General features: G+C 36.8%; 3 protein-coding genes across 3 annotated transcripts; 1 reads left to right on the forward strand and 2 right to left on the reverse strand.

Moving 5' to 3' along the window:
• Positions 1-22867: 22867 nt before the first annotated feature.
• Positions 22868-40582, reverse strand: NETO2 (neuropilin and tolloid like 2). Its single transcript, XM_054389522.1, has 10 exons — positions 40546-40582; positions 39866-39934; positions 38411-38467; positions 37052-37192; positions 34860-35108; positions 32387-32410; positions 32149-32276; positions 29340-29568; positions 25093-25206; positions 22868-23448 (listed from the first exon to the last, which is right to left on the reverse strand). Exons 1-10 carry the CDS (start codon positions 40580-40582, stop codon positions 22868-22870), a joined length of 1629 nt encoding a protein of 542 aa, XP_054245497.1.
• A 17094-nt stretch (positions 40583-57676) lies between these two features.
• Positions 57677-125952, reverse strand: ITFG1 (integrin alpha FG-GAP repeat containing 1). Its single transcript, XM_054389670.1, has 16 exons — positions 125830-125952; positions 125334-125391; positions 124652-124726; positions 121634-121728; positions 108936-109006; positions 107690-107774; positions 96711-96805; positions 87632-87804; positions 80768-80918; positions 80189-80297; positions 76120-76163; positions 74852-74930; positions 63811-63935; positions 62914-62996; positions 61325-61442; positions 57677-58011 (listed from the first exon to the last, which is right to left on the reverse strand). Exons 1-16 carry the CDS (start codon positions 125915-125917, stop codon positions 57952-57954), a joined length of 1509 nt encoding a protein of 502 aa, XP_054245645.1. The 5' UTR covers positions 125918-125952; the 3' UTR covers positions 57677-57951.
• Positions 125953-131508: 5556 nt separating this feature from the next.
• PHKB (phosphorylase kinase regulatory subunit beta) lies at positions 131509-198265 on the forward strand. Its single transcript, XM_054389533.1, has 33 exons — positions 131509-131533; positions 133859-133953; positions 137401-137418; positions 138948-139037; positions 142827-142965; positions 143409-143508; positions 144212-144319; positions 146650-146730; positions 149323-149438; positions 155126-155189; positions 159579-159674; positions 161226-161423; positions 162023-162080; positions 164295-164372; positions 165728-165886; positions 169542-169636; positions 176998-177053; positions 177237-177330; positions 177658-177741; positions 178185-178289; positions 179106-179188; positions 179269-179359; positions 180373-180434; positions 180523-180685; positions 181467-181548; positions 183852-183909; positions 185624-185714; positions 187014-187216; positions 190666-190800; positions 193942-194071; positions 194444-194551; positions 195846-195986; positions 197285-198265. Exons 2-33 carry the CDS (start codon positions 133899-133901, stop codon positions 197420-197422), a joined length of 3279 nt encoding a protein of 1092 aa, XP_054245508.1. The 5' UTR covers positions 131509-131533; positions 133859-133898; the 3' UTR covers positions 197423-198265.
• The last annotated feature ends 90093 nt before the right edge of the window (positions 198266-288358 follow it).

Below are 288358 nucleotides of genomic sequence, written 5' to 3' on the forward strand. Positions count from 1 at the left end.
ACCATATAGAAACCGTCTTGTTTATTTCTGGCTGCTCTTGGCAACAGATGCTTAAGGTAGCATCCTGAGTGAGTTGTGCTCGTATAGTCTGCTAGGAAATGTGAGCTTTTGATTCTGTTGTTGTATGTAACATATTTGTAGATGAGTAGATTAACATTACCTCACTTATAATTTCAAGGGAGTTCAGGTATTGTGGAGAGACTTCTAAAAATACATCCTTTAAAAAGAGCCAGCTTTACTCTCTTATCTTTCATAACCTATATAGAAAATCAGCTAGTATTTGTGGACAGATCTGCTTTTTATTTTGATATTCCACCGCAGAACTATTATAGTAGTGGCTACAGACTGGCTCCTGAACAGTGAAGAAGAGCTTTTCTGACCTGTGTGTGGGAAGACAGTGTTTATGTAGCTAAGTATTTGTTACCTTATTAAGCTTTAAATCACTTGGGCTTTTGTACAGGGAAAAAAATAAAATAAATCTGTAATCTTGGGGCCTTTAATTAATTCAGGTTTTTTAGCTAAAACCAGAAACAATCACAGTTAATCAAACAAGGTGATTTTGCTCAGTCCATAAAATTAGAGTATATGGATTTGGCATGCTGACAAGTGAGTAACTGACACTAAGTACCTTGATAATCTGAGAAATAAGATGCCCTGGTGGAGGTAAGGTCTCATAACAATAAATACGCTCTTCCCAGATGGAGAAGTGAGTAATGAGCCCAGATGCCCTCTAGCATTGCTTGAGCTCACATTCTACCTTCAGCATTGCCTTTTCCTGTCAATTGTAGGAACCTCTGGGCAATAACAGCTCAGTGCTCCTGACAGGAAGCATCTCAGCTAATGATATATGACAAAGGGGTGTATACTAGCACTGCTGTAACATGTGAGAAGGAGAGTTCATTGCCAGTTCTGAGCTGACAGAGTAAAGAGCCTAGCTATAGCACAGCATCAAGATGAACTAAATCAAATAAGAGTTTACTACTACTGGCAAAAGCTGTACAAGTAAAAAGGGTGATATGACTAGAAGAGATCAATAGAGGAGGGAGGCTTCCCTTACAAAATGATTTAGTAATTCTTCAGAATGTGCTGTGTTAGTCCTGAGAGGGAATGCATAAGGTATAAAATAGAAATAACTACATAAATGTTACATAAAGGATTGGGTTTTTTGATTGTTTTGAGGTGTTTTTAAGTGTCTTCATGAAGTCTTGCAAAGTTAAAGCATACTCGAAGCATGCCTAAGTATGCTGCCAGCAGACTGCTTTTTTTCCTAAATTAGGATTTTAAACCTAGTGTCTTGATATTCTAAACAGTTACAGTCAGCTCCTTAGACCTGTGCACTAAGACTCCCATCACTTCTACCCAAGCGGTAAATAAGTTATTTTTCAGGGCAATATTGAAGTGATTTAAAATAGTTATCGGGGTAGCTTAAGATCTCTTGCAAAGACAGCTTCACTTCATTCTTAACTCTGTCCAAATATCACCACAGATAGTAATAGCAAGATTTACATCATGTGTATTTGTTTTGCCTTGCTATAGTCCATCTTTCCTTACATCAAAAACAAATGTAATAATTTGAATGTTCTAACCTATGCACTGCTGATAAATTTGTATTAACACTGTTAAGATTAAAATTGTGCTGGATGTAATAATGGGAAAGGGAGGAATGAGTTTTTTTACATCTGGCTTTTTTTCATGCAGTATGAGAAGGATTCAGCAGCTAACTGATCCTGGCAGTCTGGTTTCTTTATCTATCTTAAACAAAACTGTAGATGAGATTAAGATGTGTTGTATATACCTACCTGAAAGCAAAAACTGGCACTTACATATTTTATTAATATTTGTCATTGAAGTCTCAAAATGTTGTAATGGAATAGGCAAAGAGTAATTTTTCCTGTGTTATGCATGAGTAGAGTCAGACAAAGAAGCCATCTTAGGAGTCTTTGTGAAGATCATACAGAAAGTCTTTGTAAGAAAAAGGAACTTAGTGAATATTTCCTGTTTCTAGTACTGCTACTCTGAGCACTTTCCTGTGCTATCTCTGTCCTACCTGGTCAGAATATATACATGTATTGAAGTCTGCCTTCTTGGCTCCTTCAAAGAAAATTAATACATTTGATATATGTACTCTTTAGAACAGACACACAGCCCAGAACTGACCTCTTCTAACACGTTCTGAATGAACCAAGCTTTTAATTAAAATACTGGCTAAAACTCTTTTTTTGCCAGTTATTCTCAGTCTTGGGGTTAGGATTTTAAACCCCAAAATAATTTATGCTAAGCTTTTGGGGGAAGTAAGCAATTTGCATAACTGCAAAATTGTGGGTAACATGGATCTAAAGCCAAAAAAGAAGGCTGCTCCCCTTTATGTGGTTATGTAGCTGCAGGAATCAAGGATGGGATGCAGTGATGGTTCTATATCCTCAGGAAATTAAGTTGAATGGCAGGACCAGGCATATGGCAGTGGGAAGGAGCCCTGGCCACCAGTTCCTCCTCCTGCTCTTTATCCCTTATCATTGTGTAGATTACCGTACGTGATCCTGCTTTGGCAGGGGGGTTGGACTCTGTGATCTCTGGAAGTCCCTTCCAACGTCTGATGTTCTGTGATTCTGTGTTTTCAGTACTGAACTTTGACTGCCGTGGTGAAAAGCCTTGAGTTGGTTTGGGGTATACCTATATCAGCATTCAAAAGTCAGTGTATGAATTTGTTAGACACCATGCACAAACTGTGGAACTAGACATACATTCGAAAAAATGAGGGCAAAAGAATCCAAAATGTGCCAGGTATTTTGCAGTATTGTGTTGGTGTGAGCTGAAATTCGCCCCCCCCCCCCCCCCCCAACAATAACCAGGCTAGCTCAGTCTGGAAGTAAATGAAGGCTGTATTTACAAGCAGAGTCTAAAATCTACAATGAAATGCAATGAATATGTACAAATACACAAAATTCACAACATTCACAAATATATACAATCAACAGAAAAAGCACAACCGATCTCCCTTTGCTTCCCCCCAAGGGGACTCTCCCAAAGGGGCCTCTCTCTCTCTCTCCCAGGAGCTTCCCCCCAGACCCCCCTAGACAGAGAAGCAGAGTTAGTTAGAGCAGAAAGTTGTTAACTTAGCTGCCAAGGTCAGTGTGTTATCTTCGGCCAGAAGAAAAGAAACCGCAGCCAGACAGCCCAGCAGCTGCCCCCACTGCAGAATGCAGAATGTGCAGAATGCCTACTTTGTTTTGGGTAATAGTTCTTAAACATTTCTATCTATCCAATGGAAGTGTTTAGAACAATCGTTATTTTGCTTTCTTACACCCAATAATGACTTATTTACATTCTTTCACTTTCTCTGTTCTGAACTTTGCAAGGAAAAATTAAAAAGACAGTTTCAAACCATCACAAGTATGCAACTTAAGTTTAAAAAAATCTACACACTGATGCACATCAGTGTTTAAAAAGGCACTGAAAGGCATTTAGAAACAAACTAACCCTCTGAATTGCAGGAAATATGAATAATAGCACATATAAGAATTAATACATGCTGAAAATTCGTAAGGAAAAAAAAATCTGTAGAGCTACTGGTGATGCATGTTAAAACCAGTAAGTAAACCATTTATGGTGTGTGTATGCCTTAGAAATTAGCTTTAGGTTACACTGTTATCCATAGATGATAATTTTGGCAAAAATGACCTGCATTTTTATGACAGACTTAAATAATAGTGTCTCTCCTTTTCCTGAAAATACTTCTGAATGTGTTGCTTAGTTTCTTAGTAGACTCTAAATTCTGTGCCCCACCTTGAGCTTTCATTTGAATGCTGAAATATAAATCAAGCTTGATAGTCTTTTAAACATCCTGTTTTTAAAACCTCAATCTGTTTAGTGAAGGAGAAGTGATGTTACACAGATCAGACACTGCATCAAGTGTGGTGCAGGAAACTCGCTTGGTTAATAATCACAATTACATTGCAAAACTGCACAAATATCTTCTTCACATCCAAACCGTAGCTTTATAGAACCTATTAGATATGTAATACAAAACCTTGCTCATGAAACTCAATAATCGGTTTCATGTAACTTAAAGTAGCTCAGTAACTGGTTAATTCTTTGCCTTCACTTCATGTTGTTAGTCTGAGCAATGGCAAAATGTCAGAAGTCTTATGATTGTTTCTGACATCCAAAGACTCTAGTGGTTTGGCATCTTTGGGATTACAATTGTTCTAAAATACTATTTTCTTCTGCTTACAACAAAGAAAGAAGTATATGATCTAGTATGGTCTGGTATTTAGAACTTATTTATGTGGAAAATTTGGATTTCATATAAAAATAAGTGTAACTGTGTACCTGCTTTGCATGTATTATACAGGCTTCTTTTGACTGAACTAATAACCATCCATTTAATGTTTAGTTTAGTGAAGAGGTGAAGACTATAGAGATTATGATGATATTTACTTTTATCCCAAATGTCATATTTTCTTTTAAATACTGTGTGATAACCTTTCTTTCAGTGCAGTTTGCTTTGGATGTTAGGGCAAAATTGATCCCTGAGCAGAAAGCTGATGCAAGAGTTACATGCCTCTTAAATTCAATGTAAACTTCACTTGGTGCATGGGATTTACACTGATATTTTGCAAAGAGTTGAACTTCACCTTTAAGACCAGGTTAAGGCATTCTTAACTTGTTATCAGCAGGCCACTTGTGAGGAGAGACACTTCTTAATAAGCATTGAATCAAGCTTCATTTTTTTTATGATGTATTTTTAAAAATTTGAATAGTGGTTATAAACAGTAATCCCTATTTTCTCATTACTGCAAGACTTGGTTGTCAACTTTATATCTACTTACTGAAAGGGGGTAAAAGTATCATCTTTATATCAAAGGTTATTAGCATACTAGAGCAGCCTCCCATTTTGTCTATGTCCTATCTGATGGCAATAAATGAAGAAACTCCTGAAGAATGTGTGTCCTTAAAGACTGAGTTCAAATTTGTGAAGTTTGGGGGTTTAATTAAAATTTGAAATGGAAGTTTTAATATACTTTGCAATCCACCTACATTGATGAGTATTTTAACTTGGACTGTTATCTGTGCTGTCAGTCAGACAGACTGATGTGCTTAACTGTTGGTGTTCAGAAATAAATTCCACAGCTGAACTAGCGTATGTTCTTAGGAATATAGGCCAATTCTCAAACTGTTTAAGGAACTTCTCAGTTTTCATGTGTGCTTCTGCAGTGATGAAACAGGACACATTTTTCTGCTTTTGAACTTGCTTTTATTTATTGATGTGGGGATTTTTTTAGTTTAATTTTTCACGTTCTTGTCGCTGAGGTCATAATGTAGTGTTCGTATTAATTCCAGATAAAAAATAGTCTGGAACAAAGTCATGTGTTAGTTAAGTTAAACACTCCAAGTTGCACAATAATCCCTGTTATTTTATTGTACTGTCATAATTCAGTGCAGGAAATTTTGTGTTATCCTTTGAAAATGCAGCACAATAAATAATATGACAGTGGAGGAGTTGTAGCTGGCATGGTCTCGCATTCTTGAAAAACATCCAAGAATTTCTTACCGATTTCTTTCTTCTGCAGTTGTGAACCAGTATAAGCACTGCTAGAAATGAGCAGGTTTCTTTCATCTTCCCTGTAAGCCCCAGGGAATACCAAAGAAAGTAAACTGATAGCTAAAATGAAGTGCAGAGCAATGAGAATTGGGAAGAGTGTTAGAGACAGAGTACACAGTAGTTTTGCAGGCAAGCAATTGAATTAGGACTGCTTTTCGGAAGTTTAGGCTTGTGCCTGTACGCAGGTATGCTTACATGTCTTGTGTCTCACTGTAAACCAAATTGGCTTTAGTATATTTCACAAGACTAAACTGGTGATGATTACCACTTCAGTAAATTTGGACAAATTAATGAGTAATTCTGAGTATTTACAAAAATAACTATTTGAAAAAATTAAAAAAAGGTGGTTCTGATGATGCTTTTAAACCAGTGTTTATGTAAGGCTGCACTATCTGATCTAATATTGTTTAAATTGCAAACAGTCTTGCAGTTGTCTTTGTTCAATGTTGTTTCAGGGCAACCTCATTACTACTTTTCTGACCTTTGCCTATACCTTGGTTTTGAGACACTGTCCTGGAAGGCTTGATGGCTAATATATCTTTCTGATTTAACAGAATTCCCTTGGGGTTCCATTTTTATTTCTTTCTTCTTTCCATGACCTATCCCAGTGGCACGTACGTAGCATTCATGTACCAAGATATCGTAAATATTCTGTTTATTTCTACCTATTTACTGTGGAGAAAAAAATATTTGCTCCATTCACATTCTTTAGTTACGGGGCTCAGTTTGTAAAATCAGCATCCTTGATCTCTTAGAGTTCCAGGTCAAGAATAAAATAGATAATGCAAAACTGAAGTGCATGGACAGAATTTGAAGATGAAACTTCTCGAGTGCCCATCAGCAATTTGCCGGCTTTGAAAATGTCATTACATTAATTACTGCTGAAAGTATCCTGCTGATAGTTGAATAACTGAAGTAAAAATTGTGGCAAAGGAACAATCATCCTCTCTTTCTTTCTGTAGAAAACTAGTACAGAAAGTGCATCAGTAGTTTGAATCTGTGTCCTTTTGAGACTGTATGGCAGCAAAGAACAAGAATTCTTTTTCTAAGAAGACTGATGTTGGTGACTATAGGAATACCTTACCACTGTAAATCAAATATATTCAGAAATTGATTAATGCTTTACAAATCTCTATTGTCTCAACAACTTTATATGCTAAAAGGAAGTTCTTATTTGTATAGATATTAATGGTTCAGAATTAAAACTTCTGTGAGTGACTGCTTCAGGGGGCCAGCAAGATCCAGTTGTATACTAGAGGCCTTTTATTTTAGCAGAGATTAAGGAAAACCAAAACAAATTGGACTGAAAACTACTCATAGGATTGCATCATTCAAGTCTGAGATATCTATAGATAAATGTTACAGTTAACTTCTAATATATTTATTTTTGTCTGTTGCAAATCTGAATGCACATCCTACAGAGGAAAACAGCTTGACCCAAAAAAACTGTCACACACTATTTTCTGTGGTGCTTTCAGTCACTGTAGTGGACTACTAGGTCATTTGTGAAAAATGAGACAGAAAGGTCTGTTTTGAGCTTACTCTGCAGTCCTGTGTCTTCTCACTGTGTACTTATGAGTAGCTTTCTCCAGCTAAGTAGCACAGATAATGACTGTTCATGTCTTTCATGAACAGTGAAAGTCCCTGTGCAGACTTTGGTAACTGTCGCATTCATCCAGAGTCTGCTTCAAATCTTTAAAGTGTGTTTTTTTCCATCTTTTTATAAGTTCTAGATCTCCTTTAACTTGAAGGAGGCGGCAGGGGCGGGAGGGGGGTGGGGTGTTGGGAGGGGGCAGGGAGAGGACAGGGGGACACAACTGTTGCTGATAAGCTGTTTATTGTTGTGTGCTTTGTTAGTTCAGCTTCCTTTTTCTTGTCTCAGTGTTGTTTGTAGCTTATCTGTGAATAGTGCTGAACCAAGACAAAGAAACCAGAGACAAATAGCAAAAGGACTGGTTTTATCCACTTTTGCTTTAAAATAGCATATAAATTTTGGGGCTTGCTAGTGCTTAGGATATTAGGATGTATTGTTTCACAATACACAACTTGGACAGATGTGATATATTGTGCTTTGCCAAAATAAAGACTGCAATATTCAACTGTCATCTCTGAAAACTTGTATTTGAAGGTTGGATAAAGTTGCATTGAGACAGTTCTGTTTTGTCAAAGGTTGTCTGGAATGTCAGCATTGATAAAATTTGCTAGAAATGGCTCATTGTAGTCCATTTTTTAGTTTGTTTGCTTTCATTTAATACAATATAATTTAGAGACATTTATTTAGCAGGGAAAAAAAAAAAAGGCAGAATCATGTCTCATACCTGGAGGGTATTCAGGGTGGTGAAGGGGAAGCAGATCAGATGGTGCCTGTTTTAAATTTCACTTTATGTAGTTTTAGTAAGCAGTACTGAATGAAAAGAGCAGGACAGCCTACAATGTTTACAAATGTGTGGTGGTTTGAAACTGTCTTTTTAATTTTTCCTTGCAAAGTTCAGAACAGAGAAAGTGAAAGAATGTAAATAAGTCACTATTGGGTGTAAGAAAGCAAAATAACGATTGTTCTAAACACTTCCATTGGATAGATAGAAATGTTTAAGAACTATTACCCAAAACAAAGTAGGCATTCGGCACATTCTGCGTTCGGCAGTGGGGGCAGTTGCTGGGCTGTCTGGCTGCTGTTTCTTCTTCTCTTCTGGCTGAAGATAACACACTGACCTTGGCAGCTAAGTTAACAACTTTCTGCTCTAACTAAACTCTGCTTCTCTGTCCAGGGGGGTCTGGGGGGGGAAGCTCCTGGGAGAGGGAGGCCCCCTTTGGGAGGGTCCCCTTGGGGGGAAGCAAAGGGAGCTTGGTTGTGCTTTTCTGTTGATTGTATATATTTGTAAGTGTTGTGAATTTTGTATATTTGTACATATTCATTGCATTTCATCTGCTTGTAAATACAGCTTTTCATTTGCTTCCAGACTGGGCTAGCCTGGTTATTGTCGGTGGGGGGAGGAATTTCAGCTCACACCGACACAAAATGTTTTTTAACTTTTTGTGCAGTTAGCAGTAACTATTTTGTTACAATGGTTCTGCATGCAATATTATAACAATTACAAACCCTATGAGGAAGCAGCAAACTCATATGACACAGTCATTTGAGCAAAGCGTCCTTCTGACACCACTCAAAAAGACAGCAGTCATGGGACCTTTTGTTTAGAGGGTTGGATGAGAGTAGAATGGGTAATGTGGGCTAAAAATGGCTACTGAGAAGAGAAGAAAGCCTTACCCTGTGCCATTCTTCCTCCTGTTCTCTGTAGAAATACCCTTCTGCTAGGTTTTCCAGAAGCTGACAGATATGGGTGAAAAGGTTATTTTGCTTTACTTTTGGATTATGTTTTTGCATAAAGGAGCCACATTATTCCTGTGGAATAGAAATTATGCTGTGAAAAGAAATTGAGTAGGTTCTTACAGGGGACATCTTTTCCTTATGGAGATGTTCTATAGAATTGCCATGTAGAATATCTCACTTTGAAGAATGGGAGAGTGAAGAACCTCTAAGCGATTAAAAAAAAAAACCAACCCAAATTCACCTGTCAGAGACTCTGTGTAGTTTTAACATAGATGTGGCAGATGACAGCAGTGTTGTGGATTTGCTGCCTCCAACAGCATCCATTTAGGCAGCCAATTGTTTTGCCTATGTCTAGAGCTATCTCTGCTCTTTGGTTAGAGCAGGGAGCTATCTTATGAGCATCTGAAAAGAAACGTTTCATTTATTGTAAAAACTATACTTGTTTTTCCACAGTTGTTACCTGTGTGACTAGATTAACCAAAGATAATAGACTGCTTACACAAGTAACTGCTCAGCTGAGTAAGTCATAATACCTCCTTCATCTCTTGTCAAGCAGTTGGTATCTTCAATGGAAAACTGCTATAGAGACATAACTACCATAATTAATTGAGACAATTATTATACTGTCTTGTATTTGAATATTCTGTCACTAACAAATATAGAAGAAAGGCTTGAGAATTATTAGATTATTTATACTGAATTTTATATGCTTCTGAGATGGCTCTTAAAGAAATAATAATCCTCAAATATTTCCAACACTGAAACAGTTTAAAATCTATTATATATTTACTTTGTTCTTCTGTCCTTGATATTTGCAGTAAGAATAATCTGTTGTGGAGCCGTGTTTTGAAAGGATACGGGTCATCTATAGAGTTTAGAATTTCTATTCTAGTCCTCTCTTTCCCTGTGAGTGCAAAAATATATGCGTAGCCTTTTGAGCCTATCGTGGCTCAGGTTATGCAACACTGAAACTTTCAGGCTTTCATCTTCTTTTTTTTTTTTTTTTTAATCTGCTTTCATAGCCAGAGGTTTAAATGAAGCCTTTGTTTCCATTTTCTCTAATTTTCTGCTTAGTTTCCATCAAAGCAGGCTCTTCTTGAAGGCTTTAAATAATCCATTACTGTGATTCTTTTTTTCTTGAAGTGTTACGGGCTTTGTTGCATCAGGGAATGGACTGTATGTTTTGTTTGGTATTGTAACCTATAAATTACCTTCTTGCTGGAACTGCTTCTTTTACTTTCTACCTAGAAGATGACTTGGGAAACAATGGTACCCATAAGCAACCTTGTGTTTCAGGCTGCCATACACCTGCTGAACATTGTGTGGTCCTGCACTGTGTGCTGCCTTAGGGGAACTCTCCTCTGTGGAGGTATTGATACGTGGCTGTCCTGTGAGAATTTGTATGGAGTAGTTATTATGAAATATCTCACTCCAAAGTAAATATCTTTGTAAACATTATCCTTATCTGTACTGAGTATTAGGTATGAGAGGAGATGAGTGGACAAGAAGGTTTACTTGGGAAAGATCCCAGTTAAAATTTTGTAGTAAGTTTCAAGTGTGGTAGGTGCTACATATATGTGATAACCACCCAAATTGGCCCCCTGTTCCCATGCATTAGTGACTTTGACCAGAGGCAAACTGAATCTGAGCATAAAGCTGGGGGGGAAAAAAACCCAATCTGAATAGATCTAAGCCAGCAAAGTGAGATATTTCAATTTAATATCAAGTGTAGTAAATGATCCTTGCTGCCATTCTCTTGTTTCCATTACAGTGTATAGTATTATGTTGATTTCGATTAAATCCTAATTCCAATTTACTACAAAGCCTGGATTTTTGCTGCTGCTGCTATGGAGGATGAGTTTGTTCTTTTCCCCAACATTCTATTCTGTTTTACTTACTTTTATTTTTTTTTCTTCTGACAAGGAAGAAACCAAGAAAAAGACAAAGGAAGCACAATTCACGTAGGTTTATTAGCTGATTCTGCTCCAGAACAGACTTTTGTCATTACTGTTTTTCTCCTTTCTGTGTAAAAACAGTGCAATGTATATTGTGACTACTTTTTTCTTTATTTCTAGTAACATACTAATTACAAATAGGAGGAACTGTGCTCAAGCCCGGATTACGTGAGTGTGCTCTTGACCACGAAATGCCTGTTTAAACAGTAATTTGTTGGCAAACGTTTACTCTGAAAGAACATGATCTGAATAATGAACATCACCTGCTCATGTGCAGCCAAAAAGCTACTTTATCTGTAAGAATGCCAGTATTCTGGCTGCAGACAACTTGAAGAGATCTGTCACTTATGTACTAAGTGTATCTGCTCTTTTGTGTCAAGAATTGCTTTTATTTTTTTAATCTAAATATCATGTACTTACTAAATACACCCCAATTTCTCATATTTCAGACCTTGGGTAAAAGAAAAAGGAGAGAGAACTTAGAAAAGGTGTGATACCTGTGTGGTCAGGATCCTGCTGATGACTTCAGATACCTTAATGTTTTTGCAAAAAGTTATGTTTACCTCTTTACTCCAGTGGCTGTTCACTTTGTACAGGTTTGTCTAATTTTGAAGAGATCTTGTGTTAATTACTTTCCCCACTGACCCATCTTTTTGTTTCTTTAAATTGTAAATTTCCTACCTGAGATTGAGACTTGTTAAAAGCATCATGACTTGTGTCATGAAAGAGACATTGTGGTTAGACTTTTTTCTGCTCTTTGTTGCTTATGTGTCACAAACCAATTATGTTTGTTTTGCAGCACAAATGAGACTACTGGCTGCAATTTGCCCAGACTGCAGGAAGTAGTCATCTGTATCCAGGGGAAGATGGTTAACTGCTCCCCTCCTCCCCCTTTTTTTTTTCCCCTTTCCTTTTTTCTGAAATGGAGTAATTTCTGTGTTTTAGTGGGGTTTTTTCTTCCCTTCCTAGTAGTCTAGAGAAACCTGTTATTTTTATATGTGTGTTTGATTGATTGATTGTTTTTAATACTCCTCTTTTCTTCTTGGGGTTTTTCTGCTTCAGAAAAGTAGCTCTGGCAAATTGCCTTTCCTGTTTTGGAGGGAAATATAACAAGGAAAAATGCAGTTTCTTTTAAATGATGTGCTAGCTGCCTTGTCTCAGGAGCAAAATACAGTGTAAAGTCATAAAGCCTAAGGAGAATCTTTCACATCTGCAGTGATATTTTGAAGTAAAACTAAATTTTATAGGAAACGAGTATTGTCACATCATTACTGATGTTCAGGTAACATTTTATTACCACATCCATGAAACTAACAGACTGATTTCAAATGACTAAATCAAGAAAACACAGTGAACAACAGCAGAATGGGAGAGAATATCCATGGCTCCTGATAGAAGTTAACACTCTGTCTTTTGAATCTTGACTACATCAGTATCCCTTTCCAATTGGTATTATGTTGTGATTTCATTGTAGTACAGTTCTTGTTTAAAATTACAGTCAGCAATGGCAGACAAAAATAATATTGAAATTGTTGAAATAGTTGATATACAAAGATACATACGTAAATGCCCTTTTAACCTTGACCTTTACTAATTAAATTCTGAATCTGTTAATGTAATGGGTACAGGAATTAGATACATGATTGATGAGACTCTTTTTCCATGTTAACGCTACAACCAGTTGTTACTGAAACATCACATCACTGCAGGTTGGGTTTTCAGTTTTCGTAGCTTTTCAGTGGTATGCTTACCAGGATGTAAAGAGAGAGTTCTGCTCTCACTCTGACCACTATAAATTGTGGCCAGTCTAAGGAAATAAGTAAGCCATACAACTTCTGTAAATAAAGAAGTATTTATATTGTCTCTCTACTCAGTCTTGTTAGCAGGATGAGAAATTTAGATACAGTAAATAACTTCTTCATAGTCAGAGAAGGGAAGAATCATTGATGTATTTGTAAAGGGGGCACAGCATGCTTTTTATGTTGATTAATTTTTGTCTTGGTTCCCTAACTTAAAAGCCTGAAATGTACATTCATGTAACAATTCAGTGAACTTCTGTCTAGAGAAAGAATTTCCTAAAAGCTTCTGTTTTGGTAGGAGTGTAATTGACGCATCATTCCTTCTTCCATAGTCCAATATACTTCTTTTCTATATACATACTTTGCTAGATTTAGGTTGTCCAAGATGAAGTTATCCATATTTTAAATTGTACCTGTAGATTCTTACAGGGTTTCTGGATAACTGTTTAGCAGATTGCCTCCCTTATTTGTGTGAGGTATCTCTGTCCATGGCAGGGGGATTGGAACTAGATGATCCTCGAGGTCCCTTCCAACCCTAACAATTCTATGTTTCTATAGATATTAATGGGTATTTTAAATAATTGCTACAGAAAGATGATATTGTATCTTCTGATGCTTATTTGAGTTTGAATATGAATTGTTATCTGCATGAAGACAGAAGAGAGCAGTATTCTCTGAGCTTTTGGTCAGATGGGGAATGAAGGGCAAGGACGGTAATTTCACAACCAACAGCTTTAATGGGTGTTAATACTGTAGCAAAAGCTGTCAGGCTGTGGTGGTATATTCAGTCTGGGGTTTGTTACTGACTTAATACTGACCTGAAATGAATATGCAACATTTGCTTAGGCATGCTGTATATAGTTATTACTGGACATAGGGCCCCATTCAATGAGGAAGTGGTTTGGATATTTTTTTTAAATATTTGCTCTTGTAGCTGGCCAAAGAGAACAATATTCTTGAGTAATCAGATTTGTTTCTGCTTAAGAGTGTTTTTTTCCACTAGAAACAAAGAAATTAGTCTTTGGTCTCCTTTATGCACCATCAGGATCATGAGTAACGTGAATATCCCTGCAGCCTACTGTTACAGTGGTGTCAGAATAGGAAAATTAGATCATTAGATGGGTGATAAACTTGACTGGTAATAAATAAGACAAATCTTGCAATAGAAGAGTGCAGTGTTTCAATAGTGCTGTAGCTCTAGAAAAGTAGAACTATTTCCAATGTTCAGATTTATATTGGTGTATAAGAGACATATGACTTATGCCTTGGGTTATATCTACAGCTGAATTTTTCACCCCTTTGTAGTATATTGTTGTGTCGTATCTGTTCTGATATTTTTGAAACTTAACCTTTCTTTTTTTATTTTCCTACCGAGATTTTCCCTTTCTGAGAGAGTTTCTGAAAAAGATTTTTCTTTCAAAATCGTTTTAAAAAATAGTAAAAGTAAGCATTAGATCTGATGTGGCATTTTCCTTTTAAAGCTTGGCTGCTGAGAACAGAGAGAACCTGCTTTAATTTAATTTGCTAAATTGTCTTTCAATTCTTTGATTCTAGACATTACCATTAATATTCATACAAAGTCTTCCTTAAACAGAAAAAAATCAGTAAGTGCTTCTGACCTTAAAAACAGGGGTTTGCTGTTAATCAATAGGTTCACTAACATAATGTATTACCCTTCAAAATAGCACTCTAGGTGCTTGTAACTGTCTTGGAATTTTTCAACAGCTGTAGTTTATGCTAGAAAGTATTTAATTGCGTTCAATGGAGCTAATGCCAGTTCTTTATAGGGGATCCAGATCTAGTTCCTTAAGAGATTGTATGGGGGTGGGGGTTGTTTTTTGGTTTGGTTTGGGTTTTTTGTTGCTTATCTATTGAATCTGGTGATCCTAAAATCAGACTCCTGTCTGAGAGGGAATCAAAGCCATATAATTTTTTCTCTCTGGATATGTAATATTTGGTATTTCTGTTAAGGTTGGCCTGGGACCCACAGGCAAGATCCCCATTAGTTTCAGATACTCTCCCTCCGTTATTTAATGGTGAAAGATGAGAAAGCAGCCTCATGGTTAGGCTAGCAGAAGACTAGCTAATGTATTTTAAAATATAAGGCAAACAAGTTACCATGCTTTGAGACAGGCTTGGTTTTCTGCCAGTTCCTTCAGTCATTGTGAACTGCTCTTTCTTTGGTTGCCTTATTGAGTTACAGTGTGCATTTTCTTGCAGTTTTACATACATTTCCAGTATACTGTAAATCTGAAATGACTGTTCCTTATCTTTTGGGGGTTTTATTAGCAATATTAATTTCTGTCTACTGCTGCTGTGTAGTCTGACAGTAAGGATACGCCGTGATCTCCAGTTCTGGTTCAAATAAAATGGATTTCAATTATGTATGTCTCCCTTAGTAGTCCTTGCTTGATCAACATAGGTATTTTTATTTGTTTTTAAACGATGTATGGTCTTTTTAGGAATATGAAAATTAATATTGAAATATCTTCTACACTCTAATTAATGCTTCTGCTTCTCATTAATATTCCCCTAAGCCTTGTGGGCTGCTTGTTAGCTTGAACTCTGTTTGGTACTCTTGCTAAAGAACAGTTAGTAACCTTCATTTGTGTTCCTGAAGAGAGAGTACTGGAAAAGAAGTGGAGTTGTCTTCTTTATTTCTTTTACTGGGCTTTAGCGTTTGCCAACGCTATTGCAGTAACATAAATAGTACTGAAATGTTGTTATATCCTGATATTACACCATCTAGCAATTTGTAATGTGAACTATTACCCATTGCATGTAATTGACATTAAAACTAGGTATTTACTGATTTTAAACACAGTAATGCAATATTTAAATCTACCTCTTTGTGGGCAGATCTCCATGCTTGCTTTAGAGAATATTTTATCTTCTGATGGTATTAATTGAAGGGAAGTTGAAACTACAATTAAAAAAACACTTAGTATGTGTGTTCTAATAATTAGTAATAAATAGCTCTTTTTTGGCTCCTGGTAGTTCAAGTAAAGGATGTGTTTCCCTTATGCAAACATCTGTCTTTGCTGCTACTCTGATGTGGAAAGTGCAATACAGTAAAGTTTTCCAAGTTTGCAGCTTTATTTGTTCTGGATCTTAAAGGTTAAATAATTTTGTTTTCTGTTATTACTACTTCTCTTGCACAACTGTAATATTTGATTGCTTATATTAAAATTTGTCAAAACAGACATAAATGCAGGAATGTCTGGGAGAATATGATAACCTTAGGTGTCATACTGATCTCTAAAAACTACTTCATGTATAAGATTATTTTAAGTATTTCTGATTTCTGTACTGTACACTTGAATTTTACATAGATATTTTGTACTGTTCTTGTGTATATTCCAGAATTCTCTTCACCATTACAGATGAAACTTAACAATGACAAAAGATAAAATAGAATATTTTGTAGAATATGTGTAGAATATTTTGCCTCTGTTAAGTGCAAAGCAAACATCTTCACTCCGCTAGATCTCTTTGTTTTTCATTGCTATAGAAAAATCAAAATTACTTGGCTTTGCCTCAGTCCTTCAATTGCTCCGTTGGGTTATTAAACATACAGTGGAGAGCCCGTAATGAGTGGTATTGCTTATCTACCTTGTGTGTTTGTTCTTACAAATAGAAGATTCATTACAATGTTTAAGAGGCTTGGGATTTATTGACTTGTCTTTCTAAGAATCTTTTGTTCTCCTAATTGCTTTCAAGAGTATTTTCCTGTTTTTTTTCACCCTCATTAATCACCGAATCACCTTTTTTTATAATAATAAGTGGTAATTATTATTAGGAGTAATGAGGGTGTTTACTGAAGTGAGGGAACCTAACATACTGGTTAAGTAGAATTTTGGGTAATAATTCTTAAACATTTCTATCTATCCAATGGAAGTGTTTAGACCAATCAGTATTTTGCTTTCTTACACCCAATAGTGACTTATTTACACTCTTTCACTTTCTCTGTTTTGAACTTTGCAAGGAAAAAATTAAAAAGACAGTTTCAAACCATCACATGTGTGTTATTACCTTGAGAGTAATTGGAGTCCATTGAAGGATGAGTTAAAAATTGTATTAGCAGCATCCAGTGGCTAGTATTTTATCTCCCATTTTGTAGCTAAACCAAAGAATCATTTAAATTTCAATTCCTCTCCCATCTCTGAAATAGTGTGATGGTTTTGTTTGGTTTGGTTTGTGTAGCGTGTTTTGTTTTGTTTTGTTTTGTTTGTTTTTTTTTTAACAATTTGGCCAGTGGAACTGAAAGGAAGCTTAAGCTTTGGATTCCTGTGTTATCCACAGGCAAATGCAGTAGTTATTAAAGACAAGTGTTATGATCTGAGCATTATAACCAGAGGCAAACTACACCCTCTCACATAAAAACCACATGCCCTTTTAACTCTGGTATTACTTCCCCATAAAATACTAAGCTATGAGTACTGGAACGTTGATGTACTCTGTTCTAGTTTAGTCATACTCATTTAAGGTTAGGGAGATAATCCTGTGAGCTTTGAGTTTTCCTTGTAGTCTTACTTTCAGGTGAAAAATAAACTGCAGTATAAACTCAGAATTTAGCCTAATGCTGTGGTTTAGTACATACTTCTACAGTATAAGTCTTGTTTCTCAATACATCTGTAAAGAAGACAGAGGCAACTTTTATGTAAGTGCTAATGTACTTTGACGCTAATTATATGATGTAAATAATATGCTTATATTTATTTATACAAACTAGTAAAATTGTGAAATAAGATTTAACACTTTAAAAATGTCTAGCAAATCTGTTTGGGAGGAGTAGTTGTTTAGAGAAGATGGTATGAGGTGTGTCCCTTAAGTACACTTGCGACGTTGACAGATCTTACTGTTCAAAAGGCATGTCAGATTCCAAAACAACAAATTATTTTAAAGGTTGAGGTGTCTAGGTGCTTATTATTTGGTTTATTGTAATATTTCATTTTTTATTGATCAGAATTTGTCATAATTAAAAAATATTTATAAAAACTATTACCATAAAATTGTGTAATGGTAATGGAAAGACTTACAAAGACATCAAATTCTTGCTTTGTTGGTTCCTGAGCCTGGCTCTGTTAAGAACAGACTTATAAAAAGTAAGCTGTTTTATCTGGTATATAGGAGATTATCTTCAATAGCTAGATAAAAGGGAACAAGTTGGCAATTCACAAATGACGGCTGTTGGTGTTCATCTATGAAGCAGATGAAAAGCAGATTTTTGTTAAGCTGATTCTGTAAAATGGAGTGTAGTAAAGGAATTTGAATGTGAAAATAAACTTGCTGTTACATGGTGACGAGAACAACATATTAGAGCATATTGACGTGTGATTTGTTTATTTGTAGGGGGTATTTGTGCTATACAGAGACAGTGATGAAATCACAGGAACAGAAGTCTTTAAAAGGCAGTAGCTTTTATGTTGTAGATTGAGGTGGGTGCTATAAATGCTCATTTCCAAAGCATGAATTAACTCAAAAGATTTTTTTAATTTTAAAATTCTTTCTTCCATTGTAATTAATATTCAGTTTTAAGAGTGTGATATTTGATAATGAAAAAATCAGGTTATCTTTCAGGCTGACATACATTAGGAATCTTTGTTTGGTAAACAGTTTACAGACCTGAGCAATCACAGGGCTCATACATAAACTTTTAAATAAGGACATATAAAAGTAGATGAATTTGACTGTGTTTTAATGTGAACAGGTATATAGAGAAGGACGATACAGGAAGATCAAACTGTATGTTTCAGTAAATCCATATGAATCAAAGTGTTTCATTTCAAGCAGTAATTTACACCTGGCTTCTTCAGGCTAAGATTTTACTACTTTTGTTGTTGGTAGCCTTTTAGATAAAAAAGTATACTTAAATAGTTTGGAAACTTAGATGATGTTAGATCATTGATATAAGAGTCAAATCAGTTTTAAAACTGATTTGAAAATAAAGACTTTTGTCCTAATTTAGCAGATTTGCTGCTAATGCATAGAATTACAGAGACCAAGTAAACAACCAAAGTCCATTTTAATGCCTTAAAGATTCTGTGCTCATATGACAAGCACCTTCTCTCATAAGTCAATGACAGCTATTTGTAACCTTTTTTTTTTTGGTATGGGTTTAGTTAATTACTGTCTATTTCCTATTATACCATATTTTCTATTATACCATTATAATTTGATGCTCTATGAGGGTCATCTTGTCTACAGCACACAAGAGACTCATGCATTTTAAGTGCAAGTATCTTCTGTATTCATTGACACATTTTGAGTCAGTAAGACTCTCAAGTCTGAATTTCCTATATACCACTGTCATCATATCTGTAAATGCAGACATCTCCTTGATAAAAAGTATGAATGAATTGTTCTGGTTTTGGCTGTGTTTTGGCTTTGTCCCCTTCCTAGTAGATAGAACAATGCCATGTTTTGGATTCAGTAAGGGAATTGATAAGAAGAACATTGATAAAATAATGATGATTTTAGTTGTTGCTAGGAAATCAAGGATTTCAACTTGCCATGTTTTGCTAGAGTGCAGGTGCTCAAGAAGCTTGAAGGGAGCATAGTCAGGACAGCTGACCCAAACTAGCCAAAGGGATATTCTATACCATACAATGTCATGCTCAGTACATAAATTGGAGGAATTGGCTGGTGGGGTGGATCAATGCTCAGGCATTGGTCAGCAAGTTTGAAGAATTGCATTATGCATCACTTGTCTTTTCTTGGGCTTTATTTATCTTGTTTTGTTATATTCCGTTTCATTACAATTATTCTAATGTTTTATTATTATATTTTATTTTATTATCTCAACCCATAAATTTTACTTCCCCTCTGCCTCCACATTTGGAGAAAGGAAGAGTGAACAAGTAGCTGTGTGGTGCTCAGGTGCTGACTGGGGTTAAACCATGACAGTAATAAATACCAGAGTAGTTAATGCTGTAGGCCTTTTCGTGTTCAGTGTGCGTCTAGGAAACATATCTTTGCCTATGAGCATTCTGTGTTAACAGAGGGTATCAGAGATGTGGGTACAATTGAGTGCAAAATCAGGATGCTCCCAGAAATGTACATTTGAGATGGAGACAATGGAAATAGGTTAACAGTACTTAGATACTGCAAGAATATGAAAGGTGGTGTTTTTCACTAGTCCCCCCTCCACCAAAAAAGTTTAAAGACCGTAACATCAGATACAACTGGACTGAGACTGCAAAACCAGTACTAGATTCTTTTGCTGCAAACATCAGCTTCCCACACAGAGTGATACCAAGCAGTCCATCTAAAGAGTTTTTCTCTGTAGTGAACTTAATTATACTGGAAGTGGAACTATGTGTCTATGCCATTTCTTAACACACAGCTATTACAATTAAATGTATAGACAAAGTATTTTTTAAACAACCACGCCTAAGTTTTCCATTTAGCTTTTTAGGGCTAATGTTAATTTCACATTGCTTCTAATAAAACAAGCACTGATATTTTATTTCCTGCCCTTATTACTTACAGAAGCCTCTAAAAATAATTATTCCTCTCTTAGATCTGTTCAAGTGCACGGGTCTTGCCACAGTAAGGGTTGGGTCTGCAATTACAAGAATACTGAAAAGCCTCGCCCCAGGAGAGTTTTCGTTCTGTATTGGGAATTGAGAACAGCTGTTAACTAGGTAGGAGTGTCTTGTATTTCTCTCTCCTAAAGGCAAAAAGCCCAGCAGAATAGACAGCAAAGCAGAAAACGTAAAGCAGCTCATAGGGCTGCTCTTACGTATATTGGAAAAAGTTATGCAAAGAAGCCGTGACTGTTTATGGGAGCTCACCTGTGTGCTCTGGGGCAGCTAAAAAGCAGCTGTGTTCTGACCATGTAATTGGAAAAGTTACAACAGAGACTGAAATATTATTCAAGCTTTTTGGGAACTTGCTCAGTAGAGTTTTTTTGCCACAGACATGGCTTTGCAGGCTTGCTATTTGTTTTATTATTGCAGGTTTACTGTTCAAAGACAACATAACTTAGAAAAGAATAAGGATCATGTTATTTTTATCACATGGACAAGTATACCTTAAAGAGATAACCTGATCATGCAAACATAGCAGTTACAAGTTCTATGGATAGAAATAACTTGTCTAAAACCATGTATTGCTTTTTTGAAAAAAATCTGAAACAAATAGACTGTCACAAGTAACATTTCATATCATACAGGTCATGATGAGATATTTTTTACTGAAATCAATGAAAAGTAAATGAAATACGTCAATAAATATTTTAATTGAATACTGAAAAGTTTTCAAGCCAAATTTAGTAGACTGTATTTTTTTTTACACACTTCTGCATGAAGTGCATCTGAAAATAATGCCTATTTTCATTCTGTCAAATTGAAATACATTCTGGGACCAGCACAAAAACTGACATCAGTCTACAGCCACAGGCATGTGACCTGTGAGCTTCTGATTAAGTTCTTTCAAGACATCAGAGAGGGTGAATTTTGAAGTTGGGAAGTGTTTTAGATACTCAATTATATATGTATATATATATATGTATATATATATATATTCCCCCCCCCCCCTTCTTACATTCTATGCATTTGTGAAAAAATACAGTATTTTCTCTGTGGGTAATTACAGCTGTTGTTCACCTTTTATTTTAAACAAAAGATTTTTCTGTTGCTTGAGTCATATATTAAGATGGATTTTTTTTGTTGTTGTTTTGTGTTGGGTTTTTTTTTGTGTACTACATTCAGCACAACAAACATTATGGTTTTACATACATTTGTAAATAAAGGCTATGCTACCAGTGCAAACTGGTAGGACACATTTAGTGAGAGGTTTCCTGTAAACAAAATACCAGAATAAACCCAGACAAACCAGGAAGTAAAGTGTAGGCTAATGTGGAAGTCATTATTAAGTATTCTTGGCAAATTGTGATGTATGCAGCAGCCACTGAATGTTATTCAGAGCTGCTGCTAATAGGGACACTGAAACAAGCCAGTTGTACAAGTGCTAGGTTTTGATTTAATAAATATTGTGTATAGTATCAAACTATGTAAAAAAGTTTAAAAACCACGAGAATTATTATTTAAAAAAAAAAAGTAAAAATTTTAAAATTAGGTCCAAACCACCATTAAAATGTATGAAATGTGCCATTTTGCAAGTGGAAACAAGGGGCACAAGAAGGGTTCCATAAGGGTTGCTTTGAGATTTCCCTGTTTCCACCATCATCATGTACCTGGTAATCACAAAGGCCTGAAAGCCCTTCTCTTCAGGCAAGTAGGACATGAACTAAAATTATCACTGATTTCAGTAGGGAAGGTTGGCTGCAATAAGAAGTAAAAGCCTATTTTAAGAGACAAATGTACACTACAGTATATTTATATAAATACTTGGAGAACACAGGAGAAAACTGTTTTCTAACTACAGAGCTGTGAAAGCAGTGAACCATATGGATCTATTATATATGGTTGAATATTTTAAAATTCTAAAGCATCTTGAAAGAAGACTGTTCTAAAGGTCTGCATCTATAATAACATGAGCATTTGTATTTATTTGTGTTTTAACCAAAAGCTGCAAAGATTATATATTTCCAGATGTACTAAAATTACTATAACTCAGTGTTTTTAAAAGGCAGTAATCCTTTTCACTTGTTTCTCACAAAGCATAGAGTGAGGAACTAATAATTAAAGGCAATATAAATGGTAGGCAAGATGAAACAAATGACTGGAACAAATCTTGAGTCTCAACTGGCACTTAACTCTAGCTCTACTTCCAATTTGATAAATACAGTAAGACATCTATGTTGACATACATGTGGTGCACTTAAGTACTTTTATTTATGTAAATGAGGTATTAAAATTGTCTTGAAAACCAGACATCTAAAGAAGAGAAAATCATGTGAGGAAGAGAACAGTAGTCATTGTTTTTTCAGTGTTCAGTGATTAATAGTTGGTGTTTTCTTCCAATATCCTTAACTTAAAATTTCCATGCAACGGCTTTACTCCTCCTCTAGATAGGTAGCTTGGGAAGGTGGAAGGAAATCCACCACGTTTCAGCAAGGATAAGTTATGAAGATTTTGTGGGTTTTTTGTAAATGGAGTATCATAATCTAAAAGTGTGTGCATCTCACACGCTGCATATAGTACACTTCTAATATATACACAGTTACTGTACACAACCATCTTGTATATACACTGATACCACCTTCACTAGGAAATTAAAAGTCAATAGATAATGAACCTTGTGCTGTATCTTCTCTTCCTCTGACATAGATCTCACATGGAATCTCTTCCATCACCCTGTCTTCTATCACCTGCTCAGGGCAGTCATGCCCTTGTTTGAAAGTGTAACTACTTTTCTTGAATGTGCTGTTAAATGTTTTCATTGGCTGAGGCTGTGCAAAGTCATTGTGAAAGGGAAGTTCCATGGAGCTGAGGTTTGTCCTGCTTTGTTTAAGATTAGAGGCCTGGGAGCCACAGTGGTGGTCATGAATGCATCTGGAAGCTGTTGAAGGGCGTCTCAGTTTTTGATAGTTTTCAAGTTCTTCTGATAAATCTGCCAAATCTGCTGAAATTTCTTTGTCCCTTAGTGAAAACAGTTCATAATGTGGAGGATCAAATACTTCCTGGAATCCAGTTTTATTGAAAGTAGTCTTGCAAGCCATAACCTTTTTGCGAGGTTGCTTTACTTGTACTAGAATTGAAATGATGAGAAGAACTAAAACTACGCCTGATGTGATGCCAATTATTGTTCCATGAGTTTTGGTGATTTGTTCAAACAATCCAGTTTTTTTCTTTTCTGCAAGGAAAAAAAAAGAGAGAAAATTATAGTAAGGCTTTTATTATTTTCCACACTTTTGATCGTGTATTAAACTAAAGCCAGTTGTATTGTAATTGTCGCATAAGTGCCATATTAATGAAATGACTTAATGGCAGTGGACACTAGAGCTGTATGTCAGTGGGATTTATCATACTGAATCTGTGCATTAGTTCAGCAAGTCTAATTCTCTGTTTGCACTAATAGTTACCATATAAAAATTCAGTGGCAGGTGGAACTCTGGCCAGTGCACGCTGACTCAGCTAGGATGTGGCTTCAATCCTCAACCTATATTGCTCAGTTTTTATTCCAAAATCCACAAATTAAATTGGCTTAAATTAACCTTAAATAGGTTAAATACAGCCTACAGATGACACTCTTCTTTTACCATGGTTTGCTCCTGCTGGTAACATTCCCATTGGTATCAGTAGAAGAAAATCTAGATTTAACATTACCTAGTTCTTCCAAAGAGAATTATTATCATGGTGATGATTTAAGAGTGACTATACTATTTGTTTTCACATCTCTTGGAAACTTAACAACTGTGTCTATTGTGTATGTCTGTTACACCTATTTCGACACAGAGAGCTTCAGCATAGATGTATTCCAGTTTTACTAGTCCAGTAGTAAGTCAGTTGGAAAAGAAAAGGGGGCAGAGCAGGAAGAACAAACCAACTCAAATCATATGGCACTTTTGGCTAGTACTTCATATGAAAACACACAAGATGGCAGCATCAGAACAAGATTACTTTCTATACTTGAATTTTTTTGTTTTTAAGATTAAAATTTTCCAGGTGGATTTGTGTTCTGTAATGTAACTTGTCCTAAGAATTCTACACTGAAACTGCAACCACCACTAGTGGGGCAGAAAAGCTGTTAAGATTATGTAGACAAAAATGCATTATCCTAAATGTTTTCATGCTATTTTCAGATATCTGTCTCCTGATAGTGAAACAACCAGATACTGAGATGTCTTCACTTTATCTGTGATGGTTTAAACACTACTGCTCTGCCCCATGTTCTAGAGCAGTGATTGACATGTGCCCATTTTCCATAAGCAGTGACTTCTTGCTTTCTAACAGTTCTTCCTTCCTCCCACCCTTTCTCACACCATATGCAGCAGTTGCATTAAATCCAAGATCTTCTGTGATTAACAACTCAAAACAAATGTTTTTAAAATACATTTGTCTTTGAAGAGCATTGCTCATGTTTCAGCCCTGAGAAAAGCTTTTTGTGCTTGAAGGCTTGTCAGTCTTTTTCCAGCTCTGCATTTTTTCTCTAAAAAGCTATTAATCTGTTCCTGTGGTCCTTGCTCCATTTAAAGTTTAGAAATGAACAGGACACAGCCTGGCAAATACTATATTTTATTTCCTATGAAGCTGACATCCTTTTGAAATAGAGAGTATATGCTGAAGAGGAAGAAATGTAATTATAAAGCTGTAAGATCAATGTTCAGGATGCTTACGTGTCTCCTGAGTTTAAATAAAAAAATTTGGAACACCTTCCTGAGATCAGTAGAATAGCTGTCTTCAGCATATTTACAGGAAAGAAAGACATTTCAGGACTTTCTTGAAAGGCAAACTGACCAGTCTAGCTCGCACAGGCTATACTTTGCACTATATTCACCTCTGCAGTGATTTTCATCCCAAGGGTATGCACAGTTTTGAATGCCATTGCAGACTAAAGAATTATTGATGCACATGTTGCTATGGCAGAAGTAAGTGTTGCCTGAGCAGGGAGCTGCAGGAGAGAAGACAAAGAAAACATTAGGAATTTTTAGTAAAACTAGTAAATTCCTGGTATTTTTTTAATGTGTACTCTATTTTTGTTTCAATCACAATCACCTTTCCTTGCACATCACTAATTACCAAATTATTTACGGGCCCTTAATGGGTTGTTTTCAAGTGTATTATCGATGCTCCAAAAAAAAAGAAAATTCTTACTCAGAATGGGTATCAGAGAGACAGTCACAGAACACAGATAATGGAAGAAGGCTTTAATACTTGTCTTATAGAACTTAATGCTTCAAAATTGCATGCTTGCCATCAATTATCTGTTTATTCAGTCTGTGCATCTGCTGTGTAGCTGTTGTGAAGCAGTCCCCGAACATCTGCATTTTAAAACCCATTAGTATCTTAAGGCAAATCAGATTGTAGCTTGTGCAGGACTGTTTCAGTAATTGCAAGAGACTTCAGTAACTGGAGGCATCTAAGTCATTCCTGTTTGTGAATCAAAGCTCTTAGATCCTCCTATTAGAGATGATGCAGGGATTGAGAGAATACAGTATAGCTTTTTATCTCTCTGTCTATATATAGTTAGAAATTTGAGGAAATAAATTTACTGTAAAGTTGCTCTAAAGATTTTATGTTTCTGTGCATGCTTGACATTAGAAAAATGAATTTTAATGTAGTAGTAATTATTTTCAGGATATTGCATAATATACGTAGGAAATTCCTATGAATTCAGGGCATTGGACAAGAAACTGATTCCTATCTCGGTTATGTGGTATTTTTATGATAGAAATGTCTATTATTAGTGGAGTCAGTTATATATTAAACAGCAAAGATGTATTTGCTTTCATAGAAAGAATTTATTCTTGATCAGTCTGGATTCTCTGAAACATAGTACGAAACCAAAAGGGTACAGCAGAGTAGGGTGACTAGTCCTGAATATTTCTCACTTAATCCTTCTGTTAGGCTTCAGAGTCTGAGTGACAAAAAGAGGAGTTATGCCTAGGAGAAAAAAAAATTCAAGCCTTCAATTCTGAATTTGCATTCCCTAAATCTGTCTTCTTATTTGTTACTGCACTGAATTTTGGTAACCTATGCTTACTGGTTTTAAGCTTTTCGTTTAGCTTCCTGATACTGCTTAATTAACCTGGAAAGAAGTTCCATATAGGAAACTTGTGCTTCAATTGCAGCAAAAATTCTCTAGTACTTTACTGTAAACCAGAATGTATTTAGAGTGTATTTTTAAAGAGTCTCCCTGGAGCTTTCTTTTCTCCAGGCTGAACAGTCCCAACTCTTGTAGCCTGTTCCCACAGGGAAGGTGCTCCAGCCCTCTGATCATCTTTGTGGCCTCCTTCTGGACCCACTTCAGCAGCTTCATGTCCCTCTTATGCTGGGGGCACCAGAACTGGACACAGTACTCCAGGTGGGGTCTCATGAGAGCAGAGTAGAGTGGCAGAATCACCTCCCTCATCCTGCTGGTCACACTTCTTTTGATACAGCCCAGGATACAACTGGTCTTCTGTGTTGCAAGTGCACACTGATGGTGCTAGTATCAGTCTAAATATGGAAGCAGGTATCCCAGACAACCTGAAGCAATTCATAGAAACAGGAAGCATTTCTAAGTGTTGTAGATACATAATGGGAGAAAGGTTAATAGTTAAACTGGAAATGTTCATGATGCAGAGACTACATGGTGGCTTTATTAGCACAGGTGGGGAAAAAAGACTTAGGTAGCTTTTCTTTCTGAATTTGAAAAGAAACAGTGTGCAAGCTTTACTTTATAAAGGATAAATAGGACCACTCTTTAAAGACAATAGCTTAAAAGGCTACATATGTAATAGGTTACAACATCTACTAAAATGTTTCTGACTGTAAGATAAAGGAGGATCTACAGAATTCATGTCCAGAGTTGCTTTCATGGATCCATGTGTACTTGCTGGTGTTTCAGTTATCGTTCTTTTGGAGGCGCAGAGGAAGAATTATATGATGTAAGACACATTCTCTTATTTCCTTGTACAGGGGAATTTTTTTCATGTTTCTGTATTTTTGGATGATGCATTCTGCTGCTGCTTCTCTGTCCACTAATACAGTCTCTATTTTATGTTCCTGTGGCATTTCTTGAACATTTTGGGGGATGGCTTTTCTTCACAATTTCATTAAGATGGGGCAATGGGCTTCATTTTCCTTTTGTCTGTTATTTGGGGAGTCTAGAAGTCACGATGATTGATTGGTTTCAGTCCAGGACTTCAAGGACAGAGCTGGACTCTTCTCGTAACAGCTGTGTAATGCTGTATCCAGCATTATTCAAGTATTGAATGAAGCCAGAAATCAAATACATTGATTTTTAACATTGCTGTTAGCTGAATTACTTAGTCAAATCTGCAAGCAGCACTAGGTGTGGCTAGGTGACTGTCATGCACAATTAGTTCATTTATGTAAATCTTGTCAGAAATATTGATTGTTTCCATGGTTGGCTTCATATAATTACAAATCATTAGTAAGGTAGAAGAGAAAAATAGCTTAACGAGCCAAAAATATGATAAACACCACTTCTCCTTTTTCAATTAGAAAAGCTGCTTATCAGTAGTGATTTTAAATAATCACTATTTAAAAACACATGAAACATTTTTCAGACACAAGTTAGAAGATGAATAAGAGCAACAATGTACCTTTGCAGATTGTCTTCTGCCAGTGACCTTTGAGCTGCTTTAAAATTGTAGGTTTGGAAAGTTATCTAGCTTTAGTAGTTACTATTTCAACCTCTCACACTCAACTTCCCCCCCTCCAATATTTATAATATAATTTCCTTGGCAGAATTCATAGCATTTTCTTAGTTTAAAAGCTGGAATAACTTGCACTAGTTGTTGAAATAAAAGTTACTGGAGAAGCAGTTACCAATTTTGCAATTGTGCTTAAAATGGATATTTACTGAAATTCACAATACCTGAAGTTTATTAAATGCCTGTTGTAGGTGAAAAAATAGACTGGTTGGAAACAAGCAATTATTTACTACCTTGTATGCAAAGAAAGCAATAAGCTATTTTTCTTGTAAGAGAAATTGTTGTTAATTTAGAAACAGTGTTTTACAGGAAGTAACTTCTTTTTGCCTTCACTGTTTTATTGAACAGAATATAACAATCTACTTATTACCTATAACTTGAACGTTTTTGCAGGGTGGTGACAAGGTTTCCTTTCAGGACTGGCTACAGACCTGTTAGTCCTGTTTAAAATAGTATTTATTCTTCAAGCACAATTATTTGAAAGCCATTAACGCTAGCACAGGTTGGATTCCTGAAGTGACAGGTCTGTTTTACTCAGCTCTCCCTGTGTGTCTTGGATGTGCTCTGCAGTTCGATACTAGGTCTACTTCAGTGCTGAAGATGCCACTGATTTACACTTTGTAAATATGTAAGGCAACAAAATTTCATTAAGTTCAGAGAAAAAGCACTCCCAAGTAAATCTCATAAAAAGCATGGTTTCAAGAAACATTGTAATTTACAATGAGAATAAAGACTATCTCTACCCCAGGCTATGGAATCCAAACAGAAATCCAGCACTTGCAGATGTGCTTTTAATACAGCCTCTCTTAAATGTAACAGTTTATCCACAGTGTGCAACACAACCAGGCTTTGCTAAGGGAGCCTGTGTGGGATTGGGATTGTTTAGAGCCACATGCATCTAAGAAGGAGGTAGCATAGGTGTAGCTGGAGTGGGTGTAGTACTGGATTTGAAATTGAAGGTAGAACTCACATACGTTTTCTAGTCTTCTGAATAGCCAGTATGGGCTTGAGAAGAGCCTGTTGTGGTGTCTGGCAGGGAACTGGAAGATGGGGGCTAGTGGAAGAACACACTTCCCTTTGCTATCTATTTTAAGTAAGTCTTTGCTCATTTGTAGAACTTTTTGCAAGAAGGTTATAGTCTAGGGCTGTATAAAAGTCAAATGAAAAAAGTAAACCTCTTATGAATGGAGGAAGGCCTTTCTTCAGGAACCACGCCTCTAACTGTAATAAAGAAAATATTTAATTTGCCTCTCAGTATGTGAAGGAAACAGAAGCAGCCTTTTTTGTGTTCCAGCTGAAGCTTTTCCGTTAACACTTGGAATACCCTGATAGCAGAAGAATAAGCACTTTAAAATCTACTTACGATCCACAAAGGAAGTGAACAGCATTCTGAATCTGCTTAGTCTACTGCCTTCATCTGCCCACATTCGTACCACACCTGTCCCAGTCTGCAGTGTGACATCGTTTGCTACGGTGCTGCAAAACTTGGCCTTCAGGTTCTCAATAGAGCTGCTTCCATCATATACAGCAACAAAGTTTCTTTTGCATTCATTTGAATGCTCCATTTGATAATCGAGAAATCGCAAGTAAATCTGTTAGAAAAGAGAAATTCATGTTTCTAGTAAAATTCCTTCCTAGCGAATCTTGGCAAAGATGTTTTGATCCCTTACACATGTAACTCAAAATTCACAACGTTTTTTGAACGTACTTTCTCATTAAATGTCTATTTTGCTGGAGCAGGAAACTTACGCAAGACTATAATTTAGTTATAACAACATGAAAAGATCATGGAGCCTTTTAATCTCAAATGGTTGTACTGCAATTCTCAAAATTCTACTGAAAGTTGATGAGATTACTAAGTCACCTAAACATGCTGAAAAGCCTGCCTTTAAACTGTAAAAAAATTTCAGACAGACATTATTTTGACAGGTAAGAAATCTGTCCATGTGAAGTCTGAAGTCTGCTGCTTTGGGGCAGAAGAGGTGCTCCTCCTCTGTCCATGAGGTCTTTCGAGAAGCTGGGGTCTAGACTGTTTATGTGTTGAGTACAGTTTACAGTTGCCTCTCTGGTTGATATGAATGCTAAAGACCTTTTGCACTGTGCAGTTTTTCATGCATCTGCCTAATGACATGAATCTCAAACCCTTGCCTAGCTGGTGAAGCAGGGAAGAAGCACACATATTTTTCTACCCTTTTGAAATACGTCACTTTTAACCTCAGCGAGTGTCAAAGCCTGTGCCATATTATCTTATGCTTCATCTCACAATTTTTTCCAGTATATAGTTTTGTAATTTTTTTACTTGCTGTCTTGATTAGATTTACTGGTGGAAATTCTCAGCTACACTGTAAGCCTGCCTTTCATTGATGTCACATGTCACAAACATGGGTGTGAGCTGTAAGTGTAGTATCTGTGCTGAGAGATGGTATTTTCATTTAATGACTGACTTCCTGAAATTACAGTGGAAGCTAAAAATAAATTAGCAAGACTTCAGTAGAGCTAGTATGTGTATTAAAGAGCTCAGCTCTGCAAAAGTGCCTTCTGGTTACTGTTAGGCAAGTAAATATAAAAGGTCCACAGTCTTAAATTATTTTGATTATTCTAGTAACTTTCTGAAATCCAGAGGTAATTTATAAAATATCTCTTATGCAGACTTTGAAAGTCCTTTCACTGCTGCAGTTGTGTCAGTTTTAAAAATTTATTGTAATTACAAAATGAAACTGAGGAAATTAAAAATGTATATGCTTATTTTTCTCCAGAGACTGCACCAGATTCAATCTAATAAGATTTTATCATCATATTTCTGTCAGGAATGAAGCTTGAGAAACCACTGACAGAATATTAAGAATTATTTTTCTGTAATGTTTTAATTCCATAATTTAGGGTGATGATCTAATCCCAGGACTGACCCAACTATAACTCTGCCTTCTGGCAACAATTTATTAAAATATTTAAGCATAAGGTGTGCTGCACTTGAGTGGCACTGTAGAGAGAAAATGGTTTTGTTTCTGGAAGAACTGCTACTTTTACTTAGGCTAGTATAGGGCTCTTGGGAGTTGAGTCACTTCCTCAGTGTCTCAAATATATTAATGGAGTTCTAGTTTCTTGTCCTCTTATTACCATCTTTTAGGTTGCTGCTTTAGAACTATTTTGGATGTTGATGAATAGGGCTGGTTAGTTACGTATTAGGAGGACTGTTGTAAGAAGGCATAGAGTAGGTTTATCATCTTGGCACCAACTTAAAAATATTTTAAAAGTTTTGTGTACAAGAATGCAGTAGTATGTGCTTTAATGCAGATACAGAAGCAAAATTACAGATGTGTAGGCTATATGGAGAAAAAAATATGTTCTTCAGTTCAACTCCTAAGTAATTAACAAGTATACGATTCTGAAACATAGGTGTTGAATTTTTTTAATCAGGCCACAGCAATGGTATTTTTTAATTATAAATATGATTTTATCCTTCTCTCTGTCCAACAATAAAGCTCAAGTTGTTTTTAATGATCGTAAGTTAGTTATGTTTTCATAAGTAGTCTCTAGCTCCACAGGTATAATCATAAAACCAGGTACATAGGTAACTTGTACTGCTTTTTGGCTTGAGCAGCTAATATGCCTCTTTATGGCTTGAGCAAAACAGCTCTAGTAAATGTTATTGTAGGTGTGGTCCTATAGCTAAGTCAGAAAGAGTGATAATTCCTCAGCTGCTTCTAGGTAAAGCCTAGACTGATGATGAAAGTGGGTTTTAAGGTTCTGGACTGTGAATTAGACTGGAAAGAAGCAGATACATGTTCTGCTAACTTTGAACCATATTCTCCAACAGGACCACTGGAGGCAAAACTTTAAATCATGGCAGCAAGATTAACTGGAATTTATCAAAGCTGTTAGCTGCATTTTTGTTGGCAGTGTTCCAATAAAACCAGTCTAATGTCCTTGAAATTTGTTGCTTAAACGCTTTTCACAGCTCTTTTGTATTTTAAGTTTTAAGTAATAATAGGAAGACAACCCTGTGGACTTATTGTATAATTTCGGAAATAATACTCTATCTGGATTTCTTAAGCCAGTGATACATAATTTCAGTGACAGTGAGACATTACACAAATCACAGCGAGTGATTATTACATGTTACTAATGACTTGGAAACTCATTGTATGCTGAATGATACGAATGAAACCCACCTTAGCATTTGGAGTAGCTTTAATTGTCCATATACAGTCAACTGCTTGTCCTGGTTTTGTTTTTCCTTCTTGTTCTACTTGACTGGAACGTACTATTCCATCAGCTCCTGAGAGCTCAAATTGGCAATCTAGGGAGAAGGTATACCTTGCTGTCAAATTTAATATGATATTTATTCAAAATTTCAGGTATAAAGAAATTGCTACTGTGATACTAGACCTGGGATGGGATTCAAAATACCTCCTAGGTAAGTGAAGTCAGGATCTGTAATAGAAAGAAGTCATGAATCACAGGCGCTATCAGTGCTTGCGAATTACTTCAAGGTTTAATACAATCTGAAGATTATGTCCATTTTTTATTATGTCACAATAAAAATTGCTAAAAAGTTTACTGAATCAATTGGAGGGTACAGAGAAATTTTTTTTTTACATTATAGCATTGTTTCACAAAGTTAGACCTTATCTGAACAAGGTACTGACAGCTCAGATTTTCAGTGCTAACACCAAAAATTACTATTTGGTATTTTATTTCTACATTACATTTCTGAACTATACCAGTTTTAACTGAGATCATTTGAGCACCACAAGAGTACAGGGGATCTTTCTGTCTTTATCAGATTGCTGTCTGTCTAGTTGTGAACAATTTGAACCGGGAAGAGTTTAATAGAATACATCAACACTTTGAAATTGCTAATTCCCATTAATAAGGAATATAAAGGATAGTTCAATACTTTTTCCTTGGCTACCCATGCCTCCTCTATTAGGCCAGGTAGCACAGTTCTAGACATTGTTTATGAGGAAGAATTTCACCTTGATTGCACTTTTGTCTCTTCTCTTCTAAATTTGATGTGTAAGTGGAGTATGTATGCATAGTGGCATAGTCTATGCATGCTGCTGGTGAAGTAAGAATATACTTTTTCTTAATAGTTAACTGATGGTACTTGACTACTGACAATAGGACTTGGCTAAAAATGGGCCAGGATGTCCAAGGCTTACATTTCAGTGATCAGCTTAGTGTTTCGTCGCAAATCAACATAGAAACTTGAAAAGATATGTCTGTTCACAGCTGCAGCACAGAAAATCACCACAGAAATGACACACTCAAGCATTGTGTGTGTATGCGTGTGGAATCTTGGTCTGTGCAAAGAAAGCACCAGTTCATGTAAAAGTGTGTGCTTGCTTTGTTCACAATTCTTTTCCAAGTTAAGATGCAGATTTTGGCTCTTTCTGTGATTCTCTAAAAGTTTTTTCTATACAAGTTTTACCACTTCCCCTGCAGTGCCTCAGTCCTGTTCTTAACACTCAGTATAGCTGAGAAAATGCCTACTTTGCCCTCCTCCTTTTTGGTTACCTATAGTGAAATCTATGATCACAGTATGCAAAATTCTGTGAGATTTTGAACGTTCTTAGTGAACTGGGTTTGTGGGTTTGGTTGTTTTTTGTTTTTGTTTTTAATGAAGTGGGTGTGTATGTTCATGTCCCCTTCTGTTTTCACAATCCAAACATATTTTATAATACTCTATGTAAATGTAGAAGAAAGAAAAGGAAAGAAAAATCTCAGTCCTTCAGTTGCTTCAACCTATTGTGAAAATAATATACAGTTTAAATGTATGTTTAAAGTTCCACCCTGGAAGCAGGCTAAGTTAGTTTTTAAAGTGATGGTAATGAAAAGACAGCAAATGGACTTGGCAAAAAGCCTAAGTATTGTCCCTGTGGAAACATTTTAGCACATATTCCCAGTGTCACCATGTCAATCTGAAGAGTTTCCAAGTCTAAATCCCTAGCAAGGTATACAGTACTATAAAGCAGTAATATATAATCATGTAGTGTTTTCATGTGCTGTAGGGTAAAGAACAGTTGGGTAAAGATGACATTAAAAAGTTATGCCTGCATATACATTTACAGTAGTAGTAGAGCTGATGTATTTAGATTGTCTTTTGTCCCAAAGGACAATAAAATGCTGATAACTACACATATAGTATCTATGAAGTACAGCAGTCAACCATTGCGTAAGGACATCAGGTCAAATTTTCTTGTAAAAAGAATGCCCTGCTAGTTTTAAGTGGCCTGACAGAGCAGATGTACTTTTTGTTTGTTTAAAGGCACTGTCAGCATATTATCCTTTCTTTCATACCCTGTAAGCTGCACAGTACTTTGAGCAAAGAACAATTTGGTTGTCTGAGCCTGTGGTTTAAGGGAGTCTAGTTATACTTAGAGCTGATGCTTGGTCTGTACAGATATCTCCTCTGGCTTTTCAGAATGGAGATTTAAAATGTTTTGCATCTGTCTGGAATTGCTATTGTAGATTTGCTTCAGGTGTTTCTGTCAGTGTCTTATATTCCTAGAAGACAGGCTATTGAATATGCCAGCTCTTTGTCTACATCAATACTCTTTTCATTACTACCACTGGTGAAACTGCTATGAGTTACGAGTTACAAAGTGGGAAGCTGCAAAAGGCTTCAACATGAACAAGAACAAATGACTTCTTCACTAGCAAACTACAGACCTGTAATTTCCTTCAGTCAGTTTCCCCAAATGGTTTTAGTCAAATATGCTGTGGGGTTAGCAGGACTAAGACTGTAACTGTTGCATTGTATCTTTGCCTTCCTAAGCACCTGTGATGAAATACAGCTCTAAACTGCTGGCATGAACACATCCAGAGTACAGTGGGAGCAGATGGTCATTAACTTGGTCTGAATTTTAGGCATCTTTACCTGGTATAAATGAGTACTTTGCTTGAAATCCCTTTCCTTCCAGCTCCTCATCAGAAGTAAACTTGATCCACATAAATCTCCCTGTTGATCTAATTAGTGCAGGACTTTTCAGACCACAGTAACGATTAATGAGAGGGGAGAAACCAAAAGGTCCATCTCGAACCTCCAGATGATCAAACCGACATTCAAATGAGGGTTCTATGTAATAAGGTTCATCAAAGGTCAACTCAATTCTTTGTCGTGGAGCAGCTAGACATCAAAAACCAAGCATAAGATTAAATGAGGAACTATATAAAAAAAACACACGAAGATGTGAAATAATGAAGAGACAAGCCTCCAAAACAGCAAGATAAAAAGAAACCAGAAACTTCTCAAAATACATCTGGCAGTCTGTTACAAAAACTCAGATACACTGTAATAAAAATTGTAAAAATGTTTGTGTAGAAGATACTTTTTAATGGAAATTTATGGAGTTTTGCATTGCTGAAAATTCAGAAATTACATAAATATAACACAGTACATATAACATATTAATGTATATGCAAAGGTATTCCAGCAAAGTTTGATATTAAGATATGAATTAAAAGTAGTGCTTCATGGAAGCAAAAGTGCATAAAAAAGGGAAAAACATTGAGTGATACAGAAAAGAATGAAAAGAAAAGCATACAAAGAACTATTCACTGGTATATTTCCTAAACATTAAGCCCAAGTTTGGAGATCCTTTGGCAGGAGACATCTTTTATTAGAGTATTCAGACAAGTGTAAACGCTATTGACATGTAGGTTATTACAATACTGAATACTGAAACTACTGAACCAGTGACAGCCTAACATCAAGATTTGGATCAGACCACTAAATCCTGATGAGATGCAGCTATGACTACTTTGTGACTGGACATTCACTTGTGTAGCTTGGAACTGACTAATCGGGATGAATAGCTTTACCATTTTTTGTTCTTGTTATCTGTTGAGATACTTCCAGATGCTAATTGGTAGCTGGAATGACAGCATTAAAGAACCACATGCTGCTTCTTCAGAATGCAAAGAGGTATTACTTTCATGTCTCTAACAGTGTTTAGACTTTAGACCTTACTCATACATGAGATAAAACATTTGTAGCTGTTGGCACATATTGCTATTGGTCTGCAAGAAGGACCCTATCTTAGCTAGAAATTGTGGACAAACCTGGTCTCACTCATGTACCTGTGTGCTTCTGTGTAAGGATTGTGAGGACAGAGGAATGGAAACTGATTGTGTCCTGTGGCAACTGCCTCGTGCAAGGGAGATCCAGCAGTGGACCTACTGTGGCTGAGTTCTGAAGCTGGACAGGCTATCTCCTCTCCAGGGCCTTCATTGGCAAGCAAGATGCAAACCTTCAGATGAGCATGCATACACACGAAAATGAGGTTGTCTGTGAACCAATGCCTTTACTGCCCAATAAAAACTCACTGAAACATATTAATTAAAATATTTCAATTAATTGATATGAATCTGATGATTAAGTTGACTAATGTTTTTCTCTAACTGGTGAATTTTGGGTGCATTCTAATAAGAGCAAAAAATAATTACTGTCCCAAGTTTTGCAGCCTTTATCCAAGATATTCTCATTGGAAAATGGTTTTATTCTAGTTAATGAATTTTTTTGTCCTCACCACGTCATTTTAATAGTGACTGCAGCAGTGCTAAAATCTCCATCCTTTTAGTACAGTGCTATGGCAGTCAGATGTGTCTTTTTTATTAATAAATGACAGCATAAAGCTTTTCTGCTTGTGAGACAGAATAACACAGTATGGTCTGGAAAATGCTGAAGATACTCTTCAACCATCTTTTGGAGTTTATTATCAGCAATACTGGAAGTGATATTAAGATAACAAGCTACAATTTTAATCTTACTAGTTTTGTGCCTTCATATATTATAGTAGATCTCATGCTGCTTTTTCTAGCTGTGAGGGTATGTCTCATTCCATATAGTTAATTCCCGAAGGTCTGCATTTTCTATTAATTTGATACCATTACTGCAGAGAGTTTATTTTGCTTCTTGTTCAACCAAAAGACTGTGGAATTGATTATATTACCAGTATGGCTACACAATACTTGACAGTACAGTAAAATAACACAGTTTTAACAGTTCAAGGTTATCTATCAATTTAGCAATAAGATTACCACACAACAAAGCAGAAATATGGCATGTACCTTCTAATATATAGATGCACTCTTGATTTGGTGGGTACATGTTAGGGTAGTTTGGTGAAGCAAAATGTCCTCCATTGCTTGTCCGTACCCAATTGTCACATTGGGTAGGAGGAATTCGGTTTACTCCAATACTTTGCCCACCTTAAGTAAAAAAAAACACCTGATGAAATAAATTTCTCCTGCAAGCATGCAAATTTGATTTTGCAAAAGTACAACACTGATATAACACATATCCTGTAAAAGAAGATGCTCTTCTAAGTCAAATAGTCACACTGACTGCTAATATAGCAGCATTATTTTATGGTGTATGTCTTCTCTTCCTATGCAAATATAGTCCAAAATTTGTTAACTAGTTTTGCTCCTGATGTCAGAATATCTATTGAATATCTATTTACAATAATTTGTTGGAATGCTTATAACAGAATGAATTAGAAATGTAAATACAGCAGTGATACTTTTAATAAAATTACTAGCAATAGGTAAATTGCAGTGGTAGCTAAGGGTCTCATTTAAGATGAAAGATCTTCTGGATATTCAGGGAAATGATGAGATTATGCAGTTTACTGAGCTGGTGCACCATGCTGAACTATTTGCAGGAGCCAAGGAGAAAGCAGTTGGGAATAGTGTGATCCCTCTAACATTCTATTGGTCCTTCTCCTAGATATCATCAGAACTAATTCTGAGACTAAGACACAGGATATGTGGTTTCTGCTAGACTTTTCCTAAATCTCACTGGGTGCTCTCATAATGTTATTTATGTGCTTTCTCTTTGTAGACCTTTGAGAGGGAGTCCATGCTGATACAGGTCTTGGCTGTCTCCAGTAAATTACATCATCTTCCAGTGATATTTTGTGCAGCTTTTTGATTTATGGGGGTGAAATCTGAGTCTCTACTGTAGAAATTGTTCAAGGAAATTCTGTAGGTATCAGTTCAAGGAATTCATCTTTCCTAAATGTGGGTTAATCTCACATATGAGAAAATACAGTTTGTAAAAGTGATGCCTTCCCCGCTCATCAGGCTTCAAAAATGTTTGTGGGTGGACTATTTGAAAACCTTGTTGTCAGATACAGAAAACATGAGTTTCCATGGTGTGTTTTTTTTTTTTTTTTCACATTTCTAAGGCGTAAACCCATAACATTTTAATTGGGCAAATGAACTTCCACATTCATTGTTACTGGATAGATCTGTTCAGTTGGAAAACAATGCAATAAATGGGGAAAATGGAAAACACTAGAATTCATGTGGGTTGTTCAAGGTTATTACTACATGAATACATTTTCTTTTACTTATATATTGCTTAATTAAAAATTATAAACCTGTTACATTTTCTGAAAGAAAATCATTAAACTAGAACTGTACCTTGTGTCTTCTGTGCAACAGCAATTCCTTCTACTACAAGGATTGTTACTAGCAACACTGGTAAGAGAAATTGGACAGAAAAACCATCAGTAATTAATCAAAATGACAGACCATTTTCTGCAGTCCCAATTCATGCAAATCCATGAATTACTAACCCAAACAACTCAGAACATGCAAAACCACATAATTCATTTTTGTGCTTTCTTACAATGCCAACTTTAGGAAACCAGTGCAGTCTAAGTGCACTGTCAGTTCTTCCAAGTTCCTTAAGAAAGCCTATATAAGATTTTTTTGTTTGAGGGGACTTGTAGGAATATCTTCTAGAGTACCTAATTTGAAGCATTTAATAACATTACATGATATCTATTTTCTATATGAGTAGTATGAAATAATTCTCTAGCTTCCAAGAAATGAATCAGGACTATGAAATGCTGCATGGTCTTATCCCTACATGGATTTCAGGTGTACTACAGAATTGTACTTCCAAGACTGGTTATTGTGATACTGCTGTAGTACCAGTGATTTTTGCACATGTGGCAGCAGAAAAAGAGCAGGTCCAAGTTCTATCTGTAGGGAGACTTTGAGCAGTTGGTAACAGCTAGGATGTAGACACTGTTAGGATATACACTGTTACAAGCATTACGGTTTGCTGGAATATTGTGCTAGTCTCAGGTGTTGGTATCTGCTGATGTTTTATAGATTTGAACTGACTAAATATTGGACTTGTTGAAATTTTGTTATACAATTTCCTCCAATGTCCTTTCCTCCCTTGATTCCTCTCTTTCTCCCTCCCGCTTCCCCTTCCCCTCTCTTCCCTCCCTAAAAAGAAGCTAACTGATTTTGCCTTTGGGCTTTCCCTTGTGTTTATGCTCTTTGCACCTGAGAAGCATCAGTCTGAATAGCACATATTAAAGATTCCATATTCCACTGTTCAACAACAGTTTTAAAGCGGGCTTAATGTTTGGATTCTCCTAAAATGTACTGTCCTCTCAAATTGTTAGGGATTACCAGGAGAAGAGTATGAAGTAAGAATTCTAATTATGCTACTCTTAAATCTGTCATTTGCTTCCATCTTGAGTACCTATGCAATTCTGGATACAAAGAGCACTAACTAAAAACGATGACTCTTTGCTCTGTACAGAAGCTTACTAAGAGGAGATAGGATGCAAGTCATAAAATCATGAGTGTCTGTCTCTTCCAATACAAGAACCAGGAGTACTAGACAAAGATGATGTGGCATGTTCAAAGTAAACTAAGATTTTTTTTTTTTAATGGACATTCTTCATAATGTATCCTTAAGATAGAAAAGTCTATCTCAGAAACCCCTTAAGCCGTAAGTTTTTGGAAGTCTTGGATAATATTTAGGGCAAATACAGTTTGTTCTACTTTTATACTCTTCCTGCTTTTATCTCTCTGTGAAAGAAGATACCAGGTTAGATGGACATTTCATCTGACCTGGTATGGCCTTGCCCATGTTCTTAATATACTTGTTTAATACTAAGTCAGACTGGCTTGCCTTCACCGCTGGAGGAAAAATCAAAACAAAACAAAACAGATTTCAACAGGAATTTTATTGTCATATTCAATAAGTTAATTTTATTTTTGCAGTTTTCCTCTCTTGTTGCTCAGACATTTTAGTGGCTCATGCTGAAATTGCATTTTCCCTATCTGTGATTTTTCCCATGTTAGACTTTCAGCCCTTTAGGGTTCTGGAGCAAGCCAGCACTGATTGTGGATGATGATGACCTTGACTGAATTGCTCTATATGCTACTGTAATGTTGGCATAGATATATTATCTTGGGGGAAGACAAAAAAGGAAGAGTGTTCATTTGGCAATTGTGTTTTATTATGTGTTTCTGATGCTACTGCTCTCTATCCGTATTAAACCAGACTGTTCATCATTATGAGACTCTCCTCACCAGCAACTGCTTTTTTTCCCCTTTAAGTTCACAACTGTGGGTGTTCTAAAATACCATATGGCCCTTGCAAACAAGTGTTATGTTCCTAGAAGCTTATCTGATTTTGAGGGATGGATTACAAGATAGGAGGCTAAGACTTAGACAGTTTTGCCTTTTCCATCTTTGCAGTAATTCTACATTTTCATTAATGTTAATATACTGAAAAATAGACTCACTCTCATTATCCCATACAAAGTATGAATTCTTAGTCATCGTTGACTCACCCTAGACTGAAAACTCATCCTTCAGAAGAAAGCGGTCTCATTAATGGTCTTCAAGTTATGGATGTTCAGTGGTCTTTAAAGCAAATACATATCCCATCTTTATTAACATATTATTGGTACTTTTCAGTTATTTTTAGGTTTTAGTATCTCTTGTATAGATGCTATTATTTTAAAATTATTTGCAATTTATTTTGGTGGCTTCTGTGTTTAAACTGTGCACTCAAAGAGCTGAGTTTAAATGCATGAACTTACAATGCATTTGTACTCAGATTGAGTGTCTCAGAGAATCTTGACAGTGGTTATAAAGTTGCCTATGTATTTTCTTTGTGGTGGTGTTGGGGTTTTTTAATTTTTTTTAAATTACACTGATTTTGGAGCAACTTCAAAGTTGGCTTTTATTGTTAAAGTAAATGCAGTTTCCAGAACCCTGTGCAAATCATGGGTCATTATGTTCTTCTTTTGAATTAACCTTTCCTAAAGATTTGCCATCCCCAACCCTCTCTTTTGCAAAGACATAGTAATCTATAACTTGTACTGCTTCTTAAAATGCAAAATTGCCTTTGTCTTTTTTTCTTAAAGGAAACACACACAGAAACGTGAGTAAAATACATGCTTTCATGACTAATAAAATTAATGCATAGTCACTTTCAAGTAACAGTGAAGTTTTGGGGTCATTTCTGTACAGCTATCTACCTTGGCAAACAGTCTTAAGAATCAAGAATCAAGAATCAAGAAGGTTGGAAGAGACCTCAAGGATCATCGAGTCCAACCTGTCACCCTACACCTCATGCCTATCTAAACCATGGCACCCTTAAAACATTAGTAAGCATCTATGTTTATTTCAATGATTGTGCTGTCTTGTAGGGATAGAGACAACATAAACAATAGATGTTCAGTTACACTAACTAGTGCTTTCCTGTCTTGAAGTGATGCAAATACAGGAACAAGCCTCCTAAAAAGACTTCAGAATATCTGATTGGCTTTCACTAAATCCTGTGCCATTTCTCTGAATTGTCCACAGCTGTGTAAGTGCAAAAGAACAGTCCATACTTCCTGCAGAACAGCATGGATATGATGGCAATTACAGAAGATAAATGGGCTGAATATTTGTCTGTCTTCCTTTTGTCATGTTATATGGGTGAATGGATATAGTAAGTATGGGCCACCTTCTCTTTGTTCCCTGCCCTCTTGATTTTTAATCTCTTCCATCTCTTGCCTTTCCCTGGTTATCCCTGTCCTTCTCATGCTCTCAGCAACTCCTAAGATGTATTTGAAACAGCCCAGGTAACCTATTTGTGAGGGCCTTCCTTTGCTATTACTTTTATACCAGGTGACAGTATGGTAAAGAAAAGAGGTGTCTCTGACTCATACTCTGTATGTGTGCTGTCCTTATCTCTGTGACATTGCTAGCAAAAAGGTGGAGAGAGGACTTACTTCTGTTCTTCCTGAGAACAGATAGGGCTGCCTGAAGTATTGCCTTAAACCATGTGCATTTACATGGCACAGTATGATGTGGGATAGCAGCCAGGAGTTTTCTGGCTACAAACAAGGCCTATCAATGTTCAGGATGAAAGGAAATTAAATAAGGAAAAAAAAAATCAGTCAGGATATTTTTAGACCTTTTAGACTGCTTGCATTAACCCATTTTTGTGTGCATTTTAAAAACAACTAAGCTACCACTTGGTGTCTTAAATCCGTATCAGTTTGTGCAAAAATATTTTTGAATGTCAAAGACTAATTTGGACTATACAGTCACTAAGAAGGAAGTTGTCTAGGGAAGAGGCAGATCCTGTAGCATAGTGCCCTAAAGAGCTAATGCTGAACCACTGTCCTGGTACTGCATGCAGGGACACAGACACAGCAATTAGAACAGATATGAGATACCAAACTACGTTGACTAAAGGTCTGGTAGCATGCTCAGAAGAATAATGAATGACCTTGTTACTTCCAATAAACTGAAATTCCTGTAGATATAATGGCACCTGATCTTGCAGGAGGACACAGTATTCCTCTGCTCCTTCCTTCTTCCTCTTGTCTACTGCATATCACTGTGACATGCCTGTTCTTCAGTGAGGATGACAGGGTACTCTAGACTTAGCTCCCTATTCTATTATGGTACAGGAAGCAGTAGTAAGTATCTAAAAGTGACACCTGAACATGGCATGCTAATGTAAGCAACAGCACAGGCAGTCCGGGATTGTGCAATGGCATTGAACATTAAAGGGATAGAATGGTGGGTTTGATTGTTTTGTTTTTAATGCAGGAGTATGGTGACAGTTCTACTAGAGGACACTGAAATATGGGAGACTGACCTCACTGGCATATTTAGTTGGTAAATATAATAGAGGTTAGTGCTTCTACACCCTATATTGAGCTGCTGTTTCATGATATGTACACTGTAGAAGAGGGTATCATTAAACCAGCAGCAGCACAACCACTGAGGCAGACAGATTAAGAGGGGCTTCTGTTATTCATGAATCTGGTATTTGCCACAGACAGTTATTGCACAAATTATGTTGCATACTTTTGTACTACTGTTTAAAGCTCTGATAGTTTTCACCTGTATGAATGTTAACGAGAAATAAAGAAAAAGCAGCAAGCTTCTGTCTCAGTTCTTAAAAGAATTGATTTTTCATTTCCCTCACTTCTTTGCATGAAATATTTTAAATCACATAGCCTGCAGACAGCTGTATGAATTTTTAAGAGGGATGACACTAACCATACATTGCAAATTCTTATTACTATTCTGTTGTTGAATTAGGCTTGTGGAATAATATAAAAGAATCCCCTGAACTGGTGCAATAAACTACACATTGTTTGCAGGAGTCAAGATTTTCTTCACTCACATTTCTTAAAATTCTCTAAAATGCAAAATAAATCTGTTAATTTGTCTATTGAAGTGTATATATATAGAGAGAGATTCATAAATTAGTGGTTACTATTTCTCTTCAAAAATGAGGATACAGTTAGTTTTATAGTAAATGGGTGTTTAACCCAATATTGAGAAATCAGTGTGTTGCTTAGAAAAACAAGTGCTCTGGGCTGCAAATCTGACATATGCTTGTACTTTCTGGCAAGATGCATTCTTCAGATGCATGGGATACAGTAGTGCTCTGAGCTCCCTATGGTATGCCTTTCCTCTGCTCATTCTGCATGCTCTAGGGATCTTAACATACAGAGAAAACAGACAATTTGCTCTGTGCCTTTGAGAGCAGTGTCTGTCTTCAGTGGTGACAGTGGGGGATCTATGCATGCAGGGCAAGCTGAATATCAAACTGGGGAGCAGTCATGCACAACTGAGAAACAAGAGTGAAAAATCCCACCATTTTGTTTTTAAGAAAGACTTAATCATTTACAGTATAACACATCCTTAGTATAATGGTAGTCAGAATCCTAGGGATAAAGATGACAGGCATTGCCTAAAGCAGGATTTGCTGTTTTATCTGTGTGCTGTACTCTCTGGATTAGGCAGCACCTTGTATACATATAGTCCAAGTAGACAGTAATTGGCAACACACAGGTCATGCATGTTAGAAAATCTTGCCAGGATGCCTGCTTCTTTCTGGCAGATACAGCCTAGAGTAATGAATGCTTGATCTTAATTATATACTATGTTTTGCCTTATGGGAATGAATCCTTTTCTGTGTACTATTCTTAAACCTAGCTCATAATTTGCCTTATGTGCTAAAATTAGTATTACTGATAATCACAGTATCCTAGCTTTTAACAAATTTTTTCCCCACATACATGTCTAAACATTAATGATATTAATGTGTGGGGGCATTTATTACGTCATACCCTATCTTATTCTCTGGCCAAGATTATTCACTTACATGTGTTTTGGTTGCTTTTAAGGACTCTGATCAAGCACAAGGTCCCATGATGTTAGATGCTGCATAAATTCAAAGTGATTGACCAGTTTTCTTGCAAAGAACTTTTGTGATGAAGACAGAATGATAGAATGTCCCAAAAACCCTGGATTTTATGTAATTCTGTGTGGTCACCTCCTCTTCGTTCAGAAAGCTAATTAAGTGTATTTCTGATTCAAGCCATTTTTAGCTCAGAAAGACAAACTGTAAATTCTGGGGAGTTAGATTTTTCTCTCTTCCTAGCATTTGGTGACATTTGCTAATTGACAAAAGGAATACTGGATTCATCTGTTGCTGCTTTTTTAGGCAAACAATTCTATTCCTGAGGATGAAAACACAGCAGTTTTTGATTCCTACATGCTCTTATAGTTCATAGTCTGTATATATTCCCTTATCTCTGTCCTACAACAGGACAGTTGTAGATTGGCAAAATGAGTATCAGAGAGCAGGTAAAGTGGCTGCTTATAACATAGCCTATTAACAGCTCTGGTGATTTTCTCATATTGGAAAATATACTGCAGGATTGCCACAGAATAAAGTAACAAATGAAAGTGTGCATCAGGCAAGACATGTTTTTGCTGTTGGTCTTACCCAGAGCATGCTAGTGGAGCTACCAGCCTATTTTTAATTCTCCTCACAAAACCTTGATAGCAGAAGTGGACTTCACTAGCTATTAACAGTGACTCTAGTGCCCCTGTAAGATCCAAATCTTGTTAGCCATTAGCATGCCAGCAGGATATCTGAATGCACTCAGATCTATTCTCAGATATAACAGTTTCATCTTACTCCAGCTGTTTCCAGTAGGGATTCCTCTTTAAAACTGCCAAAGAAATAAATTTGGAGTTTGTATCTCTGCAGAGAAACCAGGTTAACTGATTCAGGAAGAAAAATGCAGTTCTCCCACACCCCTTTTATCAAAATCATCTGCAGAACAATTCAGGCTTGGATAGATCTGTGACAGAGTCCCCTCCAGGTTTGCTCAGGAAATTCAACATTTCTGATCCCTTCCTCCGTTAGAAATGTATAAGCAGCTGTGGGCTGATTCATTTTACCAGTTGCTCCACATCCTGTTACTTATAATCCATTCCTAGATATGTCTGCCAGCAAAACTTCTGCCAGAAGAATGATATCTTTCATTTTTAAAATAGAAGCTTTCCTTTTTGTGCAGAAGATCTCTTTTTTTCATCTTCAAGCTCTGTACAGTGAGAGATTGATGAGAAGGCTGCATGTGCAAACCATGTTGATGAGAGGTTCCAAAAACCTTATTAAAATATATACACTGACTTGACGTTCAGATGGTTTCCCTGCAGCTGACAGAACTGATCCTCCTGTACATGACTATTCTGACTGCATCTTTCCCAGAGATTACTAATTCCTAGAAGATACCATTGACTTAAAATTAGATTGTACTAAACTTCATAATCTCTTGGTCTTTATTATGAATATGGTGTATTTTTCACTGGAAATCTTTTCAGGAATGTCAGTTATGGAATTAAGTCCTGTCTGATAACAAATTATGTACAGATTGTAAGGGAGTATTTTTTTCCTAGCTCTTCACTCTCCCTTAAAAAGAGACTCCTCTGTGTTAGTGTATTTCATTGTATGCTGAAGAAAGTCTTATGAAATATATTAACATATTGGCAGTCCTTTCCTGCTGCTTAGTGGGTCAGCTTGGTAATAACAGATCATGGAGTGAAGCACAAAGCTAAGCTAAAAGGAGTGAAGCACAAAGCTAAGCTAAAAGAAATGCTCAGTTTTTAAAAATTAGAAGTTACCTCCTGCTTTTGTGTTGAAAAATTTACATTCCCCTACCCCAAACACTTGCAGTATTTGAGGCAACAGTTGTCAGTTGTGTATCAATAGAGGCAGCAAGTAATTTTCAAGGCAGCAAGCTATTTAAGTTGTCCGAGACTGTAAGTGCTTCATTAATTAAAAACCAATTTGGAGTACGGAAGGCAGAAAAGCAGTGAGCTTGTTTGCAGTGCCAGAACCCCAACTGTACCCAAGACACTGTAATTAAGATTTTTCCCTCTGTCCAGATAAGCATGTCCATCACTATACCTGTAACCTGCTTTGTGTATAAACAGCATGTACAAGGGTATAGACAATTTCTGGCATAATTCCAAATGTTTATCAGCTCCCATTACCATTCCTGCAATGAATTATATTGTGAATTTCTGACAGGCTCATGAATGATGAATTGCTTATAAAGTTTCCTTTTGAGAGTAATTCTTCTGTCTAATATCTCTCTGTGAATGAAACCTTAGGGAAGGTGCTGAAAATCTTAAGCTTTTTCATTAGCTAGGGATACATAATTCAGTAACTCCTTTAGCTTCAAACCAGCTACAACTCTATACCAAATTTCTACACTGACCTTTTCTATTAATACCAGTGCAATTATAACTAACTTGACACGTACAAATTGTAGCACTCATTGTCAACTATTTCTTAGGAAAACTAGAGAGTTAATGTTTTTGAAGTTATGCTGCTCTGTGAGTCATGCATTTAGGATATTAAGTTTTTGTATGTATCAGTTGCAAGGCATAATACATATCACCAAATTGGTGGTTTCCTTCTTTCTAAGACAGCAGCTTTTAAAGTACTGTTCTATAGTTACTTGAGTTACTTCTGCTTAACTCCTTAGCAGTGAAAGCTGTTCAGTGCTGTTAACTTCTTTTCTGAATGTAACAGAAAAGACTGCAAGTAGATCCTGTTTTTAAGTAAAAAATTAATTTCTGACTTATACTTGATACTGCCTTTGTTAGGGCAGTTGTAGCCTCTAGTCAGTAAGAAATCACCAAAAGATTTTTAAAATGTCTTTTCTCTCTGCTTGTTTTTAGCTTTTTGTGCCATTGTTACACCTTTTGATTCTGGAAACAGGAGGCTGTGATTCCTAGCTTTTGTGTGGAAGGAAGCATTATTTCCTAACACTACTTGTTTGTGAGAAATTAGCTGTTAAAATCATGCCAAAATGCAAATGACGGGGCTGAGCAGAACGGCAGGAAGTTAATTATAGTACTCCACATTTTTCCAACATGCCAGAGTTGGAAATAATTCTATACCTCATTGGAAGGCTGGGATGTTGACTTTCTGCATGTAACTGTAATTTGTCCCAGCCCTGGTAGCTTGTTGAATTATCAGGACAGAAACTACACAATTATCTTTTTGGCTTTTAAAGGTAATCCAATATAATAACTGAAATTGTCCAAAACTAATGGACAGTAAGGGTTTAACTTAGGGTTTGTGGTGTGTTGGGTTTTTGTTTGTTTTTTAAAGCGAATAATAGTATATGGAAATGAAAGGGGGAGCATATTTGAAGGATGGGAACAAGATCTTAGCAAGCACATTTAGAAGGAATAGGAAGATAGGAGGAAATTACCAATAGATATATTTACTTCCAAAGCATAACAGGAACATGGCTTTATTAAGCAAGCAGCTGCTTTTCTCTCTTATGATGCAGAGGGGTATAATGCTTTACTGCTGTAGAGCAGTTGCATTTTGCAAGTTGTGCTAGGATTAAAGAATGATTCCAGTATGTTTAAAATCTCATTGAGAACTGAAGATGAGAGGAAAAGGCTTTGTCTCTAAACAACCAAAATGCAGCAAGCACCTCAGCCCCCAGGGTTACCAGGAGGGCACTAGCTGGACTCCACTTAGCAAAACCTGTGGCTGTTGCAAGCTCAGCACTGTCATGGTCCACCATCACTTCCACTCAGTGCTACTGGCTGCTAGGTTTGGATCAGAGTAAATCATCATTTTAAGGTGATGAGATTCAGGTTGAGACTGTGAGAAGTTTTGCTGAACACTATGGAGAGAGGCAATAGGAATTATATTTAGGTATTAATTTAAATTAGCCCTTATTACTGGTATCTGAGGAAAACCAGAATAATTCTGAAACAAGCATAATGGAAGGACAGGCTGAGGGAGTTGAATCTGTACATTCTGGAGAAGGCTTCACAGAGACCTTATAGCGGCCTTTCAGTACCTGAAAGTGGCCTACAGGAAAGCTGGAGAGAGACTGTTTGTAAGGGCAAGCAGTGACAAGACAAGGGGCAATGGTTTTAAACTAGAGCAGGGCAGATTCAGGTTGGACATGAGGGTGGCGAGATATCAGAATGGGCTGCCCAGCGAAATTGTGGACACCTCATCCCTGTAAGTGTGTAAGACCACGCTGGATGAGGATTTGAGCAACCTGGTCTAGTGGGAGGTGTCCCTGTCTATGGCATGGAGGTTGGAACTAGATGATTTTTAAGGTCCCTTCCAACTCAAGCCATTCTACCTTCTACAAAGAAATCTGAATTGCCACAAAGTGACTCTGATGGGCTTGCTTCTACCCTTAAGTACACAGTCCAAAAATTTAACCTCTGTGGATGACAGAAACATATACATGCATTCCATGTTAAGAACAGAAAATTAACCTGTTTGTAAGTATTATTAAAAGATATGTGACTTTTCACAGTATGTTGAAGTTCACTGTACTTCATATATGGTTTAGTGGAACTCTTCCAGTTCTACACACAAAGCTGTTTGCATGGAGAAAAAAAAAAATTACTACCACTGTAGGTAGTTTCCATGCAGAATTTAAGATGCAACTTGTAAAATATGGAGGCTTACTTTGAATGCTATTCCAAACAGTTTTTCTGAGATGAAATCTATGTCCCTATTTATAGGAATCTTTTTTTCCTTTTTTTCCTCATTAGATACAATAATTAGACTATATGAAGACTTTTAGTGAAGAACAAATAAAAGGGAGTGTATGATGCTAAGTAATGATAGGCTGTTTCTGTAGTCCTGGCAAGTGATGCATTTGGAATACCAACAGCTTATTGACTAACAGCTCTGTGCAATTTTGTAGGTTATGAATCATACAAAAAACCTCACATAGCAGGACTTTTTACCTGGGCACTAGTGTGATTGTAAAAGATGATCATGAGATCTGTTCAGGAGAAAACCTGTATAGTCAAATCTGTGACAAACACGTATTTCTGACATGTAATTACATCTGCATTTGTAGAAAGTAATTAAGGAACAGAAATGTCAATTGTATTTTGGGGCTGCTTTATAGTGGGTTTTAGCATGTAAGCAATATACTTAAAGAGGAAGTAAGTAGAAAAAAATCTACATGCCTATTGTTCCCCTTATTAGCCTTCTTTTCCTATGCTATCTAAACCCAGCGGATGGTTGACACCTATGCAGAGGCACAAACCTGTTAAGTATCTTCTGCCTCTTTATTAGCATAACAATTGAAAAAATGTTTATTTACACTCTCAAGACATCTCTCCTTCAGGCCAGGAACATGGGATTTTATGGGCCATGGAAACATTCTGCATCTAAAACATACTTTACAACTTTCAAGCCGTGGGAGGACATCAATGCATACCAGAAACAGTGCTCCACTCTGCAGTAATGCCTCGTTGGCTTCAATAACGCAAGCAGAGGCTCCGAAATTTCCTAACGAGGTAATTTAATAATAATAAAAATCCCTGATGGTTCAAGTCTGCTCTTGCTTAAAAAGATACAGAATGCTAGAAATAATCTCTTCAGCCACGAGGTTAACTGCCATATCTAGCTTTATTTTCTGAACTAAAACCTCTACCCGTTGTCGAGCTGTGTAATACCACAGACAAAGAAATGCTCGGGTGAGGAGTCTTCCTCAGTTGTTTACCTCTGAACCTCAAGAAGTTAGAAACAAGATTTAAAAGGCTCGAGAAGAACAGAAGCATAGGTTGAGTACCCGTAAGGCTGTAGCTTGAGACTCAGGTGACTGATTTTGTGAAAACCTTGCTGAAAACAGATCTTGCTCACGATAGCATGTATGACACCCTGATAGCTGTTACGAGTTCCGAAGGCAGAAAGAGTGTTTTTGGTTTCTTTTTTTCCCTGGGGAAAGACTGGAGCGCAAGAAGCTCTCAGGGTGTCTCAGGAATGTAAGGGACTGTGGCGCAGCGTCGCTGCCATCGTGACCCGTGCTTCTGCAGGCTGGGACCCCCCCCAACCGAAGTGCCGAGGTGCACTAGCGGGGACAGGAGCAGCCCGGGATGGCTGCGGACTCCTGACTGTACGGCCCCGCGCTGGGCACCCAAAAGCGTCCACCTTGCAGTCTCGAGCCGCTACCGGCACCGCAGAGCTGGCTTTCGCGTGGAGCAGAGAGGGAACAGGGACCAGCCAGCCTCCCGGCCGTGAAGCGAGGTGGCGGGGCAGCGGCGTGGTCGCCTCCTATGCGGCCCCCGTGCCCCTCGTACCAAAGTTTCCGCCGCCAGCAGACGGACGCCCGGAGTAGAGCCCGAGGGTCGCCCGGGGCTCCTCCAGGAGTACCACGGTATCCGTTCCGGCGGGGCGCGGGCAGCTCCTCCGGCGGAGGGCGCCGTTGCCGCCCGCGGTTCCTACCTTCCAGCACCGAGCAGAGTTTGTGCAGGGCCATTGTCTCCCGGCGGGCCGCAGCGGCAACGGCGATCACCGGCGCTCCACGGCCGGGCGCGGCGGCGGCCTCCCGCGAGGGCGCTATAGCCCGCGGCTACGGCTCGGCCGGCCCCCGCCCGCCCACGTCCATGCCCGCCGCCCCCGCGCGAGGGGCGCTCAGCCTCCGCCGCCTGAGCCCGGAGACGCCGCCGTGCTCAGTCAGTCCCATTTAGAGCGGGGCGCGGCGGGCTCCGTCGGGGCTGGCCTGCCTCGGGGAGGAGAGGGGTCTCCCAGTAAGGCGAGCTGAGCGTAGCTCGGTAGCTCCCAGCCCGACTAAAGAGACTGCTGGTAAATGAAGCTCATTTAAGATGTAAGGGGTGTTTGCCTAGATGAGCCGCTTGTACGCATGTGCCCGCCCCCCACGGAGCCCCGCAAGCAGCCGCAGCCAGCAGGGCCACTGTGCTCCTCCCGCCTGGCCGGGCACCGAGAGGAGGCGGCGACCGTTGCAATGGGGCAGCAGCCTTTCTCGTCCCTACGGCGAGCTGATAGTGGCACCGTTGAGGCACCCCGCCCCAGTTCCCCGCCGTGAATCATGCCCCAGGCCCCATCCTCCCCGCCCGTCTGCCGAGATTTGGTCGTCTGCGTAGAGGGGTCCGGCGGTGCTGGTTGCTGGGAGCGCGTCTGTCGCGACCGGGGCGGAGCGGGCAAGCCCTGAGGCCCCAGTCCAGGGCGCGGTGTCTCGAGTGAAGCCGCGCCTTTGTTTAGGATCTAACTAGAGTCCTGGTGGGGTAAAAGGGAGCGGTTCCTGCCCTTCGTCTTCTGTTCCTCCCCTTTTCCTCCTCACTCATGGCAGAGAGCCCGCGCGGCCCCAGCCGTGCGGCGTGCCCAGCTGCTTGCCTGGCTGCAGTGTGCTGCCTGCTGCTCAGGCGCCGGGAAGAGCCCATCACACGGTATTGTGCGGCTGTTGTCTGACAAGAGTGACAGCTAAAATGGAGCTATTACTTTACAAGAAGTTAATAAAAAGGCGCACTTAGCCTGCTGCCTGCCCTGGCTTCTATTCCTCTGGTTATCCATCACATCGGATTAGGCTGTGAGGGGTGATGTTACTTAGGGAAACGGCCCGAGGTCGGGCAGGTGGCGGTGTCGAGGGAACGGTTGACTGTACCTCCTGGGAGATGGGTTCTCCGCCGAACAGGGAGCGGAGGGAGCCCCTCTAGCCAGCACATCCTGCCGCGGGGTGTCTGCGTCCGCCCGCACACCTTCGAGCTGGCGACAGACTTGTAACGGCTGCAAGCCGGTGTTGTTCCGGACAGCCGGGAGCACGGCCGCGAAAGACTGCGGGACCGATGGGCTGTGTGTAAAACTATAGCAACGCATGTAAGCCCATTAGAGATTGTTTTCAAATCTCCCTTAGCACGGGTTGAAGAATCTCAGAGTATTTAATACAGGACGTCTTTTCCTTAGATTTGCTGATTAGGCTTAGCATCCCGAAGTACTGAAACAAGATGTTTGCCCTGTGCGCGGAGCGCGGTGCAAAGCTTTGGGCAGCTGCAGGAGCGGCCCCGGCCCTTCCGAGCCATTCACTGCAGGGGCTGAGGGTCGGGCGCAGTTTCCCATGCCCGAGAGCAGGGTGCAGGAGGTCCCGTTTTCCACCTAACTCTGGTCTTCTCGTCGCGGTCGTGCAGAATAGTGCAAATCTGAACCGCCAGGTACACCACACAGAACTCCGCTGTCCGAGCTCAAGCGCTTTCTCGAAGCAGTTTAGAACCCACTCGACGGGTTCCGTCTACTGAGGAAGTGGAGCCGCTCACTACAGTTTCGAAAGTATGGCAAGAGAGGAAACTCTGATTACCTTGTGGTTTGGTGTTACGGGTTTGAATGTTACATTCCTTCTACAGTGTTCAAAGGTCAGCATATCCTGTTAGAAAAGGTCGTTCTCTTGCTTCAGATGATCAATTAAGTATTTCAGGCTCTTCAAGTCAATACCACTGTCAGTTGCGGCGAACTGAGCGCGGAGGGACCGAGAAGCAGCTGGAGGAAGGCGGAGCGCAGCCCCGCGGGCGGTAGCATTTCTCCCGCCCGTCGCTCTTGCTCACTGCACCACCACGGGGCGTTGGAGGACCCGGCGAGACCTTGCAGAAAAGGTCCTGCATTTTTCTGGGTATTAAAGATCCATTTCAGTGTTCTAAGAAGATTGATTAAGTATTAAGCTTGATGTTCTGGCAAAATCCCAAGTTACATAATTATATTATTCCGCTTACTCGAATTGTCCTTTCAATTACAAATGGAGATGATACAGTCCTTCTCAAAGGGTAGTTTTCCCATGAATCGTCAAATAGCTGCTGCATTCCTGCAGTGGATAAAGCAATTTCTCTGTGTTCACCTCTTAACCATGTATTTATAGTGGTGTGATTAAATGTTAAATTCAATAGTGGAAACTCCTATACAAAACTCCTATACAAGTCCTCGTTAGGTGGATCTGTTTGCATGTTTTTCTTTACTAACAAAATTGTAGTAACTAAAAAAAAATCTTACAGACTAATAATTTCTACTGTATCGGGGCATCATCCACAATTTTTTGTCCTCTCTGCAAATACATATGCACAAAGTAAATATCTGACCGTGCTGTGTTGCAGAGTGTCATGGGTCACAAGATTGCCTGTTTTTTGTTGTTGGTGGTGGTTTTTTAAATGCACGCTGTAGCTGATGGCAAAAATTGGCTCACATATTTTTATTACTTGTGATGATGTAAGAAATGAGAGAACTAGCCACATTCTCAAATCTCAAGATGAATTTGCATTCAAGAAAACTATTTGTGGTCAATTGCCACACATTGAAGAAAGAGGAGAAATAGCATCTTGTGCTCAGTACAAGTTGTTAGTAATTGCAAGTCATCTGCCACAGTCCATTTAACTGAAAAGTTGAACTTCTGGTTTGTCCATTAGAAGGTTGAACAGAGCTATTAGACACTTGGGGAACTGTAGTAGCTTTTCCATCCTGTTCAGCTCATACATTTGGGGCATATTGTGCCATCATTTACTGCTGCTCAGATAAATTTCTCAGACATCCCTGTTGCTTTGTCTTGCTAGAGTTCTTGTTATAGGTCTTGCTTTGAAGAAACTTTAATTTCCCATTTCTGAGCTTGCCGACTGTTAGTTTCCAGGTAAGAAAATTCTGTCCCACCAGGTTAAGACAGCAGTAAGCCCAAATTAATTAAACTTGAGTTTGGGAGTTAAGAATTGAAGGCAGGTTTTGGATAGCCAGTTATGTGTTGTTCTGCTGCTCTATTGAGTCACCATGATTACTTTTGAATGGGAATAGTTTATGGAAGGAAATGGGACTACACAGTTTGTTGTAGATAAATACCTGCACAAGCAGTTACAGAGTAAGTCAGTTACAACAGGTGCTCTGCTGCAATAAAAGGCTTAAATTTCCATTATTAGAACTAGTTTTACCTCCTTCCAACAGTTCAACAAAACTTCATTTGGTTTGCTGTTCTGCTGGAAATTTTAATACTACCTAAAGTATTTGCTGTTCCTGAGTAGCAGAATATATGTCACAAATAGTCTTGGACCAGCACTATTTTTTACTACATTTGAGGCTATTTGGGTATTATATTTAAGAGGTTGCAAAAATATATATACCAAGAATTGATAATTCTAAAAGGAAGTTAGGAATTAAAATTTTAACTGTTCAAGTACCCAAATTTCTCAACAAGATTTAGGTACATTTCATAGAACTTAATTATATATAATCTTTAATTAGACAAATGACAAGGACTGTGAATCAGTGTTCTAACATAATATGTAGTCATACATAAACACATATTAAGTGGCTTTGTTATTTACTACTGAGTTAAAAACACTACAATCTTTTGAATAGTTATGAAGGATACTGATAGTCCTCCAAAAGCTTACTGTGCACTTCTTTATTTGCTAGACTATATAATTAAATCTGAGCATTGGAACATACATTCCTGGCTTAAGTTGGGAAATGCAGGAATTTCAAAACAAGGTTAGCATATGCTTCACAATTTTTATGGATTTTATCACAGAGAGGATCACATTTTTTTATAGAAGACAGGAATTAATTGTAAAAATAGTGCTGTGTGGCTGATTATTTTCAAAGTGACAGCTGAGGCAAATATTACCAGTGCCACAACAAAAAGATCCTGTTGCCAAAATGGAAAAAAACAATAGATAATAGAGCTACTGAAAGAGCACAGCAATATTTCAGATTTAACATCTCTGTTGCTTTTGATTTCTTGACATACTTCTCACTTTTTGATCAAAACGTTTGCCCATTCCTTAAGAATTTGTATTTATTTGCAAGTTTGAGCATAGTTTTATTTTCTGGATTAAAAAAATTGTTTTGGATATTAATACTTTAAAATGCTTTCCTGTTGTTCTAACAAGACAAAGCTCTGATGATTATAGTATGGTAGAAAATTATGGACTGACTTCTCCTGTTCTGTTTAGGTGTCATTTATTTGAAATTAGCTACAAAGGCCCTGAACTGACTTGGCACATTTACAGTGATTACTTCTCAATTATGTGTAGCAAATGTTCTTAATGCAGCTGTCTGTTAAGAAAAATGGCCTCATCATGGGAGGAATATCATACTATATAGAATATGCCTGTTAATCTGCAGCAGAAAAGCTGGTTCTTTTGGTGGTGGATTATAGTGCATTAGTGACAAATCTGGTAGGAAGATTCAGTCTTAAAGCTCATGAAAAATGAGAACAAAGAAAGATGGCATTTCAACAGCCATCTGTCAGTTGGCGTGTCAACAGTACTTTTATATAGGTGAGATTTCACACTGAAGAAGCCTTCCAATAGCTTTTCTCACCAGGGCTGTGTTATGGTGGATGCATTTTGAAAATGAATGTAGTTAGAACTATTTCTCACTTCACAATTTCTGTGGTGAGCACCTGGAACTGGTACTTTCCTGAACTTAGTGATAGAAGGGCAATAGCCTTACCCAAACATTGTTCATGCTTATAGAACACAAAACCAAAGTACACATGAAACCCTTTCACAAGACATTTAACAATATTTAATGCCTTAATTGAAAACAGTATGTATATACTGTTGTGAGCCAAGCTAGGAGTAGTTAGAATCTGTGGTAAAGTTTATTATAAGAAACCTATTAAAGCTCCAGTAATGTACTGTATATAAAACTGATGCAATGATGCACTACTAAGCATGCAAAATACCTTAGAGCAAAAGACACTGAGTTCATTGTTTTCACTAACTTGACAACAGCTTATATGTCAGCATGAGGTTATTTAATTCCTAATTGTTTTTCCAAAAACCACAAGAAGCCTAATCTATGTGCATTGTATTGTGATAGAGGGCTACAGCCAACTTTGGTGCCACAGTGGTATTATGCATTTAGCCTTGTTCTCCAACGAACTGAAAAGACAGGAAAAGGTACTGAATTGTGCTTCCACTTAATGATGAATCCCGTATTGCTTTTGCTGCCAGGAGTAAATTCTATCAAAAGGGCTTAGAAAAATTCACCAGCAGGAAGTTATTCTAAGAGAAATATTAAAGGTGTACATTAAAAGATGCTATTCTAAACAGTAACGGACAATGAAAGTCTCCTTTGTTGGCATCTGAGCAGTTCATATTAGAAATATCTAGTAAAACTTCAGGGCTTAGTAGACTGCTTATCAGTACTTCTCTGATTTTCAGCTTGGTGCTGGTGTATGCATGGGTCACTGTTCAGCACTGCCTTGGTAGCAAATTGTTTGACTGTGATTGAGGATGGACACAATCAGCTTAGCTTTGTACCTGCACTCTCATCCTCCTGTATTAACAAACAAAGGACAGTGCTACAGGACATTGCCAGACTGGAGGAGAAGCCTAACTGCAGGGTTGACTGCCTGTAACACCAGCACTGTAGTTTGCTGAGGAAGTGCTCTAGTGTTTCAAACAGTATTGATGAGGAATGCAAACAGAGAGATTTAAATGCACAATTAATCATGTAAACTCCTCTCACTAAGGAATAACAATCAAATAAAAGCATGATTATTTTTAGAGATTCTTCCAGGAACCAAAGGGCACTGTAACTTTATTGGCACTTTGAATATATGAAGTTGAGCTTCTTGTCTTCTGTGATTCTTACAGCCCTATGAAATTTGAGCATAGTAGCATACATAGATGCTATACATTGCTTATTCTGAGTGTCCTATTGTATCCTTAATTTAATCTTCATATATCTCCCCCCCCAATTTTACATTCTCCTTCCACTCCAAAATGTTTACCTGCTTTAAAAAAAAAAAAAACAAAAACACAACAACCAAACCCCCCCCAGATACATTTCTTATTTCAAAAGTTACTTTCATAATAACTGTATGCCTTTCTAAAATAAATACAGTTAAATTATAAAAGCAGTTTATGTAATGCTGATACATTTTTAAGATTTGAATTTTTTAATGTGTTGTCTTCTCACTAGAACTAGCACACATAAATACTGCATCTATCCCATCATGAGCTACTGAACTAGCATTGACACTGCAGACTTCTTTTCCATCTCCAGCTCCTGAATTCTTTAACTATTGCACATATGGATTTAGACAAAAGAAAATACAGAATACTTTAGGTTAAGCACCTTTAGTACAATCAAAATAATTAATCATCAAGCAATCCAATAAATTGTTCAAGCTTAATTTTCAGAAATGAAGGTTATTTTGCAGGAATGTGTAAATGAGAAGACAATTCAAGTGGTGCAAAGTATTCTGCTAGCTAAAATGCTGAATTTTATTTACACAGTTTTCTATCATAAATTACTGAAGAATTGGTAGCACATAAACAATGGTACACATCATTTGATCCCTTTACCATGAAAAAAAAATTTACACTTTTGTTAAATAAAGACCAAATGCAGTATTATATACACTCTGGTAACTGACAGGCTTTGTGAAACATTCAGGTCTAATTTTAATACTTTCCCAATAAATACTAAATAATGCAACATTTACAGACAGCATACCAACAGGACTTTCACGGTAATCATTTTACAAATCGGAATTTAGTATTTCAATTAAGCAAACGAGTAGCAGCTCCTTCATAAATATCAAGGCATGTCACATAGCATCAAAATGGAACCGATGAGCCTCCTGTCGCTTCTCTCTGTCATCTGCTTTCTGAAAAACAATAAAGAACCATTTTATGGTATCTAGAGCAATACTGTTACAGAAATGCATTGTCAAATGTCTGAGGATCGTTGATTATTTTCCAGTTACTCATTTGACAAAAGGAAAAAGCTTAGTAAATTGTGTCAGTTTGAAATAGGAATTATCTACTCAAAATTGGTTTCTGCTGTTAATGCTCAGCTGTTTTAATATTTATGACCTGATTTTTGAAGGACTATTAAAAAAAAAAAAAAATCAAAGAATGGTTCCTACTCTGCATTTATTAGTCTCTGTTATAAATACAAGATTAAACTGTTGTCTACATTACTTAAAATGAGATTCTTGTGAAAAAAATTTGTTAAATACAAATTTTGACAAAGGTGGAAGTTCAACCAACAATTAACAGCACCAAGTAGGCTAAAAATATTCTGCGTTTTTGTTCGTATGACAAAAGTGTGAGGTAGGATGCACTTCCCTGCTTATTTATGCAGAGTGGTTTGGGTGGCGCTGGATAAAAGTAGCATATTTAAATTGTACCTATAAGCCACGTAGTATCTAAAAACATGTCCTCTCCCACAAGCCTCCTCTTGTGCTCTAGAGCAGTAAGAGTATGAAAGCACTTATTAAAGGATTTTTGAGCATGGAGAACTTTTCTAGAAAACAGTGTTTTTGTTGTGACAACAGCATGCATAAATCTTAGCATAAGAGAATGCAGCAAACCAAACTGAAATGCTCTTTCGCTTGCTTAGATGTAACTTACTTCTTTTTTTTCATAAATAAAGAAAAGCCCTTACAGCCCATACAAAGTATGCTGTTGTGTGGACAGTCAGATTTGTATCGCAGTTGATAAATATACATGACAATTTTGGTAAAAAATGGTGCATGTGTTCTGCCATTAAAGTTTGTAATTTGCTTTGAATTCAGGCTAAAGATTTCATCATCACACAATGTTTATGTATGATAGCAGCTTCATTGGATTAAGTATGGATCTCACTGCATTTTGTGGCAGCAGCAGAGATGTTAAGTTTAAGATGTATCACCCTGGCTTTTTGGTGGGGGCTTTATCAATGTCAGTAGTATTTTGAATGTCAAAAACAGGGTGGGAAGAAGGGATTTGGCATACTCTTTCCTACATTGAAATGCTTATCACATTGTACAAAAATTTATACTCTCACTCCAAAAGCAATTTCCACTCCATTTCTTGTACGCTTCCTGAAAAAATTACTACTTTAAATTTGACAGTAACTGATACTCTGATGAATCCATCAAAACTTCTCTAGTAGCATTATCATCAATATGTAGTGTTCACATGATTAGCCTCAAGACCACAGAGCAAGTTAAATAAAGAATGAGAATAGAGGAATATCTAGGTCCTTAGCTAATGTAGCAGACTGTATTTGTTGTAAAATGAATAGTGGTGTAAATTTTTCCTGTATTTCTCTTTCATTTGTTGTATCAAAACTGAAAACTAGTACCTGAGATTGAAAAGTAAGTTTGTGGTGGTTGTTTTTTTTTTTTTTTTTTAATGTAATGGCAGACCAACATACTATCCCTAAATCTTACAGTTATTTAAACAATACTTGGCTGGCAGATGAGTATGTAAGAACTATTATAGACAAAGGGCTGCTCTTACTACGTATCTGCAGAGGTCAAAATACATGGTTTATTTTAACTGTTGAATAAAGCTCTGCAGCTTACTGGCAGATATATCCTCCAGGGAAAAAGAAGAGACTGTAACTGTCAGTACATTTGCCCTTCTTTTCTTTGCTATAGGTACTCTAGAGATCTGTAAGGGAAAACAGCATTTAGACAGAATAGTATTTTTATGAAAGGATTACTGAAAGAGGCAGTAAACCAAGAACAAGCTTAAGAACAAGGAACTTTGGAGTTCAACTCCCAGTCATGTCAGTGATGCTTAATACAGTCTTGGTCAAGATCCTTACTTATTCTGGACCTCAAACATTTCTTCTAAAAATGAAGAAGGCAAAAATCAATAGTATGGCATTGAAAAATTACAGGGATTAACAAATATTTATACAGTAGTCTGAAAATACAGTTTATTTAAATATTTGTGCCTATTTTGAGCAAGATGCAGTGGCTGGAAATGAGTCTAACATAACCAAGACACCACTTAATTCACATGTGGTACCAGGGTTTAAAATGGCTCAGAAGGCACTCAGCTCCGGGCTGAGTGCTTCTTTACATTACAATACATGAATTATTATATGATAAATTGTTTTAAATGCTGGCAAAACCCCCTCCATTTCTGCGGATTGAATTATACATAGTCAGCCCTTCCCCAACTCAAAGTCGAAGTTTTTTCTGCCTCTCTTGTTGCTTAAAGCTTGTTGGAAATGGAGTTAAACCCAGCCAATGCAAAGTCCTAGCCTGCAGTTGGCAATGGTTTCCTACTACAGTAGGACATGCTAAGGACAGTTATCAAAACACCTGTATTTCTTTGCTTTGTGCATTTTATTTCTAACTTTGCCATTATTTGAAGACTGTATTTAATATTTTGAAGAGTGAAGACTGACAGAGAACTAACGTTTAAATATGAAGCATGCGCAAAGCCTATCTGAATGCTTACCAGGGTCATTTTATTTCCACAAGCACAAAATAAACAGTTTTACCATGTCAAAATGTGCAGTAATTTTATTTGACAGCTAAGATTATGGTTTGGGTACGCAGTAGCATTTATTGGCAATCCTGCCTCTTGGGTATGATTGTGAACTGAGCATAGTTAAGAAAAATTGGAACACATTTCTTTTGTGACATGAAAGGCCCCTTTCAAAATGCTTCCTGAAATCAATAGATTTCTATACACTGCATCTATAATTGAGACAAAGCAGCCAGTATGCACACGATGGACTCCCTATACAGTCCTGAATGCTAATGTCAGTGCAATCAGCAAAGACAGATACAGAATAACAGAGACATTTTCCTTATTTTTAGATTACCACCAGAACTGAAGATAAGTAAACTGGGTTTATGTTTCATTTTCTGAAACAGTACTCCTTAAAATTCTTAGATAGGGAAAAAAACCTATCTCATTTAGTTGGGAATAATAGGTGTAATGGTAAAAGCTTATCTATGTTGCTCTTCATTTCATTTTTTAGGTATCTTAGAGCTTAAATAAAAACAATGCCAATTTCTTAACCTTGGAGTAAATACTGAATTATTAACAAAACACCTTTTGTGTCAGAAATTCTACTGTAGTTTGATTTTGAGTATGCTACTCAAAAAAGCCAGCGTACAAGACTATAAAATATCAGGAAGTATTAAATAGTATAGAGAACATAGAAAAATCTAGTTAAACTAAGTTTACCTTTTCTTGCCAGTGTAATATGCCAATTATCGCCAGGATGAAAACGCAGACACCAATTAAGGCTATAGCTGTTAATAGCACAATGTTACTTGGGGTCAGATACAGCTTGGCACTCCAACTATACAAAAGAAGAAAATTCAAGGAAACATTAGGAAGCAGAAAACAGCTTTAACTTATAAAGATGAAAAGAACCTCCTGGTGTAAGACAGGCAAACCTGGTCTACAGAAACTAGTGGCTATACTTAGAGACTGAAGCTTAATGGCATTTACTTGGAATGATATGACTTAATTCAATGATTTCCAGGCAATGCTATCTCTAAATTCAGTTTCTGTTTAACTTTCCAGCAATGCTATGGATATCCTCAGGGACTGACTTCTGTCTCATTACGAGATTTATCTCCTGCCTCTGCCCAGGACAAAGAAAACTGTGTAAGAAAACTTTCCATAAAACTGCCTGGGTCTTGGGGAGATGGAGAAGCAGTGTGAAATAAGACTCTGAGACCATTTCCTCCCACATCAGAAAATTCTCTTGGACTGGCTCATGGGGGGCAGTTGCTTAGGCATCTCTCAGACTGAAACTTCCCCAAGGACAACTGCAGCTGTAGGCAACATAGCCAGTTAATTATGACAGCAAAATGCTAGAGAGCAACAAAATGAAGCACTTTAAGGGCTTCTGGAAGAACTGCTTGAATGTTGTGGGGTCCTAAGTCTCAGTTAACACCATTTTTGTACTATAGGCTTCTTATCATGGGAAAGCTGTCAGCAGGAGACTGTGTTAAGGCAGCACTGAGGCTTCTCAGGAGACAACAAATCTATTTAAAATAATAAATTTAAGAAGTTTTTATTATGAAATCTGATTTCTTCTGGAAATTCTATCTTCTGCTGTTCTACAGTGCCTATAAACTTACTCTATAGGAAAAAAAATAGTTAAAGGATAAGACAACAGAAGAATTTTTGCATATAATGCATACCTTTAAATACCTCAAGACTATAACTAAGTTTTCTTCATCTGGCAAATATTATTCCTGTGGTTGTTAATTAGCAACTCAATCAGCACAACACTTCTCAACTGTTATTTGTCCTATAGTAAAATTAGCTGATGTCAGAATAATTTCTGGACAATAAATGCAACTGACCTCACTAGTAGATCAAGCAGCAAAAAGCAGCTGGAGTACATGACTAATGTTTTCTCTAATAGCAAAGAGAAACATGTTCACTTTCTGGGATAAACATTGTAATTGCAAGGTGAATTCCATGTTCAAGCTCTTGTGTAATTCACCTTTACTTAAAGGAAAACATTTGTACCTGTGGCAACAGATACCGTGTTCAGAAGGACAACAACTAGACAGGAATTGCAACTTTGATGAAACAAAAATGCTTGCTTTTGATTGTCTGTAGGCACTAATTTTCTGTGTAAGTATTCTGCCTAGTCACAGAGGCAACTATATTTACAGAACTAAGCCTACCACTATTGTTCTGTTTACTTTCCATACAAGTGATTATTTTTGAACCTGCATATATGATAATGTGTAATTTAAAGCGTGTAATAATGTAATTTTATGAAGTGCAAATCAAAATGCTGATGTTACCTTCGAGGAACATTATGAGGATAGGGAATGACTATAAGCTGAGAGTTTGGTATGATAGCTGTCCATTCTTGCTTTCTTATGGACTGAAAGAAAAAACAAAGACTGTCAGTTCCTCACAAATTAAAATACGTAACAGCAAAGAAAGTTTCTGCTCAAACATATAAAAAGAAAAAAAAATTTGCAGGCTTTAAATTTTAAATATTAGGGATTATTCCCCCACATTTGTATAATCCTTTTATTCTGAGTGCTCCAAATTGCTTTAAAAAAAAACCTCAAATGCAGTAAAAAGCAAAATAACTACTGCTGACATGAAACACAGCATGTGCTTAAGAAGTACAAAGCCACAACATAATAGAGGAAGAAGAAAAGCACCAATTCTACAAGGAAGGCAGGCAAAGTAATTATCCAAATCAGAATTTGGCCACTAGGCTAATTTCAATATCTCACTTGAAAAAGTAGTAACATTGGATCTTTAAAGACTCAGAATGGTCTGACTTTTTAAGTTTTAATTTGAAGATTAGATAATCATGTTAATCACCATCTCTGATACAGGTAACCCCCATGAATCCTAGGAAATTCTTGCAGCTGAAACTATAGTAATTGGACTACTATGTCTAATGTACATTTATCATATACATAAGCTCTATATTCCTGTGATAACATTTATAGACAACTTAGTCATCTTTTGGTCTTAGTGTTAGCTTCACAGCTTAGACACACCCCAAAATCCACAACATACAAGGTTCTTTTTGACAAACTTTTCTCTATTCAATCTTATTTCTTTGATATTCCTGCTTCACGGCAGGTGGAAGCATCCCTAGTGGTATTTGCATCCACACTCTACTAGGAAAAGTAATACTGTAAATATTAGTTTGACAATCTTAAATCTCAACTAACCTTTTCTCCTAAAGGACGAGGAATGCCAACATACAAGTGGTCAAGGAAATTAGCACTGCGTCCCAAGCCTAGCACATTGTATGGCAACTGGAGAGCAAAATGTGCTGACTGGCTAAGCTGTCCAGCTGAAATAAAATTAGAAAAGAAGCCCAAGTAGGTATTTTGGGAAAAAAAAACCCCAAACCAAACAAAAACAATAAACAAAACAACCCCAAACCCACCAATTTTCTACACAAATACACATTTCTAAGTCAGCAATACAAATGTTTACAAAATTTTAACCAATCGCATAATAATTTGATTCTTAAAGGCTCAGTCCTTCCATCTCCAAATTACTTGTGGGCACTTGAAGAATAGCTTAAACACTTTAGTATTCTAAGTAAGACTATGCTTTTGAGTAGCATCTCTGTGTTAAACTGAATCTCTACTGTTTGTTATAAATTGAGAAGAAATCAGCTATCCTACTTTATTTTGATATAAGTAGTGCCAAGTCTTCAATCCCATTCATTAACAAGCTCAGATTCAAAACATGAAGGTTCACTTTAATTCTTATTATTGCTAACCAGTTACTGGTTTTCCTTGTGCCACAAAATCAGTTCGGTAATTTCTCATGAACAAAATATCAAATAATAAATTGATTTAATGAAAACAGGTTTACAACTGTTGCAAGTTAGGCCCTAGTGAGAGCATGTAATTGTGAATAATTAAAAGGAGACTGCAAGGAAAAAAAATACATTGTTTCCTGAAAAGGCAGCAGGACCAGAGACAAGTGTTGCAGCTATCGACACTGGTTAAATTCACTAACATCCCATTTCTGGAGTATCTGATAATGCAATTTAAATTAAAAAAAAATTGTAATCTTTTAATTTCCATCAAATTGCTTCATATCCTATGTAGAGTCTCAATTTATTCTCTAGAAAATCTCTTAGTAAACGATCTGGTTGCATGGCAGGAATGATGTCAGCACCTCCTAGGCACCACAGTGAATCCAGCCCTTCACCAAATGATGAGTTCATGGGATACTTGACAACCTCAAGTACGCTAATGTGATCAGTAGAAACAGTTTTTCACAACAGTATGATGCAGTCATTTTTTAATTATCAGATGTTTTTCTGCTTTGACACTTGCCAGATTATGCCTGAAATTGGAAATTACAAGTTAAGTGGCAGAACCTAACAATGTGAATTAAAGAACATGAGTTCACATTTTGCAATGATTTTACAGCCAATTTCTACCTCTCCACACCTTTTTTCCAAGGCTGGATGTATCTTGCTTCAGACAAAAGCAAACTGTCCCACCAGTTGCACTGTGTCTTGTACAGTTGCAGTGAACAGAGAGGGGAGGGAATCCTGAACTACAACCACTAGAACTTCTTTGGCAAAGCCAAACATCCTTTCAAGTAAGAAAGAGAAACACAAACTCACATTCTTGGCTCCTGGAGATAGCCTAGAAGTGCATTTGCCACTACACAGCAGCATTTATGAAGACATGACACTACTTTCAGAAGCAGCTCTTGAACTTTTGTCCTCTTCTGGGGAACAGAGTACTTTGTATATTGAATAATGATAATTTTGAACCCCTAATCAAGACAATGTTTATTAAATGGTTCTGTTTTTCTGAACCTCCCCACCCTTCACCAGCTTTTTAGGAGGAAGCTTGCCATACGCTATCAAGCATTTTTGAAACAGACCTGTTTAATCATCAGGTAAATATCCTGTATTATTGCAGTTCTAGAGCTCTAATAACTTTTTCTTTTAAAAGGCAAGATACATGTCAACTAAATAAACTTAGGTAAGATCTGAAAAATCAGCTTGATGCAGTTATCCTTTTAAGATAAAAGGTTATTAGTAAAATAAACAGTAACAGCCTTTTAAATAATAGGCATATTTTGCACCTTTTCCCCATGAAGAAACATGTAACAAGCAAGCAGACGTATAATTGTTTAAACAGATTTGTACTTTCAGTCCTCTCTTGAGGGCAAGGTGTACTGTATACATTGTTAGGTGAATTCCTAGACTATGGAATCTGTAGAAGAAAGCAGTATCTGCGTAGCTTTTCTCTTTAAGAAAGGGGATTTTTTTCCAGTAAGCTAACAGTATAAGACATGAGTTTTGAGCCTGTCCCTGCTTTGTCACTGAATTCTTGAATTGCATGATTTTGAATAAATTGCTCACTCTCTTAGGTCTCAATTTCTAAACCTAAAAGTTAAGTAATTCTCAAATTAGCATGATATATCTGAAGGCATGGGTTACCTATATAAAAGTGGCAAGGAACAAAGACAGGTTTAGTAAATTTGACAGTTACAAAACCAAACATGCTCTAAGATAATAACCATCTTTAAAATTTTCACTAATTCTGAAAGACTTCTCCCAAAAGAACAAGGTAGTGCTGTAGCATTTAACACTGAAGTTTTTCAGAACAACTTCTCAATTAAATATTTAGGGCTGTAACAGAGATCTTCCTTTTTTCTTTCATCACACAGATGAAATGAATGTCAACTAAATTAAAGGAAATAAAAGACCATGTCATACACTGTGTGCAGTCATCCTTAAAGAGGTTAGAGAGTCAGATACTGCAGCTACAATTCTTAAAAGCACTGAAAATTTTCCTGGCTACTAATACTGGTTCTTATGCCTACTAAGATAAGGATAATGAAATCAGGATGTAAATAGATTCTTTGCAAAGGTCAAAGGAATGTTTTCTTCTACACAGCTGGCAGAAAATGTGCACATACCCTTTTCTATTTGCCTTTAAAACTGGGAGATATTAGCAAAGCAGGATGATAGCACATGGAAGGTTCTAGTTTACTTCAAGATGACTACAGATATGAGATCTTTGAGACTATATCTTGCTTTAGTCCCCCTCTATCACAAATTCTACAAAATTTTAATGGTTACTCAAATGTTTCATTTTGAACTGCAAACAAGTAATTAAGAATGACAAACGTTCATCTGAGAAACAAAAACCCTGATCAAAGATTAAAAGTAAAAAGAGAAATCACAGAGAGTACTGTCAACAGTTTACTGGCATATTTGAAGTTCTCAGTCACTGGTAATTAAATTGCTTATGAGAATCTCTCAAATATTTAATTTAAATAGCAACTCTAGCTATTTATCTGGTTGTATAACTACTGTAAACAGTCTTCTGCTTGTTCCAAGAAGATTTGAAAAAAAAAATTCCTCTTCAAGAAGGAAAGTGGGATTTATTTCTTGTACTAGGATTGTTCTTTAAACTTTTGGAAGTCTATGCAAGCAAGATAAAGAGAAAAAAAAGCTGGCTGTTGCTTCACAATTTTGTGTCATCAGTAGATCTACTATAAATGCTTTCTATTGTTTCCTTAAACAGAGCTGATAATAAGTGATACTGGATTTATGAACAGTCTAGTTAAACCTACATAAATAGATTCACAATACTGATATTGTTCAGTTAGTTTAAATAAGCTTATTTTGTGGAATAATAGAGCAGAACACAGACAATTACTCACAGAGTTGAAAGACTAATGGAAACTCAGATGTCATACTTGTGGTCTCTTTTTTTAAACTCTCTTCTTGACAAAATATCATTAGCATTACATTAAAGTCATTCGGATTAATTCAAAATACAGTAATAATATTTAGGCTTTCAAAACGCCCCCAAATTCAATAAGACAAGATTGAATAGCTAAATGTATTTTAATGAATAAAAATGTTATGTCATTATTTCTTCCAGTTGGTCTATTTGCAAAATGATGCATTTATCAGAACCTTTAAGAGATTCACCAAAAGTGTAACTGAAGATATTGGGTGAAGTATCAATCGACTTGTCAAAAATCCCCCAAATCTAACTGAGTTAGAAAATACAACAAGGAATTACTCTGGTTTAGACATACATTCTTTGTTGACAATGCAGGCAGCTTTTCTGGTAGAAACCCATTTTATTGTGTAGAACAGTCGCAGCCTATAACCTCTTAGACCTGCACCTAAATTCTTCTGTACCATCATCTACGCCAATGCTAAGGTCTGCACACAAATTACTGTGTTTATTTTTAATGGACGAGATACACATATGCATCCTAGAAAAATGGAAAATTACATAAAAAAACCAAAACCAACCACCAACCAACCGAAACAAAACCAACCACAAAACCCCAAAAAGACACAAACCAGGCAGAAGCTGGATGACTTGATGCATAGCTGTGAACAACACACATGCCACAGCTAGAATGAGACAAAAGCAGGTCAGGACTTAGGTAACATGTCAGGGGGAATGTCATGTCTGTCACTTAAGCTGCACAGTTGAAGCACTATGGTGATAGTCACTTTACAGTCATTATCAGTATTCTGTGTTCTACACCCAAGTGCTTCCCCATCTTTTGAAGCTGGCAGCTCCTTATTTTATTTGAAAATATGCCATATGGCATCCCTTACTGCAAAAGAAAGGGAAAATATAATTGATAGTAATGAAACGCCTGTGTAATAAGCATAAGAATATACAAAGCAAGCTTTCAGAAAGCAACAAAACCCCAAAAACTCCTAACTTGAAAGCTTTTCAGAAAGTTGGAGGCTTTGATTTTCTTGGCTTTAGTTGAAAGCTTTACTTCACTTTTTTTTAGTAGTCTTTGGAGTTGTGAGTCACTGGTTGGAAAAATGCTGTGGAGAAAAAACTTTTTGTACTTAAAATTATGTAGTGGTTACTTCAGTTTTTCTAAGGGCTGAGGATGTCTCCCTCTTCTGACTTAGCTGTTTGCCTCTTTTCATTAGTCCACACAATAGGAGACTCTGGATGAACACAGTACACAACTTTGCCTCACAACCTTTTCTGCAATAACTTTTTCAGAAGCTCCAGAAATAACCAGGGCAAGTGGGTTAGAAAGTACACACTTGCAACAATACCTATTACTTGCAGTGCTGCCAACACTTGTGATATTTCTGAAAGCCCCAACTCCAAATCTGATGCATTTATATACAAGATTTCATTAAGAGTGACCTTATACCATAAAATTATAGAAATAAAACTAGAAACTCTTAAAAAAAAAAAGAGTAACAAACAGAACATTTAAAAAAATCAAGCAACAAAATTATCACATTGCTGATATTCCAGCTCTTTGCATAGGGAAAGTTGTCTAATTGGTATTGCCTATGTATTTGAAGTTTGGTAATACTGCATGCAATGTCACAAGTTCAAATACATTTTGTACATATATAAAAAAAAGATAGAAAAACATACTGGCAGAGTATTCCAACCTACAGCCACCAGAAAAATCCCTCTTAACAGAATCCAGCTATTCAATTATTAAATTATTCCAGCTTGCTCCAAGAATACACTTTTCTCTCTGTGGAGTAGAACTCTGTGTAATGAATCTTGCAATGTCAAATGGCTACTGAAATTCAACTTAATCCAATTCAGTTAAACAGCATGGGAAAATGCAACAGCAGAGAAGAGTAAGCAGATTTCAAAAAAACAAAAGGGCATGACTCAACAGCATGTGAAAGGTCATTCTGCCACAGAAGGTTTACAACAAAACAAAGCAAAATCAGCAAAATGAAGAGGTCTGAAATGAGAATTGCGAAGGCTCTCAGTCCATACAGCTGCTTCAACAAATTGTGACTTGATCCATATGAGCAATTAATCCAGTAGTATATTATAAGGCTTATGTATGATATTGATCTTTGAGTAAACCTTAAACATTTGTTGTTTTTTTGTTCCTGTCCCACAGAAACAATACTTGTTAGACAAACTGCAACTATGACCCTATTTATTTCAAATTCTGCCAGTGTCTTTTTACTTTAAGAAAGAAAATTAACACTTTGTAGCTCAAGCTGAAATATGGAAGATACTGTTCCATTTTAAGTGGAAGTGAAAACATGAGACCATACATCAACCTGAAGCTCCAGCCAGCATGCATAATCACAAGGATTCTTCTGCTACATACAACATCTCGTACATCAAAATAATTTTGGGTATGCCAGAAGAACATGTCCTTGCTCCATAGGCCTCCTTATCACAAAAATGGCAAGAAGGGGCTGCGAGTGTTTTTGCCTCAGCTCTCTAGCTAGTGAGTGCACTAAGGAGTCAGCTGCTATGCTTACGGCAATGCATAGCTATTGGTATTATCCTTCTGGCAGCCTGCCTGCAGACAAGCCAGGCTTTAAGGCCAGGAATTTCTAAGGAGAAGGTACCTGAGGGTTCAGATGTTATACAGAAGATGGAGAACACAGGCTGGCAGACAGAAAAACTGCATTCCAGTGAAAGTGGAAGGAGCGTCAGAAGTAAAAACGGTAAAAAGATGCTGATGGTTTAAGGCAGCCCGATGCTCAATAGTGTGAAGTCGCTAGAGGACCACTGAGTCATTTGATTTGTTTAGCCCTTGACCAGGCAATACTGTAATAATAGATTTGAATGTCTGTCTTGTGCTGGTGCTACAGTATGAAGCCATCCTTGTGCAGCTCCTGAAAACATTTCTGTCAATTCACAGCTACTCCATATTAAAGTATCTGATCTTATTGATGTTTTGCGTCCACGACAACATTGCTTCTACGAAATATCAGTTTGTGCTACTGGTAATGAAGTGAAACCAGGCATATCAAGCAGGCAGCCTTCTCAAGAAAATGCAAAGGATCATTACCAGGACCCACCTCAGTTTGCAAAAATTACATGCCTGCATTGTAGCCATGGTCTGAACTGTTAACAGACAGAGCCCTAGAGATGCAATCTGCAATAATCTAACTGGCATCAGTCATTAAGCAAAATTCTATTCAAATCCAAAGAGATTTGGTAGGGCCACTATTTCATGATGAACAATGACTTTTTTTTTTTTAGGATGGATGCTGAAGATGAAAAACAAAATGAAACCTCAAAAAAAAAAAAAAAAACCAACAAAGCCCAACAGCTTGCATTTGGATAGCTTTACTAATTAATCTTAAGTATCCTCCTCTCACTCCAAGCACAGATTTGATTCACTCTGTGGTCAACTTTGGCTATTGTACCCTAGTTATTATACTCTAGTTTATGCTATACATTGCTGCTTACAGGATTCAGGTGAAAAACATTGCGTCAGAGTAATATTAGCAATTTCTTCAAAGTAAGTTAGAGCCTGGAAATGCAGATGCAAAACTGAAAATTCAGGCTGACACTTATACTTAACTGCGAGCTCTCCTTAAAAATGACAACTCCAGAAGAAATGAAGAGTGAAGATGATAGATTGCAGGAAACTGATCAGAAAGCATGACTTAAATCTGAGTTTGCATACTTCTCCCAAATTGACACCTGGACGTGATCTGATCTCAAGCATAAAATTCCTTAAATATTTGAAGATGTTGTTGCAATGGAATTTCCTCTCAGTGGTTAACATCTTCAGAGACCTTCTCTCTTTAACAACACAGTTGTAATACCCAGTACTTCTCAATTCTAATGCTCATTTTTGGAAATTGGTATTCCTTGCAGCTAATTTAACAGTATTTCTTGTTGTAAGATTACAAGTGAATTGAGCAGTGTGAAAGTATAAGCACAGAGTATGCACTAATTATTATTCTGCTATCTTTTAAGAACATACTGGAATGTTAATAGGAGAGAGAATAATTCTAACAATGTTTTTAAAAAACCCTCATAATTATGCAAATTTCCTGCACTTAAGGCTTGGCAGATCAAAGCACCTTAAAATGAATTAGATAAGGACAGCTGTACGTGCCTTTTTATTTTACTCTTTGCATGGAAATTGCATACATGAAAGATACCTAATTTAGAACTAAGGACCTGCAAAATTACTAAGATCAGAAGCAGAAGAGTGGACATTTCTTCAAGTACTGTAGGATTTACTTTTAGCCCAGGGCTGGAAGAATAACTTAAGTTGACTGGACAGTTGGGTTTCAGTGGTCCAGCCACCACCCTACTAAGACCAGTAAAGAGAACAGAAATTATCAGCTGACTTGGGGGATAAAACAAACACAAACAAAACCCCAAACAACAAACCACCACACAAAAAAGTAGTGGTGAGCATAGTTCCTTTTTTGTAATGAAAACAAGGTTGTTAATTCATATATTTTAAAAATAATTGATCTTTCCCAAGAAGTAATGATTCAAAACTAATCAGATTTCTCTAATTATTGCTTTCATATAATTAAAAGCTTCAGATATGGATTGTTCCATGATGTTCCATTCTTCCACAAAGCTGATGAAAATTAGTTTTAAAATAGTATATTGATGCCTATATTTTTAAAAGCTTAATGTGGAAAAGATGTTTTGTGGGTTTATATAAGGCCCAAAAATGCCATGTGGGTTTGGTGTTGCCCACCAGTACACATTTATATAAGTGTTGCTTGAGGTATTTCTTGGTAGTCAAATAGAATACAGCTCTGATGTAGCAGACTGTTTTTCAAGATAATAACCTGTAGGCAAATAATCCCAACTTAGAACATAGACTGAATTTTATGAGTAGAACTTGTAAAAGTTAAGCTACAAACTTAATAGCTTCAGAAAATGTGACTTTGAAAAGTTCTTGCAGGATTTATACAGACTCAAAAAGAAAAGAAAAAAATCTATTAACATATTACAGTTGAGAAACTGATCAAAGACAGTATTAGAAAATTCCCTGTAGCAATACTGCTAGGGTCATAAATGTGCTTGGAATTCATTACCTTTACTTCATAAAGCCAAAGCAGAAAAGGAAATTCATCATGACTGGATTGTGTTAGGTTTTTATTACTGTAAATACAGTAACAGTGAAGATAAATGATACAACAACAATATTAAATCATAGTTGATAGCTGTTTTTTAGAGTAAATGATGGGAAAAACAAAAATCACATTTCTAAAAGCACTGCCCCTTGTGAAAAAACAACAAACCCACAAACAACTAAACTTGCCAAATCTTAATGATAATGCTTAGGAAAAAAATATATTTGTTTTTAGAAGAGAAAACCAGAAAAAAAATTAAGAAACTGATACATGAGACAGCTTAAAATTTGGACCTAGCTTTGTTCCCCACAGATAGAAGGAATTTTTAAGTTGTGTGCATTCTTTTGTGACACAGAGCTCTGTAGTTGGAAGAACACCTTCATTTTGCCACTGGGTTAGTTTATATGCTTGCTTAAGCAGTAAGTGCCAAAGGGTCAAACATACACAAAACAAACCCATCAAAATTCTATTTCCTCAATGCAGAGTTCAGAATCAGTTCATACTGCTGTGAGTTAACCTTTTAATAGATATTCTGTACTTGAGAGCCCACAAATTCATTATTTTGTCATCTTCTGATCAAAAAAAAATGTCAATTTATAAGAAAAAAAAAATTGAAAAGCAGTATGTGCCTATCATTCAAATATGCAAAGCTTCAGTGCTTAGAAGTTGCTATTTATGATATCCCAAACAATTTTTAAAGAATCTAATAATATAGACTGTCAGCTGTTGGCTATGATTTAAGTGTATTGTATAAATTTACTTAAAACATCGGATTTCTGAGGTTGTGCTAATTAAAAAGCAAGAGTTGAAAACTTGTTTGCCTGAACAATGAGCAGTCTAACAGAGTGTAGTGTAACTAAAAATCTCTGAACACGTCATGGGGTTTAAGTATTTCTAACTAAATATATAAGCTCTTTTAAAATTTATCTCATGAAGAAAACCTTCAGGGTGATGCAACTGCATGTACAACTGGCAGGATGATTAGTTTGTTAAAATGAATTTGTGCAACAATTAGAAGAAATACTCCACATTTTCATGTTAGCCTTGATTATTAGTTTGATTAAAATGTAGGCTAATGCTTTCAAACTCATATCTAACCACATATGCTTAGCCATCTAAGCATGTATGAAGTGCTACAGAATGTCAGGATGTGTTTTTGTAGCTATCTTGTTCATATTTCAGGACATTTCCTTTGTCTTTATTTTTTCTAGGGTGGAATTACAAGTCCTGAGCTCAGTATTCAAGGTGTAAGTATTATCACTGATTTAGGACCTTATCATTTTAGCATCTTCTCCCCTCAGTTATTGCTATCATTTAAATCAGTGTTGCACAGATTAACAGTTTTCCCAGTGAACCATGGAAAATGTTTGTTTGCTTTTTTCTTTTTAAACACTTGAGTTGAATTTGAAATAAGACTTAAGTGACAGATACAGATGACTGCCACCACTGGGAAGGAGCTGGAATGGTGTGACTTGCAGATGTGCATACTCTGGTCATCTTTTGGCTTGTGAGTTTGGGATTTTTTTTGCCCAAGTAAGAATTGAGAACTTTATGTTCATAAGAACAGCAGCTGTAAATTAGACTAACAGAGCACCTAGTACAGCTACCTGTGTCTTCTAGGAGCTATTGGTACATACCTAGGAAGGAAGCATAACCCCCAGGATATTCTAACACTGGACACTGCTTGGACCATGACCTAATGTAGTGGTTTTTTTTGTCTGCTTTGGTTTTGGATTCATATAAACTGTGGCACTTGTAATATGTTACACAAGTAAACCTCTAGTTAAGCTAGAAGTTGCATGAAGCACTGCTTCTTTCGATTTGACCACATTACCTGATGATTCTTTGATACCTTGTAGTCCTTTTATTGCATGAAAGGATGCAGCCTTTCCCTCTATCTCCCTCATGCTACTCAGATTCTACACATGCCCATTACTCTGCCAGATGTAGTGAATAACTCCAGAGAAATACATCCTGTGTTTACTGCATATTCTGTTGATCCTTTTCACATGGCTACAAGATTCTATTCAGGTATTCAGAGCCTTGCTAAGGAACTGATAGAAAAAGTAAATCACTAGAGGCTTATGCTGTTTCACAAACTGATGACATTGTATCTAATAATTTTTCAGATTAGGCAAGATATAGCCAAGTGTTCAACCCTGATTTGCATAAGACAGAAGAAAAGAAAAAAGAATGCAGTTGTAAGATGTTTGTAATAAATGCACAATCTGTAAAGAAAGAATTTAGGGGGTTTTGGTGTTGTAAACTGAAGACACTATTCCAAACTTGTCCCATTTCACTCTGTAAACTTCTTTCCAACTCTTCAGGTTGCTGAGAAGTATACACAGAGAGACCACGCCATGGGTATTCTTATTATGAGGTTACCTTACCTGATCCATTTTTCAGGTATCCATTTGCATCTACAGTATTGTACATGATGTAAGGACCAGGCTGATTTACACCGAAAGGCTACAAGGGAGTGAAAAACAACACCAAACAAATAAAAAACAGACAAAATTTTAGAGACAGACAGAGCTGTAGTAATAAAACAGTAAACCAAAGATTAAAAATGTTTTGAGGTTAATGATTTGCTTCTCTTAGGGATAATTTCAAAGTCTTGTAACTGTTTTGGTCATAGTATTACGTGGAAATTATTTCAAACTGAGACTGATCAGTTGGTTGAGTAATAATTTGTTTCTCATAAATAAAGCAGTCCTCTGGCAAAAGGTTGAAGTTACAAGTAAAACAAAATTCAAAGAAACAACTACATGTTTTGAAAAAGCAGAAGTCATTTGATGTTGTCTGAGAAAATACACTATCTTGACGGTCTTTCTGAATTGAAAAATACTACACATTCAAACTTTCATCATTTAGCAGTGCTTTATTTAATTCATGAAAGTGGCTGAATACTTGTTGAGTATCAATATCTATTTTAAGCAAATTCTCTTGAAGAAGAAAATGTATTTTAAAATGAAAGTGCAGTTATGGGGAAAAATACAAGAACAAATAAATAAATAAATCAAAGGAAGTTGCAGATTACTGATTGATGAACTGTAACAAATGCAGCTAAGAAGGGGTGGGGAACAACTATCTGCTACAGTGGGGAAGGGAGAGGAGAGTGGACAACTGTAAGAATAGATTTTAAAGAAAGTTGTTTGTCTTTTTTTTTAATGCTAAATTCAAGCTGATACAGGGGCATCAAATCCAGTGAAGATCTTTCAAATGAGTTATGAAAAGAACATTAAAAGAAGAAATGACACATTTCACACCATGCCTCAAAAAATAGTAAGTTCTAAACCTTAAGAGATAATGGTAAAAGATGAGATCAAAGACCGAAAAATGATGATTTATTAGAATGAGTAAGGAGACCACAACAATGATGTTAATACAGATCTATGAAAAACAAGTGAATGAAGTGATTTTTTTAATTATTATAATGATGCTGGATAACAAAGCTCACTGCAGTCAGTTGATTTAATCTCTGAGCAGGCAGCTGGTGAAAGGCAAGGGTCTCAAATAGGCAGAACCTGGCCAGTCATGGTCTGGGTTATGCATTCTTCCAGTCAATAACTGTGTTAATATGTGGAGAGGTTTTGCCATAGTTAGACTTTATCTTATTTGAGGCTAAATAGTAATGCAAAGGTATAGTTGAACTTACTGTTATCTTCCGAGGACAGTCATTAGAACAGAGGCCACTGAGAACTGCAAAAACAAAAAGCGAGCTTGTAGAGCTTGTTTTCTATATGGCTTAGTGTATTAAAAATTCCTCATGTGTTTGAAGCACACTTCACAAAAATTCATCAGCTAGTCACTGTTTTATCATACCTCACTCTTTTGCCAGCTTCAAAAGGAGAGTTGCCAGTTAAAACAATACCAAATAAAAACATTTTAAAAATACCAGACTGTACATTTTATAAATTATTCTTCACTGCTAACCATTTAAAAACATTGGCAGAGATTCAGCTTTACTGGTAAAAAGGTAAGTAAAGACTTCTCCTTCTATACAAGGGATTGTTTTACAACTTAAAGCAATTCACAAAAGCTGTAACAAACAAAAATCCCATTACCTATTTATTCTATGAATTTAGTAGTAGTATAACCAGATGTGTATAATGCTATTATATATTTAAAGACTGTCACAATTCTTCAGTTACATGTTTAAACTTACTAGTTTTAAAATCAATTAAATTACAGAAGTTTCTGTTAAATACTTGTTTGTAATCAAGCAAATGATGGACAATGAGAGCTGTCTGTTCTGTGACCTAGAACATCCTGTGACATTGAGTATTAGAACATCAGTATTAAAATGCCTTTGATGAAAACAACAAAACACACACACACACAAATTGAAGCTTTCAAAAGCTTTTTGCAAAATCTGGACTTCAAATGACAACAGTTTGGTTGAGCAGCAGCCCAATAATGGCTGTGAGCAGGGAAGAGGGCACAGACCAGGCCATATTGAAGCCAAGTAAGAACATAACCATGAATTATGGTATCCAAGAAGTAAGTGTGTCAGACTGCAAAAATTAAGATTTGGATCAGATTTGAGGGCAGGTCATGCTAACCACCAGAAGGTTTTGAAAGCATTTTCTGTAGAGGCTCTGTAGAGTTTAAAGTACTACATGTTTGGCCATAGTGAAATACAAAAAGGTACGCTTTAGATGTTCATTGTGTAACAGTCTGACTAGAATTCATTCTGGGCTGGAGTCAGAAACAGGACTGTTCTATTAGAAACATTTCTGATATTTTGTGTGAAAATATTAACAGCTAACATGATTTTCAAGTTACCATTCTTTGCTTGTGATTTGATAGTGTTGACATTTCCAAATACAGAAAAAAAAAATTCGAGTATTTTTCTACAGGCCAAAAAAAATATCTGGACAGGTTAAGACAAAGGTGTGGCAAAGCAGAATTTGACGACTGTGTGTATCTCCAAATAAAACGCTTTAAGCTGGGAGGTTATTTTATATGCTATAAATAGGTGTGTGTATGCAAGCAGAAACAACTCTTCCCATTTTGATGCAAAATAGCTCACTGCAATTTGCTATTCAGTTTCACTGCTGGAACAAATAATCTGACCATGTACGTTTGGTATCAGCTGAAACAAGCAAAACCATTCTAACTGTCCACATGCCAAAAAAACGAACACAATGCATTTACTGACACGCTACATTGCACAAAGCATGTTTTGTTAGAAATACTTACCCCTGTATGACAGTTAAAATATTTTTAGACTACTCATTAATTCCCTTTTCCTGGAGTTCCTATGCAAAAATAGTTACACCCCAAAAGATGCTAAAAAAAGGATTGCTCCGATTTTAAAGACAGATTTAAAGAGTGAATCAACATGCTGCAAATTCCTCTTTTTCCCGTGAAAAGTATCACACAATTGTAATTCTAATATGGCTTTGTGAAGTGTAAGACTTTCTGCATGCTTGTGTGTGAATTACACTATCCATATATACTATTATTTAAAAGAAAGCTTCCATCAATATGAAAAATCATTATGGGATAGTATGATAAAACTAAAGCTCAGGCTAAGGAGGAATTAATAAATGCACCAGCCCCCAGTGCTAGGTACAGATCTCCATGGTGTGCAAAATAGAATCATAGAATCACAGAATTGTTAGTGCTGGAAGAGACCTCAAGGATCTAGTTCCAACCCCCCTGCCATGGGCAGGGACACCTCACACTTGATCAGGTTGCTCAGAGCCACATCCAGCCTGGCCTTAAAAACCTCCCTTAGCAACCTGTTCCAGTGTCTCACCACCCTCATGCTGAAAAACTTCTTCCTAACATCCAATCTAAATCTACCCATTTCTAGTTTTGTTCCATTCCCCCTAGTCCTATCATTACCTGACACCCTAAAAAGTCCCTCACCAGCTTTCTTGTATGCCCCCTTAAGACACTGGAAGGCCACAATAATGCATTTAAATAACATGAAGGCAAACAATTTTTGAAGGTGAACCTCTAGTTGTTCCTGTTTAGCTTAGTCCTCTCAAGCTCATGTAGAGTCTCATTTTTCACTCATTCCCTAAAACTGAAGGAAAAAGCAATAAGCTCAAAGGTCACCTTTGCAGCTACAGAACAAGTAGGGCATGCAGTCTGAAAAGCTAATAACTCTCAAGTACAAATATAACAATCTAACTCGAGCCTTTTAAACCGAGTCTCTTAATTCCCATGCTCTTGCCACGTTGATTGCTGTTCCACAGTAAGATGTGTTTTGAGCCACGTGGCACTTTTAGGCTGAGGACACCAAACTGACTCACACAGGGAAACGAACCGGCACCCAAGACAGATCACGCAGGGTAAACACCACATACACCATAGCAGTTGTCACTGAAACAAAACCAGCCCATTTTGCACCAGATTCTGCATCATTTCCAGATGACATAGAAAAGAACTCCAGTAAAACAGGCTGGATATGACAGAAGTACAGCAAGAAAGACAGAAGTCCCTGCTGGAAAGAAAATCCTGCAACCACTCAAGGCATAAATGAAAATAAGTACATTTGCATTGCTTTCTGAAAATAGGCAAGATAAAAAGGCAGTGATTGTGGTCAAACAAAGCATGTTCTTTCAAGTCAGTACTGCTGTAATTTCTCCTGGTTCCTTTCTGCCTCACAATGACATGCCTATTTCTGTGTGCAAGCATAATTAGATTTTTCCTCAAATTAGTTGTTTTAAGAGCTAATCTTCCTCCAAATATTTAATAGCCTCACAGATTTAAAAAAAAAAATATCTGAACTGAAGGATAGATATGTGTAGTTCTAATGTTATTTTTATACTGACATGATCCTATTTGAGGAGGTAAGTGAAGGTATGGTACAAAATATTGACACAAGGTATAAATTCGGGTAGTCCAACGCTTTCTCTCAAAGCCAATTAAATATACTACACAAGTTCTTAATCTAGTTGTCAGGACCTCTAATGTTGATAACTCTGTGACTTCTCTAGGAATTTGTTACCACTTCACTAGCCATAATTTGGGATATTATTCCTACAATTTACTCTTTGTAGTCTGTTACTTTCTGTGGTATTTTGCATGGACACATGGAAGACTTTTCCTGCTGTTACACATCATTACAGATGGAAGACACAGATCTTCCTTACACTCTCTTTTAGGCTGAATGACTTGGTTCTGTGTGCTTTTTTCCTGGAGATTGTATTTTTAGACATTTGATGATTCTCGTTTTATCCTTCAGAAGCTAGCTGAAAAATGAGTTTAAGACCTAGTATGTGTCTTTACAATTTTGCTTGGATGCAGAAGGAAAAGTCCAGACTAATAAGAAGGATTTACCCTGCCTCTAGTTCATGAGTTAAGTAAGATATGCATGCTTGTAAAAAACAAAAAGCCAAAACCAACCAAACCCAACAGCAACACAGAAGAACCACACTCAAGAGATGAACACTTATTTAAAGGTCACTGTGGCCAATACTGATATTAAAAACAGCTAGGTGTTGAGAGTAGCAGGCAGAATTACTTAGAATAAATACACCAAAATAAAACAAATAACCTCCCAACCTTTTAAATGAAAGAAACCCAACTTATCCAAGTTCAGATTCTGCAACAAGAGATTTCTGCAATGCTGAGTACTTTCCATGCTCTTTTGTCTTTTCCAGAATTATCACACAGAGTATGGCCATAATGTTATCATATACAGAGGCTCAAATATTCATATTCTTCTCAATGTCCCATTTTGACTTGATTAAACAGTGATAACTTACCAATAACTTTAACGAAATAAGCATCTGCTTCAAAGTTATTTTTTAATGTATGGATGGCAAAGTCCTTGTTGGTAGAGCCTTTGCTTAGCACAATGATATCCAAGATTCCCTATGAAACAAAACAAAATAAAAAAAGTTTACATTAGAATGCTGATTTACTCTACGTAATACCTAAATTCAGCAATTCAACTCCCTTAGAGATACGAATAAAATAAAAAGTGTGTGAACTGAAGTTTACACCTTTGCTACTAATTTCGGTATCTTTTATTAATTGATGGTAATTTAGAACAGAGTGCTCTATTCACAGCTAACAGAACACGTGATCAATAGCTTCTTTCTTGCCACTGAAGAGGGCAGGTCATACAGAGCATAGAGAGTCAGCAAACCTGCAGGCAGCAATGGGCTGCTGCTGACCGCTCACCTTCCACGGAGCATCTCAAGAGGGAATTTCCCAGGCTGAAGGCACTGCCTGCTGTAAAGCCAGCATCACTACAATGCATTCTGCTAACGGCACACAGGCAGAGAGCAACAGAAAGGGAGAGAGAAAAGCTCTTTCCTACAACAAAGAGTTGAACTTACATCTTCATAGATATCAAAGAAGGTTGCTACCACTGCATCCTTGATTTGATTTAGATCCGAGAGCTCCCAAAACACTTTAAACATGCGACGTACACTCTTGCAGCTTGCGTTATTGCACGGGACATTTTCTAGTAAAAACGCTTGCTGATTGCTGTAAAACATACACATGCGTATATAGATTAAAAACATATACATAAATATATATAATATAAACCAACTTATTTGCTATTGTCTAAATAATGGACGTTACAAAATTACTGCAGTTTAATAATTTAAGTCTGCTGCAGTTAAATATAATAAAAACAAAGCTAGCAGCCACTGGATGCTTTAACTCCATAAGCATTTATGTTAACTTTACAGACTGACTTATAACCATTATGTCATACCTGACTTAAACCAATGAATACACTAAATAAATAGGTCCAAATCACCAGGAATAATTTCATTAACTCAACATATTGAGTATATTCTTACTTAATTCTGAAACAAGTGCACTTATCTGCCATTTTTCTTAATCCCTCCACAGTCCTTCAGCTTAAGCACTACTTAAAAAGCGTCAGTGCTTTTTCATTATTTTACGACAATCTCTTCCCACCCTAGCTCCATTAATAAATTTTCTTACACATTGCATGATATTTTAAACAAATTTAAGATTAAACCGAATTTCTATTGGTGTATTGTTTCAAAGCAATATAAACCCCACAAACCCCCACCTACTAGCACAGTGAAAATAGGACAAGACAAACCAAATTGGGCATTTGCTAACACATAACAAATACCGGCAGGAAGATAGGCTGTGATAGTGAAACAGGAAACAAACCAGAGCAAAAGGTCTAGTAAAGCAAAATTTCCCTCCTAAAGAATTTATCTAATACATGTCCACTAGTCAGTGGGAGACATACGGTTCACACATGCACGTTGATGATTAATAGCGTTTTATACTGTCTCTGACACCGTAGCATTGCCACTGTTACTGGAACTGAGAGAGACACATTACCAACTAGGAGTCTGATTCTTTGGTGGGATGATATCCTAGGAGCCTGCTAGAATCCATCGCTGCCTTGGCAATGGAAATAGGTAAAGTTTCCTCCTCTGTTTCTGGGGGAAGAGCCAGGAGATGGAGCAGACAATGTTCTGTAAAGCTAACTAAGCATGTCAGAGCCCAGGGCAATAACCAAACCCATTTCTTCATTATAACCTCGAACAACACTGCTGTTTCAGAAGGTGATGGCAAGATGCTTCCCTGTATCTTAACAGCATCCAGTGCCTCCAGGATGCAGTCACACACAAAGCATTTCTTCTCTGGAAAGTTTTTATTTTTATTTGTTTCTATGGTGTATTTCAGATAATTTGCCACTCATAAGAATCATACCCCACAATATCCAAAGATCTGCTCCACCCCTTTCAGAAAAGGAGAAGGGCAAAACATTTGTTCCAACACTGAAGGAAACCAGTTTCCTTGCCTGTTGCCAAGTTATTATTTCAGAATCTGCAACGTGAAAAAAGTAGGACTTTGTTCTCAGTAAGATGTATCAAAAGTAAAATGAGATATTTAACACTTCTCTCAAAGTCTTCACCATATGCCTACATTTGATTGAAGCTTAATATGAATAACCCACTTTTTACTCTTTCACAGTTAGAAGCACATTGAATTTGTGTCTAGCCAATTCAGGTGATCTGCAATACTTAAGACACTGTATCATCCATACCGGAGAACCCATAATCATAACCTGAAATTGTTAAGGGTTGACATTCATTTCATGTAATATATTAAGTATTGTATTAGATTAACCAACTTTAAGGTAAGGTGACCAACTTGAGCTAATGGAATGGTTTCAATTTCTCTTTTTCATCATCCTGGCAAAGAAGATATCCTTCGATTCACATTTTAAATTGCTAGAACTTATTAGACGATAATTACTTAAAAGACAAAAGATTGTCAAGCTCACATTACAGTCTACATCCAGAGTATTCTTCAAGTCAAATTACAAGCCTTGTGAATGGATAGGCAGAACAAGTTTACTTACTACAGGAGCCTTTTTTTATTTCCTTTCCTGGGTTAAAAAAAAAAAATAAATCATAGAATGGTCTGGGTTGGAAGGGACCTTCCAAAGGTCACCTAGTCCAACCCCCTGAATATAATTTCATTCATAGAGGTAGGGTCTCTTGTAGCAGAGCAGCATATTCAATTGGATTAAGTTTCCTCATGTTTCTGGCCAAAATGAAAAACGGTGTATTCTGACATTTGTATCTAAACAGCATTAGCTAACTACAATAGACTTGCAAAAGAGTATAAGTTTCTGCTGAAAATAGTAATTTCTGATGCTTTTACTCATATGTAAATAGTTGCTTCTGTTTTGATTGAAATCGAGTGGACATGACTTCCCTTTTCCTCATGTATTTTCAGCCCATAATCTCTTGATAAAATACTAGGTAAGGATTAATATGTAGAAATTATCTAAAACACCTAGAAACATTTTCAAAATAACTACATTCACAAAGCAAGCAAATGCTTTTTCTGAATAATGGAAAACCCCAAAAGCACAGGTTTGCTCCAAAGACCAAAAAAACCCACAAACCCCAACATATTTGCTGCCTTCCTCACATCCAAGTAAAGACACAGCATTAGTGCTTTATACTTTCATCTACATCTACTGCAGCAACAGGGACAGTAGCAGTGCCTTACTGTTTGCAGAGGGCTGAGAAATCATCTGTTTGCTGCTTCCTCAGCTGTTCAGCTCTTTCCTAGGCAGTTGCCCAGGAGAAGTTGCCATCCCTAGAGGTGTTTAAGCAGCATGTGGTGCTTAGGGACATGGTTTAGGATTGACCCTAAACCAGGTCAAAGGTAGGACTGGATGTTTTCCTGTGATTCTGTGAACTCCTGAGGTCTATCTAGTTCATTCACGTTTATATGGGGAACATCTAAATGACTAATATCTTACTCCAGACATTCAGAATAATTGAATTTGCCTCTGTTTTTTCAAATTAGCTCAGTGACAAGGTGTTCATCAATCCTACCTTTAAAAGAAGTCCTGTAATCCAACCTTATGCCTGACAAGTGACAAATAATAATAATTTATCAGGAGAGAGTTTAGGCAAATGAGTCCTTTCAAGTATACCCATAAAAAGGAAAAATACATAAACATGAAAATTAAAATTGAGCCTGAATACCTAAAAAACTTTCAAGAAGTGTATTACAGGGGGTTTTCATTCAACTGTTAATACCTAGTTGTTTGCTACCTCCAAGTTTCAGTCTTTACTGTTACTTACCACCAATATCAGTGAGAGATACTGTATTCCCAACCTTACCCATGAAAAACATTCCCTTTGGATAAAAGGATAGTTAAAAAAATCCTGAGACTACATTTGCAATGCAAGGTAACTATGATTAGCATCTAATTTGGAAATAAGCAGTTAAACAAAATTTTTTTCAGGGAGAAAGATGGGTGTTTATAGACTCACATGCATTACTTACATTTTTGGGGTTACCAGAGTCAGTTTAAAACCAACACATAAAAATGAATACATTTAGACAAGCTAAGAAGTAGAGATGAACCAATTTATAACTACTGATAAAATCTCTACCTATTATTATTATATATACATACATACATACATACATGATTTCTAATACAGTCAGAAATAGAGGGAAGAGAAATTCACGCATGTATCTAGCCCGAAGAAAAATCTATGGACTCGAATTCTAATATGCAAGCTCTGACTCAAATCAGCAGTTACAAGAATTCACAATGGAAAGATAAAATATGTAAAAATAGAATCTGAGTTTAGCATCTTCCACTGTTGGAATTTATTGAGTCTCTGCATTCAAACCCCCACCACACTTGCAAATACAAGTGGGATTTCCTTTTTTTTTTTTTTGTCATTGCTGTTAAGGAATGTCTTCATGCTGTCAGAATATTATACACTGTTATTTGAAATCAAAAGGATACAGCAGGAGATGAAACACTGAAATCTTATAGCAGTTCTAAGAACACTTGAAGCTATTAACCATTTTCTGGATTTACTCACCTGGAAGGATAGTAACCTAACATTATTCCTTACGATCATCTCTATTTTAGTGTTTCATAGGTAGTCTTAAGGATTTGATCCTAAAGCATGTAATTGATTTTTATCACATTCTTCCATTATCATGTATATTTTGAGATGCACAAAACAGTTTGTCTCCTTTAAGTTACTGACAATAAATACAAGCCAACCTTCCCAGACTATAGCACAGATTAAGGTCAAGAGTTTACAAAAATGCTTTTATCATTTAATCACAGTAATCAAACATTGAAATTAGATCTCTAGATCTAAGGCTTCAGAGAAAGAAATAAACAGCTTGATCCAGAAGTGTTTAAAATCAATGAAGTAAGGTTTTAGTTTTAATTTGCTCTAATTTAAGAAAAGCTTTTAGTTCCAACACTGTTCTTTCCACTCTGTGACCCAGTTACAATTTTAAAAGAAATTATTTGCTTAAGTTTCTCAGAAACAATGAATCAATACTACTCTGAAAGGGACATTTCATAGTGGGTGCCAAAAATGCGACTTCTGTTCCCATCCCAAAGCACTAAGAGTCTGTTTCCATTGCTTTGCTACAAATCCTGGAAATACACAGTTACAATTAACACACAATGAATTTCTTAGTTTTTAGGTTCTGTACTTTTTTTTTTTTGGCCAGTTTCCCACAGCTCTCTGAACTTTCCTTTTAATAACTTGCCAAATAATCTGCCAGTACCTTCAGTCCTTACGTCTTACTGTGTCACTTGACTTTTAAGTCCAGTTTCAGAATAATTTTAAAGATGCACCCAACTGAGTAAACAGCTTCAGAAGCAAGGAAAATAAAGAGATAGAAGTATATCACAGGAATTCATTGCAATAGGTATCCTCCAGGGCTTTTATAGGAGTAACTATTTACAAACTATTTACATTTTTCACATATTACACTGCAATAATTATACACCATCCAGACAAGAGCAGCTCCTAAGAAACTTATAAAACAATTTCTGAACTCCATAAATCTTCATGAAGTCCTCCTGAAGCATACTATCAGGATACACACTAGAAGATTGCCTATAGTACAGCTCAAATGACAAGAGTTGTGGGGCTTAAGTAAAAACAAAGACAAGAATAACTTTATAGTTTACATTGCATGGTATTTCCATGGAAAAGGAAAGATTTTTTGGCTCTAGACTATTTATAGTCTTTATTCAGTGACTGCTGAACAGAAGAGGCCGACACCCAACCAAGTGTTCAGGGCCCCAGTGCTCTAACTTTGCCTGTGCGAGTTCTGGGCAGTGATTGCATTGCCTTCTCCTCTGCCATCTCTGAATATAAACAGCTGCTACGCTAGTTGTTTTAAAGCTTAGAGATACAGAGACAGAGCTCAGCTGCATATTATTGCCTTGTCTCCGAATCACATCACATAGGCTGAATATAAGCACATAACTCTTCAAACTGGGTCATTTTTAGGTACGTGTCAGTATCTGAAGAACTCTAATACAAAAATATCAGTAGGTGATTCACATTTAGACAACCAGTAGAGGATCCGAACTGACTGCTGACTTCAGCATCTAAATTCTGCCTATATACAGTTTTAAGCACCGCAGTGAGCTCCTCCGTTCTTTTCCTTAATTCAAATTATGAATGTGCACCCAAGCTCATATAAAATACTATCCATAGGAAGATAACAAATACACAGAAGATCATAAAGATGTCTTTTGTCTTGTAATGCACTACAGAAAGCACTTTTCACAGATCCAGTAAGGAAGATGTTGAGACTTCCTAAATTACTAAATAAAATACTTCTTACAAGCGATGACATGAGAAAGAAAAAGGGGATAGTGTAGATCTCACATCTCTTCAAATGCTGGAAAACCCAGTCAAACAGACCTCTAGTTGGGCCACAGCATGCCATGCATATACTGTCTGTAGTGATGCTTTAAATTTTTATTTTTTTCTTAGTAGTAACCAATTCTGTTCAATCATTTCTACTGTCAAACAAAAGGATCTTCACATGAAAACGTGCAGCTTCACTTCAAGGTCAAGGCAAGGGCATGCCAGTGGTATCCTCACCAGGTGCCAAGTGAGAGCTGCCTACAGGCTTCTCCGTTACAATTAGCTGGCTAAGTTTATCCTGCAGCCAAGAGGTATGTGCAGAACAGCACAGGCATGCTCCTACTCGGGTCAACTATTATGTGGATCACTAACTTCCCAACATACAACAGTCTCTCTGTAAGCATCACCACATGCCCTCTATGACCTAAAACCAGATGGTAGCAAAACAAAGTATTGAGAAAGCAAGTAAAGAAGGAAACAAAACCCCACTCAACCCAAGAGAGATACTACACTGGCAAATTTAATAGGAAAGGTTAGGAGCTTCTGGTTTTGGGGGGTGAAGGAGGGGAAGTTTATTTATTTCCATTACATTTGGACAATATAAAATTACTGTAAGTTACTAGGTATATCTAACAACCTTGCTTCTCAAAAGGGGCAAAACTCAACTGCATTTTTCAGCAGTCACCACTTAGTGCTCACTCCATCTGACACTATGTAACAGGTTCCCCAAATCTCAGCAGACTGAAGATAATTTGGGAAAGGAAAGGGAGAGATCACCATCTCCTGCTATCTTGGAGGAACTTGGTACTTCATGCTCCACTCCCCACTGCAATTCCTACCAAGAGTCCCAGTCTGAGTCTATACAATTCTGAATATAGCATGCAAATGCATCCAATTTTAAAAGGGACACATTTAGCAGAGATCACTTAATACAATGAATGAGATTCATTAAAAATAGTGATTTGCAAGACTCATAATTGGACATGCATTTGATAGACTTTATTTCTATGTTTACATATACTTCACCTTCCAGATGTGTTCTTTAGTATAGCAAGAGCATCTGGGTAGCCATCCATATTGTAATCTCCAATATGAAGCGTAATTGGAAATGAAATTTCTGTTGAAGATCGGTCATCTTCATATGGTACAAACCCCCAGAGTGTGTCTTTATTTCTGAAGTCTTGCAAGACTGGAACCCACTGTAAATAAACCAAAAAAGAGTAGCTAGGTAAAGAAAGCCATTTTATTTAAACAACCTAATTGTGTTTAAACCAGCTGACATTTCTTCACTGCATCCAGATTCTTATCCATTTATAAATTTCCAAAGAGAATGTAAGGGTCATCAAATAAAAATAGTTAGAAATTATTATTCCTGTATTAAATTACTCAACAAAACTCCCCCAACAGAAGGCTGTAAGAATGAAGGACCTGTGTCCAGTGCATGAAGATAGTTAATGAAATTTGTTGAAATTCAGGCCTGCCAAAACCTGGGTAAGACCAAACCATCAGGGCCTTGAGATCCTGAGTCCCTTTGCTTTCCTTAAGAGGGGACCTAGAAAGACAGGAATGGGTAACCAGGGACCTCATAACAATCAGCAAACGAAGTCCTGCATGTGGGAGTAAACCCCTGCAGTGGTGCAGGCTGGAGACTGACCAGCTGCATAGCAGCTCTCCTAGAAAAAAAACAGGGGGGGGGGGGCTGGTGAACAGTAAGCTAAAGCTCAGTGTGGCAGCTGTGACAGCCAAACAGAATTTCTGCACTAGGACTGCTGCCTTGCTCCTGCTGATTGAGGTGAGTGATTATTTCTGCTTATTCAGCACTTGTTAGGCTGTGTGTGGATTCTGTGTCCAGTTTTGTGCCTCACAGTTCAAGAAACATTTGAGAATACCGAGTGTGTTTAGAGAAGGGTCACCAAGATGGTCAGGTGTTGAGTATTTACCCAAAGGACAGGCTGAGGCCCAGGGCTTCATTAGCCTAGAGAACGGAAGTTTTATGGGGGACTTAATAGCAGCCTTCCAATTCCTGCGAGGACATAACTGGAAAGATGAAGCCAGGCTTTGTATTGAGATACATGGCAGAAGAACAAGAGACAGTGGTCACAGACTGACACAAGACAGGTTCCAACTAGAGATAAACAAATTAGACTAGGAAAGAGGCCCTGAGAAATTGTAGAATCAGCCCTTGGGGGTTTTCAAAGTTCAACTGGACGAAGCTTTAAACAACACAGTCTGAATTCAGTGTTGCCCTTGATTAAAGCAGGAGGCTGGATCTCCTAACGTTCATTTCAGCTTGAATGATTCCATTATTCATGGATATTTAAAAGTTCAAGAGCTTCAATTCCCCTCCTATCTCCCCAGCAGCACCAGATACTTCAATCTTAATGTCTTATCAAACAGTTCAGTATCAAGGAGAAAGTACAAAAGAAATGCAAAGTATAATTTCTCCAGGACAAGAAACAGAATATATCTGCACTTATTTTCCATAAAATGCTGCAGATGTGCTAAATAAAAATTTATCTTAATTAAAATCAAAGTAATTTCACAAGCTAGTATGAAGCTGAAGTACCAAGGTTAATGCCAATGCTACAGAACAATTCAGTGCTATTTTTAAAGCCCGAAAAAATTCTGTATATCAACTATCTGACAATACCTTCAAAAGGACAGAAGGGTGCCATCTTAAAGGACCACTATCATCTACATCAAAAGCACTTAGCAGCATCTTAAATGTCTCTCATCCAAGCCTTAATTTAGCTGTTTCAGGAACCAGAACGAGAACCCTGACAGCATCGTTTCCTCCTGTGCAGAGACTCCTTCACTAACACAGTTCAGTAATCAATAACACTCCTGTCACATAGCAATTGCATGTGACACATAGGCTGGTCCATGGAGATGACATACAACCACATGCATATTAGAGAAGCCCCTCAAATTGTTTAGAAAGTGTACTAAGGATATCACAGATGGCCCAGAAGCTTGGAACAGTTCTGGCAGACATTGCACATTACGTATGCTTTAAGTGCTGATATTTGAACTGAGCCACAACAGTCTTGATGAAAACCTAAAGTTGAAATTAAACTTTGATCCTCATACCCCTCCAGCCCCACCCTCCCACACACACACATGCCTGTTGAGTTACTGGTAGCTGCTAAAGGTTTAGAAAATAAAAAATAAAATCTAAGAAATGGAAAATAAGTTAGTCAACCTGAGGAAAATTTTTTGAAGTGTTATATTTCTTAGCACTTATTTGTCATGCAAAAGACAGATGAAACAGTATTACTGCAAAATAATGTAATTTTGAAAAACACTGATTGAAATCAGAACCATGAAATATAATACAGTTCTTGCTTTACATGGTACCATTCACACAGTCACTGAAATGAAATCCAATTATATCCATCATATACTTTCTAAATGTTTCCACACTATTTTAAAGCAGCAAAATGAAAAATTGCTTTTTAGGCTCAAATCCAAATTTGTATTCTGTTTTCACTCTACTCAGATGGATTGAGTGATTCATATACAGGAATTTTACTATCAAAGTCTGCAACTGAATGCAAAGATATAATGCAGTAAAGTGAACAACACAGAAACTTCATCTACTGCTAGCAACCATCACTGCTGCGCATGGTGAGGCAAAGTGGATGGATTCACGGTGGCGTGATTCATCCATCCCACTGAACCACTTGTGGGACCAATACAACAGCAATTGTAGAACACTTCAAAATCAGTCTTGTTCAGCGTGTAACCAGAGCACACTCTAGCCTCATACATAACTTATTCTGACAGTTTACATTCAGAGTAATCCATGCTTCTGGTGAAATTCACTCTGCACATTTCTAAGTAAGAGCAGCACTGTGCAATGTAGCGCAAGATTGATTGTTCATGTGCCTGAGGACATATATTCAGTACAGAAGGAAAAATGAAAATATTTATGTCAATGTGAATCTCCTATTACTTTTGTACAATTAATTACTTAAAGCTTCATGTTTGCTGATACTATGTGAATAGGAAATAGACTAAAACTATTTTTTTGCTTTCACTCTAAGATAGATATAAGCAGGTACAATGAGGACCCACAAAGCTATTTTTTGTGGCTTTCTGATCATATGATTTCTGTTACCTAGCTCAGATGAAAAAATGGATTGAAAAATGGAATGAGTATATCTAAGAAAAAAGTGAACACACAAAATTCAGATAAATCAAATATTTACTTCTTCCCTTTCTGTTAAACTCTACTGCATAGCATCACTAATGTCATTACTTAAAACATTTATATATATGTTTTCACTCCTTCAGTTTTACTATTTTTGTAGGCTAAAATAAGAAAAACCATCATTACTGAAGTGTTTGAAAAATTCCTTTTTTCAAACTCTTCAAATACATGTTTTTTGAACAAGCAGAAGAATGCCTTTTTGTTTAGAAAAACTTTTTGGGCCCTTCAGAAAAATTTAAAACTAGTTGCACTTAACTCATAAAAAAAGCTCATTTCTTTCAGAATCCACATTCTTCTAAGTGTTAGGAAAGGCACTTTGCTCATTCTGTAACCTGTTAACAGGTCTTTGAGCTGTAAGTGTTTTTAAAGTATTGCCAGAAACCTATGAAACAAAAAACCCTATCCAGCCAGCTGCCCACTTCCAGGTCACCTAACACAGGCAAGGAGCCAGCTGTCAGAAAGCACTTGGAAACTGGTAGCCCAGTCTTGGTCAATACCTTTTCTGGAAATTCCAGGAGTTTTCCACCTTTCTACAACAAACACTGTCCCATCCTATAGAAGCATGAGTATCATGAGTGGCCTGAAAGAATTTGCCACAGAAGTCCTTTTCTCTGGGGGCTCCCCCTCTACTATACGCTTGCACTGAAGTTCAGCTGCACATAAGAAACAAATCCTGTGATTCCAGGACACATGAGGCTTTCAGTGCCTATGAAAGTCATGTGAATTCTGTACACAGTTAGCAGCATAAAGATTAACCAAGTAAATTACCTATACATTGCACCATTAATTTGGGGTGTTAAAAGCCCAGATGATAACTGGAGTGATTTATTAACACAGGAAAAGGAGTAAAAGTCCTATTTTTGATGCTTGAATGGGGCTCACAGCCCCATAGCTGCTTTGAGAAAGATGAGCAACATAGCAGCTGCTGTAATGTTCATAAATCTCAGATTCTATAAGATCCTTTCATTATTTCTATCTCCCCCATTTTGCCCTGCTTGAAACAGTTTAAAGGAAAGGAGAAAAACTTCCAACACTGACCAAATGCAGCTGATTATCAACACTGTCAGATACCTCTCTTGCCTAGAGAATGACACCACAAAGACTTAAGGTTTGCTATTAGGATGCACTGCTGTGTTCTACTTCAGAGCTGCAATGTTTGTTAGAGGAATAAAGCCATAACCATTTTATTGCACAGAGAAAGACTAGAAGAATCATTAAGCTCACAAACTCTTGAATGGACAGAAATAATACTATTTGCTTCAGGAAACAGATGAAAAATCATAATGAATATTGGGCAAAATTATAAGAAAGATCAGTTATGTCTGAAGATATCCTAATATCTAGAGTTTCTACAATGAACAGTGCCTGCATCTCAAAATATTTTTCAGGGAGAACCCAGTCTAATTTTCAGATTCTAGATGAGAGATGTAAATCAGCAAGCAGATTAGTCTGTAGCCGTTGCGGATGAACTTAAAGAAGTATGAAGGTATCCCTACACCTGCCACAATCTGAAACTGCATATGAGATTCTGCTTAATTTCTGACAGCAATTCTTCTGTTGCTATGGAAACATTCACATTATTAAAAAAAATTTCAGTAGGTCTGTATCTCCTTAATTCACTCATATGTATTTTGTTGGCCTTTACTTTTGCTCCATCATCCAAAAGAATAAAATTTATCTGAGATACTTCTAACCCTTATAAAGATTAAATATATTGAAAGCCATGGTGAAAGATCATCCTTGAACTAATTCTCATACATCTTCCTGGATTTCCAGTTGCTGTTCAGCTGTGCCAAGGACATAATAAGAAATATACTTTAGACTGACAGACATCAAACAAGATCTTACAAGAACAACTCCAAAAGTCTGATGTGCTATTGCGTGCCTCTCCACAGCAGTTTTAGAATTACAGATTTCACATACGTTTATTTCTTATTGTTATATATTTCATTCCAATGCTCAATGACAGGAACAAGGGGCAATGGGTGGAAGCTGAGGCGGTTCCATGTAAATTTGAGGAAAACTTTTTTCACTGTGAGTGTGATGGAACAGACTGGAACAGACCGCCTAGGGGGGTTGTGGAGTCTCCCTCTTTGGAGATATTCAAAACCTGCCTGGGTGCGTTCCTCTGTGATCTGGTATAGGTGATCCTGCTCTGGCAGGGGGCTTGGACTAGATCTTTTGAGGTCCCTTCCAGCCCCTAACATTCTGTGAGTCTGTGATCGTAGGCTACCATGGACTGTGTTCAGTCTTCTTGATGTGGTTTCATCAAATGTCAAAACAAACAAGGAAGAAAGAAAAAAACAGGTCTAGTTACCACAGGCAAAACATGTTTTTGTAAGACAGTAATCTAATTTGTGATCTTGCAGATCTGAAAGCAGTAAGTTTTTTTTTTCTTAAAGAATTAAAAAGGTAAAAAAAAAAAAAAATCTTAACACCAGATTTTTTTTCCTACAAACTAAAAAAAAAACCTACAACAAAAATTGAACAGACATAAAGGATATATAGCATCACCTTCTTTTCCAATAATAAGACTTGCCATCTCTGTTTCTCATAGATCCCATAAAATTACGTTCCTGTTCCAGAAAGAACACCATCCCCTCACTGAAACATGCTCTGCAACATAAGGGCTCATTATTCTTTCCCTCAAATTTTAACTCAATTAAATACACAAAAGGAATTCATCCCAGTTGGTTACCGTGATATTTATATTTAGCATTTCTCTTGAAGATTTACTTACTCAGTTGAAACTCAGAAGCTGGGTCATTTGATCTCATAATGACCAAGTTCAGTGAAGTTAAAACATTTCACTTCCAAATAAATACGGGAGGTAACGTGTTTGAATAAATTTCTACCTGAAGGAAACATGCAACACATGGGAAAGACTGCAGGCATATGAATGAAAATACTGCTATCTTTCACTGTTTCAGAATGGAAAAGATAAAAAATACTTTGGAATAAAAAGCTCTGTCACCTCTAGATGAGTCAGTGCAATAGAAGAGTATTCTAGATGTCACTCTTGAAAAGGTTAAGTCAGAACAAGTCACATTATTGCACACCATTTGATACTGTCATTTCTAATTAAGAAGTCATTCTAAAAATATCAGTGACAAGTGCTTTAAAGTTTCTAGGTAACTCAACTCAATCATTTTTAGTATCTTTTGCCTAACAGGATAAAAATCTTTTGGATTCTTCACTTTTTAAAATAAAATAGAAATATTTGGCTGCTAATTTTTTAACTTGAATATCACTACCTTGGAAATTATTAAAAAAACTGGAATTAACCACTGAAATGGCTAAATTAAGTATAAAACCCCAAATATACTGGTGGGTATCAAAAGTGGTATGTTAAAAATCTTATGTATCTGTAATTAAATAGCTGGCCTCTATCAAAAAAATGAAACAAAGGAACAGAAAGAATGTTTACATGCAGTATTACTTCAGAGCAGGTTACAGCAAAAGACTTCAGAAAAATTTGGATATTAGACAAATTGATCGACAACTCCTTCTGCCATCACTACATCACTTCCTTCTAGAAACATACGATGAACAGCAGATAATAGAACTTCTCTTCATCACACTGTGCAGTCATCCACTACTCTCAAGCAAGAGCTCAGTATCTCTCAATGGTACACACTATTTGAGTATGGTCGGTTTTCCACAGCGAAGTTACTTTCACTGAGAACAAACTTGCTTGAGCAGGGAAACTCAAATATCTGTTACTTCTTACATCATCAAGAGTGAAGAAGTAAATTTAGAACTAAAGAGCAATTATCTTTCTACCTAAGAGCACCCCAGCTACTCAACAGTGAAATGTAAGTAGCCTGTTACAGCAATACTGTAACTTGCTTGTTGTGTACTCCCCTTTGACCAGAGAGCAATGCAAGTACCGCTAATTGAGCATCTGCCTGTTTTATATAAAGGCTGTGACCTGCAAATCAAACTCCATTTCACTGTTTCTAGCAACACTGTAATCCATTGTCTCTATTCTGCATCCACAGGAAATTAAGATAAAAACCTGCAGTTGCAGCAGCAGCAGGAAAACATGCATTTCTAAGAACACAGATACCAGGATTAGAAGGCTAAAAGAGATACATTACCAAATTTAGAGATTCATACTCTTTCTAGCACAGATGGTATATTCCATCCTAGTTATGTTACCTTAACTGACTCATAACTGCACACTTTCCTTTCCAATACAGTTATTTTCTCACTAGTAGGAAAGTATGCTATAGCCTGTGTTCTAGAAATTTTCATTCTTTAAGTGACAGTATATACACTATCAACTTGGGCTTAGACTGTACCAAGAAGCACCTTATCAAAATATGTGCTCTTTCTTGAGCAAATAGTAGGTTCACCTATAAATTCTGAAATGCAGATCAGAGAGGGTACCACTGACAGAAAAGAAATTCTGCTTTTAATTTGTCAGTAAAAGAACCATCAGCAATTCATAACCTGGTTAGAAACATGTATGGCCTACATTATATATTTCTGTGAGCACACTAAAGTGGGTTTTGCTGTGAGCTATAACAAAGCAGTGTTTTATAGGTCACCTTGGTTTTTAGGTTTGCATTACTAAATACCAATTTAGTAAAAATATTAAACATTAGGCTAATTTATTGTTAAGATGTTACCTTTTTCAAAAGCAGGGCACTGTTAGCACTTACAATAATCACACACTTCAAAATGAATGACTCTACAGTAATCTATTACATGAATTACAACTATGTCTCTCAAAACAACTAGTGTCATGAACAAACGAAGCCAAAATAATTATCCCCCCCACCCCAATTCTGAAGACACATAGGCTAAACAAGTCCTCATATACCATTTTGAAATTTATTTGATAACAGCCAAGCACTCAATAAAATTAAGGAGTAAGAGATGTGAGCTGGTTTGACTTGCTGTATGTGTCTGTGTATATACACCTACTTAACTGTAAAGGAACTTCCTAACTTAACCTGAGGAAGCTTACCTGAATTAATTAGATGTGTTTCCAATTCCTAACACAAACCTTGCTTTTTATCTTGTGCTAGAGAGGTTAGATGCTCAGAGTGCAAAGTTTTGCAATTAAAAAAAATAATGCATCAGAAACATATATAATTTACTTGAGTAGAATTAGCCATTAAATAGAATCCTAGCTATGCAACCTCTTCTACCAAACAGCTATTTTTTTAGACTGGCAATTGTATTTGGTTTGGCTGAGCTGGAGTAAATTCTCCCCAGAGCATCCTTCTAGTGCTGTGCTTTACGGTGCTGTAGCTGGGTGTTGGTAATGCATCAGTGTTTTGGCTACTGCTGAACCAGGCTCCAAGGCTGTGCTCTTCCAGCATTTCCCACCCTGCAACAGCAGGATGAGGGATGGGCAGGATCTTGGGAGTGGACACAGCTGGACCAGCTGACCCAAACTGACCAAAGGGGTACTCCATGCTGTATGACACTAGTTCAGATATAAAAGTTAAGTGAAAGAAGGAAGTGTGGGGACATTAATTAATGGCGTCTGTCCCCTGGAGCAACTGCTACATGTATTGAAACCCTGCTTCCAGGGGAGTGACCCAACATTATCTGGCTCAATGGGAAGTAGAGAATAACATCTTTCTTTGCCTGTGCTTCTGCATGCTGCCCTTGATGTAGCTTTTCATTTTATTAAATTGCTTCTATCTTGCACTTTTGTTATATTTTCCCTCTTCCCCGGCCATTGAAGAAGTGGAGTGATAGAGCAGCACTGGCGGACATCTGGCCCCTAGCCAGGGCCAAACCACCACAGTAATTAAAAAAAAAAAAGTCTTATATGCAGTAATTTCACTTTTCTGAAGAATATTTTCCCTATTTGACATTATTTCATAAATCACAGTATATTCCTTTATCTTTGCAACTCCAAACTTGCAATACCTGATCCATTCCCAGCTTAGTTAAGTAGATGGCACTTTTTTGACACGTTGCGTCTTCACAGACAGGTAATAAATGTTCACTTTGTCCATCTCCATCTGTCAAGCATAAAAAAAAAAAAAAAAAAAAAGACTGTCAGCTTTTTACTTGCAACAACCAGAAACCCCGTTTGCAAAAGATAGTCACCCTGATTATTTATTTTTTTAAATGTGAAAAATTACACAAGATAAACTCGACCTATTTAAAATTCTTAATACAATCTAGATCTTTTATTTGAAGATACTCTTTGTTGATGTATTTTCATCTTGAGCCATAATATAGAGCAAATTTTACATTTTATTACCTGATTATAATATGTTTAGAAGGAAAAGTGCTTAATAGTTTATTTAATCCCTGTGTTTAGTTGGGAAGAAAATTATCTTTTATGCAAATCCATTATCACAAAGCCACCGTATAAACATTTAATGTTCTGAACTAGTAATATGCACGAGTTCACATGTAATACAATCTATAACATAAGATAGAAAACAACACTGGAAATTGACAAACAATGGCTAACACATCATTGAGGAACACCACTTGTCACTGGTCATCAGCTAGATTTAACTCCACTGACCACCACTCTTTGGGATTGTTTGTCCAGCCAGTGCTTTATCTAGCAGACTGTGTGCTGATCCAAGCCATAAGCAGCCAGTTTGTCCATGAGAATTCTGTGGGAAACTGTGTCAAAGGCTTTTCAGAAGTCTAGGCAGGCAGCATCCATAGTCTTTCCTACATCCACTAATCAGGTCATCTTGTCATAGAAGTAGATCGGGTTCATCAGGCAGGACCTGCCTTTCATAAACCCATGCTGACTGGGCCTGAACCCCTGGTTGTCCTCTATATGGTGTGTAACAGTGCTCAAGATATTCAAGGTGAGGCTTGACAGGGCTCTGGGCAACCTGATCTAGATGAGGATGCCCCTGCTTACTGCAGAGCAGATTGAACTAGGTGACCTTTGGAAGTCCCTTCCAACTCAGATCATTCTATGATTCGACATTATTCACTTCAGTTTTTGCTTACATAAGAAAATACTGTTTAGACTGCACAATTTTTCTGAACTGAGAATAGGAAGAAATGTTTATTATTAAATTATAAACTATGGAAATATTGAGGGGTTTGCTATAACAGAATTGAGTTGCAGAGATGTATTTTGTAATGTAAAATTTAAATTAAGTCCTAATCTTTTAATCACATTCCTACAGAAGTTTCAGTCTGAAGTAATTTCAGAAGACTTTCAATAATACATGAGGCCAAAGAACCTTCAAATACTAACTCTTTTCTAGATCTTTGTCATAAAGGGATAAGGACAAAGATGTTCTCATTTCAAATTACCCTACAGAGTGGAAGAGAATATAAAATGCTTGATTCTACTTCAACTGCAAACATTCATCTTGTTATACTGATGACTCAGTTTGACAGACCTGGTAATTAACGTTCACTAATACTGCAGCATATTGATAAAAACAGCCTACCTAGCTTTGAGGAACAGTGAAACGGCAGGGCAGTAAGAAGCATGGAACTTTCACATAAGCCACCACCTTGTACTTTTTATTGGACATTTACATGTATAAGTTTAAGACTTGATTAAAATAATTCTGTAGTATCAAAAAATGAACAGAAGGCAAATATTTATTGAACAACATACTTTTGCCCTGCAACCAGAAGTAATACGATACATATTCTATATTAGAAGGACACAGTTTCCCCAGTTCCTTTTACCACAACCTACGGGTCTATTTATATAACTTTCACTATAGGCTTATGCTTTCAGTTGCAATTTCTTTTCAGTTCTGTGTAACATGTATTTTGGAACCCATTAGTTACAAAATAAATTTGTAAGATAAGAGAAAAACCTGTTGGAAATCTATAACACAGTTAAGACAAAAAAATGTCAATATAAATCTTGACGATGAATATAGCAAAAGAAAGCTGGAATTATTAAAGCATCTAACCTTCCATCACAGATTTGTAACATGTACAGAATATATATTATAGTGGGCACTTGTTTTATAACTTTATTCTACTCCCCATAGAATTTCATAACCGATACTATTTTTCATGCAAAAGAAAGGGTTAGGTAAATATTCATACTGTAGAGCAGGCAAAACAGATTTTGAACTTCAAAGACATCAAATAGGCACGAACAATGAGAATGGAGCTAGAAACAGGACATCAATGAAAGAGAAGAAGAATATCTTCTGAGTTGTAGCGGAGTAGTTTAACAACTACTATATTATTACATTAAACACTGTTACAGGAAAGTAGCAAACAAAAGAAGGAAAGCCCAACATTCTTCATCTCTGTCATAATATTGTTTTCTTCTCTAGTTTCTATTTCTGATGTGCATCTCACCATGTACAGATCTATCTTTTACTGTTGAGGTTATTTGATCAAAAGCAATTTTCTGAAGCAAAATCAGAGACTGTCAAAAAAAGGTAACACATTTTACAAATCAACAACTGTAGTTGCTGTTTGTGACAAAAGTAAAAAGAGATAAAGGATAAAAGGATAAAACCCACCTAGACTATTGGCTAAAACTGTAGAATAATTTATTTCAAGTCTTGCATCAATCTTTGTTTTAAAAGCCCAGAGACCTAAAAAAACTCCCCAACGAGCCTAGGTCCACCTAGGAAATCTATTTCTCTGTAGTTTTCACTCAGCTTCTAGGATCTATTAGTCTACCTTTCTATTACTGTACAGATCTTAAACAATCTTAGTCCAAACTGCTAGAAGCCTTAAGGTTATCCTTGCAATTTCAGTGTGATTTGTAGCACTAAATGTGGCTGAATATACCCCAGGTTCCAAATGCCCTTTGGTAGCACCACTTAACTTACAGCATGTTAGACATACAAGTAAAAAACTGCTAGCTAGCACGTTCTCAATGCATGATTCTAGCTTGACCGTGATACTAAAGCACTACATAGTTAATAAGGATCAAGCTTTACAGGCAGTGGAAAAGGCTAAGAAAAGAATAGTCCCGCATACTCATCAGCTGAAAATCTGTACTTATGTCAAAATACATAAAGACAAAATTAGCAGTCTTACACCATCTAGGACTCATGTGAGTCCATCATTACTTAGAACTGCCTGTTCCTTGAAGTCCAAAGAAAAGCCATGAATACAAAGCCAGTATAGGAAGATCAAGTTGTAGTTCTGAAAAGCAAAACAGCTTTTGGTAAGCACGATTCAAATCTTTTGACTTCAAACAGCTATGTAGTTCTGCTGCAGTGTAATCATACTTCTGCTCACTGAAAAAACAAAATTAAGTCAGCATTACAGACTGTAACTTACTATGGTGCTGTTAAACAAGAAGAAGTTGTTATCTAGAAAATACAAATAAGATAACTATGCAGGCTAAGACAGTATAATCTAGCTTTCATAATTTGGAACCTGACACTACAGAAAAGCAAGGCACTTCATATACCACTAAGTTCTAATGCCTTGAGAATCTACTGTCCCCTCTTCGGGATTTACATTCTAAACTTCCTGTAGTCCCTGTGTTATTACAGACCTTCTGTCAGCGCAGTCTTCTCAGTTCCCTTCAAAAATGTGAGGGAAAAAATGCCCTCAATGTAGTATAGTAAAAGCCAAGAAGTTTTCTCTGCTGTTGATGTAAAGTCCAAACAATCTAAGACATCTTTTGTTTAATGCAATACGTCTAATGAAGATTTATATGCTTTTTATTTCACCATACACATAGCTTGCTTGCACCTCTTCCTCATGGCTGTGCAAAGTAGTCATTCTCCTCTCTCATTAGCCTTTCATTTAAAATTCTAAATAACAGTAAGAGAAGGAGGAAAAAGCTCTCAGGCAGGCAAGGAAGACTACAACCAGTACAACAGAGTTTGATGTTCAAACAAAAGAAAGGTTTGTTTGAAAGCAAATTATCTTAAATTTATCTTCTGAAGTAATAAAATTAATAGAATTCTTTTGTCAGTCTCTAACTTGAGGTGTTCAATGAGCGGGACATGACAAAGATAATTATAATAAATTACTAAGAAAATTACACATTATTAAAAGAATCAGTGTCAGCTGCTTCTAGAAAATGTAAATTACCACTTAAAAAAAACAGATGGAAAAAGCCTTTACAGATGATTCAAAGTTCTGTGGACATTAAAGAAAAACTTATAACACTACCTTTGGCACCAAATCAGGTCTGACTTTTAAGTCTATCCATATCCTTCTAAAGAATCCATACTCGCATCTCCACTGCAACCAAAGCATTTAAAGACACCATGCCAGCAAACTGCACAAAGATGCTTCTAGGCTGCACCTGATTCAGTGGCTTGGTCTTCTGTCTTAAATGCAAAGACTGTATTAGATGTACTAACTGGAATCCAATCAGGAAAGAAAACATTAAATACACACTAAACAATAAATAGCACTGAAATTCATGATCATGCTGAAAAGTACTAGTTTCAACTACCTCATTGTTAAGGCAGAAACTACAAAGCCTGACTACACAGCTTGGAACTATCTAATGTTGCACATTTCAAAAGCTCACAGAACATTAAACTGTCTTATGCTAAAAAAGAAAGGGAGAACAATTAAAGAAAGCCACTTGTGTGACTAAATTTTGGGTTGAGAGTTTTTGTTATATTAACCATAAACACTGTCAGAGAAAAATTCAGTCCTAAGGAGATTAAGTAGTTCAACAAAGAATGTGTAAGTGGCAGGCAGACTGATTTTCTTATTGGAAAGCAAGCAAACTAATTCAAAATATAGAAGCCCCTTTGAGAAAAATTAATATGGAGTAACATCATTTTTTCCCCCAGGAGATACCGCTGTTCATCAGCAACATAAAGAACCTGTCAGAAAACTACAGTGGTTTAGAACTACATTTAAAACTAATGGACAGAAAAAATCTCAGTGTATCCAAGTCATAATATAGATCTATAGAGAAACAAGTAACAGGATTAATGTTTGTATTTGGGAGGGAGTCAAGAATGCATCTATAGTTATCATCAGTGGCAAGATAATAGAAGTCTACTTTACACAAAAATCCTTCCAAAAAATGCATTTTGCACAGTGCAATGAATGGCTTCAAAAAGACCCTAAGGTTAGGCACCCTGTTATCCTATTTAAACATAATGAACTGGCAATAATGAGGTATAATGTTCTACAAGAAAAATGGTAACTTCTACCATATGTCATACAAGTAGTTAACATGCATGAAAAAGTTCAATTACTTGTTAGGAAGAGAAGCAGAGAAGATTGGTTTAGAATTATTAATTAGAATTATGGGCTTTAAAAATCAGAAAAATTTGAGTTCAGGTCCCTAAAAGAATTGGATATAGAAATTTAACAATTCCAATCCATACTTTATCAAAAAGTAAGTAAGTTTGCATGGCAACAGTAAACACAGACTCCATAAATTAGGGAAGACCACACAGATAAAGACTAAGTAGCAGCGAAGAAAATAAATAGGGAATAAAAGAGAAAGAACAAAACCAGGGGTGGCTAAATGCTATCTTGAGAAAGAGTAAGTGGTGCTGTAGTTACTTGTAAGCACATATTGAGTATATCATCAACTTAGATTTTGAAAAGTTATTTTTTATTCTCTTTACTTGGAGGCTGCAAGAAATTTCTTTGCCTAAACTAAGTGAAATCATCAACTGATCAAAACTTTTACATTTTCAAATCAGATACCACTAAGGATGATTTATCAATCTCCTTTACTGAACTACCCAATAGATTGAACTAGTTGAATAGCAGCTATAGCATTAATCTCCCATTAAAAAAAATAATTAATGGAATGTAAAAATTGCAAAATATTCTATGCTAATTGCTTTTGGGTCACTACTTTAAAGACATATTTCATTAATCTCCAAAGTAACAAGAAAATAGCAGGTTTGTGAGACAAATATATGATTCCTATTCATGTTGTTACTGAATAACAAAAAGAAAGATCCCACTGAAATCCTTTATTTCTTTAACAAACAAATTTCCCCCCTATTTTAAGTGGCAATTATTAAAACTCTGTATAATTACAATTATTTCTCAGAATTCTAAGCCAGTATCTGTTATTTCCTCTAAAGACAGTACAAGCATATCTTATAAAAAGCCTCCGCTAGCACACAGATAACAACAACGGAGGATTAATCATTTTTGCTATAGCAACCACTGCACTGCAATTACCATAGTGACATGAGAAGAATAGAAAAAGTAATAATGAAGAGCTCTTACTTGTTTGGACAATGTGTCAGCCAAGTAAGTGCAGAATTCTCCAGTGCCCAGCTCTGCTCACCTTATCAATTGAAATGCCATTTGTAATAAGTATGTCACAAAGCATTTCGGGTTTATTTTTAAGAGGGCAATACATATTTGTCACTTGTTCCTTTGGTCAGGTTAATGCATAAAATCATTACTCTCACGTAGCAGAAGGGAGTGCTACTTATTTCAGAGGCTCCAATTTAGACAAAGTCTTACCCTACCATAATTATATTGATATATATTCACACCTGCTTTTGCATATTCACTATTAAAACATACATGCGCAAAGACACACATACACAGAAACATAGCAAGCCTTACAGATAGAGATTTATGTATATAAACATACATTTTTCCTGAAAAATATAAATGTATCTTTATTGTATTTGCGTACTTCAGGTGCTAAGATTACACTAACATCTGTGACACCTTCCCATGAGTCTCCTAATTGCTGTGTTTTTCCCCAAGTCCAGTTAGCCAAATAAATTTCTACTCGATAGCTGTTGTTAAGCCTCCTTAATTTACGAAAAGAAACCTTACCCAAAATTAGTTGCCTTTGGATGTTCTCCAGCATCTTATTCAAAGCTCCCTCCTTTTTTCATATGACAAGTGAATACTTATAACTGGAAAGAGTATTTCAAATAAAACTTAGGAAAGCAGGAACTAATGTTAGGTAGTCACCTTTTGAAACAATGAGTGTTTTTCTAAGTCATAGTCATAATCAATAAATCAGAATCTTGGACTGAAGAATTGCAATAGTGTAGAAACAGGAAGGCAGGTGTAACTGAGGAGGCAGCAGCACAAATGACATACTCCCAAAACTCAAGTCTGGACCTGACATCATTACACAGTCTAATATAAAGGAGGTTAAATAAATGAGAAGTGGCAGGGAGTGAAAGCACAGAGAAAGACGCAATCCTTGAGACTTTCAGTGGATGGGGAGGCTGGGAGATCAGCTATGAGGTAGAGAAAATGTCAAAAAAAAGCTGAAAAGAATAGAGGCAGGCAACACTGAAGTAATGCTACAGGCTTGTGATTGTACATTGAGCACGTTCCTACTCACTGCAGTGCCAACAGTGAAAATGCTGCCAGCACACACAGAGCAGAGTGGGAGTGCTCTGGGATGTTCTGCTTACACATTGGGAAAAGCTACATAGGTAGACATCAGTGCAATCTTCTATTATATCTCATTTCACATTTTCATTTGCTATTTTGATTTGTTTTGTAATGAAACCTCTTTCAGGTTCCCTCACAGATAGCCAAATTACTATTTCAGACTGCAAAACATCATTCCTTATCTTCCATTGACTTATGACAATCATTATTTCACCATTTTGAAACTGAAAACAGAAGATGTTCAAATCTCACAAACCATTTCTAGTTAGGCATATTCTTTAACTTCAACAGACTACAAGCAGAATCATAGAATCAAGAAGGCTGAAAGAGACCTCAAAGATCGAGTTCAACCTGTCACCCTAAACCTCATGACTATCTAAACCATGGCACCAAGTGCCACGTCCAATCCCCTCTTGAACACCTCCAGGGATGGTGACTCCACCACCTCCCTGGGCAGCACATTCCAATGGCCAACCACTCTCTCTGTGAAGAACTTTCTCCTCACCTCCAGCCTAAACCTCCCCTGGTGCAGCTTGAGACTGTGTCCTCTTGTTCTGGTGCTGGTTGCCTGGTTGAAGAGACCAACCCCCTCCTGGCTACAACCTCCCTTCAGGTAGTTGTAGACAGCAATGAGGTCACCCCTGAGCCTTCTCTTCTCCAGGCTAAACAGTCCCAGCTCCCTCAGCCTCCCCTCATAGGGCTGTGCTCAAGGCCTCTCCCCAGCCTCGTTGCCCTTCTCTGGACATGCTCCAGCAATTCAACATCTTTCCTAAACTGAGGGGCCCAGAACTGGACACAGTACTCAAGGTGTGGCCTAACCAGTGCTGTGTACAGGGGTACAATGACCTCCCTGCTTCTGCTGGCCAAACTATGCCTGATGCAGGCCAGGATGCCATTGGCTCTCCTGGCCATCTGGGCACACTGCTGGCTCATGTCTTCTGAAGTATCTAAACAGATGCAGACATAGCACAGTGGGTAAACCCTGATAGTTTAATTCCAATAAGGAGACATTTTTGCCTCTTTATGTTTTGATGCAGAATGGAAAATACCAGAATGAAAATGAACTTAACTAAGATTCTCCTTCACATGTTTTTTTTTTCTCCTACCAATTACTGTGTAGCCACTCTTACACACAGCTGTTTTGCAGCAGGTAGGATTTTTTGATGGGGGTAGGGTATTACTCAACTTCCTTCAGACTGCCTTTCATAAAGAACATGGATTTTGCACTTCTATCCCTTCATTACTTGTATACCTTGTTTTAGTACCATATTCACTTCAGTATTCTCTAAACTTTGTTCAATGAGAAAATGACTATTTGTTGTGTTCAGTGCTTTAAATGATCAATCAAAAGCTGAAAAAAATGCACCACTATTTCCTACCCACTGTTAAAGCAGAAAAAATATTGAAGTTGTAACAGCACTTAAATAATATGACATCACAGTTATAAGTACTTGTGGTTGTAAGAATGAACTGTTCCTCTGTCAAGACACATGCATGCATGTATAGCAGTCTTTTCAGTTGCTTAGAAGTAATGGGCAGAAAGACCAAACCATTCCCCATACTTCATCCTGGACAAATCTGAGTGATCTGGAATGAAGATAAAGACGACAGTGTTTATGCAGCTGTTCAGGGAAAAGAAAGAAGACTCCCATACTGTGCTGAATGTTCTAAAACTGAAATGGCTTTGAGTGTCCAGAAAAACGAGTTCCCAAAAGCCAGCTTCTGAAAAGCCAGCATTTCCTCCCATGGATACTTGCCTCTCTATTGCTTTGCTGCTGTCTCTCCACTTTTATTTGCATGCCTTTCTTAAGTTCCTGCATGCGTTTTCTCCCATTATATTCCTCCTTACTGGAAAGATTGCTCCACTATTGCCTCACCCTAGCACTCTGCCTATGAATTTGATAATTAGCAGAGCATAGTATTAAACAACTGGTGATGGAACTCCAAAACAGCAGCTCCCTGCAGCTAAGCTAGCTATACTGACCATTGTCTGTCATAACCTTGGCTTTACCAAACCCACACAGTTGCATCACTGTGCAGTCAATGTGCCACATGTTCAAAATTTCAACTTCAGTATTTGAACAGTTCCAACTTCTCTTTGCAAAGACATCCCAGGGTTTATTAAAACTGCATTAATTACAATAAATTTCTAGGACTGTGATGTATCATTTGGGCTCATTAGCTACCTAACAGATAAAATTATCCTACATGAAGCTTGCTTTCCACATTGCCATCATTAAAAAAGAAAGTAAAATAAGCAAAATCAGATTTATGCTTAGTATCTATTAAGACACATTATTCAGAACAACAGCTTGGAAAATGGTTACAAACAACCCAACACATTTTATTTTTTTAACTGCAAAACCCACAGTATTCTACTTTTTTCTTCAGATATTATATACATGTGTTTATATTTGTAGATAAACAGTAAAAGATTTTACAAAATATTTCTACAAATATTTTAGATAATATTTTAAAATATTTGATTGCAGATCCTAGAGCATTGTTCAGCTTCTACCTTCTTCATTTACCATAGATCTGCAAACCCATCCATAGCTGCTAAATAAGGATCTAAGAGTAATTAACTCCCCATCAGAGGTGTCTTCTACTTACCTGCTAGAAAACAGCTTTGCTAGCACTAGTAAGAGTACTTTTAAGTCGCAGCATAAAGCAAGAAAATTGGACTCTAATCTCACTTAATTTAAAAAAAATAGTTTGTTTTTTTTTTAAATTGTTTTAAACCAAAATGATGCAACAAGGCTACCATTTGACAACACTTACAGACAGTCTGAGCCTCACAGTTAAGAAGCATGTTCTGTAAATATAGTACATTAGGTCTTTAAGTAAAGTTATTTACATTCCCTACTGTCAGGAGAAACTAGCCTGTAGCACTTCCCTCGGGTCGCAAAAATTTTTAGTGCAGAGAAAGAGCCCTGGTTTTTAGACTACCACACCAATATTTCCTGTTCTTCATAACATGACATACACATTGATAAGCCACAATTAACCAGAAAAGTACATTCTAATAGAAGAATATAGGTGCTCAGTAACCTTTGCAAAAATAGTTTTTCTTCTGTACAAAAGCTTTTCAGAATTTTCAATTACAACAATTAAGTTTATACAACATTTCATCATTCTTTATTCAACTAATTTTAATTCATTTACATTTTGGCTTTCTAACTTTTTACAGGTGAAGAATTTATGATAAATTAACTCAAACAGTATCTTCTGAACAAGATTAAGGAAGAAACCAAAATTATGACAAACAAAATACGTCTCAAAAAATGTTAGTCTGGTACATACACACCTCAGTGCAACAGTCCCTACCTGTGGCTCTCAAAAGTAGATAAAGGTGTTGCAGAATGTACTGGCATAGACAAAGCTGAATTTAGTTGAATTAATAATTGTCCCCAGATATTTCAAGATTTCCAATCAAATACATGTAACACCTTAAAGGAAGGGAAAAAAAAACAAAAACAAACACCCCCCCCACACACACACACTCTCTCTTTTCTAGCTAAACATCTTTATTTCTTCTTTGATTTAGAGTAACTAACAAAAATATGAAAAATAAAGAAACATCCAGGGTAGTTTAGAAGACTAACACTCACCAAAATCTGCAAACACGGATTGTCCAACAAATTCCACACCACTGGGCTTTTCCTTACTTTTTCCAGCTTTAGTGAAGTTCCCATCCTATCAAAAAGGACAAGGATGATGGAAAAACTGGATTACAGACTAAGTGATAAAATTAGACTTTAAAACCCAAAAAGCCCCCATCAATAAGAAAATTTAAGTAGATAAAGAGACATGTCAGCTATGGAAAAAAAAATGCACTTTCTGAAAATTGGAACTGAGCTTTTGATTTCTAATCCATCCTGGAATCTTATGGAAATCCAGTAATAGTGATACTCAGACACAGCTGTCTGTACATTTTGTTGTGCTTTCAGGAAGAGACAGAGTTATTTCAGCAACACAATCCAAATCATAATTGATTATGAATGCACACTTATGCATATTGATGTCATTTTATAGATATATGCAATACATAAAACTATACCACAGTTGCACACCTTTTAAATGTAACTTAATTTTCCTTTTAATTAGGAAATAATTTTCCACTAGGTCTGGTTTAGGTCTTGTGTTAATTGTCTGTCACTGAAACCTAGGCCTGCAGAAAGAATATTCCAGTATTTCATCAAAGACAGAAGAGAAGAGCTGAATCCTTGTTTATTATAGAACTAGATCACAACTGGCACAAAACCATTTAAAACATTAACTTTTCATAGCCAAAAAGCCCACTTTTCTAGTCATTGCAATCAGCTTAATCTTTAACCTTTACAAATAAGTTACAATGGCTCAGATTAAAAAAAAGGTAAGAAAAGAAAGGGCATTTGAAATGCTCTGCAGAAGACCTGGTAGACCCTGTGCTCAGTTGACCTGAAGAGCATTTAATCACATAGACAAATATTTGAAAAACATTTTATGGTGCCATCAGGGAAGGGAATTACATTGCCTAGGTTTGTAGAACAATTTAACAGGTTTTAATGGATCAGTTCAGGTATTTTGAGATTGGTATATACTTACAGGTATTTTATATGTATGACACATTTCACTGTGCTAATTGATTTCAAATAATAGAGTTTTCTTTTCTAAAGATAAGCAAATCTATGCATGTTAAAAAAAATACAGAGGAACTTGTGCTGAGTAAAACATTTCCAGTGATATTTTGCAGTCTAAATGCAATAGTGCAGTCAGTGCCTCAACATCCATTCCACTCATTCCTGAAACAAGGAGTATCAGATTTTTAAGTCATCTGTTTCTTAACAGAATGGTTATTAGATTTTTCTCTCTTACCGTATTTACCCATGTCTCAAACTGAATGTTTTGTGTCTTTGGTGAACTTGGTGATATAGTAAGGAACAAATCTGCAAGGAAAAACATAAGAAAAATAAAATATGTAACATTAGATTACAAAGACAAATATCTGATGACTCAGTAAATATACATCATCTATACTACCTATATTTTATTAGTTATAGTCTATTCCAGTGATGTTTATATATGTGTATATACAGGTATATGGATTAAGCAAGAAACCAAACCCCCCAAACTACTTTCATCCCTCATACTCTTCTGTATACATAAATACAACTTCTGCTCTCAACGGCATTTTTATAGTTTATTTAATATAAATTAAGTTAGCCTCACATAAGCTGTTAAGTGCTGGATGTTATATATGCAGAAAAAAGTTTCTTCATAGTGAAGACAAAACCAGATCTTAAGGCTAGGAAAAAAGCATACACAGTTATATCTGAGTAAGTCAAAATTTAAAATAAAAAACTACAAACTATCCTTTTATTTAGATTATGTTGAATAAAGTAACAGATACACTGTTGCCCAGAGGAGAGAAGGAGATGAAGAAATATTTCAGGCTTCCTTTACACTAAAATTCTCTTAAACAGCAAAACAGTGCACAAGCATGCTTCAGAGGATTTACCTGACAATGTCTACTTAGAGAGAATCTTATTCACTGCCATTTAGGAAAGGAACCAAATTAAGAGCATGGGAAGAAAAACTTTATATAAGAGGTAAAAAGAGAGAAGGGGGTTTAAGGTAAAATCCAACCAATTATGAAGTCCAGTGTTCAGAATTCCAGATTTTACTAAAACTACTCTTTTAGATTTAAGCACTTATTTTCTTTTTCATTGTTCTCCTCCTTCCACACAACCTAAAATGTCATTGAGTCAGAACACAATAGGAAAAAAAAAGTGATAAAAAAAAAGGGAGTATTAATGCTTTACCCTGAGGGGTTGATTGAATAAGCAGGACTGCTGTACAGGGAATTGCAAATGGCACAGTAAGGGGTATTGTATTCCAGGGGAAAACAAAACAAAAATAAAACATAAATCACCTCACATCATAAGAACAAAATGCCCACATACACACACACACAAACCAATGAAGTTTTTGCTTACAGATTTCTCTCCTCGCACTTCGCCCAACCTAAAAGCTGTACCATTTAATTTTATTCCCTTGAATACTTGAGATGTCCATTTACTTTAGAGCATGCACATGAAAATCATGATAGTGTGCTTCATGGAAATCAATTATATTGGTATTAAAGTATTTCTTGAAGGCAAGAGACTGAAGTAATGGAAACAATCTGAGGATACCATAAATGCAACTTAAAAAACATAAATAAAAAGTTTCAAATTTTAACTTTGCATGTAGAGGGAAGTTTGTGCAATATTGTTGCTATAAGATAGAAACCAGAACAGTATTTTAAAAATCTTATACATGCACAGGGAAAAAGAGAAATGTGGAATAACAGGACAAAATGCTACTGTATCTTTGAAAAGAGTTTTTGAAGTTCAAAGTATTTCAAGGAGGGCTGTAGTATGTCCCTGCTGTAATTTGTACTGCAATTTGCAACTAGTTACGGGCTATGCTGCAAACAGATTATGCCACAACAGGCTCTTTAAGTGTTAAATACACAGCAAATAGGCACCATTTGATTAGCAAATATAACAGGTTGACTAACTTTCAGCAGACAGTTTGTTGGAACTGTAACTGTTTTCCCACTGCATCTCTGAATCAGTTTCATGCACTGCAGAGCTGACCTTTCACCTTTAATTGCCGAGTCAGTCCTCTCTCTGCCCAGTCCCCTGTGCAAGGAGAGATCTTGAGGAGCATTAACTCTGCATTCCCACATGTAATTCCATGTTTACACGTTTCATGACTCTATCTTAGAATTAGACACAAAGGCATAGCTAACCCACAACATAATTTACCCAGCATTATGCTAGAAATTCAGCTCCCTCTTACTAGGTTAAATAAATGCATTGAGCTTTTATGCAACATTTATGCTTCTAGGGTGGAACAAAACAAATACAAAAGGCAGATATGACTTATGCTGGGGGTATTACAAAGTCCTTTGATACAAATAATTTATTTAAGGTTAAACCAAAGTTCATTAAAAATGAAAATAGCAAAAATAAATCAGCACTGTTTCCTGGCTAATTTAACATGTGACAGAATTCCATTAAACTATTTTTCTTAATTTGAAAACCTATAGTAATGTAGCATGCTGTGACAATTTCTCAGGTGAAAAAAGAATCTTTTCTTCAGTAGAAAAATGCAGTACCACCTATAGTATCCTTACAAAAGAACTTTTTTGAATAAAGATAAATTTATGTTCTTAATATCTTAATGGGAAGTCACATAAGCACTATTACAAACTGAACTAATTCTCTGAGTAGCAATGTATCTTGTTTTCATTTAAACTTTACAGAATAAATTGATCAGTTATCAGCTCCTCAGATCACATAATAGCCATACTTAACTCAAAAAACATTCCCTGTTGCTCCTCCCAGAATTACAACAGGCCACAGAAAGTCAGGCACTCAACATGCTTGGGCAACAAGGAGAGCAAAGTAAACTGCAAAATATACCAACATTAATTCTGAGAAGCAGCCATTCTGAATTCACTGAAGTAGTTCTTCTAAAGAGACTACCAAGGGTTACTCTGTATTACCTGTGTACACATGTATTGTAAAAGCATGTAATAAAGAGAAATTTGAAATGGATTTTTCTCATGCATTGAAAAATCCATTTTTTCCCATTTTAGTCTGAAGCCTATTAAATTAGTTGTTCTCTCCTCCTCAATTAATCTGTTTTCACAGTAAGTGTATAGAAGCATTCAAAAATACGACAGCAAAGGGAATTGAAATAATATTGGAAGGCAAGAAACAACAGGCACATAAAATCCCAGAATGTTAGGACCAGAATCAAAAGTAGCTTTAAAATAAACATTAGAAAAACAAAGGGATGAGAGAACCATGATGGCTGAGATGCGACACAACTTAATAATGATTTTATGAATACATTTAGTTATCTGCAGTGTAGGAGGAATAAATCAGGATATTAAATGCAAGTCAAACTACAAAGAGATAATAGAAAGATGATAATTTAAAACATCTAGAATGTTTACTATGTTAAAAACATGGAGGTGCTTACAGATTGTGTTCAGCTGCTGTACAAACCAGGTATTTCCATGTCAACATTTGTTTCTCATTTTGAGAATAAGAAAATAGAGCTTTGTTTTCAGAGGAGGCAATCTACCATCCATTTTTTTGGTATGAAAGAGATCAGTGCTGAGTATGGCTCTCTACAGTAGCTTAACAATGATTAAATTCAGCAACGTGCCTATTTTGCACTTAATGCCCTCCCACCACCAAAACAGCTTCTCTTGAAAGTTATAAATTACTTTTGCCCTTTGTTCTTTATGCACTCCTCTGCCTCTCTTTTTTTCTAACTTGAGGTTTATAACATTATATACAATGAATGGAAACAACACACCAAGGCAGCTCCAAGGCTGTTGTAATATTACTGGTAAAACACAAAGGCAGGCAAAGATGGCAGATTATCTTCCAGAAATAGAACCTGAGAAGCTAGTGCCCCGCTGCTCCTGAGTTAAAGCTACACACTGTGATTTCCCATAGGACTACTTAATACAGGTAGAGCAACACTAACCCAAATTCTGGAGCCCACTGAATCAATTCTGCTGGTATGTTATTACCAATTGTCCTCTTTTCATCCTTAAATCTTCTTAGGAAGTATGTCTCAAATACTCATGCATGTTTTTGTCATTAAACTCTCTCACACTGAAATCTAATCGAATGCTTCCTATTTTCAAGTAATTTTCATTTTCATCGAAAAATGTCAGAGATTTCAAAGCACGCAAAAGATTCCTTTGCAGCAGCATGAAAACACAATGCAGTTTAGACACTCCAGATAACTCCAAATGCAGATATTTTTCCAGTGTTTTCTCATCATCGTCTCCATTTAAATTCCCTACCATCAGCCTAGATTTCTTCCTCACCTACCAACTTCTACTCCCACTTCCTGTGTGCCATCTCTGGCTTTTGCTCCCTTCTCAGTTAAGCATCCCACGATGACAGGGAAGGCTTCAATAATCCTTGTCTATGGTGTGTTCACTACCAATGTTTTCAAAAGGCAGTAATAGCAATCAAGGAAAAGAACAACAGAACCCTCATTCATATTTCTAAAGCCTGTTTCAAACGGGCTAAATTTCAGTGGATCTTTCAATTCAAATAGCAAAAGCAAAGAGACCTTGCTATCTTTTAGGAAGGATATTTCAAAAGCAAGTGTTAAGTCAAAGAAAAAATTTGCCCTACATTATCAAATACCAAACCAGCTCCACCACAACTTCAGTCTGTGGAAGTGGCTAAGCAAGTATAACTGAAGATCAGAAAAAGTTCAATGCAGAAGTAGGTAGAGAGCTTAGAAGACTTCAGCCCAACTGGGAAACTGCAGGCGATCTTATTAAAAAGAGTAGGTAGTATTACAAACCTTACTTTCAAGCATTGCTTTTTCTTACTAGGACTACTAGGAAACTGCAATAAAACCTGACTTTATGAAATCTGTTTCAAGTTCACTTCTGATTATCCTTGTTATTTTCCTTCACTTGGAGTGTTATAAAAGACAGCACTATTTATAGGTGGAGTATTCGTTTCACTAATAGTCGATTTGACCTTTCTGTTTAATGTCAGGGGGCTTTATTTTAGAAGTAGAGCCCCAAAAACCACTTTGGTTGTCTTCAGAAGCCACTAGGACATAAGCAACTTTAAGTTACAGCTTGATTTCACATTTACTTCAAATATTGAAGGTAATTAAGATTTTAAAAGAAAAAAAGCCTCTGTTTTTAAACACTATCAAAATGCACATGGTATCAGTCAATTAGCAAACAGATTTGCACACAACAAACAAGACTAAAAAACTGTCATTTATGTAAGCAGGTGTGTGTGCACATTTTTTAACAAGACGTTATTTGTGGATATGAACATGCCTGTTGGTCTGTATTAGTTCATGTAAATAATGTGCTGAATTAGAAACCTCTGCTTTGCAATGCGTTGACAGAATGGCAAGATGCCAACTGTATTAAAATTACTAAATGCCATGAACCCAAATATAAAACTTTCCTCTGTTTGCATCACAAATTTTCTTCTGTTTGCATTAGCTTAACTCATCAGTAGGAAAAATAAAAAGTATTTTAGAACAAAATTTTAACAGTTATTTACAACTTTTTTAGTTGTGCTTATACAACTCTACTTGTACAATACTTCTAGTATGCACAAATCTAGAAGTTAAATATAGCCCATTTCTTTAATACATGGAAGTAAAACAAACCTGACAAGTTTTGAGCTTATGTTCATACATTTTTCATTCAGGTACTCAAATCCTCTATCATTTGGTATTTAGATTTGTTTATCAGGTTGGCATTAGTACTGTATTATAGAAAACTGAAGACATCTACTGCCTAGCTACAGGAATTTAGTTTTTATAATACAGCTCTGATAAGTACCAACAGTAATGAGTTGGCAATTAACTTCTCAAGAATTTTGGTGCTAGTTACATGAAACAGTAAGTTAAGGAATTACTCCTTCCAGTAATTTCCTTCTCTGAAAAATTTAAGCAATGCAAAAGGACTTCATATGTTCCAAAGAAGCTACTTTGTGTTTGAATTTTTTTTCAAAGTGTGCTTATAATGAAAGAGGTAATTATAGTAATAAAAGCAGACCTATTTTCAAATGCACCTATCAAAACTTAGTGTTTACTGGAACTATTTAGTAAAGCAAAGGAAAAACAATTATAAACAACATAATTAAGCACTAAGATCCCTTTCATTGTTCAAAATCACTATGAAAAAAATACATCTATTAATTTAAAAGCATCACTTATATGCAAAACATTTAAATTAGATTTATGATATAAAATTGTTTTCAGAATAAAAGCAAGAATATTGTTTCAGGCAATGGAAGATGACCACTCAGCATTAAGAGTGCTTTCAGAACTCATTTTCACATTCATGCTTTCTCAACAAAACACTCTTTGGGGCAGAAACAATTTACTTCTTGCCTATATTAAGTTACTGATTCTCATTAAAATACCATATTAGTACCCCCAGGTGTATATAGTTATATCAGTATACAATTAAATATTCCCAATTTGAATAGCTTTTGAGACACTTCATAATCATAATTTCAAGATTAAAACTGGTAAGTAGATAGCACAGGTCAGGGGTTCTACTGGAAAGACTAGGATAAACTTAAGTTCAAATAGCTTTTCTCTAAAGATCTCTACCCATTCTTTAACTCTCTGTGAGGTAAGCTATGAGTAAGAACAGTGGCATTGGCCAATCTCAGCAGCAGGAGAAGATGGAGCTAATTGGAGCAATTCTAGCTTCGTTTTATGAGCCAGAACTTCCTGTGGCATTGAACACTGTGCAGGAACAAATGGAAGACTAACAGTAACATGAGGTTATACCACATGGGGCACTTTTAATTAGAGACAAGATATCTGCAAATACTATAAAAAAAAAAAAAACCAAGCAAAACTCTACAGACATAGACTGAGGTCCTCCAAAAACATATCCTTGTATATCTTATATGATACGATTTTTGCTTCCATTATTTGCTGTAAACTCTCAGGTAGGCTCTGTTACCAGAGCTCAAAACAGTTCAGAAATTCAAAAAATTGTACCTGTTCAAGGAAAGAAACAGTGACATGGCAGTACTAAACATCCATGTGGAGAAAAATAACCTAAGAGACAGGGCAGAACCAGAGAGCAAGCACAGTTTGGCTTCAAACACACACACATCTACCCCCGTAAGTTTTTTAATGCTACTCAAGTTAATTTTTAAAAGGCCAGAAAATTTGTTTGCAAACAATGTGCTCGATTTTTTTCAAAAGAGAATAAATGCAGGTCTATTGCATAAAATAAGATTTGATGATAATATTATACGCAGAGAGACTACCAGCTTCCATCAAGAGCAAGATCACTAAAAATATAATCAGAGAGTTTGATGACAAGCATTACAGTGTCTTCAGAGGCCAGATTTAAATTACAACAGCAGCATTACCTGTGATCTGAGTGATTTGTTTTCAAGGAGAAAAATACCTACATTTATGCACTTAAACTAAGAAGTGGGAATCAAAAAGAAAATACATTGTAAATGTTCTGGTACATTACATTTCTAGGTTCCCAAAGCAAAACAACCAAGAAAATTAACCTTCAGAATTAGTAAAGAGAGTAGCAATTAGCTTATAGCAAGCTGTTTTTGACTAATGATTTTCCCACTTCATTTTTCCCCAAATAAAATTTGAGTTTTCCTTCATATTATATAATATGTTCCAGAAATATCTGCAATTATACACACCATGTGCTAGTGTTCAACACCAGAAAGGTTGTAAAAGCAGTATTTCCAAACTTTGGAATCACATAACCAAATAAGGCACAGAATATTTGATACATTAGCTATTTTTCATAGCATTCAAGGATAAATTGACAGATGTACAGTATGAAGTTACAGGATGATTCAGAGTCCAAGGCAGTTTGTCTCATATGTCTGAACAGCTCATGAATATTTGCAGGGCCATGGTGTGATTTCTTGGTAGAAGACTTAACTGTATTGTTTACCAATAAACCTTCTCCCCCCCCCCAAAGTACTACAATTTTGACTTAGAATTACAATTTTGACTTAGCATTAGTCCTAGACAAACATTTGACATTTTAGAATGTTTGAAATAGGAGCAATCAAATTAACTACTTAGAAAAAAAAAAGAAAAAAGCATGTTTCAAAATAATTTCTGTCCTAAAAATTTCAACTTTATCTAAAGTACTCTTGACACACCTATGCGAATTTATGTTAAGACAAGTAAATAATCACAGTGAGCCATGCTAAATTTAAAATTCAGCTTAGTCCAAATTATTTATCTGAAAATGCTGACTGCAATACAAATCACTGTGATGGCATAAACAAAATATATTTGCTATTGTCTAGCTTTAAATAGACGACCTGTATTGGTAACCCATCTCTGCATCATTTCTGGTTGGTCTTCAAGTCCTCTTAGCTATCTTGGCCTCACTTACCAGCTCTAATACCTTTTTCCCATGGTTGAGTTCATGCATTTCAGTTGTAAAATGTTCAGTGCAACAACCACATTGTACATAGTGTCTACTCCATTAAAGAGAATTCTTTCCATCTTTTGATCAACACATCTGAAACGCATTTCTGAGAAAGACTCAGTTCCATTTTGCTTTGAATGGAGTGGATGAGTGCAAAGAGAAGTTACTTTTTACCTCCACTATAAATCAGAGTCAAATCTTCACAAATATTTTAGTCACATGATGTAAACTTTTTGGTTTGAGCATATAACGTTTTTAAGACAGGCCTCTTACTTGAGTAGCCTGCTTTAGAAACACTGCCCTGGACTGTCATGCCCCACACTGTTTAGACAAGCCTATTATTAACAGCTTCAAGATGATTTTTTAAGCTGTTAAAAAGAATGAGCTACAAATACAACTAGGTATTATTAGATACCTAGATACTAGTAGCCCTATCTTAATATGGGTCACCATATTTTCTCCTCATCTGTCATTCTATCTCAGTACATATATGAACAACACTAATGGTAGGTAGATTAGACCATTTCCAGGCATTCCTTCCCATCTCAGTTGTTCTGTTGACTCAATACTCTCTCCTGGAGCAAGACATGCCTAATACATAGCAGAAAACATTTCAAAATTGTGCATTTACTTCATCCATAAAGCTCATATAGACCTTTTGGTAAAAGTTTTATACTGCAGATTTTTTCCGTGGATTATGTGAGATTCCTGGCCTAACTAAAAATTTCTTACTGAATTAAAAATTGTAAGAAACAGAGGATGTTTGATTTTAAAAAAGCAGCAGCATTACTATTTGAAACAGCCTAGTCTGTATCTCACCAAGAAAGATTAGTATTATCTTTGCTCTGCTTAGCGGATTTTTGGATTATAAAATCCATACACAGTTAGCCTTTCATGAAGCACTGTTAGCGATTAAAAACATCGTTAGGAACATGTTCTCCTATAATGAAATCATAACAATTCAACTTCATTTTACCCAGAGCAGAAGCATGCCAATTAAAAGCTCTGTTTTGAGGGTTTAATATCAGCAGGTTGAAAAAGGGTTAGGCAATAAACTAGCAAAAAGATTCTGCACAGAGAAGATTTTTTTCCTTTATGTCAAGCACACTTTAAATCTCCTAAGCTGTTTATAATGACAGAATTGCCAAAAATAGCCCAGCTGAAAATCACAGAATTGGCTGCATCCATTAAAGAATACAAAGAGCCTCAAAACACTGCGCAATATTAGGGGAGAAAACTTACTATACCCACCCCACCCCCCCCAAAAAAAAAAAAAAATTAAAACCAACCAACAAAAAAACCCCCACCAACAACCAAAACACCCCAAACCCCCAAAACAAACAAAAAAAACCACAAACAAACCCCCAAAAAGACAACATGTAAAGTTGGCATATTCTGGATGTTTGGGGTTTTTATTTTTAAAACAAAAATCAGGACAACCGTTTTAGGCACACCTTTATCTTCATATTGCCCATGAGTAAATACTCTGAATTTTCCAGTGAAAAATTACCACAGCAACATCAAATATCATGATTAAGTTTTTGTGACAATAGAATTGCAGCATACAAGACTGTACCCCTGCTTCTCTAATCCATATGACTTTAATGAATATCACGACCTATTCTTAGTGAGGTTTCATTCCAACTCAAGAATGGTAGCGTGAGTGAAAACTGAGTTACAAGAACCTCATCCTCTTCACTAGCTCTGCCTGTACCAGCCAGTATGTAACAGACTCCAGTGACTCCCTTGAGAAGTAGCAATAGGAACTGAACTCCTCTCTTTGGTGGTGTGTTAAGGCTGTGCTGCCCCAGTTAATGCTAACAAGAACCAGAGCGAAACTGGAGAAGCATTTAGCTGTCTCCTGCAAAGCCTACCTATCAGTACTGCATAGACAGTTACATGCAGGTTGGGTTTTTTGTTTGCTTCTTTTTTCCAAATTTACATCAGCTGCTGCTGCTTTTATGACTATTTCTACAAGTCACTTGACCAACTCTGTATAGACTACACAAATTAAAGGAGACATAGTGAGAACACAATGAGACTTCATGCTTGGTTAAAGGCAGGCTACAACTGCTGCCATTACAAAGAAGAATCAGCATTCTCTCCTTACGTTGTCTCTGGCAATCCTGAAGCTGCATGGCAAGCTGGATCAGCTCAGTAACTCAACTGAAAATGAACTGTACTTCCCACTAGCCCGTTCTGTGAGCAGTTACTAGAGCTTGTGAGGAAGCTGCCCTAAAGCTGTAGGCAGGACCAGGCAATTGGTGACTATTCATTCTGGCAGCAGGCAATCTTGGAATAACATGCCAGTCATGAAATAGTATGTTATCAGTGTATTCAATATTTCTCAGCAACATGTCTTGTTGACAGCTGGTCCAATTCTCATTGCGACAGAAAAAAACCAAAATGGTATACCACTCCCATCTTAGAAGAAAAAAAAAAATCTCTGGTAATATTTTCTCCAGTTTTCTTCTCAGAATCAACTCTTTTCCTTTGAGTATTTCTCAGGCTGCTGTAATGTAACACATTTCAGCTGGAGGTGAAGCAGCCTTGCCGTTACAAGAAAACGCAAGTCTGGATTTTTCTATGGGGAGTGCTTCATTGAAGCTTCTGTTCACATCTTGACATACAAATACAGATAGAATCTAACAGTTCCCATGTGCTGGTTTGGGGCCAGACAGATCGTCTCTTGCCCCGAAAGGGACAAAAGAATGAGACTCACACGAACGGATTGGAGAGTGATGGAAAGTTTAAATGGAAAGAGCAATTGGTGAAGCTACAGAGAACTACAAACCACAAAGCATAGTGACAAAGAGTATCCCAAAGCGTACAGAACCCCTCACAGAATTCCCAGAGGCTTCCCAATCCTTCCCTTCTTCCCACCTGAGGGTAAACCCAAACCCCCCAGGGCTCTTTCTTCCCCCTCCCACTGCTAGGCAAGTCTCAGGCTGGCCAGGTCTGAGACTGCCCCCCCCTCCATTCTCCTCCTGGCATTAGGCCTAGACAGGCCTAAGAGGCCTTGAGGATACTCCCCCGGCATTACCCGATAAGAGAGGACATCTCCCGTGGGAGCAGAGAGGGAAGAAAGAGGAAAAGAATGACTTTGCAGATGGCCTTATAGGGTGCAGGATTTATGGGTAGAAATACATTGTTTCCTGTGTCCACCTCTGTGGGTGGGCACCCAGGACACCAGAGGTGTATCTCATGCAGCAGTGGCAGGGGGGCACCCAGCCTAAACTGCCACATCCCAGCACTTCCCACACAAAGATCCTGGCTCTTTGGACATTTTTTAGGCCATTAGCTGTCACAAAAGCTTTTGTGTACTCTGGCAAAAAAAACGTATCAGTCTGTGATTGAAATCTAAGCTCACAGGTAGGCAAAAGCAGGAAGTCTTAAGTTCCTTACATAGATCAATCTATTCTTCTTAAAATGCTACCTGGAATGCACATCTATGCTTCCCATGCCACTATAACAAAATTCCAATGGATTTATAGAATTAAGTGTGTTATAATTAGTTACTACATGACACTGATTATGGTAAGCAACTGTATATTTCATTTTCCAGTTGGAATTTTCGCTTGACAGCTTTATGCAGTGAAGTGCCAAAACTGAATACTAAAGTATGACTATGTGCTAAAGCAATTAACTTAATCCCCAATATTTACAAGCATTTTAATTAAATTTATGGACTCTTTCCTCTCTCATTCCCATGGTAGTAAACAGGAAAGAAAATAAGGTCTTTTTCCAAAACTGCTATATATGAATCGATGTACATGGCACATCTAGCAGAAAATAAAGTGATTCAGAATTCATTTAGTGTGTGAAGAAACTAAGTTTAGCACAGTATGTAAACATGCTTGGAGATATGACCAGTAAGTGATAAATAGATCCATCATGGTAATCAATACCTAATTTGCACTGCGTATTTCACCCAAACCCTACCCAAACAAATCAGAGCCACCAAACAACGAATACAGTTTATCTATTTTAAGAAAAGTTGCCTCCAGTAATCATTTGTGAGCACTGAATGACAAATAGATTATAGGATCATTCATACACTAATATAAGAATAATGTCTCATATGCTCTCTCAATCAGTGATAGAATTAACTGCAACAAAACAGAATGAAGTCTCATCAAAACCTTCAGGAAATAAAACTTAAGTCCGGCTTTGAAAAATTCTTCTGAATGAAGCAGGAAACCATTTTCAGACTCAAGACGAAAAAAATGCAGCCCTACTTCAGATTCATTTGCAAACTGAATACTACAGTATATATAGCACCATGAAGAACAGAAAGCAATACTTCATTAGTTATTAGGGTATTCATTTTGGTAGCTATTTTATAACTCAGAATTTTCAAACAGTAGATATTGAAACAATTTAAAATGAAAAAAGATAAACATAAGGAGCAAAATCATTATTACTGAATACCAGCATTCCAGAACCAACATTTTGCCACCACCAATGTAATTTTCTAGAATATTAGAAGGAAATTGGAATACATTAGATTGTATACTTAGTGATAAATATTTTTAGGAAGGTACTTAGCACTTTTATGACTTACCAGCAGTGAAGTCATTATTCAAATCTATAAATGCGTGAGAGTGTGGTATATACATTTTACTCTGAGTATCCAATGCAGCATGCCATGATAAGTTCCTACAGACAAGAATAAAAAGCAGTACATTTCATCAATGCTCAGGATTGTTAATCAGAATACAACTCCTAAAAAAAAAAAAGTAGTTAAGCTTTCAATAAAATTAAATAGAAAACATGTTCTCCTAATGCTTAGCTAAAATTACTACTTGGCTTACAATATACTAAGAAACTAGAGCAACTGTTTGAAAGGTTCTGTGAAGGATGATTTACAGCACTGGGCCTTAAGTCAGATATTATTAACTTCCTAAAGCAACATTTCTGCACACAGAAAGGTATCACTACCCACAAAGTAAAATTTAATGCCTAGACTTCAGCTGTAAATCTTGAGGCGCTGATCACTGTCCTTGCTGATTTTCTCATGCAGCTTTACTGTCAGTACTTCTGCAATCTACTTTAGGATTAATAAAGATGACCAAAGGGGTACATAATCACATGCTGTTAAAGCAGCTCATGCTTGCTGCATGTAAAAGGACTTGTAATTTTCCATCACTTAAAAACAGAAGAAAGAAATTAACACAAGAATTAAACTCTCATTATGATACACTACAGGTTAATTATGTAATTTTTCAAGCAGGTGATATTTTATTATTTATAAAGCATTTTCTATAGCTTTTACTATGCTTTCACTTTTGAAGATAGCCAAGAAAGTTATACAGCTGTAGTGTAAGTTTTAAAGGCACTTTACATTTAAAATAAGAGCTTTTCTAAAGCAGATGGCATAAAGATGTTTTCCATGTACAAGGCATTGCTTATGCTGTTACCTACAGCACTTGATATTATTTTGAGATGCAATGAGAAAGTTTATTTCCATCCTAACGCTACTGAAAGGATTTTTTCAAGAAAAATTATCGTAATTTTTCAATATATAATGACTGCAAGGTGTTCAGAAACACACCTGTCAACTTGAAATCAATTGATCAATTTAAATACAAGTAATGGTGATAAAATTCAAGTTGAGATTAACGACCAAAAACATACTGTCAAGAAGGGTATAGTTTTTCTTTACACGTTTAAATGTAATTTATCCTACACAACTTCTGAATGATCCCTGAGGAAAGTAAAACAGCCAGTTAAGAGTAACAGGTGTAGACTTGTTAAACTCACTGATGGGTGGGTGTGTGTGGGTGTGGGTGTGTGTGTGTGTGGGGAAGCCTTATTTAAACATTTCTTAAGGGCCATGTAGATAGATGCACAATAGAAAGCTGATGTACTGTTGCCATAGAGACAAAGTAATCATCTCATTGATTCCTCTAGGGGTAGCAAACCTCTTTTGAAACAATAGAAACAAAGAAAACCATATAGAAATGCAAATACTTCCTAACACACTGTTTCTTTTAAAATAAACTTGAATTGTATGCAAACCTAAAACAGCTGTGATATCAACACCTGGACTTCTCCTGAAACACACAGAGCTGCAGATTACTATGATAATGTTACTAAATAATATTCAAGACACTCCTATAGTCCTATCAAGTTCTATGTAAAAGCTGCAAAACATCTCAAAGAAAACAGAAGCCCAGTTCCTAATTTCTCCAATTATTCATTGGAAATGATTCATTATCAGACAAGAGAAAAATATCTCAAAGAAAAAAGTCAAAAGAGTGGTTTTCAGATCATCACAAAACTGAGTATGTACTTATTTTGACATTTATAATCCAATTTGCATCCCCCAAATTATTTGTTTTCTTTTGTGCTCAGAGGAGAGAAAAAAACCTTTAAATCAGAGAGAGTTCTAACTGAAATACCCTTATTTTGAGGCTGCTTCTGTTTTCAAGGAATGCCCAAACACAATACTCTCAATGAAGTAGTTCTTCACAAAAGTCAAAGCTTGAATGTGGACTAAATTCAGTTTGGCAAAAGTCACCAGGAAAGATACTCAGACACTTAATTTTAGCTGTTTGGTGGTGGGCTTTTTGTTTGGTTGGTTGTTTGGGGGGGGGGGTTGTTTGTTTGTTTTTAAAGGGGTTATCCTGTTCAACAACGAACCTTTCACTCAGAGTCACACCAATTTATGTCCCTGAACAGACAATCCTAATAGCTCTCGAAAGACCAAGCTTTATTTTTCTTTATTAGATTACAAACCTCAAAATCTGTATCAAGAAAACTGAATAGAATGTGAAATGTCCTTCTCTAGGTTCCAGTAGTGTTTTTAACAAATAACTTAGTCTTTTGAACAGAGTTAGAATTCTTTGGCATGTTATCCAATGTAAGATAGAGAGCATCACTTGCATGCACACTTACATCGCTACTTAAAGACACGTGTCTTATGTCTGTTTATCAATCTCTTCCTGCAACAAGCATACCTAATACTCTCATTAACATGTACCGCCCTACACTTTGCAATTCCTGAACTTTTCCATTTGTCTAACCTTTCCATTACAACTAATTTCGTGGATAGATGCCAGATGATTTGTTTTGGGTTTTTTTTTACCCCGAACTCTTGCACGTTTTCCTTTTGCTATCCCCTCTAAGATCCAGTACTTCTCATGTCATCAACCTGTCACTTCATCTATTAGACTAAATGCAACTTAAATTCTACAGATGCTACTTAAAAAAATCGGTTTGTATTTTTGTAGAGCACCAAATTCCACAGTACAGATTATAATAATAAATATCTAAGTGTACTACACAAAGGAGAGTATAACTGTTCTATTTGTCACGTCAAATAACAGTTTTTGTTTTCTCAGCTATCATGGAATGTCTACTTGCCTTGTAAAACAATTATTTCCCCTACAAAATAACACTCAAAAGTTACACACAGAACATCATAGAATATTTGAAGATACACTTGGAAACGGGAGAAGATTCATGTTTGCACAGTTCCAGTTAAATGTGAGTCATAGTTTTTTTAGTAACAACAAAAAGGAGATGCACAATGAGTAAGTTCTTGAAATTCATGCTAATAAACAAACCCTTAGCTTACCCGCCTATCAATATCTGTGGCTTACTTGAATCACTTGTGACACCAAAAACGTCAGGAATTAAGTCTCCATTAAAGCTGAAAATAGAAAAGCCATTTCATCACCACTTTAGTCATTGCAGGAGTTGAAATCAAGTGTTCTTCAATATTTTGTTAGCATTTTCCCACAAAGCAATGCAGACTTCTCAACTGTGTTATCTCATCTGAATTTTGGCTCTTTGAGCTGCTGGTAGTAATACAGTGCTTTCAGTATTTACCTATTTTACTTTGCATTTGATTTTTCAGGTATATTTCACACACACACCCCCCCCGCTTTCTTTTTGTTCAGCATTTCACAGAGGCAAGTGCACTGTAAGAGAGTCATTACTCAGTCTGATAAGCCAGCAAGGTTTTGCTTTGCAAAATCGACCAAAAAAAAAGAATGCCTCTTCTTCTGCACAAAACAGTAGTGAAACAAAAACATGAAAAGCTTGTTTAGTTGCTATTGCCAGGATGACACAACATATAAAATTTGTAAAGATAAGTGATGTGTTTCATCATCTTTTGATAGATCAGTTGACATTACAGAAGCCAGCCTATTATTAAAAGATAAATAGTATGTGCTTCAAATTTTAGTGTTAAAGTGTTTAAATTGCTCTTAGCCACCATTATAAATGTTGTTTTCTAAAAAGTAGGTCATACTTACTCCATTACTAGAGGCTCATCATGAAAAGTCTTATTTAACATAGTTTTATGGTTAATATCTGAAAACAGAAAATATTAATTTGATTCAGTCACCAATGTTATGATATTTACACTTCTTACTCACACATAATTATACTTCTATTAATTTGCAGCCATCAACTTTATGATAAAAAAATAAAAACCAGCCTCCATTGAGCATAAACAACTAAATGGCTTCCTGAATATTTGCTGAAGCTTCTTTTCTCTCCACTACTCTTTAGCAAATTAGTTTAAATAGATCATAGTGAAGCCTATTTTTGTGTATCACTGCCATCAGATGGACACAAGAAGCCTGAAATATTTGGGTTGAAAACAGTCTAAAAATTTAACACCGGGCGTAAGATCTATGCTTAATGTTTTGTCACCACAAAAAACATTCTTAATCATGCCAGATCATTCCCTTTTCTCCATACTGCTTCTCTTCTTTCCAGTTTCCACAAGCAATCTTAGTAACTCACCTAACGTTTGGTTGTGCCCCCAGAAAATAAACACTGAAAGTTCATCTCTGCCATAATTTTGAGCCCGGGTAGTCAGAAGGACATCCATTTGTGAATCACCATCATAATCCCCAGGAACTACACTGGTTATGGTAACACCAAGAGATCTAGAATTAAAAACAAGCAAAAAAACCACACACAAATAAACGTGTATGAAAATTGAAAGTATTTCTATGTTCAAAGGCTTGCCTTTTAATCTCAATTATTATTACTTTGGCCCAATAAAAGGAAGGAAAACATTTTAACCTCTAACCTTCAGCTAACAGGCATTCTTCAGCCATATCCATTTTACTAACACTATCTAGACTTCCTTAAATCTCTTCACTTGTTGCAAAACCAGTCCTCAAAAACGTGTTGCAGAAAGCAGGATCTTTTGCTTGCATCCCCAGATCAAGACAGAAAGCACAGACACAAACCACAGAAGCAGTTTAAGCAGCAGGAGTCAGGCAGATTAGCCATATCTTTGTAAAAACAGTATCTTCTGCCACACCTTTCCACTCCTCCCTACATTGTTTGTTCTGTTTTGTTTGGGGTTTTCTGTTGGGTTGGTCGGTGGGTTTTTTGTGTGTGTGTGGTTTTGGGGTTTTTTTGTTTGTTCTTTTGTTTTGTTTTTTAACTTGGTTGTCTACTCAAAGACTCTTGATTCATACACACAGACATGGATCATTCTGTTAAGAATTAAAAGCAAGTAGCTTCTGAAGCACTAAACAAATTAGCTCCTTCCAAGACAGAAGTGAATAAGGAAAAATAAATATATATCACTATCGAAGGTGAAGCTGAGCTGTAACAGCAATTTAACTTCTGATAGACAGAATACTATTAATAAGCATTATTCATAAGCAATAATATATCCTGTACTATCATGGTTAAAACTAGACATATATGTATATAAGCATGCATATTGTTTTACATTTATTAAAAATAGATATTTTTTTTTTTAAGTCACATTTAAATTTTCAAAAGGAACAGATCCCTACACAAAAATAACAGTAACTAAAAGAATCTTCCCTGAAAACATGTCTCGGGACAGAGACTACTACTACCTGCCAAAAAGATCTAACCAGTGATATGGAATGATAGCTTACTTTATTCAGAAATAAAGTCCTGAAAAAACAAGTCAACTGCAAAAGTATAACAAAAGATCAGAATTTTTAATAATACTAATTAGAGGACAAAAACCCAAAGCACAGAAATTCCATACAAGGGGGAAGTCATACCTATTAGTTTACAATATGAGTAACAAAACTCATCTCCACAATTTCTGCCATCTGACCCACAAAACCCAAAAAAAAAAAATCAAACCAAAAATGTATCAGTAAATAAACCAGGAAACTGGTCAAAAAACTGGAGCTCTAAGGGCCAGCTGAACAACAAAATCAAACAGATAACAGCGCAGGCAATTCTAGTCATGTTCCCAATCAGAGCAGAGATGCACTTCCAAGAAAAACATCCACTTCCATTGTTTCACCATTGAATTTCAATACTTACTTCATCGGTAACTTAACACGGGGCTTAAAGTAGGGTTCCTTTTGGTCAGCCAAAAAGATAACCAACTCATTTCCTGCAAAATTAAATAAGATGATGAGTAACAGAGGAGGATTGTAAATGGTTTACACACAACTAGTATTTAAAAAGCTATGCCACAATAGCTACTGTAGCAAAAACTTTGAAAAACTTCCCATACAACTACTTCCTCCTCATTCAAAAGGGATCAAAAAGGTGCACTGCTTCAATATTACTATTGAATGATAGCAAGAATCTTCTTTGGTCCTTAGTGCTACACCTTCTTCTCTGCTATCACTTAAACTGTAACAGGTTAAGAAACATTACATGTAGAAAAGTAGTAGGTATCAGTTCCATACACATAATTAAAGCTTACAAGATAACTAAAACTAATTCTTTTAATAGTGTCTCTGACATAGCAGGATCCAAAACTGATTTCCCACTTTGGCTGACAGAATCACTTAAGTGGAACTCACTGAAGCAGCCTGGTTCCCTGCAGCATTTCCTCATTTAGAGGCAATGATACAAGCCACTATAATTAAATTGTTTCAGGGAGATCTAAGTAAAAGCCCATATCTCACGTTGCACAAATAACTGAAAGTCAAGAAAGATAAAAAACAAAACAAACAAAAAAGCCCTGAGTTATTAAATAGATTTTCATTTAGGAAACCCAAATACACACTCTTCTGCAAGTAAAATAGTTCATAGCTCACCATGATGTTTGTTTCCTATATTCTCCAAGAAACTCACTTATAGCATCCAAAACTGCAAGAACTAGGCTACCGGAATAAAGGTAATTGTACAGCTCCAAAGTTGAGCTTGTGGGAACAAAAAGTTGTCAGATAACTGCAATGTGAGACTGACTTTCAGACACCATGGGGGTCTGACTCTGGCTTGTTTGGCCCCAAGACATGCATGGGGGAATAATTAACTACATAGCTACCAGAATATATTTCAAGAACATCATTCTGAGATAAAGTTCACAGGTGTGAAATAGCAGTACACAAACTTCCTGGCCATGAAAAAAAAAATACAACTGCCATAAACTTACTTGCCAAACAGAATATGCTAACAAATGAATAAATGAAAACAAACCCTTTCAAAATGGATAGAGGCAACTAGTATAGCCCCATATGGCAAGCTAATAAAGTCTGAGATGCACTACACTTTCACAAGATTGAAAAAGTTGGCACACAGCAAAGTGACAAAACCTGCTGGCTGATTAAGCTTTTGATAATAAAGCTGTGGGTTGACTGCTAAAACATGTGATTTCCATTTCACACTACAGACTTTCACCTGCCTTTTCACCATCTATGTGGTGAAGTGACAATGAAGCAGCAAATATGTTTTTACACATATCAAGTTCCAAGTAAATTACACCACTCAGAAACAAGATTTTACAGTCACTAAAAATAGATTTATGACAACTTCAGCTCAATGCTCATCAACAGTTGAAAAACCTGACTACTGGAAATTATTAGACGAACAGAAAACAAAATAACTATGCCACTACATCAATCCATAGCACAAATCCTAGATGTTGTTTGCAGTTTTTGTGATGTCATCTCACAAAGAATACAGAAGAAACAAAAAAAAGTACATTGGAGGGTGTGAAAAGAGAAACAGTTTCCAAACAGTTACATTGACAGAGGTCTTCAGTCTGAACATGAGGACAGCACAGAAGTTTTCGAAACGAGATGCAGAACATCAATAGGAGATTGATCACTCACTGTCCTGTACTATTAGAAGAGGCACCAAATACAAGCAGAAGGTGGTAGGTTGAACAGACAGCATGAGCTTGCCCACTTATCCCTGTTTTGTGCACATATTACAAAATGAATAAGTGAAGGCATAGTTCCATTTGTTCAGATCTTTTCAGTTTGCGAAACTGAAAAAAAAAAACCCAAACACAACAAAAGGGGGGCTAGTGGGTGATTTTGAATTGTTCCTGCAACCAGATACTTCTAGATCTACATTATCTCTTACTTTTGGCTAAATTACCCTCTCATACAAAGTTCCAAGTACAAACCAATTTTTCTTTCACGTGTCTGAGCATATGGAACACTGCTCTTTTGAAACTGAAGTAATTCAAGATCAGAATAGCAACAGTAATCCAAGATATCATCCCCATTTCCTTCATAAGGATCAGGATTGGTGGGACTGTGCTTCTTTATCAGATCACTGTTCCTCAAAGTCCAGTATTATCTCCAATGATCACTTCTTCAACACTGTTTAAAATTGACATAATTTATTCTATTACATTGAATTCTACTGTTTAGAAGTGGCTATCAAGTTCTGTTTTGAATGTATTCTGTAAATGCTTCAAGCTACCTTTTGTCAAGACTTAAATTATGAAAAATAATGGGTTTAAGTGGTTTACTTCAGACTGATTAGAAGTATCAAAAAGGAAAGCTACAGCAAGAGCTGCTGTGCAGAAGCAAAGAAACAACCATGAATCTTGTTTCTAAAACTTACCATTACTTTTACTGTTATATGCGTTTATCTAAAAGATAAGGCAATAAAAAATAAACTTATCACTGACATTAATTTTAAATTTAATCTTCCAGTGCCTATTTTCACTAGATGAGCCAGTGGAGCTTTTCTAGAAGCCATGAATTTAAATACCTCAACTAGATGGGAAACTCACTCCTGCTTTACTGAAGCTACGGATAGAAACATTTCTGAGAATGAAAGAACAAAAATGGTGACTTTGAGAATAAATTTATTACCTTGCGTGTAGTAAAATAATCCAAGATTAACATCTGCAAATGAGGCTGATAATAAACTGATTTGGAGTCCCCCCATGTCTGAAGCCTAAAGAAAAACTCATGACAGGTGACAGACAGCTGAGTGGAACAAATTTATCTAGCCTTCCACTTGAACACAGCATTCAAAATAGGATCCTGTACAATATAACCTCTTCACAAAATACTGTGAAAGCAGGAGCAAAAAACCAATTTGTGACCATTCACTCCGTAGGACAGAGACTTTGATTACTGCACAATCACAAATCCACCTTTGAGGAAAAGTATTTGTTGCCCTCTACAAAGCCGTATTTTAGTGCAAGTTGAAAATATCTTTTTCTATACACAAATACCTCAGCAACAAAGCAACTGCCAATTTCAGTTCTGAAAAGAACTGTATTGGTGGTGGTGCAGGCCCGCAGCATTAGAAGCCAGCGAAGCACAGCCACCAGCATTTACGGAATCTGCGGGTATCTCAAGTGGAAGACCCCATAAGGATCACTGAGTCCCACTCGCTGCTCCTCGCAGGGAAGTCCCACCAGGAAACGCTTTCCCTACCCACGAAGAGCTGCGAAAGCAGCTGACAAAACAACCGACCGGTGCCTCTCTAAGAGCACACTCCAAAAGGGGCCTCCGAGCAGAATGGCACCTCAGAGCCCCCGCAGGTGTCACACCGGGACGCGCCGCGGCCATTTGTAGCTGTCCTGGTACCTGGCAAGCCTTCAAACGGAACCAAGACCATGCATCAGCGACAGGCACTCTCAGTATCGGCACAAAGAATCCTCAAAAGCCCCTGCGACAGCATCAAACCGTCTGCGCTTCTGTCCTCCCCCAGACCGACGCCGGTAATACTGGCGGCCCCGCTCCCGGCGCACTCACCGCCTCGAAGCACAAACAGGTCCGTCTGCTTGTCTGAATTGAAGTCACCAAAGGCTGCTAAGGTCCCGTAAGCCTCCGCCCCGAACAGCTGAGCCGTGACGTTCTGCAGAGCTCCACCGTGCCCCACCAGGGCGAGCAGCAAGCAGAGCCCAAGCCAGCAACGGCAGCTCGCCATCCTACAATAGCAAGGCCCAACTCCCCACTATAGCCACCTCCGTCCGCATCACTTACGGCAGCGCAGGGGTGTGCCCGGCATAACAACCGGCTTGCTTCCGGAACTGACCCTGCGACTTTGCGACAACGACGTGACGGCCTGCTTGCGTCTCTTTACGGCTAGCACTAGTAACGAGGTTAAGATTGCTGTCCGGCTCGTTTGCTGCGGAGCCGGTGAGGTAGGACAGTTGTTGTGGTCAGAGCGGAGTACCGGGAGCGACGGGTCTTCATCGGGATGGCAGCAGCAGCAACAGCTCCCGCGCCGGGCCATATGGCTGATGTGAGCTGGAGAATGCTGGAGCTGCGAGCTCGCTCTAAACGTTCAGGTCTGACCTATTGGCTTGCTCGAAAAGGGCTTCCTCGCCAGCGCCTTTTCTCTTGTTCACTAACCACCCCATTTCCGCTGTCTTTTCCTTTTATTTGCCACTCTCCCTCGGCTCTTGTCTGGCGTCGTCCTAGTGGTTTTCATTTCTCCACTCCTCAGCAACGGGTGTTACTCGCCACCGGCTCCGCTGCGGCGCGGCCCGGCCGCTCCCGCCCCGCCAAGCACCTGTCGCCGCCGCGCGTGGGGTGGGAGGGGGGTGGGGACACTCCCCACGGTCTCGCTGCGAGGGGGGAGTATCAGCCGGGACCTCTTCTCAGGGGCTTTGAACTTCTGTTGGTGGCTATGAAGGGTAGTCTTGTGGGGTTTTGCTGGTGCGGGACGCTACCATGGGTGTCCTTGGCAAGAAAGTTTCAGGTGATTTACCACAGGGTTGTAAAGGTAGTATGCGGGTAGTGTTTTTGCAGTTTTTCAACGCTGTCAGATGAAATTTTTAAAGCAGTTGTAGGAAAGTACCAACTCTTGTCAGATTTTCCTTGGATGCAGATTGGGTTTTTTAAATGTAAGAATTTCTAGTTCTGAACTTGGACTGTGTGGCAGCTACATAGATCTGGGCAACCTGATCTAGTTGAGGATGCCCATTTACTGGTTGGACTAGATGACCTTTGGAGGTCCCTTCCAACTCAGACCATTCTATGATTCTACATTTGGGTCTGAATGAAAGGGTGATGACTACCAACTTGTCTTTAATTCCCAGAGTTCAAACCCCCAATTTTTAATTAAACAAAACTAAACCCAAAAAACCCCAACAAAACAAAAACTTCCACCCCAGTCTTACTAGGCCTTTAATTGTTAATATTCTAATGGAAATAGTTTTCCAAGTGATCCCTGTGGTGTTTATTTATATATCATACGTGCTTGTGAAAATCATTCTTTCCTTATTTGTATATGTTATTGGTTCTCTTGTGGTAATGACTGATGTTTAGTATTACTTTGACAAGTCCAAAAAGTGAGTTGTTACTTTGTGACCAGTTCTGATTTTATAGTACTGTTACCTGAAATTTATTTACAAATGTAGCCATAAAGCTCTACAAGAGAAATCCTGCATGTTTGGAGAATGAGAATCATGGGTCCCAAGGCAGCATGTGAACTTAGGGATTCCTATGCAGGTTCAGGCCCTGTTACTACAGAAGATGATTTTAAATGCTTAAGGGTTTTTTAACTGCTGCTGCCTTCTACTTTTTTTGTTAAATGTGTAAGAAAGTGTCTTTTGTGACAATGACAGATTGTAATTATATTTAATTTTTTTCCCTATTTGTAGAGGCATGGTTGGTACAGTCACTGAAAGTGGCTGAAACTGTTCTGAGTTGGCTGAGGTCTGTGTTCAAGAATCTCAGTTTACAACCAATACTGTTTGTTTTGGTGGGGTTTTAGTATGATGATGCTTGGAATAAGATCTAGTAAGTATGGAGTATAGACATGCATACAATGCACAAGTGGTTCCTGTTTTCTAGCTGACAGCAAAGTAGCATTTGAGACCCTATGCTGTAGGAAGTAATCCATATCTTCATGTTTATGTATATTAAATTATGAATTACACTTTTGCCAGTAAACCCAAATCTTACTGAGATTTTTTTTCCCTTCCTTGAGCAATAGAATACTGTTTCATTTGTTGCTGCCATGGTAATTACTCATTTGGAGAAGATTATAAAAAATATGCAGTAGTTGGTTGGATTGCAGCCTTTGAAATTTTACATTAAAAAACATAAATTTCTTTAAAGATCTGGGGAGAAAAATGTCATCATTGTTACAAATAGTATTTTTTTTATTTTACTTTCCAAACTAGAAGATGTTCTACTTCAAGTAATTGAGATGTTCGGTACAATCAGCAATAAATACAACTGCAAGAAACATCCTTCTGTAAATCCCACTTGGTATAAAAGCAGTGTTGTGCATAAGCAAAATCTAGTTCCCCATGTTTGCTATTACTTAACGCTTTTATTTGCACTAGTAAAACAGTATTTTTATTTAATCTTGAAATGAATCAAATATATTTTTATTCAGCACCTTTCGATGTTAGTAGCAGACTTCCTGTTGAATACAAACGGCTTTGTGTAGACTGTGTCATTCTACTTTGATAAATTTTATGGAAGTAAAAGCAAAGTAAAACCAATTTTTATGGTAGAAGAGGGAAACAAAATTTAATGAAACTTTACTACCCTTTGTGCTGTGTGCTCTGTCATGTTAATAACTCCACTAACGTTGCTTTCACTTAATTGAATGCTGATTGTCTTTAACATGTACTAAACAGTTTTGAAAATTACTGTAGCTTAGCCTGAGACGTTTGTGATTAGCTGCACCAATTTGAAATGGCCAGTTTGGATGATGACAGATCCTCCTCTGCGCATGCTTTTTTTAAATTTGGTAAGTGTGCAGTTCTGTGTTTTGTTTCTGTTTGTGGATATTTAACAAAAAAATAATTGTGTTTTGTGTTCATGCAGTATTTTGTCCTAGCAGTTCTTTAGCTCTGTACAGTAGAGCTTAAAATGTAAGCTCTTTCAGTGAAGATTTCTGAAAATTGAATCCACTTAGATTGAAATCTGCTGTTCAGATCTTCCTGATTCGCTTGTGTTTTGTGTTCTTGGAAGTCTCTCAGCGTAACAGTCTCTGAACTGGAATTGCTCTTTTAAGATGAGTCACATGACAGGTACACTAAGAATGGTGTTTAGAATTAAAGAACCCAATGTGTCTGGTTTACAGATTAGAAGTAAAATTTCCAGTAAGTCAGTCATTGTTCCAAAGGTCGACTTCTGGAAATTAAGAGGAAGCAAAATAAAACTCTCTTTAAATTACAACAGAAGCTGGTATTTATGAAGTTATCGAGACTGCTACTGAATTAGCTCAATATATTTTCAAAAGAGTTTGACAGAAACAGATATGTCCATACATTAAGCTAGCTGATCTGTTTTGTCTGTGTTGAAACAGAGCAGCAGTACAAGTGATAGTGAGAGTAACCAGGTAAGGGGATTTCAGATGTCTCTTGCCATAGCTGAGTCTGCCTTACCTATAGCATATCCGTTTCTCCTTAACACCTTTTTTTTGATTCTTCCTCCAGCCCTTCCTCTGGGTTTTCATTACCATATTTTATTAAATTGTAGAGCAGTTCAGTTTGGAAGGGATCTTAGGAGATAATCTATTCCAGGCTAATGCTTAAATTAGGTTCAGCAATGTGATCATGGTTTCCTCCTGTAAGTAGTGATTGAAAATCCCCACCAGCAACATCACAGTTGGTACCCATTAGGTTCATAGAATCACTTCAGATATTTACATGTGAGAAGTGAATTTTTCTTCTAGCGGACGTGCTTCTGAAAACTGTTTTCTAATATTACCTTGCTTAGCTACAAGGGTTTGGATTTAGAAGATGACATATTTCATGTCAGACAACTGTTGGAATTAACTATTTTGTATCAAATGGTGTTTATTTCCAGTGTTTTATTAAGTCTGAGCTCAGGAGGGGTTGTAGGAGAATTCTCAAGAGAAAGGAAACGGGATGTTGGGAGGATATGATTGACTCATATAATATCATTTCATAAACTTTGCTGTGTGAAGAAATTAAATCCTCTTTGGTCCCAGTGCCTTCAGTAATGTCACGATGTTATTGCTCATACTAATACTGGGTAATGAAATTTACTGTGACCTGAAATCCAGAACTTGTTCATGTCTTGATTGCTGGATTACATCCATAACTACTGTTGCATCAGCAGACTGTGGACAGTTTTTGTTCTCATCAGATATAGAAACAAATCTGTTCTTCTAGATTGTGGTTTTTTTATTCTGTCCATGTTGACTTAATTATGCAAGTGAACATTTTCTTCTTCAGATGTGAAATGTTGGAAATAAAATTCTTGTCGTATTGCTTTCTATTTGTTTGTGATTAAAATGTAGAGTTTTATGTTTGCTTGCTTGGTTTTTTCATTCTATACTTTGAAAAATTTGAATAATTGATCCTTATGGAAATATGCTAATCTTTTTCCAGGCAGGTACAGAATTCCATTCTTATGTGCACTTCAATATCTGTAATGGCTGCCATCCTCAAGGATGTGTGGGTGTTCAAAGCTTCAGTATGGGAGCATGGTTTCAAAGTGTTGACCATAGCTTTTTAATCTAAATATCTAGGCAGTTCATAGCTTTTCCATGAAGAGCAATTAATCTCAAGTCTAACTGGAATAAAAATGAAGTGGATAGGAAGGTACTTTAATGTCAGGATGATATAATATTCTCAGCCTCTGGAGGTTGTATGTACATAAGTATTTATACTGCTAATAGCTCACCTCAGAGAACTTAGCTTAATTTTCTACAGTTTTGTATTCCACCTATAAAAGGTAATGAAATTGTAGCTTTTTCCTGAAATAGTTGTACATTTCAGTTTCATCTACTGGATAGCATTTTCATATTTTCCATGTCTTAACTAAGTCAGAATTATCTTGTCTGTTACTTGGGTTCTACACTAGTAATTGTTGCCTCTGTTATCAGGTACCGGGCTGTGGCAGATTTTTTTATTCTTCTTGTATACTTTGAAAGGAAATTACTGTCCTTCTTAGTAATTCTCCAACCTGAAGAATGGTGAAATCATGTTACTCTAAAACCTGCAAGTGATAGGAAATGAAGGGGGATTAATTTTAATTCAAAATATGGATATAGTGTATCTGAAGATAAATAGGAATTAATTTAACTTGGGATAAAGATTCTTGAGTGTTTGCTTATCAGACATCAAATATATATTAGTGCAGGAAGCAACACCTTGATTTCCCATCTGTGTGGTTTTTTTAGTGATTTTGAAATAGTCACTGACTTGTGGCAATCTTTTTGAGGTAAGGAAATGATGGGCATACTGCAATTTTTGTATAAGGTTGTTACACCTCTATACAGCTGAAGAAATAGTAACTCAACAAAGTATTATTATTTTTTAAATGTTCCTAGCATATCTACTTATTTGCATAAAATCACATGCTGTATGGTTACAATGGAATGGGGCTATTTATGAAAAATAGTACTTGGAATTAATATCCTCATTCTGTTTCTTCTGAATGTTAACATAGAAACTAAGAACTCAAGGGTGCTATTTGCATATATCATCCTTTAAGTGTTGCAATCTTGCTACTGTCATTTTTTTATTTTTCAGTTTGAAGACTTGTTTGATTAGTTTTTGGGTTATGGGGGGGTTTTTTGTGTGTGTGGCAGGTTTTTGTCTTGCTGAAATCAGCTATTAAATAGATTCTGGAAAAGACTATGGCTTTTTTTAGCTAGCCTAAAAATAGTTTCCACTGGGTTCTGGTCTCATTACTAAACCACACAGAAGGAACAGCTAGCTTCATGATTGTCTTCTCTGTTTCTTGGTTTTGTTTAGATTGTGATGCTAATGAAATACAATTTACCACAGGATTTGTCCAGCAAAATGCTGTAGACACCCAAGCAAAACAGAAATTATATAGATGCTAATAAGGAATTAATGAAGAGTGTGTGGAAAACATTGATTTTGGTTGTTTCTTGAAACAAATTCTCTTACTTGTAGTTGGAGTCATTTTAATGAATGCTTTAAGACATAAAACATTACTTTTTGTCATTTTTTTTCAGTTTGCATTCATTTCACCTTTTAATTTTATCAACAGTCTATTCTGTCTGTTTTCATTCTGCTAGTAAAGTTTCAATCATTTGAAAGAATTTACACAAATGGTGGTGCTTGGACATTGTCATTGCTTTTTATTCTGTTGACTCATCTTTCTGCACAAAGGTGAAATCTTTGAATGCTCTGAAGTGTAAGACTGTCTTTTTGTTCATGATAACTTTACTTTGTTTCTCTGTCAGCCACAGAGGGTCACAAATTGTCTGGTAAGTATATAAAGTAGAACAATTTATTTTAGAAACCGTTGACTTGTCTGTTTCCCTTTAAAAGAAGTAAAACAATAAACTTGGTTTGAAATTTTGATTTAAATTGGTTCAGAATGTTGATTTTTTTTAAACAGAGGGTACAAAAGCTGTGATATATTACAAGCTTTCTTTTCCATTACAGAACGTCATTTCTTTTAGCTTTGTTTTTTTTAGGCAGCTTGAATAAATTGAACTCTCTGCTTCACTCTCAGGCCCTTTCCCCACACACTCTTGTTTGCAACTTAACCTCTCCCAGTAAGTAAGGGAAAGCTTTTAGGGGAAGCTCAGATGTATTGGTAAAAGTCACCACAAAATCCACGCACAGCAGACCCACAGCAATCTGCTCAAGAAGGAGTGGGTTTTTTTTAACTGCAGTGAATGCAAAGCCAAAGTGTGGGGGGTGAAGTTTGAGTTCTTCAGGGGCAAGAAGCATTTTTCAGTCTCCCCACCAAAGGATTTGGTTACTAAAGCTTCTGTCAGTGTTATACACACTGATTTTGTTTGGATGAGAGTCCTGTATATGGACAGTCTCCTGTCTAATGTTCAGAGATGTGCTGGGAGTGCAGAAGAGGCAGCTTGAATAGGAGCACTCTGCTGCATGCTGCCAGAGTGGCTTGGCCGGCAGGGCTTCCATGGCATCTCATTTCTCAGAGCTTTTCAGGAGGACGGTGTGCAGTCAGGAAAGGGGAAATTCTCATTCTTCCTGTTAGCAAATGGCTCTGTGGGAGATCTCACCATCCAGAACACTGAATAAAGCCAAAAGGATTTATGGAAGGGGAACAGTATGTTACTCTTAAATTAGAAGCTGGTTCATCCTAATAATTTTAAAGAAATCATGTCTTTCTGATACCTTATTTCAGCCATCAGGAAAATGGACTTTTCAGCTACAAGTAGGGAAGCAGTCGATACGTAGGACGCTGGGAAGGAAAGCTGTGGGTTTCATAACATATTTCTCTGGAACGTAGCTAATTTGGGGGCTGTATCTGTTGAGTAAGGTGTTTAAGCTTAGGTCTTATGTGAGAACAAGCCAACCCTCTTCTTCAAGATTCATGATTTTAGAAGGCAAATAGGGAAGTAGTAGTAGTAGAAGTTAAATTTGGACTGCTATCATTCCTCTTCTGTTTTTCTACAGACAGAATTCCTGAAGATGTGTAGAATACTTAACTTCTAAAAAAATGTTCCTAGAAAATTCTTAACATTTTAATAGGCTGTCTTCAATAATTAAACTATACATTTATGTAGCATTTGCTGTAGCTGAGCATCTCTGATGCGATAGACATCCAGATGGAGGTCTTATTTGTGTGGACAGCTACTGTATAAAAACATGTAGAGAAATTTATTCTTGGAGATTATAGAAATTGCAACTTTATTTTTATTAAATTGAAATTTGATAACTGGTGTTTTTATGTAACATTAAAAAATTTGCAGTGTTTTTTGAAATTAATTCAGATCTTGATTTTGCTTTTTCTCTTCATTGTTTTTTTTTTTAGGTTCAATTTATGAGCCACTTAAAAGTATTAACCTTCTAAAACCAGAGGGGGAAAGTCTATGGGAGAAATTAGATCATTATTACAGAATTGGTAAGTAAAATGAAAGATTACTACAATATTTACAGTTATGGTTATATTTACAGTTATGCTTATGACATTAATTAGTTTTGGTTTAAAATAATACCTACAGTCTTTAATAAGGATTTTTACTCTGAGAGGTGAAGAGCTTTGTAATTGAATTTCTCATAAGATTCCTGAGATAATGTAATGCATGTATTTGGATTTTTCATACATTGCTGGAAAAATCATGAGCCATAAATAGCGTTCAAAATTATCTTTTGTATTTGTTAAATGGTTGAAGATATTCTTGAGTTACACCTGAAGGTCTTGGATGGAGAGGGGTAAAAATAATCTGATGACAGATTTTGGTGTTTGAACTGACTTAGATATGAATCAGAATTGGTATTTACATGTTAAATGTCATTGCTTTGGTATTGCTACTTGAGGATGGTTTCGTAAATTTCTGCTGGGAGTTTAAAGGCACAAAGAGTGTGGGACTGAATTACACTTCTTGCTGAAAAATGAAAATACACATTGGAAGTGCAGTCTACTCATAAGACTGAAGTTAGAATTATTTTGGATAAAGTGGTATCTTCATTAGCCAGGTACAGCTGAGGAAACATATAAATGTTAAAAAGAAAGTTCTAAGTATTACAAGAAAGCTATTTGTCAGGTGAACAGTAAGAAGTCATTTTTTTCTAATGAATGGTGCTGTAATGTATATTTATGCCAACTTTGGTGATTTTTTTTTCAATATGAGACCATCTTAAACGAAAGCCATACATGTTAAAGAAGCAGTGGTTTATTTTAATTTTTATAATCATAGAATCAGTCAGGGTTGGAAGGGACCACAAGGATCATCTACTTCCAACCCCTGTGCCATGGGCAGGGACACCTCACACTACATCAGGCTGGCCAGAGCCTCATCCACCCTGGCCTTAAACACCTCCAGGGATGGGGCCTCAACCACCTCCCTGGGCAACCCATTTCAGGCTCTCACCATTCTCATGGTGAAGAACTTCTTCCTTATGTCCAGTCTGAATCTCCCCACTTCCAGCTTTATTCCATTCCCCCAATCCTATCACTACCTGATAGCCTAAAAAGTCCCTTCCCAGCTTTCTTGTAGGTCCCCTTCAGATATTGAAAAGCCACAGGAAGGTCACCTCAGAGCCTTCTTTTCTCCAGACTGAACAGCACCAACTCTTTCAGTCTGTCCTCATAGGAGAGGTGCTCCAGCCCTCTGATCATCCTGGTGGCCCTTCTCTGGACACCTTCCAGCATGTCCATATTCCTCTTGTAATAGGGGCTCCATAACTGGACACAGTACTCCAGGTGGGGTCTCACCAGAGCTGAGTAGAGAGGGAGAATCACCTCCCTCGACCTGCTGGCCACACTTCTCTTGATGCAGCCCAGGCTCTGGTTGGCTTTCTGGGCTGCAAGTGCACATTGACAGCTCATGTTGAGCTTCTTGTCCACCAGCACCCCCAAGTCCCTCTCCTCAGGGCTGCTTTCTAGCCAGTCACTGCCCGGCCTGTGTTTGTGCTTGGGATTGCCTTGACCCAGATGCAGGACCCTGCACTTGGTCTTGTTGAACCTCATGAGGTTGGCTTGTGCCCACCTCTCCAGCCTGTCAAGGTCCCTCTGGATGGATCCCTTCCCTCCAGCATGTCTGCTGCACCCCACAGCTTGGTGTCATCAGCAGACTTGCTGAGGGTGCACTCAATGCCCCTGTCCATGTCACCAACAAAGATGTTGAACAAGACTGGTCCCAGGACTGAGCCCTGAGGGACTCCGCTTGTCAGTGGCCTCCACTGGGACATGGAGCCATTGACAGCCACTCTTTGGGTGTGGCCATCAAGCCAGTTCTTTATCCATCTAGTGGTCCACCCATCAAACCCATGTGTCACCAGTTTGGAGACCAGGATGTGGTACAGGATAGTGTGGAAGGCTTTGCTCAGGCTCAGGTAAATGACATCAGTTGCTCGCCCCTCATCTATTAATGTTGTGACCTGGTCATAGAAGGCCACCAGGTTTGTCAGGCAGGATTTGCCCTTGGTAAACCCATGCTGCCTGTACCCAATCACCTCTTCACTATTCTTCTGTCTCAGTAGTGCCTCCAGGAGAATCTGCTCCATGATCTTACCAGGCACAGAGGTGAGACTGACTGGCCTGTAGTTCCCTGGTTCTTCCTTCTTACCCTTTTTGAAAATGGGAGTAATGTTTCCCCTTTTCCAGTCTGTGGGGACTTCCCCAGACTGCCCTGACTTTTTGAATATAATAAAGAGGGGTTTAGCAACCTCACCTGTCAGTACTCTCAGTACCCGTGGGTGTATCCTGTCGGGTCCCATGGACTTGAATACTTTCAGGTGATCACGAACCTGATCTTCACTTCTGATGGGCAGTTCTTTCTCCTGGTCCCTGCCATTATCTTCCATGACTCCAGGAGTGTGGCTGGAGGCACTTGCAGTGAAGGCTGAGGTAAAGAAGTCGTTGAGAACCTCAGCCTTTTTCAGGTCACTTGTGACCATTTCACCTGTTTTCTTTCTGAGGGGGCCCATGCCTTCCCTAGTCTTCCTTTTACCATTAATATACCTGTAGAAATTCTTAGTGCTCCCTAATGAAATCTTGCCTGTATTCTAAGTAATTAATGGCTGTGCAATTGCCTGTTTAAAATTTTAGTCAGGGAAGGATATGGAATAGTGCACATTTTTTTCTGTCACTCTAAAAATATGGCATGAGACTTCCTTCATTCAAATGGCTTTTTGAGGTGAGTTGTGCCTGGTCTATCCATAGAGGTGTTGCTTTTTGTAAATGCCTTGCTTTCATCTTTCTCACTGAGGTGATGGCCATTCAATTTACTTGTAGTGCTTGGCAGCAACAAGTCTGTCTTGGTGCTTGCTGTTTATGTGTTGGGTGCTTATTTTGCAAGCCATTGGCTGCCTCAGTAAAAATTCACTATTGACATTATTCTGCATTTTGGAATAAGCTACAGTGACTTTTTCAGCTAATGTTTTATCAAAGTTCATATAATGTATTAAGTCACTGAAGAATGTAACACAAAAGGCCATAAAACTCTGTAATTTTCACTTGAGATACTTAATTTCTAATACATAGGCAATAAAGAGGCTTCTTTAAATTGATGCTTGATAACACTATAGAAAAAATTGCTTTCTTGTCTTATAATGGACAAGTTATTGTTAGATAGTAGGGTCATGTTCAAGGATATTAAGCCCAGGTTTAATCTTGTAGCACATTGTTATTTTACAAAAACAATTCACAAAAAGAGAAATATTAAAGCACAGACAGAATTAATGTATAGTACTTTTTTCTAATTCATGCCTTGTTCTGTTTGTGTGTCAAAGTACTGAGTGAAATAATTATAGTCACCCGTTCTCCTTCCTTTCCGGTTTTAAAAATATTGACACAATCATCTGGTCTAAGTTAAAAGTTTGGTTTTTATGAATGTAGAGTTCTGGAGAGTTTGGCTATTTAAATTATTGGAGGGGTCGGTTTGCCCTCTCCCCACGCCCCTCTTTTTGGTTTTCTTAAAAGGGAAATTACTGATTTGTGTTCTAGAGATGCTGTGTGGAGTGGGTTGTACTACAACACAGCTATATAAATAGTTCTGAATACTGATTGGTATTAAAAAAGTCTAATTGGACTGAAAATCCAATATAATAAAAAATTGTGTCATTCACCTTACTGTTCTTTCTTTTCAGTTTTATGCGGCTCATCTTGATTTATTCCTGAAAATCTTTGTAGAAATTGAAAAAGCCTAAGTGTTGTTAATATTGGGGTTTGCCTTTTTACTTTTTCCAGTGAAGGCGACATTGCTGCTTCATCAAAGCCCAACTACAGGTCTGTTTCCTACAAAGACATATGGAGATAACCAAAAGGCAAAAGTACACGATAACCTTTACTGTGCTGCATGTGCCTGGGCATTAGCCCTTGCTTACAGGTGAATAACTTCAAATATCATGTCTCTGCTGTGTTCAGTACTTTGTGTTATACAGTTGCCCAGGAATGTTTTGAAGATGAAGCTTTATCAAAAATAGAGAACAGATGGTATGTGTTTCAAAATCTCAATAAAAAGTCTAGGAGTTTGTACAGTGTAGTATGAGCTAGTATGTAGGATAAACTGTGCTGGAGTTACCTCCCATAATATTTTATTTATAATTTCCTCTCCTTTAGGACAAATAACTGTGGAAATTGCTTTCTGAGACTTAGTATTCCTTGTTTCCAACCTGCTACCCTAGCCATGCAGAAGAGTACAGTATCTTCATGTGAATGCAGACATGAATATACAACAGTCTTAGTTAAATACTTGATATTCTGAAGCACAAATGTGTGCTTCCCCCAACAGTGCTTTTCCAATTTGTTTGAATTATCTCTCTTACCCAGGCGTATTGATGATGACAAGGGAAGGACTCATGAACTGGAGCATTCTGCTATAAAGTGTATGAGAGGAATTCTCTACTGCTACATGCGTCAGGCTGATAAGGTAAACACTGTAGCATGGATGCAAGCACTCAGTTCTAAGGGATTAATTAAACTGTGAAAACTAACTTCTAAATATAGATACAATTCAAAAGCGGGATGAAGTATTTTTGCATGACCCAGCTAAGAACAGCTGCTTTGTTATTGTGAGGTCGCAGCATTGCTTTAGGGTATAAGGGACGAGCATTTTGTGAAGCAAACTACAGAGCATGCTTGGGTTGCCTTTGCAATTATTTATCCTGTTTAGACATTAGACCATTAGTAACTGGAGGGAGGGGGAGTTATATCTTTTTAGTGCTTAAATGGAAAGATGTAAAATTTCCTTTTGCTGAGACTGGAGAGTTTTCTTTGCATTATAAACTTGGTTATTGGATTTGCAGTAGTTCTCCTTACCTAGGTGATTGTTTTGATTATTTTGCTTGGCTTCTTTAGCAGCCACTTTCCAGTATTTTTCAGCCTAATTATATAAATTCAGAAGGGCAGCAACCCAAAATGAGTAAGGAGACAGAGACAGAGAGATTACAGAGATGGGTTGAATATTTGTGTTATTTAAGTGTATCTACACTTTAAGTATGTATGAAACAGGTTCGTTGTAAGTTTCATATCCTGGTCCTGTCAAGAAATTTCAAATATCTGCGTTATATAGTGAAATTATATAGTGAAATTATTGACTTGGATTTTCTGTTTTGCCTGGAATTCACCTTTAGGTTCAGCAATTTAAGCAAGACCCCAAACCATCTGCATGTCTTCATTCTGTATTCAGTGCACACACTGGAGATGAGGTCCTCTCCCATAAGGAATATGGTCACCTTCAGGTAAAATACGTGTGTGTAAATGAAAGTTGGGTCGATTTTTGAATAATTTTATTGTAGGCTCCGTTCTTTCACGATGCAGCTATCTCAGTTTGCTCAGATTTGTGCTACATGTGTTGTGCTTAATAAAACTGAGATTCCTTCTGCATCTTTTAGTGAAAGAGACTGGTTTGAAATATAACTTAGTGTTGTGTTATGTTCAGAAGGTATGGAAATAACTGTGGGGTTTGTGGAAGTACATGGCTGAGTTTATTATGGAATTGCTTCTTTTTGAGACTGTCCTGGTTTTTCTGGGACAGAAGCCTAGGCCAGCCAGGGCCGTGGGCCATGACCAGTTTGGAGTCAACCATTCGCTACAGGTGTATCCCAGACCATAAATGTGACACCCAGTATACAGGGGAAAGTTTAGTGAGGACAGAGGGCTCCTGCTCTTGCTTGGGCTCCTGCTGACACTGCTCCTCTTCCTTCTCCTGCTTCCAAGGACTGCTTTCCTGTTTAGTGTGACTGCTGTACCTTCACTGGGTTGAGTACAACTTTATATACTTTATATTAGCGTTTGGTATCAGTTTTGTTGATTCATTAAATCCATTTTCATTTCACCCAATGGGTCTGCTCTCCTTTCCCCAATTGTTTTCCTCTTTGATGGTGAGGGGTCATTGGGTGATAGGACAACTGCTATAGTTCAGCCCAAACACAGGCTAAACATAGCCAGAGACTAACAGATGTCTGTCAGTAAATAATGCTGGAAAAAAAAATTGCTGAATTAGTCAGTAAAATGAAAGATCTGGTGTACTCATATTGAATATTGTCTTTTTGTTTTAATGTTCCCAGTTTAATTCTCTTCAAGTCTGAACAATTTTCATTCACAGTATAGTTTTAACATACAGCTTTGTCTAGTTAAAATTGTTCTTCACTGTTTTGTGTTGTGCTTTGTAGTCAGATTCATTGCATAATTGGTTTATTGTTAACTTACACTCTCCCTCCCTCCCCCAATCTCTTTACCTTCACTCCCTTTGTGCATTTTTTGACACTTTGGTTTTGCATTCTGTTACTCTGTATATTTTTTTTATTCAGAAATTGCTAGTGAAATTATTCAGAAGTGTCAGTAGGTTGATAATTTTTTCATTTCCTGGTGACAACATCACTTAAATAGATTTCCTGAATCCAACACATTTACTGTATGAACTATGTTGTGTGGAGTTAGATCTTAAGTAGTATTTTGGACTTCTGTGTGAAGCTTCCTGAAAACGCACAACTTCTATCTGCAGGAGGAGATACTGATTTTTGATAGCTCAAAATCGCTGTTTTTTGTGGCAACTGAGCCCTTCCCATAAAGATGAATGCACAGTCCTTTCTGTCATCAACAGATCTCAAAAAATAGAGGGTTTCAGCTCTCCAGAGACAACAGAAAATACAGGAACTGAGATGATCTGGTTGGGAAGAATGGAATATGTTACATAGCTGGTCTGCTGTTACTGCTGTACTTAGTGCTTTTCAAATTGTATTAAGAAACTGGAGTCAGTGTCTTTTAAATCTTTTGGAATTTTTCGAATTTGGACCTGGTTCTTTATCTGATATATTTCAGATAAGAATCTTTTTTTTTTTTTTTCCTATGAGGTAGTTTCTCTAAATTTTATATACTTGCATTGTGGGTTTATATCAAGGTTTTGTGATAAACTTACTTTCTCTATTGAAACTGTACAAAATCTCAATTATACTAGAATTCTGTGTAACAAAAGCAGTTTTCTTTGATTCGTTATAAATTAATATGCTTATCTGTACAGCTGCTGAAGGTAATTATTGTTAATAATAAATGCTATGTACAGCTACAAAAGAAAACAGTTTTTTTAAAAAATGTAATCATACCTGAATGTTGCAATTGTATTTCTGTCAGTTGATAATGCTAAAATTTCAGTCAGGGATAAAGTGAATTACCTTTTAGATGTGCTGTTTACTCTTCAATGTGCTACTTGCCGCCTAGGTGCTCTGCTTGCTAATAAATGGTGGTATGTGTAAACATGAAATGACTTGTAACTGAAGTGGTTGCCTGTGGGTCAAAGAAGTATATCTTAGCAAAAATATTAAAATGTAATAGTTTCAAATAATTTTAAAAAGTATACCACAGGAGTTGTTTTAGACAGCAATGCATCTGTGTGCATCCCTTCTTATTAATTGTTTCCATATCATTCTATCTAGGATATTGGTAGATTAATATATAATTTCAGTTCTTCAAAAGTATTAGTGGGGCCATCTTTGTTAGTAATATCACATTTAGCTAGTTTGCATATGGATTGCAATTAACAGTTGCTTATAATTTCCTTTCTTTAATTCAGATAAGTGCTGTGTCGTTATTTCTCCTCTATTTGGTTGAGATGATCTCTTCGGGGCTGCAGATTATCTACAACACAGATGAGGTACAAATTGATTGCCAATGTTACAACACATGCTTTATGAAGTTGTTGGGATTTTTTTTTCTTGGATTGATTCAATCACCAACTGTAAAACAATTGTTCTAGAACTACACTGCAGAGATTTTCCACTTGTAATGGAAGTCAGAAAAGATAAAAGAAATTAATGGGTAGTGAATAAAATAATAGCTAATAAATAAAATATTAGATATGCAAACAGTGAATGTAACATGTTATTGAGAACTTATATATTTCCCTGCTGTATCTGAAAGGCACAAGGTCAAAAATTTAAAGGTCTGTTGGGATAGTTAAGTTCTAGTTATGTTGTTGTCACTTTTCACCTTATTTCAAATTGTCAGTCAGTGCATTCAACATAATAAATAATAGGGTTAATTTTCTGGAAAGCTGACAGACTTATTCAAATGCATATGAACATGTGGGTATTAAGAAGTCTTGCTACAACTTTAATTGAAAACAAACCAATTTTGTATCATGGTAAGAGATGTTTGTATGATTGTTAGTTGTTCTGTAAATAAGATCAAAATAAACTCTACAGCCTTGACTTGAGGATTAGACATGTCAGGACTACCTACTGTCCCAATCTAAAGTGAGACTGCATTCTGGGACAGGAATACAGTTACTTTTTCCCCCACTTTTCTTGATGTGCACTTGTTTAAATTTACTCTGGTCCATTTACTATATGCTGCTGTATTGCCTTAAAAAGCTTTAATGGACTCAGAGTAGTATCGTTTTTTAAAAGGGAGATGTTTCCAGTAATAGTATATTTGCATTCTATTTCTAATTTTTTTTTTTTGGGTAGATAAGGAAGGAAAAGTCATGCAACTTATCTCCTTTCTCTCTTAGTTAGATCGTATTATAGGTCTATATTATTTTGCCTGAATTGACTTTGTCTGAGGAGGCAAATGTATATAATTATGTATATACTTAGCTTGACTTGTAATTTCTATTATCCTCCAGATGGTTGCATTTAATTACAGAATCTGCAGGAAAAGTGCATGTGTACAGACTTCAGTGGAGCTTCTTCAATGTCAGGATGTAGTTTTCATTGCTGCGGTGCCCTAGGAATCTGTGGGCCATGGAGATTTATACTAAGATTATCTTACCCCACTGACCTATAAATTCTGTTAGACTCTAGCTTCCACAGCTGCATGTATTCTCAGATCTTATTAATGCCACTTAACTGTGGTATTTCCATGTTCTCCTGCGTGCCTATTTAATATTCAGCATAGTGACACTGGCAGCACTGTGGATGTGGCACTCCTCTACCCAAAGATCAAGTTAGGTATTTCTTTCCAATGAGATTATTGCACAATGTATTTAGTCAATTTCCATTCATAGAGAGAGTTTTGAACCAGTGCTAGCACAGTGGCAGATGGGTACATTTAGCAAGCTGTCTGCATGAATATGTTTGTACATAGAGCTCTTGGCTTCGAAGGCGATCATTGTGTACTAGGCTGCCTGATGTTAGGCATGGCAGCTGACAGTGAGTTACCCTCTAGCTGCAGCTGTTTGCAGTTGAAAAAAATAATTAAATTGCATCTCTGCATTCCTAACAAAGAGAACAGCATATGATTGTGCAAGTGAGTGAATTTGAGAGCAGGCATCTACACATAAACCAGTCATCCATGCTGCTTGTGGACTCTTTATTACACCTTGCTCTCCACACGCTTGACTTGTGGATAAATAAGCTTAATGCACACAGTCCACAGTTTCTCTAAGTGCTTCAGCATAGATTTGGTTATAGCATTTACATGCCTGTGATATGAATGATTGCTCTCTCAAGATTTTGGTCTGCTACCACTTACCTTCTGCCTTTTTTCTGTAAATCTACAATTTGGAAAGTTTGATTTATTCTTCTAAAATATTGGTAATTGACCATGTTTTTCTTGTTTCGAACATCATCAGTGGTAGAAAGTCATTGGCAAGGTTGTATATTTCTTTCTGGTGGTCTTGGCTTCTTCATTTAGCTGGCGCATCTAAATGTCAGTTAAATACAGCTTATATACCTTAATACTCAGTTGAAACATGTTGATCCAGGAAGATATTTTAATTACAATAAATTGATTCAGAATTTTATTTGTGTTTATAAGGAGTGTGTTTTGGATCTGCATCTGTTTGTATTATCTGGAGTTAAGATAATGAACTTGGCATATCAGTTCTCCTAAAATTAACTAAGAAACAGCATCAAGATTTCTGTGTCCTAATCTCATAGGATTTAATTTGTTTTGCTTTCAGAGGGTGTGTTTGGGACAAATTTTTTGAAAGATCAAAATGCCACCTTTTTCTTTTTTTAACTCTTTAAATATGTGTCTTGAATATGAAATAATTTTATCCTTGTTTCTGTGTGAGTCATCTTCACCAAATAAGGAATAGCTCTTAATATTTTGTCATTAAAAGCTGGCTTTGAAGAGAACATCTGGACTTGGGACTGTCATTCTCTGGGCAGGCGTGTGAGGAAGGACAGAAGAAACAATTATGATGGCTAAGGAAAAACAACTTTCTTTTTGAAAAAAAGGAACAATGTATGTTTTCATTTTCCTTCAGTTGCTTTTCTTTTTTTCCTTATTTTTCTTGTAGGTGTCCTTCATTCAAAATCTTGTGTTTTGTGTGGAAAGAGCATATCGTGTACCAGATTTTGGTGTCTGGGAAAGAGGAAGTAAATACAACAATGGCACTACAGAGCTGCATTCAAGGTAGGCAATCAAACGTAGCTCTCTTAGTTAAATTGTGTGAATGTGATACGAATGAAAATAATTCATGAGGTGAGTTAAAAATAATAATGCATTAAAATACTGTTTGAACTAAATTAAGGTTCTCTAAAGACTGAGGGATGTATTTTGGGAAATGTGAAGTATGATTTCATCATCATATGCATGCTGAAATAACCATGTAGATGCTTAGCTATTTTAGTATTCAAATTCCAATAATTATCTGCAGCTGCATGCATATAATTCTGAAAATTGTGTTTAGAACTCTTGAGGCATGTGCAATAGATTGTATTCCCAAAATGTTTAAGAATATCCTGATTTAAGATGCCATTAAATCATGAGTCTAGTCTAGTCGTCCCCACCCACTATGCTAAGAGGAAGAAGGTGGTTCTGACCCCTGCCTGTAAGACAGGAAATGTTCTCAACATTTTAACACTAGAGAGGTCCAGTTCACTGCAGTTGAAATGATCTATCCTGGATCACATCTGTCATCTCAAATCTTGCATTTTCTGGTCTTGCTACTGTTTTCTTCACTTTGTGGCTTCTGAGGGTTTATTAATCATAAAGTAGCTGTATCTTGGGTATGTTAGGATTTTAAAAATATCATTGATCATCATAATTGTCATAGGCTTGCAAATAATATGTGTTTTTTCCAGTCTTGGGTGTTTGCCAAATGAATCTACGTTCTCATTTCAGAATGAAATATTTTTTCTTAGTTCACATACAGGCATGCATACTAAGATGGATACAATTGCATGCCACTGCAGCAAAACACTTAATTTTAGGTGTGGTTTGTTGGTTGTTTTCAGGGATTTTTTTCATGGTTTAGTTGTAGTATGAGGACTGAAAACTCCAAATTGTTATTATATAATTTGCTTTATTGGTTTCTTCCTGCTATGTCTGTAAAATTGTCAAATGCTGACTATGTGAACATTCACTTGGAAAATCGTATACTTCCCTCCACGTCTCACCTTTCACAAATTTGCAACAGGAACACTTAAACTCCTGTGTCTTCTGTTTGTGGCCGTCTGATTATTCAGTATGTTAATTCCCTCCAGGGAAAACTGAACATCTTTTAACCAGAGGAAGAAGGCTTGTTGTCTTGTCTTAATCTAAACTGACATTTATAGGTTGGGTTTTCTAAGGATGAAGTTTTATGAGATGAACTGAGCCAGTCCCAACAGATCATTGACCTGGCATGAAAAAAAGTACAGAGCTTAGCCATAATTTGAGAAGGTAATTTTTGGTCATTAGAAATGGGTATTGCCCCCATTTATCTTTCTTGTGTGGATATGACCGAGGAAAGCCCTGGGTAAACTAAAATATTGTCTCTACTTTGTTATGCCCCTATGGTAGTGTATCTACATAGGACAGATCTACTGAAAACTATTAAAAAAAAAAAGGCAAAACCAACCAAAGAAATTATTATAACTAATTTGGGATAGTCAGGAGGTGGTTTATGTATCTCTGAAGTGACTGGTTTGGATACCATAATCACTTCAGTTCCAGTTACTGTGCTCCTGATCCTTAAAACTCAAACTGTAAATCTACACACAGTGTGTTTGCTTTTAGAATTTGCAGAAGGTGTTATGGCATATGAAGCTCATGAATAATAACTGCAAATTATGGCCTGTGTTGAAGGTGCAGATATTTTATATCTGTACACAGTCTTGGTATTCTATCTTACTGCAGTTCAAACCACTTCTAATAAATGATAAATAGTGAAATGCTCTGTGGACTAGGTCTCCTTTGATGTATGCAAAGTGAGGTCTTTTACTGCTTCAAAGGCAAGATTTGTAACAGTTTTTATTATAGTATGATCCCCTTCCAATAGAGCTGAACTTCTGAAAAATTAAATTGTCCTGTAACTGTTTGATCAAGCTGTTCTCTAGGCATCTGTTGAGTACCTCTGCAAAATGTCTTTGACATCTCCCATAGGTACTGTGAGAATAATGAAGTTGCTGGAGTGCAGTGTCTTCATATTCTGAATCTAAGCTGTAGAGCCTCGATCTGGCTCTCCTCTGTAGTGTAAGGTATTATAGTGCTATAGTCGTGTCCTTCCTTGTTCTATTTTGTTTTGCCTAGAGGCAAAATTATTATTGTTCTTGTTGTGGGATTGTTTTTTGGTTCGTTGTTTGTTTTTAGCATCCCTTGTGTTTGATGTTAAAGTTGAACTGCACAGCTCTTATAACAGAGACAAGAAACTGAATGGGAGGAGAATTAAGGATTTATATCCTTTGTGATGTGTTTTGATTAGTAGTTACTAAGAATATGAAAATTTTAGTGTTTGCCCTCAAGTCTAATAAATCTAACAATGAAAAGTTACTGGGAATGATGAATAATGATGCTTGAGTGAATTTAATAATGCTTTTTCAGTACACTGGAGGTATTATTTTGCTAAATTAGTCTTGGCTTCCCTGTCCCGAAAGTGGATCAAGGTCAAGTGTTACCCATAGTATTGTGATTGCAAGACTCTTGATAATCTGTAACAAATCACAATAACTGGCTGCTGCAGTCAAGTCTACAGACTGAACTTGAGGAGGTTCAGGAAGTTTCACTTGAAGCGCACAGAAGCATCAGAGCAGGATACTCAAAAGGTGTTACAGAATCTCCATCTTCGGAGGTTTTTAAGAATTGTCTAGGTTAGGCTTTCTCTTGGGGCACTCTCCCAGTAAGCATCTTTTTCCCTAGGAATAGAGGCCATCAGGTTAACACAGCATATTAACAGTGAGTTGCTGAGTGAAGAAAGGAACATATTTATTGAAATACAGTTTGCCTTTAATTCATACTGTTAAAACAGTCTTTTTTGTTGTTGTTTTATTTCTTTCAAATTACAGAGTACGAAGAACATATTTTCTGTAGAAAGATATAAGCATAATGTTTATTATAAAGCCTTTTTTCCAATTTGAGCAATAGGAAGGCATTAATCCATAGGAGTGAAACAAGTGTCGGAAGTGTGATCATAGTTCTGAAGTGTATTATGTTGTGTGATTTGTTCAGTCTTTTGAAGACATGATAGTGCAGCTGTTGGGTGACTTTCAACTTCCTCCTGTCAGTTACCTATGAAATTTCTAATAACCTGAGTAGTATTCGTGTATGGTGAAGGGAATGCTTGATATACCTTTGTAATATGAAGAAATGCTACATGATGGGGGAAAGAAAATGGTGTTTTAATGCTGAAACAGTTGTATTTAAATTTTCAGGTAATACTTGTGAGAATACTTAAGTCTGTAGGGCCTTTACATAATTAAGGGTCATAAAAATACTGATAAATTACAGGAAGTATTAGTCTTATTGTAGAATAATGACAAAGTATGTAAAATAGAAATTACTTGAAGGAAGGAATCCATATTCATCTTCCATTTTTTAAGTACTATGGTCCTATTTTGTAGATAGAGTACTTTTATCTGAATGACAGCAGTTGCTGTTGAACAACTATTCCCCCCCCCGCTAAAAATACCTAACTGATGGCATTAGAATTGTTTTTGGAAGGCAAAAGAAGAAGGATACTTCATATTCTGAGAATATAGATTGCAATGACTTCAGTTTTCTGTGTCTTCAGCTTGATAATTCTTAGCTCCTGTGAAAAGCTCTGAGTCATTATGCCAATTTGTCTGATCAGTTTCTAGGTGATAATTAAAATAGAGCATTTGTTAGACCAGTTACATTTCTTTTGTTCAGGTAATTGAAATAAGGCCAGAAAAATAATTATATTCACAACACTTCTGAGTTCAGGTTATTTCTTCATCACATTCTCCAGTACCAAAAGCTTACATCAACAGAAGATATAGAACTGAGGAATTTCACCACTGTTTGATGGCAGCTGCTCAGAGCAGAACTTAGTTAACCTAATCAGCTTTCTCTTGTTGAACCAATTAGTATTAAATTCCATGAGTACTACTGCTGGCAACGTGTCAGAGAAAATAGGAGGTTTATAAACCTGTCAGCAATAGTTTAGAAGAATAATGGAGTCTGAAAGCAGTGCCTAAAGTGCCTGGATAAAACAGTACTTGAAGGAAACAAATTCTGTAACTCTGAACTGAGTTGTTTTTCATTATTTTCTGTGTAATCATAATTAGATCCCATCTTTAAAATATGGATTAGTTAGTAAATATCTGAAAGTTGATATTTTACAGTAATAAATAGTGCAAATCAGTTTATTTACAGTAAGGTTAAATGTTTGCTCTGATCCCAAAATGCTGCATGGAGTATAGAAGAATAAAGCACAGTCCCTGCCTGCAGTTTTCTGTCAGTTTGGCTGCTATAAGTTTTTTTTTCTGTATAGTGTGCTTACTTGCCAATACTATCATAACTCACTTTACACAGAAGATGGGGATTATTTGGGATTATTTGCTAAATTTTTTGTTTTAAAACAAAATATCGTAGGCTGTCTTGTTTAGAAAATACATATTCCCAACTTAAATTTTTATTTTATTAATAAAATTAGTACTTTACCATTTTCCTATAAGTGTAGTGTGGCCCTCAGACTCTTTACAGTGCTTTCATTTTTCTCAGTCATGGCTATCTCTGTGCTTCTATTGTTCTCACATTATCTGGGCACATGGATGCTCTGACAAACTTTTTAGTTTGTTTTGTTTTGTTCCCTGTGTGGCAGTACTGCATAATTTTTAACCCAAGTGGAAGATGGCAAGAAAAAGGAAAATCTGGTTGGCTGAATGGATAATTTGCTTTAGACAGGAAAAGATACAAACTTGTAACTCTTCTTTTTTTTTTTACTTTCTATTTCTTAAGAGAGTATTTCAAGGAATTATTGTGTTAATGAATAAAATCTTCAATTAATTGCTATATCCTGTTTTTTCATCTGTAGTTGAATGGACACATGTGAAGTTTCCATATCTATAATTGTGTATTTTTTAAAACCATACTTGAAATTCTGTTCTTTGTCATAAATCCAATTTCACAAAGCATAAAAAATGTCTATGTGCATCGAGAGGGAATGTTGCTATGCTGCCTTGTTTATTTTTTTTTAATCACAAGGGAAAGTATAAATACTTCTTTTAAATGAAAAGGCTTTGTAAAAATCTTCTTGTGTATATTTTATGCATAGCTTATAATTTTCATAATTGGTAATTTAAAAATTACAGAATTAGTGATTTTAGTGCTTGATGTCTTTAAACATGAGTCTTGTTTTCTTTGTGAACAATACTAGTCATGGAGTAAGTGAAATAAAAGATGGTTAACTATATGGTTGATATCAGAAAATTCTCTTTTTTGAATCCACATTGAGTTGTTTTGTTGTATTGAAAATTAGCAAGAAGTAGGTCTTTTAAAATGTAGTGCTTGAGAGTTGGGTTGAAAAATTGTGCTGAAGTAAATCCTCTGCACTGTTAGCAAGACCTTGAAATACAGAATGCCAGATGTGTAGTTCCAGGGTGAGAGCAGAAGTGCTCTTTCCAGATGGTCCCTGACATTTGAAGATAAATTGCTTAAAAGTATTTAAAAAAAAAAAGACACAAAAAAACTACCAATCCCAAAACAACCTGCGACCAAACACCCACATTTGGTGCATCATCATTTTATTAACATAATGATCAAGCACAAAACTCAATTCAAGATAAAATCATAGCTCTGAACGCTATCAAATGTGTTAAATTTCAGTCTGGGCTTGAATTACGATGCCTCTGTTACTTTTGTTGTTGTTTTGTTTTCAGTTCTGTGGGGCTGGCAAAAGCAGCTTTGGAAGCAATTAATGGTTTCAATCTCTTTGGAAATCAGGTAATAAAAAATGTTTGGTTTATCTCCTTTTTCTTGTGTTGTTTCCTTGGAATCTTTCATCCTTTTTGACTTGTAACTGAGGGACCTTGCTCACATGACCAAATGTTTGGATTTCATATGAATTAAATATTAATTGATGAAATATGCATTTTTTCTTCTTAGAGTGACGTTCAAAACTAAGTTTAAAAAAATTCTGTGTTTCCATGAGTATCATAGTTTTGTACTTAAATATTTTTCTAAAGGTAGGTAGTACATGATTCTCCTGAGTTTTGATAGTTTCATAGTACTTGAAGTACTATTTATATGGGGCTTTTAGTAAAGTTTCTGTATATTCTTGCTGGCTTTGAGATAGGATTTTTTTCCTTCCTCCTTTGTTTCTGTAATACCTGGGTTCTCACTTTCTTGTGTAAGTCAGTTGGAGCTGACTTTCTGATTGTAATATATGTCTGTTGCAAATATTCAGCTGTAAGAAACTTGGTTAAATGCACAATTTTGTCATTTAAAAAAAATAGTACAAAGGAGAGAAGTTATAAATGGTAAAATGATAAATGGTGAATAAGGGGAATTGTCAAGTGCTCTTTGTGTGAGCTAGAGAGTATAAGCTAGGCTGGCTATGAAGCTGTGACTTGGAAACAATCCAAATTACATTCCAAGTTCTTTTCTGGACTGATTGATTTGTTAAAATGTTCTTAATTATTTGTATATCCATTTTTCTGTTAGTAAAATGGAAGGTATGGATCAAAACAGTCATATAAAATAATTATTAGGAGTACTGGACAATGTTCTTATACTTTATTGACATAAAAACAACTGTTAAACTAAATCTCTTTAGAGCTCTTCAGATGCCTGGCATGAAAATATAAGTTACAATTTGTTTTAAATAGTAAGTAGCTAACATGAAGTCCAGTCTATTAAATAACCTTACCTACTGATGAAAAGCTATACCACTTACTCTTACTAGCCCCTTCTTTGTCTTATGGCATAAACCAGGAGATCCTCCTAAACTAGTATTTCTGACGTAGACTTGGGGGTCCTTGAAATTTGTTTTGGGTATTTATCTAATCATGATGGTGTTTCCAGTGTGGGTTTGGTTTTGCAGTTGTGGGGTATTTTTAGTTTGGTTTGGGGTTTTTTGGTTGGTTGGTTTTGCTGGGTTTTTAAATCTTTGTATTTGGAGGTGGTACAACAGACTTAGAATCCACTTCTCTGGTAATATTGATGGCTGTTTGCTGAGAAGCTTAGTAGGAAAGTGTTCTTACACAAATACACTTGTCCCCAAAAAGTTAGCTATTTAGTCTAGTCTTACCTATGTTATAGAAGCTTATATTCTGTGCTAGGAACTAGAAACTAGTAAGGATCTTAAATAATGATCAGACATTACGCACACATCGTCAGTATTTCAGAAAAAAGTCATTTTTCTAAAATCTTTTCCAGCAGTCTCAAGCACCAGTGAATGCGGCTGCTGGGTTTTTTTCAAATGATTTTTGTACTAGATTCTGAAATGGATGAATAAATTGCTGAAGCAAAACCAGTTTAAATGCTTGGAGAGTTTATTTCCAAGATATTTAGCATAAACAGAAACCATTTTGACCTTCAGTCTGCAGCAGAGTTTGCCTTTATGCTTAGCTCCAGCTGTGTTCCAATAGCTTTGAGAAATCCTGCTGAGCCTCTCAATAGAAACTTCTTCGCACCTGCATCTGACTAGCACAACCTGCATAAATCATTGTGCAGGAGACAGACTACTCAGCCTTTCCGTGCAGATTTTGCCATTCATGCTATGGATGCTGGAAGAGGCTAATAAATACAACTACGTAGTATCACAGCTGTGCTCTCACATGCATGCATGTTACATACCTTGGAGTATATCATGATAGGGCAGTTCCCTTGTGCATTCATGAATGAACCCAGAGAAGACAAAATAAAGGTCCCTTATGCTTGATATTCACATTAAACTATTCAACGCCTCCCTCCTTGAATTCCAGAAAACATTACAAAAATCATGTTTTACAATAATGCTGTTTTCTCTGTAACAATGCATTGCTTAACTCATGTTCAGATATTTTTAATGCATCCTTTGTTTATTATTTCTAGGTGCCAGATACAATAGAGAACAATTATGAACTGAAAAATAGTTGGATTCTTGTTTAATCTGAGGTTTACATGCTTTAATGGAAAAAGGTGTTCATTCATGGTTTCTGAATTCAGTTCATTTTCATCTTGCATCATACCAGTAGCATTTCATAGAAAGTAGGAGTTACAAGCATAAAATTACAGTCGAACTGTAATCCTCATATCCCCTCAGTAAAAATTTATTTACCTGTTGAGAACTTTTAACAGATAAAATAATGAGAATAAGTAGCTTATTTACTTTATATCCTATATTTCATATGTTCATTCCCAGTCTATTTTGCACCTCTGAAACAATAGTTATAAATCTCTATGAAGCAGTTAATATGTATGATATTGACATAAGAATTCTGTTATAATCCTTTACTGTGTATTGACTGTAGCCAAATCCTGACGTCATTGTGTTGTCCTCAGTTCTGCTTGAGTTTGTATGGCAGAATCCTAAAAACAGGCCTGATTTTTCCGTTTAGGATGCAGTGTGAACTGGCTGTGTTTCAGTTTGTTTTTACTTAATCGTTTTAGAATCATCACTGCTAAAAGTAATGTAACTTATATTTCTGTAGCCTTGATATAGTTAATCCAAACCTGGTTTGAGTATCCCAAGACGAAAAGTGCCTTAGAATTTTTATCATTGATGTAAGGCTTTCATTTTTAGCTACAATAACTTAAAAAAATTGTATCAAAAAAAAAAAAAAGGCAACTACAGAAGAGGCACTGTGTGAATCAGTTAATGAAGTACATGGTGCATGCATGTGTGTGCTGAGGTGGGACTGCTAATGACAAGTTAGGCACTGTTTCAAGTTTGACCTAGTCATAGTATAATCAGTGGTTTGTATATGAGCTACATGCCCTATATTAGTCTGTGGAAAAAAAATGTTAATCAAGCCTTTGTATGGTGTCCTTACTACAGAACTTTACAGTCTTTAGAGAAGTGTGAAAGAGTTAATTTGTAAAACAAGATGTTTATGGTTTTATGAGATGCAAATTAGTCTGCTTTTGAATCCCCAAAGAATTCTTTACTGAAGTAGAGATTTGGAAACTGCATGTTAACACATGTAAAGAGATTGGGTTCAGAGTTTGTAGATTAATTTAGTGACTTGTGAATAATCAAAATCTGAATTAAGAAGGAAGTTTAATAATAAATCATCAAGCAAATGCAATCATTTGTACATTCTCATCACGGCACTATTTAGTAGATCTTGCTAGAATGGTGAAACGAAGTGAGATTTCCCCCCCCCAATGAAGACAGTGGAAAACGTTTTGTTTAGCTTAGCAAAGCAAAAGGTGACTATTTGTATGATAGCTGTGTATAATTTGTGTGTGGCTGAAGGAAGGAAAAAGCCTCTGTTTGGAAGGCCGAATGAACATGTTAGTTTCGGCAGAAAAAGAAGGGTGGTTGGCTAGTTAAATAAAGGCTTAATTGTAACTCAAAGTTTTTAATAGTTAGAAAGGATAGGTTCTGGAACAGTCTTGCTAAGAGAATAGTATACTTGAAGAGGTTGACTGCTTTTTAGGAAAAATGGAGTGATTTTATGAAAAATTATGGCATGGTATTTATGACAGTCATGTCAGGAGTTCAGAGTTGAATATGTCTTCAAATGGGATATATATGTTGAGATTCAATATCAGTTACAACATATATGAAGATATCCATTCATTAGCAAATTGCAGTGAGTTTCAAAGAAATGGCCTACTGGTAATCATTTTTTTAAGATGTTGATTCTGTTTAAACAGTGTTTCAGGAAGTATTAAAAAGGTGTAAACTACAGAATTTTACTACGAAAGGGAATTTGCTAAGGAGTAAATGTTGATAACATAGAGCTTGAATAGCTGAAAAGTAGAACATTTTTATTTGCTGTGGAAATCCATTTCCAAAGCAGTACCTCAAGTGAATATCCAATAAATTGTATTCTGACTTGTCATGAAATCTTCAGCATCATGATCTGGAACATTTCTTGCAGTCACAGTGAGGGACAACTACTTTTTTTGTTTGTTCTTAATACAGTCATTTTTTAAAGAATTAATGTAAGAGTTCATAGCCTGAATGAATCTGTAGTAGATAAAACTATCTAAATTTCACTATGTTTAAATAAGTTTGAATATTCAAAATATTTTCAGCTTGATGTTGTTTTTTATTTTCTGATTAAAATAGCCAGCTACCAGACTATTACAACATAAATAAAACACAGAAGCAGTTAGGTTAGCATATCCTGGTGAAACTTTCATCCTTTATCCTTAGATAAATTTACATTCTGTTTACAGGGCTGCTCATGGTCTGTTATATTTGTGGATTTTGATGCCCACAACCGGAACAGGCAGACTCTCTGTTCTTTGCTGCCACGAGAGTCAAGATCTCATGTAAGTAATTAAATGAAATTCACCTCATCAGTGTGGGGAAAATAAGTGGATATTAATGTAATTCTTGGTTCTGTGGTGGCTGTTATGTTCAGCTTAATAAAGATAGGAATTTGCTGGGAAGATGTGAAATTTTTGTCTTTCTAAATATGAATATTTAGATTAAAATGGGTAGCCAGTTGGTAGTTTTTTAAAAATAAATAAAATTGCAATGTAAAATAATAATGATTTGCAGCAACTTCAGCTGGATTTGCAGTCTTGATGGTTGGTTTTGTTTTGGCCTAGTTGCCACTGTATACTCAGTGCCTGCACTGAAACACTTTGAGCTTCAATTTATTCTTTTGTTCAAAGAAGCCTATAAGGTTGGCTTACCATAAATTGCTGAATATGGAGGATTTCTTGTTATTATAATCTACTGTTTCAAGTAAGTATTTCCTCAGTGATTAAATCTAAGTGACATAAGTATAGATTAAAAAATAGATCTGTTTCAGTATTAGCATCAAAGATAAATTTGGAGTTTGGAAATTAGTAATTTAAAATGAGAGATAATAGAGTTTTAGTGCTTTTTTTTGGTCATTCCGAAATACAATAGTGTTTTTGTTCATGAGACAGATTATTAATCTTCAACATTAATAGTTTACTCATGTAGAAGAATTATAGCAGAGTTGATGTCCTGGATAATTAAAATAAAAGGCACCGTCAGCTACTTTTTTAGTAGCCTAGTGGTCTTCTAGAACAATTTTGCTGATTTTTATTTGCTTGAAATAGTCTAACAGCCTCTGGTTTCGTAAGTTACATTTGCTTTTTTTCCTTTTGATGGGTTCATGTCAGGCATCATGTTAATGATGCTGGCAAAAATACAGTATTTTAAATAGTTAGATATATCAGCAGAAAGGAATTACAAAAGTGTGTGATATAAGAATTATAACTTTAAACTACTGGTTTGTGTTTGTGTAAGCTTACCTGTAATGGCGATGCATAAGTTAGTATTTTTTTCATGTGTTTCTAATTCACCATGCACATGTTTCTCATTTTTTCCTGCAATTACATCCTTATCCCTTTAATTGTAAATCATATAGGCTTGCTTATTATAGCACCTGAGTATTTCTGATAAAGCTTTTCAGAAATCATGACTTCTCAGCATGGCACCTGTATGAAATAGTTGAGATTCTTTTCTGAGCAGAGGATACTCAAATGTTTGTGTTTCCTCCAGGAATAACCTGGAGGATATTTTTTTGTTTCTAAACCTACGAAGTTCTAGAATGTATTCTTTTATCCCTGTAGGTTATAACTATAAAGTAGGTCAGATTCTGAGTCAAAGGAGTTCTCCTTTAAATCATATATCCAAAAATTTGGTTTGTAGTTTATCCTTATACGTCTTTACAAGTCATATTTCACACACTGTTTTAGTATTTTAGTACTATGTTTGATAAAGATAATGTTCCAGATGTATATTTTGCTGAGTAGGTTAACTTTGTGTGACTTTGTGTGTGAAATAATTGTCAGAAATCTAATTAAATTTGCAATGTGCTATTTCTCCCTCTCCTTATACAGAATACTGATGCAGCGCTTTTGCCCTGTCTAAGTTACCCTGCATTTGCTTTGGATGATGAGGTTTTGTTCAGTCAAACACTAGATAAAATTATTAGAAAACTGAAAGGAAAATATGGGTTTAAAAGATTTCTGAGAGATGGCTACAGGACAGCACTGGAGGACAAAACACGACGTTATTATAAACCAGCAGAAATTAAGGTAAAGAAATGCCTGGCCTATACGGGACATCCATACCACACCTTCCACTCACTCTTTGGCTTGCACATTGATTCCAAATTGCTTCAGATGAAGGAGGTGCATTTTCTAATTTGGCATATGCAGTTTGGAGAGGTTGCTAAATCAGCAAGTTAGTCTTTGATTCAGTTTGTAATGAATGTGCTTCCATTTATATTTAGGGTACAGTTGGTTTCACATAACAAAATAAGGAAGTTATTTATCATTTAATTTAATTTCACAGCTGACTACAGTCTGAGCATATAGAAAACAGTTTTGCTTTTGACCACAGAATTTATCAGTAAAGCCTATCTAAATGAAAATTTACTTCTCCCCCTCCCCCAGTAATTTCTCTGTGGAAAATAAAACATAGATTGCATATGAATCCCACAGCTCATCTAAAGGCACAGTTAAAAGTGCCCATAGAATTAAGCAGCTATAACCTAAATGAAACGTTAATGTGCTAAAATATTTTTGCATTCATGTTTGTCTTTTGTTCCTTTGAAAATTATTCAATAGGATATTCAAATACATTTGCGTAATCCAAAATAATGAATTCTCTAATTAGTTTTCCTTCTCTTCAGCTTTTTGATGGCATTGAATGTGAATTCCCTCTATTTTTTATTTACATGATAATTGATGGTAAGTACAGCGTTACATTCCTGGTCTTCAAATGCAGGTGGGGGGTGAGCCTTTGGAGGAAAGAGGAAAAAATAATTTTTCTGTCTTGCCAAAATAAACCATAATGAAATGAGACTAAATATTTCATTGAAAATTCTGCCTTATGGATTAAAAAACCTCAAGCATCCAACCCTCTGTAGTTCAGTATTCTGAACATGAACTATTTTTTAGAATGTGGCTTGAAAAAGGCTTTTTAAAAGCTTAAATCCATGACATTCCGACTTGCGTTGCCCTTTAAGCCTTAAAAACTTTCACAGTATATCAGGACTTTGCAGCAGCACATGAGAGAAGAGGAAGTGGAACCGAGAACACATTAGCAAACTGAGTGTTGCTGTAGGTCTTTTCAAGTCTGGTATTCTGTACTAATTGAAACAAAATTTAGAAAAGAAGAAAGCTAACCAGAAAAGGCCTGCTTCCTCTTTGAAATACCTGTGCTGCCTGGCCATATTTTTCCACTTTGCTACTCTAACTTGAAATAAAACCAAACAAACAAAAAACGGGGAAAAAAAAAAAACTAACTAACAACAGCAACAAAAAAAAGCCACAACAAAAAACACACACACTGCCCCCCAGTCCCAAAAAAACCCCACCCCAACACCAAAAACCCAAACCAACGAAACCACAGCAAAAAAACCCCACCCAAAACAACCCCAAAAAAATCAACTACCACCAAATACCACTACCTAGAATTTGTCTTGAAAATAGGAGACATGCCAAGAAAGTTCTTGGAATGCTTTTGGGATGAAAGGTAAAACTTGCATAGAACAAAAGTCAGAGTAAGAAAATTAGTAAGGGTTACAGCCCTCAAAAAGATGTGTAAATGGATGAAAGTCTGCCCTTCTGGGGTTTTTTCCCTTTAGTGTATGAAATAGTTTTTAAATCAAGATGGTGAAGGGTGCATAGGATCTGCTATCTGCCTGGACTCCTCTGTGGCCACCCACAGATTAAAATAGTTTGTTTGAAGCTGTAATAAGGTTTCACAATTGATTTTTCTAAAGCAATGCTTGACATTTTTCAGAGTGATGCCTAAAACCGAGGAAAAAGGCACTGACATTTGATGCTGCCCACTTGCAGTTTTGGGAAGAAAAGAAAGATAATCATCTTTAGCTGAAGTTAGCAGAACAAAGAAAGTATTTTACTCTTGTATTACAATGAAAAAGCTACAAGTATTGCTCTTGGGTTTTTTTCCTTGTGCTGTGATTTCATCAAATACAACAATTCTTTTAGTAGATTTTGTGCACATATCTATAAATCCACAAACTTCCTTAATGTAAAATTTGAAGTGTATACAGCGTGACTTAAACTGCAGAAGACAATGAACTAGCAGGAGTAGCTGGCAGTTGAATATCTGTGCAATGAAAACTTCGGGGGGAAAAAACTCAAGATGCTATATTGTGAATCCTGGTTCAGCTGAAAGTCTATTTGCCCATCTAACACGTGTAGTTTACAAAGGCAAGACTTTTCAGCAAAATGTATTAAGCTGCTGAATATCTAGGAAATTTCTGATAGCTGTTTTTTGTTACCTGTACAACAGTGGGGCACTGCTCAGATAAAGAGAGGAGAGAGTCCTATAAATTGTTGTTCATAATACCCTAAGTTTTGTACACATCAGCAAGATTTCTTTATTAATTTCATTTTTTAAAAGAGTAACTGGCCATATCCAACTGTACATTGATTTTCTCCTATGACAAGCTAATTAACTTTTCTGTATTGTTAATGACTGCTTTTTTAAGATTTGTAAGATACGGAGAGTTAAAGCAGTTCTCTCCAGTACATGGTACTGTGTGTTCTAGGAGAATTAAGGACATTGCTTTATTCCTCATAAATGATGATCATCCTTACCCAACCTAGTTGTCCCCACTAGATGATTCCTAATATTAAGACAATTATTTTATTAGATAATTGTTTTTTTCATCCTCTACAGTATCTGTCAATAAGTCTAAATTACAAATAGTCAGAATATCATATTGCTCTTACATCATGATTGCCCAAGTGTTTTGAAACAGATTTAGCTGTAGCAGTAAGCAAAGATCTACAATTCATTCTTTTACTTTTTAAGAACTATTTAATATATAGGCACTACCCCACTAGGGTGACTGGAGTTTTTTAATGAACATTAAGCTCACAGAAAAGTTATTTCTTCCATTAAATCAATTATTGTTTGATTATTTTTAGGAGTTTTCAGAGGAAATCCTGCACAAGTAAAGGAATATCAGGATCTTCTAGATCCTTTGCTTCAACATACATCTGAAGGTATTGTATGATAATCATTCTTCTAAAACTAGCTTTTCACTGATCTGAAATTATTAAAATACTGACATTCTTATTAATGTCAGAGCAAAGGAAAGTAGTAATATCACTGTTTCCTGGTGACAAAATATGAGTATTAAAACAATCTTTTTCATGTAGATATATTGCATCAGAAATTGTGATAAAAGAAGTGATGTTACCTGGAAAAATGCTGCTCTTGAAAATGCGTGATTTACACTGTACTCAGTCACTCCTCCCCTGTAGTTCATATATTCCTGCAGATTATTTCAGTGTTCCACCTGGGTACAGTTGAGAATACTTGCATCATTTTCTGGCACTGTCACAAGATTTCTTTTAAAAATTGGTGTATACATAATGTATACTGCTTAGAGCAGTGGAAGTGGCAACATGTTAACTGTAATATAAACATTCTCCTGCTTAAATTGTGAAGTCCAGAATTTTTGTAGAACTGCAGACAAGACTATTTATGTTGAACAGGCACATCTATCCAAAAGTTTGTCTTTTTTTTTTTTTTTTTTTTTAAAAGACCATAAATTTGAGTGGGAGGGGGGAAAAAAGGCCTGAAAACAGAACTAGGTAAAACTCGTCACCTTTAGTCAGCAGTGCTTTACTTCTGTGTTACACAATTAGATGCTGAATATTTTTACATGACTTATCCTTTCAACATAGAATGCTTGCTGAAATGAACTAGTTTCTATAAGAAATACAAACTTTTCCTTACCAAATTTTCGTTACCTAGCAAATTTTTGTTACTGATACCTGTGACATAATTCTAGATGCAAGTTATGCTGTCTTCCAGTGATGAAGTTAGGCCATTTTGTTTCAAAACTAAAATGCTGGGTTTTAACTTAGTTGGTTTTGCATACTTGCAAACGATTATGATTTTTATTTAATTGTTTGTCTACTTTTGCCCAAGATTTTAATTTTTTATAAAAGGTCTGATACTGAGCTGCTGTTAAATATGAGGAAAAACACCTGCAAGGGTTTCACTATGATGTAGCTGTCATTTTGCTTATGGTTTGTTATCGGCTGCATTTTTTGTTTAAGTGATCTTTTTTTTTTCTTTATGCACAGTAAGATGCCTCACTGACTGTGTGTGTGTTCTAGGGAGAAATTCTGTATAAATGTTCAGTGAAAAATCAAGTAGTTTAATATTGCCCTAGGTTTCCTGTACTGATTGTGGTTTTGAGCAAAGACAATGAATGATAGCAGTCTTTCCATTCAATCCTTTTGTTGCTAGGGTATAAATGTGATTCTACCTCAGCCTTATTATACTACTACAACAGTGAGGAAAGTGGAATTTATTTACTTACTGTACTTATTTTAAAACTCCATAGGGTGTCCTGTTGTACCCAAGTATTACTATGTGCCACATGCTTTTGTTGAACTGGAAAAGAAGAACCCTGGCAGTCAGAAACGTTTTCCTAGTAACAATGGACGTGATGGAAAGTTTTTCTTGTGGGGGCAGGCTGTTTACATCATTGCAAAACTCTTGGGTAAGAGGCTGAGGAAGTTCTGTCAAGTTTTGACTTCTCCAAAGTGAAGAATATTTATGTTGTTAATGTTTTTCTTCGATTTGAATGTGAGTTTTAAATGAGCTCCAGGTGGGCATGTGTTTCCTCTGCTTCAATATACACGTGATAGGCAAAACCTGCTTTTTATTCTTTATGTTAAAATTGTATGCTGCATGCAACATACTGTGAAACTTACTGGAGTATTTTATAGACTACTGAAAATCCTCAAAACATGATTGGTTTCTTTTTTGCTGTTTCTTTTCCTGACTTTCTTATTTCCTTTTCTTCATAGCAAAATACATTAAGCTGATACTTTCTGGATAAACTCTATTAGCTGCACCACACAATTATGTTTTTAAGTTATCTATGGTATTTGATTCAAATTACTTCTTTAAGCAACCCAAGTTTAAACTCTGAATAGTTGCAGTCTCAGATAAAAATGTTTTCTTCAATCTGTGTTATTTTTATCTTTTAAAACAGAAGAGAGTAGATGAGCATTTGAAATTGTATTTCAAAGTTTGGCCATTGAAGGATCTTACAGTGAATTTCAGTCACAAATGAACTCTTGGTCTCACTCAAGGTGATTGCCAGGTTAAGGCAAAAACAGTTGTTAAGCCTGAAAAGTCTTTGCAGATAGATGGATTCTTTTTTTTCTTAAGTATTTCTTTTAGGGGAAAGGTATATTACTTTATTTTAACATGCTTAGCATTTACTTGGTAATAAGTAGATTGAATTCTAAAAACTTTTTTTTCTGTTAATACTGTAAAGGCAAAACCAGGCTTTTGGTAGCAAAATGGGAGTTTAAAAATGCAAAATTTGGGAAGAACAGTGGTGTGTCTTTAGGTATGAAGAACAGAGTTTGTTTGGTGCTCTACCTGTTTGGTTTTACTGTATTCTTTGCATAATTCCTTTTTTAGCCAACACTGTAAATTAAATACAGGCAGTCTCACCTTTAATGGAAAAAACCCCAAAAATTTAGTTTAACCTCTTAGTGAAATAATCCTTGATTATGTGTGCAGGAATACTGTAGTAATTTTGCTCATATTCATCTTCTACTAATAATAGCATATTCCTAGGCCTGGAGGATACTTGTTAAATAAATCATATTTACTGTTTGCAAAATGCTGCCTGAGTAACTTAACTTCTTTTTGTTTCAATTCTTTCCCCTGATGAAAGTTCTTACATTCTTTCTTTTAAGAATTGGTCTAAATCTGTTTTTGAAATGTTATCATTAATAACTGTTTTGTATTGTTTTAAAACTTTCTACCCCCTCTATTTACTACTTTTCATTCCTCCTCCTGTTTTTTTCCCTTTTTTTCCCTTTTTTCTTTTCTCTCATAATCTCTGTAAATAGGGTCTGGAAATTTTATTGCAAAGCTAAAGCTATTCACCAGTAACTGTTATATCAGGAACTCAATTTATTCTTACTAATTTGTAATTGGTGCATTTAATTTAGCCTCTTCTTAGGTGAAAACCTACCTGAAAAACAGTCTAGGCCTTGGTGAATGTCTTTGTGTGTGTGTTAGTTTGCTTAGTGGCTGCTTATTAACTGGAAGCCTGCCTCCAAACACTTGAACTTCTGGGAAGGCACTGCTTTCCCATTTCATCCATTCCAGAAGCTGTTCTGTTGCTTCGAGGGTAGCAATTAATTTGTATTTGCTTAGCTTCCTTGTTTCTGTTGTGTAGGCCAGCATACAATACGACCTCTTCAGGTGATTCTGTAGGCCCAGGGTCTGCCTCTTGCAGTCCAAATTTTTCTAAATGTAGCAACATGAACCTGAGTCAGTTCTTAACACATCTCGCTGCCTCCCATGGGAGCAGTGGAGTCAGAATTTGTATCCTGCTTATAGAGACTCAGAACAGAGGCAATGAGACAGTGTCTGCCTACAGCTGTTGGAAGTCACCTTGTGCCTAGGCACATGTAGTTTGCAGATGGTGGGGTGGTTGTTCCATCGAATTTGTTTTGCTTTGGTTGAGGATGTTTGTAAAACGTTTATGATAGGGTTCCCATTTTAGGGCAAGGGGAAGGAATGCCAGATACTCCACTGCTTTATGCTACTGAAAATGGCAGAGTTTTGTCTTTCCTTTAGTGCCTCTCTTTTCTGTCCATTTCCTTATTTTTCTATCTTGTTCTGTGGGTTCAGTTCTGCCTAGAACAAAGTGAAGAGTTTTTAGCAATATTTTGTAGAGCATAGATGAAATGGATTAAATGTTGTCAGCTATGGCTTATGCAAGTAGAGGAAAACTCAGCTTCCGAATTCTGATATGCTTGTATTTCGGATAATGGTGAGGATTCTTATAAAATTGTAAATATTGAAAGTTAGCTTAAATTTTATATCGGTCTATTGGTTTTGGGTTTTTTTAATATAACCACCTGTACATGGATGGTGACTCCACAGGAGCACTGCAGAGCAGAGGGACGGGGTCCTTGCCTGGCAAGAGTCAAGCTGTGTTCTCTCGACGGAAGGCTGAGGACAGAAGATGATCGCAGTATCTAGGAGCTGACAGTTGCTGGCACCACTCCCAGCAGCAGCAGCAGGCTCCTTCATGGCTTACTCAGTGACTGCCCAGCCAGTGTCCTTCATTGTGTGCCCATGCAGTTTTCTTTGCACTGCACTGTCCTGCTCGCTTACATTGTTAAGTTTGAGAGAGGAGATAGTTTGAGTCTCTAAATGGCTGGTTTAATTTTCTACATGGTATAGTATTTGGAAATACCTTTCTTATAGAGACTGTTGGTTTCTTGTTGTAGCTGAGTTAAGATAATGGAGTCATAAGTTGCCTCTCTTTTAAATGCATAGCTGATTTTCTACTACAGAGCATTGTAAGAATGTGTGCACAATCATCTAGGTAAATATAGGAGAAATGAAAATGTCACTGAGAGCTCCTCTGTAGCAGAAATAAGTAAAGATTGGATAATTTCATGACAAAATGAGATTTTGATAGGAGATTGCTTATTTGAAGGGCATAATAATTCACAGCAGATTGTGAACCTTGATTCAAGGCATTTGTTGAGACTTCTTTTATAGTACACTTTTATTGGAGTACCTTTTATTTTGAGGAAAAGGCTAAAAATAATGGAATCTTAGGTTTGGGATTTTTTTTTTCCATGTAGAAATTGCTAGGTTTAAAATAAATTTAATAGTGTTGGTTGGGTTTTTTCCCCACAATTTCTTCTCGAGGTACTGTATTGAGAGGTATCTTTGATATCTCTTGTCCTGTTCAGGATTATAGTTCTGTGATTACCTTGAGATAGAGGCTGTCTGCTTTTCTTCAAAGCTGAACAATTTTTGATGGTAACCATTTTGTTTCTAGTTACAGCTGTAGAATAATTCCGTGATTGTGGATTGAGGGCTTTTTAATGTGACTTGTGCGTTATGGAGTCTCTTGCCTGAATGATTTAACACATCTTCGTGAGAAAATAAAGGATTGTTTTTATATACAGTACTACAATGAGCTGGAACAATCATGATGCTTGAGGCGTTAGTTTCAACTGTTTTGCAGAATGCTCTGTAAACCATTGATCTAAACCAAAGATTATAGCAGCAGAACTGATGACAAAATGTATGTTTGCATGTCTCCAAAAAAGCTGCAGAAAGTACCTGTGTCATTCTGTATTTTTCTTGTTGTTTCCTTTCAGCTGACAAATTAGTAAGTCCTAAAGACCTTGACCCTGTTGGACGTTATGTGCCTCCACAAGACCAGCGGAACGTTAGCATGAGATTTTCAAATCAAGTAAGGTTAAGTATTAAAATACTTTTACTGAAAATTTGTCATCTATGTGTTATCTAACAGTCCATTTTCTTGAAACATGGGTGGTTTGAATGCTTGAGCTATAGCAGCTAAAATCTGAAGCTCTTAATGGGCATACAAGAACCAAAACATGTTAGGCCATGTTGGATGAGGCCTTGAGCAGCTGAGCCTAATTGAGAGGTGTCCCTGCTCATGACAGGGAGGTTGGAGCAGATGATCTCTAAGGTCCCTTCCAACCTAAGCCATTCAATTACATGTGAAGTGCCAAGAAAATATTCAGTTTATGTACACTTTCTTAGCTAATGGAGAATTGCTTTTAAAGGGAAGATCATAAGGTCTGCAGTTCTGGAAAATGGTGCATGTTTGCCTTCAGATTAAGTTGTATCATCAAAATGATAAATAAAATGTAAGTTTAAATAGCTGCTCATAGATAGCTATGTTTCTTTGAGTTATAGGGTATATGTCAGGGAGGCAAGAATGAGCCTGGTTGGTGTTTTGCTCCTGTTGTGTGGGTTTTGGTTTGGTTTGGTTTAGGTTTTGTTCCTTTAATATTAATTACCACTCCAGTGTATTAATGTTTTTTGAGTTTAGAGCTCCTAAGTGCTACAAGAACGAGATTCATTATTGTTGTGCTTGGTATATCCATGTGTGGTCTTCTATTTGGCTTAAATACATAGCAGGAAAGAGTGCCCAGGGATAAGGAATGCTTGAAACGTAATTTAAATCTGCAGTAGAGAGGATAATAAGACAGAAACATGGTCTAGTGTGTAGGGGACTTCTTTTATTAAAAGAGGTAAGAGCTCTGTGTAGCTATGGGTATATTTTTCAGCCTTTTTGTTGCTTGATATATGGAATATCTATTTGGAAAATTTTTTGTTCGATATTGTGAATTTGTTAATGAAGCATTAAATATGAAGCATTTATCTTAAGATTTTTTCCAAGATTAGAAGTGAATGTTTTTCTAGTTCTATCCAAATGCTGCTAAAACCTGTTTCCTACTATTTCCTGTTGCCAAGGTAATCCCAGTGCCTGAGTTTTGTCTGTTTTATAACGAGCCAGTGCAGTGCTTCTGCTATCTTAATGTGAGATAATGAGAGATCCAGTGACAACTTCTGTTCCCGGTTTCTTTCTTTGTTCTTACATCAAAGGAGTATGAGTGCTACAGAAATTGAGCTGCTGGATATCACATACCCTTTAAGTGCCATCAGAAGCAGCTTATATTGAGGCAGTAGTGCATGCAGTCCATCAATTTTTGTATTTTTTTATTTGCTTCTTGAAACCAAAAACTTTTGATATGTCACAGATGAACACTTTGAAGGAGATATGTTTGTTCTAAAGATGCTGTGTGACTCGTTGGGAAATGTTTTAGTAGAAAATAATTTTTGCTGTTGGGGGGGGGGGGGTGGGGATTTGTTGGATGATAGGGAATTTCCAAATCCTCAGAGAGAAATAGCCTCTGCTCTGAGGGCTTCCTGAAAGAGATAATAAATAGTGCAATAATAATTTATTTTCTGATAACTTACTCCTTGGTTGCCACTTTGTGTGTCATGAAAGAACTTACTTAGTAAAAATAGTTACCAAGTAAAATTCAGCAGCTTAAAAGCTACATTTTGATATTTTGCTTAATCTGCAAATGATGGGGGGGGATAAAAAAAAAGAAAAAGCCTTGTTACTGTTAAAAGGGAAGTCAGATGGTTTCTCATTCTTAAGAGTTTATACAAGCTGCACGTTCTTTCAGTGTTCAACTGTTGCTTGTGCAACAGGTATTCGAAAGATTTGAAAGATCTTCTTGGACAGCTTGGTGGAGCTGGTGCTTGTTAATCTTTCCCATTAAAGGCTGTCTTTAGCTGCCTACCTTTGCTAAAACTTTGGCAGAAGTGCTCTGTATTTGAGATGAGAAATGGTTTTGTTGTTGTCAGGGTAAGAGAAGAAGCAACTTCTCAGGGTGATCCTTGAGCATATTCAATTGAACAAGGCTGATACTGTATTTGAAAGCTAGAAATCGAGAGAGGATGAGATTTTTATTTTGTCCTTAACTTGAAAATCTTTATAAAAAACTGACTTAGATTAATATCTTCAGCAGTTCCTGTAGTGTGTGCAAGAGCTTATGAGAAGGACTGTCTGTTGTTCAGTGGTGTATGCGTAGAACTGTAAGTAAGAAAGAAAGAAGCTCTAGGATTGCCTAGATCTGTTTATGTACCATCACTAGAAAGAACAGAGAGATTTGCTGCAGATGAGTGTGCATGTTTCTTTGATATGTAAATGATAAAACTATTCAAGGTACTGCATGTGCTTCTCAATGTGGGTTAGAATAGAGGCACTTCTGAAATTGTGGGAATTCTAGACAGCTGTGGCATCAAGCCTTTGTCACTGTAGTCTCTCTGAGCAGCGGTGTAGAAATTGTGACCAGGATGGGCTTTGTCCCTGCAATGCTAACCAGGTGGTTGTGGAATCTCATTGGGATTGTTTGTACTGAAACAGGTGCTGGTGTGTTTTGTGTAGGCTTACTGTTACATTAGTATCAGGGCAAAAGCTTTGTTCAAATGGGTCATCATTAAGAGAGTGTTTAAAGGGCACATGCATAGATGTATGGATGTGACTGAGGTACGCTTTATCAGCAAAGGTCTTGCAGATGAAGACAGCAAACCTCAACTACCATCTGAGAGGCTCCACCTTGACATTTTTTAATCCATATTTTAAATGTGCTTGAACAGTTTGTCTGAATATGTGATTATGCCATTTTATTTAATTGAGCTAATTTATACAAAGTCAGTGTTTAGTATTTGCCTTAAATTGCTAGAAAAATGACTAAAAATAAAATATTAAATGAGAACACAACATGATCTTAATTATGTCTTTGGAAAACAAAACTAGTTTTTTCTCTTTAATGATGTCTTGTCTTTTCCGTATAGGCAAAGACCTATTCCATTAAACTGAACAGAAAACTATTTCTAGTTTTATCAAATTTCATTCCTGGAAGGAATAAACATGTAAGGACATGTAAAAATTTCAGATACCAATGTATGTAAATGTTGTTGAGGTACAATGTTTTGGAAGGTGATGTACCAAAATGAAAGGTTTTAAACTTTTATTTGAAGCTTTGTGTGGAAGAAATTTCATAGAAAATTGCATTTTCCATAGAGGCATATTTTCATATTGTGATTTTATTGACCATAATCTCTATAGACACTTTGCCATTGAAAAATGTGATTAATTTAGTTGATCTGTGGCTTTGTTGCAACTACACAAATATGTCAGATGCCCACATAATTGTGTAGATTTTAGCAAGCAATGAAAAGTATTTTAAAAGTCCAACTTCAGTTTTATGGGTTTGAAGCATCAATCCAAGGACACTCTAGAATTACTTAAAGGCAAAATTGCCTTGAAAACCAAATCTATAACTACAGCTGTGAATGCATCACTCATTCAAGAAAATCTGGCTAAAAAGAGAATCTCATTTGTTGCAGAAAACTGTGGAATCAAATGAGCAATTATCATAAAACCTTAATGGCCACTAATATATTAATTTTATCACACTTAAAAGCAAATGTTTTCTCTCCTAATCTAATACCCAGAAAAACCCTATTTTTCATTTTCAGGAAGAGGTCTCCATATGTTCCCTCCTGGGAAATGCCAGGGTAGAGCTGGAGCACAATTATCTTTCCTAGATTTAGGTTTTGTTCCAAAACACAAGGAAGTCCAACAGCAATTGAAGAGGTTCTCCTTTACACTGATAATTTGCTTTGTAATGCTAAATGGTCATCAGTGTTTCAGGTTAAATCTCATTAATAAGTTAAAAAGAAAATGTAATCAGCAATGCTTTATTTAAAGTAAGTACTGCAGGGCATTTTGTTTCTGTGGGGATAGCTGTTTAGAATTAGATTCCCTAGCAGAGCTTATTTTATAACTCTTCTTTTGTCTCCATAAGAGATTATAGTACACCCTTTAGATGGTTGCATTCTGGTTTTGAAACAATTTAATGTGTAAGATAGCTGTATAGTAATAACAACACTGGAGAAATGAGATGGGATGGGGATTTTTGGGTTTGTTTTGTATTTTGCTGGGGCATATGGAGGCTGATTTATTGCTGCCTTGTATTTAATTTCTTGTTTAAGAAAGAATTACAATCTCACTAAATGTTGAAGTAAGACAAATCTATTTTCTGGCTTAACTTGAAATATATGCACAGTGCTCCAATTAATTAAATTCTCTGATGACTTCATATGATGACTATAGTCTTTTAATATTTTACTTCATAGGCAAAGTAACCATTTGTAAGGACTTCATTTAAGTTACTGGAAATTAAGGTTAATGCCTATTGATGATGTTGGGAAGAGAACAGTCAAAATGATAGAGTGCTTACTTTCTCAGGGAACTAGGTAACTTGTGAAGAAGGCACTAAAATTACTAAGTGTAGATACAGTGAGATAATATATTAAGACTTTTTCAGCTACCTAAATTATGTTTAAGCTTAGAGTCTGTCAAATTTTGATGGTTTAGACAATTGTGTCATATTACAGGCATATTATTCTAATTTCTATCATCATCTCCCAATTGTCTATCACAGTTAACCCAGTTCTAAAATGGTTAAATGTTATTTCTAGAATTTAAGGCACGTGTGTGTCTGTATTGTACTACATATAAAAGTCTGGTGTGTTAGTAGCATTGAGGATAAATGGTTCAGCAGTGTTTAGATGCTTCCAGAAGCAGATGTGTGTTGTAACAATTCTGTTGTAGCTTTGTGGCATCAAGGTAGATTATTTGGGTTAAGTACAGTTTCTTCTATTGCATACTATTTCTGTTTTCCTCATCTTGCTCCATATGCTTGGAAAGCCCAGTAGGTATCATTTTAATCAGTGTTCTTGAATGTTTTCCCCATTTTCTCACATTTGCAAAACGAATGGATTTTTTCCCAGGTTCTGATATTTCCTGGGAATATGTGCAGGAAGGCATATAGTGATAGCATCTGTCCAGTCAGAGTGCAGCAAAAGACTAACACTGATCTCCTTTCTCTGCTCATGCCACAAATGGAGTCGAGGGCTTTTCCTTTATCCTGCCTCCAGTGATTTATAACCTTGTTAAAACTACGATTTATGTTTGTTTTTTGGGTTTTTTTGTGAGGAAGAACAACTTACCTGTCCTTTGTCTTGGCCTTCTGAAAACATGAAGGTATACTTATCATTTGTACAGCATGTAGAACGTAGTCAGAACAGATCCTTCTGCCAACTATCACTGTGAAAACACCAGGCAGAAGGGTTGAACCTTGGGGTGGGGTGGGGGAGTCTGTTGCAGTGTGTTGGGGAGACAGTGATTGATGTTGCATGAACAACACCTTAGCTTGTGGTGTTAGACAAACGTGAAATCAAATGCATTCATGTGGAACTTTTTACAACAAGATTTAGTAAGTGAAATATTTAGGAGTTTAACACTTTCCCATGTTTCTTTCTAAACATATAGCAAATACTATTTATCATCTATCTATACTATCATTACTGAAAAAGGTGATGTATCTGTTTTCATGAGTGTTGTATCTGTTATTTGGATCTGTTTCTCTAGACCAATACTTGTCATACTCCAGGCCTTGATATCTTAAATGACAATGAAAGTAACTTTCTATTTAATGCTACAGCAGTCCTGCGGTTGTGTAGCAAAAAAATATTTTTCCACAATACTTAAAAAAAAAAAAAATACCTTTTCACACAGATATTTTGTTGTTGTTGTTGCTGTGCCGATTGTGCTGTAGATGCATTTGCTTAGTTAATGGCCCATATTCATATTAGGACTACCAGTTACTGGCTGGTATAATTGAGTCACTGGGTACATTGACATCTGAGAGGCATTAGTAACTGGTATTGGAGCAGTACGTTCCTCCATGGAGGTGCAGAATACACTGAACCATGTACAGTCCCACTCAGTTCAGCATTAATGCAGTAATAATTAAGTTGACCTTTAACTTGAAGATCATTGCCCAGGTTAGATCACAGACTGTGTATAAATCAATACAGACTTGGAGTGGACTCTCATTTTTTGAAGGTTCTTTGCTTTTTGTGTTATAAACAGTGCTCTGGTTACAGTAGAGAATTAGCTTTCTCTTTCTTACTGTTTGTATAAGTGTAATTGATATTGTGATCACTTTATTCTGAGGAAGAAAACCTTGTCATGTCAGTTGAACTTCTTACTTCTTAATCTGTTCTCTTTATGCATGTATTTTCATCATAAAATTCTTTCATGCAGGAAAAACTCCAAAATTTTTAGCAGAAATGTAGTGTTGATAGAGTTTTGAGAAAATGCTACCAAGAACTTTTCCTGCAAAACAGCAAGGTCTAACATCATGTCAAGGCTCTCACAAATGCCTGAATGAGCAAGTGTTTGTTCAACTTTTTGTTCTAAATCTGCATCTCTCCATCTATCTGCACAGGAAATGCTGTATTTGTATATAATCGAATTGTAGAAGATGTAGTTAACTGTTGTAATTCATGTTCTGGTAGTTTCTAGACAGAATTAGACATGCAACACATTAGGAATGAAAATGTGTGCTGCTCTTAGGTCTGTTGATTTTACAGTCATTGAATGCCAGGAAAGAAATGAACAAGGAATAAATCATACATGTCGTTTCTTAGCTATCAACACATGCTACTGATGAAGAGACAGGTGAATTGCCATTTCAAGACCCAGGGAGCCTAACCAATGTGTTGAATTCATTCCTATTTGCATCGTTTCCTAATGTAAAATACTAGTATTTATTTCAAAAATGAAATATCTGTGTTATAAATAATGTGAGGAAGTGCTGTTACCTCCTGTAAAATGTAATAGAACTTTCGTAGAACTGTAGAGAGTAGCTCCCTGATGAAAGCCTTTCAGAGTAAAGGGTTGAAATCATCTGTTCATCATTTTCAAGTGTTATTGGTTATTCAAATAGCTGAGTTATTTTACTCTTTACAAAACTGTGTATCGATGCATTGTATCAGATCAGGCATAAAGGGAATACATTCTAAATTTTTATATGAAGCAAAATGTTTTCTATATGTATTTTTCCTTAAATTTCCTTAAAAACCAAATGCCAAACCAAACAGTAGAAATGACTGCTAGAAACCTATTTAATTCTCCAAAATGCATCTTGCAAAGTGTTACTGATAGCACACTCTTCCCAGACTTTTTGAGAGGTACAAGCTTCAGTCCTGTGTTGCTCTTTCAGTCTGTTCACGCAGTAAGAAAAAGCAATGCCAACATTCATGTCTATTGTACTTGTGAATTGTTTAAATAGATGTTGTCCCTATTTGTGCTACAGCTAACAAAATAATTAGGTAGCAATACTAATAAATTTTTTTTTCATTCTTTTCTAGGGTCCTTTAGAAAATGATCTGGTAGTTCATGTGGCCCTGATAGCAGAAAGTCAACGGTATGTAGTAGTTTTGTTAAGAATGTGTATATCAGGTGTGTTGAATAGCAGACAGACATACTAAACTTGATGAAGGCATTCAAGAAAGTGTACAGTGTAGTACTGATAATACTTGTATATTTGCTGTCAAAGTAATTGTTAAAATTAAGACTGTTTTGTGATTTGTCATTATTTCATTTGTAGCCTACAAGTTTTTCTGAACACGTACGGAATCCTAACTCAGACTCCCCAGCAGGTGGAACCAATTCAGATATGGGCTCAAAAAGAACTTGTCAAAGTAAGGAATTCTGCAGATAGTATTATTTACCTGTCTACAAATTTCTTCTCTGGCAATAGGAATTCATATCAAGCTATTAGACTGGCATCTCCTGTAGCTGGTTGTCTACCTCTTCGCCTTATTCTAATTTAGTTGCAAGATAACACTGACGCTGCTCAGTTACGCCTAGTTAGAACTCGCTGTAAAACTCTGAAGGCCAGATGTTCTCCATGACTCTAATTAAAGCCAAATGCCCTCATCTTTCTGCTTGAGACCTGGCAGAAGCACAGAAAAGGTTTATTTATATATATGTATTTTTTACTCTATTTTCACCATTCTTTCTCACAGGCTTACTTTCATTTGGGAGTCAATGACAAATTGGGATTATCTGGAAGACCAGACAGACCTATAGGATGCCTTGGAACATCAAAGGTTGTTGCAAGAGACATTTATATTATTGGTTTTCATGTGTATTTCGGATAAACGTTTTAATTAGTGTCTGAATTATTTTAGATAGGAAAAAAATGTAATTTTATTTTATGCATGTACCTTATTTTCAAGTCCTTGCGCATGCTTACTTCTTACTATTAAACTGCCATATATCTAGACATCCAGTTATGCTGATGTTGGCCACGACAGGCTGTGGTGATGAAATCAACTGCCTCAGCTGAAATAAAATGTAGATCTGCATACCTAATGAAAGAGTACCTAAAATTATATATGTAGCTTTTATCTTAAAGAGTGTTTTTTAATTAATCTGTTCTACATTTAATTATTACTTTGATAGTTTCAAAATACCTTTTTTTCCTTTTTAGTTATTGCAGTGCTTCAAATATTTTCAAGAAAAGAGTAATGAAAGCTTTCTCTCTCAACAGATCTATCGAATACTAGGAAAGACTGTAGTTTGCTACTCGATCATTTTTGATCTAAGCGACTTCTACATGTCTCAGGATGTTATGATGTTGATTGATGACATTAAGGTATTTATCTGTAAATTTCCTTTGAGAAAATGACAGAGTCTGTAGAAGAATAAACTGTGAAGTTTGATTACAATAAAAGATTGAAAAGGCAACGTTATAGGGTATAGTCTTCTCATACAAATATTAACTTGCAGTTTATGCTGGAGAGTGTATCAAGATGAATATCCTGTCAACCTAGTCCCAAGTTTTTGTGAGTACCTGATGTAGGCATCCAAAAGTGATTGAGAATGCTGTAGTGCAAGAAGGAAGTTATCATTTATTTCTTTGGGAAAACAAATGTTCTTGGCCAGAAAGAGGAATGAGACACATCTGTTTAAGGGAAATAAGAAAGCCTCACCTGGAGGAAAAATATGACTTGACTTTGCACAACTATTAAAAATTGCCTTCCTTCCCTACCTTTAAGGCAGGCAACAGAGCAAAGCTTGCCTGTTTGGTGCCCTCTGCTTGAACAGCTATTGCCAGTGCACAGATGGTGGCACTGGTTATTCCACGCCGGTGGCTGTGATTCAAGCCCTGGACTGCCATGCACCCTTAACTGGGACATTACACCTAGCTGTGTATACTGCACTCTCTAGTGGTTTAGTCTGTGATCAGTAGATACGCTGGGAGCATTTTCAGAGAACTTGTGAAATAGCAAAGCTAGAAAGCAGCTTTTATAAGTTGGAAGAAATCTGGTTTAATGGCTATGGGTTTTTTTCAGTCTGATTTTTTTTTTTTAATTGGTGTTATTTTAAGATATCTCACACTGTGTATTCTGATATGTTGTGCTTGTGTATTTGTAATTTTTTTGTGACTAAGGTATTATTTCTTACCTAGAATGCACTGCAGTTCATCAAGCAGTATTGGAAAATGCATGGTCGTCCACTCTTCGTTGTACTTATCCGTGAAGACAATATAAGGTACAGAGAGCTAAAAACGTCATTTGCAGTGTGGTATTTTCCTAATTGCAGGATTAATGAAGTTCTGTTTCACGTTTCAGAGGGAGCAGATTCAATCCAATATTAGACATGTTGGCAGCCTTTAGAAAGGGAGTTGTTGGAGGAGTGAAAGTTCATGTTGACAGAGTACAGGTATGTTTTTCCTGAATGATGTTTTCTTAAATCTGTTCCAACAAAATATATATTGAAGTTTCGTGAATTGTACTCAGCTGTTTCCTTTAGATACATACATGTAAATATGCCTAGAAGTAGAATGTGTGACTAACTAGGTGAATGTTCTTTCTTCTTGTAAAATATACAAAATGTCATTTCATTTTAAAATGTATTTGGATGACTTAGAGCTCTTTTACAATTTTCACCTTCATTGTCATTGTGTTCAAGCAGATGTCAATAAGTCAAACAAGACACCAGCAATAAAAGCAAAGCATTTTTTTTAATTCATTCTTCTCACAGTGTAACTGAGCAGTATTTTACTGCAACTTATATACAATGAAAAAGGAACTTAACATGCAAACTCAGATCAAAAAGCAGTCTTAAAAATACTGTAGTGCAGTAAGTTCCCTCTGGCAATACATAAACAGCAAGTTCATGTAAATTCAGAGTGAATGAATTGTCCTGACTAGATCAGATAAAATAACCTGGAATTTCAGGTATGTCGTATTCTGAGACAGAAGTATTTGTCAGCTGCATTTGACATGCAGGCTTAGGCAGGCATGCTTGACTGAGGCATGACTATGGCGTAGGAAATACTGTTGTGCTTTCTTGTAATATGAGACTGACAGGAAAACTGTCTATCCCTCAGTGATGCCTGAAACTGAGTGTTTATGATCCAGAACATGGGTATCATGCAGGACTCCAAGGAACACAAATCCTTCATCTCCAGTGTTTAGTGGAGGAGGCTGGATATTGCAGGCAAAACAACAGCAGAATGCTAGCAGAGACAGCAGCTCTGAGAGACTTCTGCTGTCTTAAATAAGACTTTAAAACAGAGGAAAAAGACTCTGAAAGTGTAAAGATATTTGCAACTGTAGATAAAGAAACTACTTCTCAGTGGAAATCACCAGCAACATATGGAGATCAAAAGAAACCATATAGTTATATACATTTCTGCATCTTTTTTAACTTTCTTCTATTTTTCATTTCAGACGTTAATATCTGGAGCAGTTGTTGAACAACTTGACTTCCTAAGAATCACTGAAACAGAAGAGTAAGGCTATGTGTAAATAATAATGATTAAGTATTTGATAGTTAAAATATTTTCTGAACTCTGAAAAAATTATATGCTTATTTTCCAGGGCTCCTGTATTTAGGAGTTTGGAGGAGCTTGATCTTCCAAAACATTCAAAAGTCAAGAGACAGTCTAGTACTCCAAATGCATCTGAGCTTGAGCAGCAACCTGATTTAAATATTAATGACTGGAAAAACAAGTCAACATATGAAATCCTGCAGAAACTTAATGTAAGAAAACAGATATAGTGTAACTTCATTCTCATTTTTTAACAGCAGCCTACTTAGATCAACATGATTAGTGTCATGGCTCAATGTTAATACTATGGTACAGTGTCTGATGCTGACAACCCTTCACCCTAGTATCACAGAACTTTCTGGCCCTTCATGCTGTAACTGTTGGTTTCCAATTCTCCCAGATACCCAAATAAACTTCTGGTAATCAACCACCATCTAGGGGGCGATCCATTTGTTGTCTGTCTTATGAATAGATATTTTATTGATAGACTAAAATTCAAAAGGTTTCAACTGTTGTTATTCACTCTGATAGCCTGGTAACTTCTTTACAATACCAAGTGACGATTCCAATCTGGCAACTTTCGTGTATATCAAAGAAAAGCTGCCACTGACTGTTTCTAGATCCAGTGTTCACTACGAACACACCAAGTATTCCACTTGGTTTCCCATGTCACTACAAGCATTTCTGCTGTAAGAGATAGGACCCAACACCAGGAAATCTAGAAACATTTCCAAGGCCTAATTTTTACAACTTAATTTAAACCATGGAGGTGCCTCTGCAAGTCAGCAGTGACACAGATACAGCATACAGAGCATATGAAAAAATCGTGAAGACCTCCTAAAAAACAAAACTTGTAGACTTTTTGATTTTAATAAAAAAGACCCTTTGGCTTCACTCAAGATTTTTAATGGCTCTTTGGGGTCTGCTTCACTGAAAATCTAGAAGCTATTTGACATTATGTTGTTGCTGATTTGTTTGTTTGTTTCTCTTCAGGATTGCAATTGCCTAGCAAGTCAAGCATTACTCTCAAGTATATTGCTTAAGAGGGAAGGACCCAATTTCATCACCAAGGAAGGTAAGTAAGGTCTTTTTCATTTGAGTATCTCAGGAAGTAGCTGTATGTTACTTAGAATAAACAATAATGGCCGTGCATGCAGGCACTTGTGTAGCTCTTTTCCTTGCCATTTAATGCAATTCCTTATCTAAATGGGACATACAAATTGATGGGGTGGTGGGGAATGAGCTGCTAAATATATGAACTGTTTTCAGTTGATTGTAGGCTGGTGCTGTTAACCTGGTTGTAATTTTAACAGATATAAAAAATAGGGAATTGGGCCTATATAGAAGAGTGAAACATTGTTTATGATGGTATTGAAATGTATGAGGCTTTGTATCAAAGCACAGCATTTAAATATATGTAAAATAATTCAGAAGAGGATACTAAGGCTTGTGGCTTTTGTGCTGCAAGGTTTGGTGGTGTTTCTGTTTTTTCCCCTTGGATATATGAATACCCCTCAGAAAAGGGGAATGTTAAGATCCAATAATATTCTTAGTTGTTCTTACAGCAGTGTAACTTAATACATTTGATATAAGAGAGCTGGTTCTTGTGATGAGCTGTCATTTTGTCATAAATATACATTATCTTCCTATTGCTATATTAAAAATGTTATGGAGAACAATGGAAAGTGGAATAACATTCCACAGTGCGTTGTTGAAACACAATGTGAAACAAAGTCATGGCTGGAATTTGAGCATCTGAGTAGACTCTGAAGCAGCTTTTTTGTCACTATTTCCTGTACCTTTGTCAAGCTTTGAGAGCCTTAGTAGGTTTCTTTAGTCCTTTTTACGCTGTGTCCCTTTGCTCTGGAAACAACCTGAGGCAGGCTTGCTACCCCTGTAAGCACTTCTGACCATTAGATCTCTTGAAACCATTTAGGTCAAAGCCATACCATTGTGCCTCAGACTGTTCAGACTGTTCACAGCTAGCTTGTATAGACCTTCTTCTGCCATCCCATATGAATCAATAGCTGATGATAACCTTTTTGATATGGATCTTGCATTAAAGAGTCTGCATTACAGACTACAAGTTCCTGTCCTTCTGCGATTGGAGATTACTGAGACTGACATTAAATAATCACACAATCAATAAAATATAAATTTAAAAATAAAAGCTGAAGAACCTTGAGTGTTCCAGCTGATGGGCAGAGGCTATGATTTTATGAGTCAGCTTGTGCTACTGTTGCTACGGATGAACTAACTGTTCACCAGTAAGTGTCTGGCATGCAAAATACTGCTATTCCACCTGAGAATTGAAAATGTAGAAGCTAAATGAAGTCTAAATCATGGAATGCTTGTCACCACTTTTAAGATAATGGTCCCCAGGTGACCCCTGCACAGCTGAAGAGAGATGTCAGTATAGCAAGATGATGCACTATTATCAACTATGGGCTGACAAAAGAATGGTATCTGTTGTTCTGATTAAGGTAATTCCCATGCTTTATGCCTTCTCTGAATCCTGGACTACCTACTTTGATGTAGAAACAGTGCTCTTCTCTTTTCCTGCCCTGTCTTTCTTAGGTCACTTCACAAAATGTTCTCTTTGGCACACGGAAAATCAGCTCGGAGAAGTAGTAATAAAGCAGGGATAAGTCTTGTAGGTCTGTTAAGCATCCCCTGTAGTCGCCTTGACAAGAGCAATGCTGTAATGCAGCTGATGACCAAAGCCACACAGTCACTTGGGTGTCCTTCTGGGCACCTGATTGTGGTTATCCAGTGCAGAGCTGCAAAGCACTGAAAGATCCTCTTTTTCACAGTCCCAACTCCATGTAAAATCAGTCTCATGTCCCACATGATTAACCAGCGGTCTGTTACTCATATACAAAGCCAAAAACAACTGGTGCCTTGGATATCAGCTATCACAAACGTGTGTTATGCCCAAACACAATGCACTTGGATGAGCTGCACCACCAAGCACAAGGCTTCCTTGTTTTTTACTGTAGGCTTTAGCTCAACAAAAGAGAAAGACAGTGGAGAGAGTATCCAAAACACAATCTGCAGTCTGAGGATGTACCTTTACAGGCCAGATCTGTACATAGATTAATTTTCCTCAGTACAAGAATAGGTAATTATCAGTGGTCTCTGTATATAGCATGAGCAGCAAATTAATTGGAATCTTGTTTGGCTTCTTATGTACAACTGGAGAAGAGGGGACTTGATTGCATGTAAATTTTATATACTCAGCACAGTAGGTAAGTGCTTTACAAAAGCTGATTCAGAATTAAGTGATCTCATTGCATTTATCTTACTACTGTTAAATGACAACTTACACATATTTTTTGCTTGTGTTTTGTTTTTGTGTTTTTTTTAAAATGCATTTAGGTACTGTTGCTGAGCATATTGAAAGAATCTATAGACGAGCTGGCAGCAAAAAGCTGTGGTTTGTATATGTATATATCTATTTATAAATATCTATATAATTTTTCTTTTGCGCCAATTTTCTTCTCCCTAATATGTTTATAGAGATTAAAGCTTGAAGAGGGGGGAGGGGGAGGACAGCTATACTGACAAAGTTGTAAATTATAAAGCTGAAAATCTGCTTTGTAATGCTTTGTTTAAAAATAGGTATTTTTTTACTTTTATCTCTTAAAATATAAAAGAGTAATAATAAGATGATTTGCTGTCAGGGTTATTCACAACATATAGTTTCATTAAATTCAAGTAATTTATTTCTTAGAGGGTATATTATCAGTAGCTTTCTATAGCAAGGCTGATAATACATCAGACATCAATTAAGTTGATACACGTACACAGTTTATTGCCCCAAAGTCCTTTACTTGAGTTTGACTTTGTCACAATAACTTTAAAAGGTTTCAGCAAGTAGGTTAGTGTTTACATGTTGTTGGTTAATTTCCCTTCCCTGAAGCTCAGTACAAAAAAAATATGTTTTTTTCAATTGACGAAACTAGTTGAGCCTGTCCTGAAATCTGGTCTCTCAATTTAACAGTTGCTAATAGATGAGTCTGTAAATAGAAAACCTGCTTTTCATTTTTCATTTTACTGTTGATACAGTACATTGGACCTTTGCCTATAATAAGGTAGAATCAAAATAAATACCTTGGCGGTATTGTAATGAATAAAAGTCAGAAGTATTTTTAGAAGCAAAATATGTAAACTACTTTTCATTTCTCTTCCATGATTGCCATGTGACATACATATAGGCTGGTGTTGCGCTACAGTGCTGCATTTGCACAGAAATTTTCCTCTTCTATAGTCCCACATATTACTACTTTACTGGTACATGGGAAACAGGTAAAGTGCCCAGAAGTCTGAAATGGAGCTCCTTGTGAGCTTTTTCCTTATTTGCATTTTGCTAGTATCAGCTAATGCATTTTTGAAATGTTTTGCTCAAGTTTGTATCAGTTTTCACAGGAATCAACATCATCTGTTCGTATTTTTTACTAACACTAGAATATTACTGCCTGGTCATTATCTCTCTGGATAAATTATTCTCAGCAGCCTTAAAGCCTTTGCTAGAAAAGCTCAAATATAGATCTGTTAGGTTTGTATTTCAGCAGGAAATTATTATTGAAATTATTTATATCTGTAAATATCAGCTGGATATATGTAAAAAGAAAAATGTTTTTGTTAGAAGTTACTGCTAATAAGTAAACTAGCAGTTTACCCAAGTCATCTCTTCTTATGCCACACGTGTGAAATCACCTCAGCATGGAAACAGAACAGGCTTGGTGTTATGTGTTGTACTTGCTCTTGCAAATTTTTTCTTGCTTAAGTAGACTAAAAATTACAAAGGTCATTGCAAAATTACGGAAATGTCACAGAAGAAAAGCTGGCATCTCTTAGCTGTCTGTTTTCAAAAGGATGCTGAGAAAAGACCAACAAGCTTTTTACAGAGCTGGCTGTTTAATGAGTTCCAACCAAAACTATTTTCAATCAGTTAATGTGCACTTAGACTAAAAATGAAAATCCACAGAATATTATGTAAAATGCAATTCAAATTCTTCTTTATAAATACTGTATGTATTTGGTGAGTTAGTTTTGAGATCTCTGCTGTAGCAGACTTCAAATCTCTTTATGAATTCATTACGCTAGCTTTTGATATGTAGTGGGATTGCTCTGTTTTCTGCCCTCAGGTCTGTTGTGCGCTTCGCAGCAAGTCTTTTAGGTAAACTAGTGGACAGCCTTGCACCATCTATTACTAATGTTTTAGTTCAGGGCAAGCAGGTAAGTCTTTACTCCTGAGAAATGCGTTACAGAATGATAACAGAGAAATTAAATAAATGGGCTTTCTAATTTTGAAGACCTCTGATGCTTCTTTTAAAAGTACTCAATGACTTAAAAATCCTTTCTGAATAAGAAAAATCCAGAGAAAATAAAGATACGTCTAATACTTGCATATACTCTGGGCTAATAAATTTATTTAAGACAGAACAATACTGAAAAGGCAGTTCAGAGTCTAGATAAGATGGGAAAAGGTGTTATTTACATAACTCCTTAGGTTTTAGATATATGCCCTCATCTCACAAAAGAAGATGGGGTGAAGTAATAAAGCTTCTTTTTAAGATGTCATTAATGAAGATGTAGCCATTCTCTCAGTAATTGAGCATAAGACAACAACAGATGGGTGCCAACTGAGCAAAAAGTCTTTCAGGAGTTTGGTTTTCTGTTCTGTATGTGTTTCTTTCCTAAGGAGATTTTTTTTTTCCTCTCAGCACAATAATGGTAATCAAGTTCATGGAGAGCTGTTTCCAAATAATGGCATACTATGTATTTTTGTATTAAAATATGTGTAGGTGTATTCTTAACGATGTGCAATGCTCTCATAGCAGATTTGTCTTACTCCAGAGTGAGATCTGGGCCTGTGCTTCTGGCACCATATAGCTACAGAGGAACCATATAGTTATAGAGGAAGCTGCACCTGCATGAGGCATGATTTGTAGCTGTTGATGTTCAGCCTTTTAACTGACCTTGCCTTTAGTGATCCCTCTAGAAAAATAATCTTTTTTAATAGGTTAAAAGTTAGTGTTGCTGTGTTTTACTGACCACAAATTAAAAGCCTGTCAGAATTTTAACAAAATTCCTTGTTTGCAGTTAATCAGTCTGGTGTCAGCAATATTTGCTTAAGGCTTTCTGGTTTAGGATGCTATTAGAAATAAGAAAACAAGACTATTAACTGATTACTGAATTTTAAGTGAGTTTCACAGCTGAAATGTCAGCCATGAAAGACTGTCTCAACCTCATGCACAGTTGTGACTGTATAGCCAGTTTTGAAAGCAAAGCAGTGGTCTTTAATTTTCATCTGGAAAGCTATACTCCATATGCACTATGCTGTCTAGTGGATTTTGTTATTTTAATAGCATCCAACTAACAGTATTAACAAAGCATTGATCATTGACATAAAATTACTTTTGCATTGTGAAATTTTAACAAGAAAAGCAGAGTTCATGAAGTTTCATTTCTGAATTCTTCTATGGTACTTTTATTCCTGTCCATATCTTCTGAGTTGTTCTCAATATATCATAGGTGACGCTTGGAGCTTTTGGCCAAGAGGAAGAAGTTATTTCTAATCCCTTATCCCCAGGAGAGATTAAGAACATCATCTACGAAAAGTGTAATTTACAAGATGAAAGAGAAGCTGTAGTTCAGCAGGAACTTGTCATACATATTGGCTGGATCATCTCAAATTCACCAGAACTTTTCAGTGGTATGCTGAAGATACGGATTGGGTCAGTAAAGTATCTCTTGTTGTTCTTAGTCTTACTCTTGTAGGGGAACATGAGGTACTGCAACAGAGATGGTTGCTACGTTGCAAAAATTGTTTATATAAGATGATGCAGAAAAACCTGTATTCCTCAGCGTTATATTTCTTGGAAGCATGCTTTAAATTAGCATGCTGAAAATGGCTACACATCTAATCTGAAATTTGTCAGTCAGGAGCATTAAGTGGAAGAGGGGCAATCCTTTTAACAGTCCATTTGAAGTTTTCCTAATACAGAGCTCACTCTTTGCTCTCTGTGCAAGGGCAACAAGGCAGCCTCTACAGAAATCTTTACGTATTAGGTACAGGTGTGCTGCACACACTGAAGGCTGGCAATTGGCACACATTTAATTACTAGTAAACATGTGATGTTGACAGAGTCCTAAGGGATGGTAACTTCCTGGGCCTCCAGCACCCCTATCAGACAGGTTAAAGGGACATGGCTGCAGGCAAGCGAAGTACTATACACTGGCAGGGAGAGAAGAATTAAGAGGTAGAGAGCACAGGAAGAGTTTTTATTGTCAGGCTTTTAGTTGAGGAAGGAGAAGGAAAAATTGCAGTCTCTGATTAAGGCTCCTGTTTTTGTTCAATTGATCCATCACCCATGTGATGTAGCTTTAGGGCAAATGTGTAAAGGGTAGAGACTGAATAAATGTAGTAATCTAAGAAAGATGCAACATGAATTTGATTCGCTTCTGAACGCACGTTATGCTCCTCCAGGTCAACATATGCTTCTAGTTGCATTCCCTGGTTTCTAGTAAGTGCTCAGGTTATGATATAGCCTTACATAAATCAGTTTTACAAGTCTGGCATCCGTGAGCAGCAAATCCCTTGGAAACAGGGTTTCAAGGTACTTAAACTATTTTAGTACAGAGTTTCAGCACAAAAATCTGTCCAAAAAATAGCTTATTCTTTTAGAGTGTTGTCTATAATGAGGACTTCAGGTAATAAAAGCCTTCTCTAATTCAAATGTATTTCCCATTACAGCTTTTCTTAGAAGGTTTTGAGGCAGAAGTCATATTTCTGATGCTCAGTGAATATGAATATATCTGGCATAGCAAAGACATTGTTCAAGAGCAGTTCCACACACAAATATACTTAATGGCTGTGGTAGAGATCTGTCCTAACCTGTTGCTAAAAATGTCTTTTTCTATTATTCATTAAAAAAAAAAAAACCACAAACAAAACATGCCCCCCTCAACTGAGCAGTATCCCTGTTACACACACACACACTTCCTTGACCGTTCATCAGTTTTTTATAGCTCTACCATTCTATGCTATATAGGTTAGGTTAGGGTAAAGTAAACATTTCTTAGAAACCATATATCTGAATCAAGATTAATACATCATTTACCTACAGGATTGTTCTCTTTAGTTCTTTGATAAGGTGACCTTACCAGACTAGAAATAGTCTGTGCTATAGTATTCTATCCTACAGTACCAGCATTTACTTGGCTATTTACAGATATCAATTTACCACATTTAGGAAGAGACAGGTGCATTTGAATAAGCACTTCTTTGAAAAGGCCAGGTGCTACTGACTGAGGTTTACAGAATGAGTGAGCATGCTTTAAAATTAGAACTTAAATGTCCTATATTCCATCTTTGGGGTTTTTTTTGGTGTTTTTTTGTTTTTTTTTTTTTTTTTACATAGAGAAAATACAGTATATTCAGCATTGGAGGTAGAAACTAGCAGGCACAAGATTCAGCCTTCCAGTTTAGAAGTACATGCTAGTCATCATCAAACCAAAACAACTTCAAATCACTAGTGTTTAACTGCAAGTACATCTGTCCTTTTGCACTTAAATACCTTTTCTGTACCCTCTACAGATCATATTACTCCTTTTGCCTCCCCTTCCTCATTCTCCTTAACTAATCCTTTTTGCAATTACTTTTTTTGTCTCTTTCCTCCAAGGTTAATGTTTTTTTTTTTTTTAGTTTGGTGTTATCACCCACCCCAGTGAGCAAAATTAACCTACTCCCAGAAAGACCATTCCGGTTTAATAATGATTCGATTTAGTGCCTTGTTATTGATTTGTTTTCAGGGTTTCAAGTCAAAATAGATAAGTTCCTGACAGCCCTATTACTGTAAAAACCTCCAACCGACTTCTACCCCCCTCTTATCAGTGAAGAGTTTGGTAGGAGGTCCACCCTTGAATTTGCTATGTTTTGTAGGCTACTGCAAAAAGAAAATGCCAGTGGATGACTTCCACACAAATAGATTAGAGTCACCAGTGAAAAAAAGAACCAATTTCTAAGCCAATTGTGTTTGTCAGGCTTAGTAACAGGAGAAAGACACTGTTCATCCACTAAAATAAATAAATGAAGTGTTTTGGATAACGTACTATGTCCACCTTGCCTCATGTTCCCTTGTATATTGCACCTTCAGAGAATGGTCCTAGAAACCTCAAATGTAAAGCAATGTTGAATCAGCTGGCCTGACATCTCCGAATTTTTATAGATAGTAAAAATCCTTCAGAAACCATTGTGACTTGAGTTACATAAACATCCTGTACCTTGTAGCCTAAATAACTAAATGCCTGTGCACTGTGGGCATTCTGATGACAAGGTGACTCTCTTAGGGATACTCTGCATTTTCTGATGAACAGAGTAAGGCTCTTTAACGTAATCCAGACTTGGTCAGGCGTTACCTGGTGGACTGTGTCAAGAAAAACTAGTGAAGTTTCTTTTCCCTTTTGACAGTAATACCTACTTGAACTGAAGCAGTGTAGATGGTAAGAGAATGGGCTCAATGCTTAGTTATTTTGCTTCAGATGTATCCGTACTTTATTTCATCTTTATTATATTAGAGGCAGACAGTGCATAATAGAATTTAGCATTCACTTCAGTAATTTGCCAAGTTCTGCTCTGATTCCTAAGGCTGAAAAATCTTCACTGCTGCCATATTTTTATTTAATCAAATATTTCAAAAAGAGTAACAAAAGAAAGAAGTGAGTACAAAAAGGATTTTCAAAGGCTAAAACTATAAATAAGCCCTGAGGTATTTTTAAATTAAAAATGTTTTTTTGAGTTTAAAAAAAAAACACCATTCATCAGCAAAATGCATATACTGTCAGAGCATAATTTTGAGTACAAATTTTAACATCAAAGGCAGGTAAATGTTTGCCTTAATGACCATGGGATGTATGGGAATATGATCAAATGTATCTTCCCTAGGAAAAGCGTTCTTCACAACCCATTTCTTAATCTGCACATGATCCTTTTCAGTTCATATCATATTGCAAACAAACACACAATCTGAGTAAATTCCACAATACAGCAAGAGGAGTGCAGTATTTGATACTGAGAGCCAAATAGCAGGACCAAGGGGAATTCTTCTGAGCTGTTTTATTAGACTAATTTTTCATTTTTGGAAACTTTGTGCTGAATTAATCAATGTTGCTCTCTTCACGTCAGATGGATTATCCATGCTATGAAGCATGAGTTGAAAATCCGTGCGGGGGATATGCCAGCCAGGGACTTGTACCAGATGTCCCCTAGTGAAGTGAAACAGCTTCTACTGGATATTCTTCAACCACAGCAGCAGGGGAGGTAATGAGATGTGTGGGTTTGTGGCACCTGTTTTCATTCATAATAGGCTATTCAAGTAATTTTTATTTCTAAACTACTTTGTATACATCTGAAAGCACCAGACATACGCAATCAGTGATATCCTTATTTAAGGAAAGGTAAAAGGCAAAAATGCACTTTTATATTTTTTCACCCGTGTCCAGGTTCTACATTTGTTTCTTTTATATTGCATCTTCCCTTTTCAGCTTTATCTTTGTCGAAGTCTGACTTTATAACAGTAATCTCTAGACTTTGGCAGTAATGTGATACATTCTTCAATGCCAGAAATTACTTCATACTATCTATTTAAATAACTAGTAAGAAGACTGTGTCGGCTCTTCAGTGCCCCCTTTCTTCTAGCTTATTACATGAATTAAGAACAGATGGCTCTCTAGACTTCTCAAGAGATAGTGGTGTAATCTTTTCTCCATGCTGTAGCTATCTGCTGGAAAGAGCATGCATTGTGATCCAAAGTGGGCAAGACAAAAGTTTAAATGACAATATTTCCACTTAACTCTATTGATAAGGTGAAGTCAAAAGTCCTCTGTAGGTTTTACTTGTAATTAACTTAAAATTTCACACATAATCCTGCTGATAATTTCCATAGTCCTTGACTGAATGGATGATGGCCTTTTCAGTTGAAGAAATCTACCACACAGCATAATACTTATGCTCCTACTTAATTCAAAATATATTGGGTTTTTTTTCCCCAAGCTTGAGAAAGAAGCTCCTTCAACAGTTGTCTGCTCTCTTACCTAATTTGTGTGATGGAGAATCTGTCTGTCTGTGTACTCTCTATCTCCCACATGCTTTTCAGTGTCTCAATTGTGGTTATTAATGCTTGCTGTTTAGTTGCTGTCTCTATTCATGTTGATGTTGACATTATTCCTCTAAAACCTTAGCAGAACTACCCTTTCTCTTTACGTCATTTTCCATTAAATATTATGCTATTTAGGAAACAATTTGGTCAATCACAGTGAGCAATTCAAGCACCATCCTTCCTTAGAGATCTTACCTGATCTGTCACAGTGCTTTCTGCATTCAATTCTGTTAACATATGATAGCAGGGTCAACAGTGTTCTGGTTGATTTTCTGAGGATGAAGATTCTTTTTCAGGGGTTATCTGAGTACAAAAGCTAGCCAGCATATCCTTCAAAACTTCCTATCTTTACCTTCTTCCTGTCGAGTATTACTAGCTCTTTTTTCCTTACTCTTTAGTGACTTGGTTTTAAAAGTTCTTTTCCTGCCAGGAAATGCAGAACACTGTCTCCTTGCATTTTCTTTCCACAACTGTTTTTCCTACTGTTATGATTTTAGGAAAAATTCTGTGCTACTGTGATACCATGTATCACTGCCAATTGCTTTGTCATTCATGAAGGGCTAGTGGTATATTTACCTCCCTAACAGTGTCTCCATAACCAACCTCCCTCCAGGTTTTCATGGAGGGTAAAATTTTTGCAATTTTCCTACCTCTTACACCAGGCTTGAAGATAAGATACCATCTAGTGATAGAGATTTTGCCAACTGAGTACAAACTTCTACAAGTACTTTTTGACCTTTTTATGTAGGTCTCAAGACTGCAAGTAGCCTTTTTTAAATGGAGCACTGTTCTTTTAATGGTCTAAACACTTAAACTTATATTTAAGATTAATTTTTTTCAATACAAGATCATTGCTATTTCATCAGGCACACTGACCTCTGCCAAAACAAGACATTTTACTGACAAGTAGTGTTAGTCTTCATGTAGCAAGTTCGTCGAGCAATACAAACAGAAAAAATAAAAATTAAAAAAATTTCAGCATTAGTGCTGAATTTCTTTGAACTAGGCTGCAATACAGGCAACCACATTGCCAAGCAGTAATCTAAGCATATTTTTTGTAAAAAGGACTCAAATCCACAATGGTGAATAAGGTGCACACTAAGTGTGTTGATTGCTGTACTACAAATATCAAAATATTTAGGTGTAGAAAGTATCTGCCTTTTCCGAATGATGTGCTTCGTGAAGTACTTGTTTCTTCTAATGTTATAAAAGGGCTGTTTGTGAGCTGAAGACGTGGAACTAATTGAAAAAGCCTTTTGCAGGAATATTAAACTGAGACACAAAAGTATTAGTTGCTTTGCTTCCTTGCAGAGCTCTCATTGCTATCTTACATACAAAAATGGATTCCATACTTAAAATTAAAAAAACAGCTAAGGTCAGTAAATTTTAGGAAAGCTCTTCTGTCAAATATCTGCAGTACTACTGCATAAGACTTAATTTTATACTTGGAATCTGCCAATTAAAATCACACCCATGGTTGCCCCTTCTTACAGTTCCATCACTGGCAGCTCAAACATTCTGGCTAAGGCTCCACTGTTCTAGTAATACTGAGAAAAGAAAAATGCAGAAATTACATTCCAGACTTTATGGTCATAGGTAAAAAAAAAAGTGGGGACAGTCTGCTTCTGAAGGTAAACCAGAATTGTAATTTATGGAGAGTGTAACTCAGTTTGTTCAAAGTCTTAGCTGAACACAGCCCTTTTGTCAGATTCCTAAATTTACAGCCAGTTGTTTTTCAACACATCATCATAGTAACCTACCTTCAGCAATCCTGCCAAAAATCCATTTTCCTAACCTGGTATTTAGAGCAATGGGTATTTCTAATCTGTCATCTATTGCATTTTGTATTTTACAGATGCAGAATTCTGTTGAGCTGTACTTAGGGACAGAATTGTTTTGCCTATTGTAATATAAAATACTGGGGGGTTCAGTTTGTATACATTCAGCTGTCATGGCTACCACACAGTGACTTCTGGTTTTGTTTATGGTAATTTACTTTGATTAGACATGAGGAATTCAGCCTCCTCCTGATACTGTGCTACACTGCAGAGATTTAACAGTTAATTCTTTTTGTTCTGTTACATAAAACACAAACACACATCTCACATTCTAACATCTATATGCTGAGCATCTTGGTTTTATTTGCTTTAAAGAATAACTTACCAGAAAGCTCCCATATACTGCATATGTGTCATGAACATGGATTTGATGGCACTGCTTACCTTACTGGCTCAGGTCACCGCACATGGCTTGGTTCCGCCATGGTTTTTTAACTTCATATTCTCAATTTTCTTTGTCCGCAGAAGCTGGCTAAACAGAAGACAGCTAGATGGTTCTCTCAATCGAACTCCTGCTGGGTTCTATGATCGGGTGTGGCAGATCTTGGAGAGAACCCCCAATGGTTTAATTGTGGCAGGGAAGTTTTTGCCACAGGTAAAACTGGCAGCTATGCTCAGTTATTTCTGCGCTACCCAACTATTAATGGGGAATTATTTTATCATTAATGTCTATTTTGTGATATTATGTATTACTTGGGGCAATTTGTTTCTGTTAATATTTTTTAAATTTTTTTATTTGTATTTTCATGAGCTACAATTTTAATAGAATGGAATTCAGTTATTTCTATTAAACACACTTATAAAAGCTTAAGTATAGAAGACCCTTTCCAAGTCATGAAATGTGTTCCTATTTTGATCCTACAGTAATATTTCTTGAGTATTATTTATTTAAGCAAATAAGCTCACTTAGAGGTGGCTTTGATTTCTTGTAAATGGTCTTTGAGTAAAAGTATTATTTGTTTTTCAGCAACCAACCTTATCGGATATGACAATGTATGAAAGGAATTTTTCCCTTCTAGTTGAAGATATGCTGCAAAATATCGACCAGCCAGAATACAGGCAAATTATTGTAGAGGTTTGTGCCCTACAGAGAATGAAATCTTGCGTTGTTCATGACTATATTATAGCTTAGAATTAAAACCAACATAACTGAGGTTCAAATATTTGAGGAAATAGCATTTTAAACATGAACACTTGCTTCAGTGGTTTCTGCATAGGTTTTGTATAATTAAACAGGTTCCTGTTAACTTGTTCAGAATATATTAAGTTCTTGATGTTCTTTCCCCTTTAGATAGATAAATATTAATGACAGTGCCAATACATTTAGGTCACAGGAGGTGAAAAGTAGTAAGAAGAACCAAGTAGCATTCCTTCAAGTCCCTAGCCTTTGCCATCTCCTAACAGTTTCCTATGCCTAGGGAAAAACTGCACTAAGTAACAGTTTGCCCTGCAATAAATCCCTCTTTCCCATTTTGCTGATGCTGTCTAGTGAGTTGCTTCATGTTACTGAATCAACTGCCTTAAAGCTTCCTTATATTCCCACACTTAACAGTACAGCAAGAGGCTGTTTCAACTCCCCACCACTGCACATAATGTGCACTTTGTGATCGAGAGCATCCTTGGTAACTGGTATCTGTGCTGTTAGCAGCATTCATTGTTAGCTCCTAAGTATATGCCTCTGGTGCTTGTGAGTATACCTCCACAGTAAAATCAAATTATCAGTTCTGGCTAACAACTAATGGTCATGCTGCTTGCTGGAATATCTCCAGTTTTTGCTAAAAGTTGACACAATAATCAAAACCCAAGATGACCAACATAGACTCTGCTGCCCACTTGTAGAGTTATTATGAAAGGTCACTATCACTCATCATGTTTGCTTTCCCATTTTAAACCTCTTTGAGATACAGGAAATGCCAATTCTCTCAAACAGTTTTTATTGGTGTCTGTTTGGGTTTTTTAATGAAGTTTGTCATAATACAACTATACCAGATGTGATTATGCCTCAAAACAACGTTCAGTATTTGCTGCTTTTCACCCTCTCCTTTGGCTGAACACCAGCATTTCTGTAGCCATGCAGTGAACTGAATAAACTGGAAATGACTTCCTTGGCTCCCAGCAAAGTTAGATGTTCATGTCAATCATTTACATGGTGCCCTTTACGAGGTAGTCACCAAAAACTGTGACCTTTCACAAAAGCAATTCTTTATCAAAGTCAGAATTCTATTACCTGTGCACTATTACCTGTGCCATCCTTAAGTAGCTGCCTGCTTGAAAGAGGTATATGCAATTATTAGCAGTACTTTTATGTAAACCTGAATTTAAAAAAAAAAAAAAATCAGTCTTACAGTCTTTTTTTCCCTACATTCTAGTTATTGATGGTCATATCTGTTATTTTGGAGAGAAATCCTGAGCTAGAGTTCCAGGACAAAGTGGACTTAGACAAAGTCGTGCAAGAAGCATTTCATGACTTTCAGAAAGATCACAACAGTCCAAAAGGAGCTGAAAAACAAGTGAGTAAAATATTACTGTCTTAAAAAAACTTACCCTTCTTATTGAAGTTAGTTATAAATGTTAGCCCTTCATGGTTCAGAATAAAAAGCACTTGGTACGAATTCAGAGTGGAATACCTAAGAACCTAAAAATGTGATACTATTCCTAGCTACTGATTTTTGTGCTAGAATTGCACTCATCATTTTAATCTCTAAGGCTTGAAGTTCAAGTAAGTGAAATTTGATCATTAAATAGCTTTTAAGGTTTACTTCACTGCGATTTTTAGGTGTTACATTTCAGAGGCATCTAAAGATTCTCCCTACAAGTTTTAGTGCCTCAAAGCTCTGAAATTCTGTAATAAAGCCAAGTTCATTGAACTTGTTGAAGGAGGAAGTACAAGTAAAGCAGTGGGTTAAGTCCCCAGTATTGAGCATGACATTCCTCACTCTGTCTGGTGTTTTATTGTATTGTATACAAGGTAGTCAGATACCTGTGCCCAGTAAGCTATTGATTCATAACATAGTGATATGCAACACCACTTTCTGTTGCTGAATTTAGCTCCTTTTCTGGAACCTGACTCTATCATGTTCCCAGGTGTATGCCCAGTGGCAGTTAACTGTAGCCCCTTAAGGCTTGCTCTACTGTTAGCCTGTCTCAAGCTTTCCTAACAAACACAGCTAAAAGGACTTGTCCAAATTATGCTCTTCCATTAAACTGACTTGCAAATATTCTCTGCTCTTCATTTATTAGAAGTAACCAATTTCCTGAACTGATCATTTATTATAGTAGCCAGTATAGAATTTGTCAGTAAGCAAATGTTTCAACATAATTCACTGTACAAAGCAGGTGTTCTGTGAGGGAAACCTGCTTTGTTGATCTGATTTAATGAATTAGTTCATGTGCTACCGATGGTATCTTGGGATTAAATATTTTTTTCCCCCAAATAAAAGTGTGTAGTCTGTATCTCTCCATCACACTGAGGTAGCATAGTGAGTTACCGCACAGTCATGATCTGGCTGCGTGTTCTAAGAGAGCAGTTGTTCCTCTGACACTACATTAAAAAAAAAAAATTAAGGCAGCACTATGTATACAGGACTGGAAAATTCAGTAAAGAGATAAATGCAATGCATTTTAGTCATCTGTTTTCCACATGGTTAGGTAAGCATACGTGGAAGATGTCTGAAAGCTGAGCAGAATGACACTACAGCTTTAGAGTCCAAAAAATACATTTGCATTTATAACCTATTTGTCACGTTCCTCTTGTTCACATGCTTGACATAATCAACACTAACAGAACCATCTTCTCCCTCCCCTGCAGGGTGACATGACTGCATTCTACAACACTCACCCAACTGGGAAAAAGGGAACATGCAGCTACTTGAGTAAGGCTGTGATCACTTTATTGCTGGAAGGGGAAATGAAACCAAGCAATGATGATCCTTGTACCATTAGCTAAAGCTTGAAACACATCATAGGAATTTCTGCTTTTTTTAGTGTTCCATGGATTTTTCATGCATATATTAAAACATTGTTCTGAAGTATAACCCTGGCTAGTAACACAAATTGTTTGCTAATTGAAGTTCCATTAAAGATAGTAAGTGCCACCTAATTTTTTTCCTTTCTCAACTACGCAGCATGAGACTGAGCACATGAAGTTAGTTCTTTATTTGATTAAGCTGAATGGGATTGTATTTATGATCTCAAATTATGCATTTCACATAGTTGGTAACCTCAAGAGAAATGAGATTTTTGTCTTTATAACTTTATTTATGATTACAAACAAGTGTATTGTATATTCTATATTAAATTCAGAAACTATCACAATTAACATGCGTGCCAATCACTAGAAATGCAAAAATATTTTACTATTCCATACACAAATTGGAGGTGAAGGTGAAATAGTTATTTAAATTTTTCTGTATCAGTTCAATTGATAGCATATGTTTAGAAGTGTTTTAAAATTTACTAGTTGATAATTTGATATCCTTCATAGGCTTCACCCTAAATGAGCCACTTTTTACCTCTAGCAATAAATATCCAACTGTTTAAACATCCATAAGTTGATAAAGAAAACATGGTAACAGGATGAAAGTTTGTTTATAAAAAGAGCATCCAAGCTGTATTTAAAATTACCATCAATGAAAACAAAAATTACATAAGTTATCAATGCATTAAAGAACTCAAGATACACTCATCTCCTAAATGTGTGGAAACACTATGTGCTATGTTCTTTATTTTAGCAAAAATGATGAAAAGCAAATGCTTGTAAAAACCCCTCTCAATAAAAATACTTCAAGCTATGTGCACACTCCATTATGTTGTCTTACGTGTTGACTATAATGTGCTACTAGAATGGCCTTGAAGGGCTCATGGAAGAGGAGTTTTTATCTGAACATGTGGGCAGTGGTTAATGCTTTCCGGGTTTGCAGGACTTACCCAGAAATCACAGAATCAATCCTTCAAGCCAACATGGTAGCATAAGTTGTTGTTGAAGGAGGATGCTTAAACCGTTAATAAATCTTTTGTCAAATGATGGGGAGAATAAGTAAGGTTGGAAAAGCTAATTTGGGGCTAACAGAGCAGTGGTCCTACCAGTTTTCCTTGCTGTAACACATTCAAGGAAGAGTGGAAAGGCAGCAGGGGTGGAGTGGGGAAGGAATATGCAGAAAAAAAACACTAGTTACTCACTATTTGGTACCTTATTGTAGTGCCTTAGTACATTAATAGAACGTACTAGTAGTAGAATGTTTTCTGAGGGGCTGCAGCATTGCACTGCTACAAGGCAGCTACAGTTAAACAGCACACTGCTGGCTCTGAACGAGCCACCCATTTAAACAGCAATCTAACCTATCTTCTGGGGGGTTTACTTCATTACTGCTTTAGAAGTTATCAAGTATAATAACTTCCAGTTGCCTTTTGGGGTTTTTTTAAGTGTTGCTTGCAGATCTACAGCTGGCCATAGACCAGTGATTACAGAGGGAGCAAGCATGTCCATTTCTAGTGGGTTGGGGTTTTTTTCTTTTCTAATGTTTTCTGATGTGTCTCTTGCCATACACAGAGTATGACTCATCTACAAACTAAATCCTATTGAAAGGAAACAATCCTTTTAATACAACAGCAGGGTAGCAGTTCAGCATTTTTTACATCACTTGCCCCTTCTTACTGCTGCTTTACCTCCAGTTTCAAGTAAGCCTCAGGTTTGCTTACCTTGGAATGAACTGTGTAACTGCAAATAAATGAAAACCCCAGTCACCACTTTTCCTTATATAAACTTGGAATGAAATTCCATGCAAACCCTTTCTGTTTTCCTTTATAGCCTTGAACATGCTTAATGAAATTGTGGCAATTTCTCAACTTCTACAAAATAGTACCTAGATTACAAGATGAAGATATCAAAATCCATCAGTCTGCATTCTCTGAAAAGGTTCTCACGTATGAAAGGATAATACTATTAACTATCCTCTTCCTGCAGCAGGGACAAGAAACGAGCTTGGTGCAAATGCTTGTTCTGACCTAGCAAGGCTACTAAATAGTATTAAAAGACAACAGAAGATAATTAAAAGAGCAACTAACATTTCTACAAAACATTTTCCTGCATTATAAAATGTGTGAAGCAGGGAGGGCAGAGAAACCGTGGTAGCAGAAGGGTAGCAGAAAGTAAGTGGTAAACCAGACAGTTTGTAAACAGTCACGGCTGAAGTAGTGTTAGGCTAGTATTTAACCTCTGTCCCGATTCCTTGGGAAACATTATGCCTCAAAAAGACAGGGAAAGTGATGCATTTGGAGTTTCAGACTAATAACAAGAGGTGCAACAATCAACACAGGCTCATGTGTATGCTTATAAGAGCTACTGGCAATAGAGCTGCTGCAAGCCAAGTCCCAAAGGGTTCGCTATTGGTTCACACCAATCAGTTCCCTTGTTATACACACGCACTTCAAAACCAATTCTGCTTACCAGGGAAAACATCCAAACATTGGGGAAACAGTAGTTGAAACAGTTTAAAGTAAAGCTATTGAGCAAAAGCAGGTTGTTTTTAAACACCATTTTTTTCCAGAATCCTTCATCAGATACTCGAGGCTAAGATCAAATTAATCTGGCAACAAACCACAAAAAACAACAGCCCACACCACCAACCAAAAAGCCCACACAAACCAAAACCCACTAAAAACAAAACAAAAAACTTCCTCTACTATTGGAGGGGTGATAGCAACTTGCAGTTGGCAACACCTGATGTAAATTCACATAAACCACCTGTTCTCCAACCCCAAACTCAATCACCTTCAATTTTGCCCAAACCGACATGTTTACATTGGTGATTTCTGTAACAGTCATGTTCACAGTACCTCAGACATTTCAAACTCCTTTATTAGTCAAGAGATCATTCTGATGCAATTCAGACCTGACCTTGGCATTTCTGCTGCTAGTTTTGTTGCCTTCCTCCATATGAATTTTCAGTCTTTTTTTGCCTACATATCAGTATATGCAAGTGATAAAGAGATAGATAAGCAGATTAATAATAAACCAGTCTCTCAGAACTCCTCTCCATTACTTGCTGATCCACCATAGCAGAAAAAAGTAGCAAGAGATTCTACTCTGAAAGGGCTTCAGCTGGGTCAGTCCTGGAGCATGTAACACTACACTATCAGAACACTGATGGCTGGGGCATTTTCTGAATAATGTTTTTTCACCAAGGGCTCTCAGCAGTCAGTGTATTCAACAAGAGTGAGCTTAGTATTAGTGTGGTAACTAACACCCATAGCTACCATTCTGCTTTTGCAATTTATGTCCCACATACCTTATTTTCACTGCTATTTAAAACACATTTTACATTGAGTTCATGCCATGAAAATTCATCAAGAAATCAGTGTTCGTGATCAGAGTAATTTTATGTTTATTTCTCTCCTACAGTTTTCCACCAGAAAGTGTATCTGCTTGACCAAGAGCATTTTTGAGATAAAGTTACTCTTCTGTAAAAATGTTTTTCAGCTACACTGGGCATCACAGTACTAATATCACTGGAAGACATATATTTAGTAGTAACAACAAAAAAAAAATGAATACAGTCAGAGCCTGTACCTAGAAGAGTCTTTGTATGCTAGTTTGTAAGAGGAAAAAAATAAATGAACCAGAAGAAGAGGGAGTGGAGGGGCAGGCTCCCAAAATCTAACCAAAATACAGAGGTGCAATTAATTCCACTGAAGCCTGTATATCTTAAACTCCATCAGGAAAATTACTTGAGTGGATTTTTAGCTAATAATGATCCACAAACCCCTTGACAAACAGTTTCTTCTCCAGAAGTGTGACAGTCTCTTAAACTAATGAGCTAAGTCTTGCTAAGTCTTTTTGTTTCATAAAATAACAACTCTAAGACAAAAGAGATGCTATTTAGAATAATGTTTCCTGCTAGTGCCAGACAGTAAGGAGTGAGCTCACCTAAGCCTGTTTGCTATGGGCAAGTGGCTACCCTTTCAGAATGCCACTAGCAAGCGTTTCTGGTGATAAAGTTGAGGCCAAACAGAGGGGGGAAGAGAGTGACATATGAAAGAGGAATACAGTGTGTAGGAACTTTTCCTTACTCGACTTTCACATTAGGGAAATAATCAAAATGAAGATGCCTGTAGGCTCTATGTCTAGGCACAGCAAGAAATCCACTTGGACTGTAAGAAATCCCCACAGGTTCAAGCACAAATAAGAGGGCAGCATATTGTTTTGTATCTGTACAAGACCACAGACCTAAAACCTGCATAGCTCTCCATACAGCTAGGAAACACAAAACTTGATACAAAGCAACTCCCAAGAAAATTATTGATAAAGACATTTCCAAAACCAACCATCTACCACATCATGGAAGAGTGATGATGAATAATGCACACTTGTCCACTCTGGGTTAGATTTCAGAAACTAAAGTATATATAATCTAATCTCACTTTAATCTGGAATGAGACTATATATTGAACACTACCTTTTTTGACTTTGTTGCCTAATGTGATGCAAGCATCTCAGGCTCCGGGGTTGCTTATTGAAGGCTCCTGTATCACTAAACAGTCTCTGCAACAGAGCTGTCAGTTAGCCATGCCAACAGACCCTGAAATTACTGATGTTGCTTGAGTATGAGTCATCTGGCTGCACTTCAGACTCTCATAGGAGATGACTAATCTGACTCATATGCAAGCAAACCCAACGATTGTCTGTGTTCCAGTGACAGTATGCATTTAGTTAGGTATGCTACACAGCTGAACCTGCATTTCCTGAAGATAAATCATACAGCAAATTCTATAAAGGAAACATTAAACAATCTGCTGAGAGAAGATTTCAGCACATTCTCTTAACCTACAGTGTCTATACATATCTGTTCTATAATAAGTAATAAAAACGAAGAAAAAAATGTTAAGAGATTCTGATACCCTTGAAAGTATTGATGTAAAATTGCTGGCTAACACTGCCTCCAGAGTGACCCAGCTCACTATATTCAAAATGCTTTTCTTTGTCAATGAATGTCTTTCCCCATTACATTGTTCTCCTCTCAGTACTAAGGACCTCTGGGGTTTAAATATAAGTGAAATTATTAAGTACTTGCTGTGTTAAATACCTGTGTTTTAATCTTACTTTTTGTGATTCCCCTTTCTCAATGGGCATGCAAGATGAGAGTGTATAAGATAAAAGAATGCATAGAGCCAGGGAAAGGAACACAAGAAAGGTGTGCTGTCATGTGGCTGAGTGTGACTGCTGTAATCCATGCAAAGACCAGGTACAGGAAAAATCAAATTTAAAAATGCTTCCTGCCCTACTTAGTCCTTCAGAGCACATCTAAAAGATTTGATGGTAAAAATCACTGAACAGTCTCACTTCATCATCAGTTGTTCTCCCACCACTGTTATCAGCCAGAACTGCACTGGAGGTCTTTGGCTGACAAAAAAACCTAAATGGGTGGCAGCAACATCTCAAACATAACATAAAAAAAATCTTCTAACAGTGGAGCCTGGAAGATAACATAGACCTGACTTTTTACCTTGATACTGTTGTGACAAATGGCTAGTGTGTTTCTAGGGGGAAAAAATGGCCTCTTATCTCCACAGTCTTTTTTTGTTTGTTTGTTTTTTAAATCTCACTAAACCTAAAGGTTTATTTTATAAAAAGACTTCAGCCTTATGCCTCTCCTTTTGCTATCAGTACTACAGCTTCTAGTGAAATAAATTACAGCATGGTACGAGTTCTGTGGGATTTATTCAGATTCCCAGAGCCACAATCAAGGACAGCATTAAACTTAACCAATCTAATGAGAACTACACAAAACATCAGTAATGAGGATTCATACTGGGTAGAGAGAATGAAGGTTTCCTGGCAAAATGTGAGTGAATCACTAACAGAAAAATTGGCTCTTTATATTCCAGAGACAGACAAAATAGAAGATCTACTAAAACTAGTTATTTTCCTCTCAGATGTTTCATGATAGAACTACTGAAACCACAGCTGTTACAAAACTGTTCTAAAAATCAACATGTTTCAAGAGGTTGAGATAAACCTTCAATTCTACCTGTGAGTGCTCTACAATAAATGTTTGAGTTTGGGCTCATAAATCCTTATTCTTGACATGTCAGTCGTTCAAGAAGATGAATTACGATTATTTGTTTAGGAAATGTTAAAAAGATAGCAAATAGCTGCTAAAGTTTCTCTTACCTCAACCTCAACTCTCCTTGTAAAACTCCAAGTTGCCACATCAAATTACTGAATTACCTAGACCTTCCCCAAGGTAAGTATTCATCTATTCTGTGACTTAATTGCTTCCACAGTGCTTTCTTATCTCCAGGTCACGCTGTATTAATATACAAGTAGACATACATGATGACATTTGACTGTAGAAGCAGTATATACTACAATACATTAAGGATTTAAATTTTCCAAATTTATTCTTTGTTTGATGGTGTTCACTAGTCTGCTCAATGTTCTACTTCAGATCTACTTTGGCTTCACCAGCCCTAACAATGTCATCACAACTGATGCTGTTGCTTGTCCCTACACTCCACAATCTCTTTAGAACACATAGACTCAACATTCCTGTATCTATAATAAATGAAGAAAATGCTCAGAAATGGGAAGAAGTAAAATTTAGTTAATGTGTTATTTTTGCTTTTTGGTGACTCCCTTTAAAGGGAAGGCCAGTATTGAATGATCAGAATAATCTTCTACTTAGCACTGGACTTACTGGTACTTGTTTTAAATTCCATGTACCTCCTGCACACAAAACATAACAGTATATCTAGGAATTCATCCAATGCCACTTTCCAGGGGAATGACACATTTCACATGAGCCCAATGCCATTCATGAGAATCAAATTGTATGGCTTTTATACGAGGCATTGAAGTAAGAGTCAGAACCAGGCGCTGTTTTCTAGGAGCCGACTTTGCTACTTCTCCATAGCAAAGTTCTCTGTAACTAAGTTTGTTTTGCAGCACAATTTCAACTGAGTAGTTTCAGCATTTACAAGTATTTTACGTTAATACATTCATATTTTGGTCTACAGGTAGACAAGAGGCAGAGCCATCATCATCATGGACAGGATTAACAATTGTAATACAGTCCCCCAGAGCACACTACCCTCTAAATCGAAAGAGCTCTTAACACCAGTTGTATACAGTTTATGATGTGCTGTTACTGCTGCCTTGCCAAATTCACTAGGAAGAAAGTTAGGGGCAACCAAGTTGTGGCAGCACAGATGTCAATACCTAAAACCAAAAACAATCATTCAAAATACTCTATTTTAAAGCTACACTTAGCTGAACGTTTGGCTATGGAAATTTAAAAAGATAACATCAAAATGCAAAACATCTTTAGCTAGATTTAGTGCAATGGTTCCTAGATAAATATGGGTTTGCTTACACAGAAGTTTTCTGACTTCATTTGGCATTTAATGAGGAATGAGTAAACACAAAGAAATAACAGGAGTATCTTGGCACAAGTGGAAACTTAAAAGCATCTACAGCATACACAGTAATCAATGAACTACTACTGCTGCTACCGGAATAAATTTTTTTTGTTATCATTCAAAGGCAGATGTATTAAAAAAAAAGTTTCACACTTAGATATTCACTCCAGACAGAATCAGATCAATACAACACACAGAATTCCAGCTTCACATACTGAGAGATTTGAACTATGTGATGTCATTGCACTGCAAAGTAGAAAAATAAACATTTATATAGAGCACTGTAATCTCCACTGCCTCTCAGATGACTACACTGAAATTCTAGGACCCTCAAAACTATTAGATAACATCTAGCATACAATACATATCAGTTCCACAATTTTTTTTCTTCTGTATTTAGAAGCAGAGGGATTGTAGTGAGAAATTCTGTTCCTTGGCACCATTTTATACCTATGTGAAAGTAGTGAATTGTACAGACTTCAGACCTGAAAACAAAGCAATAGCCAAACACACAATAAAATGGATAAAAAAAGAATCTACAGAGTAGGATCACTCTTTGATAAGCTAAAATCCTTTTCCTCATTTCTGGCCTCAATATTCCAGATTTCACTATTCCATGTGTTCTGCTTGTGATTACACAATTCAGGATAGAATCATAGAATCATAGAATCAAGAAGGCTGGAAGAGACCTCAAAGATCATCGAGTCCAACCTGTCATCCTAAACCTCATGACCAACCCCCTCCTGGCTACAACCTCCCTTCAGGTAGTTGTAGACAGCAATGAGGTCACCCCTGAGCCTCCTCTTCTCCAGGCTAAACAGTCCCAGCTCCCTCAGCCTCTCCTCATAGGGCTTGTGCTCAAGGCCTCTCCCCAGCCTCGTTGCCCTTCTCTGGACATGCTCCAGCAATTCAACATCTTTCCTAAACTGAGGGGCCCAGAACTGGACACAGTACTCAAGGTGTGGCCTAACCAGTGCTGTGTACAGGGGTACAATGACCTCCCTGCTCCTGCTGGCCACACTATGCCTGATGCAGGCCAGGATGCCATTGGCTCTCTTGGCCACCTGGGCACACTGCTGGCTCATGTTCAGGTGCCTGTCAACCAATACCCCCAGGTCCCTTTCCACCTGGCTGCTCTCCAGCCACTCTGACCCCAGCCTGTAGCTCTGCATGGGGTTGTTGTGGCCAAAGTGCAGCACCTGGCACTTGGATTTGTTGAATGCCATCCTGTTGGACTCTGCCCATCTGTCCAGCCTGTCAAGGTCCCTCTGCAGAGCCCTTCTACCTTCTAACAGATCAACACCTGCTCCCAGCTTGGTGTCATCTGCAAATTTACTGATGATGGACTCAATCCCCTCATCCAGATCATCAATAAAGATATTGAACAGGATGGGGCCCAGCACTGATCCCTGGGGGGCACCACTAGTGACAGGCTGCCAGCTGGATGTGGCACCATTCACCACCACTCTCTGGGCTCTGCCCTCCAGCCAGTTCCTAACCCAGCACAGTGCTGCTGTCCAAGCCACAGGCTGACAGCTTGGCCAGGAGTTTGCTGTGGGGGACAGTGTCAAAGGCCTTGCTGAAGTCCAGGTAGACTACATCCACAGCCTTTCCCACGTCCACCAGGCGGGTCACCTGATCATAGAAGGAGATCAGGTTGGTGAGGCAGGACCTGCCCTTCCTAAATCCATGTTGGCTGGGCCTGATTCCTTGGCCATCCTTCAGGTGCGCAGTGATTGCCCCCAAGACAATCTGCTCCATGATTTTCCCTGGCACTGAGGTCAGGCTGACAGGCCTGGAGTTCCCAGGTTCTTCTGTCCATCCCTTCTTGTGGATGGGTGTCACCTTGGCCAGTTTCCAGTCTTCTGGGACCTCTCCAGTGAGCCAAGACTGGTGGAAAATGATGGAGAGAGGCTTGGCCAGCTCATCTGCCAGCTCTTTCAGCACCCTAGGATGAATCCCATCAGGTCCCATGGATTTGTGAATATGCAAGTGACTCAACAAGTCTCGAACTAATTCCACATGGATTTCAGGAGTACAACACTGCTCCTTGACCCCATCAACCAGCTCAGGAGGCCAGTTATCCTGAAGTCCTCCTGCCTTACTGTTGAAAATGGAGGCAAAGAAGGTATTTAGAATCTCAGCCTTCTCCTCACCCTTAGTTACAATGTTACCCTCCACGTCCAATAAAGAGTGGAGGCTCCTCTTGCCCCTCTTTTTAGCATTAATATATTTATAAAAATGCTTTTTGTTGTCCTTCACGGAAGCGGCCAGTTTAATTTCTAACTGTGCTTTTGCCTCTCTAATTTTTCTCCTACATGATCTAGCAACATCCTTAAACATATCACTAGTTGCCTCCCCCCCTTTCCAAAGGCGATAAACCCTCTTTTTTTCCCTTAAATCCTTCAGGAGCTGCTTGCTCATCCAGGCCGGTCGTCTTCCCTGCCGGCTCGTCTTACGGCATGTGGGAACTGCCAGTTCCTGTGCCTTTAGGAGCTCCTGTTTGAAGTAGGTCCAACCATCCTGGACCCCTTTCTTCTTAAGGGCTGTTACCCAGGGAACTTTCTGAATAAGTTGCCTGAACAACCTGAAGTTTGCCCTCCGAAAGTCCAAAGTGAGGGTTCTGTTACTGCTCCTCCCTATTTCCCTGCATATTGAAAACTCCACTATCTCATGGTCGCTGCACCCTAGACAGCCTCCAACCATCACATCTCCCACCAGCCCTTCTCTATTTGAGAACAGCAGATCAAGCACAGCCTTACCCCTGGTAGGTTCACCTAAGAGCTGCATCAGGAAGTTGTCATCCATGCACTCTAGGAACCTTCTGGACTGTCTCCTCTATGCTGAATTAAGTTCCCAGCAGATGTCTGGTAGGTTAAAGTCCCCCACAAGGACAAGGTCTGATGATCTTGAGACAGCTTCCAGCTGCTTATAGAATATCTCATCGGCCTCCTCGTCCTGGTTGGGTGGTCTATAACAGACTCCAACCAGGATGTCAGTTTTGTGCGGCCTCCCTCTGATTTTAACCCACAAGCATTCAACCCTTTCTTCTGCAACCTCAAGTTCTGAGGCATCAAAGGATTCCCTAATATACAGGGCCACCCCTCCTCCTCTTCTCCCTTGCCTGTCTCTCCTAAAGAGCTTATAACCCCCCAGTGCAGTACTCCAATTGTGAGAATCGTCCCACCATGTTTCTGTGATGGCAACTACATCATAGTTCTCCTGGTGAACCAAGAGTTCCAGTTCACCTTGTTTGTTGCCCATACTGCGTGCATTGGTGTACATGCACTTCAGCTGGGCTGCTGATTTCACCAGTTTGTGTGGTCCTCCCTCCTTTCCAGGGAGACTGGTTTCCACACCCACCCCCTTCAGACCTAGTTTAAAGCCCTCCCAATGAGTCCTGCCAACCCCAGTGCCAGCACCCTCTTACCCTTTCTAGATAAATTCAACCCAACTTGGTCCAGCAGGTCGGGTGCAGTAAGAGTTGCCCCGTGATCAAAGAAGCCAAAATTCCGCTGCTGGCACCATCTCCTAAGCCAACTGTTGATGGTGTGGGTTTTCCTGTTCCTCTCAGTGTACACCACAGCTGCTGAGGGAACTGAGCAGAACACCACTTGAGCTCCTGCCCCGTCAATCGATTTCCCAAGGGCCTTAAATTCCTTTTTAATCTTCCTGGTGCTGCTCTTTTCAATTTCTTCACTTCCAGCCTGGATTACCAGCAATGGGTAATAGTCAGAGGGCTGGATTAGTTTAGGTAACCTTTGGGTGATGTCCCTCACCCGGGCCCCAGGTAGGCAGCACACCTCCCTATGGGATGGGTCGGGACGACATATGGGTCCCTCTGTTCCCCTCAAGAGAGAGTCTCCAATAACTATAGCCTTTCTCTTTTTCTTTGTAGCACTGGTCCTTAAGGTTTGGGGGGGCTGCTTCGTCTTTGGCATCTCCTTGATTGGTTCCTCTACAATACTCTCATCCACATTGCCCTCAGACTGCAGAGTCTCATAGTTATTGCTCAAGGGCAGCGAGGGGAGGGTCGGAGGGTCGGGGTGCATTCCCTTTGCTTCCCCTGACAGGGACCTGTATCCATTCTCCACTGCTCCCCTCAACTGGAGGGGGTTTCAAAGCCTGTTCCCACATATCCAACTCCCTTTCACATTCTTGTATGGTCCTGAGCCTTGCTACCTCCGCTTTCAGCTCAGCCACTTCATCCTTCAGCTCAGCTACTAAATTTAAGAGACAATTCACCTGGTCACACCTGACAGAGGTGTCTCCTTCACCCTCCACACCAAGTGCCAGGCTCGAACACTCACTGCAGCTAGAAGCCTGAACACCAGCATGCTTGTAGAGAGACTCAGTCTGGGAACCTACTGCATGTTTAACACCCTTTGTCCGAGTTGTTACCATGGTAGGTACCTGCTGGCAAGAGATCTTGAGATCGGAGATTTTATTGAGAGGTTGGTTTTTTTTGTTTGTTTGGTTGGTTTTTTCCCCTGTGCCCTGTCAGCTGCCCTGGCACATGCAACCAGGCAAGAAGCCTATAGCTCACCAGCCAAAATGGCGTCGCGCGCTCAGCCCCGCCGGGTTTTAAACATTCCCGCGGCTGACGTCACAATCCCGAGCAGGCACGCGAGAGGACGACCGCTGGTTGTCGCTCTCTGCCAAGGTCCTTCCGCCCCACAAACCCCGAAAAGAAACGAAAAGAGAGAGAACCCAAAGCAGGCACAGCGGACCCGGTGTCGATCCCGATCAGCTCACCAGCCAAAATGGCTACCAGGTCTGTAAACTGCTGGGTTAACCACTAACAAGTTTAATACCAAGTTTACCACCATGAAGTTTAATTAGGGTCAAGCATATGTATACAACTACATTTCTATATTACAGGTCTTTGAAATTCTTTTTGAAAGCTTCTCATTGTCATATTGCCCTTCCTGTCTTTTGATGGTATTGACCAAGACAAAGAGAGAAAGCTCACTAACTCTTGCACAATTAAGCTTTCTTAACAGTGCAGGTTTTCAGATTCAGTCCTGTCAGCCTCTGTATCAGTTCCGTGATTTACATGAACTTTGGGCCAAGCCTCAAATGTCAGAATGAATTTTCTGCTTCTGGATACCATTTGTTCTTCCTTATCACTATCTCTGTGTCCCCCCAGCCCCCGTACCTGAGTATGCATTACCTTGGATCAGGTTAATAGCATGCTTAGGTATCTCACTTTGTATCTTGAAGCTCTTATATTAAACATCGTGTTCCCTAAATTGGCTAAAAAAAAAATAATTACCTGATTGCAATTTCAAGACTTACACTGGAGCTGACTTGAATTTGCTTTAAATGCTCATTTCTGAATGTTCTACTTGTCATGCAAAAATCCATTGTGCATTACAGACTATAAATAATAGAGGTTAAGAGACAGATGGAGTAAGCGTGATGTGCTAAATTGACACATCCCCTCTCAAACAAAGTGCAGTCTCACTGCCCTAACTACAGTGCAATTTGCATATAGAAATGGATAAACCAGCAGCAGTTCATTAATTTTAACAAAACCTACTTAGAGGTAGATATTTATTTATGCAATGTCAGCTGTCTTAGTCCATCACAATTATTTGCCTTGTATCTAAATGACCTGTCAGACTGGAATACAGTTCTGAACCAAGCTTCAATAATAGAAATTACAGCTTTAAAAAGTATCTCGCAGTTCCTTTCAATTCAAGGATGCAGCATGCCAATACATTACATGAGAGATAACAAATGGACAAATGAAGAGGACAAATGAAGAATTAAGCTAACTTTGCTATTCTACAGACAATGATGGTTCTTCCTTTCAAATAATTTTAAACTTTTTGTTGTTGTCATTGCTTTGAAATACAATCAGCTATGTCTTAACCAACAAACAATCATTAAGTGGTTGAAATCAATATCAAAAGACTGAAAAGCATCCTCAAAAGACTTAATACTTGATTAACTCAAAAAAGAAAGGAAAACACCTGATATGCATTCCTGCATGCCCTTTAAGCTGATTTTTCAGGTATTTCAGTTTTATACAGCTTTAGACCTCAAAAATTCCATGCATATCATTTCTACTTGTAAATACTTAAGAAAAATATCAAAACATTTGGCTTCCTACAGGGACAGGCACAGACACAAGCTGAATGCCTGCATCTCACATTAGTGGCAACCCTGTTACATGACCAAAGTCATTTTCACCTGTGCTGGCATACGCCTTTGTCCAAGCCCACCCTCAAGGCTGTGTTTTTATTAAATTATATTATTTCACCAAATCACCACAACGTGATGTTGCACACACATACAAACCCCCGTGTAGTCAGCATTAGACCTGCTCACTGCTCCCGTTTCTACACTTACTAACCACGCACCTTACGCATTCGCACTGCGATATAGCAGGACATGCTGGAGGATGCAAGATGTAGCTATCCTGAGCAAGGCATCATGCTTAGAATTTGTTTAGGGGATCCACGCTGGTTTTATCTACTGGATGAAAAGAAAGCCTAAGGCAAAAGTTATAGCAGCAGCAGCTAGCTTTTATGGAGCATAGGCCATTTTAACTTGTGTCTTCAACTTGCCAAAGCTTCTCTGCTATCTTAAGGCATATGGAATGCCCACACTAGTTTTAGAAGGTGTCTCAATATCTACTCTATACATTTAGTTAAACAATGCAAAAGAAAAAAAAAAAGACACAAAAGGTATGACATACATCTCTCATTTGACTATTTCAGAAATAAAATACCCCGTAATTGTGGCTATACTAATAGTAATAATATCATCAGATGAGCTGGGAAAGGTTTTAGAGAACTTCCTCTAGTACTAAGGGGTGTCAATTTTTATTTCAAAGCTCACACAAGCCATATGGACTATAATTTTACATCCCAATATTCATTCAGAAGATGCTTTTGTTTTATGTGAACAAGTACGTTCGATGCATATTTACTTTTATTTCTGAGCCACTGGTTTCAACATTGATTCTTTACAACAATTGATGATGCTTTCACAGAAGATGAAATGCCATTTCCATGAAGAAAAAACATCACTTGGGCAATAATGTCGAGAAATTGTTCCCTTTTCATTGAACTCATAATGAAGTTATACAGTAGGAAAAAAATACAGCTGAGATGTAGAGTGTATGCTGCAATCCCTGCTGTAGGCTTCAACCAACAGCCAGAACTCCATCCCCAGCCTTGTCCTTAAAATAGCTTTTGCTAAAGGATATTGCCACCAGTGTGAAGGGCTCCACTTAAATCAGGCTCAATAGAAGACAGGGAATAAAACCAGACAAACAAAAGCACCAACCAACCAACCCACAAAGAAAAACCACTGAAATCAAGAGTAGTTTTGATCAAAGAAGCAAAACAAACCTTACAAAGTTTGGCCCTCGTAATCTACGTACTTCTAGGACAGAAAAAGGTTGCTCTCCATACAGCAGAGACAGCTGTGCTTTAGATCCACTAGAGGAGCCCTTATGCATGTAGTTCATGTAATACTTGTAACACAGCCAAGATTACCACTACTCATGAATAAAGCCATGCCTGTATTCAAGTGCTAGCAGGATTCAGATCTTCATAGATTTGTCCTTTTGTGCAGGAGTCCACTACAGACTGATAATGTTTCAAAGTGTAATTTTTTCCATATTTGTTTTAAAAAAATGGCATGAAGTTACCATCAATAAATCAATTTTACTACAGTGCTACTAAAGCAGTTTTATTAGAAATGCACACTGGCACCATGTCAGTAAGTGGTGATCTTTTTGCACAGGATTTTCAAATATATTCAGTTGAACTGCTTGATGCTGCTCTTTGCTATGCCAATGGTAGAGTTTCCATCAGCTTCTCTGTGAGTAACAGGGAACAATTCCCTGAGTGTTACTGGCATTTTCTTTCCTGGGACTGCCCCTGACTTCCGTGATGCTAGCCACTTCCTTGTACCTTGTTCTACTGGTTGTTAAAAGGGTTTAAGACTTACATGTTTGTGGCTGCTGGCTCAAACATACAGTTTGTTAAATAACAGTCTACAGGGAGATATCAAACACAATTACTTCAGAAGATTTACCATGTCTTTTACATAATCTTAACAAAAATCTCAAATACCCAAGCCTGCAAAATGGGAAATGACTTGTGAAGTTTTGTACTGACAAACCTAGATAAAATTATAGAAGAGAAAATTCTAACAACTCTGCAGCTGTCTGGCATTATCCCTCTAGTTTCCATGGATACAACCATTAGATCAGCACAAACAAAGTAGCTCAAATTTTGAAATTAGTATTATTTTAAATCACTGTCTCTCACAAAAATCCTGGTGACAATAGACACGTTACAAGTACTGAAATTCTTCGGTTGAAAGCCCATTCACAGTTATAACATGGCTGAAACAAAGGTTATAAAAGAGAAGATCCAACATTTTACCTTTTCATTTTAGGTAAGGAAAACAAAAAGCAGGAGGAAAGGTTAGTAATACGTGCAGAAAAAATGTTTCACAGTTACACAGTTTCTTTTGTGACACCAACAAATTTTTGAAAGCAGCTAGCCTTCTCTGCAGGGAAAAAAAAATAACAAAAAATTGCCAACAAAACCAAACCCACAAAACCAACAAGTTGTATTTACTTTCAAGACAAATGGGAAAGTGCTTTGCATATATGTCCAACCTTGCTTGTTTGTAATGATATGATACTCCCAGACAAATTCTGAATTAAGCTATAACATGGGTGGGGAAGGGAACGCGGGGGCAAGACACTGTGCGTTGCCTTTAGCAGAAGCATGGGGGTAGCCTGTCTAATTGGTAGGACCACATGACTCACTGGAAGTGCCTAATACACTGAAGCAAGTAATGGCAATAAGCAAGAATGACTGCAAGCAGGTCACTTTTAAAAGAAGGCTGAGTGAAAATCTCAAAAGAGTAGTACTCTTGGGTAATTGAGACTTTATTACAAGCTCTGTGAGCTTTTATTCATTCTGATGTATACTGGAAGTCTCATTTTAAACATCTCATTATGCTTTCTGTAAGCAAATCTAATGCCTTCTATTTCTGATGAGGAAACATGTTGTGTAGCTCAACCTTTTCAAAGATACAGGAAAATATGACTAAATGCAAGGAAGGAAAGTTTGGACTCCCTTCTCATTAGACATTATTTTCACAGAGATTAAATAAATGCTGCAAGGTTTACCCAGAGAGATTTCTGTGCTAATTTCTTCCATAATTTATTTTGAACTACAAACAACTTCCTTTTACAGATTTCACATTAATTATTCACTGAGAAAAGCCAATATGCTAAAAATCTTTAAGGGTTTTACAAACTTTTTAAATCGTGGAAGAATTAGTAACTCAAATTCAAAGCCTATATTCAGTAACCAGTCAAAACCAGGGTTCTAATTAAGTCTTTACATGAAAGATGTATATATATAAATATATATATAAATATTGTGAATCTTAAAATCTTAATTAAATTTCATTCTTACTATATTAAATGACTAAATTTTTTTGTACTAAAGGTTTCAGCTTCTCTGACCTCAACTGAGAGGTTGAGAACACTTGCACTAATTACCCTTCCTGCATGTTCCATAAATTCTCTTGATGCTTTGATGGGCAAATGACCAGCATATAGTACACTAAAGAGCACACAGTAGACTGAGTTTTAAGTGACTGGCACAGCATACATATTGAAAGACCACATGCCATTTATTAAATTAAGAGACACATTAAATTTACAAGTTATACTAGACTTAGCTATCATAGGAAGGTAACTGAATATTGATGTAAAATAAACTTTCCTAACTATCAAATGGACTGGCAAAGGACTGATGCAAGTCATCTCTTCTGTCCCATAACATCCCCTGCACTACAAATACACATCTCCAGAGCACACAACCCACCATGGAAACAGTAGGAGGAGTGAAGTGCTAAAAAGACCCCAGAGGAAAAGTAAATTAGATGCAGAATCTGTGCTGTCCAGCTGCACCGATCAGTCTAATACCAGAAGTACTTAATTTTCAAAGCTTTCCTTACAGCTTACTGTTAGTTTTCTAGTGTCTAACTACATGGCCAGAGGGATATGTATACATATTCATTAGGCATCTACATGGCAAGGTTTAAAAAAAACTAAGACATTTATGTGAAGAGCATCACCAATTCAAGACAGTAACTATTTAAGTTAAATAATTTCAAGACTGAAGTAGCATCAAGCTATTCTGGGGAAACCAGAATTTATTTCTCTAATCCAGATACCTTTCCCTGTATAATCCTGCCACATACACTGTTACTAGCTTGCTGTCACTATAAAGCTTACAATTATTAGATTGCCAGAAATACCTAGAAGCACATACAGATAATTTATTTATCATGGCATACTCTGGCACTAAATATCCAGACTACATCAGTTAGATAAATGGGAGATCCAAAGCTTAAGTCATGAAAAATTTACTTGTTTACTACTTCCAGACTGCTGTGTTTTTTTTTTAACGTTGCATAATATAAAAAGTTACATGAAGAAAAGGAAAGCTGGCAGCAATTGCATTTCTTTACATGTGAACACTGACATGGTGCTTCTCCAAGGCAAAGTAACCCAGGAGTGAAATGGGTTTCTACTACTTCCAAAACATTAACTCAATAGTATGCATTACATCTGTTACTTTTTCAGTGCCTAAATGGGAAAGAATTGTTTTAATACCTCATACTAGTAGGGTTATTCTTTCAATATAAAGTAAAACTGTTTGAAGACTAAAAATTAAGTGGTATGTGAAAAGAGGCTATGTTTAACCTCCATCATGAAATCATGTATGCTACAGAAAGAAGACCCAACCCCTATTTCAGAATCATTGCTGATCAATATCATCCTATTCTCATGTAATTATTTGTAAGACACAGCAAAATAAAAGCCTTTCAAATTAAACAACCAAGTTTAATTTATCTTCATCTTGACATAGACATCTCATGGTCCTTCCTCAATTCCCAGGTCTCATTTAAACACAAGAGCTGAGTCAGTATATGATTTCTAGTAGCTGTCTCATAGAACATGCAGAAGCAGAAAAATTCTAACAGCTGAAGACATTAATATTCTAATGCATAAATTGCAAAAGCACACCCTTCACCTCAGGGTTATACTAATATAACCTTGTTAGTTGTATTTGATGCTTTCAATGGAAGCAAAGTTAGGGATCCAATAAAAGTGTTTAGAGAAATCTTACAGGAATATCTAGACCAGTGCATTTCAGAAGTAAACTTAAAAGCATTTTTGCAAAAAAAGGGCACTTCAAAGATTTTTCTGTATAAAAAGTATCTGGTTACAAAGAGATAAAGGGTATACATGAACAAAACTTTTTACTTTCACTATTGATAAAGACCTCATACAGTGCCAAAAGAGACCACCAGCTTGACTGATGCCAGCTAACAACAGAAATATTAAGTATCTTCAAAAGCTCTTTGGCAACCTATTGCTTTATTGAATCTATTTTGTGGGCCAAAGAATTAATGAAAATTAAGAGATCTGGAAAAACATCAGGTTTGGCATGATTACAGAGCAAGTAATAATGGAGAATGAAATAGATATTACCATAAAATACGGAAGCACGTAAGTATTTTTCACTAGTAACTGGGAATAACCATGAGAGAAAAGGTGCATATCATAAGGAAAAAACCCTGCCATGTTGACCCAAAAAAAATTTAAGAGACCAACCCTCATAAACATGGAGTATTATTCATTCAGTGAATTTACTTACAGCTTTAACAAGAAAAATATCATAAACCTCCTTCCATTACTGAACTTCCATTTCCTCTGTCATTTTATACAGCAATTTTATAACAAAAGTTGACAAAAACAAGTGAAGATGGGAGACCAGAGTACCAGGTTAATAATTCTCCAAAGTGGAATAAAATGTGGGAGAAAGGGGAGACTATGCAACAGCAAGGAATGAACAATAATTGGGGATGGGGGGAAACGGCACACATGATGCACTGCACATGGACAGCACACTCTGAATCTTTGTTACGTGGTCAATATTCTACTCTGATTTAAACAGACATCTTTAATAGCTTGGTAGAAAAACAGAAAAATTCCTGAAGACTGACAGAGACAATAACAATGTTAAAAATAACCAAAACAAAAAGACAGCAATAATCCAAATTTATAAATATGTGGGTTTGATCTCTCAGACCAAACTGTTTCAAAAACTTCTTAAGCATGTAGTGGAAGAATAGATGGAAAATACAGTTTAATTTTGGGATAGCAACATGGATTAAAGCAAAATACATCACATTTAATTAACATGCTGTAGCAGTGAACCATGTCTCAACCTCCAAATCGGCCCATGTATGATGGCAGAGATTGAAAATGGCCCAATCTGTGCATCTGTTATACTGCATATTAAATCACAACTGTCAAGTTATGATTTTTAACATAGAGCACATTTTCAGAAGCAACCTATTTTTGTGATCTCCAGTTTGCAATATCCATTATTACCAAGCCAATTTGTTACTCATGGCAAAGAGACTTACTTGGCTTACACCAAGATGACATCTTTACAAAAAGACATTCTGTTACTGTGACACAATGTACAACACAAGTCCCATGGCCAAAGTGTTTAACACTTGAGGAAATGGAAAAGGTAGGAAAAGGGAGATACCATGACTGCCCCACACAGGCATATACATGTTCCTGCTTGTTCTAAAAACTACTACAAGTGCCACATTCACAATATGGCCAAACATTTCAAATTAACGCAGAATTTAAAGCATAATGTAGACTGGGAACACTTTTCCCTGCAGTTGCACTTATGCCTTCCTTCTGAGACTACTTACAACACCACCAGAGCTGCTTCATGCCCCAAACTGATCTGCCTCTCACTAAGTCCAGAATTAGCCTTGAAAGAAGGCTGGGGATGTACTACTGTACTACCAGGAAAGAATTCCACATAAAGGAAAATCAGAGGGATCAATTAAACGTACAAAAGAGAGGCAAGAAAAAGCAGTTGCCTTGGAATTACAGATTCATCCTCCCTCCTAAGGCAAACTCCCAAAAACATCATCCAAAAGCACAGGAAACTTGCACAAGGTTCCTCGTAGGATATACCAAGCCAGGTAATCCACCTGAAAGGACCAGCATTGATAAGAAAAACCAGTTGCACAAATGCCTTCTCAAGGGGGACAAGGAATTGGTCAGTATACTACATACCAGCTTTAGGACTACCTCAGCTCATACATAAGTGCAATTCAAAGTGCCTGTTTCCTAAACTACATCCAATACCTACAGAAGTGGCTCTGTACAAAAAAAATAAAATAAAATAAATGTCTCAATAGATGTAGAACTGAGAACACAAAGACAGAACAAAAAGATTTAAAAGGTTTCTGTTACATAAGAACATTAATGATTCAAAAAACCTTATCGAACAGATATTAGAGAATATAGTATTTGACATGCTGTAGAATCTGAATGGCTAATGGAACGTATGCAGAAATAAAAAATAATTGAGATTTTAAAGGATAAAGAACAAAATGAGCAACTAAGTTGTTTCTGTGGTTGCATTTGTTCATGCAAAACCACCTTGTAATGAACATGAAATTGCAGCTTGAGAAAAATAAAAGCACGTTAAGAGAATTAGCTAAGCACAAAGTAAAGACACTTGGGTTTGTTGGTTTTTTTAAATTCTAAACTACTGAGACGTAAAAGGTCTAATATTAGCATGAAGGAAAAATTATGACAGCAAGATTTTAGATGTGACTTGCTGGTAGACATGATACAGCTGACATCCTTCACAGATATATCACCTGAAAAGAGCTGTTCCACATAGGAGGATATATTCCTGTCTAATATGAAAAACAGAACTGTAGCACTTTGTTTTGATTTTAAATGTATTCCTAACTAAAATATGGTTTATTGAAATACTGACATAAAATCAAACAAGCAAACTAACAAATGAAAAATAACCATAATTACGAGGCAAAAAAACTCCACCACTGGAGCAGAATTATTTGCATTAAGCAGTACTAGACGTACAGAGTGAAACACCAGTTTCAAGGACATCAGCAGAGTTATATCTGTTTAAGAGTCTTCTCTGCATCAAGAAAAGTATCAAAATGCTTCATGAGAATTCACATTCATTCTTTTCCAGGTTTGAGGAAGCTTTAAATTTTATTTTCCATCTGCAGTGCACTGTCAGTTTTTATTGCTCATGTCCTATTATGTAATAAAGTGGGACTGACATAATCCAACTGGACTTGACAGAACCTGACCTGTCATCTGTGAAATCTTAAAAAGTACTTTTCTAATGCCAGTGACATGCAACTGTTTTCTTTTTAAACATCATCTATTTTTTAGTACTTAAGGCAGAAACCCATTCAAATAAAACACTTAATTGACACCCGAATTCTCTAACCACTGCAACAGTTTTACCATCATGGTGATTCTCATGCATGGGGGTACCTAAATTTCATATCATTTTAGCTGATATTTTTGTTTCATGTGTTAGTTCATGCATTATCCACAGCTGAGTATCCACACCCCCCCAATAGCATCAATCATAGACATAAAGGCTAGTTAAGAACTGATTTCCACTCTTCTTACTCTATTGCGACTGAGTATTAGACAGACACACTGAACAGAATATAAAAGCTTATTACAGCAAACCAAACCAGTGTTTACTCCCAAGACTTGTATATCTGCAATTACAGCTAATATGATTACAGTTATGAAACTAAGACCTTACTCCAGATACAAAGCACGCACAGAACATTTTGGCATGCATTTTGGTCTCTGTATGTTGTCAGAGTGCCCATAATCTGCCACCAGCTCCTTCTGGTGATGGTGAACATGATTATGTCATTAAGTCGATGTGAACCGCTGTTGGTACTGAAAATGAAGTACCATATGATTTAATTAAAGAAGTAAGATTCATCAAGACATTTCTTCATAGAGTCATTAAATTTCTTTAGGATGCTGATGGACAAAATGACTGAGGTAAATTAGCTCCTGATTACAACTGCTAAAGCAAATCCAGGCAGAAGGTGGTGCTACTCCCACTATCAGTCTAGACAATTTTTACACCTCATCCAAAAGCATGAGTTTCCAGAAGATTCTGTAAGCAATACAACAGCTTGTAAAGCTCTGAAATGGGTAAATTATACTCTGCTCTACTGTACTGTTAATAATTTTTGTATTTTCTAAGGTCACAGCACTCTCAATTCTCCACATATCAATATAATGCAACGGTCCAGCAAAAAACCCTGTAGCTATCTGGGAAGGCTCCAACATTCTCTTCCAGGTGTGACCAAGTATACAGCATGCAACTGCATGATGACAATGAAGAGGAGCACACACTCCCCTCACCAACTTGCAGCAATGGCCCAACCCAGTCTAGATTGGTCAACCATCTGTGGTTACAGCCTTAGCTGTAACCGCAATCCTTCCTGTACATGCATTTATGTGTATGCATTATGATAGAATGTAGCAACCAAAAGGAAGGGAAGAGAAAGATGTCTCTGGATGGCAACATTGCCTTATACTGTGTATTTTAAACAACTGCCTTGAAAGTAGATTGGTATGAAATTCAATCACTCAGGATAAGATTCTTAAAGAAGAAGAATTAAGAGAAACGCACCAAAGACAAGAAAACAGTGTTAAACAGAAAACAAGTGATAGAAAATAAATGAAGTAACAACAACTAGATATCAAAAAATAAGAGGGGGAAATTGGAACAGCAAGTAATATTTCAGAAATGAAGTTATTTGCAGACTTTTTTTTTTTAATTCCAAGTGAACATCTTTCTCTGCAGTTCTCAGACACATTGGCACAAATTTGTATTCAAACATATGTTTGACATTCTGAATGTGCCACTTGAAGTGCATTTTGTGGGACTCAGAGAAAAACAATTCTTCTAACTTAATGCACAAGATAAAACTTCACTGGCCCTGCTGTCCATCTACCCTTTTACAATATAGCTCACTGATATGTGTCAGTATGATTGATTTAAAAGCACAGTCAGACCACAGAAATCAGTTTTTCGTGTTTAATTCCTTCCATGCTTTCCTTATTCTTGACATGAACCTTAAAACCCTAACTTGTAGCCTTGCTGTATCAAAAAGGTATCTTTGATCCTATGGGCCCTTATCCTTACTGAAGTATTTGATGCTCATGTATTATTTTTCTATGATGTTCTCCAAAAATCCCCTTGAACACTTCAGAAACATGAACCAAATTGATTGGTTTGGTAGAATACATTAGCAGAAGACTTGAACAAACTGTTAAATAAACTGAGATCTGCTGAACATGGGTGTTACAATATTCACAAAAATGCTTTGATACAAATCCCTAAAATCCAATAAACTGGGAATCTATTGCCAGGTCACTACTTAAAAACCTCTGCATTCTAGTATTTTCCAAGTTATCATATTTACAGACCAAAATAAAGGGGAACTGTAAAATAATTTAAATGCTTATTTCCCTTCAACAACCACCCAGTTTGGCAGTCTCAAGAGCTCCAACAGCATCAACTATTGACCAGTTAATTTCTTAATCTATACTCATTGCAGCAATTATGTAAGGATGTACATGTCACATAAAAAGTAATTTCACTACATTTCTTGGGCATCAGGAAAAAGGTTTAAAAAAAAAAAAAAGTCTGCCAATGGTTGCCTTAGTGTCACTTTGAGAAACAGCACAACAGCAGTACTGAACACTATGTTTTTAAGAAGAACACTCAAAGGAATTACCACTCCCCAACAGAGTGCCTACCCTCTCCCTTCATCTTATTGTCTCAGCTTAACACATAATTCTCATTTGACAAATAAAACTCCTGGAAGTGCTAACGAGACAATATATCATGATGATACTATTTACGAATAGAATTTAAGTGCATGACACAGATCAGAAAAGCCAAGGCTCAAAAACACAATACAGACTACAATGCAAAAATGCATAAGGTTACTTCTCAGGAAAGGATTACTTTTTCACACATTTGTTACACAATTCAACTTTTTTATTCCTAATATCAATATTCCAAATAAAGAAATCAAACCCTTAGTTTGTGTGGCAAACAAGCAAATCTAAAATAACAGTATTGGGATTTATTATACAGTTAAAACATACTACACATTAGGATAACTTGATGTATCACTTCAGCCTCTCTACTACTAGCATTAGCATGAAATCTGACTATTGCTATGTACACAGTGGGACTATCAGTAAAATTTGGAGTTAATGAGAGGGGTTTTCTTGACCAAAATGGGCTTTGAGTCACATCTACTATTTCTGAGCAGGTGCTGTATCATATCTGAATGCAGAGAACTTGGAGAGGCTTATTACAAATGAGCCACATGTAAACATGCCACAATATAAGAACTTTTAAAGAAGCTGCTTTATTTTTGAAACTTAGAAAGTTAAAATGAGCAGTAAAATAATGTAGTAGATGAATGGAAATACCTTAGCTGGAATCCAAAACAGTATCAGTAACACACTCTAGGTTGAAAAATTTTAAAGATTAATTTCATCTTTGTTTTACTGCACCACAGTGATTCTTCACTTTGCAAAGCTATTCAATCAGGATATTTATCATCAAGTAATATCCTTCTGTTAAGACAACTGTTTTCCCTCCCTGTGCACATACATGTGCAAAGGAAATGTGTATTTTCTGCTTGTAATACAGCAGCCACGGATTTTATTTTCAATCCTCTAAGGAGAACTCATTGCAGAGAGCCCTCTAGAGCTAGCACACAAACCTCAAAATTCATTTGAAGGGAAAAGTACCATCTTAAATATTTTTGGCTAGCTGGAAATATATTGATCTTTTTTTAAAATATAGGTTTGTTCCCTTTTTAAAAGCTTAAATTACTCAAAGTAAATTTCTATATACTTCTAGTAGGACACTATACAATGTCAACTGCTTGACAGCTTATTGATCGCCAGTAATTCATATATTAACATTTCTACTATATAAGTTTAGAGAAAATGTAATGCTTCATGGATTACGCATATGAAGAAGAGCTCAAAAGTACACTAGGTAGATTTGCAAGGCTTCAGTTAAAATATAAATGGGGCAAAAGCCTTTGATAAAATAACTGGGAGGTGGTACCACTGAGACTTACACAGAGTTTTCATTTAAAATACGCAGCTCATTATTCACCATTTTTCTGTAAGTTCCTTTGATTCTGGTATTACATAGCCAGAGGAAACACAAGTTCAGAAATTGCTTCTTATGCAGTACTCTGGCTAGCAATTGTTCCAAACGCAACAGGACAAAAGCACTATTTCTACTTCTGGAATAGAAAAACAATGTAGGTTACATCAATATTAGAAGGGCAACTCCAGCCTGAAGGTGTTACAACTAAGAGAATAGGATTTGGACAAATGTGTATCATTTGAATCACTTGTATCTCAACTTGGAGTACTAACAAAAAAGTGAGTGATGGCATACAAGAAAAAACAAGGCTTAGAAATGCAGAACTTAATTATTATCACTGAAGTAATTTCAGACAGCTGCATTTTGCTATATATTTGGAACTGGTAAACTGAAAGGGAAGAGGAAGTTATCCCATTAGAAATCACTTCAACTGTTTAACTTCCCAACAGCAAAGATACCATAAAAGTATGTACTGACATTTACAACTTACACAAGATTAATTAAAGCATCAGGAAATAAAACTCCAAAATTAGTCCTGGAAAAGCTGCAGGTGCCAAACTGCTATTTACGGACTGAAAGGATGTAATATTTCAAAATTGCATAATCTACAAAGTATGAAGAGAAATATAGAGCTAACAAAAACCAACCAAACAAAAAAATCAGCAAAGAGATAACTACCACCTAGATCACAATAGTTTTAACCTTTTATGACATTTGAACAGAAATAACATCACTAACTGAAACCACCAAATCTAAGGAGCTAAAATGTTTTCTAACATGATTATCTTCTCTCTCATATTTTATTTCCTTAATTTTGTCTAAGTGTTTCTTAAAAACCTGTGCAGTAGCTTAGGACAGTATCTCTACCTCTGCCAGTTAAAAGCTAGAAAACATGTCAGCCAAAAAAACCACCTGTAGTGTGCTTGCTTTGTTTCTTACCTCTCTCTGTACTTGCCCGCACCACTGATCACAACCTTCTGTGCTCTGTCATTCAGCCCATTCTAAATCCACCTCACTGTTCTCTCATCTCAGACTTCCTAAGCTTCCCTATCAGGGTGTTATAGGACACAGGATCAAATGCCTTGACAAAAGGGAGGCAGAAAACATCACTGCTCTCCCCTCATCTACCCAGCTGGTCACACCATTGTAGAAGGCTACCACATTGGTCAAGCATGATTTCCCCTTTGTGAATCCATACTAGCTATTCCTGATGATCCTTTCCTCCATGTGAGAGATGGCCTCCAGAATGATATATTCCATCACCTTTCCAGGGATGGAGGTGAACATGACTGTCCTGTAGTTTCCTGGGTCCTTGTTCTTGAACTTTCTGAAGACTGGAGTGACACTGGCTTTCCTCAAGTCCTCAGGCACCTCCACTGTTCTCCATGGCCTTTTACAAATAATGGAGAGCAGCTTGGCAGTAACCTTAGCCGGCACCTTCAGCGCTTGTAGGCGCATCCCATAGGGGTCTGTAACAGGTTAAACCCTGAGAATGGGTTAGTCTGCCTGATACTGGAACTAGTTCTCTGGCACAGTTGCTGGTCTGTCTATATGCACAGAGACCTTCTCTACTTCCTGAGCACTCTGAACACTGATGAGAAGGCTCAGTAGGCATGGGCCAGGCCCCAACACACCACAATGATTTCTGTCTCTTGGGAAATCCCAGGCTGACAACAGACTTCCGAACATTTCACCAGCTTGTCAGGATTTTGCACTTGCTCAGGGGTAAAATTCCAAAACATCAGAAGGCTCCATTGCCCTAAGTATTTACTCATGCATTCCTATACACCCTGCCACTCATAATCATCAAGCACTGGGGCAGATCTTTCAGTGCTATTCTTGAGAAAGTCCTGTATTGCTCTGCAAAAATCCTGGCCTGCTGGTAGCCAGCAGAAGAACATCACAGCTGTAACTCATTCCCCTGAGATTGCTCATCGCCAGAAGAAATACATACAGAATGCCAGCACATTGGCCCTAGCTGCCCATGGAAAGCAAATACATCAACACACAGAAAAAGAACCTTATATAAAACTCTTAAACCTCAAGCCTTTATTGGATCCTCTTGTCATCTCCCTTCTCAATATCTGAATCCTTTCGTCTCATGCCAAAATCTGACTTAGTTAAGACAGCTGCTTTCACACCAGTGTTCGGGGTGCCAAGAATATAACAGGTTAAACCCTGCGAATGGCTTAATCTGCCCGTTTCTCTCCCAACACAGAAGTGAGGGAAAAGTAACACACAAAAACTCCCGGCTGAGATAGAGCTGAGATAAGGTAAGAGTTTAATTAGATAACATAAATGCACAATTACATTAGCTTAGCTTATTTGCAGGAAAAGTGCAGCAAAATGCAAGGGAAAAAAAACAGCCTGAAAGAAAACCAGCAGGCTACCCCAATCCCATTTGTCTAACCATCATCCCTGCAGAAGAGAGCCTACGCCCAAAACCCCGAAACCCAAACCCAGCAAACTGGAACAGGAAGCCTCATGTTACAATCTGAACTCCAAGCCCCATAATACTGCTCCAGCCAGCACTTTCATTTTGAATCCAGCATGAGGTATGATGTTTTTTTAATAACAGCAGCAAATATTCAACTTAACACATGAAAAGGCTCTATGGATTTGAAGGTGTCCAGCTTGTCTAGATAATCTCTAACCCAGTCCTCCTTGACTAAGGGAAGGTATTCCTTCCTCCAGACTTTCTTATCTCCACTGCCTGTGGCAAAAAGTTATCATCAATGCAGGGACCTCCTGGACCGCTTGTGCCTTGCTGTGTTATTCTGTTCCTTTATTCTTCCCTGCCACTGAAGGGATTGAGGAAAATACTACCTGTGCTGCTTATTGTTCAGTCATCTGCCCCAGTGCCCTGAAGCCCCTTTTGATTGCTTGTGGACTTCTCTTCACAACCTTATTACCACCAACCTGCGTAACTAAAAGCAAGTAGGAGTCAGAGGGCCAATCAAGACCAGGGAGTTTTCTAGTAATGTCTCTAACCTGGGCCCCAGTGGGGCAGCAAACTTCCCAGTGGAATGGATCTGTTCAGCAAGTCAAACTACCATTTTACTGGTGGCAAAAACTAATGTTCATCACTGAAATATAGATGTGAAGAACAATGGAACTAGATAAATGAAAAAAGCATTTGGTTTTGGAGAAAGAACAAACTATTGCCCCCAAAAATAGAACCAGCTCTGTAAATAGTTTTGAAAGAAAATGACTGTAATTTTAAAAACCCAATTTATTTAGTATGTTCTACAGCCACTACAGCCCTATTTAGAACTCCATTTTCTTATTTTTTTTCTGTTCTCATTATTTGTGCTATTTATACAACCTAAATTGTCCACTGTTCTATTCAACATATATAAAAATCTATCAACATGGCAAAGGAGGATGTGGAACATAATATCTGTAAGAAATAAAAATCTTTTGCATGTCAGCAAGTGCTGTCAGTCATTTATTTAGGACAAAGTCCACATTCTGGCCACAAAACTACTACTTTCTTTTCAGGTCATACTGAATTACCATGCCTAATTCCTAAAACCAGTTACTCTATTAAGATTGCTCAAGTGGAAAAAATAAACTGTTCACAAGTAAAAGAAAGTCATACTTTCATTAGCTCACAGATGGGTTTCCATAAAACAATTTTGCACAAGTACTATTCATTAGAGCATTTACCTCATTGTTTCTTCATATGTTCTAGAGAATTATTATATTTTTCTTTAAAGATTTCAGTTATAACTACTACTACATTACTCATTTGTGTATCATCTAACTACCAGACACAAAATGTAGCTCACAGTTAAAAAAAGCCTAAACATTCCAGTCAGTTTCTTCAAAATATCACTTCTGAATTTTACACATGTGAGTTCTTCCTGGGCTATCTGTTGAGCACTGTCAAATAATAGTCAACTATTTTTGCTTTAACTATTCATGAATACTTGATGTGAGAACTGCATAAACTTTATAGCCTGAAATAACTTTCACAGTTTTGAATTGCTAATTATTTAAATGGAATTTGTGTGGAACAGGTTGTTTTCATTATCTTAAGCTGAGACATGCATCACAAGCTGCGAGTGGTAGGTCTTGAATTTAAAATCTCTTTCTAAATTGAAGAGCTCCTCCACCGTAACCTAAAGCACAGCAGGCATACTTTTTATCCAAATGACTTGAATCACCATGGGAAAGTGTAATGAGGGTTTCTTCACACAAATTAGAAATTTGAAGTTTAGCAAATTCAGAAAAAGCACTAAATTTTCTAGCTTTGAGAGCCAGCAGCATTCTTTACTACTACAACTGCTTGCCTAAGCAAAAACCAGATTCACAAACCACTCTTTCAAACTCATTCAATTCCTCCCTGGGAAAAAAAACATTCATCCAAGAATTGACATAAAAAAGCATTATGCCTTTTTAAAATACAAGATTTCACAAAATAAGGACAGTATAGAAGATAAGGAGTCCAGAACAGCAACTTGGTAACAATAAATCAAATTGCAAGGAAAAGGTAAGGACCTGCAAATACAAGAGAGAAAAGGTACACAGTTTTTTTATCCTGCACGTATGCAGGACAAAGAAATTAATTACTAATACTGAAGAAAGGAATGCTATTTACTTTGAAAAATGTTATTTTTCAGGGCTCGCATCTTATCAGCAATTAATCAAGATATGTGCTTACTTGAAGCATTGCCATAGCCCACATTTATTTTTACTTAATTAAAGAGACTAGCTGAATCAAAACAGTACTCATAATTGAGGGAATTACTTTCTACCTGTATTTATGGGACAGTCAGTAGATTCAATTTTTCCAGATTCTACATTTCTGCATATAGTTTACCTCATATTCTTAGTAGTAATTGGGATCTCCAAACACTCTGTCAGAAGGATTTAAGAATAAAAGCAGGAATATTCTGTGTATTTACTGTATGAATAAAGATTATACAAAATGTAATCTGAGGAAAGCATAGTTTTCCATAATGGCAGTTCTTTCTATACTGGATTTGCTAAAGCTTACTTGTTTTGTTTGTTTTGCATCACAAGAAAAAACCTCAGCAAGGTAGTATTCACTTCAAAAAGCCATCACCTTCTAATACAGAGAGCTCCCACATACAAGCTCACTTGAAAAGTCCTTGGATATTGCATTACCTGGGTTATGTGAATTGTTTAAAAACAACTGCCATGGATCTTTACATGACTTTGACTAGTAGTCACAGGGACAGAAAAGAGCTACAGTATTTTTCCATCAAGGTTCAACCCTCCTGCAAAACCTGGTGATTTGGGAAGAAGAGGGTTGCAGGCTCTGGCTTTTTCCTTCCACTCTCCAAAGACAAATCTATTTCTCATCCTTCCCTTTTCCAGACATTTAGAGCTGTAAAGCCAAGTCCTGGGCCTACAGTTTCTGGCCTCACTTGATTTTTGCCGCCTTCATTCTTCTCACTTTGCTGGAAGCAACCCTGGCAAGTAACTTGAATCTTGACCCATGTTTTGTTTTTTCAACTTTAATCAATATGATGGAGCAATGAGAACAAATCAGGGAATATGTTCAGACTTTTCTAAATGTCAAAATATTTTTTCTGCCTAAGCATTTAATGGGTATTACATAGACCTGAGGATCTTCTAATTTATTGTTTTCTATTTATCCTGCAAACAAGAGTACAACTAATATTTCACAAATAGTTAAATACAGTGCAATACTACATATTGGCCAAAAGTTACTACTTGCTTCAGTGGCTTTATATCTGGGCATAACCAAGAAGCATGCGAAATGTCCATTTTTCTTGGGGAAAAAAAAAATTATTACAATCGTATTTCTTAAACCTGCTTTAACTCAGAGTAACAATATTTACAGTATTTATCATGCAGAATTCTAATGACACTGGGCAGTCCTCAACAATGAATAGAGTACCCAATACTTCCGGCACCAGCTAACAAAATGGAATAAGTGTGTAAGATGTACAGCAGGCACGGAGTCATAACTAACAAAACCAGAATTTAAAACTTATTTGTGCAGAAGTCTATTTTGAGCACTGAGTGGATAGACACATCAATGAAAAACAAATCTTAGTATTGGATGAGCAAAATGTATGGTTGATAAGAAAACAGTTCAGAGAGTAAGGACTCCAAACAGATTGTTCTCAGTCTCTATTGAATCCTGCGACGTAGCTTGAGTCTTCAGACAGTGGGTAATTTGACAAGCTCTAAAAACAGTAGTATCTAGGGTAGAGAGAATGAATTGAAAGCTTCAACATTAGCTATGAATTTTCTTGCTTCGGTGAATGTAATTTTTGTAGTTTAATGTGATCACTGCTGCTCTTACATCTGTAATAACTGTATAGATAGAGATGTAAGTACTGAGGAAAAGGGCATTTATCACAATCTATAATTGTCTTATTCAAGTTATTTTTTGGAAGGCATTCTGTGAGAACAGCTAGAAAGCTGAACAAGGAATGCATCTGAGCTGAACTGATGTCATGTGCACACTGATTACAATTTAGAAAACTTTATGGCTAGCATATAGTAATTGGAACTTCAGCTGAAAATCACAGAATCACAGACTCTCTTTGAATCTAGTTTAAAGCTCTATGAATCATCCCTGCTAATTCTTGTCATAGGACCCTTTTTTCACTGCAACACAAACCTTTTCCACTTACTATTGTCAGACCTGGTGTCTCACAAAACCAGCCAGGATCAAAGAACCCAAAGCCCAGCCTATAGCACCAGTCTTGGAGCCAGGTATTTAGACTGGATCCTCCTATGTCATCCCATGTCATTGCCTGCAACTGGAAGGAGGGAAGAGGAAACACAGCAGCTGTCCCCAGGCCTTGTAATCTCTCTTCCATTTCCCTCAGACTATGAAATGCAGCTTTGTCCCTGTCTGGAAGAGCACTAGTGGGTCGTAGTCTGATGACCACACCAGGCTGTGGAGTTTCCATTACCTAGTGATATCCCTGATTCGGACTCCAGGTAAACTACGACTTCTCTATGATGAGGGTCAGCGTGGCATATTGGACCCCCCGTTCCCTTTAGAAGCAAGTCTCCAACAACTACAACTCCTCTCTTCCTTATGGAAGAGATTGTTATATGGCTGGAAGGCCTGACTATGGTTAAGACCTCTGGTATAGGCTGCTTATCTTTCCACTTCCCCATTAGACTGGTCTTCTGGCAGGATAACTGTTTTCCAGAGGCACCTGGGGAGGTGAGATAAGCAAGGGAGGAGCTCACTTTCTACCACAACCAATCCCTTTAATTTAGGCTTCTGACATCCACTTGACCAGGGCAGGATGCAGGGGTGCCTTGCTCCTGGGTGCTCTCTGGCAGGTGCTCCCATTTCTGTTGCAGGGTGAGCAGAGCCTGACTGCCACTTTACCATCCTCTCACACTCCCTTGTAGCCCTCAGCATTTCAATCTCTTCTTTCAGCTTAGTCGTCATCATCACCACAACCACCACTCACAGTGAGCACAAGTATAATCTCTACAGTCCGCCATTGCAAGGGAAAGGCTTCGGCACTCCCCGCAGCCAGAGGCCTGCACACCTACCTGTTTACGTGGGCCAACTACTTGGGTTACAACCGTTGCGGTTCCTGCTCGTGAGCCTGACTCCCGTAAGGCCGCGTCAGATGTCTCGCCATGCCCCCTCCCGTTCGTCCTTGTTCGGTGCACAGGGATCTGGAATCCTTGCGCTCCGGAGGCGTTTAAAGAGCCCGACGAGGCCGAGGAAAAAAGCGCCATGTGCCAGGCTCTGCCCAACTGCTGTGGGAACGGTTGGGTTCGGTTCGGTTCTGCGGGCTGGTCTCTGAGATCCCAATTAAGGTGAACTGGTTTTGATCGTAACTATATACTTGAATTCTTCTGAGCTGCTTCCTTCTTTGACAAAGACAGACAGTGTTGCAGTCACATTGAGAACATTATTCTGAGAGGATAAAGTGGCTTTAGTACATTTGTTCTGTATTGTTGATTGGGGTTTTCTTGTGTTTTTTTTTTTAAGTAGATGTTCTAATTGCCTTTTTGGCAACTGTTTTGCACAGGGAGTTAATGGAATGGTTTATTTACTGTCTGGCAGTAAAGATGAAGTTTGAATTGTCAAAGATGAAGCTTTTAATGTCAGGGTGACTGTCAACGTAGGATTACTGAGAAGTTGAATGGTCTGGCTTGTCCAAAACAAGGTTCTACAGCAGCTATGCTATCTGAGGTGTAATGTGTGCTTAGCACAACTGCTGATGAGCTGCTAGCTCTAAACTTGTACTACCAAAAAGAGGGTGGCGGTGATGTTCCTAATTTCAGCTCTCTTATATCTGTGATAAATGATTGTCATACAGGTGAAGATGAGATACTACAATGTGAGCAAAGCTCAAGAATTTGAATACTAGAAACTGTTGTGTTAATAGCTTTGAAAGATGTTCCTGGCTTCTCTGGTACTGAGGTGTATGTGGTTTAGGTATTCCTACTATTCTATGTGTAGTAATACTCCTGCAATAATAAAAAGGAAAGAACAAAAAAGATTGTGGATGGAACTGAATTGGCTGTGTTTTGGCTTGATACTGATCATCGATAGTGGTGCAAGTTCTGTGTAACTAACTCTTCTGATACTCTGTGTAAAGACATTAAGACGATACAGTTACCATTCTATCTTCAGCTTTCATATGAATTAATTTTTAAAAATAATGTCATATAATTTTAAGTACATTAACTTGGGAACTTGGCAGTTCAAGAAAATGTTAACTTTCTAACCCAGCAACAGTTAAATCAAAATCTTGGCTACATAAATAGCAGACGTAGTAGTATTCTAGCTAGTTAGACTTGAGATGTTAGAGAATATAAGATCTTGGTTCTTGCCTTAACTGTTATGCCCTAGGGTTCCCATGTCATGGAGATGTGTATAGTATAATCTTTGTTACCTGCATCCTCTCATCTCCATGACAACAATATAGTGGCAGTGATCAAGTAATTGGTTTTTCAGAACAGAGTTCTTGCCTCCTAGGATGACTCTTTGCTGCTATGCTCAGCAAGCATACTTCAAGTTAGGTCTAAGGCATTTTCAGATTATGCCTCTAAAGTGGACGAATTTATTTTCCCATGGTATCTCTTCTTAACTCTACTCAGGTAATCTCTTATCATTAACATTATTCAGGACCATGGAGCTTGTCAGCATGGATGATTTTGAGTGCACTGAAGTAGAATATTAAACACAATGCCCTAGTTACTCTGCCAGCTATCTTTGCCACATACTACGAGTCTGCAGCAAGGTCTCTGCAGGTGGGCATTCTTGGGTGTGTTAGAATAGACATGGTGTTGGTACAGAGTGGCTTGTGTGCTGTCAAGGCTTGCAGTGGTTCACAATGCTCACTGTTCCAAGTTAGAAAAATTCTTAACAAATAACAGTGGCGTTATCAGTGAAAAGTCTTGACTTAATGAGTTAGCTGGTTTCACAACTGACATTAACTTCACCTAAGTGTTATATTTTACAGAAGAATACACTGTTCTTTAAAAAGAAAAAGATTTTAATAGTTGTGAGGCTCTTGTTTTCCACTCCATTAGATATATTAATGTGACTAGAAATGCAGCTGGAAAAAAATTGCCCTGAATTGTATTGAACCTTGGAAATCAGAATTTGTATTTTAAACACAAGCTGCATACAAAGCAGGATAAAAGAAGAAATCAAGCCTTACCTACAAAGTTCCAATAAAATGTCAAAGCATACTCAGTCTTTTAAGAGTTTTTATAAAATGATTTGCTTCTAATATGTATAAGTATTAACAAATAGTAAATAAACCTTAAGTCTTTGAGAAATTATTTTTCCTGGAACAATTATTCCAGGAAAACATTTTAATATGTAGATGGTTGAGCATGCGATATGGGTTTGAGTCAGTTTCCTCTTTCAGTCTTGTCATAGCTCTCTTGTGTTTTTCCAAGTATGATTTTTGGTCCACTAGATATTCTAACCACATTTTCTGGTGTAACATATTCCTTTAGCCTACACCTTCTTATAATTTCAGCATCACTAAACTTGTAAAGAAGCTAAAGGCTGATAGTGTCACGTTTTTGCAGAAGATGCTTGAAAACTGCCTCTCAAATGATGGCATTGCTTTTTGCATGAGCAGATACAGTGTGGGAGAAGAGAAATAAAAAAATCTCTTTCTCTTCTGAAATATAGAAGTATTAGAAACTGAAAGATTAGACTCTCTCACTGTCTTGTGCTTTACCTGTTTCAATATAACATTGATTTACAATACACTACTGAGATGCACTGTTGTTTTTAAATGCCAGATCTTTTTTCTGCTGAGATTGGCAGGTGAATCTACCACTGGCCTTAGATGACAATTTTTTTTTTTATTCTGCTATTTACACGTGGGTTAAAATAATGAGGTTTTGAGAACCTGATGAGCATTCTGATCAGTGTAAACTAATGGTAGACTAAGCATAATTCTAGAAATAATACATACATTTTTGAGAAAAGACCACAGTCAAAATACCTTGAGTCATATCAGGATATATCAACATATCCTTCTAATCTGCTTTAGAGTGGAATCAAGTCACAGATTGCATTGACAACCTGGAAACTTAGAGAACTATTTGGATTGATGTGTCCAAGTGATAGTGCATAACACATCAAAAAATTCAGGAAAAAGATCTTGGTCTTGAGATTATGAAAAACTGGCAGCAGGGAGAAGATAAATTTTATATAGAATAACTAAACTGTAGTTTGACACCTACTGCAAGTACAAAATTGAAGAATGACTGAAAAGCAATTTTTCAGAATAAAATAATTTGACAGAACGGTTGAGAAAAGTGGATGTGTTAGATGTTTATATATAAACTGAGTAGCAGGCCACCCTCAGTGCAAAACACTCTATACTTCTGAAATGGGTTTGTTGAAGGTGAACAAACCTAGAGATTATGTGCTGTTAAATTGTCATGTCGCTTCACTGAAACATTTTTAATTTTAGCCCACATAAAACAGCACTTCTGTTTGAATCATCAGGGTTTTTACTGAACTGAGTTGTCTTTGAAAATCTTAGTGTTTTCCTATAATCATACTTTACAAGTATATGCACTATGACATATGGTGGTGGGAATAAACTTAGTGTTGGTTCTTGTCATTAAGACTTTACCAGGCTCATGTTCAGCTCATGGAGCATCCTCAGTTGTTAGTAGATCTCATATAATAATCAAGGTGCAGGCTGCTCTGAATGCACAAGACAGATTGACAATATAAGGAAAGATCAGGGAGATAATACTGAAGCCTAAATAAACATTATGTAGAAGGGATGTATCACAAACATTACGTTTGTTCCTGTTTGTGGAAGGGTAAGTGGTTTCCTTCCTGGATTTGGGTGAATTTGTGGTTTTTTTAGGGTGAACCTGTGTTTCTTCTGCCTGTGGAAGCTGGTACTACAAAAGGGAATAATGGGATTTTTAGAAAGACCAGAAGAAATAGTGTGACAAAAAAGTATTTAGGTGCATATGAGAGAGTCTGAAATATTGAAGAGAAGTTGGTATGGCTAGAAGACAAAAACAGAGGAGAAGAAAGCTTTTAAATCTGTTTAGTGAGACTATAATAGGAAAAAGTTGTATCAGTAGCAGTATTTCAAAACCATAATTACACTGCTTAGCTGGGGAGGGAAGGAAATGAACCCGATTAATTGTCTTAATGATAAACTTAGCAGATGGGCAAAATGAATACATGATAAATGTGCTTAATTTTTTACTCAGACAGGAATTTTATGAAATATAACAATGTTCTGCATTTTCTCCATCTGTTTCTACAAAAATAAATTTATTTCTTCTGTTTTCCTCATTCCTCCTTAAAAATAATTTGCTTCCAATATCATCTAAACTTGAAGGAAATGATCCTTGCTGTAAAAGGTCTCAGTCAAAGCCTTGTCATCAAAGGAAAGACAGTGCAGTATGGATTTGTACTCAAGATTTTATACAGATACACTTCCAGAATTTTGAATTGTCAAACCATAAATAATATAAGACATTTGGGTTTGGCTAGTTTGAGTTTCATCTAAGAAAGTCAGCTTTGGTGTCATAAGTGATTGTTCTCGAAGAATGTATTTTCTAAAGCACCCATAGCAGGATGTGTAGCTTTACTCACACAACTGTAATTTTTATGTAATTGATGAGTCACTTGTAGGAACACACATGGTGTTTGATAAATGTTCATAGAAATTAAGCTTTCCTTTGTGCTATATTTACCTGTTGAGGTAGAGCAGTACAATTTATTTGCAAGTGTTTTGTGGTGGTTTTGTTTGTTTTGTTTTAAAAAGTTATATGATTTGTCTTGAAATCATACTTGATTTCCTTTCATATCTGTCACTTTATAGAGCTCTATTTAGCCCACGTTCCATCGTATATTAAGAAAATATTTTAAAATAGAAAAGCATAATTTTTTTTTCTGAACTAAATGCAGATTTGCCTGTTGTCTTTCTCCAGTTCTCCTCTTGAATTTGCTTTAGTGAATTTGTAGTGAGGTCAGAGGTTTGGCTGGTGCTTTATTAAGCACAGTACATGATCCTGCCTTGGGGAATTCAAGAATTGTAAAAAATTTTGTATAGTAAGTCTATTAGACGTTTTAGTTCTATTTTAATAATAAGGTCATAAAGAACCCAGAACTAAAATCAGACCTCACAGTTTGATTAATTATGTGGTAAATCAAAGGAGAAGGTGAAATATGACCTTCACTGAATGTGTTTTGCTTCCCCTGTGGAAAAGAGAGGAATCATGTAATGATTTATTTTTTCCCCTCCCTCTAAGTGGAAAGAAGAACATTGATACAGAGAATTTTTTTGTTGTTTCTAAGAAGTGTTTATGCCTTCCTGTAGAAGTACACTTTAAATTGGAATGTTTTATACTAGAAAAGAGACTTTTTGTTCCAGGTGAGCAGTTTTATGTAGGGGATGAGGATTACCTAACAAGGGAAAATGATACAGGAGTTAAAAAAATTGACAAATTTATGCTAGATATTTAAAGGGTCCAGCTAAATCTTTTTAGTTGACTCTGCTGGTGAATGAATATTTAATATTACTATGCGTTGTCTGCTGTTCTAAGGTTTTTTAAATAAATCAAGCTTTCCTCATTCATGTCTAGTAAAGCTCTGTATTCTTTAGATTTCAAGGATGAGATTTGTGATTTATTTCTTTTTCTTTCTTTCCACATTTTTTTTTTCATTTTTTTGAGATAGTTCAGTGTTGTAAGGAAAATGCAAAATATTATGTACTTTTCTGATGTTCAAGCAAGATCTTTGTATAAATTGGAAATTTCTTTCCATCTGGGACATGGAATTGTTCCTAGAAGTACTAGACACCTGATTAGAAAAATGTGAAGAGGGATAATCTCCTAAGTACTTTCTAATTCTTGCTAATAAAAATTAAATGAGCTTCTCATAGGAAAAAATTATTTTATTTTATTAGAATGGGAATACTGCAATATATATGTGTGTGTGTTGAGTGTAAAGGTAATACTCTACAGTGATTTTTCAAAGATAACCATTTGAATACTTTTTCATACCTATGAAGAAAGAAGCGTGATTGAGTATCCAAGAAAGTTACTGTGTGAGTCTATTGATAAAGTATTTATGTTGCTTTGTAGGCTGTATTTGAATATATGTGTAGATATCTGAATGTAAATGCTATACCTGTGCTTATTCTGTAAATGAAACAGCTTTTTAAAAGATTTTATTACTTTTCATTAGTCAAAAAGGCCAATGATTTAAGGTACACCAAATGAATCTTACTGTGCATAAAAAATATCTAATTTACCAACTTTCAAATTTTTTTTTTTTTTCTTGTAGAAAATGAGTGTTCTCATTTTTGGTGCACAATGCTCTCAGAAACTGCGATATCTTTCAGCAGGTACTTGTTCTTTGAAACTTGTTTTTGCATGGCCTGTGTAGTGTATTATTTCAATGAAAAATTCAAGATGCAATGGCACAAGTATCACATAGGCAGCTGATGCCAGATGTTAGAAGTAAATGAAACAAACTGATTTAAACCATGTTGTAACTGGCCTGTCTTTCCACTTCCAGAAGTGCAAAGTGTACTGTAAGAGTCAGGTTTTGTTGTTTCAGTCTCTCTTGATAATGATTCTAATTAGTGTTGTGATAATTAGATACAGATGGCTTGCAGGTGGGAAATGCCAGGCTTCATCTTTTCTAAATTGCTTAATATGTTGCCTGTTTCACAACTTAAAGAAACTTTTTAGGGCCCAGACCAAAAGCCCATTAATAACAAAGAGATTTTAACAACAAAGAGATCTCTATTGTCTTTGAAGTGGGGGGAAGATAAAGCTATTGTATGTAATCCTTTCCTCATTTGCCAAGACAAACCACCTTGCAGTTCAGTTGTGTTTTGTGCAAAGAAGGTATGTTTACATACCTTTGACAGATGAACAACAAAAAAACTGTGTGAAAGTGCAAGAAAGGACAACTGTATTTCTGATTTTCTTGCTTGAAAGGTTCAGTGATCTAGAAAATTTGAACCCAGCCCTTGTGTAAATCCAAGGTTCTGTTCATGGCACTTCTTAGATACACCAGAAGTTTCCTGTTAAAAAATGGCATTTAAAAAACTACTTTGGTTTTCTAAAAATTAGCCTGATTAAGCCTTGCAATATTGATTTATACAGTTTATTTGTTAATTTTTATTTATTTTTTAATCTGAAGTTGCTGCTGACTGGCAGGCTACACTTTGCAGAATTCGTTATTGCAAGGGATGACATTTTAGCATGGCCCTAAACTTCACTGATTACATTGTTCATTGACATTCATTCATATTTGTTGGCAGGACCCAGCTCTTTGGTAGTGAAATGGCACTAAGGCATCAGCAGAAGAACCCAAAACACTTAAAGTCAGATTGTTATTATTTATTTTTCCTTTTCTTAAGTGATTGCTAAAACCTATAACATTATCAAGTACTTCCAGTGCCCTATCAAGACAAACAGAGTATCGAAGATGTATCTTTGCTCTTGCCTTTAGGAACTGCAGTACAGAGCAATCCAGAACCATCCTTACCAGAACTTGAGTGCTAAGAATGTAGCTCAAGAAATCTATCTCAATAAATCTACTGGAGATATATATATAGATAGTATAGATATATAAGCATACTATGTTTGTTGATGCTTACAGATGAGCACTTGCTCAGTTTGATATTAGAGTTGGTTTAGCTCAAGTGTTGAGTAATGTGTAAATCTGCTTAACTATTTCATTGTCTTCCCAAATTGTATTTGAAGTATTGACAGAGCACAAATAGAGGCACCGCTCCTTCTTTTCTTGTTCCTTAAAAGCCACCTGTTATTTTCTGTTCTTAAATACACAAGCATGTTGGGGAGTGAATAGGAGGGAATTTGGGATGAGTTTGTTTAAACTGGAGATACCTTGGTTGTGATGCTTTGTACTTTTTGTATCTCAAAGCCCTTTTGTCCTTGTTTGTGATTTTATATGGGAGATAATAATTCTGCTTTTATTTACGTACTTGAACTGGCAAAACATTCTTGTCCCGGGGTAGTGAGATCCAAAGAGGGTCTTGCCCCAAGATAGTCTTTCTGCCAAAAGGCAATATCTTAATAGATGGCTTTCTCGTTAGATATTCACATCACATCCACTAGGATTGTCACCTTTGGATAGAGAAGGAAATTCAATTCTGGCTGCAGATAATTACTTCCTCACCAGGCAGAACCCTGAGATCAAGGATCAAAAGTCAAAACTTGTCAGTTACTTTTCTTTCTGTATCATTCTTTCTTCCTTCTTGTCTGTTGCAAATATCAAGAAATTGTTCAAAATCAGTTGCATTTATGCAACTTCCTATAAATCAAACATTAAAATTTCAGAAGTTTAGATAAATCCAGTATTATTACTATCTGAGTAGTAGAGAATAGTGTCAGCTTTAGGCAGCCTTTATCTTGTTCCTCTCTTTACTAAGAACTTTGTTTCACTTTTATGAGACTTTCTCTTTTGTTTATCCTGTCGAAATACAAATTTTTCATTCATGGCCTCTCATCTCATATATCTATGATAGAGACATTACTGTGACCACTATATAATATAGCTCTGTGCAGACTAGCTAGCTTGTGGGTGTGTATATCATCTGTGTGTCCACCTGTCTGTCTCACTGTAAATTTTACAGCCAGAAACTCACTGTGAGCTGTTTCAGTACTTATTTAGCTTCTTCACAATTTTACATCTTGTACTGAGTTGACTGATCATGTAGCTAGTTTGCCACTGGTGTCTAGGCAACCAAATTTAAAGCTAGCTCAGGTAGACTGGTACTGCAGAGTAGTCACAGATGATACAGTTGCACCCACTCAATTAAACATTTCATTTAGCAAAGCTTTTAACTTATCAATGTGTGAAGTCTTGGTTTTTTTGGTTTTTTTTTGGTGTACTTAATACATAGGAGTGATGCCCCAAGCTTAGGTGGATTGAAGGTTTGTGCCTTTATTAAAGATTCAGTAGTCCATCTTGTAGAGAAAATGTCAAGTCGTGGTTTTCTTTGCAACAGCTACAGAACCACAATTTCATTCCTTGATATAGACAAAGCTAATATAAGCCCCAAGTTGGGGGTGTGTTTATTATTTGAAATGCAAATACTGGTTGCTTTTCTATACATTTTATCAATAGTTTTTTTTTTTCTTATTCCTCCTCTATTTGTGTTACCATTCATTCTTTTCCATTTATTTCCCCTACAATGCAGAGGGTATGTCATTCACCAAGCATAGATATTTTCAAAGTTTAAAAAACCATTGTGTTTTAAAGTAACTGTCTTTAAAGCCTTCTACACTGTATTGCACGGTGGTCTAGAGAGACACCATTACCTGTGGAAAATGCAGAAGCTTAAAAATAGACGTTAATTTGGCAAGAGTTATAACCTAATTTATTTTATCTTGTGCTAAATTTCATTGTGCAGCTGGGTGATCAGCTGTGGCCTGATGGTGTCTGAGAGGCACAGTGCTGTGCTATGGACTGTATTTCCTTGACTGTCCTCATTCTCTTTTTGAGTGCTTTGCTTCCGAGGGACTGTAATAGGGCAGTTCTTTTGTGTTGGAGTGAATGTGCCTCTCCTTGGACTCCCACGCAAGAGCTAGATGTTAGAAGATCTATCACAGTGATGTCAAGAAATCTGTAAACCTCCTAATTAGACATGTTCGAAGCGTGAAACAATCAAACTTGGTTCTGCCCGCCTCTGGGGAGCAGGCAGATAGGGAAGCTGCTGTTTCCACACTTCATTATCACCCGGCGCACTGAATAGAAAACTCTAATGTCACCTAGTTGCTATAGCAACACCATCCTTGCTTATCTCTGTTTCTTTGGTGACAATCCCTTACTTTCTGCTGTATTCACGCTTTCTTTGTTATTATAAAATTCCTTTATTGTGGTTTAGATATTCACAGCTCATGTCAGGTTATTCCTTAGATTCAAACTTAGTGTTTTGTTTATAAAGAGGGTTACTGGACTATTAACATTTCATGTTAATTTTGGTAGGCTTTGAAACTGGAGAAGAAAAACAAGCTGTTGAGGAGGCTATAGAGATGTCTGGTGTAAGAGTTGTTAGAAATTGTATGTATAGGGTGTAGGATTAATTTAAGTCTGTAGGGTCTGGGTTTCATTGGGGAATTGCCCTGGCTTGAAGGTGGAGACCTGGGAGTCTTTGGAAGAGTTTAATGCCTGGGTTCCATTTGGTTGCTGTCTCTCAGAAGTGGATAAATCTTATCATCTTAAATCACAAGGTACTTAAGGAAAACAGCCAGAAGTGATACTTGTGAAGAGTTCCAGTGTGTGTAGAATTAAGTAGAAGATAGGAATATTTATACAGAAGTTTAGATTTGCAACATATTTTAAGTTGGAAAGACCTCCAGAGGTTCCAATCTGTTCTAACCCCTTCCTTAAAGAAAATTTGATCAGATCATGTTGCTCACAAAAATTGTTCAGCTCAGTTTTGAGCTGTTCCACTGTTACAACTTGTGCCTGTTGCTTTTCTTCTCTTGTCCTGTTGTTTGTTATACATCTCCTAGAAGAGTTAATCTGTTTCTTTCTACCTTGTCTTCTTTACCATCGTGATGGCCCTCCACTGAACTCAATCCAATTTGTTATGTACTCTGCAAAGCTCAGAACTGGATATATTACTCCACAGATGTAGTCTCGCAGGTGCCAAATACAGAATGAAGGGAAACACCTTTCCTGGACCTGCTAGCTACACTCCTACTAACAGCCTGAGATATTTCACAGATGGATTTCTTTGCTGCAAAAGTGTCTTTCTTACCCATGTTCAGCTTGGCATACACCAGCATCTCCAGCTTCTTTTCTGCAGAGCTACTTCCCAGTCAGTTACCAGCTGTATAGTTGCGTGGATGTTACTACTTTGTAGATGAAAAGATTACAGTTTTTGGTTGTTGAACTTTAAGGTTCTTGTCATTGCCTCCCTGAGGTCCTCTTACATCACCGCTGCCCTCCAATGTATTGGTCACTCCCCAGCACATGCTGAGAATGTTCTCTCTGTACAATCATCCAGCTTGTTAATGATGACATTAACGAGTAAGACAGTTGTTCCTGGTTTCCACCTGGACTTTGTGCCCAACACGGCAGTCTAGATAATTTTCAATTTACCCTATTACTTACCCTAGCTGGCATGTCACCAGTTTGGTGACAAGAAGGCTATGTCAAAGACCTTGATATAGTTTAAGTATACAGAATCCACTGCCCTTGCCATATTCCAGTACTCATCACCTCATCATACTAAGCAATGAATTTGAATAGGCATGGTTAACATTCCTAAAGGCGTTACCTACTAGGGACAAGCAACAGAACTTGGAACCAGAAGAGGACAAAATGAAGATCACTGTACTTATTTCTCTCCTTTTCCCTTACTACTTTTTGGTTACAGCAGAGGACCTGTATCAAGCACTTAGGGGAACTAGAGGGAGGGGTATATCTAGCATATCAAGTAGAATTTTCAGAACAAGTTAAGGTTTTTCTTTCTGTGACTAGTAGGTTGACAACAGTATTTCTTAATTGAATATTTATTATCAACCATTGATAATAATTAATTGATTTAAAGAGAAGATGAAAGATCTTGACATTGTTGGTAACAAGTGTTTTGGTTGTCCCTTCCCAAAGATGTTTGATCACAATATTGTAGAAAAATGACCCTTGCTAACATTCATGTGAGTCTTTCATGTAAGTATTTCTGTTCATTTCAGTGAAAATTTATCACTTGTTATTCTACAAGTAGAATTACAATCTGCATTGCATTGTGCATCTGCAGAGACAGACATGTTTGTTTTCTGGTGATATAGCACCATATTAATCATTGGAGAAATAAAAGGACTATTCCTAAAGCTCTCCTCAGAGCTTTTACATGATTTTTTTTTCCCCCAGATTTATGGATTGGTGGATACTGCATATTTATGTATTGTGTCAACACTGAAGCAGTTTATCATTTAACACTTATCTCACTGAAGAGAAATATGCTCTCTCTGTATTAGGTAATTTTTGAAACCCTTGTATATAATAAAAAGTGTACACTGTAAATTTATGAAGACAAATTTGAATGAGTTTCCAAATGGATTGCTTCCTTTTAGGAACGGAACCACTTTGTCTTTTCTATTATTATTGCTGCCTGATGCTTCAATATTTTATCATTGTTTGTACAATTGTTGCAGCCTTCTATAAAGAAGAAGGTACAGAATCAGGTTGGAAAAGATCCTTAAGGTCATTTAGTTTAACTGTGCACCTAACACTATCAAGTCTACTATGTCCCTGAGTGCCACACCTATGTGTCTTTTAAATACCTCCAGGGATGCGGACTCTACCACTTTCACAGGCAGCCTGTTCCAGTGCTTGATAACTCCTTTGATGAAGAAATTTTTCCTGATGTCCAACTTCATGTAACTTGACGTCATTTCCTCTTGTCCTCTCTCTTGTTTCTAGCGACTGACCCCTACCTAGCTTATAACCTTCTTTCATTCAGGTAGTTGTAGAGAGTGATAGTCTCACTTAAGCCTCTTTTATTGCAGGCTAAACAACCCCAGTTCCCTTAGCTACTCCTCATAAGACTCATTCTCTACATCCCTCATCACCTTTCTTGCCCTTCTTTGCACATACTCCAGCACCTTAATATTTTTCTTCTAGTTCCTTCTTGTGCTGGTTTGAGCTCTGACTGGAGTTTAGGAACTCAGATGATAACGTATTAGGATTCTTCCCCCCTCCCTTTTTTTCCCAGCAAGGTAGAGAGGCAGGAAAGAAAAAAAAAAAGGGTAGGGGAGAGAAGCAAATTCTTGAAAGAAATAGTCTGGCATTGGTTTGGAAGTAGAAGAGGTAAATTTTTTACCTAAATTAAAAAAAAAAAAAAATATATATATATAGCAGTAACAGGGAGGGTTCACAAAGGAAAGGAATGAGGGTAAATGGGGAAAATATGCAAAACCAAGGCTGGATGCCTGGTATTCCCTTAGATGTGAGTGGATTCAGTTGGAAGAAGTAGGCCCCAGCCAAGTGGTCAGTGCAGGAGGCAGCGGCAGCAGCCGATGTTCTTTCGAGGCAGGAAAGAGAGCAAGCAGTGAGATGTCTGCCCTTTTTATAGGCTTGCTAGACAGGAAGGGGGAGTGGAATGGACCACCTTTGAGCCAGGGGACCCCTTCTCCTGGGGGGGAAGGAACCAAGTCTACAACTGTCTACAACTACCTGAGGGGAGGTTGTAGGCAGGAGGGGGTTGGTCTCTTCTCCCAGACAACCAGCAGCAGAACAAGAGGACACAGTCTCAAGTTGTGCCAGGGGAGGTATAGGCTGGATATTAGGAGGAAGTTCTTCACAGAGAGGGTGATTGCCCATTGGAATGGGCTGCCCAGGGAGGTGGTGGAGTCGCCATCGCTGGAGATGTTCAAGAGGAGACTGGATGAGGCACTTAGTGCCATGGTCTAGTCGATTGCTTAGGGCTGGGTGATCAGCTGGGTTGGATGATCTTGGAGGTCTCTTCCAACCTGGTTGAGTCTATGATTCTAAGTCCCACCTGGATTAAGTTTCTTTTGGCCACCTGGGGGGCTGAGTTCTTTCAGCCCCAACCAGGATGGGTTTAACCCAGCACACAACTTTAAACTTAAATAGCTGAGTAGCAGTTAAGGTTCCATATAGATGCAGGAAACAAACAGTATCTTTACATGATACTCTTAACACTTTTTCTGAAGTCATAATGAGCATCTGAGCTCATTCAGCTACTAATTGGAGAGATTCCTTCAAGTTCCTCTTCATGTCTTCTGAAGAAGAAACTGACTATTATTTTTCCAGCTTTTATCGTGGAATCCAGGAAACTAGTTACATGCAGGCTGGATAACTTTTACTAATCAGTAAATTTGTTTCATTTTTTTTAAGATACTCCCATGTTTGTACCTATTTCTCTCTTACTGGTTTGTCATCTCTTAATACTGGATGAAGTGTTAAGGATATGTTTGTATGCAATTGCAAGAGCTATTCCATATAATATTTCAATGTCTAGTCTAAAGTCTGTCTCAATGCAACTTCTTGTATTGTGCTTTAAGTGTTGTTCTGTTCAGAATAGGCCCTTATCACTGCACTGAAGGTCTACTAGTGAGAAAATATTAGAGTTGTTGTCGTAGTATTTCCCTACACCTCTCTTCCCAGTGATATTGTCACCCACCCTACATGGATTTAACAGTGGAGCAGGGTGGCTGAAGCCTGTTGAGTGTGTACCGAAGAAAATAGCCTATCAACTTTGTGGCAAGGAGCCTTGTGAGGAACAGAGGAGATACTGCCCAGTCTGAAACGGTCGTTGAAGGTTTGATTATTTATTTATTTATAGTGAGATTAGGCCAGGGAGAGTGGTCTCTGACATCCAGGGTTTGTCTTTTTAAAATATAATTAAAACCAAGAAATAAATCTGACTCTTTCTTATTGCATTTTATGACCTTTGAATCTTAGTCATTGTTCTTTAGATGGGAACAGAAATAATAGCTGAGAAGCAATCAGAGTTTATAGTTCTAAATAGCAGCCTTGACAGTTTCTCAATAAAAAGTAGTTAAACAAATTGCCAATGCTTTTCCTGATCAGAGTGCTATTCAGAATGCCAACATATAAGTGACATCAGGCTTGGCAGGCTAGTAATCAGCATCCAATATATAATGATCTGTGTAATTTTGCATGTGTCTGCTCCATCACACTGGCAATTGGTAGTCATCCCATGTCTGTTTGGTCCCTTGCCTGCATCAATACTTGAATGTTAAGACCATCTTACAGGGAGACTACATCTCCATTCTTGCCATGTGGGACTAAAAGTTGTCGTTGAGAATTTAAATTTTAGCTGAGAAATTACATTTATAATTGTACATTTTAATGAACTACATTTGTTATCTACCAGGCTAGTTGTCCTTCCTCACTTGGTTTTCCCCACTCATTTTCTCATGTATGATAAAAGATTTCCTAGCAATTTAGCTAGGTATGTTTTGGGGTTTTTTGTTTGTTTGTTTTGAGCCCGGTTAAAATGGCAGTGTAATCTTTCCTTATGCTGGAGGATTATTTAACAGAGATCGTGGTATCAAGACCGAATCTGCTGATTTTGGCAGATTAATTGTAACAATAGACATCATATTATTTCAGTTAGTACAGTTGGGGTTGCATTTCTGTGAGTAAATAGTAAAGCATCACTTAATTGTTGCAGTGTTATGCTGCTTTTAATTTTCACCTGCCTCCCAGTTTGAGGACATCAAATACAAGCAAATTTATCATCATATACATGTCTTACACGTTCTTTTCAGTATTCCTGCTGTGTTTTTCATTGTATGGGCATGTCTCTATGTACCATCTTTCTTTGTCAAATGCTATCACTCACACATAAAGAGCTATTGCTCTTCATGTAGAAAATCTTGGATGGACATTTTGGAAAGTACTTTTCCTATGCAGCTGTTTCTTTTAAGTTAGCCAAGTAGTTTTCACAGACTTGATTTATAGCTGACGTAAAATGGAAAGAATCTGAATGGTGGTTAAGAAATTGATTCAGGCTTCTTCTCTAGATGATCCTCTGTTTCCATGAATACTACAGGAGCCTAGGGAGGTTGGCTAGCCAGATGAAATGCCTGAATAGCATAATGGGAGTATTTTCCTCATATACTGCATATAAAGCCTGAGAGCATCCTAAAATTTTACTTTGGCTCTAGAGATATTCTCAGAGTTGCTTATCACCTCCCTCTGGTGAAAGTAAACAGAGGTGTGAAATATGATGGCTGGCTGGGGATATAGCTGGTGTTGAATGTTTTATGTGACTCTCATTTTCCCTGACATAATTATGACTGTTCTTCTGAATTCTTATTGGAGTTGTGTAGACTGAGTTCCTCAGTGGTGAGGAGTTTCATGACACAATGACTCATCTCTCATATATTTTTTTCAGGGCTTTTTTTTTTAAGTTTTTTTTTGTATAAATAGAGCCAAATGACAATGTCTGAAAATGGTGTAGTAGGTCATCAAGAAAGCACCCTATAGCTGGTGTATTTCAGACCACACCACACTATTCCTGTTACTTCAACCTGTAGTTAAAAAAGGCAAAATAAAAACATAACGTGTTGAGAGAAAATAAGATGTGTAATGCCACTTTTGTGGCAATGCTGGAAGCCAAGATAGTTAAGTTGTGATATCTCCTCTACAAAAGGAGGTACCAGGTAAAGTGAGTTTTAAGTTGTTTAAAAAATAACAGGACTAGGTTGCAAACACTCTGAAGTGAGTAGAAGATAGTGGTTAAAATTTGTGAACATCAGCATATATTATTTTCAGCAGTATGACAATTATATGAAAAAATACTTCCTAGCAATATGAGATCTTAAAACTACATCATCTTGATTCTTGTTTGCATTGCACTTCTACAGTGGTCAGTTAGAATGAATACAAATACTATGGAGTTGTTTATTTAGAGGGAAGAAAGGAAGCATAGGAAGCAGAAAATCCTGTTGCTGATGTAGCACAAGACACTCAGATGTGACAAGTTCACTGTGAATTTTTACTTTCTAGGTCAGACTGCATCACTTGGCTGGTTTTGTCTGCACATCTTGTTTGTGACCTGCTGCTTCTATTTAGCACATACTCCAGAACGCACTTAGAAAAAATCATAGCAGTTTTCCATCTGCTGTTCTCAAAACTGACTTTATAGCCCTGTTATCTACTTGCATCTAAAGAAAAGCAGTTGCCTGAAATGTTGTTCTGCTGTCAGCGGTATCTTCTTCTATTCCATAATGCACAGTGCAGGCACTGAAATCATCTGCTATCTTGTGGCTATTGCTATTCTAAGGCCTTTTTACCAATCAAGGAAATGTAATATTCAATACTTTCTTTAACAAGTAGGTCCTGATAGTAATCCCTATTGTGGAAAACTAATCTCCATGTTTAAATATAGAATACTTTTATAAGGAAACAGGTGACCACAGTCTGTCAGTATGCAAAATGGATGAATGTCCTAGCATGCTAACTTTGCTGCTTTAAGTCTATGTAATGTTGACTCACAACACCCATTTTGTGTTATTCCAATATTTTTCTCAGTTTCTACATAATTTTTCAATGGCATCGGTTTATAAAAATGTTGATCTTGTATTCTTTGTAACACAACAAATGTTAAACTGATACAATTTCAACTCCTTTCTAGGGTCTGCTTTTTGAGGAATTATTATAACCTACTTGTTTAGAAAATACATTTTTATTTTAAATAGCTTGACAAACTTGGTAGTGATCTCTGGTGGTTTGGTGTAACAGCAACCATATGGAACTATAATTTCTAAGTCCCACACATCTCATTTAGTTTTATGCTATGTTGGATTACATGTCAAAATTGTCTTCATGCCATCTGTAATAGTTCTTACATTCTGAATTGTTTTATTATAGTTTTACTGTAGTGCTTGCTATCTAGAGATTTATTCTTTACACCAGTTACCAACATTGGATTTCTTAAAGGGTCCTGTACAGCTTAATTTTTCCATGTATTATGTCTTGTAGGTTAGACTTTAGGAATTTCCTGAAAAAAAAAAATCAAAGTGACTCTAAAGATAAGGTAACATTCATGTAAGGAAATATGTAAAAAGCAGAAATTTATTTGGTTTAGCTTCAGCAGCTGAGAGTGCTATTTTCCTTGCTTACCATCCTGTCTTGCTGTAGGAAGACAAGATCCATTCTTTTTCACATGTAATTGCTTGCCCTTTTCCAGTGAAAATGTCTCCTGAGGACACTTACACATACTGTCACGATGGTAATGCTGAAAAGGAAGAAATGTGAGGAGAAAAAGGAAAAAAGTGAATAATCATTAAAAGAAATAAAAAGTTAATGGTGTTACTATTTTTGGCTAGTAAAAGAGAAAACTTTTCAGAGCCAGATTAAGTGGCAGCTATTGCTTTCCAAGTCTTAGTTTTGCTTATTGGCACAGTCTTTTGTCTTTCTGCATTAAAGATTTGACGCTTGAGGGTACATGAGGTTCTCTAGTGGCCTTCATGGTACACACTAGTTCTAAGATCAACCTCTGTCTTGGGTTCTACCTGAACTGAAACTTTGTTCCAAAAGTGGATGAACAAGACTTTGACATTAAAATCTGGTCCTATGCATTAAGTTTCCTACTTGTTACACAGGTTTTGTGTCTAAGTGATCTTATATATGAAAAGTCAGGTGATTCGACATAAAGTGTGATGTACTCTGGTGGAGTCTGGTATCCACTGTACCTTTAGCATGACTTTTGTGGGAATGTTTTGTGGTAACTTGCTGTGTTTTGGAAAGCTTAGAATAGCAAGACAGATTGTGAGAAGTGTCTGTGGAACCAAATGGGATGCATATGTGTGTGCTGAGAGATCTGGCAGATATCATTGGGAGGTTATACTTTGTTAGATTTGCTAAGCTGTTGGTATTGGGAATGTTTGGAGACTCAAATCTATTTGTCGTTTAGAGGATCTTTTGGGTGTGGGTTTTGTTATGTGTCACGTCGTGTTCCACCCCCACCCCTTGGTTTATTCAGGCAAAGGAAGATGTTAGTGCTGTCTTAGATTTCATAGATTCAGTTCTTTGACTTAAGGTCATATGAGTACAGGGATATCTAAATACAGATTAGGTACAATAGAAGAGTACATAACTGTAGTACTTAAATTTTCAAGACAGAGCTGAGAGATGACAATTATGAATCATAGAATTATAGCATTGTTTCAGTTGGAAAAGACCTCTGAGATCATAGAGTCTAATTGTTAACCTAAGTCCTGATGGTTTTAATGTTACACCATGCTGGAAGATACATCACAGTATTTTCTGAGTTTTAGGAGAACAGCAACAACAAGAAGGTATTTTGGGTTGCAGAAGCCAGACACTAGCTAAGGATATAGCCAGTTCCTACCACATGCATGTTGAAAGTGGAAAAAATCCATATGCTCTGCAGTTTTTGCTGACTGATAATCAATAGAAATTTGCCCAGTCCAGTGTATGAGCTGTCAAAATTTCAGCAATAACTTATTGAAAGAAGGGAACAAGTCTTGGAAGCCAGGGAAGTAAAGAAAACCTGTTTCTAAAAGTATGTATTTTAGGATCTTTTCTGAGTAACATGCTTTCTGCTAATTTTAAGAACCCTGGTAATGCTTGCTTTTCACTGGGCTTGGATTGTAGAGCTATCTCTAAGATCTCTGAACTATTGATTGAAAATGCCTTCACTTCAAGTGCCTGCATCACCCTGATGGCTAAATATGTTAACGATTCATAGCCGTCATCACTGTTTGCTTTAACTTCCTCCTGTGATACAGATAGTTCCCATGGCTCTGTTATAATGTGTGACCTCGGGGGTTCCCTACCTTTCTTCATTTCATAAGGTTTCATTCTATGTGTGTGGGTATTTTCTTTAAAAACTATATTCACAGTATCTTTGAATTGTATTTCGCTTTCTTTTAGAGGATTATTACCGGTGTTGCTGTCTAAAATTTTACCTGAAGCTGTATTTTTATATCTGTTTACTAAGCTCTTGTAATACTTCATATTTTTCTTCTCTGAACAAACACTTTGTGCTTATTACAGAAGCAAGGAACTAACCTGTACATTGATCAATTTGGAAAAAAATGCCTGAGGCAGTGGAAAACATATTTCATGAGGTTAAAAGTCAGTTCTGCAAAGGACTTGGATGTTATAGTTCAGTGTGTAATATTTCTGCACCATGACACAATGCAAAGGGCATTAAATGACAAAAGATAAATATTTCTAAGTGAATCTGCAATATATTTCAAATCATATTATACTGTGATATTAGGAGATGGAAGAAATTCTGTTATGTGTATGCATATCAGAGCAGAGAAAAATACTGCCTTTTTTTTAAATTAAATGCTCAGTTTAAGCTTTACATTAATCTTGTCAGCTGCATAAATGTTGAATATTTCATTACTGTTGTATGGAAAACTCAATGAAATTACTAAAAGTTCATTGCATTTCAGGGTGATTTTAAAGTAATAATCTGAGAAGCTGTTGAGGAAGTGAATATTCATTACTGTGTGTGGTGTTGCCATTTATAGTAGAGCACTGAGGTAGTACAGTGTGAATATATATTTATGCATTGCATATTCCTGGGTATATATCTTCAGGATACTTACAGCTTCCCTACAGTAAGTCTGTTTCTTTCTTTCTTGACTGTCTTGTCTATCTTTTTCATTTCTCTTATGCTGCCTTAGCTACTTGTCCATAGTCTATCGAGATGGCTAAATAGTTGGAAGAATGCAAAGCAAAGCTGGGAAATATGAACCATATATCACAGTCTCACAGTATATCAGAGGTTGGAAGGGACCTCAAGAGATCATCAGGTCCAACCCCCCTGACCGAGGCAGGATCACTTAGGGTAGTCCACACAGGAATGCATCCAGGTGGGTTTTCAGTCTCCAGAGAAGGAGACTCCACAACCCCCTTGGGGAACCTGTTCCAGTGCTCTGTCACCCTCCCTGTAAAGAAGTTTCTCCTCATGTTGAGGTGAAATCTTCTATGTTCAAGTTTGAACCCATTGTTCCTTATCACTGTGAACCACTGAAAAGAGCCTGGCCCCCTCTGCTTGACACCCACCCCTCAGGTATTTATAGACATTGATCAGATCCCCTCTCAGTCTTCTCTTCTCAAGACTAAATAGCCCCAGGGATCTCAGTCCATCTTCATAGGGGAGATGTTCAAGTCCCTTAATCATCCTTGTGGCTCTCCATTGGATTCTCTCCAGCAGATCTCTGTCCCTCTTGAACTGGGACCCCAAAACTGGACACAGATATACATCTACTTCTCCTGATTTTGCCAAGATTTCTTTTTCCTTTACTTCCTGCTGCCAGAATCCTCCTGAGCATTTGTAAAACTATAAAGAAGAAGGAATTTTCTGCAGCAAATTTTGAAGAATTAAACCTGAATGGTTTTGATGTGGAAAGGCAAATATTAATGCACTGACAGTAATTTCTCTCATTGTGTGTAAGAAGTACAGACTGATTTCTTTTCACACTGCTCCAAAACTATAGCTCCATTTATGAAGTGTATCTGTCAGTTTTCTAATGGTTTGAAGTAAAGAACTATGCTTTGATCAAATGCTGTCCCCTGTGCTGTGCAGTGAAGGTGGTTAAACCAATGCTTTGTTTATAAAGGGAGGGTTTAGAAGGTCAGCCAGCACCGACTTTGAGTTACCAAGAAATGTTGTGGGACAGTTTCTCAAGGCATTTAAGTATGCCTAGTTTACTGGTTAAGAAAGAAAAGAAATGGCTGTTTGATATTCTTTGCTGTTGGTATTCTTTAAACAGACCCCTTTATCAAGAATGATTTCTGATAGTCCACATGTTGTTACAGCAGCTGTTCCAGATGAATTCTAGAAGGATGCCCTCTGTAGAACCAGTTTTGTATCTGGTATTATTACCGGCTATCTGTAAGCAGTTTTGTAACAGCTTTCTGGCAACTCTGGCAACAGCTGTCATGGTACAGAGTTTTCTATGAGTTCTGTGTATTACTAGTCTAACTTTCTATTCAGCCTTTTTCTTTCCTTTTGAAGACCTAAACTCTATGTTTCCATAGGATTAGGAATGAAGAAGCCCTCAGAGGGAACAACTTTGAATCAAAAAAGCAGCAGTAAAACCTTTCCTTATTGTCACTAGACGTTTGCAATCCCGTTGTGTAGTGCTCTGTTCATTTTTATTAATAGAATGAGAGAAATTGGCATCAAAGACTTTGAATGTTTGCATTTGGAGCATCAGCTTGGATCACAGGCAGTTGAATGAGTATTAAACCACTTCTGGTCTGCATAATAGAACCTAAAGGATCTTGGGGTTTTTTTTAGTTTGCTGTTTAAAATCAAGTTATGTACATTACTTATCAGTAAGGTGTAGTTTTCATGCCATGTGTCCTGTACCATAGGAAATAATTTTCAGTTTCTTATACAAAGTCAAGCTTTATAAAAAGCTTGATGTGAATTCAAAAGCTTGAGTTCAGTTCTGAATTAAATAACTACATGAGACTTTTATATCAACATATTAATAAAAATGTCTTAAATGCAAAAATGGTGGAATGAAAACACATACTACTGGCTTCTCTGAATTTTACCTTACAGGTTTACTATTTTATATATATGTGTGTGTGTGTGTGTGTGTATATATATATATATGTGTGTGTACGATCTTATTTATTATGTGTATGTAGTTTCATATTCTCTTTAGAGATGTGACTGTCCCAATGAACGTGAAGCATAAAAAGAGTTAAGCAAGCATTCAGATAAGCAATGCAGAAAAAAATGAAGTACTGTTTTTATTACAGATTACTTAGTGTGTTTCTAGATAACAAAATGTTTGATGATGTTTCCAGAACACCAGAAATTGTAGACTAGTATTCATATTATGTGATACACAGAAAATGTCTAATAGTCAGAGAAGACACAGATGTAATGGGATATGGTTTTAAATAAAGAAATTTCCCCGCACTTAATTACCTAATAAGCTAATAAACCTCCCCCTTATATACTGCTCTAGAGAGGTTTCCTGTGAGGCTTCAGGCAGTGATTTTGTTCATGGTCCAAAAGAGCAGGCTTGAAAACTGTTCAATTTGTGTCAATAATAATCATCATCATCACCATCATCATCTCAGCTGCTCTAGTGATCTTGCAGGTGGTTAGTGAATGTGATACCCTAGTTTCATTATGTCAATGTCAATAACATGTAAATAGTCATATCATCTTGGGCATACTTGCTTAATTGATTGCACCAGAATTTAGAAGCTCTGTGCCAGGGAACAAACATTTTGTGAAGGTGGATCGTGCATTTTTGCAAATACTCCAGTGCCTGGACAAAGTTGGTAGAGCTCTGTCAGAAATCTGTTATGGTTATATTAAAAGTTGACAGAAGTCAAATTGCATCAAGTGAACCTACTATGTTGTCAGTGTGGCAAAGTTTTTAATCAAAGCTGCTTTGCTAAAATGTATTGGGGGGGTTCCATCTGAGTATCTTTTGTTACTGTATGTGTGATAGATAGAGTGCAAGGACCCTTCAGATCTATTACATGATGGTGTCAGTTCTGTACAACATAGTGTTACGATGAAAGCAAGGAAGAATCTTATGAAATGCAGATAGAAAAATAGTATGCATGCCATTACAGATGGGACTTAAAAATATTTCCAAATGTAAGTGTTTGCCATGGTTCTCAGCTACTGTTTTGTGGGACTCTGTGGGTATTGCTTCCCCAGAGATTTGTTGAGGCACTTGAACTAAAGCAAGATAATCCTTAGTACTGCTGGAATTCATTTAAGATAGTACTGTCTCATGCAGAATGCTAGCCAAAACCAAATACATATTGGGTGACTGACTTAAGGAAAATTCTTAAAACTGTGTAAGTACCACATCTCCTGGATTTCAGTGCCACATCTCCTGGTTTTCAGTGAGGGCTCCAATGCAAGAAATAAAGGGTGTAGGTTGCCATTTGCCTATAGTACAAAAGCCCCCTCCTGCCAAACCATTGTGCTTTGTTACATACAAAACAGTTCCTGCTGTGTCTTCTTATGCCATATGTTCCCTGTGGTTGGGCACACAGGCTCTAACTACCTTCTTACAACTGCATCAGAGCAAATGAGCTGTGACACTGCTTGCCTGTTTTTAAATAAGCTCAATATTGTCCATTTAATGAAACACTAAAGCATACTCTGTCTATGGGAAATACCGTCTTTGGATGGGAGAATGGTTAGGGAGAAAGTTTGTGTGGTTTATATTTTTAAAACCAAAACAAACCACAAAAAACCCAGAAGATAAACCTGAAACTGACCAAGTATTTGTTCTGAATGTCACAATAAACAACATTGTTTAGCTTAAGTAAATCCTGATGGTGGTTAGCAGTTAGGATGTGTAATCTTGAAGAATGATATATTGACTGTGATAAACATTTTAACCACATTTAGGGGACACTTCTGGAATTGTAAGCCTGTAAGTTCTTGTTGTACATGGAAGTAACTGTTTACCTTTGTAATGGGAGTGTATGGCTGGGCTGTGGATAGCAGATTAATGAATATATGAAGATTGGAAGATCATCACTGTTGTTATGTAAATTTAGTTTGCCTGATTGCCATATTATCTCATTTAAATGAATAATGAAAATTAACCAAGAGAAACTCTGCCTTCAATTTAATATTGGTTCCCACAGACCTGATATTTTTGCCTTCTACACTAAAGTCTAGGTTTTGGCTGCTTGAGATAATCTTCTTAATCCTCTTCAGATTTGGCACTGCATGTTCTGGTTTGACTTTCTTCTCTCTCTCTCTTTTTTTTTTTTTTGGTCGTTTTTTTTTAATCTTTTTATTTTATTTGAAAATCTACTAATAACCTGTTATAGAATATGAGCTCGTTTCTCTCCCTGAGCACAGAACCACACTAACTGATTAAAGAACTACTTTTTGACTGTAACTGATGCAGCTGACTTGACATGCGTGGGATCAGTTTGAAATAGCATCATAGAGTTTTGAGAATGCTTCACAGAAGGTGATGCAATCATCATAGTATGTACCCATTACATTTGTGCTGGCTATGTATCTTGGTTTAGGATACTGTCTTAACTGGTGGCCATTTATGTTTGGGAGACTTCAAGTCTCCCAAAAACTGGTCAGACCTGGGAACAGAAAGTTTCTCCCATATGCCCATTGTGAAAAAAGCTTTGTAGAATACCAGTTTTGCAGAATTATAGAAATGAAAAATAGAGCAAGCTCTCTACATTTGCTTTCCTATATCAATCTTTCTATGGGCCAGCACAGGCTAAATTACTTCCTGACAAGGAATTATTAGGAGACTAATACCATCATAAAGAAATTCAATATTACAGGCCCATTAAGTGACTAGCATTAAAACTCAAGAATAAATTGTTAAAAGGGTTTGTAATAATCTAGAATAATCTAGCTATGAGTGGGTCAAAGTTGAACACAGGTAGGAAGGGAAGCTGACTATGGGAAGAATTTCAGAAGAAGAGATAGAAATGATCCCTTGGAGCAATTTTGTTAAAAGTAGCAGCAAATTTTCATTGATCACTTGATGTTTAAAGAACTTTTTCCAGATACCTTCGGATTTTCAGATGGGTAAATTCATGTTCTTATAGTAAGAGTAATTAAAGCCATGGTGTCACAACTATACAGTCTAAGACGGGAAGTTTTTTTATGTTCTGCATATAATAGCTGATTTTTAAAATTGTTGCTTGACTGACCTATTCCTGTCTGCCTCACTTACATGCATTATTTAGGCAGCTTTATGAAACAGATGTGAAAATTAGACATGCGTTTTAAAATTCAGGTGCTTGATAGTGTGCTTCTCTGGATGTTCCACTGCTCTCTTACTGGTGCTACAGCTAGATAAAAAGTTTCCTCCATAAAACTTTGTGTAATCAGGTGTGAAGCAGATGCCAGTATGAACAGTGAAAATGCTCAGTCAGGTTTGAGATGATAATCACATTTCTCAGCTCATTAGCACCTTTAATCCAGGAGGCACAAAGCATTTTAAATTTTAATTAATTTTGGTAACATCTATGGGAGCTGTGAGTGCAGTATATTTCTGCATTTTGAAGGGAAGAAACCGAAGAAGAAAAAGGTTAACAAGGTAACCTAGCAAGCTGCTGACCAAGCCAGAAATAACTGCTAGCCAGTAGCTCTCAGCACATGTTTAGAGACCACAAAAGAAAGCAGTGTTAGTGCTCTGTTTCAAAACAGGCTGTGACTGATAAGAAAGAAAACAAAGCATATTCCTCTTATGCTTTAGTTCACTTGATAGGACCCTGTTTTTCTATAAGAAAGTGTTTGTGAGTGTGCAAAGTGAGAAACATTGAATAGCAGTGAAGTAAGCTATCTCCAACGATACTCAAAGCTAGCCTGGGTGAAAGGGAGTGGATTTCTGAAGAAAAAGGGTGAAACTAGCAGTGGATGAGACACACAGCAGATCTTAAGGAGTATATGAATAATGAGAGCTGCTGTAAGGAGAGCAGTGGAGCACTCACTGGAAGAGCTGTTTATCTCTAGCAAGAGGAGTGAATTTATAATTAAAACATCTGTGGAGGCTAATTCCCAACTGCATCCTTTAACATCTGGAAGTGCTTTTCTCTTGAGTCCTCCGTGCCAGCTACTGGTAATTCTTGAATTCAGGAAACTTAGACTTCACAATAGTGAAAATTAAACAAATGAATATAATTAAATTGGAAAAAATAGCTACTTTGGAAAGCTCAGGTGAGCGGAGACACTTTGCTTGGTTGGTTTGCTTGACAACCTAATTTCAAGTGTTGTGTCTGTGTTTTGAGGTGAAAATGTGACATTTGAATAGATGAAGTACATTGGTACAAAGACAAAGGAGATTTTGAGATGGCTGGGCAGAACATCATTAGTGGTTTTTGTATTTAAAAAAAAAAAAAAGAGTTAATTATTGACCTGCCAGTCAGTTTTGAAATTTACCATTCTGCAGGTCAAAATGCAACCATATTATTGGCAAAGTGAAAAATAATGGGATAGGAAAGTACCTCTTTATTACTAGCTGTTCTGTTTCTCTGTAATCAAAAGCTAACAACAGCTTGAGAGTTTTCTCTAACGGTGTGGTATTCCTAATGAATTTTTCCTGATAAACTATAGATGTGACTTCTTATGCCAGTATTCCTGTTTAGTTAATCTGCTGAACTACCTTTCCTTGTCTTTTTATTCTTTTAAGAGTTGTGGAATATGAACTTAATTTTTCAGTCCTATGGTGATAAATCAAGTATGTCCCATTCTAGCCTAAAGCTAACTGCTAAGAAATAAGTGTGGAGAGGAAGGGATGCTAACTGAAAGAGCAAACAATTGTAGGTAACCTTAATTTGAACTGATTTCTTTTCTATGATTTAGTCTACTTCTACAAAAGCTGTTTTTACGTGAAGTAAGTCCCTAAAACATAAACCATTCATTATTAACAGGTTTGCCTACTATTAAGAACTAGGGGAGTTTTGTCCCAGGTTGGAGTTAAGGCTAAACTTTGAAGAACATCAGCATATTCTAGTTTAACTGAAGACCTAACCATGGTGTGTTATGTTATTCAAAGTGTGTGTGTAGGTGGGATTTGAAAACAAATGCTGGTTGCTCTGTCTGATCTTCAAGCTATCCAGGTACAAAGTGGAACTATGCAGCTATGCTTAAGATCATAGAGTCATTAAGGTTGGAAAGACTTCCAAGACTGTAAGGTCCAGGCATCACCAACCCAACATATCACAGCCACTAAACTATGTCTCAAAGTGCCATGTCTACATGTTTTTTGAACACCTTCAGGGATGGTGACTTCCCCACTTCCTGAGCAGCCTATTACAATGCCTGACTACTCTTTCAGTAAAGAATTATTTCCTAATACCCAATCTAAACCTCCCCTGGTGCAACTTGAGGCCATTTCCTCTCATGCTTGAGGCTGTTGTGACCAAAGTGCAGGACCCAGCACTTGGCTTTGTTAAATCTCATACAGCTGACTTCAGCCCATCAATCCAGCCTGTCCAGATCCCTTTGCACAGCCTTTCTACCTTTGGGCAGATCAACACTCAATCAGATCAGTTTGGTGCTGTGTATAAACTTACTGAGGGAGACAGGCTGGTCCTGGCTTTTTTATAAAGCCTTGCTGAGCTGAAACTTAGCACTTGGCTAAACTGGAAACACCATTTCTAGCTTGTGCAGCACCTGAGTGAAGGTCTTGCATTCTGTTCACTTACTCTGATCTACTCTCACTGTAGTGTAGGCTTGAATATCAATGGAATTGAGTTCCTGTACTGTCTTCCAACTCATTAGTGAATTATAAACAGTTACCAGTTTTGTTCTCAGCACATACATGTTGGGCCTATTGACAGGCATTTGAGTTCCATGTATTATTATATTTAAATGCCTTGTATCTCAAACAATTCTCTATTACAAAGTCAAAACATGTTTTGAAATTCCATATAAACTTTTCTTATTTGCTTTCTTTTTTTTTTATTCATGTGTTTTGCCTGACTTTCATGCAGCTCTTATGCTTCTGTTCATACTCAGAGAGTATGCCATGAGTTGGGATTTTTTTTGCTGTTGTGGTTTGTTTTTTTTTTTTTAATAGTAACTTGTTCATTGCATTTAAAATGATAGTGACTGAAAAATTGACAGAATACTGTCCTGTAATTCCAGTGTTTTATTGAAATAAGTGTTACTCCTGGTCAGTTCTTAAAACGGCACAACTAATTTTGAAAAATCTTTACCTCAAAATTTATCTTGAGTCTAAATTGAGGTAAATCATTGTGCATTCTGTAAAGTAAAATCAATTGTTGTGGGTGTTACATAAATTTCCGTTATTTGCTACATTTAAAATATTGGCAGTGGCTGATTAAAGCATTTTCTAGTTTTCCATCTTTTTGTTGCTAGTAAAATGTAGTTTCCTCTCAGTCTGTTATGCTTTATTGCAAAGTAGTTTATGCCTATTCAGAGTTTTTATATGGTCTTGACTACTCTTGTGGGAAAATCACAGCTTTTGAGACTTCAGGATTTTGTGTGTTCAACATTCAGTAGCATTCTATTCAGCCTGAGAACAGCTTTAAAGGCAACAAAAAGATTCACTAGGTAGTAGGATTTCCATTAGATATTAAAATTGCACTTAAGAGCTTACTATCTCACTTACCTTTCTTGGTATCTTACTTATTTCAGTATCTTACTTAGCATCTCTACTATCATGCTAAATATTAGTAATGCTCTTAAAAAACTGTTTGATATGCCACACCATGTCATATTAAATCAAATATTCTTGTTTCATTTACTGAATCCTAGAGTGGAATTGTAAGATGGTTTGGGTTGGAAGGAGCCTTTAAAGATCATATAGTTCCAAACCCCTCACTGTGACCAAGAACATGTTCAGTTCTATCATGAAGAAGGGAATAATATCAAAGCTTCTAATAAAAGCTATTGTTAAGAATATCTAAAAATGAAAGAAATGTACATGTGAAACTGTTTTTTGTAAGAGTTTGTGAATTTGCAATTTTTTTCTGATGCATTCTCTTTCACTTCCATAAAGGCGACTAAGAATGTGGCTTTTAAAGGAAGAAATCTCAAGGGAATAGCATAGATCTTTAAAAGATAAAAGTTTAATTCACAGAATTCATGTTTTAAACATGTCTAGCAGTCAAACCCAAAAGTTTTACAGTAAAATCTCTCTTAAAAAAGGATGTGTGAATATACTTTGCACTGTTGGAAAGTGGAGTTGTTAAGGTCTACAAGGGATTAAATTACTCTCAGTTTCTCTTGCTTAGAATGTAAAACATGTTCTTTCCTATTGTAAAAACATTTTTTTTCCCACCCCCACATTTTAGCTACCTACATTAAAGCATATGCACAGCATTTTTTCTTCATCTGGTATAAGAGATGTGTATATTACAAGTTTAGGCCAAAATGTATTGTGGGCAGTAGTCGTGTTAACACACAACAAATAACGAGTGGAGGGTAACAGAATAAATGGTAGAAGCTGAATACAGGATATGCAAAGAAAAATAAAAAATGAAGAGCAGCACAGGCAAAAATACACATAAGTTCTGAGTTGAGATCTTTATCTAATCCTTGGCTTGATGTTTGATGTCATTCAAATAAAATACTTGTATGTGAAATGTTTATTGTTTACTTATTTTATTATTTTGTGTTGAACACTTTTAAAATTGAAGCACTATGTAGATCAAGTTACCACAAACTAGATTCTGCTATACATAAGCAGACTTCCAATGTAACATGGCTTGGCATGGAGACTAAGGACAAGAGGTTCAGAAGCAAACTGTAAAACTGAAGGTGTAGTTGGACTATTCTTATATCAAAGTACCTGATTTTTAAATAGAATTCTCCAAAAGTATTCTATGATACTTCCAACAGCATGTGGAATTCATTACATTTGCTGGATATTTGTTAGGTAAATGATTTTGGGTTATTTGAATTTTCTTAAGGTGATTAACAGTAATCAAGCAATTTCACTGGCAACAGTGGTGTGGTACACATCACTTGAAACTAACCTCAGGCTATTACTTATTGGATCTTTTCAACAGAAAACAGGAGATTAGGGGAAACAGCTCCTTTTAAATTGCTTGCCTTTTTACATTTCCTAAATGATCCTCTTGCTACTGCCTCCAGCTAAGCAGCTTCCTGAGATGCACATGGATTTTGTGGAGGTCAAAATAGTGTAAAAGGAAGACAGAATTTTAATGAGAGCTGGCTCTGGGCATGCAATTTAACTTGAACTAAAAAGAGCATTCTGGGAGTGCAGAAAAACTGGCCCTTCCTATCTGAAAGGACAAGCATTGGGATTGACAGAACACTTTTTGAGTTATTTTACTGCATCGTTAATTCATTCATTGTCTCTGTGCTTCACTGACATATCAGTGATCGTATTAAATTCATCTAGTAACAATGTGCAGGGCATAGAGATTCTCATTTCTCACCCCCCTACCCTCACCTCCACCTTACCACCCCAAATGTAGGCTGACTGCAGAGGTACTAGCTGCTTAAACAAAGTTCAGCTGCTGACAATCTGCATTTTATATATATTCTTTCTCCTAAGGGTAATAAACATGAATTCGCTTTCTGTTTGTGTGCTTGCCTTCTGTGCAGGAAAGATGTGTAAAACACCTTTCTCTGTATTTACTTGACCTTTTCTTTTGTCAGCGGAGTACAAGAAAAGCACCTTTTATCTTTCATGGAGTTACAGACAATGTTACTGAAGGATTAACAATGCATTTAATGGATATAAAATGAATGCCTGAAACACCAAATGTTTCGTGGTTCTTGTAATTTGTACAATTTTGATTATCTGAACAAAAGAGAGAGTAAAATTACTTAGATTGTTAATTAGGAAGGCTTTATATTAGTGTCTGACTTTTAATTTGAAAATCAGAGCCATCTAGAATTGGATTAAATGATTTGCATCATGTCTATGAATGATGTTACTGTTATAAAAGTTGCCTTCTGTGTTTTTGCTCTCTCTCCTCATCACTAGGGCTGCTGATTGACAGTCAGCAGAACATGAGCCAGCAGTGTGCTCAGGTGGCCAAGAAGGCCAACAGCATCTGGCCTGTATCAGGAAGTGTGGCCAGCAGCAATACAGAGGTGATTGTGTCCCTGTACTCAGCAGTGGTCAGGCTGCACCTTGAATGCTGTGTTCAGTTTTGGGCCCCACACTACGGAGAAGACATTGAGGTGCTGGAGCATATGCAGAGAAGGGCAACAAAGCTGGTGAAGGTTCTAGAGAACAAGTTTAGTCCAGAGAGCAGGAGACTGAGAGACCTTAGTGCTCTCTACAACTACTGAAAGAAGTTGTAGTGAGGTGAGTGTTGGTTTCTTCTCCCTAGTATCAAGTGGTAGAATGAGAGCAGATGGCCTCAAGTTGTATCAGGGGAGGTTTAGATTGGATATTAGGAAAAAATTATTTACTAAAAGAATGGTCAGGCATTGAACAGGCTGCCCAGGGTGGTGGTGGAGTCACCATCCCTGGAGGTGTTCAAGAAATGTGTGGACATGGTTTAATGGCCTTGGTGGTGTTAGGCTGATGGTTGGACTTGATGATCTTAGAGGTCTTTTCCAACTGGAACAATTTTACGAGTCTATGACAAAAGTTCCATTTCATAGATGCATTTCTTAATATTTTATATAAGGGGATTCTGGAAATGCAAATGGTTGTCTCAGAGATTCAGAGTGAAATGCTTCAACTAAGACACATATGAGGGTCTTATGGTATGGTACACGAGATATATAGGGATCCAAACTTCTTAAGTTCTGATATATTGAAAACAAGCAAAAGCCCCAAAGAGGTGATGAGATGAATTCTCAAAATGCACATTATTCTGTGTTTTGGTGAAGCAGCCAGGAGAAGAATGAGGCTTTTCTCCATTAGGGTTTTGATGTGCACGTTTTACTTTATTACTATGCTTTCAAACAGATTTAATACTGTATGGATATGAGAACAGGACAGATCCTTCTGAACAGTCTTTTGCAGAGTACAATGTAGAGGCTAGGAATGGAAGCACTTCAAAGAGTCTTAAACAGTTCTTTCACATTTTCTCCAAATGGTGTGGAGCTGACACTTCAACATGAACAGGGATAAATAAAGTAATAAAGCTGTCTGCATCCACACCTGTATGGTTCCTAGCCCCAAAGGCTCAGCAACATCAATCAAAAGTGAATCAGAGAGACTTGGTTTATTTGTGTTGCATATCAGATAGTTGTTAGGTGTTGCCCATGTAAATTTGTTTTTAGAAGCTTGAAATAAGGCAAGCCTCTGGCAACAGTGTATCTGAAAACTCTTTTGTGTGTCCTGGATTAAATGTGTAACATAGAAATGTGTCACAGCTCTCCTTGCAGTAGAAGCCAGTGAGTCAAGGGATGCTTCAGGGGTGATTGAAAGACAAATATTGATAGTCAAATTATTTGAGAACTCCTTGAAAGAGTACAGTGCAGAGCCACAAATATGATTAAGGGAATGGAACATCTGCCTTATGAGGAAAGGCTGAGGGGGCCACAGCTCTTTAGCTTGGAGGAGACTGAGGGGTGGGCTCATTAATGTTTATAAATATGTAAAAGGTGAGTGTCAGAGAGCAAGGACAAAGCCAGGTTCTTCTCAGTAATGTCCAGTGATAGGACAAGGAGCAGTGGGTGCAGGCTAGATAATAGGAAGTTCCTTATTAACATAAATAAAAGCTCTTTCACTGTGAGAGTGTCAGAACACTGGACCAGGATGCCCAGAGAGGTTGTGGAGTGTCCTTCTCTGGTGACATTCAAGACCCACTTGGATGAGTTCCTGTGTGACCTACTCTAGGTGATCCTGCTCTGGTAGAGGGGTTGGACTAGATGATCTTTTGAGGTCCTTCTCAACCCCTAGCATTCTGTGATTCTGTGAGAAGTTATTCACAGTCTTAAGCTTTCAGTGTGACACTCTCATGAATCTCTTGTGGACAAAGCTATCTTTGCAATTATATATTTATGTGATCATCAGATAATTTTCCTTCTGGAAGGTTGCACAGACACAGCATAAGTCTGTATGCTGCTGCTTTTAGTGTACTCAAGAGTGATGGTAGCCTGGTTCAGGCGAGGGCTCGAAGCAGTTGTGTTAGATATCCTGAAATGCTTTGTGTTCTTGCATGGTGAGGACTTACAGACACATAGAGGACACAGAGTGAAATTGCTTAAAGTTCTGCTCAGAATGTACTTTAGGTCTGGCTTTCAGAAACAAGCATTTCAGGTAATTTGTATGCTGAAAAAGTATTTTTAGCTTTCTAGTATTTGGTTATGACTTTTTAATCTAAAGCTTTGTCCATGCTACTGGTTTAGTGGTATACTGGATCCCATAGAATCTCTTATATGGATTCAGCATACCAGCAAATCTGCCATTTATACTGATACTGAGTAATGAAAGCTCACCTTTAGTAATGCATAAATTTATGAGCGTTAGAGGCTTCTACTGACACAGATATGCTATGCAGGAAAACATTTAACAGAATCAGTTTTTGATGGCTTTCTTACAATTTGGGGATGGATGGCTTGTTTTTGCAGTTGCTTAGAGGCTTTAGCCTCTTAGAGGCTTTAATCAAATGCACTTTCCATACACTGAGTCCTCATTTAGTATTCCTCCTGTTGCTGTTATTTCTACTTGCTCCTGATGCTTGGCTGGTTACAATCTGACATTTTCTTCTCCTGAGCCCACAATGAAGTCTTAAAATAAACTGGTGACATGCATAAACTCTTCTGAAGCAAACAAATCATAATATAGTTTTAGACTGAGTTTAGACCAAGTTGTTGTATTTGCAGCTCTCTTATTCTATTACAGTGGGGTTATAGTTAGATAATATGCAGAAATACCTGGATTTAAACTACCATGAAAATGCAAGGTGAGGCAATAGCCACTAAAAAAACACCGGAATAATATGTGGTTGCAGATTGGTAAGGTGATTTTTGGCCAGTAATTTCACTTCAGTTTTCTTTCATCTCTTACCCTTTCTCTGTGGTTTAGACTGTAGGTGTTTGGGCAAGAAGAGTTCCCCTACTGTGCCATACCATGTCACCTCAGTCAGCAACTAGGTTCTTCCGTTTTATACAAATGAGTGGTTTACAAGGAGTTAGCACCAACTGAAGATGATTCTGGGTTCTGGTATGGATTCAGAGTTTTATTAATCAAATATTAATTGGAGTTTTCTCATGGTGTATTTAATTTTGGTTTTCCACGTCTTGAATGTATACACTGTAAGATGCAGTCTGAGCCCCAAAGAACATTTAGTCCAAGTGCAGAGACTGAAATTCAAATTCACATTTTGGTTCATATACTTGATATGTCTAGTCTGATACATATGATGTGGTTATATATCATTTATGGATCTAAGTAGATACATACACCTGTATGTATATATTGATGTATCTCCATTTGCATAGTAGATTTAAGTTATGGCCAGTAATTTAGAACTGTAATGGTAGAACTTATATATAAATACCTAAATCCAGGGAAACACCAAGGTATGATATTATTGTCCATAAACAGAGCAGAAATAAGACAGAGTCTCAGGTTTACTTATGTGTTTCATTGATTTTTTTGTTTTGTTATGGAGAGGTAAATGCTTTCTCTGAGGTGATTACTGGGACAGGATTTTATTCTGTGCCAAATGTGGAGCTTGAATTTTTTTTTTTTTTGAGATATAAATGCTGGTAACTACATATGGAAAGAAATCACTTATCTAGCTTGTTACTGTACAGTTTGTGACAGATTCTTCTTCACTAGAGAGAATTCATTTGTATTTGACTATATCAAGAAAACAAGAGATATGTCTGCTCCTTTTGTAATTGTTTAGTGGATTTGTCCCAGAACAAAATGTTGCTTTACCTATGCTCCTTGCCAATCAATAGATCTGTCATTTTTTTGTAGATTCTTTAAGACTTCTGATTAAGCAAGGAAATTATTCCTTTTATGTACACTAAATTCTAACAGGGAAGATTTTATGATGAGAAAACGAAAAAGCTGGAATGACATGACAGGTCTTCCACTGAATTTACCTAAAAATTGAAACTGGCAAGAGATAAGAAACTAGTTTGACTACATTATTAAAAAAAAAAAAAAAAAAAAGGAAAAAAGATATAATCTCTGTAAATGTTGACCACATAATGTTTTTGCTTAAAAACTTGGTGCACACAAAATTTCTAAGTCCTTTTAAAGTGTAGGAATTCAATAAAAGATAAAGATTTTCAGTATAGTTTCACAAGTTGCAATGCAGGCAAGCAAGCATTAGAACACAGTCAGGTTCCATGTCATCATTCTTAGCATCTTGTTGAAGATTTGTTACAGCCCAGACTAAATGAAAACAGTGGAAACAGTGTTCATGCTAAACTTGGGGGAAAGTTTTAAAAGAAGCTGTTTTAAAAAGGAAATGCAGTAGGTAGGAATTACACGTCAGGAGATGGGCACCTAGTTTTCTTTTTATGGTTCTGAGCGTTCGCTTTCCCCTAACGAGAGCAGCACCTAGTGGCTGAAAAACACTCAGCTGCGCAGATAGAGCAGGGTTCTGGAGTTTGACAAGCAGGAGAGAGACTTTCTGATCATGCTTAGAGTAATTCCATAGCTATGACGGTTTAAATGCAACAGTAATTTACACAATGAAGTTTTAAATAATTATAGTGGTTACTTCCCATAGTTGGAGGGAGTCTACACTGGCAGATCTTTAAATATCTTTGCCCTGTTTCCTACAAATGGACTATAATTGGCGTAACTGCAAGATGCTAACAGTTGTGTGTCTCTGCTGCCCTATCGTTATGACACATCCATTTTTGGAAATGCTGCTGAAAGCTAGTCAGAAGGTTTCTAGTTTTAAGGAAGAAGCATTAATATATCAGAGGAGCAATGTAAAATTGAGCCCCCACAGTTAATTCTGCTGCTGTAGAACAATTTACAATATTAATGTACAGCAGACTGTGAGCAATCTGTTGGATTAGACGGTTGCACAAATGAAAGAGTTTAGAAATCTCTATGAAAATGCCCAAGTTTTTAAACTTTTATGAAGTAAACCTAATAGTACTTCATTTCAAGAATCAAGAATCAAGAAGGTTGGAAGAGACCTCAAAGATCATCGAGTCCAACCTGTCACCCTAAACCTTATGACTATCTAAACCATGGCACCAAGTGCCACGCCCAGTCCCCTCATGAACACCTCCAGGGATGGTGACTCCACCACCTCCCTGGGCAGCACATTCCAATGGCCAACCACTCTCTCTGTGAAGAACTTTCTCCTCACCTCCAGCCTAAACCTCCCCTGGCGCAGCTTGAGACTGTGTCCTCTTGTTCTGGTGCTGGTTGCCTGGGAGAAGAGACCAAACCCCTCCTGGCTACAACCTCCCTTCAGGTAGTTGTAGACAGCAATGAGGTCACCCCTGAGCCTCCTCTTCTCCAGGCTAAACAGTCCCAGCTCCCTCAGCCTCTCCTCATAGGGCTTGTGCTCAAGGCCTCTCCCCAGCCTCGTTGCCCTTCTCTGGACATGCTCCAGCAATTCAACATCTTTCCTAAACTGAGGGGCCCAGAACTGGACACAGTTTAACCTGTGATGTCTGTTCAGCTGTAAATGGGCAAACCAATACCAACATGCTAGGATAATTTTCTCACTACTTGCTGAACAGGCAGCAGTCTTCATGGTTTCTGCATAATTAAAGCTTCTTGACTGCCCTCCCTCTGAAGGTGTTTATGTGGTCTAATGAAATGTTGCCTATTGATAATGAAGCTGGATCCAATTGTGTGAATAGGGGTATTAAGAGTAATGCTGCTATATTTACATATGTTTGCACATACATTAATAATCTCTATTGATTTTAAAATTTTATTCCTCTTAATTTATTTAGAATTGTCTTAGGATGTCATTTTTATAGCCCTGCAATATTTAGTGTGGACCTTTTTAATAAAAAAAAACCCAAAGCAATAAGTTACAGATAAATCTACTTAGAAATGTAGATCTGTGAGAAATATGCCATTAGGTGGCATAAGAAAAAGCATACCTAACAGAAAAAGAACCTTAACAAAACACATTATTCTGACAATACCAATAATGTCATGATCATTAATTTTAATATTTAGTACTGTATGAATCATGGAACTGATTTCCTGATATTTAACTTGATAATCTTAAAAAATATTTTCTCCTTGACTTGACCAGCCTTTGGCAGACTTTAGCAATTCAGTGTTATGGGGTCTCAGGAGTATGTCTTGGGAACTGGTAGGGCGAGTAGATTATTTAATGCATGCACAGTGTCTTTAATAATACTGTCATATTCAAGCAGAATTTAAAATACTTTTATAAACTGTAGCCTAGCTGCCTGTAGGTCTTACCAAGATATACTCCAATATCTCTTCAACTGAAGCAAAATTAGAGTCTGTTTCAGTTCCAGTTGTCATACACAACTGGAGTCCACTCATCTGTAATTTAACCAGAAAAAAACTTCTCATGTAATTATTGGAAAAACATCTTTTTGTTAATTTTTTAATCTGTAATAGCTGTATTGAGAAAAGAGAAATGACTAATCAAAGTAAAAGGCTGCTTAAGAAGGAAGCTCATCAACAACAGAATTCAGTGATATACCCCAAGGCGATTTCCGAGCTAGGAGAACTGCCTGTGGAGATTGCCAAGCTGCAATAGCTAGAAAAATACCTTTCACAGTTTGATGTGAAGACCTGTGTTTTTCTGCCCTCTCTTCTTAGTTTAAGGAGATATTATGTAATTATTAAAAGGCAATAAACAGTATATTTGGTGTGAAATTGTAGCTAAATATATATATATACACACAGTGACAACACTAACAATCAAGTAACAATACTATTATAGTGTATTCATTTCTCTGTGCTCATTTTCAGTGGATGTTTGAATTTTAACATATGTAGAAGTAAGACTTAGGTGGAAAAAACCCAAGACGGGAAAAATACTTATTGCATATCAAGCTTTTATTGTGATTTGAAATATTTGCAGACTGAAAAATTAGTGAAAGAAAAAAAGCCCCCCAAAAAAACAAAACCACAACTGAAAATCCCCCAACTGAAGTAATAACCAAAAATTGTCCTATGGTCATGATTTAGACAAAAAAAACTATACCTCTATTTGTTCTGATGGAAGCAATTCTCATTCATTTTATGCAGTGAAGCAAACAGTTTAATTTCTTTTTTATGTGTTCTAAAAAACTCGAGTTATGTTTACATATTCTAAACATCTATGATCAGAACTGTTACTACTTTTTTTTTTTTAACAGTCCACAAAGAAAGTAATCAGATTTGGGATATGAGGTAGTAAATGTGATTCAGATTAAAAAAAGAAAATGCAGTCTCTGCTTTGCCCATAGGGAAATACTTCCGATCTCACTTTAAGATAGTGCAAGTATGCTGGAACGTGTCCAGAGAAGGGCCACCAGGATGATCAGAGGGCTGGAGCACCTCTCCTATGAGGACAGACTGAAAGAGTTGGGGCTGTTCAGTCTGGAGAAGAGAAGGCTCTGAGGTGACCTTCTTGTGGCTTTTCAATATCTGAAGGGGGTCTACAAGAAAGCTGGGGAGGGACTTTTTAGGATATCAGGTAGTGATAGGACTAGGGGGAATGGAACAAAGCTGGAAGTGGAGAGATTCAGGCTGGACATAAGGAAGAAGCTCTTCACCATGAGAGTGGTGAGACCTTGGAATGGGTTGCCCAGGGAGGTGGTTGAGGCCCCATCCCTGGAGGTGTTTAAGGCCAGGCTGGATGAGGCTCTGGCCAGCCTGATGTAGTGTGAGGTGTCCCTGCCCATGGCAGGGGGGGTGGAACTAGATAATCCTTGTGGTCCCTTCAACCCTGACTGATTTTTATGATTCTAGGAAGTATGTTTAAGAAGCTATAGAAGGGTATTCATGTGAAATGAAATCCATGTTCAGTAACAATGGCATATCGATCAGCTACATGTGTAACTTTGTGTTGTACAGGAGCTAGTTGCAGAGCATGGACTTCTATCTCTCCCCTTTATCTTGCTCTACCTTGGCATGTCTGCAAAATGCTGTCTGAATATAAGTAGGCTAGAATATGGCTCAAGAGAATTCAAGTCTTGAACTATGGGGTATAAACAGTGACTAGAATAAGAAAATTATGTACAACATAATGACAAGGGCTAACATGAATAATTTGTTTTACCTGTTGTATTGTCTTACTGGTTGATAGAGTCATCAACAGTTTCTCTGTTGAACATGAATGACACTGAGACCTTGCACAGAGAAGCCTACATGAGACAACATTCTGCTGATTTTTCATTTAGTTCATTTAGTTTCATTCTTTAGTTCTCAAAACAAACCAAACCAACCAAGCCCCAAACCTGCAACACAATAGAAACACAATGCACTTATTCTGTGTGCCAGTAAAACCCTGAGTGTACACCACAGCTGATAACTTGGTAATGATACTGCCTCATGCAGGTGATTTGAACTGAAACTTGGCAATGTGTGTACAGTAGCAGCTCTTAGATGATTTGTGTTGTATAACTTGCCCAAATATCCCAAGAATATAGAATTCTGTGTATTCTTCTGGCCTCTGTTTTGCTTTTCTTATCAGCTGAGTTCTGCTTTCAGTTTAGAGAAAACTGAGATTATAGGCTTATCTTTCATTTTTAAACTTTAAAATATTTTATACGATCATAAGCCTACAAGAAAATAGTCCCTGTATTTCCTGAGGAGAGTGACAATTTTATCTAGGTTTGGTATAATAGTAGAAAGCTAGGACAGCCTTCTAGCTTGCAGTTTCAACAAATACCTGTTTTAGGAGTCTAACAAAAAAATATTTTTTTTTGTGGGGAGTAGCTCCTGGTATTTGAATTGATTCCCTTCATGTTATCGCAGGTCGCAAGTCAGCTGAAATGTCTGGCCAACTTGCTATGTCTGTATCTACTTTCTCTTCAGGTCCTCCCTGAAGGTTTTAGCATAGAAAAATGTTACTAATACATTTTTTTTGTATTCAGAATCTCCTGTCATACTTCAGTATTGATAATGCATTAGTAACAAAAGAATGCAAGATCCTCTTCCTTGCAAAATCTCTCCGGCATTATTTTGTGTCCTTTAATTAGTGATGTATTACAAATAGCAAGGTATGATAAAACATACATGAAAAACAATGAAAATACTTTAATTTATATTGTTAGAAGGGCATATGCTTGAAGAGCAGGAACACACCTGATTGAGCATATGCCCTACAAAAAAATCTGACTTCTCTGGAGCGGTGGTTGAAGGTGAGAAAGATTTTTTTGAATTTTCTAAACTCTTGCATTGCTGAATGCTGTCTATCATGTGCTGCAGCAGTGAATTTCAGTTTCCATTTGCCACTCCTAACCTGCCCTAGTTCTGGATCTTTGTTGCTAGCTGTAGGACTCTGGGTGAGCAGGCAGTAGCGGCTGATGTGTACCTCTGTAATCACTCTCTGCACAGATGAAGAGACTTGGCTACATTGAGACAAAATGGTTTAACCAAAGCTTGAATCCAGCCCTTTATACAAAAAGCAGAGAAAAACTGACAGCTTGCCATGCTGGATGTGCATGCTATTTAAGGCACTTAGTACTACAGTTCTTAGCTTCTCATCAGCCTTTACACAAAACAATCTGCAGAATTGAAGTTTAAGTATAAAATATAAAAGCTTATGCTGTAAATTTCTGTAGTTCACACAAAAAGGTTAAATCAAATCACTTTAAGTATCTTGAAGGAATATTACGTCAACTTACTTAAATTAAAAAGACCAACAAGAATAGCTGTGAGAGCAACTGCAATTAGCAGGAAAGGAAAAGTGAGCTATTTTGACTAGAATAAAGAAGACTTGAAATGACTGAAAAAAATTCTCAGTGTGAAATGGAATGTTCACATCCAATTCTATTAGAAAAATGGTTCATTAGCCTGCCAGTAGGGGTTGTATCAAAGAAACTCATTGGACTCTCTAAGATCTGTAGACAAAGGGAAAGAATCACATGGTAGTCTTTGTCTTTTACTGTAGTTAGTTTACCTAGTAATAGCTATAATCTTGGCCAAGATTAAAAATTATAGGAGTAGCAAACAATTATTACAGCTTTGACAACATCAACATTTATAAAGCAGCTTTTGGAAGTAAAAGAAATTTCTTCAAGTCTTTCTAATGTTTTTATGAGTAATGCAAAAAACCCACCACCATCAGTAAAAAAAACCCAAACAACAAAACAAAAAAACACAAAAGAAATGCATGAGTCAGGATATCAAGAATTTAACAATTTCATAGCAAAACCCACTACCTCCACTCAGCTCTGACTCATACATGAACTTAAAGCAGATTAGAGCTGTTACAGAGTTAGGTTACACAGAACAGTAGTTTTTATTTAGAGACTTTGTCAGGGGGGTTTAGACATTTTATGAAGATTAACTGATTTAAGAGGTTTTTATAGGTTGTGCTTTTTGTAAAATAATAGAAAGCCTAATACGAGAGACTGAGATTCATATAACCTATAATACAGATATCTGCATCCAAACATGTTATCTAAGCTCTATTAACAATCAGTGGAAACCCAAACACACACTTAGAGAGCTGTTCATCTGACATGTTTCACGCATTTTATCTCAGAATGGGATGAATTTCACTTAAGTTGATGGTTTTCTCCTTCAATTCTTAATGAAGTCTAGATAAATATTAAATAAGTATTGTATACTAACTATAAAGAATAAAGTAGTTGCTTTACCTTATAAGATAAATTACTAGGTAATGTAGAAGGCACCTGTAGTGTTGCCTTTGTAAAAATAAGTTATTTAATGATGCGTGGTATGAACTTGGTCACCACAATTATTTCGTAGACCAATAGATAAAAGTGTGTTCTAGCATAGTCTGAAGTACTTTCCAGCCTAACAGTTACTGTTCTGTTATCTAAAATCTATTTCTCCTTTAAAAAATACAGATTCAGAACCATGACTTAAATCTTCACTGATACAATAGATAGAAGTGCACACAAAGATAAGGCAGTAGAAATAGAAGGCACCTCCCCACCATATCTAACTGCTGATTTCTTATGGCAATTAATGAAGACCAAGATGTTCAAGATTTTATTAAGTCTAAAATCCTAGTGAGATCCAAGTGTTAGCCATTTTATCTTCACTCTGACTATACACTTCCATTTTTTTATTATATCTTTCAATGATTTTTATCTGCTCCAATATTTCTGAAGGGGAAAAGAAAGAAGCAATCTGCATTTAAATCCTTCAAACATTTATTAAGTTTTATTTTTTGAAAAATAAAGCATTAATGAAATGTGGCAAATATACTAGAATAAAGTTCAAGCAGGGATATTCAGCTGAAACAAAGAATAGCTCAGTTTGATAACTGTGGTTTATAGGAGCTGCAATACAATTATTTTTTTTTTTTGGTAGGATTAGATGTAGTCATTTTTGTGCTAACCAACACAAAAGATTGTTTGTGTTAGTTATTTTATAGAAATTTTGTCAAATGTACTTATTCACACATAGTCTCCTTGAATTTGGTAAATGCTGTATGTGTGGCAAGTACCCCTTTCCAGTTCTATTTCTGCAGCAGTTATTGAGTGACTAACACATTGTGATAAATTGTATATACTTACTAAGAATGGTGAGTAGCTTTTAGGTCTGCATGGAGAGCTGTATTGGTATTCCATTTTTCCCTTCTCAACCTTATCAAAACAAAAGGGAATGAAATTCAAACCTCAAATTTTGTTCCATGAAAAATTAGTTATAAACCAACCCATCCTATCCCCTTCCCCCCCTTTTTTTTTAACCCCTGGTTTAAACTAGACAGGCAGAAATTTTACAGGTTAAAAAGTAATTTGTTATCTGTGAAATGAACCTTCAGGTTCTAAACAAAATTACTATAGGATGATGTAATAGAGATATGCAGATTGATCGGTGTTTTTTGTTTGGCTTTGTTGTTGTTGTTTGGGTTTTTTTGAGAGAAGACTGACAGAACTCAAGTTCTGTTCATCTCAATAGAAATGAAGCATGAAATTTAAAAATCACTTTTTAGTGTCAACATTATCTTGTTACTGATCTTCATAGTGGATTTGGCACAAAAATATCTCTTACCTTGAATACGTAATCACTTTTTATATTTTCCTGTTATTCCCTCTTTTCTACACACAGTGTACTTTCAGTAATCTTCAGATATATTGCTCATTTTCTGTACTATTTCTAAAAAGAAAGTGATGTCCCTCTGATACTTATTTGCATATGTTGTTTGAATAATCTTTACTGTTTTGTAAAGATATACAGACACATTTTATACCACAACATTCATAGGTGAAAGAAAAATTCCTCTATATGCCTCCTGTAGTCAATGCATTACCAACAGTACTGTTTTTTTCCTTTAAGGCCTCTTTTATGCATTGTTCAACAATATGTTTCCCAATATGTGCATTAACAGCTGGTAGGGGATCATCCAACAGATAAATATCTCTGTTGGCACAAATGACATGCACAAAGATGATCCTTTGCTTCCAGTTACCAGTAAGGTGGAGATCTGTTTCATCTAAGAGGAAGAGAGAACTACATAAATTAGAGTACAAAAACCCAGGCAAAACGCAGTACTATAGAAGATTGCTCTGCATTCTTAATTAAAATTGATCTCTGATTTGCATTGATTAGAAGGCTGTGTTCTTAATCAGATAGGGATTTACTTAGCTAATACAGTTTTAGCCTTCTGTGGAGCAAAACCATCAAACTACACACACATTTTTGTGAGGCTTAATTCTGTGACTTGTTCTTTTTTTGTGTTAGTGTTACAGTTGCTGGCTTTTGTGCATGCATAGAATAGCACTGTCACCTGTTGCCTGATCTTTGATAATTTTGTTAATATTATCACTATGAGAAAGTATTCCCTCACAGATAGACATAACCTGATGGACATGTCCCTGAACCTTCAGGGAATTTGCAGCAAATTCAGACCTCAATTTCATACCTTTCATTAATTCAGCTATCTCATCTTTTATGTCCAAAAGTCAGTGAAATATTAAATTTTTTAAAAGAACAAGACATATCTTTTCACCATAATAAATTCTGAAAAAGGAGTGTGACTGTCTACCAAAGGACTGTCTTCACAGGAGGATAACAAAGGTAGTAAGGGTTCTTCCGTACAGTAGTAATTTACATTTAAGATTACTTCAAAACATTCTACAAAATGGCTACTGCTCAGGCAAACTGCTGCGTATTTACTAAAATTCTGCATTTTGTTCCTGATCTATTTCATCTGTTATAAACTGGCATAGAGATGTCTCCACATCTGATGTTTGGAAATGGGTCGTTCTCATTCCAGGATTTTTGAAAGAGGAGGATGAAATCTTAAGGGAAACAATGTGGCTGTGTAACAGGGTGCTCTGACTGTATCAGTTTTGTGACATAGCATTTGCTCTGGTTATTACAAACAACTATATAATTTGAAATGCATGCCTCTGGAGTAGCTGAACTATCTTAATCAGTTATAGTATAATTTCCTACTATAAAATTTTGAATCTCTAAATGCAGATCAGGGATTAGTCATCAAAAAAACTATGACTCACTTCAAAACATTGCTTTTACATGCATGATCAGGGAAAACAAAGGACAAAATGAAGTAGTTAATTCACCATTGCAAAATAACTGGTTTAAACTTTCAGTAACAGATGCTGAGCAGTTATAATATAGTACAGCTTCATTCACTTCAGTTTGCACCTGCTGAGACGCTGGCCCTTGTTAATGGACTATAAATGACTCACAGACAGTAACCATACTGAAATGGCAGAAGAGAATGCAGTCATTCTCCTGAGGCTGCTAACGGGAGTTTCTTGTTATAAAGACACTCAGGAAGCCGCTCCAGATGTCATTGCTTTACTGTCTTAATTAATGTGATAGGATGTGATGTAACTTTACTGATAAAAGTATAAGAAAAGGAATAAAAAATGGTAAAGCTTGTAACTCTTTATATGCAGTAGTACCTCAGAAAGGCATAGATACTGAGGCTTATTTGCATTTCTTAGGAGCAAGCCCACTGCCATAAGGCAAATGTATCAAAAAGATGATGCGCTCTTAGGAGAATCCGTGTGTACACGCAAAAGGCAGTTGAATCCTAAGGCCTACTAACATGGCAAGATGTCTGACAAGCTAGAGTCTTGGGGCAATTGAACCTGTGCTGCTCTGCAGGGTTTTTAAGAAATAAGTCTACTGAAATCCTGGGATACGAAGTGAGTGACTGTTTACAGCCCTTTCTTGGTAACAGTTCTTAGGGTAAATTATATTGATAATCTTGCTGTAGTAAGATTGGTCCCACAATACACTTTTCTTCACATAAAAAATTATCAAGATTTAAAAATCCAGTCTTCCTTGTTTATTCTTTTTGCTGTTTTCTTCAATGGCAATATAATTGCTTACATTTTACTATAAATTGTAGTATTTACTTCAGTCATATCTCCATGAGGAAGAATTTCCATACTTGACTACAGGCAGCATGCATTGGCTGCATAATTGTATCTGAAAGTAAGAGTTCAGCATTTCTTATTTTTCATCAGCTGAATAAATTTTCATGAATTTTTATTCATTGTGGCATCTGTGCTCTGAAACAGTGCTTGGAAACATAGAGAGATATATGAGTAAAATTCAATCCTTTATCTGGCTCGCATGTTTTCTCTCTGTAAAACTGAAGCTGTTTCGTGATCTGAGACTGGTAGTATTCTCTTCAGTTCTTACATGTTTGTTTTTTTTTTTTTGAGGGGGGTTAGAAGAAATAAATTGTTGCACTTTCTAGCTTACATTTTAGAAAGAGGCACTGGATCTTTTCAAAATTTTGAGCACTACAAGAAGTTATGGCCTTGACATGAGTCTATTGAGGATATACAGTGTGCAAGATTTTTCTCCAGTAATAAGGCCAGTTTGCCTTAACAGTCAGGGTATGAATTTACCATGTCAGTTACTTGCCTGTTTCATCATGTTTTCATGGATGTCTTTGCTAGTAATCTTAAGCCAGTTATGGGTATGGTAGCCCATTCTACAAATTCCCCTTATTTTCTTGCATATGGCATGCTCAATTTTTATTCTGATGTGAATTGCTGTCTGCCCCCTTTGGGGGGAAGCAAAGGGAACTTGGCCTTCCCCCGTGCGGCGATTGCTTGTATGATTTATTCCTGCTCAGATTAGGAAGCAAATGAAATAAATAAAATAAAATAAAAATGTGTCAGTGTGAGCTGAAATTCCCCCTCCCCACCGACAGTAACCAGGCTAGCTCAGTCTGGAAGCGAATGAAAGGTGTGTTTACAAGCAAATCTACAATCTATGATGAAATGCAATGAATATGTACAAATATACAAAACTCACAACATTTACAAATATATACAATCAACAGAAAAGCACAACCAAGTTCCCTTTGCTTCCCCCAAAGGGGACCTTTCCCAGGGGCCTTCCCCCCAGACCCCCCTGGCAGAAAGCAGAGTTAGCTAAAGCAGAAAAGTTGTTAACTTAGCTTGCCAAGGTCAGTGTGTTATCTTCAGCCAGAAGAGAAGAAACAGCAGCCAGACACCCCAGCAAGCTGCCCCGACTGCAGACTGCGGACTCCCCACTTTGTTTTGAGTAGTAGTTCTTAAACATTTCTATCTATCCAATGGAAGTGTGCAGAACAATCATTATTTTGCTTTCCTACACCCAATAGTGACTTATTTACACTTTTTTGCTTTCTCTGCTTGAACTCTGAGAAAAAAAATTAAAGAGACAGTTTCAAACCATCACAATTCTTACAAACGGAACTGTGAATCTCTAGATCGGTTACGATTGGCTCTTCATGTACTAAGAGAGTCTTTCCCACTGATGCAGAAGACTTTTGTTCCTGTGAAATGGAGCAAAAAAATACTACTCTCCTGAGATAATTTCTGATTTTTTGGGTTGTTTTGCTTCTTATATGGAGAACTCAGAAGAGGAATGTGTAAAAATCCTTTCAGATAAAATATTTTTAAACCTTCAGTAGCACATACTGCTTTTCTGAATTCCCAATATTGGAAAGAAAAACCACAATGACAATTGTGTTTGCTACTTCGAAATCACAATTTTCTATACCTTATGTGGTTGTTGCAAAAGCTATTTCCCAATACTGCATTATAGTCAACTACCATGATAAAAATCTCAGTCTTTATTTGCATGCACTTATCAGTTACTGAAATTGCTGCTTGTTTAAGTTCAGTTGCAAATTTAGCCATTTTCATCTGTAATCAAGCTGTAAAAAATCTTGTTAAAACATTTCCTTAATACTAAAATATCTGAAAAAAATTAACATAAGCTAATTAAACATGAGTGTTATGAAGTAGAAATGTTGCAAGCTACATGCCACACTTAAAAGTTATATTTGTTGTGTTTTATGTTCTTTCAAGCATATATGCTTCTGCATTCCCTAATGAATATTCATTAGTCACAGTTCCTGTGACTACTACAGTATTTATTACTACAGTATTCTGTTGTTCACTAAGAACATTAGTCAAAGTTCCTTTTTATACTCATTGCTCTATGCTAGCAAATGACCAGAGGGTTAAAAAGCTTATTTAACCAAAGAGCTACATGTTGATAACTGCTTGATTAGGAATGATTATTATGATCTATTAGATAGATATGACATACAGATATATAAAATATGCTTTGCAAATATGCAGAAAAAATAAAACTTCTGAAATATGTTCTTCTGTGTGTTCCAGAAATTTCTCTAGGATTTTACCTTGCATTTTATTTTTAACTGAAGGGGCTCTCTTGATAATTGATAGGGTTTAGATCTATTTAGTTACAGTGCAATGAAGTGGTGTAAAGCTGTCAGGCTGAGAGATGCTGTTTTCTTGTGGAGCCACAAGTAGTTTGTGTTCATGAGCTGACAAAATTGTGGTCTGTGTTCATGTGTGAGGAAATGTGGATATGGATAAGAGAAACTTCTGTAGAGCAAGTGGGTTTGCATTTAGTGCTTTGAGGTTATGCTAACTGGTCAGATTTTAAGAGCATAAAAATACAGAACATTAACTCAATTTTCATGTGAATTTTACAGTTTCCTGTAACAATTATGCAAGTAAATAATTTGCCTTCATTTTTCTGCAGACTGAAAAATGAACAGACTTTGGCAGACATCTTGGGACAACATTTCCCATTATTCATTACTTACTCATTGCAGGTGTGACAGATTCGTCTCCTGTGTTGTTGATCTTCCCATTGCATGAGGAAACCCTGAACTGTATCTGAAAATAACATTAATCTACACAAAAAAAGGATTGATAATGTATTAATATTAATTCCAAGACCATATAGTTTACCTTTCCAAAACCTGACTGTATTTTGAATATTTAAAATACTTTTATTTTAAGTATTTATGTGGTAAGAACATATAATAAGAATAGTAGTTAAATCATTCATATATATGTATTAGAACTTACAGGTATTAAAGCAGCAAATGTAATGCTAACTAAATGTGCTTTGATCTTCAACAAGAGTCTTTTATTCAGAATTTCCATGCTACTTTGCCTGAGGAAGTCTTTTTCAGACCCAAAACTTGCAAGTTGTACTTTTCTGAATAAATAAGTATATTTCTCTGATTTAAAAAAGTGAAATATTTGATGGAACTTTCTCCAATACACAAAATTGGTAAGGCAGTTGTATAGGAAACTGCTTAGATAATAAAATTCATCTTTTTGCATTGTTAATCAGTGTATTTGAAGACATCTTAAGAAGCAACATATAAAGCACATTTCCACAGAACAACTTCTCATTAAACAAATCTGTTGTGCAAAATGTCTCCTCTAGGAAATTATTGAAATGAAGCAATAACTGAGAATTTGTTTCTTGAGACAGTCTTAATTTTTGTGCTAAATGTAGACCATAGGGGCATAGGATGAAGTAATTGGTTTTGTCAGTCCCTGGAGAGAAGTCACAGAGTGCTAAAGTTACGCTGAAATGGGTATCAGCTTCTAGCATTAGAAACTGAAGTTTCCTGCAGTTATTAATAACAAATGTAAAACTCACTCATGTCTTTTCACAAAGCTTTGGACTTGTTACTGTAAAATCCTGAGCATTCAGACTCATCTAGCGGTGCTATGAGCATGATTTTAAGGTTCTAAATAAATTTTGCAAAATTCTTAAGTATTTGTGTAAATCATAAGCAGGACATTTGGCACAGATTCAACTTACAGAAAAAACATATGCGGCTTCTTTTGTTTTTTGGTTAGAACCATGTACTTATTTGACTGAGCAGATATGCAGATTTGGAATAATTTTTCACCACCTTTTTAATTTTATGAGTAGAAACTAGATCTTGCATAATGCTTGAGGAGAGATGCAGCAAACCATTTCTATTTTTCCTTCAATGCTTTTTTCTCTGATTTTTCTGTGTTTTATACCCAACTCCTACTTGTCCTTTTCTTGTGTTGAATATGTTATGTTCCTCCCACCTTTTCATTTTATTATTTTCTGAGATTTCTGTACTAAATTAAACAATGGGAACAGCACAGTACATTTTGCAGCTAAGAGCTATGCCTATATCCTTTTATCATTAAGGGTGAAAGGCAGGAATGTGTAGCACATGAGAGCAGCCTTGCATCATCCATTGGATTAACAGCCAACCCAAGGGAAAACGGAAGATACTACTATGTGTTCACCAAATTAATTTTCTAGTTGTTGAACCGACCTTACAAATGTTAACTGTAGAAAATTATGTGTTCTGAAGCATATAAAAGATCCTTTGGTACTTCTAAATGGAGATTGCTATGCATTTTTTAGGAGCATGGAAGAAAAACAGAATATACCACCTACTAATGATAAGGTAAGGTCACATTCAAGGACTAAGAATGAAGCCCTTCTTTCCAGTGACTGCTCTCTGCTCTGCTTTGAGCTAAAGGAGACTCCCCTTCTTGAAGAAAAACTGGCATTTGCTACACATAAGCAGCGTCCTCCTCATACTGCTGCAGGGCATGCACAGAGTATTAGGGAATATATTCACGTTTCCTTTCAGCAATGCTGAAATGTCATATTCTCTGAGTTTAATTTAGCTCAGGTTGGGGCTAAACATTATCTTGACAAGATATTGACCCAGTTATAAAAACCCAACCAACTAAAGTAAGACATTGTTTCATAATAATGTAGCTCATTAAATTTCAACTGTCCTGTATATTCCTGCATTTCATTTTTCAGTTACAAACAGATGTGATTTACTTTGCTTTAATGTAGATAGGAATCACATTTTTTAATAGGTTTATGTTTCAGAAGAACAGGGCTTTTATTTACTTGTCCATCTGCCTCATGTGATACTGAATTAGTCACTTTGCCTAAATTCCATTTCCAGAGATTTCTTATTCCTGTTCATATTTTTCTTTGGGGAAGAAAAAAAAAAAAAACAGGGGAAGGAAAGGTGAACAGCTTGTAATTAGCTTTAACAATTTTTAAGTAACTATTTAAACCTGGTGGAAAACTTCCTGGGATTTTTCCAGTTGTGACAGAATGACTGGGAAGTGCTCTAATGGAATATATCTCTGTGTGTGTATGTATGTTTTATCTACATAGATTAGTCTGTATTGGGACATTTTAGAGGGCAAATAAAGTCAGCTTCAAAGCAACATTTTATGATATTGATATCAGTAGCAGTACACGTTGCCAATGTTCTTAATCACTGTCTATCATTATCAACATGTTAAAAGTATTACTCCTTGACAATCTTGTAAACTAGTTGACTGTTAAAAAAACCCAACACAATAAAACAACAGTAACAAAAACCCTCAAACACTTCCACCCACAAAAAAACCCCAACCAACCAACCAAAAACAACAAACAAAAACCCCAAACAAACAAAAAACCAAACATGGGCTTGATACTGTATGGTTATCACTGCTGGCTATAGTCTTTGATGGCTTTAATGACAAAGATCAAGGTCCTTTGAACTGAACAGCGAAAGACAGAACTGGAGGAGACTTTTTATCCTTGCAGTCTTTCCTGTGTTCTCAGTGTTTTATGCTTCTCACTGCATAAAACTTCCTGTCGTCTCATTTTGGGGTCCTGGAATTCTCTCTTTTACTGGGCATGTTTCTTCTACAAGGTGACTCTGGTTTTATGAGACAGGTGTGGGGTTTTTTTCCTGCAGGATAACTGGTTTCCTTGGATGTCTTTCCTTCCTAATTTACATGCTTTGACTTTTGTGCAGATTTTACTACTTACAGATGTTTTTCCTTACCTCTTATATACAACTGTACAACAAATCTCTGTATGCCCCTTTGCAGTATGTATATATGTGCATACAAATACATATATAAGTAGCAGTGTTACAACAATGCTTTTTGCTGGGTTTTTGTTATTCATATTGTTGAAATTTTACAAAATCCTTATGTATTCTCAGCAGTATTCTTAGGTCTAGTTTAAAGACAAACAAATACTAATTATATTGTAATCTGTTTCTGCTATAGAGATTCGTCAGGCCTCTACCTTGGCTACAAATGCCATCATGACAGTATCCTTGTGATAGAAAACCATGGAATGGCTTCCCGTTGCATTTTGATCTTCAAGGCAAGGTTGGTTTGTTTGTTTCAGTGTTTTTGGTTTTGTTTTGTTTTGTGGAGTTTTTTTTACTTCTTATTACCATCACACTTTTTCGTGAAACTTTGCCACTTACAGTGTCCAACTGAAGACAGAGGAGCTTAAATTTAGGAGCTTTTAATATAAGAGAAATCAGTCTGTGTGGTTAACCTTACCAGTGATGTTGCTGACCTTAGTGCAATGTCTCGTTGATCTGTTAAAAATGAAAGAAATTTCTAAAAAGTCTGCCTTTTTCTTTTCTGTGTTTTGTTAATCTTTATACTTTATTTCCTATTTGCTAGGCATAAAAAAATATACTGCACCCTTTTTTAGTCTTCTACTCAGAACGTTGTTATTTCTTGTCTGTTGTTTTTCTGTGTGTTGCTACACCCACATCATGCTCAAAACCATCACCTCAGTGTCTGAATTGTGTAGGTTTTAATTGGAATCAGTTGGATTCTTTTCTCAGTAGTGCTTTATTAAGCTTGACATCTTTTTCTTTGGGTTACATTGTCATTTATTTATGTTTTTTTTTTGTGATTTCTCTGCTCAAGAATCTTCAAACTTTAACTTGAGTCAGTTTGTACCAAATCTGTGTTTTAACAGCAAATGTGTGTATGCATACAGGTGTGTACCTGTATGTGTGTGTGTGTGTGTGTGTATATATATATATATATATATATATATGCACACAGTCCATATACATACACATATTTACAAAAACTCCAGAAATTCTACTTTTTCCTTCTTGGTTCCTAGAGTATCCCTGTCGCTATAATTTCTGTAGTATCACGTGCCGTATCTTTACACTCTACAGAGTTTTAGATCACCTGCATATTTGATCAAGCTCTTCTTGACACAGCTCTTCTTAATCTTAATAAATATTAATTATACTAATGAAATATTAAAGTAGAAAGTAATAATTAAAATATTAAATATTTATTGTCAGAGATCTAGTGTTGGTGACTCTGAGAGCAGATATCCAGAAATTATGTCCTACTTAATGTTGTGCCCTTTATAAATTATTATGAAAATGGTCCAGCACCAATTATGTATTTGAGACTACTATATTCATGATTAAATCACATCATTCTTTCTCCTTAAAACAGATTTGGTGAGCTATATTTAAACCACTGATAACATGCTAGTTAGTAAATTTCCAGTTTGGGTTCATGGATTTTATTATTGTACAAGAGCTGAGAAGTATGCTGATCCAAGTTGACACTTGCTCCACAGTTCAAAGTCTCACGGCCTTGTAATTTGATCTTAGAGTGGTTTGGAACATACTGAAGGAATGACGTACTTTAAACCTGATTATCACTAGGAGGAAGGGAAAAAAGTATTGTCTCTACACTGTTTCATGATTGGAATTCTTACAATGGAGAATGCATGTTCATCATTTTATTTGACTAGTGGGTATTATGGTTTTAGCCTATCGGAACTTACAATTCTAACCTGTATTCAGATTTTTCCCTGCTTTCTACTGAAAAAATCCTAAAGGTGTGTTGCCTGGCCTTGTATATTCAGTTGAATTGCCAGTGTCTTTGTAGTGCTGCTATATTACTAAACCATCGTTAAAGCTTTTAGTGTGTATTAATATTAATTTAAATAAAAAGGTTTAAAGAGTAGTGATGTGCTACAACTAAGTTCCTTGCATTTGCTGCATGATTTCTGTAACAGTATTTTCTGAATCTATTCCACAAAAGATTGATGACTGGGGGGATTTGAGCTGTAAACCAGATGGGGCAGAGGAAATTCCATGTTCCAGCCTCCTACCCTGTCATAATTGTCAATCTGTTTTTCCTATGGGGTTCTCTCATCCATCTCTTCAGTAAGGAAAAATAGCTGCCAACTGGGAGAAGGGAGACTATTCGATACTTCAGAGATGTTAGTGTTCCTCACCTTCATTTCATACTATAGTAAGGTTGCATTAGGAAGACTGGGCTCCAATAGGAAGAGACTTGCTGGCAGATCAAGGGAGGTGATCCGTGCCCTCTACTTGGCACTGGTGTGTTGTGTCCTAGTTCTGGGCTCACCAGTACAAGACAAACAGGGACACGCTGGATTGTGTCTAGAAAATGGGCACAAAGGTCAATAAGGTTTTGGAACATCTGACGTGAGGAGAGATGGTGACATTTTTCAGCCTGGAGAAGAGAAGGCATTGGAGGGAAGAGGCAGTTTGACAGGAAATAGCATTTGGAAGAAATATATAAATAACTTGTGAGGTTCCTAGAAGCATGAGAAGCATGGTACCTGATACAAAATTCTGCTTTGTATCTTTTTCTTTCACATTTATCACTTGATAAAGTGCACCTGAAACCTAGCAATCTAGCATGTCTAAAGCCCTTTATTTTTCATGGAGCAGACTAGATGTCGCAGGCAAATCCGAACAAAGCACTTAACACAAAAGGCTGAATACTGAATATGGAATAAATCAATGTGAACTCTTTTTTGGTGAACTAGGTCTGAGACTTTCAAATATGAAAAGGTTTTTGAATATCCTATTATTAGTCCTAAATAATCCTAAAAAGTATATTTTTAAAAGAAATGGGGAAAGTCTGGCTTTTTCTGTGTCAGTGTTCATAGGACTTGGGTTTTACTTAAAGTAAATTCTATTTGGACACTGAGGTAATAATCACAGGATCACAGGATGTTAGGGGTTGGAAGGGACCTTTGAAGATCATCAAGTCCAACCCCCTTGACAGGGCAGGACCATAGAATCTAGGACAGGTCACACAGGAACACATCCAGAGGAGACTCCACAACCTTTCTGGGCAGCCTGTTCTAGTGCTCTGGGACCCTCACAGTGAAGAAGTTCTTCCTCATGTTAAGGTGGAACCTCCTGTGCTGTAGTTTATACCCATTGCCCCTTGTCCTATCTCAGGGTGCAATGGAGAAGAGCCTAGAACAGATACCTATTTGAAATAGCTGATCTAACAAAAAACGAGGCTAAACAGAATATGTAAGTTTCTGTTAATTTTGAAATTGTGGTTTTTAATTCATCTGCTGTCACATTTTGTCAGCTAATTGCCTATAGCCTAGTATTTCCTGAAAGGCTAGAGTGCTTTATTCCCTTCTTTTTTTAAAGTAGTAATTAAGAATTACAAATAACTATCCCTTTAAATTATGCCAAGATATTTGCTTTTCAACAGTAGTACTGTAAATAATTCTAAAGAAAAATAGGGAATTAAATCAGGAAGAAAGATGGTGAAATACTGCAAATAGATGGTGCACTTGTTGTTCAACATTTTGATTGATACTAAAACTATTAAAGGGTAAGCCTCTACAAAGTAGTTTATTAATCTAGTGTAGGTATTATTTATGGATATTTAGGTTGAAACCAATAAGAGGAAAGGAGAATACTCCCTGCATTTTAAGTAAAGCAATCAGGCTTTCCATCTGTGATTGAATTATAGATAGAAGTAGTTTTGGTACTCTTTTTTCTACATAGCCTTATTTACAGCAGGTGGGTTTTTTTGTTGTTTGTTTGTTTGTTTAAGAGTATTAGGAATTTCTGAAGCATTTTTTTATTTTTATAATCAATATTGAAGTTTGTACACAAAGAGGCAATAGATAAAAATGAATGTACCCACATCTGCTATGTTTTGTGTACAGTCTGTCATGACATTCTACTAGAGGGACAACGGGATAAAAATGTAAAAATATAGATGCTGTTTTCTTAGCTAATACAATCATTTATCTGAACAACAAGGTAGTTTTAACTTAATTCATGTGCATTAGAGCAATCAGCATGAAGTAGCACTGTTGTTGCCATGTACATGTTTTTGCTGTGGAGACTTCAGAATTTCAGATGAGGTCAGTGGCTATCTGACCTGAATTTAGACAACTATATTATATCAGAAATTGATCCTAGTATATGATTTCCTGAAACATCCTTAGGGAGTACACAGTTGTGGTTATTTAATGGCTTAAAATCAATGCAGTTAGAACACTATTTGTAGTATTTGGCATCTTAAAATATGTTTAAACATGAAATTATGGATAACGTTTTGGCTAATGACTCCATTCAGTTTGTATCATGATCAAAACCATTAATGAAGAGGCTCATGTTCATGTAGCACAGATTCTGCCAAATGGCAGTGTGCAAGTAAAATAACAAAGAATGACCAGTGTGAAAAGGATTGTTTCTCTAATTCAGAGACAGGTAACTGTTCCTGTTCAACTTTATTTTTGGAGGATTTTGCTTCTGGAAAACTGAGTAATGTTGATAAAATTTGGTGGAATAACTGAAAGCAGAGTAGGCCATGCAGGGAATCATTATCTTGCAGATTTGAAAAAAGATCGGGTAGGGAAACATTCTTGAGTTGATTGACCTACAGTGTGCAGCTAATGTGCCATCATACAGAGAAGAGTGACTGAATCCAGACCAGGCAGTTATTGAGAGTTCTTGTCTGAACAGATACAATCAAAAGTATATTGTGTTGCAAAATGAGAAGCAAATACACAGAGAGAAAGAAGGAGGAAAAATGAAAAATACAGTGTGAGGCAGAGAAAAAAGGGAAGAAAATGATCAAGACAAAATATAAGGAAGAACTGAACAAGTCTTTAATAGGGATTAATAAACTTCTTCCCTGGAAGAAGTACCTCAGCAACCAAATGAGAAGGGCAAAAGAAAAATCTAGGCAATAAATAGAAATGGAGTAATACTGAAATTTGAATTTCTTTTTCTGTGTACTCTTTAGTGGTTTTTTTTTTTTTTTTTTTGGGGGGGGGTTGGAGGGTGTCCCTTTTCTTGGGTCTGTTTCATACTTTTGAATAAAAGATTAAGTCTTTAAGTTCAGTTGATAGCATTTACTCCTAAAATGCCTTTATGCATTTTACAATTGCTGTGGAAGAATTCTACACACAGCACTAGAAATTTCTGAAAGGTCTCACACTCTTCTAGTCAGTAATGTGCTGCCAGCAATTCTTGGCATGTGTTCTATGTGCTGTATTTACATAACCAACTGGTAGCTTTTTACTCAAGCTGAATGTGAAAAAATAGGGATCCTTTTGTGTGAAGAAAGAATGATTACAGATATGTAATACAAAACATACATTAAAAAAACATTTTAAAAGTTCCACTGCAGCCTGTGAGTACAAAAAGTAGACATTAAAATAAATGAGCTTTAAAATGCAGTTCAGTTACATTATGACACCTTTTGAATAGCTTTACATAAACTTTTTTCCTATTTAGGGTATTTTTACCATTGTTGAGGTGTTCATGACACATGCCAAGATGGCAGGAAGCAACAGAGTACATTCAAAGCTTAGGAAAGTGGAAATACTACTGAGGAAAATAATCTAATGAGCAGACAATTTAGTCCATCTTGGGCACAGGGGATTGACCATGCCTTCATATAATTTCTCACTTTAAAAGAATGCATCACATATATTGTGAAATCCTAACAGTAATTTGTTTATATTGCACCAGTCTTTATTGGATGCCTCATAGTTATAGATACATAGAAATACACCTTGAATCAATGCAAATCATCTTTTCATAGCACCTTTAAACATAAGTGCTTTGTTGGATTTGGACCCATATGATTTAGGCTCTTCCTAAATGTTCACACAATAGAGAGATAATTTGAAAAGAAAACATGCAAACTTGTTTTTCCCTTTCATTTTCAGACACATGCTGGAGAAAATAGTTCCTAAAGAACACCATTGCATCAAACAATCTGTGAGTATAAAATAGAACCAGTATGACAAAGGAAAACTTGAGAGCTTGGGAGTGAGGGGGCAGAAGAGAAATGTATGCATATGTCAGAAGTGAATTGAGTTTCAAGAGATAGATGAAATAGTAACAGACTGGGAGTTTTTATTGGAAGGAACGGTGCTTTTAGTATTCAAAATGTTCCCCTCTGTAGGCATTATGAAGCTGTCCTGGTTTATACCTTGGATTTGTGAACAAGTTCAAATGGCTGCTAGGATTAACATCTAAATAACTTCTTACAAGCTTGAAACTTCTACCACAACCCCCCAAGAAAGTATTTTCAGGATGTGTAGATCAGCAGTTGCAAAAATTACTTGAACCCCTTTTACCAAGTTTAAAAAAGACAGGATCACTTCAGTCTGCTCTCAGATCATAAGCCTCTGGGAAACACTGTTTTCATGTAAATGAAACCTTCATTCCACCTTCTTTCTTGAGCACCTGAGATGGTTGTGTCAGAAGATATTTTTCTCAGCTTCAATAACTTCATACATTTAAATATTTTACTATTTCCATATATCCTGTTACCTTGCTTTCCCCAGTAGACTAACAGATTAAACTATTAAGCAGCTGCATGATTAAGCAGGTTGTTTACTGTAGCTATATTTGTGTTTGAGATGTTAGTTTGTTGCTACTGAGATTTTCCCCTCTGTACAGGATTACCTTTGTTCACAAG

The sequence above is a fragment of the Indicator indicator genome, chromosome 19 (assembly GCF_027791375.1).
Source record: "Indicator indicator isolate 239-I01 chromosome 19, UM_Iind_1.1, whole genome shotgun sequence".
Lineage (NCBI taxonomy): Eukaryota > Metazoa > Chordata > Aves > Piciformes > Indicatoridae > Indicator > Indicator indicator.

Excerpts from the sequence above, each read along its gene's own strand:
- NETO2 (XM_054389522.1), bottom strand. The coding sequence starts at position 40,582 with ATGACTAAGAATTCATACTTTGTATGGGATAATGAGA. Across the intron at positions 39,935-40,545 it reads CTTTGTATGGGATAATGAGA|CGGTGAAGGCAAGCCAGTCT; the intron begins GTGAGTCTATTT and ends TTTTTCCTCCAG. Across the intron at positions 37,193-38,410 it reads TGTTGCACAGAAGACACAAG|GTGGGCAAAGTATTGGAGTA; the intron begins GTACAGTTCTAG and ends TTTTTACTTAAG.
- ITFG1 (XM_054389670.1), bottom strand. The coding sequence starts at position 125,917 with ATGGATGTCCTTCTGACTACCCGGGCTCAAAATTATGGCAGAGATGAA. Across the intron at positions 121,729-124,651 it reads CCACAGATATTGATAGGCGG|GAACTTATCATGGCATGCTG; the intron begins GTAAGCTAAGGG and ends TCTTGTCTGTAG. Across the intron at positions 63,936-74,851 it reads ATACCTGAAAAATGGATCAG|CTGGACAGCTTAGCCAGTCA; the intron begins GTAAGGTAACCT and ends ATTTTATTTCAG.
- PHKB (XM_054389533.1), top strand. The coding sequence starts at position 133,899 with ATGGCCAGTTTGGATGATGACAGATCCTCCTCTGCGCATGCTTTTTTT. Across the intron at positions 143,509-144,211 it reads ACATGCGTCAGGCTGATAAG|GTTCAGCAATTTAAGCAAGA; the intron begins GTAAACACTGTA and ends ATTCACCTTTAG. Across the intron at positions 146,731-149,322 it reads TTATCTACAACACAGATGAG|GTGTCCTTCATTCAAAATCT; the intron begins GTACAAATTGAT and ends TTTTTCTTGTAG.